Here is a 263,359-nt window from a genome sequence, read left to right as displayed (position 1 = left end):
CCTCATGGCGATGCACCTGTCAATCGGTGCTGCACATGATTGTGCCCTGACTTTCTTCTAGTTGTGCATTGGTGTGCCACACTTTGGTAGCTGTGCCAGTTTCCTTAGCTTACCTGTGTGCACACTGTGCTTGGCAATGGGGTAGGTATGCCTCTTTGTGCAATGAGAGGGCTGGTGTAGTCATATGGTACCATTTGATTATTTTAAAATGAGTGGGTGCACGTAATGGCTACCTACCTGTAAGTTTGTTTGGTGTACTGCAATGGCTTCCAAATGCTCCTGGGTGGGGGAGGGCTCCATCCTGCTCAGGTGTGGGACAGAGGGGATGTTGGGAGTAGTGGTGCAGGCCCCCCAACCCCAGACACCCTCATTGTGAAGATGGCTACCTACCTGTAAGTGTGTTTGGTTTACTGCAATGGCTTCCAACTGCTTCTGGGTGGGGTGGGGGAGTGCTCCATCCTGTCAGGTGTGATACAGAGGGGATGTTGGGTTGGGAGTAGTGGTGCAGGCCTCCCACCCCCAGGCACCCTCCCAGAGAAGATGGCTACCTACCTGTGAGTTTGATGTGGGTTGTGTAATGGCTGACACATGCTTCGGGTGGGGATCCATCAAGGTAGGCTGTGGGACAGGGGGGATGTTGGGAGTAGTGGTGCAGGACCCCCACCCCCAGACACCCTCATTGTGAAGATGGCTACCTACCTGTAAGTTTGTTTGGTGTCCTGCAATGTCTTCCAAATGCTCATGGGTGAGGGAGTGCTCCGTCCTGCTCAGGTGTGGGACAGAGGGGATGTTGGGAGTAGTGTGCAGGCCCCCCACCCCCAGACACCCTCATTGTGAAGATGGCTACCTACCTGTAAGTATGTTTGGTGTACTGCAATGGCTTCCAAGTGCTTCTGGGTGGGGTGGGGGAGTGCTCCATCCTGCTCAGGTGTGGGACAGGGGGCATGGTGGGAGTAGTGGTGCAGGCCTCCATCCCACAAACAGCCTCAGTGTGAAGATGGCTACCTACCTGTACGTTTGATGTGAGTTTCGCAATGGCTGACATGCTTCTGGGTGGGGTGGGGGGAGGGATCCATCTTGCTGATGCTGTGTGCCAGGGGGCCTGGTGGGAGTTGTAGTGCTGTCTGTCTGTACACATGCCCCTATGGTAATGTTGGTAGCTACGTTTGGGGTGAATGGGAGTGGGTGAATGTTGGCTCTGTGAGCCATATTTTTGTGAGTGTGTGGTGCAGCTGGATGGTATGTGTCCTAGGTGGTGTAGCTTTGTAGTTGTGCAAGCAAGTACATAGCAGAGTGGCGGTAGTTTTTTGTTTGCACTTACCAGCCTCCACTCCCCCGGCTACTCCTGTGAGACTCTCTGGATGCAGTATGGCAAGCACCTTCTCCTCCCATGGTGTGAATGGTTTTTGTGGAATGGGAGGGCCACCGCCAGTCCTCTGAGCCAGCTCACAGTTCTTGCTCCTCCTCTCCTTGACCACCCTCTTCAGATCATGCCACTGCTTCATGATTTCCTTTCTTGATCTTGGGGTGGTCCCTACTGCATTGACCATTTGGACTATCCTTGCCCACATCTGTGTCCTTGTGGCTAATGGTGTCTGTTGGACCAGGCTACCAAAAAGCTGTGGTTGCACTCTGACTATCTCATCTACCATAACCTTCAACTCACTCTCAGTGAATTTGGGCATTTTCTGTGTGGCCATGGTGTGTGGTGTGCAAAGTGATTATGGGTGCACAAGTGTGAGTGGTGGTTGTGGTTGTGCTGTGTATGGTGTGTGTTGTTCAGGGGGTTAGTTGTGCTGGTGTGGAGGGGTTGGTGGTGCTGTGTGTGGCGTGGCTAGTGATGTTATGTCATTTGCCTCTCCTGTCAGCTGTGGTATGTGTCGCTTCTCTCCTGGAGTTTTGCAAGGGATTGTGTTCAGGGAAGGGGCTGGTTTTATACTCCGCTATGTGGGTGTGTCCAATTGGGGTGTTGCTGACAGGTGTGTTGTCCTGGGATTTGTATTTTTCATTTTGCCTTGTGGTTGTGTCATTGGTGTGTGTTTTGTGTAGTTGGGGGGCATGGTTAGTTTTCTGTGTGCACTTTTTGGCCTTCTTGTGGGTTTTGGCTTCGTCGCTGGACTTCAGCTCTTCCGCTGGCTCTCCCATTCATCCCATTATGCGACCGCAGCGGTCGGAGACGGCGGTACGTACCGTGGGACCGTCGGGGATATCCTAATTTCCAGTGCGGTGTCTCCGCTATACTTGCAGCGGGTTGGTGTTTTTCCACCGCGGACGGATTTTGTCCATCTCTGCCCGCAACGGGTGGTTTTTCTTGGCCTCGTTCCGCCGCTGTCTGATTTTTTGGGAGGTTGATCCTAATTTGGCCGCCAGTTTTCCCACGGTGCTGGCGGGCGGTTTTTTTCCGCTTCCATGGCGGTCGGGGTGCTTTTCCGCCCGCCATCCTAATGGACCTCCATGTGTCAAGTATTTACATAACATGCACAAATCAATGTCGCAGAATAATTTATATTTGCTGGAAAGCAGTAACGTGTAGAATTTTGTATACGCCACTTACAAGTATTGACATATTTGATGTGCTCATGTTGCGTGATGATTTAGAAATATTCAGTAAAGTATTCATTTATACGCAATGTTATAAGGCTTGTATGCCATTTTCTTATGTTCGCCGATTTCTGTAGATCTAGAAATGCTTTTTGCCCTGGATGCTCTCTAAAGGGGGGTTGAATGCATTAGTTTGAATTTAATGTGCATGTTAGATTTTGTTCTTTCTCACGTTCTGTTGCAGGTGGTGAATTCATCATTGTTAGTTAAAATAACACTTTTGTTTTGGGAGTTAGGCTTAGAGAGGAGAAGATACAGTGAGCACATGAGAAGCTGATATGAGAGACGGTGTTCTTTCTCGCCTGAGAAGGCCTGAGAACCAAGTGCCCGGGGGATGAGAGACAGAGAAGAGGGGAGACACAAAGAGGGGAAGGAGCACCTTAGTACAAGCTCCATAGCTTATGATACTTGACCCATTCAATTCTTAGGAAGACTTCAAATGCTGACATCTTTTCCTGATCTTGCCTAGAAAATGCTAAGTAGGGATTCCACTTTGGAGATAGTGTAGGGATAGACTAATGCTTTTCACTTACAAGCCTCAGATGAAGTCTGACCTAGACGTGGGGGCTCTCATTGCCTGCGTTCTGGTTCTTGAGTTTGTCATTCTGTTTATGCTACATCAAGTTAACTTTGTTTGTAGGTTTGCCTTTGTATTAGTTCCAATGTATCTTTACAACCTCGTCTTGAGGTGTTTGTATGTCCAATTATTCCTGGCATTGTAATAAATAGACTAAACGTAGAACCGGAGTCTGTGATTCTTTGGAGTCATGAGTTATTGGGCCCGTAAATTGCTGCAGAAATTGTTGTTGTGATATGCCTCTTCCTCTACACTGCCAATCAGTAACCAACGATCTATCCACCAGAGAGTGTTCCAGAACCAAATTGTAGCATGGAACCTCACCCCTAACAGTTGGTAGCAATATCGGGTGGTTTCCTATTGGAGTGAGGGGGAAAGTGATCTAGAACTTAAGGAAAACTAGTCATGGAACCCCAAAGAGCCCAAAGAATGAGAGTTCAGGAAGTTGAGAGTGGAGAACGACAGAACATGCTGGAAGCCGATGGAGAATGATGGTGCGGCGGGAACAACAGTTCACAGTGGTGTGAGTATGAACAGGGATGTCTGTGTAAGATTGCGATGATTTGATTGTGTGATGTCTTGCCTAGTTGGGAGGAGAGTCGAGTGATTGTGGTTTCGGGCCGAGCGCGCGTGCTTCATGTGATACGATTTGTTTTGGTTTTGTGTCAGGCTCGATGAGTAACCTAAGATCCTGGGATGGATTTGAGGTGTAGAAGACACTGAGTGCTGTAATTGTCTGATCAGTGATTGTGGAAGTCGTGAAGCCCTATCAACACCCCACTGCTGATCGGGAAACATGTGTCAGAGAGCTTGATAGAGTCGCGTAGGAAGTTAGAGCACAAGGGCGGACTACAGCGATTCAAGTGGCCAACGCAGGTTGTGGGTCACAGTGTGTAAGTAATTGAGAGAGTGGATCCTATCAATTTGTTTATGACTGTCCGGCCGTTTCGTGGGCAGATGGTCTGAGGTGACTGTCCGGTCGTTTTGCGGGCAAACAGTTGCCATGGTGAGACAGACAATTACTTGTGAGACTATCCGTTTGCTTTGTGACAGACAGTCGGATACGTAACTGTCCGGTCGTTTGGTGGACAGGCAGTTGCGAGACTCTATGAGTGAAGTGTGTGAATGTGCAGGAAAGGACTGTAAAGGAGGGTGGACTGTTGTGTGAGGGGAAGAGTGATGTCGAAGTGTGCCGCGCTGCAATAGGTTGGTTGGTGTAAAGCCGCGCTGGGATTGGTAGATTGTCATCAGGAAGTTGAAACGAAAATATCTGTTGGGTAAAAGAATTTGATTCCCTCATGCGATGTTTTAGGGTGTCATGTGACCTTTGTAGGGTAGATAGAGGAATAGTGACCCGAGTGGGTGAGGAAGCACCACCCGAGGACACACCAGCACACTATGTGGCCACAAATGTGGGACTCCACACCATAGTTTGGTTACAAAATTGGCAGAAGTTTACTGAGAAGGAGGGAGATTTGGTTTTTCCACATTAAGGTTCATTTAGATTAGATGTGTTGTACCAGTTGAGGGGAGTGATGGCTTCATTGCGACCTCCACCTAGACTAACACAGTTTGAGACACTGGATGCATGGATACGAGCAGCACATGCGAGGAAAAGGGAGCGAAGTCAGGAAAGAGTGAAAAAGTCGATGAGGGCATTTCAAGATGCACGATGGGATGCACTGTTGAAGAGATGGAGAGTAGATACCATTGAGGGACAGATGATATTCCTGCTATTAGTGATAACAGGAGACGCTCAGAAGAGAAAGGAAGAAGACGATAGTGAAATTGATGACAGTTTGTTAGATAGGTTACTGGCAGAGCGTCCTCCACCATATAATCCAGATTCAGAAGAGGGAAAACAAGCGCTCACAGAGAAAGAAGGAGAACCACAGGTGAGCCCTAGTGCGAGAGGAATGGGGAAGATTTCAACAGGAATGGAAGGAACGAGTATACCCGCTTTGAGAGATACAGAGATGAGTGGAGTTAATGCTGCTATGCGGCTACCGGAAGCCCTTACAGTACCAGTCACCATTGGACCTATAGTGTCAGTGTATGACCCAAATCAAGGGGAGAACAATGACCAATCACCATCGGTAGAAGAGGTCAGTTCCGGAGGGAATGGTACAACTGGAAATGGTCAATTTTTGATACCCGTAGAGGCTAGTACTCCATTGCCAGCTACTGCAGATTCCTACAGCTGTCGTATTGGATCTAATGCAGTAAAGTCAGTGTCATTAGCGGACTCACGTTCTGACTTCAGGATGTGGGAGATTCCGGTTAGGGTTCCCACAGGAAGGGCATCAGGAGGAGGAATTGATAAGGGAGTCTCTGGGAGTCAGAGTGGTCTGACAAACACGTTAGAAGGAAACCCTAGCAGGTTTCAGAGCAGCGAAAGTAAAGAACTGAGTGGTGCATCAAGTCAAGGGACAATGAAGGCTGCCATAAGAGCTAAGGTGCTAGACGTAGTGAGATTGAAGGTGGAAGGGGATGAGATAATAAGAGGAATCTTGCCTTAGAAACAATAGAGCTTTATGAACAAGATGAGCTGTTGTTTGTGGTGAAGGATACAACTCGTAAGGCAAGGAAAGCACATGCGAAACTGACAGGGTTAGCACGAAGATATGATGTAGACATGTCCAAGACGAAGATGTTACAGGGAAGCCATAGGCTAAATTACAGTGATCAGGAATTGAAGGAGAAAAGAGCCATAGGGTTGAAAACACATTCGAGAGTTGATTGTAGGGATTCGTGCATGGAGCATGCTCGACAAGTGGGAAGAAAGCTGGTCCAAGAAAAAGAGTGCTTAGAAAGTGTTTGAAATGGGATTTCTGGTTGGCTAGGGCTTGCGCCACAGCCAGGCAGAAACTACCACTCTAAGTCAGGGCTGAGGAGTTACACGCCAAAGATAACCCCTGCTCACCCCCTTGGTAGCTTGGCACGAGCAGTCAGGCTTATCCCGGAGGCAAGGTGTAAAGCGTTTGCGCGCGCACCCAGCAACAACACCCAAGGCCCACCACAAAAGAAACTCCACACAAGGTTATATAAAAAATAGCCTTTGTATTATACCAAAACACATTAGATAATATTCACACAATTTACACTGTGCCAACTGGCACTGGGCAGAATTTACAGGGGACTATTTACACAAGACAGGGCCACATGGACCACTGTCAGAATCATCACAAATCACCAAATTGTAAATGTAGAAATGTAGAACAAATAATAAATGTAGCGCACAACCAGTAACCACTGGTAAAAGGTAGGTACACCCTACGCAATCCTAAACACCATAGGCATATATCACGCAGGGAACCATGAACACACTAGTATAACCTATAGTAGGAAAACAGTCTCCTACGCATGGACACAGTTAGGAATAAAAAAAATAAGCATCCAGGCAATACACATGGCGCAAAAGCCTACATGTAAAAATAATCATGTACCCTAGGCGAGGGCATGACACAGAAAGACTGTCCCCAGGCCAACTTGGCCTCTCAGGGGCTCAAAACGCCCTTTGTCTAAATGTCAGAGCTGGGCTGCGCACGCAGCTGAAACAGCAGAAGGCGCCAAGATCAGGCCTAAAAGTTGCAGTTGCCCACTAAGTGCTGGGCAGCTGGGAATCCGATAAGACCGGGCACCACTGTGCCTTTAGATCAAATATGCAGCGCGTTGGGTCCACATGGGGATCCGTAAATAATCATGCCCCCACGGAGCGCACTGGCTCCTGAAATATTCCTGCGCCAATTAGGAGGGACAACAAAAAGAAGGAACTTGTCTCAAACTTTGGAGCCTCACAGGCTCTGGAATAATAATGCCCCAGAAAGAATGACACTGGCACTGACTGTGCCGCTGAAGCCCCCCCTGGGACTTCTTCCTGAAAGGTGCCCCACTCATTGCAGCGGCCCGCAACTGCGGCGCCACCATGCACAAAAGGAAGGATGGGCACAACTGGCCTGGGAGCCCCTCTGGGGGACTCTTGCGAACAAATGCCCCCAACGTTGGAGTCCTGATCTGGGACTCGGAGACACGAGGATGCCAGACGTTGGAGCGGCCCGCTGTCAGTTGCGGGGCCGCTCAGGTATCACGACGTGAAGCCCCATACACCATGTATAAAAGAGCCCCCACTCACCGGACGGAAGCGGGGGACTCCTGACTGTGGGGGACGCCTCCTCCGGTGTAGGCGCAGGGCTCTTCCTTCCGCCTCGCTTCACCCGGTCCCTCGACTCGGGACCGGGACTTTGTTCTCGAGCCTGCGAGGCTGCCGGGCTACTTCCTGCTTCCGTCTCTTCGTTACAGGAGCGCGGGGTAGGCGCCCGTCCGCTTCCTGTGTTTAGCCACGCCCACGTCTCCACCGAGGCTGCCTGGCTTCCTGTTTCGGACCGGGCTGCAGTGGTGATTTTTCCTCTTCCTTTCACCGAAGCGCGGGGTGGGCTCCCGCCTTCGTTTTAAAGTTAGATACGATCAAATAAGCGGGGTGGGCACCCGCCAACGAGCACCACAATGCGGGGTGGGCACCCGCTATCAAACACGGGCAAAAAGCGGGGGAATCCCTACGTTGGGGTTCCCTCGTAAATTATCGCAGCTCAGCGCAGCTGGTCACAACGAAGGCGCTCCTTAGTCCAAACCACAGTGCTCCTCCAGATAAGGCAAGGTTTTTAGGAATAAAGGCGTCCAGGAGGCAGGGGGCAAGGGCTGGGCCCAGGGGCCAGCTCACAGGGCCCTCCAGGCAGGGAGGCAGTCCCCAGTGGCGGTCCTCCTGGCGCCCAGCAGCAGCAGCAGGCCCCCCTCAAATTAGGAACAAGAGAGAACATTTTACATGGGGTCACAGCTCCTTTTTATACACAGGTTACCTTTGTTTCAAGGTGCAGGGAAGGGGGGAATGAGATGCAACTGGTTCTTGAGCACTTTGTTTTGCTCAGCCCCTCTCCCTATTCACAGAAAAGGCCAGGGTCATCAGTCGCACCACAGGGGGCGGAGCCAGCATTGTGTGGGGGAAAGCCCAGCCCTATTCAGGTCCCAGGTGTACTCCTCCCACTCATCAACATGCAGATCTCTCCACTCACCACTGGGGCAGACCCATCCTGACTCCTGGAGCCAGGCACACCAGCCAATCACACGCCAGACAGTCACTTCACATTTATGCCAGCGTCTAGAAGTGGCACTTCTATACTAGACACAGTAACGCTGCACACATCATCGCGCAGCATTCACTCTCACGAGTTCGCACATACCAAACTCGACCCTGCACTCCCCACGCATCAGGAACTACCATGGACACATACATTCCCCATGCATTCCTATGGGAGGGCAGGTCAGTCTCACTAAATGTAATAGCGCGCACGCACTTCCCACTGGGACACAGTGTAAAAGCGCCTAGAGGCCTAAAATCACTTACACAACATAGGGAAAAAGCTAAGATAATCGCAAAAAGTTTAGGGGTGAACCTGCCAGAAGGGCCAAGTCCAACAGAAAGGGATACAAGATATGCCGCCTCCAGGATGGGGAACAACAGGAGTAGAGGCTTATCCATTGCGAGAGGTACCAAGTGGATGGTATGTCCATGTGCCTTGGAGCAGGGGTGATTTAGCAGCGTTCACAAATGATTTTCCTCGGCTGAGGGAAAAACCTGTTGAATGGTTCAAACAAGTTGATCGCTTTGTTAAGATTTCAAAAGTTTTATGGGTTGATTTGAACACCTTGTTTGACATCGTTGTGCCGAGTGACTTGTGGTTGGTTTGTAAAATAGCTGTTGAGTGGCCATCTTCAGAACCAGATAGAGATCCCATAACGCATGGTCCTTCATGTGTGGTTATAAAAATGTATGAGCAGGTAATCACATGGCTGCAGTGAAAAATTTCTCCACATGATATTGACTGGGTCAAAATTTATTGGACGACCCAGGAGCCCAAGGAGTCAGTGCATGCATATTACAAGAGGCTCTTGCAAGCCTTTAAGCAGTACAGTGGGTTGGACACTCTAGATTCTAAAGACATGGGACAATTTGTTTCCATATTTGTTTTAGGATTCAGGCTCAAAATTAGTTTCATGATCCAGCAACACCTGATCTGCTGGCAGAATAAGTCGGTGGACGATATTCTGCGATATGCCAGATACTGTGGATTCGAAACACAGGAAATTAAAGGATAAGCTAATGCTAGTGCAGATGAAAAATGCAGATAGAATAGACCAAGCGCAGTTGAATGGAGGAACATTGGAGTGACCCAAAATGCGTCAAATAACGTGGGTCAAGGGAGAGGAAAGCCTGTAGATCCTAAGAGAGGGATTGACGTGGGTACCCTAAAGAAAACTACTGTATGTCATTATTCTCACAAGATCGGGCATTGGAAATACGAGTGTTGATCGAATCCAGCTAATCAGGTCCAAGATGAAGAGATAGTGCCGGTACCTGAGACTTTAAATACTGTGACAAGACCCAGATCCGTGCATGGGGGAGTTTGAGTCCACAGGTACAGGTTCCCCAGCCACCAAGGATTCCGCAAGGGAATCGAGTGTACCAGCAGATGCCCAATATCTAAGCTTCAGATGAGTTCGATCCAGGCCTGTTACAATTACGGTGCCGGAGGGGGAAGGACAACTGTAACCTTGGAGCAGTCTTAGAGGTAGACCACAGAGGACCATATGTGGAGACGGATGTAGACGGGCATCCCATCACATTTTTAGTTGATACTGGTGCTAGTCCTTCTACTGTGAGATCTGCAGTAGTCTCAAACCTACCCCTCACGGGACAATAGATCCAAGTTGTAGGTGTTGCAAATAAGAGAATGACCAATCCTTTGACAGATGAGATACCGGTGAAAATAGGAACATTTGCGGATCGTCACCAGTTCATTGGGTGCTATTCTAGTCCAGTCTGCTTGTTGGGTTGTGATCTCTTGTGCAAGCTAAACTGTACCATCTATTGCACACCCAAGGGAATTGAGTCACAGACCAACAATGATGACAATGCATTCAAACTGGTGAATCAGAATCTCTGCATGGAAAGATATCCCTTTTTGACAATTGAAGAACTGCCATACGACCTGAGGGATTCAGTCTCTCTGGTGGTGTGGGATTTCACAGGAGAAGAGATAGGACTGATTCGAGTTGAGCCAGTTAAGATAGAGCTCAAACCGAATGTAGAATTCCCAAGAACGCCCCAATACAATCTGACGCCGGAAACGGTGGCAGGAATCAAGCCATAATTGAGCAGGGCATTTTGAAGGAAGTAATTAGGAGCCCATGTAACTCACCTATTATGGGATTGCAGAAGCCAAGTGGGAAATACCGGATTGTGCAGGGCCTGCGAAAGGTCAACGCGATACTGGTCCCATATTGTCCTGTAGTACCGAATCCATCTGTGAAATTGTTCCAGATCCCTTGTGAAGCTGAGTGGTTCACAGTGATTGATTTGTGCCAGGCATTCTTTTCGATACCCTTGCATGAGGAGAGCCAATTTTTATTCGCTTTCCATATGGAAAATCGTGTTAACGTGGTGTTGTATCCCACAAGGGGATATAGAGAGTCCTTCGATTTTTAATCAGATCTTGAAAAAGAACCCTGAGAGTCTGGTGTTGCCGCAGAACTCAGTTCTTGTGCAGTACATAGACGACTTTTTGATTGTGTCCGAAACAGAGGATGCTTTCAGGATTGACACAGTTACATTATTGAATCACCTAGCAGAGAATGGACACAAGAGGGTCCATTAGGATGTCGGGCGGTGGGACTACCGCAGTGCTGGCGGTGCGAAAAAAAGCATTTTTCCGCCCGCAAGCAGCGGTTCTCACATCCGCCATATTAGTATGGCCAAACATTGTCCCTTTCCCGTCAGCCGCGGTGCGACGCGCACCGGCATCAAAGAGCGCCCGCCACCGCGGCGGTGGGAGCCAATGGAGACTCACCACCGTGCGGAATGACATCTGCCCCGCTCCACAAATTATGATGCCCCAAACAAGCAGACGCACCGCAGCGGAGAAACCGCCCAACCACAGACGGCGGAAGCTCGACAGCGGAGAGCGAAACCAGAGTCCCGGTCCACACCACCCAGTCCCGACCGCCATGGATCCAGCTCTTCACGTTTTTCCGGTGCTGTACCTGCCACATCACCAGCAACTCATGGACCGCCGCGGAAGCCGCCGCAGGTACGCAATGACACAAACACAACACACAACACATCGGCTGACACAGGGTCCAAATCCACATCAGACACCCTGGTGGGGACAGGAACACATCCACAAGGGCACCCACACATGACCCACTTGCCACCAAGTCACCCCCCCGTATCCTGGACACACATGTTCCGCGACCATGCAGCAATGTCCCGGTCAAGTCACCACAGCGGTGAACACAAGGGAATACATGTGCACTATGCAGAAGGCAGGGCCAGCGCCAGGCATGGGCAGGGCACAAAGACCACAGGGCCACACCTCCACCCACCACACACTAGCACACCCCCTGAAGGCACGTGCCATGTGCCCCTCCTGTGCACCCCCATGCACAACAACAAGCCAGGTGAATACACACCCTGCACCACACAACAAACAACCAGGAAGATAGCCACTGCAGGAGTGGTTAAAGAGGAACACACAGCACAGTAGTACAGGGCCAGGGAAACACACACACCACACTCAGGGCAACAAAAATGAGTACAAGCACCAAATGAACACATACAAGGAACAAACATCCAAATGGACACACAGCCTGCCAAGTTACACATACATATCCCATACTAACACACATACACACACTACAAGCCAACAGCAATGGAGCACAACAAATAGGAAAGCCAAAGTGGGGGGCACACAAATGGAAGGTCATGGAGACAAATAACAAGCATGTGTACATCACATGCAAGACAAGGAACAGAGAACAACACCCTCAGACCATCAAAGCACACATGGCTGGTACAGTCAGTGAAGTCACACCACAGACATCACAGTGCAACAACGCAGGGAGACAGCAAGGCAAACCATGTATAGGCACAAGGATGAAAGGAAGGCCCTGAAGTCAAACTATGAACAGCCACACATGGTTACAACTACTTCACAGGAGTACACCAGCAGCACAACACACAGGCCCATTGACACACTCCATGACTGCCAAACACCAGTAGGAATTTACACACATACCCCACTTACACCAGCAGCACACAACACCTGTGTCAAACACACTGAACGCTGGCAATACTTGCCAGTCAATACACACACAAACAATCACACACCCTGGGGGTAGCCACAAACATCACACACACACAGGGATGCCAGAACAAATGTCTGCACAAAAACAACAGACAAATACATAACCCAACAGAAACACACACAGAACCACAACAAGAACAGACATGCCCTGTGCAGCTAAACTGTGGAAAGGCAATGGGAGCACAGACACAACAGGAGTGCACAAACTCATCACTCAGGAACAATGCACAGAAAACATACCACAACACACACAAGAAGTGCACCATCACAGAACAACACAGCCACATCAAACAAACAACAGATGCACAGGCAGAAAAATCACATACCAAACACAGCACAACATCAGGGGATGCACACCAGGCAATCACAAGGCAACATACACACACAGCACTGCATGCACAACAAGCAGTGTGTGCACACCAAGCATACCAGCCACACACAGACATCAGTGACATAACATCAACCCACACAACACCAATCAGCACAGCACAAAGACAACAGCAAACCCAGGAAGTGAAGCAATAACAGAGCCAACACACATACATCCAACACAAAACCAACAGATGCACAAGTCTGGGGCAGAAAGGTGGAAACAACTTGACCAGAGGACTGGGCAGCACACACAGTTGAACTGCATATGAGCAACGATGACTGCCAAACAGCACAAGAACATCACATACAACCCATTGGTGAAATGCCCTAAGTGACACATTGATCCTGGCCAAACAACTGCAGCACAAAACACTGTGTCACAAATGAAGTGATGGGGAGGCACACACACATGTAAACCAAGGGGACAGCTGACATCAAAGTGAAGTGTACTGCATGTCAGTAGGGGACATGGCAGGAGTGTACATACACAAATAGAGGGAGTGCAGACCCACAATGGGTAGGCATCTGATGCACAGATAGGGGATGGAATGACAACACACACAACATGCCATACTGGAGGCAAGAAGGCACCATGTGACAGCAATGCATGAGAAAACACAACCACAAAGGCTGTGTGGAGTAGCAGGTCTGCACAGTCACCACAGACAGTAACAAGACACATGGATGATCAACAAAACACAACACTGACTTGCCAGTCACACACTCTGCATACTCACAAGTGACAAAAACAACAAGTAGGAGTCAGGCAGAACTGTAAGGACACACCAACACAGTGCATAGTGCACAACATACAACTCACACATGTGCATACAACCACATCCACAGGGCTGAAAATCAAAACACCAGGCATAAAACTCCTGGGTGACATATGTGTGTAGTTGACAATGCAGGGGCATGCACACATCAACACTCCCGACAAACTCACTCCCTTCACACTGCACACTACCTGACCATCCAAGAGCACACATGGAAAGTAAGCCATGGGACTGGCCTTCACAAGATGATCACACACATACACTACTGGGCACACATAAAGGAAGAATACACATACATGATGACCCTGCCTAGCCTGCTTGCAATACTGTGTACAGAATCCCGCTCTGTGATGGCAGTGCCCCCCAATCTGACATGTGTACAATATAGCCAACATGAACAAATTAAGAAAATGACAACTGCTTTCCATTGAAAATTGACATAATTGCCCCCACAAGTATCTGGGTCAGGAAGAACTGAAGACCCTGTCACCCCTGTAAAAAAATGATTAAGTGAGTCAAAACATTGACTATGTTGAAGTGGCACACAGACCATGTGGCACAGTAAACCATATACACACAGCAAAAGAACTTTATCCAGTAAGGACAGTGACAAAATAGCAAACAGGAGCAACTGTCTTTATTCACATATTTCACAGATAGGCACCATGGCAAGAGAAGAGGAAGGCACAAAATGCAAAGCATGACCATGTGAGGCTGCACAGGCAAGGGCAAAACAGCAAGGTCAGTGGCCAGGGCAAAGTGCAGAGTATGTCCATGAGAAGCTAAGCTGCACAGGCAAGGGCAAAACAGCAGTGAACAACAAGGCCAGTGGCCAGGGCTAAGTGCAGAGTATGTCCATGAGAAGCTTCACAGGCAAAGGCAAAACAGCAGTGAACAACAAGGCCAGTGGCCAGGGGAAAGTGCAGAGTATGACCATGAGAGGCTGCACAGGAAAGGGCAAAACAGCAAGGCCAGTTGCCAGTCCAGGGTGCAGAGTATGTCCATGAGAAGCTGCACAGGCAAGGGCAAAACAGCAGTGAACAACAAGGCCAGTGGCCAGGGGAAAGTGAAGAGTATGTCCATGAGAAGCTGCACAGGCAAGGGCAAAACAGCAGTGAACAACAAGACCAGTGGCCAGGGCTAAGTGCAGAGTATGTCCATGAGACGCTGCACAGGCAAGGGCAAAACAGCAGTGAACAACAAGGCCAGTGGCCAGGGGAAAGTGCAGAGTATGTCCATGAGAGGCTGCACAGGCAATGGCAAAATAGCAAGGCCAGTGGCCAGTCCAGGGTGCAGAGTATGTCCATGAGAAACTGCACATGCAAGGGCAAAACAGCAGTGAACAACAAGGCCAGTGGCCAGGGCTAAGTGCAGAGTATGTCCATGAGAAGCTGCACAGGCAAGGGCAAAAGGGCAGTGAACAACAAGGCCAGTGGCCAGGGGAAAGTGCAGAGTATGTCCATGAGAGGCTGCATAGGCAAGGGCAAACAGCAAGCCCAGTGGCCAGTCCAGGGTGCAGAGTATGTCCATGAGGAGCTGCACGGGTAATACTTAAACACAGCAAAGAGAAACAAGGCCAGTGGCAAAAACGAAGTGCAGAGTATGTCCAGGAGAGGCTGCACAGGGAATACTTGAACACAGCAATGAGAAACAAGGCCAGTGGCAAAAACGAAGTGCAGGGTATGTCCCGGAGAGGCTGCACAGGGAATGTGTGCGACTGTACCTTTCCATGTTCAGCAACACAGTCAGGGGGTAACAATGTGCAGTACAGGCCCACCTGTGTGAGAGACAGGTGTGTGAGGGTGACTACCACTCAGACTTGGCTGTCAGGCGGACTAGGAGCTGGCTGTGTCTCGGGGACTGTCGGGGCACTTGACCGGGGAGAGGGTGGACCAGCTGAGGTAGAGCTATCAGTGGCTTGGCAAGCCGGAGGGCTACTTGGACCAGGTGGTGTAGTGGCACGTGGAGGCGGAGTCATGTAGACGGGAGACACGGTGTGGCTGGGAGATTGTGGAGGGGTGCCTTTCCACTTCTTGGGGATCCTAAATGGCTTGCCTGCATTGGTATCAATTGGAAGTGGAGTTGACACAACAGAACACTCACGACCAAAGCTGCATCAGGTGCAGATGCTGGCACCCCCTCTGGTGATGTGCTGGATCCTGCGGAACGCTTTGCCTGGCTACGCCTCTGCCCCCCTCTCCTGTTTACTAGGTGTCACCCCTACAGTGCCCTCCTTCCCCTGCTTCACTGGGCTTGGAATGGGAGTCGAGGATGTGGGTGAACCTGCCTTGGAGCCCTTCCTAGGTGTACCCTTGGCATGCACCACCTCCTCGGTGGCCACAGAAACTGTATGCTTCTCTGCGAGATGCTTTAGGGACAGAAGAGTCCTTGGATGGGAATGCCTCTGAGGCATCTGAGGCATCTGAGGCATGTGTGCCTGAGGTCTGCTGCTTTGCTTTTTGCACCCTGGTGTCACCTGACGTGCTTTTCTCTCTGTGCTCTGGGGGGGCTTTGGTCTTCTTTGGGGATGGTGTCTGCGCCCGGGACTGCTTGGGTTGCTGCTGCTATGTGCTTCGTGTGCTGTATCGTGCCTTTGATGTATGTGGACCATGGTCACTGTCGTCAGACGTGGCAAATGCCATGGGGGTGGACAAAGGGACCGGAGCTGGACTGTGAGTATGTGCCTGTTGAAGGGCTGAGGTCACTATGGTGGACAAAGCCTGGACAGTCTGGTGCAGCCCACCCACGTCTGAATGTATGCCCTCCATGAAAGCAACCACCTCTGGCAATTTTTTTTTTGTTGTCTATGAAGGCATTGAGGAAAGTTGTATGGCCTACACACAGCTGGCGCAAAAGGTCCACAGACTCAGCACTGATGGCAGCAGGTGGGACAGGGGCAGCGGTGCCAGGGGTGAAGGACACTCTTCCTCTCTTACTGAGGCGGACACAGGCAGCACCAGAGGAAGTGGCTGGGAGTTTGGGCACTGGCCGCTGTGTGGTGGAAGATGATGCAGAGTCCCCGTTCCCTGCCAACATGGATACATCCCCGCTGGCATCAGATGATGTGGTACTTTGCGTCTCAGGCTGGTATTCCTCCAGCAGACTCCTGTCCCTCTCTGAGGCGTTGGTGACATCTGTGTCACTGGGTTCCTGTGCAGCTGTTGTGCTTTTTCACCCCCACTGGTGTCCGTCTATTGTCCCTCTGTGACCACAGGAGATGCTGCATGAGAGAAAGAGATGTAGGGTCAGTTCAGTGGCGGCAACAGTGCAAACATATGCAAGCAATGCATAACAAAAGATGACTAAATCTACATGTTGCACACCACCCTGTGCAATCACATTGTGCTAACTCACTATATTGACCCAAACAGTGCGTGGGAACTGGAAATTCAGGCATAAGTGAGCCATGTGATGACCACACAGCACAACACCCTGCTAGTGGCTCCGTTCAACCAACTAGCTCTGAGCACACCTAGGGACATGATGGGGGCACACTACTTGTTGCCACTGACAGATCTGGATGGAACAGGAGGGGACAACACAGACACAGACTACAACATGACATTCCACAATGGCCCTGAGCCAATGCCACCCACCATGTTGGGGGCCCAAAGAGTGGTGCACATTGTTGTCAGATGTCTAGGCCTCCCAAATCTGGGTACATGCAATGGACGCATTGATGAAGGCACAGTCAGATCGAGGACACTGCCGTTCCCTCCCATGGGATTCCCCAGACTACCCCAATGCATAAGAAACCTGAAGAGCACGAATCAGAATGCAATGGGAATGCACAACATCCCAATTACCTTTGTAAGTACAGGTAGGGCACATGCGTAACATCAGCACCCAGCCCAGCAGCCACTTACATGCCACTGCATCACACTACCAACATAACATAGGCCAGCTCTGGCACAGGCTCTGTACGCATGCAGCCACTCCCAGCCAAAGTCACCCTCCCCGAATGCTCACCCCTGGCTTGCTGCTGATGCTCATTCAATCGTTCATCCAGCTCAGGCTGTGTCACCACCAAGATGCGGCCCATTAGTGGTGTCAAGCTGTGCCGTGCCAAATGCTCAGTGCGAGGAAGCAGCCCCAAGGTTATCTCCGCCACGTTCTTTGCCAGCCGGCTGATGTCGTCCCACCTCTTGTAGCAGTGGGTGCGCCGTCGGTTTGAGACCCCCAGAGCTCGAACCTTGGCTGCAATGGCCCTCCACATGGCCTTACGCTGGTGTACCTTGAGCTGCAGGCATGGGCAACAAGAGGGGGAAATGATCAGTGACACAGTGTTATGTACCGACATCTATCAGTATAGCAGCAAGATACAGACTCATCACAAATCCAACGAAATGTCGATCAGAGACTAGAATACATCTCACATGGTACACCTGCATGGGAAAAGCTGATTTAAATGGATGCAGGTGTGAGGGGAACACAGTCCCTGCACATCTCACACACATGCAGGATGCCAGCACTGAAACCCCTATGTAGCCTGCCCACATCTCCAGTCCATTGTTGGGTTGAGCAACACATACAACACATATCAACCTGTGTTTGGGGGTAGACTCACTGTGTACAAGACTGCGCAGCCCTAAATGTCCCTGCCCTGTGAACAAATAACTGTGTCATGGATGTCACATTGAGGGACATGATCTCACAAATCCAAAATCCTCATCACAAGGCCGGTTGTTTGCAATCTACAGTGCTGAGATGGCCCATAGATGCAGTGCAATGAGAAAAGACTGATGTAATACTCTGTAAGTGAAGTGATGTGTCCTTGTTTTTGTGGGCGGGGACTGTGCAGGCCAGCTGGGCTCACACTGAGATGGACAACAGGGGCACACACAGCCATTCATCCAAGCAATCACTGTCCTAACTCCTGCATGAACAACCTTCTGCGTCACTGTAGGGCTGACTACACAACACAGGTCACTCATGCATACATGTGCAATCAGGGAAACTTGTGGCATTGGGTACACACACCTTCCCCCTGGAGACAGCGTGTTAGGCAGTGCATGACACAACCCCACACTCTCAGGTGCATACTGCATCAGTCCAACTACATGTTTGCTGCCCCCTGCCCTCCCCCCCACTGTTGAGGACTTACCACGACATTTGGGGCACCTTATAGCCTTGGGTACTGTGTGAGCACATTGTCCACCAGGACCTCCAGCTCCTCACTCGTGAAGGGACTGGCACCGATCTTCTCTGTCCTTGCCATCACTTTGGACATGAGACAACAGCAGTGGAATTGGGTGGTGAGGGGTCTCTGGCAGCAGTCCCTGGCGGCATCAGCAGGTGAGGGGTCTCTGTCAGCAGTCCCTGGGGGCAGCAGCAGGTGAGGAGTCTCTGTCAGCAGTCCCTGGAGGCAGCAGCAGGTGAGGGGTCTCTGTCAGCAGTCCCTGGAGGCAGCAGCAGGTGAGGGATCTCTGGCAGCAGGCTCTGGTAGTAGTGGAAGTGTGAGGCTCCCTCCCACACATATATAGCCCCCTGGGGTCGTTTCAAAGGTGCCAAGCTGCAGCAATTGGTGGTCCATGTCTGCCTCTTTCAAATGCATCCAATGACCGCCTCCGCGGTGGCGGAGCACGCCTACCGCAATTTTCAAAATTGCATCATGCCACTGCAATCAAGGTTCCCATTGGCTGTAAGGGCATGCTCCATGGCGGTGACACACCACTGGGGCCCTGTGTGTGCTATTGCGATGGTGCATCTTTCAAATGCATCCGATGACCGCCTCCACGGTGGCGGAGCACGCCTACCACGATTTTCAGAATTATCAAATGGAATTAGCACCCATCATTTGAAAAATCTCATTAAAATTCATTGAAATATGGAATGTCCATAGCAAGTAGTAGAAGAGGCAGGTCCAAAATTTGCTTGTGGTCGAAATAAATGTTCTTTATTCATATAACATATTCAAATGTTTAAAATCCAAAGATCATACAAATGATTCTTTTAGTCAGCGCGTTTCGTCTCTGTCGAGACTTCTTCAGGGCTTAAGTCTATACATATATATACACATATCTATATACACAAGAACACCTTGTCACCTTGTTTTTTGTAAATCACCAGTCATTTCAAATCTTCTTTGATGTGCAATCTCATTATATTAACTAACCAGCCAAATGGTGATCTGCTAGCTCGGTATGACTTCAGGTATTCTTTTAAGAACAATGAGTTGACAAGGTGTTCTTTTGTATATAGATATGTGTATATTTAGAATTTAAATCTTGCCCAAGCTTTGAGCCTTCTTTGGATATAATTCTGAAGCCCTTTGATCTGACACTTTATCTTCAATTTCGAATGGGCTCACTTCCATTAAAATCATTCACTACTAAATGGTCTGCATCTGGTGACAACAAATGCCCCCATTGCTTAGACCATATTGAAACTTATTCTCATGTGTTGTTTGTCTGTCCAACCTATGTAGCCCCCTCAAGAAATGGCTCTTGCAGATTACAAGAACTTAGGCACTAGTTGTTGCAATGTTGCCCTGCTAATACTATGCACAAATCCCTTTCCACGATATGCAATTCCTCTTGTTAAGTTCCTAAGTTGGATGTGGATTGCAAGATCAAAGCTGTTGTCCGCATAGTGCAATAGTAAGGATTTTATTTTGGTATTTTATATCACCATGCTTGAATATGCCTTTTTTTCGGATTTTGCACCGCCTACGATGTGAAATTAGTACTTTATTTTTATGTATAGGGCAGCGACCGTCATTTTAAACTTTTATACTTTTTGTATTTATATAATATGCATTTTTTTTATTAAGATGTACTCTGCTTTCTTGCACTGTGACGAGGCGATCTCCTTCCAATATTTGCACATGAATGAATGATTTTATTCTCTTGCTATAATACAATTTTTTTTAATTAATGTAAGAATGCTTTTATGAAATGTATTGTCGAAATAAACTGATTGATGATGATGATGATGATGATAGTCAAAGATACATTTCCCTCATCTAATTGGCATAAAGAAATTGATTTGGCATCGCCTGCAACCGCTCATCAGTGGAGGGACAGAGAGAAAAAATGTTGCTTGCTAGGCCTTTAGGCTACTCCTGTCTTGGCTGCTTTTGTATTTACTGTTAATCTGGGTGGAGTGTTCTGAAGCAACCATAAATTAGCTCAGTCACCCCATAGTCTCCCCGAGGGCTCTGTGGTCTATGACACATCTCCTTGGCACATGGCTATGCGATTAGATGTGATGACAGAATGAGCTAGGTGAGTACACCCAAACATCTTAGCCTTAAGTTTATTAGTCTTGGAAAAGAGAAGGTTCTGAGACACCCGCACCAGCTTTTTCATTCTGATTCTTCAGCGACACATTGTGAGATCCAAAGCATTCTGGCTTAGAATGCCACTCCATGTCCATCACCAGCTTTCAACATAAGAAGCACATCGTATTCACAGATTTATCTACTGGAGAAGACCTTAAGGTAACAATATTTGTAAATATAATATACATTTACTCTTTTTTAATGCAGTGTTTCCTTTATTTTATTGTTATTACTTATAATGCGCAACCTAAGCTCCAAAGGGCTACACCTGGTAGGAGGACACATAATGAAGATGTGCTGATACAGGGACATACAGCTGCCAGTTCAGAGTGAACAGAAAGAAATAACTGAATAAAATGCAGAGAATCTCAGAAACATCACCACAATGGAGAGATGAAGGCAGTGGTGGCTGGTGAAGTCTGAAAGTGGTGAGGCATAAAATTAAAGCATCATTATTTCATTTTTGAGCGAGTAGGAGTAGGGAAAGTGTAAATATATATGTGCATGGTCCACTCTTCGCGAAAAGATAGGCATGCTACTTTTTGACTTCCCAAGCCTGGTCTGGCAACAGTGCTGCAGACTAAAGTGACTAGTTTGTGTAAACGAAAGAGAAGTCGAATAAACAAAGTGCTAAATATGGGTTTTATGAGATGTTTTATGTCTGTCAGTATATCACTCTTAGGAAAAGAACAGGATAAAAAAAATTATTGCAAGCATCCCCATTTTAAAATCACAAAAAAAGTGCACTTCATCTAACATGTTCCTCTCTTTGTGTCTGTAAGCAGAAGATGTGGTGAAAGACCCATAAATCAGGCCATTGGCATGCACACACAGCCATGAAACATTTCAGCCATGTTAAACTACAAAAGGAAAGCTCACCCCGCCCTGTCAGTTTGCCGGCTTGCTATAAAGAGACCCTTCATTGTTCTCTGCTCTGGACTCTCTTCCTTTCCACTGCCGGAAGGAATACGGAGGGAAAGCTCAGGTGCCTTCTCTCAAGCACAGGAGGCATTTTAAGTGCAGCGCAGGAAGGATGGCCAGTGCTTTAAATGGGAAAAAATAAGTGCAGGTACTCACCAAAAGGAGCAGTGGGCGGAGTTTAGGGTGGGCACAAGGGCGGTGCTAAGGCGGAACAAGGGCGGGGTTCGCTTATTGACCGTGCCAAGGTTGTATGCACAAAATCTGCAAGCATTGTTAGAATGTGGGATGTATGTGGCCATTAGTTATCTCACAATATATATCGCATTTACTAATAAGTGTTTATTACTATCCAAAGTAACCTTTTTTTAGCAACTTAAAAATAAGAAAAGATCGAGGGAAAAAAAGCAAGTTGTAAATATATGTCTTCATGTTTTCAGTCAGGTGCTTACTGCAGGTTCATAACTCACTAAGCTATAATACAGGGATGTTAACCTTTGACCTGCAGGTAACACAAGGCTCTACGCAACAAAAACAGTAATCAACTAAGCTATCTACATAAAACAACTAATCTGTGATTTACATGTTGCAGGATGTGCTTTCCAGCAGACACATTGATCCTCTATGCACTTTAAATAGTGTTCATTCGCTGCTCGCTCTATGATTCAGGTGCTATTTCTTTTCTGTTTTTTTTAACGATATGACGCCGTGAATGCTGACCACGTCACTGCACTTTTTTAACCTTCCCCCGCTCTCCTCCATCTTGTTTCTTCTGCCCTCCACCTCTTCCTATCCTGTTTCTTCTACCCACTGCCACTCCTCTCATGTTTCTTCTGGCCGCTTCATAAAGCTTCTTTTCAACTGTCCCATTACAAGACCTGATGGCTTTGCCAATGCTTGTCTTACTTCTTTCTCCCAATTCAGTTTATTTGTTTTTTTGCCAACTCAATAACGCCTTTATCTTTGCTGTTAAACCGTTGCACACTCCAATTTCCTTACGGGTGGTAGGCAGATTTACCCACTCCTGCTCATGCACTGTTAGAACGTTTCAGCTTTAAATTGCCTCCACTGTCACTATTATGACTTTCAGTAAACCTTCCTTTCTGAATACAGCATCCACAAAGTTCGCCTCAGCAAATATTTCCCATTTGCTTCGTTTTTTTAATCTGTGCATCAAAGAAGTACTTTTTAAACGGAACCACTCGCGCCTGCAAACGGTTTGAAATAAAATGTGTAATGTGAAGCTTTCCAAAGAAATGAGGACAGTTTATGTATCAAACCTCAAGGTCTGAATACTAATGAAGCAATTGCATAACAGATTTTTTCGATAATCTAACTAAAACGCATTTATTTTATCGACCGCCTAAGGATGACATGCTGCTTCAGCCTGCCTTAAATCGAACCGGTGTCCTACAGTCCACTGAGCCATCTGTCTAGTACACGAGTCTCTCCTGAAACTTTTGCAAACCTGAGTTAGGGCCAGAGCTGACAACGTCTGTACTGGGGAACCAGGTGCCAATCTCCGCCATTATCATTGGATTTACAGTATGTCCAAGGTCGGTAAAATAGGAATTGGCGAGTTTGGTAGCAAGATCCCTTCTTATTTACACATGCAAGAAGGCAATTTAGATGCGAGGCCACGGTAAAAGCATTAACAAACGTTCTTTTGCTATGTCCTGTACAGTGCCTCCCACCGCCACCCATTAGATTTTACAGAACCCTCTCAGCCCCACTGTGAAAGATCAATGATATGCTAATGACTCTGCAGACACCCCTTGCTCTGATGAGCTCACGCTGTGTCCTGGTGACGAGCTCCTGTGATTGATTCCGTGCAGTGCTTGTTAAAGGATTCTGCCTTGGTATCAGTTAAGGGATGAAGGAGCGCTGCCTCGGTTAAAGTCAGGTCCCCATGAGTACCGGTACTCTCTTCGTGCTAGAAAAAGTGCCGGTACTCAAGGGGAGAAAATTAAAAGGTGCCGGTACTCAGTACCGGTGAGTACCGGCCCATTTAAAGCACTGAGGATGACACTAAAGTCTGTTCAGAATCATCAAAACGTTTGGTGATAAACTGCGCAGACTTCAATGCCATGACAAAGCAATACCTGAGCGGATGACCTCATAGGCATCAGGGCTGTGAGCTCGTCAGCCAAGAAAATTCTGATGAATGGCACTGTCTGCTGGTAGCTGCGCATGTGCAGCATCAAAGGAGATCATACAGTGCAACAGAGGATGAGTGCTTTTGAGTGCTGCTCTTGGCGTATTGTTCTTCTTTGGAATTTTTTTTGTAATCTATTTAGGGGAACAGTAGAGGGGGTGTAGCCGCATAGCCACATGGGAAAACTGCTAATGGATGTTGGTGAGAACTAGTGACAAAGTCCAGGGTGGTAGGACAATTGTGAGGAGGCGGATTTTGAGACCTTTCCTGAATTACAACAAAAAAGGATCAAGTCTGAGGCAGAAGGGGAAGTAGCTCTAAAGTCTTAGTCCATATGCAAAGGAAGCATGTTGGCATGTGCATTCTTTGTAAATCTTTAGGTACTTAACCTGCCATCCGGACAGTTTGTAATGTACTTGGGTAATTGGGATTAACATAGTTTCTCAAAGTCTTTCCTTTACGATAGTTCACACTAGAATGTGGGGTTATTTGTGCCCTCCAGATTTGATCCAAGGTCAGAAGGCACCAGTGTTTATTAAGGTACCAGTGTTAAGGAATTCAACTTACATTATACTTCTAAATTTAAATTAGGTAGAAAAACATGTAATAATAAACTATGTTAGTTCTAGTTACCAGTGCCTCGTGCTCAATCTGCGAGTACCAGGTCTCCATGTCGGACAGCGCTCTACTGGCAAATGACATCTGGACCCAGGACCCTTGACACTTCTCCTGTAGCAGCACAGCCCCTAGCCCCACCAGGCTCACATCTACCACCAGCACCGTCCGGAGCTGTGGATCAAAATAGGCCATGATCGTGTCTGCCAGTAGCGCCTTCTTGACTTGGCGGAATGCCCAGTCGAGAGTACCACTCCCACACAGCGTCAGCTTTTGTCAGTGTTCTCAGTGGCTCGGACAGGGTCGTCAGGTTTGGGAAAATCCTTCCACAGAAAGTGGCCAGAAAACTCTGCATCTCAGTGGCATTGCATGGGAAAGAATCTGATTTTATTGCCTTCACTTTCTTCGGGTCAACACGCAACCCTTCCTTCCAGAAGATGTATACAAAGAATTCTATTGACTCTATGTAGAGCAAGCACTTTCGGCTGTGGAGCATCAACCCACAGTATGTCTGCCATTGGAGCATGGCTCTGAGTCTCACGTGGTGTTCCTTAAGAGTATCGAAGGATATCAGAATATTGTCACTGATATTCAGGACACCCAGCAGTCAAAAGAGGGTTTCATGGATGGTGTTCTGAACCACCTCTGCTGCTGACAATATCCCAAAATTCAACCTCCAATAACGTTGGGGAACTACATGAGTTGAAAAAGTTGTGATGTAGCGACTGGCAGATTATAACTCCAGCTGATAGTAGCCAGTGTTCAAGTCCAGTTTGGAGAACCATTGGGCTCCGTTCAGGTCTGCCACAATATAATCTACTATGGGGGCGATGTGTTGTTCTCTCCAGATTGCTTTATTAGGGATCTGCATGTCTATGCACAGTCTTATGGCTCCTGGCGGTTTGAGATTTGGTACAATCACCAGTGGTGATACCCACAGGGCTGGGCCGGTGACCTTCTCTATTACTCCTTGCTGTTCTAGGTCTCTCAGCTCATCTTCCACCAAAGGTTGCAGATGAAATGGTACCCTTCGTTGTTGAAGTGCTGTTGGTCTTACGGTCTCCTTGATGTGTAATCAAACCTTGGTGCCCTGCAGCTGAGGGTGCTCCAACATTATGGTGGCAGAGTGTGACTCGTAGACTTGCCGGGCGAAGAAGATGAGACCCAGATCTTCCACTGTGTAGCAACCTATCAGCATGCAGGTGTCTCCTTCTGTGATGTGAAATCTGGCTTCTGTTACTTACCACTGTAACTTCCCCAACCCCCTTCAAAGGCAGTGGCTCAGTGCCACCATAGGTGTAGATCCTCGCTTGTGTTGGCACTAGCTTGTGGCGAGGGGCTAGCCTGTCAAACTGGGACGAGCCCATTACACTGACCCCCCCCATTTAGGCCCCGGGGTCAATCAGTGCTCTCACAAGTGTACCACCCACTTATACAGTACCCATCGGTGGGAACCTCTTCCGGTTGCCCTCTTTCCCAGCAAATGAGGTGGTAAAGACCTTGTTGTCCTCCTCCTCATAGTTAACATATATTCTTTGGCTGCCACCTGGTGATGGCCCTTTGTCCTCACCTTCCTTGATCAACAGCTGTCACAGGGTGGACTTAACTTTCCCCTTCTTCCCCGCTTGGGGCCCTTTCCTCCTGCTGCAGCACACCATGGCAAAGTGATTCATGCGTCCTCACATGGAGCAGGACCAGTCTCGGGCCGGACAGGTGTTCGGCACTCAATGTTCCAAACCACAGTTGGCGCATCATCCTTCTGATGGCATCGCAATTCATGTGCGGGGTTGGGTAGGTCACCATTATATGCCGCCTACATACTCTTCCTTTGCCTTGACGGTGTGGGTTGTCCCTTTCTGGGCCGTCCTTCCCGCAAGGGCCACTTCGATCTCATCAGCCTGTGTGTCGGCCAATTCATTTGACCTCGCCAGCATCAATATTGTGTCAATCAATCAATTGATACAGATCAGGGTATCAGAAATATGCCCACTACCACAGATAGAGTAATTTCACAGTTACACGCACATACATTCATCATACGCTAGGGCCCATTTCACTAACATACGCTCCAATACTCTACCAGCAGCACCCTGCATCTGTATCTAGGCGATAGGACCAGTTTAGTGGTTGCCTAACATAATATAAACAATCTATAAACAATAATCATAAAGTCTTCAATAAACGACAAGAAAAGAAACAACCAACACCATATTTAAAAGTTATATTGCTTTATCTAAAATTAGTCAGAGTAAATCAGAATAAATCATTTCTCATAGTTACCTATTCTAACTAGTGTCAGAACGGGTCAGGACCAGTCTCTCAAAAGTCTTTTCAGGATAAGGTCCTCAGCATCAGTCCTCAGCAACGCAAGTTCACGCAGCAAGGCGACGAAAGATAGTGTGGGGAGAGCCCTCCCTAAGCTAACATTTTATAATGCAAAATACAATGAAAACCCACATGAATTCAACAAGTAAAATTGTAGCACTGAGCGGAACGAGAAGGAAGGGATGTAACTTTGCAACATCTTGAAATCTCCGCTTAGGAAAAGTCATAATACGCAAGCCTCGGAACAGGAACCAAAGATTAGAAACTATTAAAGTTCATTTCCCTCGGCAAACCGGCTTTAGCACAGAGTTCTTTCTGAGGCTCTTTGTTTACCAAGGACAAATCATTTCTTTTGGAGATCCTCCAAACTTGCTGATGTCCTCCCGGAAATTTCCATATAAGGACTACGGTCAGTTGTCTGTAACCGAATTCCAGCAGGGGTCTCCCTTGTCACATCACAGATTTCGCCTGCACCAGAGCTCAGCCAGGCTTCAAATTATTCTCAGTTATTTTCATGAAGGCCTCCATAGGCCACAATAGACCATCTTTAATTAAAGAGACAAAATAAAGATTACTACATCATAATGATTAAACAGTGTTAACCCCACTAACACCCTTATGTGTATGCATTTATCTAGCTTTGCGACATATAGAGCATTAATTCAGACAGCGTTTTGTGCTCAAAAATAAATAGCACACAGCAACATTTAAACATGAAAACTTGCACGTTATTGTAAATACAAAAACAGCACACGCATGCTAACCCTCGTGTAACCTTCTCTTGTGTTAGGACAAACAGGTTGATTAATAGAACGCACTTGCACAAGACAAATAATTAGTTGTTAATTATTAATAAATTAATAAAACGCATAAACATGCCAGAGCTTCAAAAGCCCCAGAATTTTCTAACAGAAAACCCTGCTCCAGCAATCCCCCCTTTGGTGATTTTATCACCAAATAAACCCAAAAAAAAAATTAGTGAAAATTTAGTCCCATTTTAGGAGAAATCAGAAATGTCTTTTCCCCTTACACAACATTAAACGCCAGTCACTCTTTCATCATCTCTCTTAGTCTCTAAATAAACACTCTCCCTTAATTCTTCTAATTCAATCTCTTCTGGTTCTCTTTTCGAATTTTTCAAATTCTTATTTTTCTTTTCATTTTTCAATTTCTCTTTCCCTCTCCTGTTTTTACAACACACACACACTAATCTCAGTATCAGCAAAGCAACAATTATACAAGACAAAGGAAACAATATTCTACCTATAATAGTACTACCTATTTTTGCAATAAAATCCTTAACAGCTATCATCTTATTAGCTAGTTTAGTCCATAAACTCCCAGTTTCAAGTGGTACTAAATCTTCATGCAAATCAGTAATATTTTTGATATAGACCTTCAGGTCTCTACTTTCATCAGGAATGTAAGTGCAACAATGTTGAACTTTCAAAATTCCACAAACTCCACCCTCCTTAGCCAAAAGAATATCAAGGGCAAGTCGATTTTGCATAGACATGGCACGTACGGCACTTAACTCCGTATTTACCAAAAGAAATCCTCCTGCGGTATTTGTCGATAAACGATCAACCACTGTGGACAATTTCCGAATTCCATAAGCATTTAAAGAAATTCCCACTGCTGGAATCAAAACCCCAAAAATATCACCCACAATTTCAGACCAAGTTTCTCTCTTAAAACGTTTTAATATGTTAATATCTTCTACATCACTTATTTTATCTGTATGAAAAATCTTAGGAAAAACCAAACCCACATAACATGTGCCATACCAATGGTCAGGCAACTTGTAATAAGCCTTGTTCCCACACACATAGTACACTCCTGGAAAAATAGTATCTTCTCCACCACTGAAACCCCAACCAGTCGCAACGAAGTATGTATCATGGCACTCACTAGTCCCTACAAAATATGTATCATATTGGGATTTCCTTCTGGTAATGCATAGTTTACCCTTCTGCGGTGCATCTAGAGCCAAAGTTGGACTAGCCCCATTTCTCAACTCTTTTCCCATTTCAATGTCCCAAATTGTCTCACTCACTTCATATTTCCCTGCTTTCTCATGCATGTTCACTCTCCTTTCCTCTACCATATCCAGGAAAACTTTCTCCTCTTCTTTCAAACTGCAAGTTAAATTGTTCTTAAAAATGTAATCTAATGTTAGTCCTTTTTCTTCAATAAAAATCTCACCAAAAGTGTTAGCTTCTTTAGCTGGATTCAGCTCTTTGTTCATTGGCAAGTGCCCAAAAATACTATCCCTGTTAGACATGTTATAATCTATTTTCCCTAACAAATAGAAAACACTACTTAAAATACTACAAGAAATACCATATGTAGCTGGTAAATGATGATAAGTAACACCCTCTGAAACGGATGCAGGTAACTGCATGCAGACATAGCAATCCCTCACTTCCATTGTCTTCACATATTCATATAACAGTTTAGAAAAAACATTACTAGAAAAATTGTTAATTGACCTATCTTTGTGTATGTAACTATTTCTAATTGAAACTACTTTTTGTGAATTCTTCTCTATATTAGTCATGTTTTCTGTATCCATCCCAAATTCAACCTTAAAAGTAACTAATAAAACTAAAACACCCCATAGAAGCATTAATATTCCACTACAACAGCAGCACATCTTGCACCACCTTTTAAAGAAGGCACATCTATTTTGATTATTCTCTATGTTAGCCATTCTGCTTTAATTTCTACTACTCCACTACTGTAATTAGAACTTTTCAAATCTCCAACGTTTGTTCCAAACTCTTCAGCTTCTTCAAAGATCCTTCTGTTCACTTAGTCCAAGTGAATCCTTTTTTACTCAGTTTGGATACTCATCATTTTTCACTCCAATTTCTTCAACATCCAATTGTATCAGATCTCCAACGTCGGAATCCTCAGTACTCGACTCTTCTCCAATGTCAGTCAAGAGTACTTTCAGAATTTCACCAGTATCTTCCTCAACCACTTTTCTCAAGACCACTTCCGGATTATCTTGAGTCACTGTTTCTTCTTTTCCTTCTTCAGACAGTGTCACATAAGACCATTCCGGTGATCTGTACTTTTGGTTGGGTCTTTTAACTCTTTTTATTTCTACTGGTTCTTTTGTTCTCTTTGATTCTTCTTCTTCAGCCTTTGAAGATTGACTGGATACCTCATTCACTTGTTCAGCTTCCGATGTATTTGCTTTTATTATCCTGTATCTCAGCCTTTTCACTCTGTTGTTAGGCCAACGATCTCCTTTCACAACCTTTTTCGGCTTTTCTTTAACACTCCTTTCTCCAATCGAAGTTCTCTTTCTCAGAACTCGACCTTCTGTTTGTTCATTCTCATCATCCGATTCTGTTTCAATTGCCTTTTGCTTTCGTTTCTTAGCAGTTTTCTTTTCTTTCACAGATTCTTTCACCACTATTTGAGACTTCCCTACTTCTGTCCCTCCTCGGGTCTCCGACACGCAATCTTCTTGCTGTCTATTTGTCCCTTTACCTAGCTCCTCATCAATGTTCCCTACACCTCCTCGGGGGTCTTCCGCAATCTGTCCCTCTCTATCTTCTTCTGACCCTGTTTCTTCAAGAATAATCTCAAGTGGCTCTTCAATCTCCTCTTCTTCTGATTCAGGAGTAGTCTCAATGTGTTTTCTCTTTTCTTTTCTTTTTCCTCCACTGCTATTCGAAACTTCAGGCTCTTTCACAAAATCAGAATCTGATCTTCCTTCTGATACTCGCAGTGAATCTCTTGAAGCTTTCTCTGCTTCTTTTCTCACTGATTCTGTATCTTCAGGATCTTCACCATCACTGGAATCTGACTCTTCATAATACTCTTCACCAGTTCCCTCTCTCGGACTTGGAATTCTCAGAGTATGACTTGCATGTACCCAGTGTCTCACTCCAGCACACTTTACTGCAGTCGTTGTAGTCAGAATAACTTGTCTCGGCCTTCCCCACCTTGGAATCAAGCAATTTCTTCGTCTGTGCACCTTAATCCTCACCCAGTCTCCTGGACTCAGATCATGGGCTTGCTTCTTCTCAAGTGTAGTAGCTTCTTCTCCAACCTGGTGAAACACAGAATGAACTGCGTCAGCCAGGCCTTTACAGTAATCCAAAATCATGCCATCAGTTATTGTCATCAACTTATTCACAGGCACGAATGCATGGCGCATTGCACGTCCCATAATGATTTCATGCGGACTCAATCCTGTAGTTCTGTCTGGAGTAGATCTCATAGTCATCAAGACTAGAGGCAGAACATCTGGCCATTTCATGCCAGTGGCTAAGCACATTTTTCCAATTATGTTTTTGATTGTGCCATTAATCTGCTCAACCACACCAGAAGCCTCTGGTCGGTATGCACAATGTAGCTTCTGCTGTATTTTTAATGCTTCACAAATCAAACCAATGAGTTCATTTTGAAAGTGTCTACCTCTGTCAGATTCAACTGTGACTGGAAACCCAAACCTAGGAATCAACTCCCTCAACAGTAATTTTGCCACTGTTAATCCATCATTCCTCCTTGTCGGGTAAGCTTCCACCCACCTTGAAAACAAACAGACTACCACTAGGACATACCTCAGTCTGTTCACTTGGGGCATTTCAATGAAATCAATTTGCATCCTTGTGAAAGGACCTCTTTCTCTGCCAATTGTCCCTAAACTCACCACTGTCTTTTTCCCAGTGTTAAACTGCTGACAAATTAAACACCTTTGACAGATGCTTTCCGCAATTGTCCTAAACTTTGCATTGTACCAGGTCTGTTTAAAGGACCTAATCATCGCGTCCCTCCCCAGATGTCCCTGGCCATGATACATCCTTGCCATTGACGACAAAATTGAGTTTGGCATCACTGGTCTGCCATCTCTGTAGACCCAAACATGGTCTGTTTCTCTTGGAGCACATCCTGCCTTAACCCAATCTCGTTTCTCTTCTTCTCCTGCCTCATCTTGTAACTGTTTCACTTCATCCCACGTTTCTAGGACATTAGTAAACATCACAGAAGGGAAAGACATTTCCTTTTTTTCTCTTTCCCTGTTAATTGATTGGTTCAGTTTCGCACAATACTGTGCCACATCGTTAGCATATCTATTGCCAACAGTGATAAAATCCTCTCCTGAAACATGTGCTGCACATTTTACAACTGCTAACTCCTTAGGCAGCTGTATCGCCTCAAGCAATTTTCCAATCAGCTCAGCATTCTTTATCGGAGTTCCACCCGATGTCAAGAAACCTCTTTGTAGCCACAGTTGGCCAAAATCATGCACCACTCCAAACCCATACTGACTATCAGTCAACACAGTTGTTCTCAAATCTTTCCCAATCTCACAAGCTCTTGTCAATGCCACTAATTCAGCAACTTGCGCAGATTTTACTCCTTTCAATGGTGATGCTTCCATAACCTCTGAAACTTTGCACACTGCATATGCTGCACAAAGCACACCATTATCATTTCTCAGGCATGATCCATCCACAAACAGCACATGATCATTCTCAGGCAAGGGAACATCCTTGATATCTGGTCTTGGTTTCGTACAGTACTCAAGCACATCCAAACAATCATGATCATCTTCCATCTTTATACCCACATTCTCAATATCCGGCAAAAGTGTCGCTGGATTCACATTCGTACATCTTTCAAGAGTCACATTTGATGCTCCCAAAATCACTTTCTCATACTTAGTCAACCGACTATTTGACATATGCTGAGTTCTGCTTCTTGTCAAAAGAATCGCCACATTGTGAGGTACGAATACCCTTACAGGATACCCCATTATGATCCCCTCACTCTGTTCCAGGCTTCTGCATGTTGCAGCCACAGATTTTAGACAACCTGGTAAACCCACAGCTACAGGATCAAGCGTCGATGAGAAGTACGCAATAGGCCTTCTCAATTGCCCATGTTTCTGGATTAACACTGAAAGTGCACATCCATTTCTCTCACTGCAGTACAGTTCAAATTCTTTTTCATAGTCTGGCATACCCAGAGCTGGAGCTTCACACATTTTTGTTTTGAGCTCTTCAAATGCTGCCAATTGTTCTGCATCTAGATCCAATGGATCTGTCATGTCACTTTTTGTCAATTTAATCAATGGCTTTGCTATCAGGGAAAAATTAATTATCCACTGACGACAATATCCCACCATACCCAGGAACATTCTCACTTCTCTCTGGGTTTTTGGAGCTTTCATTTCTCTTATATATATATATATATGTATGTATATATATATATATTCACTGAAAAAACCATAGGTTTCACACATGTTATAGTTAGCTGGACATTTTACTGATAAAAAAACCAATGAAATTCCCCCGTTATAGTTACTGTAGGCAACTATAACTCACGCGACCGTAATCCTCTGCTGATGCTAATACTGTATTTAGACACTTATTTGCCCATGTCTTCTTCCATTAAATTTTAGCTATACATATATTACAAATATTTTTTTTTCATAAAGACACATATGTCATCAGCAGAGGATTACGGTCGCGTGAGTTATAGTTGCCTACAGTAACTATAACGGGGGAATTTCATTGGTTTTTTATCAGTAAAATGTCCAGCTAACTATAACATGTGTGAAACCTATGGTTTTTTCAGTGAATTTGCAAGGTTTTTTAAATGCTAATTCCTAACTATAACGTGTGTGAAACCTTTGGTTTTTTCAGTGAATTTGTACGGTTTTTTAAATGCTAAGTTACTTTACGCCATTCGTGGCGTGCGCGCCCACTTAACGCAGTTCGTTCCGTGCGCGCACGGTAGATGGGCCATGAACGCACGATGCGCTTCGCGCACCGTGCGCACATGGAGGACATATGATGAGCATCGTTGTGACAGGTAAAATATATGTTTTGCATTGCTGTGATATGCCATGCACAAATGGTGCACCTCGAGCACCATTTGCACATGGGGTGGGGAGAGTGTGGATATTTTTAATTTTTTTTTTTATTTATTACCGTACGCGTACGGTAAGCGTAATCGGCGAAATTTTCGAAAAAAATAAAATTGCCTTTTTTCACTTGGGGGACAGTTGGGGACTCCCTCAATATGGCTAGGTGCTTGGGAGCTGTCTAAACAGCCCCTTTACATGTTTTTGCCCTTTGTTTTTCAATCCCCTGTCAGAGTGCGAGAGAGAAAATGGCGGCCGCCGCTTCCGGGTTTCGACCGATTCGAATGTTTACTAAGATCTATCAGCCAATCAGAATCGCGCTCGCGCACGTCACCGTACGCGTACGGTAAGCGCACCGTAAGCTGGCTCAGATATATATATTGATTTAAAGGCTATTTTCTCAGGAACTACTGAACAGATTTACACCAGACCTACAAAAGGCACTTCCTTGACCTGAGGACTACCTCTCTGCCAAATTTCAAGGAACTCTGAACAGCCGTTCGGGCTGTAGCTGTGTCTAAAGGTCCTATGGAAAAATGCATGGGAAAAACGCGTTTTGGGACCCCCCTTTTATCTCAGCCCCCGCTTGACGAATCCCCCCGAGACTTTCAGGGTAGGAGCGGAGCTCAGCGCCCCACCTATTTTGAAAATTTGGCGAGGATTCGTCGACCGGCGCCAAAATTATTCAAAATAGAATGTTGCGCTTTTCCTATGGAAACAGGGTCCTAACTATAACTACCTACTGGCGACCGCCAGTAGGTAATATATATATATATATATAAATATGTATGTATGTATGTATATAGCAAACAAGATGCGGGTCCTTCCGGGATCGGTCCCGTTGCCAGGTGATGCGTCTTCCAGACCGCAATCCACTGCTGATGACGTCAGATATTACATCACTGTATTTATTCACTTATTTACCCATTTTTCTTTCCTTTAACCTTTAGCTATACATATTTAATAAATATTTATTTTACAGAAAGACACATATGTCATCAGTGATGTAATATCTGACGTCATCAGCAGTGGATTGCGGTCGCGTGAGTTATAGTTCCCTTTACTAACTATAACAGGGGAATTTCATTGGTTTTTTACGAGGGAAATGTCCAGCTAACTATAACATATGTGAAACTTATGGTTTTTTAAGTGAATTTGCAAGGTTTTTTAAATGCTAATTCCTAACTATAACGTGTGTGAAACCTATGGTTTTTTCAGTGAATTTGTACGGTTTTTTAAATGCAAATTTTTTTGGGGAGATTTTTGGTAAACCTATGTATAAAATAATATATGTACTATATCCTGCATTATGGAATGGTTAATTTTTTTTTATGCATTTTTTTCCGTGCGCGTACGGTAAGCTGACGCTACGCGCTCCGTACGTCATAAGTACAGTGCGCTTACGTGATACGATGCACGTACGGTAAGCTGATGCTACGCGCTCCGTACGTCATAAGTACAGTGCGCTTACGTGATACGTACGTGACGTACGCGTACACGCATGCGCGTTGCGCGGAAGCAACGTCGCGGTTACGCAGGGGCGTGTAATGCGCATGCGCGAGTGCGTCTTACGTACGCGCTCCGTAAGCGCTCCGTAAGCGTCACGTTTGCGCATGCGTACTTGTTTACGAGCGCGTACCGTAAGCTTACGGAGCGCGCACGGTAGGTCATGTGATCCACAAAGAACACTTTTCATTGGTTGAAACTACTTTCAGTTCCACACCACACCCATTACCCTCATGACTGCTTGAGATCCCCTAGGAGAAGGAGCTGAATTGACATTGAGATACAATGGCAGAGCAGAAGACCACTTCTGAGAGTGAGCCTAGCAGCACCATCATCAGACAGAGAAGGAGGAAACAAAAGGATTCTTTTGTGTGGGAGTATTTTACTTTTCCAGAGGGGCAGAAAAAGGTCAATGCTCCATTGGTCACTTGCACACTTTGTGACCGTGTTTTATCTAGAGGAGATCCAAGGAAGAAGTATTCCTTTGGAAATCACTCTATGAAGAGACACCTTAGGGATAGACATCCCAGGACCTTTGCTCGACATACTGGAGAAAACTCTTCAGTAAGTCACCTGAGCCCAACCTCAGAAGCTCAGCCGAGTACATCATCGGCAGCTCAGCTGAGCCCTTCCTCTGAGGTGGGAGCATCACCTTCTTCTGCTCCTCTGGACATTAACCCTCGATTTGGGAGGGTTGCAATGAGGTGTACAACGTGTTGTGGTCTTATTGTTTTTGGGGAGACCAGTGTTTCCCTTATTAACAATAAGATAGACCAGCACGTTTGTAGACGCTCATAATATTCCCATTCTTTCTTTCCTCCATCCCTGTATTAACCCAACGGCTCTTTTAAGAGCCAACCTTACCTCACAATTTTTTTAATTTATTTTTAAGCTTTCCTTTTTTTAATAGTTACGCGAAGTTCGCGGAATTTCTCCTCGCGGAATTTCTCCGTTTACGCCGTGCGCGTACGCTACGCGCATTCGGCGATTTTTTGAAAAAAAATTCAAATTAATTTTTGCCCTTGGGGGTCCTTCTGGGACCCCCTGACAAAGGCTAGGGGGTCAGGAACTGTCCAGCCTGCCCCCTTTTCACGTTATCCACCTTTGTTTTTCACCCCCTCAGACTGCGAGAGACAAAATGGCGGCCGACACTTCCTGGTTTCGACCGATTCGAATGTTTACTGAGATCTAACAACCAATCAGAATCGCGCTCGTGCACAGCGGCGTGCGCGTACGGTAAGCTTACGGTACGCGCTCGGAGCGCGCCCATAGATATATATAATAATTTAAATGCTATTTTCTCAGGAAATACTGAACAGATTTACACGAGACCTTCAAAAGGCACATCCCTGACCTGAGGGCTACCTCTCTGCCAAATTTCAAGTTATTCTGTTCAGCCGTTCGGGCTGTAGCTCGGACTAAAGGTCCTATGGAAAAATGCATGGGGAAAATGCGTTTTGGGACCCCCCCTTTTTCTCAGCCCCCGCTTGACGAATCCCCCCGAGACTTTCAGGGTAGGAGCGGAGCGGAGCGCCCCACCTATTTTGAGAATTTCGCGAGGATTTGTCAATCGGCGCCAAAGTTATTCCAAATAGAATGTTGCGGATTTCCTATGGAAACACGGTCCTAACTATAACTATTTACTGGCGACTGCCAGTAGATAATTTACACACATTTGCATGTTGCAAGGGTGCTAAGGTCCAGGGATCCCGGTTCCAGAGAAGATTGCCCAGTATGTGTGTAGCTTGTTGCTTGCGGAGATTGATTTGAGTCACTGGACCTCTATGGTCTCAGACAGAGTACATACGTAAAGATGTAAGTCAAAAACTCCTCCTTAATAAAAGTAGTCTGAGTACTTGGATAAGTACAGATTTTTATTTTGTTTATTCAAGAAGGTTCTGTTTCTGCCTGTATTTTTTTATGCATGAATAAACAGCTTTAATGTTTCTTTCTTCACGCTTAACAAAAAAGTGTACAGCCGACACGTGTTTCACCCAGCGGCTCAAAGTTGGGCCAGGGCTTTATCAAGGCTGAAAAGAAATGTTAGTGAGGCACTGTTAGACAGATTTAGCTCAGGATCTCAATATCATCCAGATTGCACCCAGTGGGATGTGAAGACAGTGAACATTGTCTTCAAACAAAAGGAAATGGTGACATCAAGAAGTGCTCAAAGGGAATGTGAGAAGATAGGAAGTAATCCCATTTATCAAGTAAGAAAGAAAAAATATTATTTACTCAGTTTCAGGAGTGATGAAAATACGAAGTGAAAGGTTTTTTATTTTAAGTTATAATGCAGTCTGTATAGAGAGCCAAGGGCATGTTGTTTTATCTGATTCATTTGACATCTGGGAAAGCCATTCTGTTAGAGAGTGTTGCACTGATAAAACCCCACGCTTTCTTCTGAAAACTGTCTTTTGATGTGTCTCATTTCATGAGTGTGGAGCCCCCTTTCCGGGTGTTTTCTTGATGTACCGAGTGCCTCTGCTGGGGGAGTGCTGAATTTCTTTTATTTGGGAGTGTAAAGTAAGACCGGACAGAGTCGGGCCCAAGGGAAGCAAACAGCGAAACAAATTAACATTGTAGTAATCGGGTTGCAACACACACACACATGCACGCACACACACACCGGTTTCTCTCATACACACAAAACAGCTACAGTATGATTTACAGGGTGGGCTGGATCTGGTAAGGACAGAATCATAAAGAGAGGTAAATCAGATACCTGTTCTAGAAAATTTTCAGTATGTTGTGCTCTTTAATTTGTATTTTACATGGGAGAAATGTGGGAAGTTTGGGCATGCTCTAAGATCCTGCCCCAAGTGTGGTAAACAGGGTACATAGGATTAGATGGTTTTAGTGGCAGCTAAAAGTGTATTTTTGCTTGGTGAGATCTACCTGCACATTACCGTAATACATAGGTTATAACCTTTGGAATTTGAGATTGACACATGGTGGGAAGAAGTTCAAAAAGCAATGGACTATGATTTTGGAAATGTAGGTGAACAGGAATGCATTATATGGATTACAAGAAATACGGGTTAGTGGATCCTAGGGCAATTGGATGCTCCTGGACCCCAATTCTGCGAACTGAGTTATTTTGCTTCCGGTGCCCCCTGCCTATACTGACTCTAGAACTTCAAATTAAGTACCAAGTACTCTTTTTAGCACTTGATTCTCTAGGTAGCAAGGCAGAGCTGTCCAAGGCTCACTTATGAAGGTGCCGTGAGCTAGAAACTTGAAACTTAGCGAAGCAACACTCAATAAATTAATGTCCAACCAGTATTGTTTTCTTTTAAAAAGAAACGTAATTTAATACATGCAAGACTATACACAAATTTACAAATGTATAAAAAGTGGCAGGTAGGAAAAAACGGGAAACAGCGTTTAGAACGCTGTTATTACATCAATGTACCATTACAACAAGGTCGTTACAACGACCGTGTTGTTAGTACGCGATGCATTTACATCGCAAGTCATTACAATGAATTGCACAAGGGCGCGCTGAGGTATTGGAAATTAATTCCACCACCTTCCTTACTGTTGCGCAAACTGGAGTAGGAATAGTAATTCATACTATTCCTAAGTCCAGAGCGCCCCCTAGTGCAAGTCGTTGTAATGACTTGCGATGTAAATGCATTGTGTACTAACAACATGGTCATTGTAAAAAGCTGTAAAAGCACGCGATGTAATACATCGCGTTGCAATGTATCATGTTCGAAAAAACAGTGTGAGCTCATTCTAAAGGGCTTGCACATTTCACACATGTGCATTAAAGGAATGTCACAATGGTCAACTTACCCCCTAAATGCAGACTAAACCCATAGGTCTGAGACACATTTAACAATGTGTGCACCAGCAGGCTTTAACATTTTAAACCACAATATGCCCATGTATGCAAATAGCACTTTATAAAAGATACAGAGAGGTAAAAAGTCAGGGATGTGGAATTTTATTAAAAGTTTACATACCCAAGGTACAAGATGCTTTTGAAATCTGCTTATCCTGGACAGAGATCGACTTGCCAATTTTGCTTCTATGCAGTGAGGTAACAAATCAGTGCATCATTCTAGTTATATCAGAGTTCTAATAGTCTCTCCAATTATGCCAGTGTTTATGTCATGTGATAGGTTGGATTCTAGAAAGGTTGTATGTTTCTACCTTTCAGCAAATCTATATTCTGTGGCTTTAAGTATGCAGGAACTGGCTGTTCCAAGGTTAGAGTGCCTGGTGCTTCAGTGCATACCCACAAACTTACAATTTTAAGGGTATTCATCAATTTCTCGTCAAACTCTACCACACTGAAAAATGTTGGAAATTTACACACCAAAAGGGTAGAGGTAGCATCTTTTCAAGAGTAGGCATAAGGAGGTGTGGTGTAAGTGAATTTGCATTGGCTTAGCAGATTTTCGTATTAGCATATATATGCATATATATATTTGCTCAGATGAAAATAGAAATCACAAACGTTTTCTAGGGAGTACGGTTGCCAGGCACAGTTTTGTAAATAATTGTGAATTTCTGAATGTCGTAAATCTGCAACACTACGGTTGCACTCAACGTGGTACAGCATGTCACACAAGCAACACTCTCCAAAGGCTACATCTTTGACCTTGTCTTCTCAACACCATCATTCCATGCTAATCAGACATACCCCTTGACTGGATCACCCACATTAATTTTACAATCTCTCTGCTCCTCCTACCTGCAAACCAAGATGAACAAAAAAGATCTAACATTCAAATTCTTCAAAGACTTCTACAAAGACAACCTTATACTTGAACTAATCTTCTAATTCCACATCTGCTGCCAACACCCTTCTAAACAATTGCAACACCTGTGATGTGAACGCCATAATTAAAACACACAAGTGCAATCCAAAGTCTTCAGCACCCAGGTACTCCTAAGACCTCATTAAAAATAAACAATCCACCCATAGATACGAAGAAAATAAAATAAAATAAAAACAGAACACCTCATGATACTGAAGTACCTTCATGCAACATGCAGACAGCTCATCACATCAGCCAAAGCAAAGTACAATTTGACGACCATCAATTAAGCCACCAACAGAAGCAGAACACTTTTCAAGACAACCAAACACTCCATCAAACACCTGCCAGGTACACCTATTTATCACTTCACAGAAAAGTGATCTGCCATCAACTTCTTCTTCGGTGAAAAAAGACAATCTGCCAGCACATAAACAACACCCATCCCTTTCTGCCGAATCCTGCAACGGTCATCCTTTAGCGCTTTATCTTGGTCAGATTTTACCAACATGCTCAGCTCTCTCAAAGCCACTTCCCAAAAGATGATGTCTAATCCTCGTTCTTCATCAAAGCTTTCTCTGGTGACACTCTTTCGCCCCTACTCACTATTGCCAATGCCTCTCTCACTCAAGGCATCTCCAAAGTAGCTCTCAAAACACGCCAGATCCTTCCACTCCTAAAGAAACCTTTACTAGACCCTAATGGCAACGTCAACTACTAGCCCATCACTCACTCACTATTCACCGTCAGGGTCATTGAATAAGCAGTCTATGTTCAACTCCAAGATCACATTAATGCTAACCTGCTCCTGCATGATTACCAGTTTGACTTCAGTTCATGCTGCAGCATGAAGCCCACTACCTTACACATCATTGATGATGCCCCCTATGCCAGAGATGAAGTTGAGCCCTGTATCCTTATGTTGTCAGACCTCTCAGCTGCCTTTGACACAGTCAACCATCCAACCCTCATAACGGACTCTTCAGTCTTGAATGGGATTCGTCGTCAAAATGCTTCACTTGTTCTGCTCCTACCTTTTCAACAAACTCCAGTTTGTTCATGTGGCACCTTCAGGTCCCAAAAGATCTCTATCATTTGCAGAGTCCCCCGTGAGTTCATACTGTCTCCTGTTATCTTTAACCTCTAAACGGAGCCACTTGGTGATCTACTTGCAGATAATAGCATCAAGATCCACCAATATGCCGAGGCTACAGAACTCTACTGGAAAGTCTCCTCTGGTTCAGACATTCAATGCCTCAAACTCTGCCTCTGCATCATCCAGACCTCAATGTCCACCGTCTACCTGATGCCCAACCTAACCAAGATAGAATTCCTGTTATTTTTCGAGAAAAACAAACAAGATACATTACAAACATCCACTGTCAGCAACTGTACAAGCTTCTCACATATATTTATACCATGGTCATGAGCAACACAAGCATCACAAACACGAGCTGGTGGACAGAAAGGCCATATGCTCCATCTGGACATCACTCATTCCCAAGTTTGACACCTAATCTATGTCCCGCTACTGGCTGTAGAGTGTTCTAGTGTGACATTATGTTGCAATCTCATTGGAACACACTTCTCTAGATCGGGTCTTTTCTCAGTTTTCAGGCGTAATAAAGCAGATGAAGCAAAGAAAGACTACAACTCTTAAAATTTAGTTAAATCAAGCAATGAAAAATCTGCCCAGGTAAACGTCATTTAGTCACCCCTACAAACCTCTCTGAACAAACATTCATAGGCTCTTTTGGGTTCTTAACTGAACCACCAATTGCAGAGAAACAAAGTGGTGCCACTCCTTCAATGGCACACACTGGGCTTCTTTTTCAGTGATGATGTACCACATTCTGTGGTTTAAATAAAGACCTACACATCCATTTTGGCCATAATAATAAACGCAGAAATAGTCTCACAGCATAATAGTATATCTACAGCAACCTCGGCAATATTTTGGGAGTCAATATTACGGCTACAATAGATGTATATTTCGATAATGTGACATACAACCCTATCAGTGAGTTACATTCATGAGAAAGTGGATGCACCACAGAACTCAAAAGACATCCTTTCAGTGCGCGTCCCTTGATCGATTCTGGAGGGGAGTGTTGGCGTGCCTCTCGGAGGTACTGGGGTGGGAGCTCCCCCGCTCGCCGCGACTGGCTCTACTCCATGTCATGGAGGATATAGGGGGCAATATATATAAACGTCATCTCTTGTTGCTGGGTCTCACTCTAGCCAAGCGGGATATTGCAAGGGAGTGGAAGGCGACACGAGCCCCTTCCATGATGAGATGGAAGAACGGCCTAGACTTTTGTATGGGGCTGGAGCGGCCCGTCTTCGAGGCCAGGGGGTGCCCACGCAAACACTTTAAGATCTGGAAACGATGGGCAGACTACCGTGGCATAGGGCTGGAACCCCCCGCAGAGAGGGAGATCGATCCAGCTGGGGCAGCTATACACGGACGTTGGTGGTCCTGGGGTGGCAGTGCGGGGATGCGTAAGCTGCGAGGGGGGAGCGGGATGGATGGAGGGGGGAGAGTAGGGCTAGCAGTAGGAAGTGCGATCTTTGGGGTTTGGGGGGCGGGGAGGGAGTTGGGACGGGAGTTGGGGAGTTATTGAATATACCATTGTCTATTGCCTTTATGTACATGTATGAAGGATTTGGCAGACGTCTCTGGGTTACAGGGCTCTGCATGGAGATGGCTATATTGACATAATAAAATTTGTTTAAAAAAAAAAAAAGACATCCTTTCATCACAAATTGTAGGCCTTGGTTGCAGCACTAAATAGCACACAGCATGAAACCAGCAGCACTGCAGCCTTTCTATACTAACAAGCATTGGCAATACCAATAGGTCTGGCCTGTAAATGGAAGTGCCTTTTGTGTTATCTTTGGGTTTAGGCATTCGATAAGTCATCATACAAGTGCTCTGTCTCTGATCTTTGCTCTCACTTCCATTCATCCAATCGATGATTCGTTCTTGCATTCACCCTCTGACTCAATCTCAATAAGACACACACAAAATCACCAAGAAATGTAGGCTAAAATAATAGATAGCAAGTAGAAAAAAGAAAACATGCAACCATCTAAACACAGCGCGCATATGCTTGCAATAACAAAACTAAACATACTAGCAGGTGTCCATGTTACAGGGGTATTATTCATGGTCTTTTGTGGTTTTAAAGTTCCACCACGGCTGATACATTTAGGACCGATGTGTTAATCATTTTGTAAAGGTAAAACAGTTATATGTTATGGACAACAGCCTTCTATAACGGTCTCTTGGTTTAGAGGAAGAGGCCACGTGGGATGCAGCGTACTGCAAATTAAATAAGCAGCAAACATCCCACCCATTAACAATGCATAGCATAGCTGTAGTGTCCTCTTAAGAAATATTAAAAGAAAAAGAGGAGAAACAAAAAAATGAAAGGGAACTATAAAAGGAGAAAAATGAAAAGTAAAGGACCGACCAATCAGCCCTGACAATGAGGTGCACTCAGTTTCGGGGCGATTCGTAAAGAGGGGGCTGAGAAAAAAGGGGTGTCCCAAAACACGTTTTCCCCATGTTGATTTCCATAGGGAATTTTATTACAGGCTACAGCCTGAACTGCTGAACGGAATTACACCAAATTTGGAAAAAAGGTAGCTCTTGGTTCAGAAAGCGACCTTATTTTTTAAATGGTGTAAATCCGTCCAGTAGTTGCTGATAACTTTTAATAATAAAAGTTTCGATATCTGAGCACCGAGGAGAGGTTCGCGAAGCCTCCCGAGCACGAGCTCAATTCTGATTGGCTGCCTACACTCCAAACCAGGAAGTGTTGGCAGCCATCTTGTGACTCTGTAGAACCGAGTCACAAGAAAACAGTGAAATAAAGGTTAAAAAACAAGAAAAGGGGCAGGGTAGAAACACCCTGACCCCCTAGGCCTGCTCAGGGGTTCCCACAAGGACTCCCAGCGCCAAAGAAAGAATAAAAAAAAATAATCGGCCGAATTTGCACTGGGTGCGCGAATCCGGGCGAGAAACATTTTCACAAAATGAAGCGCGGGCTCCCGTGCTCTGTTATTCTTTAGCCCCCAGGTGGGTCAGGTCCCGGTGGCAGTGTCTAATTAATTAGCGGGGGCCCACGGGGGGCCCCGCAGCCCCTGGGACCGCAACCTCTCCGGCTTTGTTTAAAAAAAAAGCATGGGGGGCTCCTGCCCCCCACGCTGCCCCGGCGACCACCATCCTCCCTGGGGCATGCCTAATTAAGTGCAGGGGGGCCTCGAGGACCCCCCAAAGCCCCGGGGACTGCTACCTCACCAGGGCTTTCTTTATCAATGCGGGACCTCGCAGGCCCCCCCAAGCCCTGGGGACCACCACCTCCCCGGTGATTAGATTAATTAGAGGAGGGGGGCCTCATAGGCCCCCCAAGCCCCAGGAACCACCACCTCCCTGGGGCTTTGTATTGGATGGGAGGGGGGCCGAGTGGCCCCCCTCTTGGAGCCCTTGATGGCCCTGAGGACCGCCAACGCCCAGGGCCAGCTCCTGCAATGTCCCGGGGGGCCCACCCCTGGGACATTGCCGATTGCTATGGCAGGTGCAAACCTGCTCTCACTTCAATGAAGCAAAGCAGATTGCTTTTGAGCAAGGGGAGCTGCATGTTAGCTGCTACACTTTCTCAAAAGCAATGCCAGCTCCCGCAGGAGGCGAAGAGCCGGTGGGACCGTGGGGGCATTGGGGCACCCCCCACGGTCTCCAAAGCAAAGGGCCAGCCCTGGGGGATGGGGTCCCTGGGGCCAGGAGTGGCCCGGGAGGGGGGCCACGCGGCACCCCTCCTCTTTCATTTAAAAAACAAATGGCCGGGCCCCAGGGCATGGGGTCCCCATGGCCGAAATTGGCCTGGGGAGGGGGTTCCTCCTAAATTAAAAATTATTACACTAATGGCCAAACCCGGGGCATTGGGTCCCCGGGGCCAATAGTGGCCCTATACATATATATAAAAAAAAGGAGGCCATGCACCTGGGGATTGGGTCCCCGAGGCCAAAATTGGCGAGATTGGCCCCTTCCCATTTTTTTTGTTTTAAAAAAGGGGTCAGGCCCTGGGGATGGGCCCCAAAAATATTTAAAAGAGGGGGGCACACAGCCGCCCTTATAAAACATTTTTTTTTTACATCCGGCATCTCACCGGAGGCCACGCCCTCTTTCTCCACCACTCTGCAAACGTGCCCCCTGGCGTGTTGTTAGTTGGGGAATTAATTCCCCTTGAATACTGAGTGTCCCTGGGAGCCAACTAGCCCACCAGGTACCTCCAATATGCGCCACAGTGCTGCGTTGCAGAGAGGTGGTCAGAGGCCACGCCCCTTTTTACACCTCTCTGCAATGCAGCTCTGTGGCGCTTACTGGAGGTACCTGGTGGGCTAGTTGGCCCCCAATCCCCTTGAATCCTGAGGTTCCCTGGGGGCCAACTAGCCCACAGGTACCTCCGGTAAGCGCCACAGAGCTGCGTTGCAGAGAGGTGTTCCGAGGCCACACCCCTTTTTACACCATGCAGCAAACGCGACTTCTAGCGCACTGCTGCTCTGAGGATGAAGTCCACTTATGTCCTGAGGTCCTCAGGACACAAGAGGACCTCATCGCCCCACCAGCAGAGCATCAGAAGCCGCGTTTGCACAGTGGTGCAGGGAGGGGGCGGGGCCTGATATAACAAGTGTGAAAACGCGCCCTCTGGCACGTTGTAAATTGGGGGATTAAGTCCCCTTCAATCCTGAGGGTCCCTGGGGGCAACTAGCCCACCAAGTACCTCCAGTAAGTGCCACAGATAATAATACAATAATACACACTATATATATATATATATATATATATATATACACAAAAATCCAGCTCCCAAAGGAACTCCATGGAAGAATGGCACGGACTCGAGGTGTTTAAAGATTCAGCATTATTTTATTCTGCCAGGTCGCCCTCAATCCCAGCGGTATGGAAAGACACATTTCAGCTTTCAGGAAGCTTCTGTCAATCTGGTTTGGCACCAGAATACATACAAAATAAATAGTCCTTCCCATAAGACCATTGAGTAAACGTAGAAAGCATACTCTCGTGTATGCGAACAGCGTATGACCCAGAATGCTACAAAGCATCATTTTCTACAGCTAAAACCAGCCTGATTGTAGGTAAAATATAAACTGATTAAATGCATTGCATAATACAATTATAAGTTTAGCTGAAAATATTGTGTAACAAACAATTTAGGTAACAATACACATGTGAATTATACAGGCATCCGTCATATTGAGAAACTGGCTTTTAACATTTGCACATGTGTTGCCAAATTTACAAAATTATGAAAAATTTACTTTTAAAATGAATACTCCCAGTTGTCACTTATTATAGCAAACTTGAAAACTGCCAATGTCCCGGTTTCAGCTCTCCTGAGCTAATGGCAGATCCGCCACAGTGTGACCTTTTGCTAAATATATCCTGTTCCTGCCGTGCTACTGATAACACAATCATTGTCTTCAAACATCATGAGGCACCGGGAACGGAAAACTGAAGCTTCACCTGGGGGCCAAGTACATGTCTGAGAGTAATGTTCTAACTCAAAGTCAAATTGCAAGCACGTGCTGTGAAACCCCTCGGGACTACCATACCCATAATGCACTAAAATAGTCAATAGTGAAGCAGGCAATTATCACCATATGATCCTACTGCTAGGTCAATGTCACTGGTTATGCTGAAATGTTAACTGCCACAGAATCAATATCCGATTCATGTGTAGCCGGGGCAGAGGCAAATGTCAATATATCTGATAGTGACAGACAGCATGAATTAAATCCAATAAAAATATGGCACAAACAAGCCCCTCTTTACACCACTCTGCAAACGCGGCTTCTGGTGCACTGCTGGTGGGCGATGAGGTCCTCTTGTGTCCTGAGGACCTCAGGACACAAGCGGACTTCATCCTCCGAGCAGCATTGCGCCAGAAGCCGTGTTTGAAGCGTGGTGTAAAAAGGGGTGTGGCCTCGGAACACCTCTCTGCAACACAGCTCTGTGGCGCTTACTGGAGGTACCTGGTGGGCTAGTTGGCCCCCAGGGACCCTCAGGATTCAAGGCGACTTAATAGGGACGTTATAGTTAGAAATTAGCATTTAAAAAACATTAGAAATTCACTGAAAAAACAATAGGTTTCAGGGACGTTATAGTTAGAAATTAGCATTTAGAAAACCTTAGCAATTCACTGAAAAAACCACAGGTTTCCGGGACGTTATAGTTAGTTGGACATTTCACTCGTACAAAACCAGAGAAACTCGGCCGTTATAGTTAGTAGAGCTAACTATAACTCGCGCCCCCGCAATGCACTGCTGATGGCGTCACATATTACATCACTCATGACATGGTCAGTGACATCACTGATGACATCTCAAATGACACCACATGGCCCCCCCTTTTTGCGAGGCAGTAATCAGCAATCACATTTTTATCTGAACCTGACTGCAGTACTTACCAGAACAATGCATGATGGGACGTGAAGTTGTTTATTAAACTTCAGTGCCGTTACGGCAGCAGGGTCAGCTGTTCTCCCGCCAATGGGAGTGCCTGAGGATATTTAAAGGAGGGAGCAGGTAACAGCGAGTAATCAGCAGCATCTGAGGAAGACGTGAGTCGAAATGCATTATGCTAATGCTGAATACCAGTGAATAAAGGCTTCCACAGAATCCCCGCTGTGTCCCTGGATTTCTTTGCACAAAGGAGGTCGCATATATATATATATATATTCACTGAAAAAACCATAAGTTTCAGGGGCGTTATAGTTAGCTGGACATTTCCCTTGTACAAAATCATTGGAATTCCCCCGTTATAGTTAGTTCAGCTAACTATAACTCGCGCCCCCGCAATGCACTGCTGATGACGTCACATATTACATCACTCATGACATTGTCAGTGACATCACTGAGGACATCACTCATGACATCTCAAATGACTGTGTGTTTCTGTAAAGTTTAATTTTATTTTATATATATGCCAAGCTGTATTGGGGAATGAGTGGGTGTATAAGTGTCTGTATGGAGGATTTAGTAGGTGCGTGACTGACTGTATAAGTGAGTGATTAAACTTATCAGACTGAATGCATGGGTTAGTGACTAAACTGGGTGAATGTCTGTGTGCGTCTGTCTGTTGGTGTGTAAGTGGATGCATGGTTTTGTGAATAGGTACATGAGTGTCTATATAAGTTATTGATTGGTTGTCTCAGTATCTTTATGGGTGCCTGAGTGTTTGTGTGGGTGGGATGTGTGTGACTCTGTGCATAGATGTGTCAGTGGGTGATTCACTGAGTGCATGGTTTCAAGACTAGGTCTGTGATGGACTGTATGGGTGGGTGAATATGTGTATGGTTGTGTTAGTGAGTGAATATATATTTCATTAGTGCATGTGTAATTTAGTACATATGTGAACAGCAGTATATATATATGTTGGAGTACAGAAATGACTATATGTGAGAGTGAGTGATAGTGTTAGTGGCTGTATGGATGAGTGTGTGCTTGTATCATTGATTCTATAAGAGCATAAGAATGTGCTAGTATTTGTATGAGTAATTGAGCTAGTGTGTGTATAACTGTATAGGTGAGTAAATGGCAGTGATTAATTATCTGCATGACTGAGTATGTGTGTGAGTACCTCTATGGATGAGTAGCAGTGTGTGAGTGTCTATATAGGTGTATGAGTGCATATGGTAGTCCTGTACTGAGTGACCATAAGCATGAGTGACTGTACGGGTGAGTGAGTGGATGGGTGTGTAGACCTAAGACTCTGTGATGGGGTATTTACTTATTGGTGTTGGAGTGTCTATGGTTTTGAGAGTGGCAGTATGTAATTTAGAGTGGGTGTATCAAAGGTTATATTAGATTGTGAGAAGATGCATCAAATGATCACATGGATGACGTCATCAGTGATGTCATCAGTGATGTCACTGACCATGTCATCAGTGATGTAATATGTAACGTCATCAGCAGTGCATTGCGGAGGCACGAGTTATAGTTAGCTGAACTAACTATAACGGGGGAATTTCAATCGTTTTGTACGAGTGAAATGTCCAGCTAACTATAACGCCCCTGAAACCTATGGTTTTTTCAGTGAATTTCAGAGGTTTTTTAAATGCTAATTCCTAACTATAACGTGCCTGAAACCTATGGTTTTTCAGTGAATTTCAAAGGTTTTTTAAATGCTAATTCCTAACTATAACATACCTGAAACCTATGGTTTTTTTGTGAATTTCAAAGGTATTTAAAATGCTAATTCCTATCTATAACTTATCTCTAACCTGTGATTTTTAATGATTTTCATAGGATTTCTAAATCTTTATTTTTCAGTGTATCAATTCCTTTATTTATGTTTTTTTATATTGTTTTTCACATTTTTTTTTCATTTGTCTTTAAAAAAAGTAATAAATATTTGTTTTTAATGATTTTTTTTACAAATATTTGTAATTTTTTTAACTATTTTTTATATTTATTTTTTAATATATTTTAAACTATATTTTTAATACTTTGTTATTATTATTTTTTTTCATTTATTTTTTGGATTCGCGTACCCTATGCGCACCTTTCTCGATCCCTGCGCGGAACATCGTCGCCATTTTACGATTGTAGTGTAGGATCCGCGTTCGGTGTGCGTTTGGGTACGTATTTTCGTGCGCGATTTCTATGCGACTGGTACGTGACTCCAGGCGCATACGCGACAAATACGTAATATGTTACGCGATGCTCTCGCGCTTCCGCGAAACGTCATATACGTGATCGACGCAGTAGGTGTGTGACTTCCGCAAAAAATTTTAATGTCGAAAAAGATATATATATGTATTCAATATAAATATTAAGGCAAGACATTATCTGACCTAATCATAAAAATAATATACTTTTACTTTTAATAAACCTATATTAGTTTTTAATGTGATTTTGCGAATTCGCGCAAGGTGCGTGCTGCCTATGCGCACGGTGCGCGGACCCCATGTGACCTGAAAAAAAGAGATTTGATTGGTTCATTACATTTTCCATTGTAACTATTGAAGGACCCCACCCATTTCCATCATTCTTCTTTGAGCTTCTTTAGAGGAACATCTCACACCTCAGAAGAACATTTTTTGGGAGATTTCCACAGCTGCTATTCATTTCAATCTGAAGAAAATGGCTTCTGGACAGCAGCCACCATCTGATTCAGAACATTCTTCAGATGATGGGTTTCTTCCCGAACCTCCACGCCCTGAACGATACACTTCAGTGGTTTGGAAAATGTTTTCCTTTCCTGAAGGACAAACTGAAACCAATGCAACTAAGGTCACGTGCAAAATTTGACAGAGGGTCCTGTCAAGAGGTGATCCAACCAAAAAATACTCTTGAAGGGACCGCAAGTATGATGAAGCACCTCAGGACTCTCCACCTCGTCAACGTGGCAAGGGAAGAGTGCAGAAGAGTCACAACCCTCCGCCAGCAGTGGCAAGTACATCTGCGGCATTACCATCTGTCGTTCACCTGGACATACGTCCCGAATTCGGACAACTTAAAAATAGTTGCATTAAATGCAACAAACTGCTCTGTTATGGTGAGCAGTCCATTGACCTTATCTGCAGAGTGCAGAGAAACCAACAGTGTTAAAAAAAAAAATCACAAAAGAAGAACTCTGTTTAAAAAAGAGCTATATTTGTATGATAGTATGATAGTTTGAGGAAGTTTAGATGAATGTATGTGTAGTGCATAATTGACTGAACACACCCTTGAAAACAAATTTCTAAGACGTTTGTTAGCCGTACCTGCCTCCACCCCTTCGATTATTTTGCATACAGAAACTGGGACATCATATATTTATGATCTGATTAGTTTGGCAACTCTAAAGTTGTGGCATCGTGTCTGGAGTAGGGAAGAAACTCACTTTACGAGGCATATTATACTAGACTGTCTATCCCAAGATCGATGTAAGAAAATACCCTGGTTAAGTTATATTAGTAGCCTTCTAGAAGAATGCAACTTGGCATTGAATTGGAATCAACCCGAAGATATTAAAAAAATTAGTAGGGTCGAATTAAAAAGGAGCCTCTTGAACGCTAGGATTGCGCCAAGAGATGTGGTTTCAAGTACTAAGATAACCATTGTCTCCTATCTTGAGGGGCCAATTGTAAAGGGTATACAGCCATACCTCGTTTTTATAACAAATGTTCAGCATAGATTCTTCCTAACCAGACTACGGATGAACACATTACATTATTTTTTTGCCTTTCCAAAAAGGGCTATGTGGGGTGCCAATCTCCCAAATTGTCCATGTGATGGTAGGTCCAAACAAAGTACCCTTCACTTTTTAATTTTTTGTAAATTTTATATAGAAATTAGAAAACAATTTTTACGTCCAATTTTTAAAGAAAATTCCCTGTATTCCTATAAAGCCGCTTTTAACTGTTTACGAAATTTGGAAAATGTATTTGCCTGTAATGCAGTAAGCTGATATATAATGTCGGCAATTAAACAAAGAAATGAACTCGTTCACTTAGAAATTTTGAACTATGAAACAATATAAAGTGTATTTTCGTTATGATATGTATAATTGCATAATGATTATGTGTATTTTAAATATGTAATAATGCTGCTTCTTTCTGGTTATAAATGAATTTTTATTGTATTTTATAGTATGCTTTTATGGACATTTTGTATAATCCGATTAAAGCTTGTTATTGATTGATTGATTGACTGAACAAATGCATTAGTAGTGTATGGTGAATGTATAAGTGCAGAACTATGAGGAAGTGCTGCAGCATCACACAGTAACCTCTTTAACTGCAGTGTGCTGTAGTACTTCCGAAGCACAGGGATGCAAAATATGTACATAAATATGTTTCAAATCTATGCTTCTCTCTGCACGGCTGCTTAAACTGCAGCCATATGGTGACACGGGCACCCTTGCACCATGGTGCAAGGATATCTGTGTCATGTGGTGTTTGTTTTTGTGCAGGAAGACACACCTTCCTGCACAAAAACAATCAGTAAAGGCATTTTTCTCCTTCAATGTATGCTGAGCATTTTAGCATGTAAATGAGGAGAAATGAAAACAATTCTCCTTGTTGTGCTTTGCTACACCAATTGCAGAATGGTGCAGCATTCACACACATGTCCAGATTTATAATTTTTGATAAATCTGGAGATGTGTTTTTTCTATGAGTATTTTGTGCAATCGTGCACAGCAACAGTTATAGAACCGCCCTTTCAACGCAAAGTGGTGTGTATGATGAGGTCGTATTTACATTGAGAAAAAAGGTACAGAGAGTGCCTTTTCCTCTATTTGTAAATATAAAAGAGTGTCTTGCGCTATAACTATGTTACAAAAAGTAACATATTTCTGATTGGAAAATTGCTTGTGAATGATAGGAGGTAAGCACCGATGTTTGTCTGCAAAGATGCTCAAAGAAGAATTATTAAAATGATTGCAGTCCTTCAATACGTACAATGGGAAATATTATGAACCACTCAAATCTGTTTTTTTGCAGGTCATATGATATCCTATGACAGAGAGTTTCCAAAACTACATAGGTATAAACAGGGTGTTTTGAAAAACGTATTAAAACTTTGTAGCTTCTTGCAGATCTGCCCATTGTGCATATTATTACTTAGTTAAACTTACCTTCACAGTATTAGAAATCAAAAATGGTACACATTTTTTTCAGTTGTTTTTTGTAATGTAAATTGTGGTAAATTGCTTATTTTAGAATTAGGATCTGTGAAATAAAAGAAAAAATAGTTATAACATGTAATAATACATTTTTAACAACACAGCATAATTTAAATAAAATAATTTGTTTGCCTTTTATTTGCTGTTCTCAGAATATATTGAATTTTACTAAAAATAGTGATTTCAATCATACTCATCACATAACAGCGGCCTAAAAAAAACAATTAAAAAGATTGTTTAAAAAAACTCAACATGCTATTCTCAGTAAAATACCAGAAAATACAAATCACACATATATAAAATGCTTATTGCTAACAAAATTTTATAACTTCAATTTATAAAAACTGTAAATGTTGTCGCTTTAAAATATTCACCGAGTCAATGAGTAACAAAATGTCCATAATTCAAACATATACCTTTCCTTGAGGCCAAATGGTATTTTTGCACTGTTTTTTATGTAAATTGTCCAATGGTAATCCTAATAAATTATAATAATAAATTCCTCAGAGAGTGAATTATCTTCCTAAAACTTTGGCTTTAAAAACTATTAGGTAGGAATTTGGTAATTCACTAGGCAAACGTTGTTTGAAAATCAACTGGGCATCATTACAAAGTGCCCAGCCTTTGTCACATTTTAGATAGGCAGTGTAATGTCCAGATGTTGTGGAAGGACCATCATGGAAAATTATTGCAATTGCTACAAAAGTCCTTCCTGATATTGATAGTTGTGTTGCTACAAATTGCTTTATTAAAGTATCCATTTTCTTCCATCAGCTGTACAACGTTGCATCATTAAAATTATATATTGTCCATATTTTTTTTTAAATAATGTGGATAACATTTCTGATTTACATTGGCTACACTCCATGTTTTGATTTGCACCTTTAACTAATTTATTGAAAGACACTGATTTACAGACCGGTAATGTTAAATATAGAAATCTTTCAGTGTGTACATTAGTGCTAGATGTATACATTCAATTTTCACAATGATGTTCACATTTGTAACAAAGGACAAAAATATTTTCTATTTCTACACCTTCATTTTCAAAAATGGTAAGCATATACATTAAAAATTCCTGAGCATCTTGTTGGATATTTTGCGTAAATTGTGTAGAACCAGAATACACATCCAAAAGATTACGAACAACTGAAACAGTTTGTATTTTACTTGTATCGGTCCTCAATTTTTCATAAACAGACTGGAACAAGGAACAACATCTTTTTTCCCGATTCTGCATAATTGGTTCTTGCAAACCTTCAAGATAAAAAACAACATTGACCACTACATTAGCATAGCAGTTGACACCTGAACTATTTTCAAACTGATAACCAACAATCTCTTCAATAGTGTCCTTTTTCTTTTTACTTGCAATCACAACATTATCTTGTTCTTTTCCCATCTCTACACCTTCACTACAGATATTCTCATACCTTCTTTTTCAACCAATCACACACTTTTCAAATACAGGATATCGACCTAAATTGGGAGCATATGCCCTTCTTAACCTATTATACTCTTTTACACAGTTTGCATCTGCACTAACCTTTGTGTCATCAAAATCAATCAAAAACAAACCAAATAATGTTCTGACTCGCGACAAAGCAACATATGCCATACCCTCTTTAAACACGGTAGATCCAATGTTCACCAATGCACTGTCTACACTTAATCCTTGAGATTTATGAATAGTCACATTGTATGCCAGAGAAAATGGAAATTGTTTCCTACGGACAAATACATCTTTAACAAGCAAAAAACAAACTGAACAACGACCAATTTCTTTAACTTCTTCAATCTGATCAAATTTAATTTTTAAAAATTCAATTCCTTCTTTTTTCTGATAATTAACAAAATCCACCACTTTACCCATTGCTCCATTAACTAAACCTTTTTCTACATCCAAATTACGCCTTAAAATTACCCAACAGTTTACACACACATGTAGTGTCTTTTCTAAACCAGCAGTTTTAGATATTTTTTTTTCTAAACAATCCAGTTTTGATCTCAACTTTCCCGTCAAAATAATAGTGATTCCTTCATGCAGTATTTTATCGATGGTTTCCATTTTTACAATTTCTTCATTTTCCAGTTTTAATAATTCTTCGTTGAATATTGAACACTCGCGCAGTGTTGGCATAAAGCAAATCACTGACTTATTTTTAGCAATCTCCACGTACACTTTTGCAGGAACTGCATTTTCATTTGGAAAGACATTGCAAAGTAATCGACTCTCCAAAGCTTCTTTCCGTTGTTTTGAAAGAATTCCAATTCTTATATCTTGAAGAATACTTCCATATTCAGCATCACTTGCCTGTCGCATATTTGTGGTCAGTTCTTTGTATTCAAAATTATTCCAAATGTTCACATTACCAACACTGCCAAGAGACTTTATGGTATCCTCATGGGCAAGTGTTATAAATACCGTTTGCCCTTTTACCGGAGTCAGTTGCAGTAGATCTCCAAAAACTATGACGTGTTTTCCTCCAAATAACACGTCATACTCTGTTTTAAGAATTTGCTGCATTCTTTAATGCACAAAGGCAAGCATCAAGTTTGAGACCATGCTCACCTCATCAATAATGAGAAGTTTCATTTTCTTAAGGACTCTTGAAACTTCACAACAAGCTTCTCCAGATAGCTTGTGGTATTCCAATTTGTTCTCATGCTCTACTGGCAACATTAGTAAACGATGTAAAGTAATTCCTTTAATGTTATGAGCTGCCAACCCAGTTGGAGCAGTGACAACACAAGACAAATGCGACTCTGTTGTTTTCTGCAGATAACTTGTAATTACTTTATTTAAGATTTTTTTTCCTGTTCCAGCTTGACCACTCACATACATTCGGATAGGTTGAAATGATGTACATGAGCACTCTTTCTTTTCCTGAAGTAATCCATGGTCAATCTGTTCTTTCACTTGCTGATATGTTTGTTTCTGTTCAACATTTAGTTGTTCTTCCAAGTTTCCTAACTGCATTATATCTTCTTGAGCTTGATGCATTGCTGTTTCCACCTCATTGGTTGTCCTAGTGGATCTTGACTCAGTGCAGCAGAATTTTGACTGTCTTGAGAACTGTCTCTAGCAATCTCAGCTGCAATTGTAGCTTCTTGATCAATTTCATCATTCAACATTTTCACATAATTTGCAAAAGCACTGCATTGTATGCTATCTTTACAAGCATTAAATGAATCTTCATAGCTCTGAAAATCTCCAAGTAATTCCAGTTCTGAACGCCATGGTTTGAACATTTTCAAAAGGGCTAAATAGTAAAATTCCCTTTTATCAGCAGTGTCGCAACTCAGTTTCCTGTGATTAATTACATTTCCTTTCCTTTGTTTCACCAAACATCCTTCGGAACCAATCACTGCATATTTTCCATCATTGATGTTCTCTGTAGTATTCCGTTTAAAAGTGTAGTTTTGCAGCACTTCATAGAGACACATGTACTCAAGATGATGACTTCCGTTTGGGCAATATGTGTCCAACATATTCGTTTTCAAAATATCTGTACTTTCTGGTTCTTTTTCTGCTAAATATTCAATTTCTTGAACAGATTTCAGTTTCCGATTTCGCATTGTTGCAAGACCTAGACTCATCCAAATGATTCTTCTACTTTTGGAGTATAGACTTGCAGATGATAACCGATCTGAGCATTCATATGCTCCAATTTCACGATGCGATAACATCTTCAAACTGAAACTGTATAATTTCTTACTTAGAGTCTTCTCATGAGAAATCTCTTCCCACATTTCTTTCAATTCCGTCTTTTCTGATTTAGTAATGAAGGACGTTACATATCGAGCAATAGCAATGGAATTGTCCGCAACATACTGAATATCCATGTTAGCGTTCCACATGGATAAAATAACTGGATAGTGGTCATTTATGTATTTTGACTCTTCGCTTCTTCTGAAGTTGTAGGTATTTTTCGGAGACTTTCTTGTGATGGTATGTCGCATAGCTGACATAAAACTGTTCACTCTTCCTTTGGATAATACAGGACGTTGAAATCCAAAACGATATTTGGTATAGAACTTATCCTTAGACTTGTACTTTCGTCGACAGTATTTTCCACATCTATGGCTTTGGAATCGTAAGACTTGTTGTTTTAAATTTTTATCTTCTCTGCTAATGGGTACAGCACATGTGGCATAATCTTCAATGAAAGACAAAACAGTATCATCTGAATCTGTTCCAAATTTGGGGGCGTCCTTGATCCATAACAACATATGTATATGAGGAGCACCTCTTGCTTGATACTCCTTTCTCCAAAAGAAATCCACAACTTCTCCAAGAGGAGGATTCTTTTTATTGCACATGAAAGACATCATAGCTTCAAATCTATGATTGAAATATCTGCATACATTAACAGGATCCAAAGAGCACAATTATCAGGTGTCTTGTATTCAATATTTTTTATATTGGAATTTGCGTCTCGAAGAAATTCAAGTAAATCATCCCAAGCATACTCAGCACAGCTTAGTGTAACAAACCATGTAGGAGTTCCTAAGTTCCGTAGCATACATTTCAGTTCTCAATGACGACGGTACCAATATTCATTTGTCCCACGCTGACATGCCATCAGATTAATCAACTGAGATTCTAAATGATCATCTCTCTGATACACTTTATCCATAAAATCCTATAAGTTACATTTTGCAGATGCATTCCAGTTTTTAAAATGTGATTTACTGCATATGAAAGTCCAGACAAGTCACTTTCAAACAGGAGATGAAACATATAAGGGATACATTGTCGAAATCTTGGATCTTCTGCATATAATTTGTTGTCCGATATTCAGATGTAGGAATCTGCACAGGACGTTCATCATATCGTCCACCTTTTCCTGTTGGAAACAACTGCGGGAAACAACGAGCTTCCAAGCTCTCTTCCCATACACTCATGGGACTTCCTCTTGCTTGTTTCATTTGGAACAACTCAATCGTATTCCCCATCACTTCTTTGGAATGAAGTGGATGTACACTGTAATGTTCATAGATTTCTTCACATCTGGACATGTCCACTTTTTCAATTTGTCCACTTAATGTTTCAGTATCTTCTGCTAAATCTATTTCTTCTTCTCCTACAAACACATTTTTATAGTACTCATTATTTTTTATCAGATACAATGTTGCCTTTTGCACTTTTCTAACATCCACTAACTCTTGCCAGATTGTCTTATTCTTAGTAGGAACACCATTAACTAGAATAACTAGTGGTTCATTTTCTGCATGGTCTACACCAATAGTTTCAATGCTTTACTTTAAATCTAACAGTAAATACACAACTCTTCCTTTCAATCCTCTTTGTAAGTCTGATGGAGGCAATTTACCTGTTTTAAGCTCCATGCAAACAACAGCCTGAAACAGGTGCACACATTGAATGAGAATAGACTCATAGGTATTTAAATCTATCAGCTCTGGAGGAATAGCAACCAACTCTAGATTATTATAAACAGCTCTAGCAGGCATTTTATTCTCATCTAATTTGTTATAACAATATTTGCAAATACGCTGCTCAGATCCCAAATCAAAACAATCCTCTACCAACAAATAAGTTGCAAATTCCTTCCACTTATCATTATTTTCTGTTTCACTTTTTAAATGCAGATTGACACTCCTAGTCTGATTTTTATAGTGAGTTCGCCGACAACAAATACAAGAAACATTTTGTCTTTCACCTGAAATTACCTTAAACTTTGTGATTTGATCTTCAACATTTTTTGTAAGCATGGGTTCTACATTGTCTTCAACATTTTGTTCTACTAATGTGCCAGTTTCTGCACTCTCTTGCAGAGAACCAAAGTAACAAAACTCAATATCCTCACAAACCTTCTTCACATCTGATACTGACCCACGCAAAAGAGCACTGTTCAACTCATTTAACTTTAGTGCTGGACTTTTTGCATAATACAATCTTCTCACTAACTTCCGCATTTGAGTATGATGTACTGCCAACATCCTCAAATGGTGAAAAACACTTTGACAAACTTTTCTAGAAAGACAAGCCAGAGAATGACCTTTCAAACCAGTATTTTTTCTCACTCTGCAAGGGTCTAGTCCTTGCAACACCTTAATCTTTTGTTTAACACTTTTTTTACTATATGCTCGTAAGAAACTACATAATTTATCAATAGATTCTTGTCGTACACTACAAATACTACTGCAATCCCAAATGTACACAGGGTGTTTAGGACGTCTCCCTAGAACTTCATCAGCTATCATTTCTTCTGCATTTCATTCAACCATTTTCTCTTTGTCAATTGGACAACCATTTCTAAACCTCATAACCTCGACCACTGGTGTCAACTGCATGCAATAAATTATTGCTCTGTAAATAACTCTCTTCATTAAAGAAAGGCTCTGAACTTGAACTGTGTTTCCATTCTCCCAAAAAAAATCACAAAAATTTGTTCTGTTAAATACTCTTTTCCTCCTACTTTTGGCCTTCATTAAATGGATTGGTTTATCTAGTGATCGAATTCTGTTTAATACTAAAATGAATAGTTTCCTTTTTACTTCAAAAGCCTTTTCAACAATGGTTTCAATATGCTTCTTCTTGTTATAAAATAGAGCTCTCTTTTTATATTTCTTCACATCTTTCAGCAAATTATGTACTACTCTCTTGTAAAATATTTTTTTGCGTATTTCTTTATACTGATTTAGCCTTCTTTTACCATACTTCGTCTCCTTTGACTGTCCATTTGCTTTTTTGCTTTTCCTATTATTTTGAATATTTTTTCTAGCTGAAGCATTCTCAGAGGTTTCAGCATTCTGTACATTCTGTCTGGTCCTACAAACATTTTTAATTAATTGCTTTGTGATCTTACCATAAGATTTTTCTTTTTAGCCACATTACGTTGTTCATTCAATACTTGTGGTTGATTTTTCTTCAAGTAACTGTCCTTTTTCTGTTCTTTTCTTTTTCTTACTTTGTCCGGCATGATTTTTCTATTTTAATGGTGATAAACAGTATCTGTAAAAATTAATCACAAATAAATGTATATTAATATCTTTATACATTATACTTTTCTATTACTATACAAATACATTTTATATAAATACTGACTAAGAATTATAGGCCCGAAGCACAAGTGTGACGTTGGTTAAACCACTACATGCATAGTGCATACTACTTTGAAGCAGTTCATGCCCTAAAGCCTGCCTCACTGAAAGACTACATGCTTACTGACTGAATGATTACAGTACTATAAGGAGAGACACTGGGTGAATTCACAGTTATTTGAATGTTACTTTATTGAATAGATCACTACATGCTACTGAAAGACTCACTATGGGTTTGCAACAGCAGTCACAGTGTGTTTGCTGGAGAGTATGCATAGTGACTGTGGAAATGTAGGGCTGATGCACAAGTGTGAAACTGGTTAGACCACTACATACATAGTGGATAGTTATTTCAAAAAGTCCTTGTGAAAAGTCATCCTTCACTGCATGAGTACCTGGATACTGACTGAAACATTAGAGTAATGCAAGGAGAGTACCTGAATGAATCTTTTACGGGTTTGGGTTTTTGTGCAGTGAAGATTAGTACATGGTGCCGGATGAGTCACTAGAGGAGAGCAAGGGGATTGATAGGGTGTTTGCTGGAAGTGTATGGATACTGACTGGCGAATTGAAGGTGTGAAAGACAAGTGTGTAGGTGGTTAGAGGCCTACATGCATAGTGGATAGGCGTTTGAATCAATCCATTTGCTAAGGCCTGCCTCACTCCATTAGTACTTGGGTACTGACTGAATGTTTAGAGTATTGCAAGGAGAGTGCCTGCATGAATTTATAAGTGTTTGTTTTTTGGCACAGTTAATGGATTACTTCATGGTACTGAATAAATCACTGGAGAAGTGCAAAGGGAGTGACATTGATGGTGTGAAAGACAAGTGTGTAGGTGGCTAGAGGCCTGCATGCATAGTGGATACGCGTTTGAATCAATCCATGTGCTAAGGCCTGCCTCACTCCATTAATACTTGGATAGTAACTGAATGTTTAGTGTATTGCAAGAAGAGTGCCTGGGTGAATTTATAAGTGTTTGGGTTTTGGCGCAGTAAATGGATTACTTCATGGTGCTGAATGAGTCACTGGAGGAGTGTAAAAGGAGTGACAGGGTGTTTGAAGGAACTGTATGAATACTGACTGGGGTATTGAAGGTGTGAAAGACAAATGTGTAGGTGGTTAGAGGACTGCATGCATAGTGGATAGGGGTTTGTAGCAGTCTATTTGCAAAGGCCTGCCTCACTCCATTAGTACTTAGGTACTGACTGAATCATTACAGTACTGCAAGGAGAGTGCCTGGATGAATCATTTTACGTTTTTAAGTTTTGACACAGTGAATAGATTAGTACATGGTGCCAGATGAGTCACTAAAGGTGTGCAAGGGGAGTGACAGGGTGTTAATTGGAGTTCATAGATACTGACTGGTCAATTGAAGGTGTGAAAGACAATTTTGTAGCTGGTTAGAGGCCTACATACATAGTGAATAGATGTTTGAAGTACTCCATGTGCTAAGGCCAGGTTCACTACATAAGTACCTGGGTACTGACTGAATCATTAGAGTACTACAAGGAGAGTGTCTCGCTGAATTTATAAGTGGTTGGGTTTTGGTGCACTCAATGGATTAGTTCATGATGTTGAATGGGTCACTGGAAGAGTGTAAGGGGACTGACAGGGTGTTTGCAGGAACTGTATGAATACTGACTGGGGTATTGGAGGTCTGAAAGACAAGTGTGCAGGTGGCTAGAGGCCTGCATACATAGTGCGTAGACGGTTGATGCAGTGCATGTACTAAAGCTGGGTTCACTACATAAGTACCTCAATACTGACTCAATCATTAGAGTACTCCAAGGAGAGTGCCTGGGTAAATGTATTACTGGTTGGGTTTTGGCGCAGTGAATGGATTAGTACATAGTGCTGAATGGGTCACTGGAGAAGTGTAAGGGGAGTGACAAGGTGCTTGCGGGAACTGTATGAATACTAACTGAGGTATTGAAGGTGTGAAAGACAAGTGTGTAGGTGGTTAGAGGCCTGCATGCATAGTGGATAGGCATTTGAATCAATCCATGTGCTAAAGCCTGCCTCACTCCATTAGTACTTGGATAGTAACTGAATGTTTAGAGTATTGCAAGGATAGTGCAAGGGTGAATTTATAAGTGTTTGGGTTTTGGCGCAGTAAATGGATTACTACATGGTGCTGAATGAGTCACTGAAGGAGTGTATTAAAAGTGACAGGGTGTTTGCAGGAACTGTATGAATACTGTCTGGGGTATTGAAGGTGTGAAAGACAAGTGTGTAGGTGATTACAGGCCTGCATACATAGTGGATAGACGTTTGAAACAGTCCATGAGCTAAGGCCTGGGTCACTGCATGATTATCTGGGTACTGACTGAATCATTAGAGTACTGCAAGGAGAATGCCTGGGTTAATCTTTTTAAGTTTTGGGGTTTTGGCGCAGTGAATAGATTAGTACATAGTGCCAGATGAGTCACTAGAGGTGTGCAAGTGGACTGAAAGAGTGATTATTGGAGTTTATAGATACTGACTGGGAAATTGAAGGTCTGAAAGACAATTGTGTAGGTGGTTAGAGGCCTCCATGCATAGTGGATAGGCATTTGAATCAATCCATGTGCTAAGGCCTGCCTCACTCCATTACTAATTGGATATTAGCTGAATGTTTACAGTATTGCAAGGAGAGTGCAAGGGTGAATTTATAAGTGTTTGGGTTTTGGCGCAGTGAATGGATTGCTACATGGTGCTGAATGAGTCACTGGAAGAGTGCAAGGGGAGTGACAGGGTGTTTGCTGGAAGTATATGGATACTGACTGGGGAATTCTAGGTGTTAAAGACAAGTGTATAGTAGGTTAGAAGCCTGCATGCATAGTGGATAGACATTTTAAGCAGTCCATGTGGTAATGCATGGTTCACTGCATGAGTACCTGGGTACTGATTGAATCATTAGACTACTGCTAGGAGAGTGCCTTGGTGAAAGTTTTTCGGTTTTGGCGCAGTGAATAGATTAGTACATGGTACTGGATCAGTCACTGGAGGTGTGCAAGCTGAGTGACAGGGTGTTTATTGAAGTATATAGATACGGACTAGTTAATTGAAGGAGTGAAAGACAAGTGTGTAGGTGGTTAAAGGCCTGCATGCATAGTGGATAGACGTTTGAAACAGTCCATGAGCTAAGGCCTGGTTCAGTGTAGGAGTACTTTGGTACTGACTAAATGATTAGAGTTTTTTAAGTACTTATATGTATGCAAAGACATAAAGTACCCACAACCTTCTCTCTAAATGGTTCCTAAATGCATACAGACTCTCAGTGTGATTCTACACAACAAACACTATCCCATACATATTACCAAATCACATTTTCTTTTCTGAAATTGGTAAACAGAGTACACTCAATCCACATATTGTACCACTTCACATAATTGTAGAACCCTGACTCTTTTACAAATACCTAACCAATGACTGGTTTCTTATTCTACCAAAGTATGAGAATAGGATAGGTTTTTAACCAGTTATATATCTGCAAACATATAAAATACCCAAATCCTTCTCTTACTACAGTTTCTAAATGCACACAGACTCACAGCGTGATTCTAGAAAACAAACAAAATCCCTTGAATTTTACAAAAACACATTTACGATTCTTGAAGAGGTAATTTGAGTGCACACATTCCACATATTGTACTACTGCTCATTAGTGTATAAACCTGACTCATTTTACAAACACATAAACAATAAATGGATTCTATTTCTACAAAAATATAACAACAGGATAGGTTTTTAAGCAATTATGTGTCTGCAAAAACATGAAACCCCCAAATGCTTCTCTCACATTAGTTTCCAAATGCACACAGACTCACAGTGTGATTCTAGACAAACACTATTCCTTCTATTTTACCAAAACACATTCACTAGTGTGGAAGGGTTGAAGTGACTGCAGAGATTCTACATATTTTCATACTGCACACGACTATGAAAGTCTGACTCATTTTGTTAATGCATAAGCAATGACTGGTTTCTAATACTACTAAAACTTGACAACATGACAGGTTTTTAAGCTGTTATCTATCAGCAAATACATGATGTAACCAAATGCTTCTCTCACAATGGTTGCCCAAATGCACACAGACTCACAGTGTGATTCTAGACAAGCAACACTATCCCTTGGACTTTACCAAAACACATTCACTACTCTGGAAGGAGTAAGGGGACTACACACAATCTACATATTTCAGTACTGCACTTTAGTGCCAAAGCCTGACTCATTTTATGAAAGCATAAGCAATGACTGGCTTCTAATGCTACTAAAACTTGACAACATGACAGGTTTTAAAACAGTTATCTGCCAGCAAATACATGATGTTACCAAATGCTTTTCTCACAATAGTTGCCCAAATGCACATAGACTCACAGTGTAATTGTAGACAACCAACTATCCCTTGTAAAAAAAATACATTTACTAGTCTACAAGATGTATGGTGACTGCACATATTGCAGAACATTTTCTACTACACATTAGTACCAAAATGTTTCTCTTAAAATGATTTCTAAATGCACACAGGCTCACTGTGTGATTCTAGACAAACAACACTATCCCTTGCACTGTACCAAAACACATTTCTTAATCTAGAAGGAGTACTACATTTTAATGTAGAAACGTGACTCATTTTGCAAATACATAAACAATGACTGGTTTCTAATTCTACCAAAACATGAAAACAGCACAGTTATCTGTCTGCAAACACATGAAAAACACAAATGCTTATCACAGATTGGTTTCTACATGCACACACACTGTCAATAAGATTGTAGACAAAAAAAGTACTCCCTGCACTTTAGCAGGAGAAATACATTAGTCTGATTAAAATCAAAACAGACCACATACATCCCCTCACAATCAAATAACTCACCTTTCAAGTTGTTTTGTAGATTAAGAAGTATGTCAGTCGCACACCAGATATTCTTATACAGAATCTCTGCACTGTGCACCTGTCAGCAAAACCAAAGAATGGCAAAGTTTCCCTCTCATTTTGCACACATATACATGTAAATATCAAATCACATTCCTTCCCACATTAATTCAAAAGCTAACACACATTTCTATTGGTTAAACATTTCAACCCTTTCCAAATGACATAAATTTGAACCCTACCTCCAATCTGCCTTCTGCCTGTTACCATAGAAACAGGTCATGGAACACTTAACTGAGCACACAGGTCACAAGTTCAGCACACATTGTTGCTAATCACAACAGCAAGTGTGCTTGACTTTTCAACATTTCAGCTTATCATATATAAAGTTCCTTTCAATCAGTTTTCGTTAACCAATAAGAATCATGCGTTTAAAAAACAGAAACATGCACCCTAGTTTTCAGTGTAGAAGGTTGTCAAACAACCAATCATTTCTTTTCTTTTTTCAAAACTGCATCTTATCCACAGTTTTAGAAAAGTCTTACTTTTCAAACTGCCATTTCATTTACAGAGTGCATCCAGACCTCCCTTCAAGATGCTTAGAGTGTGGATTGTGGGACACAGCTATATTTTCTGGAGCCAAAGGTATGCAGAAAACAAAGGCATTCACAAAGACCTAGGTTTGCCAAATGTAGACATTAAATGGATTGGACAGAGAGGGTTAAAGTGGCACCAATTGATGCCATTGGTAAAATCCTTTATGCATCTCCAACACCCTGACCTCATAATAGTGCACTGTGGTGGCAATGACCTAGGCACTTTGACTGGGGTAGGTCTGGAAATGCTTATCAAGGACACCTTTGCAGAACTGATTTCACTTTTTCCCCAAACTGCCTTTGTCTATTCTAACGTATACCAAAGGCAGAAATGGAACTTGTCCAATCATTTTTGTCCACAGATTGAGAAAGCTAGGAAACATGTGAATAAATCTGTTTCTGCTTTTCTCAGAGACTATAGAATGGGGTCCATTTAAAATAACAATCTGCGTTTTCATATGCAAGAGATGTATAGGAGAGATGGTGTACACTTTACTGATGAAGGAAACAAAGTCTTCGTCAACAACTTTAGACTCTGTATAGGTACTTACTTATAAGTACCAAAAACTCTCAATGAACACATCGGCTCTTTTTAGAGCCACTCAAGAACGAAACACATAAGCTTGATGTTTATCTCCCCAATTTTTTTTGCTTGGAGTCGCGCACCCAACGCGTTAGGAACGGCGCACCCTACGTGAGAGAAATCGTGCATCCAATGCGATAGGAGTCATGCACCCAATGCATGCACACCAGGGGGCGCGCTGAGACCGCGCTGGATGCGCGACTCCTAATTATACCGTAAAAAAAAAAAATAGCCCCTATCACTAATTTTTATTATCCCCGGGGCTTATAAAAACGTTAGGGACCGTGGGGGGAGCCCCAACGCCACCACGGTCCCAGCCGGCTCCCCGCGTCCTTCGGGAGCCTTCATTGCTTTTCCACATGGGGAGCTGCTTACATGCAGCTCCCCATGTGGAAAAGCAATATGGTTTGGATTTTGAAAGAGAGAGCAGGTTTCCCTGCTCTCTTTCAAAATACAAACAAAGTTTGCTATGGGAGGGCGGGAGACTCCCGCCCTCTCATAGCAAACAACAGTGTCTTGGGGTGGGCACCCCAGGACACTGCAGGAGCCGGCCCTGGGGGTGGCGGTCCCCAGGGCCCTCGAGGGCTCCAGGAGGGGGGCCATGCAACCCCCTTCCCTCAACAAATAAAGCCCCGGGGGGTGGTGGTCCCCGGGGCTTGGGGGGGCCGTTCAGCCCCCCACCCTATTTATTTTCTAGCCCTGGGGGTAGCGATCCCCAGGGCTGGGGGCCCCCCTTCGCCCCCCAATAAATGGTACAGTGTTTGCCCCTGGGATTTGCCCCCCCCCCCCGGGAGCTAATTATTAAGGAAACACCAAATTTTGCAGAAAGGTAGACCTTGGTTCAGAGCCGTGCCTTTTGCTTAAATGGTGTAAATCCGTTCAGTAGTTCCTGAGAAAATCAAAAGTAAAATCACATATATATCTGGGTGGAGCCTAACCACACATCTCATCGTGAGATATGATTGGCTTTCAGCACTTCATCCAAGAAGTGTTGGCAGCCATCTTGGGACCAATATACACGATAGCACCTCATTAAAAAGCATTGCAGTTAATAGAAGGTTTTAAGACTTTAGTTACATTATAAATCATTTGTTGATGGTACCATACTCATTTTAGGAATTGTGGTGTGTTCTAAGGTGATTTTACCATGTGAAAAAGCCTTCTGGTGTGATATCATGAATCATGTTTGAGAGAAAACTATTTTTTCATGCTCTTCCCACAGAGGTTTGGAAGGTGATCTATAAGCTAAACTGAGAGCATCTTTTCTGTAAAATCACATTATCTTTCTCAGTCATGTGAGAATGAAGTCTGACATTCTCAGTAAAACATGTACATCCAACAAGGGCAGAGACTGTCAGTTGATTCTTTTGTGTTCTACTGCAGCTTCCCGGAGTGTTCTAAAGAACAACTAGAGCGCTAACAGTCCTACTTATGACAGACGTATGGCACATCTTGATCTTGATTGGAATAAAGTGGTAACTCTTAAAACATTTAATTTAAAAAGGAACACAATGAGGGGGTTTATTTTGCCATAGAAAGTATGATTAGTGCTGCAGAAAGAAAAATTAGGGCACATTTTGAGTGACTGCTCAAATCCTCTTCTATTTCATAAAAAAATTCTGACATGCAGACTGAAACATGCACTTTCTATACCAGCAGCAGACTTCCCTGGTGAGCAGTAGCTTTACTACAGTGATCTAATGAGCAACTAGAGTGCTAACATTCTGAACGTATGACAAATGTGGGACACAACTGAATGCCTTCTTGATGGAATCAAAGTAAAAAACTGAAAGTATTCCTACCGAGGAGACTGTAGTAAATGAGGAAATTAGGAAACTTAATAAGAAATAAGTCTCCCAAGATGGCCACCAGAGACAAAAGAGCCCAAATGTAGCACAAATATCACCCAGATGTAGCCCAAGTATAACCCAATGACAGAATGTCCCAGAGTGTTCTAAAGAACAACTAGAGCGCTAACAGTCTTACTTATGACAAAAGTATGGCACACCTGAAGCCATCTTAATTGGAATAAAGTGGTAACACTTAAAACATTTAATTTGCAAAGGAACAAAATGAGGGGGTTCATTTTGCCATAGAAATTATGATTAATGCTGCAGAAAGAAAAATTAGGGCACATTTTGACTTCTCAAATCCACTTCTATTTCATTAAACAAATTCTGACATGCAGACTGAAACATGCACTTTGAATACCAGCAGCAGACTTCCCTGGTGAGCAGTAGCTTTACTACAGTGATCTAATGAGCAACTAGAGTGCTAACATTCAGAATTTTTGGCAAATGCGTGACACATCTGAATGCCTTCTTGATGGAACCAAAGTAAACAAGCATTGAAAATGGAATAGGTCTCGCCCTTGTTTAAGTTAAAGCAATTCTGTTTGTAATTAGGTGGCTTTTTAGCTTTGCTTTTATTAGTGTTTTTCAAACTTTCATGTACATAACATGCAGATATGTATATGTATGCATGCATTTATATTTATATTTGTATTTATATAGATATGCTGATTATATATGTTTATATATGTATGTATATATATATACATACATATATATAACTGCATATGCATATATATGCATATATATGTGCATATGTGTGCATGTAGAGAGGTAGAGGTGTAGAAGTAGAGATAGGTAGAGAGTAGAGGATGAGTAATAGAGAGTAGAGAGTGAGTAGTAGAGAGTAGTAGAGAGAGTAGAAGAGAGTGAGTAGTAGAGAGTAGTAGAGTGAGTAGTAAAGAGTGAGTAGTAGAGAGTGGGTAGTAGAGAGTGAGTAGTAGAGAGTAGTAGAGAGTGAGTAGTAGAGAGTGAGCAGTGAGTGAGTAGGAGAGAGTAGTCAAGAGTGAGTAGTAGAGAGTGAGTAGTAGAGAGTAGTAGAATAGTAGAGAGTGAGTAGTTGAGAGTAGTAGAGAGTGAGTAGTAGAGAGTGAGTAGTAGAGTGAGTATAAGAGAGTAGTAGGGAGCAAGTAGTAGAGAGTGTGTAGTAGAGAGTGAGTAGTAGAGAGTAGTAGAGTGAGTAGTAGAGAGAGTAGTAGAGAGTGAGTAGTAGAGAGAGTAGTAGAGAGTAGTAGAGTAGTAGCGAGTGAGTAGTAGAGTGAGTAGTAGAGAGTAGTAGAGATCGAGTAGTAGAGAGTGAGTAGTGGAGAGTGAGTAGTAGAGAGTAGTAGAGAGCGAGTAGTAGAGAGTGAGTAGTAGAGAGTGAGTATTAGAGAGAAAGTAGAAGAGAGTGAGAGGTAGAGAGTAGTAGAGAGTAGTTGAGTGAGTAGTAGAGAGTGAGTAGTAGAGACAGCAGCAGAGAGTAGTAGAGTAGTAGAGAGGGACTAGTAGAGAGTGAGCAGTAGAGAGTGAGTATTAGAGAGAAAGTAGTAGAGAGTGAGTGGTAGAGAGTAGTAGAGTAGTTGAGTGAGTAGTAGAGAGTGAGTAGTAGAGACAGCAGCAGAGAGTAGTAGAGTAGTAGAGAGCGAATAGTAGAGAGTGAGTAGTAGAGAGTGAGTAGTAGAGAGGGAGTAGTAGCGACAGTAGTAGAGAGTGCGTAGTAGAGAGTGAATAGTAGAGAGTGAGTAGTAGAGAGTGAGTAGTAGAGAGTGAGCAGTAGAGAGTGAGTAGTAGAGAGTAGTAGAGTGAGTAGTAGAGAGAGAGTAGTAGAGAGAGAGTAGTAGAGAGTAGTAGAGAGTGAGTAGTAGAGTAGTAGAGAGTGAGTGGTAGCGAGTAGTAGAGAGTGAGTAATAGAGTGAGTAGTAGGGAGTAGTAGAGAGTGAGTAGTAGAGTGAGTATTAGACAATAGTAGAGAGCAAGTAGTAGAGAGTGAGTAGTAGAGAGAAGTAGAGAGTGAGTAGTAGAGAGTGAGCAGTATAGAGTGAGTAGTAGAGAGTAGTAGAGAGTGAGTAGTAGAGAGTAGTAGAGATGAGTATTAGACAGTAGTAGAGAGCAAGTAGTAGAGAGTGAGTAGTAGAGAGTGAGTAGTAGAGAGTGAGCAGTAGAGAGTGAGTAGTAGAGAGTAGTAGAGAGTGAGTAGTAGAGAGGGAGTAGTAGAGAGTTGTAGAGAGTGAGTAGTAGAGAAAGTAGTAAAGAGTGAGTAGTAGAGAGTGAGTTTTAGAGAGTGAGTAGTAGAGAGCAGAAGAGTAGTAGAGAGTGAGTAGTAGAGTGGTAGAGAGCAAGTAGTAGAGAGTGAGTAGTGGAGAGGGAGTAGTAGAGAGCGAGTAGAAGAGAGTGAGTAGTAGAGAGTGAATAGTAGAGAGTGAGTAGTAGAGAGAGAGTAGTAGAGAGTGAGTAGTAGAGAGTGAGTGGTAGACAGTAGTAGAGAGTAGTAGAGTGAGTAGTAGAGAGTGAGTAGTAGAGAGTAGTAGAGAGTAGTAGAGAGCGAGTAGTAGAGAGTGAGTAGTAGAAAGTAGTAGCGAGTCAGTAGTAGAGAGTGAGTAGTTTAATTTAAAAGGAACACAACAAGGGGGTTCATTTTGCCATAGAAATTATGATTAGTGCTGCAGAAAGAAAAATTAGGGCACATTTTGACTTCTCAAATCCTCTTCTATTTCATTAAAAATTTCTGACATGCAGACTGAAACATGCAGTAGCTTTACTACAGTGATCTAATGAGCAACTAGAGTGCTAACATTCAGAATTTTTGGCAAATGTGTGACACATCTGAATGCCTTCTTGATGGAACCAAAGTAAACAAGCATTGAAAATGCAATAGGTCTCGCCCTTGTTTAAGTTAAAGCAATTCTGTTTGTAATTAGGTGGCTTTTTAGCTTTGCTTTTATTAGTGTTTTTCAAACTTTCATGTACATAACATGCATATGTATGCATATATGTATATGTATGCATGCATTTATATTTATATTTGTATTTATATAGATATGCTGATTATATATGTTTATATGTGTATGTATATATATATACATACATATATATAACTGCATATGCATATATATGCATATATATGTGCATATGTGTGCATGTAGAGAGGTAGAGGTGTAGAAGTAGAGATAGGTAGAGAGTAGAGGATGAGTAATAGAGAGTAGAGAGTGAGTAGTAGAGAGTAGTAGAGAGAGTAGAAGAGAGTGAGTAGTAGAGAGTAGTAGAGTGAGTAGTAAAGAGTGAGTAGTAGAGAGTGGGTAGTAGAGAGTGAGTAGTAGAGAGTAGTAGAGAGTGAGCAGTGAGTGAGTAGTAGAGAGTGAGCAGTGAGTGAGTAGGAGAGAGTAGTAGAGAGTGAGTAGTAGAGAGTGAGTAGTAGGGAGTAGTAGAGTAGTAGAGAGTGAGTAGTAGAGAGTGAGTAGTAGAGAGTAGTGGAGTAGTAGAGAGTGAGTAGTTGAGAGTAGTAGAGAGTGAGTAGCAGAGAGTGAGTAGTAGAGTGAGTATAAGAGAGTAGTAGAGAGCAAGTAGTAGAGAGTGTGTAGTAGAGAGTGAGTAGTAGAGAGTAGTAGAGTGAGTAGTAGAAAGAGTAGTAGAGAGTGAGTAGTAGAGAGAGTAGTAGAGAGTAGTAGAGTAGTAGCGAGTGAGTAGTAGAGTGAGTAGTAGAGAGTAGTAGAGATCGAGTAGTAGAGAGTGAGTAGTGGAGAGTGAGTAGTAGAGAGTAGTAGAGAGCGAGTAGTAGAGAGTGAGTAGTAGAGAGTGAGTATTAGAGAGAAAGTAGTAGAGAGTGAGTGGTAGAGAGTAGTAGAGAGTAGTTGAGTGAGTAGTAGAGAGTGAGTAGTAGAGACAGCAGCAGAGAGTAGTAGAGTAGTAGAGAGTGAGTAGTAGAGAGTGAGCAGTAGAGAGTGAGTATTAGAGAGAAAGTAGTAGAGAGTGAGTGGTAGAGAGTAGTAGAGAGTAGTTGAGTGAGTAGTAGAGAGTGAGTAGTAGAGACAGCAGCAGAGAGTAGTAGAGTAGTAGAGAGCGAATAGTAGAGAGTGAGTAGTGGAGAGTGAGTAGTAGAGAGGGAGTAGTAGCGACAGTAGTAGAGAGTGCGTAGTAGAGAGTGAATAGTAGAGAGTGAGTAGTAGAGAGTGAGTAGTAGAGAGTGAGCAGTAGAGAGTGAGTAGTAGAGAGTAGTAGAGTGAGTAGTAGAGAGGGAGTAGTAGAGAGAGAGTAGTAGAGAGTAGTAGAGAGTGAGTAGTAGAGTAGTAGAGAGTGAGTGGTAGCGAGTAGTAGAGAGTGAGTAATAGAGTGAGTAGTAGGGAGTAGTAGAGAGTGAGTAGTAGAGTGAGTATTAGACAATAGTAGAGAGCAAGTAGTAGAGAGTGAGTAGTAGAGAGAAGTAGAGAGTGAGTAGTAGAGAGTGAGCAGTAGAGAGTGAGTAGTAGAGAGTAGTAGAGATGAGTATTAGACAGTAGTAGAGAGCAAGTAGTAGAGAGTGAGTAGTAGAGAGTGAGTAGTAGAGAGTGAGCAGTAGAGAGTGAGTAGTAGAGAGTAGTAGAGAGTGAGTAGTAGAGAAAGTAGTAAAGAGTGAGTAGTAGAGAGTGAGTTTTAGAGAGTGAGTAGTAGAGAGCAGAAGAGTAGTAGAGAGTGAGTAGTAGAGTAGTAGAGAGCAAGTAGTAGAGAGTGAGTAGTGGAGAGGGAGTAGTAGAGAGCGAGTAGTAGAGAGTGAGTAGTAGAGAGTGAATAGTAGAGAGTGAGTAGTAGAGAGAGAGTAGTAGAGAGTGAGTAGTAGAGAGTGAGTGGTGGACAGTAGTAGAGAGTAGTAGAGTGAGTAGTAGAGAGTGAGTAGTAGAGAGTAGTAGAGAGTAGTAGAGAGCGAGTAGTAGAGAGTGAGTAGTAGAGAGTAGTTTACGAGTGAGTAGTAGAGAGTGAGTAGTTTAATTTAAAAGGAACACAACAAGGGGGTTCATTTTGCCATAGAAATTATGATTAGTGCTGCAGAAAGAAAAATTAGGGCACATTTTGACTTCTCAAATCCTCTTCTATTTCATGAAAAATTTCTGACATGCAGACTGAAACATGCACTTTGAATACCAGCAGCAGACTTCCCTGGTGAGCAGTAGCTTTGCTACAGTGATCTAATGACCAACTAGAGTGCTACCATTCAGAATTTTTGGCAAATGTGTGACCCATCTGAATGCCTTCTTGATGGAACCAAAGTAAACAAGCATTGAAAATGCAATAGGTCTCGCCCTCGTTTAAGTTAAAGCAATTCTGTTTGTAATTAGGTGGCTTTTTAGCTTTGCTTGTATTACTGTTTTTCAAACTTTCATGTACATAACATGCATATGTATGCATATATGTATATGTATATGTATGCATGCATTCATATTTGTATTTATATAGATATGCAGATTATATATGTTTATATATGTATGTATATGTAATAATATATATATAATAATATATGTATATGTTGGAGCGCAAAAACCCTGGCAACGGGGAAAAAGCAAACCCTCCTTACCGGTATCCTTCCCTGCGTCACAGACCCAACGTCACACTAACTCATTCACACATGCATTCAATGGTGGGGCCCATAACACCATCACTCACACTAACCATTCACCGGTCTGCACGCAGTTGGAGGGATGAGCGGTTCAAGCGCTCGACATGTGGGGGAACACCTTATACCCTATAGGGAAAGAAAAGTTAATTTACAAAATATACATCAATACCCCTTCCTCCTACAGATCTCAATCCTGAACATCAAGGCACTGCCTCCACGTGATCAATGGACCAAATAGTTGGATTGGTTGATGGTGATCTAGAACCAGCTAAAACACATTTCAAGATTCAGATCTTATCCTTCATAATAAACCACAACTCAATTCATTTTAATCAATATCTGTTTATCTAAAATTTCTGGAAATGTTATATTTGCATTTGGAAAATTTATATCAAAGTTCAATTATAGCACAGAACCTCATATTTACCTAATCTGGCTATTCGGAGTCCTCTAAGTCATTGGTCAAAGGTCAAAGTTCATAGTTCTCTGCTCAGCACGCTACAGTCTCAAAGGATCAGTAAAGACCAGAGACGTTCAAGCATCTGTCAGTGCCCATAGAATTTAGGAAAAGTTTGCTGTCATCAGGTAATTGGGCAGTGTCCGGACCATCTAGGATTCAGAGAACGCAGCAGTCACCCTAAGTAGGAGAGTTTGCGTAGCGTCACTGTCGTCGTCATCGGAAAGAGCGATCGCCAGTCAATAGTTAGCCGTCGGTCCGTAGGTATGGCCCTCTCTATTCTATCATGTATTTTTTTAATAAAATCACAGTAAAAAGTTACATTTTGATAATTTCGTATGGTCGTGATTGGTTGGTTGAGATCGTCCGATGGGGTTTAGCACAGTTTGAGGGGTGAGGTCACAAGTTCAGTCCGTACTGTTTTTTTTGTGAATGTTCATTGTCTTGTCACTTGGCTGTCGTCCCACCGTGGCCTTGCCTTGGTACAGTGGGATATGGGTCATGAAGAGGCCGTAGGCATCTTTGTCGCTCTTGCGCGGTTCTCTCTGCGCCTCGTGGGACAGTGGCCACTTCGTCGTGTCGCGTCGGCGGCCATTTTGGGATTTAGGCCCACACGCCAACTTAAGCGAAACAAACACAAAGAGTAATTAATGCATAGAAATAATAAATCTAATGTTAATCCCTTACTAAACCCTCTATGTGCTGTATTTATCTAGCATATAGCGACATTTAAAGCAATTATATTCACCCTTTTGGTCCTCCTCTCGAGCAACATTACAAAGACATTACAAAAGCAACATATATGATGCAATATTCTATTTATTACATATACTACTATTAGTATGCATATGAATTTTTAGTCATTAGATAATTTAGCCATGCAATATGCAATCCCACGTGTAATTTGGATATTAGTATTTAGTATCAATTTGTCAAGAAAGTGAAATGAACTCTTTTTAGTTAGATTACATCTCTGTTTTGCCAATTTCTTCTCTTCTAGTTGTTTTATATATGCTTTATTTCATCTCTTCTAATTCTATCTCTTCACATTCCCTCGTTTGTCTCTTATTCTGTCTTCTTTTCAAATTTTCTCTTTTTAACTTTTCCTGTATTTTCTTCTTTTTATGACACATACAAACTAATCTTAGAATTAATACTATAAAAATCACACAGGTTAATGGAAATAAGATTCTACCTATAAAGGTACTACCTAAGTTTATTAGGACATTTTTAATAGAAGAAAGGTTCTTCCCAATTTTACCCCAAACACTTTCAACCTCCAGTGGTTTAATTTCCTCATGCAATTCAGTTATATTTTTGATGTAAATTTTCAGATCTTTACTTTCGTCGGGAATGTAAGTACAACAATGTTGAACTTTCAGCATTCCGCAGACTTTTGAGTCTGCGGAATGCTGAAAGTTTCTTTTGCCAATAATATATCAAGGGCAAGTCGATTTTGCATTACCATGGCACGCATGGCAACCATTTCAGTATTTACCAATAAAAATCCTCCAGCGGTGCTCGTTGACAAGCGATCCACAACTGTTAATAGTTTTCTAATTTTGTGTGCATTCAGAGATATTCCCACTGCTGGTATCAATGCTCCAAAAATGTCTCCTACAATCTCTGACCAAGATTCTCTCTTTCTACGAGCTAAATGACTACCTAACTTATGTACACCATCTTCTCATCTTCCCATGTGGAATATCTTTGGAAAAACCAGACCTACATAACATGTGCCAAACCAATGGTCTGGCAAACGATAATATGCCTTGTTCCTGCAGATAAAATATAACCCAGGAAAAACTGGATCATTTCCTACTTTAAATCCCCATCCACCCATGATTCGGTATGTATCATGGCACTCACTGTTACCAACAAAATAATTATCATTTGCAGTTTGATTTCTTCTAATAAACAACTTCCCTTTCTGGGGCCAATCTAAAGCCATAGTTGGACTAGCTTCTCCCTTCAAGTGTTTTTCCATTTCAACATCCCAGACTGTCCTTTCCTCCCTTCTCTCAGATGCCTTCTTTTGCATTCTCAATCTCCTTTCTTCAACCATATCCAAAAACGTCTTTTCTTCTTTCTTTAAACTACATGTCAAGTTATTCCTAAATATGTATTCTAATGTTAGCTCTTTAGTTTCTAAGAAACATTCACCTAACACCTTTGCAGGCTTTACTTTATTCAACTTGTTAATTGCAGGCACTTGTGAAAATATATTATCTACATATGAAAAATAATATTCTAACTTCCCTATTTGGTAAAACAGACTAGCTATTACACTACATGTTATTCCATATGTGACGGGGAAGTGATGATAGGTCACTCCCTCCGATATAGATGCAGGTAACTGCATACACACATAGCAATCTCTCACCTCCATTATCTTTACATATTCGTATAAAAGTTTTGAAAACACATTGTTAGAGAAATCATTTATAGACCTGTCTTTATGTAGATCATTTCTATCTATTTTAGTCGGATATACTTTCTGAATCTTCCCTATATTAGTCTTATTTTCACTATGTCCTTCTATTGTGTATTGTAATTTTAAATGAAATCATTAATGCTAACACACGCCATAGAAGCATTAGTAATCCTGTACAACAACAACACATTTTAAACCACCGCCTTATAAATACACATCTAGTTTTTCTACTTTCTGTGTTTGCCATTTTCGTAAAATGATCAGTGTCTTTTGACTTAGCCTCTTCTACTTCACAACTAGTTTTGTCTAACCCAAGGCTTTAAGCACCTACTTGGTCCTACCAGTTTTGTCTTTCCTTGTATTCCATTTCCTTTCCATTAGCAGCACTTCAGTCTTTTTCAGTTTGGCATTTGATCATCTTTCACTTTTCTCTCATAATCTTGATACAGAACTTCCTGAACATCCGTCTCCTCTCCAATATCAGACAAGATAACTCTCAGGATTTCCGATTCTTCATCTTCCTCAACCACTTCTGATACAGTCACCTCTGGGTTTTCTTGGCTATCGGCCTCCTCTTTTATTTCAGGCAGGGCCACATATGACCATTCTGGCGACTTATACTTCTGGTTGGGCTTCCTCGTTCTTTTGTTTTCCTCTACTGTAGTTATATTCTCATTTTTTGACTTTTCTTGACTTGATACTTCATTCACCTGCTCTGCTCTCGGTGAATTCACTTGTGTCAGTCGATATCTTAATCTCTTTATCTTATTAGGCCAGATTTAATCTCTTGCTGGTCTTTTCGATTTATTTCCTTTATCATTCTTTTCAGCTCTCCATGCTCTTTTTCTCAGGACTCGACCTTCTGGTACTTCCTCATCACTTACTTCTGATTCTGTTTAAACTTGCTTTTTACTTTCAGTTATTCCTTTTTCCACCACTTCTTTATTTTTCCCTACTTCTGTCCCTCCTCGTGTTTCTTGTACAATAGCTTCCTGCTGACTAACTGTCCCTTCTTCTAACTGTATGTTAGAATTCCCTACAACTCCTCGGGGGTCTTCCGCAAGAATCTTTCCCTCTCTTTCTGTATCTTGCACCTGTTCATCTACTTTTGTTATTTCAGGTGGAATTTCTCTCAGTTTTTCATCTGGAATATCCTTATCAATAACTTCTTTGATTGACCCTTCACTGCTTCTCTCTTTTCCCGAGCAACCCGGTATTTGTTCAGTCTCTGAGTCTGAGCTGGTATCAGAAATCTGTAATCTTCTTCTCAAAGGAATATTCTCTGGGGCAACGATCAAACTTGGTTCTGACTTCCCCCTTTCAGGGTTATCATTCATTCATTCATTAGTCTTTATTGTCGATGTATTTCATCATAAAAGACAGTTACAATACAAAGAAAAATACAAACAGAATATATGATAAAAACAAATCCAGGTAATCACAATAAAATATAATCATATAAACAGATTTCGGTAACCTAATGCCTCTTGTTTCTAACATACCAAACCCAGGCCAAAAATTTGGCGACAGCAATAGCGACACATTCACTTGAGTCAAAACGCAAAATTTTAAGTGCTTCTGACCCTTGTCTTGTTCCCAAAGTGCGACATAATGGTTTGAGCCATTTAGCCCGGGGGGCAGCGTAGGCGGGGCAAACAAAAAAGATGTGACCAACAGAATCAACACAATCAATACACCAATTACAAGAATCACAAGATACACCCTTCCATTTTTTTGTAAATGAATTAGTCGGAAGAGTGGCAACTCTAAATTGGTGGTAGAGTTTCCTGTCTCGAGGCCTGGTGATAGTATCCCAGTAGGCTTCGAGAAGAGGGTTTTTTTTAAATCTAAAAACCTGCCTGTCAAGGACTCAGCAGTAGCTGAAGATAGATGTTTTTGCTGCACCATTGACCAATAAAGGCCTTTAAAATCTTTTTTAGAGGGGAATGGGTTATTAGCCGGGTCGGTCCACAGAATTCCCAACCCCATAGAATCCAAGAGTTGTCTAACCTGCCTGAACCAAGAAATGTTACCAGCACCCAAGATGGATCGGACATCAAGAAATGCCTTAGCATACGGGCCTAACTCGGGGACTGTCCATAGTCTCCTCCAGAAGGCCAGTGGCTTGAACCTAGCAATGTCGTCAAAAGAGTGACAGCCAAGATCCAACAGGAGCGGTTTCACTGGGGTAGAACAAGGAAGGCCCGTAAGCATTCTGAAGAATTTATGTTGTGCCTTAACCAAGGGAGAAAGATCGGCAAAACCCCAAAGTTCGGCGCCATAAAGGATCGCCGAATTAATTCTTACATTAAAAATTTTAATGGGGGGGCCTATCATTTTCGATTGGGATTGCTTTTGTTCTTTAACTAGGCAACCAGAAAGCTGGGCAAATTTAAGAGTGAGAACATCAATTTGCGGCCTCCAGTCCAGCTTGTTTTCAAATACTACCCCCAGATAGGTCATAACATTAGTTCGTTCAAGCAGGTCGTTGTCCATGGAAACATGGCCCTTCACACATCTCCCTTTATTAAAGACCATATATTTGGTTTTAGAGACATTAACAGACAGGTCAAAATCAGAGCAAAAGTTGGTAAATACATTTAAAGCCACCTGTAACCCAGACAAAGTCTGGGAAAGGAGTAGGGTGTCATCAGCAAACATAAGGAGTGGAATTTTAATACCACCCAACGTTGGGGCGTCCGTTGGTGTAGAAGAAAAATACTGGACAACTCTATTAATAAACAATAAAAACAGAGTAGGCGCTAGGACGCACCCCTGTCTGACACCCCTATTGACCCTAAATCTATCAGTAACCTGCCCCTGTTTCCCCCATCGAACTTGTGCGAAGTTTTTATCATGGAGCCTAATGAAGATGTTCAAGAGATCAACCGGGATCCCTAGCTCCGCCAATACACTCCAGAGTTTAGTCCTATTGACTAGGTCAAATGCTGACCGAAGATCTACAAATGCAGCATATAAAGTACCACCACACAGATAAACCGTTTTCCAGACAATCAATTGAAACTTGAAAGCCTGGTCGATGGTACTAGTGCAAGGTCTGAAACCGGCTTGCAAAGGAGAGATGATATCCTCCTGCTCAATCCAAGTCTGGATTCTTGCCAGGATCATTCTTGCAATGATCTTTTGAACAGAATCAATAAGACTAATCGGGCGGTAATTCCCCGTGCAGGAGCGGTGTCCTTTCTTGAAGATGGGTAGGATCTCAGCGCCCCTCCAAGAATCTGGAATGGCGGCCCCTCTGGCTATGGCAGTAGCAATATGGGCAATATAGGGCACCCAATTCCCAAGGTCAAATTTAAAAAGATCCGTGGGAACGCAGTCCATACCCGGTGCCTTGCCACTTGGAACCTTACTCAAAGCCTTTTCAACCTCAGCACAGTCGAAGATTAAAGTCTGGGAGAAGGACAGGTCCCTATTTACTACGGGGACAAACCCCTCGACCTGATATGCATCCGAGAACTGAGATTCAAAGTGCGTCACCCAGGCATCCGGAGGTACATGGTTGGTAGGGACCTGGGTATTCTGTGAATTGCCCCACTTAACAATATGCCAAAACAAGGTTAAGTTCCGATGTTTACTGGCTGCCAAAAGGTCAATCCAGTGATCGTTATCCCACTCTTGTTTGGCCTTGACTTTGACCTTATTATAGTCTTTTCTAGCCAATCTGATATTAACCGGATCTTTAATAGTGATAGCAAGTTTCAATTTGCTATAGGAATCTCGGCATGCTTTGTTATACCAGGAGGTTGGTTTTAAAATAGGAGATTTCTTAACCGTGCAAGGTTTGGAAAAAAGGGATTTAAGGCCAGAAAATAGATGTTCATGTACGTGTGTGGCCTCACCAACAACATCCTCAGTGCTCTGGAGAGACTGTAAATCATCCAAAGCAAGGGAAACCTTAGAGCTAATCTCTGATAGCAGTACACTATCAATAGCAACCTTTTCCCAGCGCACTCGCCGTTGATTATTAAATAAAACGGCTTCAGCAGTCACTATTTCAGAGGGTTTGTTTCTATAAGCTGGACAAAGTAAAAAACTCAGAACCAATGGGTTATGATCACTCTCGGGGCGGTCGTGAACCACCATATCGCATAGTGTAGACCAAAACTCCACTTTAATTAGGGCATAGTCGATTCTACTCTTACAGCGTCGACCATCAGAAAAGGTCATCTTACCACCTTTGTCAGAGGGGGTCCGTCCATTTGCAGCCCTGAATCCCCGCTCCATACATAAGCCCATCCACTGGGTAGCAGACTCGGTCCATCTCTTGATAGGGGGAAGATCGAGAGGTGGGATGTTTAAGATCGCGTCCACCTCCCATGTGAGTGAATCAGAGGCAAAGAGCAGGGGTTCAAAACAGCAATTTAGGTCACCCACAATTATAACATTAGTGCTTATATTAACTGTGTCCAAAAACATATCCAGTTGTGAAAAGGTATTTGTACCACAGCCACCTGGGAGGCCCCTATTATAGACATTTATGATCAAGAATTCGGGTTCTTCATTGTGTTGCAAAGAGATAATTAATAAGTCGGGGCTGTCAATAACCAATTCTCTAAGGGAATACCCAAGAGTTTGCTTAACCCATATACAAAGGCCGCCAGAAGGACGGCCCCTTGTTCCGCTAGAGGCCCCCTTAGAAAAATGTACATACCCAGAAAGATAGATGGGATCCACAGCCCAAGTTTCCTGAAAAACCAGGATATCATGGGTATTTACCCAGACAGACCAGTCTTCCAAGGTTACCTTAATACGAAGACCAGCGACATTCCACGAGACCAGAGATATGGGGGAAGAACTGGTTGGAATAATCCACGAGGAAGCAGGAGCGGGGCCCAAGATGGCTAGTTGGGTTGCAACGTTGTTAGAGCCCTTACACTCGCTCTCAGGGGAACGGGAATCAATATGAGTGAGGGATGGACCATTTGGTAACACAAGTGTGGGACTAGGAAGCAAGGTACCTGATCCCACATAAGCCCCCCTTAACCCACCCCTCCCTGCTAACCCCGAGGTATCTGGGCCAGGACAGGCCTTACGCACACTACCCAAATTTTTCTTATTTGATTGTAGTCAATCAACCCCTTCTAAGGAATTCAAGGGGGCATAAAAATTGGACAGTGGGAGATGAAAATCAGGTCCTGTCTGTCGATGAAAGCTCCTGTTAACCCTTTCCCAGACAGTAGACATGTCACATGATAATGCTTGAGAGTTGTATGGGTAAAAATATGACAAATCCAAAGTAGATATACCTGTGACTCTCAAGATGTTTGGAAAATTACAGATATGGCTCACCACCCTTGGGTCACGAAAATTTATGATCACACAGTCTCCCTCCACTTGTTTGACTCTATTGCCCAACCAACACACCCTACGTACAGTCAAGATTTCAGCCCGCAGTCTAGCAGGTAAAGGCCTATTACCATTTAACCAATGTGTAACTTTATTCTTCAGCTCACTATGAGACTCAGGCTTTGCCTGAGGGAGCCGAGGAACACCAGCCATTATGACTGTATATGGTTGAGACTCAGGTGGAAGGTTAATACAAGGGAGTTTTTGAAAGGAATCAACACCCTCTGAACTAAGCTTACTGATAGTGATATTATTCTTGTTGGTGGCAGTATTAGTAGTGCGACCTGAATCTATCGGTGCATCAATGCTGACAAGAGGGCGGGGTGCTTCCACAACCTGATCATTATGAACAGAAATATTGGAAGGTGCTCTAGCCATAAATACATTGGCAGTAGAAACAGGCCCGGTTTTATCAACATTATCGAGAATGGATGGAATCTTAGGGCTAATAGGAGACACAGGGATCTTTTCCAACAAAGACGTGTTGGTGAGCACCATACCCTCTATCTTCTCGAGCGAAGTAGAGAGTCGATTAACTCTCTCAAATAGTGGTAGGAGAAGGGATTTAAGTAGTTTCTCTACATGTTCGAGAAAACCAGGGGGAGTGGAGTCACCATTAGGTTGGAGGATAGGAGGGTACAATGACCTCGGACTTCCAGTAACCAGGGAGATACTATCAGGCAAAGTGGAATTAGAAACGTCACAAATATTTGCAGATTTAGGCAGTTTGGATACTTTGGACGTTTTAGCACGTTTGCCCTTGGAGGGTGCTCCCATGCGTTTTCTTTTACCCGAAATAAGCCTAGACGTGTGGATCTGAGTCGATGTATCAGTACGTGGTTGCTCAGATGTAGACTGTGGGTGGTTGGGACTAATATTAGTGGATACACCCCTGGGCTCGGAAATGTTTATAGTCTCGTGCAAATCATCCAACGAACACTGAGCTGTTGTGTCCAACGTCACTTGTGTGGTGCTATGCGGCATGTTGGAAATTATTTGGGGCTGACTACTTTCGGGAGAAATGGCTGTCATAATGTTACCGAGGGATGATCGTTTAGCAGAAATTTCGAGGGACAATCTTTTTTCTGTTAATAAAATCTCATGTTCAAGAACACGAGCAGCTCTTGTAATGAAATTATCGAGAGTCCCTGTTACTTGGCCCCCTATGCTACCCTGCACCACCTTCCTACCGGACCTCTAAGGAAAATGAGTATATCTAAATTGCAATAAAATATTAATAAGCTAGGTATATGCAACAACAACTGAATATGGCAATCCACCTATCAGCAATAAAACAAGTACTCACGATTACACTAATATTTACAACTCGTTAGCAAAGACCCAGTTCAGGGGGGTGGCCCGCCCCGTCCTCAACCGTCCACGAACGGCCACAAACGGCCCGCTCTTTGCCCGGTCTTCGCCCCGGTCTGCGACCCGCGCGCGTTCCGCTAGCGCGTTACGGGGATGAATTGATAATAACAGACAAAGTCAATAAGGGGGCGGGGTCGGGAAGAGCAACCAGGTGAGGCGGATCAATTTGGCGCAGGGCACCGTGGTCCTCGCAGTCCCAAAGCTGAGCTGAGCAGCAGCCTTCCCCCTATAACAGCGTAGCGTCCGTGTAGGTCTTTTCGCTCCGTGGCACACAGCAAAAGTGAAGTCCTATCCAAGTTTTTATGCTGTCGGGGCCAGCGAGCGGCTCCCGCGAAGCGGGGGCCGCGAGGAGTTGAGTGAAGATGGGAGGCGGCAACGGGAAGAGCAACCAGGTGAGGCGGATCAATTTGGCACAGAGCACCGTGGTCCTCGCAGTCCCAAAGCTGAGCTGAGCAGCAGCCTTCCCCCTATAACAGCGTAGCGTCCGTGTAGGTCTTTTCGCTCCGTGGCACACAGCAAAAGTGAAGTCCTATCCAAGTTTTTATGCTGTCGGGGCCAGCGAGCAGCTCCCGCGAAGCGGGGGCCGCGAGGAGTTGAGTGAAGATGGGAGGCGGCAACGGGAAGAGCAACCAGGTGAGGCGGATCAATTTGGCGCAGGGCACCGTGGTCCTCGCAGTCCCAAAGCTGAGCTGAGCAGCAGCCTTCCCCCTATAACAGCGTAGCGTCCGTGTAGGTCTTTTCGCTCCGTGGCACACAGCAAAAGTGAAGTCCTATCCAAGTTTTTATGCTGTCGGGGCCAGCCAGCGGCTCCCGCGAAGCGGGGGCCGCGAGGAGTTGAGTGAAGATGGGAGGCGGCAACGGGAAGAGCAACCAGGTGAGGCGGATCAATTTGGCGCAGGGCACCGTGGTCCTCGCAGTCCCAAAGCTGAGCTGAGCAGCAGCCTTCCCCCTATAACAGCGTAGCGTCCGTGTAGGTCTTTTCGCTCCGTGGCACACAGCAAAAGTGAAGTCCTATCCAAGTTTTTATGCTGTCGGGGCCAGCGAGCGGCTCCCGCGAAGCGGGGGCCGCGAGGAGTTGAGTGAAGATGGGAGGCGGCAACTGGAAGAGCAACCAGGTTAGGCGGATCAATTTGGCGCAGGGCACCGTGGTCCTCGCAGTCCCAAAGCTGAGCTGAGCAGCAGCCTTCCCCCTATAACAGCGTAGCGTCCGTGTAGGTCTTTTCGCTCCGTGGGTTATCTCTTGTTCTGGTTTCTTCAGCATCTGATTCAGAACTAGTCTCTGATTCATCAAAATACTCTCCTTCTTTGTTATCCACTGGATTTGGAATTCTCAGTGTGTGACTAGCATGAATCCAGTTCTTGATCCCAGCACACTTCACAGCTGTAGTTGTAGTCAAAATCACTTGTCGTGGTTTTCCCCAACGTGGGACCAGACAGTTTCTTCTTCTGTGTACTTTGATTCTCACCCAGTCTCCCGGGCTCAGATCATGAGCTTGCTTCTTTTCAAGGGTGGTGGCATCCGTTCCAACGTGATGAAACACAGAATGAACTGCGTCAGCCAGCCCCTTACAGTAATCCAACACCAAGTCATCAGATATAGGCAACAGCTTGTTGACTGGTATAAATACATGGTGCATTGCTCTTCGCATGATAATTTCATGGGGACTCAAATCTGTGGTTCTATCTGGAATTGATCTAATAGTCATGAGTACCAGATGCAAGACATCAGGCCATTTCAAATCTGTGGCTAAACACATTTTCCCCAAACGGTTTTTAATGGTGTCATTCATCTGTTCCACCACACCAGAAGCCTCTGGCGATAGGCACAATGTAGTTTCTGTTGTACATTTAATGCTTCACAAATCAATTTCATGATCTCATTATGGAAATGCTTCCCTCTATCTGTTTCAATTGTAACTGGGAACCCGAATCTAGGAATGAATTCCCTCAAAAGCAGTTTTGCTACAGTAATTCCATCACTCCTTCTTGTGGGGTATGCTTCTACCCATCTAGAAAACAAGCACACCATTACTAGAACATACCTCAACCTATTACATGGCGGCATCTCAACGAAATCAATCTGCATTCTGGTGAAAGGACCTCCTTCTCGACCTATCGTTCCTAGACTTACTACTGTTTTTCTTCCAGGATTGAACTGCTGACATATAAGGCATCTTTGACAAAGACTCTCAGCTACCAGTCTAAATTTTGCATGGTCCCACGTTTTCTTGAAGGACCGAGTCATCGCGTCCCTTCCTATATGTCCCTGTCCATGATACATCCGTGCCATGGCAGATATCATGCTATCAGGCATGACTGGTCTTCCATCTCGATAAACCCACACATGATCTGTTTCTCTTGGTGCACAACCTGCTTTTACCCATTGTCTCATTTCCTCATCTCCTGCTTCTTCCTGCAATTGCCTCACTTCTTCCCAGGTACATACAATGTTAGTAAACATTAAAGGCAAAGAGTTCATTTCCCTCTCTTTAGCCCTATTCACTGAGTTCTGATTTTGAGCACAATATTGAGCCATATCATTGGCATATCGGTTCCCAACCGCGATATAATCAGCGGTTTGCACATGAGCAGCACACTTCACAACAGCCAATTGCTTTGGCAGCTGTATCACCTCAAGCAACTTCCCAACAACTTCAGCATTCTTTATTGGAGTTCCACTTGAAGTCAGAAATCCTCTCTGCAGCCATATCTGACCAAAATCATGCACAACACTAAAACCATACTGACTATCTGTTATCACAGTCACTCTCACATTCTTTCCAATCTTGCATGCTCTAGTTAAAGCTATCAGTTCAGCAACCTGGGCTGATTTTACTCCCTTCAGGTAGGATGCTTCCATTACTGCTGCAACTGTGCACACTGCATATGCTGCACTCCTTCATCTGTTCTCAAACATGATCCATCTACAAACATCATAAATTCACTCTAAGACAAGGGTTCATCCTTTATATCAGGACATGGTTTGGTACAGAAATCCAAAACATCCAAACAATCATGATCCACTTCATCTCTGACTTCGACATTTTCAGCATCAGGCAGTAACGTTGAAGGATTCACATTCAAGCATCTCACAAGGCTCACATTTGTTGCACCTAATATGACTTTCTCATACTTAGTCAGCCAACTCTGTGTCATGAACTGAGTGCGACTCCTTGTTAAAAGGATTGCCACATCATGAGGTACAAACACTCACACGGGATATCCCATCACAATTCCCTCACTCTGTTCCAGACCCTTACAGGTAGCAGCTACTGCTTTCAAACAACCTGGCAAGGCTACAGCTACAGGGTCTAACACAGCTGAAAAATATGCAATTGGTCTTCTCAATTTTCCATGTTTCTGTATTAACACAGAAAGTGCACATCCATTCCTCTCACTGCAGTACAACTCAAAGTCTTTTTCATAATCAGGCATTCCTAATGCTGGCGCTTCACACAAACTGTCTCTTAATTTCTTCTTAAATGCTGCTAGTTCTTCCTTATCTAAGTCAATAGGGTCTTTCACATCACTTCTCGTCAGGCGTACCAAAGGTTTTGCAATCAGGGAAAAGTTACTTATCCACTGACGACAATATCCAACCATTCCAAGAAACATCCTCACTTCTCTTTGCGTCATTGGGGCTCTCATTCCTTTTATTATCCTGATTCTGTCTGTTATTTTCCTCAATCCCTTTTCAATTTTGTGACCCAAATATTGTACTTCTTTCCGAAAAAATTGCAATTTTGATGGTGACACTTTAAGTCCTCCATCTGCCAAATGATTTAATAAGGCTATGGTGTCCATTAAACAGGCTTATCGAGTTTTCGACGCCACAAGCAGGTCGTCGATATACTGGACTAGCACTGAATTTTCGGGCATTTCTAAATTTTCCAAAGACTTTTGCAATATCTGATTAAATATCGAGGGGCTTTCTGTATACCCCTGTGGGATTCGGCACCAAGCCAAAATACGTTCGCCAAAACAGAACGCAAAAATTTGCTGGCTATCATGGTGCAACGGGATGGAAAAGAAAGCGTGACATAAGTCAATTACTGTGTACCATTCTGCATCATGAGGAATCTGATACAAAATCACAGATGGATTTGGTACAATAGGACAGCATAACACCACAATTTTGTTTATCTTTCTCAAATCCTGCACTATCCTGAACTTTCCATTATGCTTTTTCAGTCCCATAATTGGTGAATTACATGGACTACTCATTATTTCTCTCAAAATTCCTTGTTTAATCATTTTCTCAATTATAGGGGTAACTCCTTCAATTATCTCTGGTGTCAATTTATATTGAGGAACATTTGGGTAGCTTATTCCTTCCTTCACTGTTACCTTCACGGGATCCACATTTCTCATCAATCCCACATCTTCTCCTGTAAAATCCCAAACCTCTGCTTTCACTGTCTGCTTCAATTCTTTTGGTAGCTCGTCAGGGTTGAATACAGCATAAACTTCAGTAATCTCAGGTTCCATATTAGCAATAATCGTTTTATACAGTACGTCTTCATCAGGGGTATCAAATGCTATACCATTAGGGGTACAAAATATGGGGCAATTCATTTTGCACAACAGGTCTCGTTCTAATAGGTTTACAGGACTTGAATCACACACAACAAAGCGTGCATTTTGGAAAATTTCCCTATATTGACTTTTACTGGTTCTGTGAGATACGTTTTGATTTGTCTGTTGGATACTCCAACCACTTGGATTGTTTCATCCGAGAGAGGAAGATTCTTAACATCAGCTGACCTAACAGTTGATCGAGTAGCACCAGTATCTACTAGGAAAGTAATATTTTCATCATTTACCTTTCCGTCCACAAAAGGGCCTGTCTGGTCTACTTCTAGAGTTGCGCCAAGTATGCAGTCTTCTTCCTCCCTTCGGCACCGTCAATATCCTTCTTCTGACTCACTCTCATCGAGTTGTAGCCAATACTGCGAAACAGCGCTAGCGCGCGGCAGCTTAGTTACCTGTTCTTCGTTGTAGAAACCTGTCTCACTACTGTATTTCTGTGAATTTACGCTCTGTGGAATAGGCGGCTTTCGCACCTGATTCTGTTGGGTAACAACCTGCTGCTGTCGCTGCGGTTGACCACTCACCTCTTTCTGCACCTGCGGATTCAATGATGCATTATCACCATTAGTATTTTGGGGAAATTTACACTCGGATTTCCAGTGCCCTATTCTTCCGCAATTATGACATGGCCATTTCTTTTTGGCTTCTTCAATATTCAATTGTGCCTTTCCTTTTCCAGTATTAAATCTAAGTTTTGGTCCTGCATTATTTGCTTGTTCAGTCAATTGTACTTCCTGTCTTTCTGCTACCTTTACTTGTGCCCACATAGCCTTTTCTTTTAATTTACGCTGCTTGGCCTCAATTTCATCACTAAAATATTTAGCATGTGTCAGTACCTCATCTATTTTCTTGTTTTGCCAGTCCACTGTATGCTGCTTAATCATTTCACTAATTTCAGGACGTAGTCTATATACACATCGGTATACAAACTGATTTAAATCTTTTTCACTTAAGTTTTCATCACCACTAAACTGCTTAAAGGCAAGGATTAACCTTTCATAATATGCATGTACTGACTCCTTAGCCTCTTGGTGAGTTTGGTCAATTTTTACCTAATCGGTCTCTTTGGGAGGAACTTTGTTTTTCAAAAAAGTGATTACTTGTTCATATTTTTTCATCACTTCTGGATCAGGGGCACCAGTCTTTGGATCTCTAGGATATTCTTTTGTAGGCCAGTCTATCACGGTCTTGAACTCTGTCCATAAATCTGCTGGCACTATTATATCAAATAGGCTATTCAAATCAATCCATAAAACCTTCGATAATTTTACAAATCTGTCCACTTGTCTATACCACTCAACTGGCTTCTCGCGTAGTCGAGGGAAATCATTTGTAAATGATAAAATATCTTGCCTAGTCCAAGGAACATGTACATATCCTCCTCCTGGAATTTCTCTCATAGGGCATTCTGTCACTATCTTTTCTTTTTCTCTTACGGGGAATGCTGCAAACGTTTTCTCTGAGGTATCATCTTGTTTTCTATACCACCGACTTCTCCATTTATCCACATCTCCCCATTTTCTCAACAAAATGATTATGTCTTTAATCTGGATTATCCGTCCTGTGGTGTTCAAATTTTCATTATCTTTTTCAGTAAAATCTACTCGATATGGTTTTTGTAAAGCCTTTACCTTCTCAATGTCTATACCCATTTCATTTGCTACTTCCTCTAGTCCTCATGTAGATTATTTGTTCTCCAAGTTATACTTTTGCACAAAAAGAGTATTTCTTCATCCTGATAGGATTTTAATTTTTCTGTGGGGATAGTCCCTACTATTAATTCTTCCAAAACCATCCTTAATTTTGCCACATCTATAGATTGAGATTCTCTGTCTTTTCTCTGTAGGCTCCTTAACCATTCACTTAATTCTTCTGAGGTAGGACCTACTGATTTCTCCTCATTACCTCGTTCTGATTCTCTTGGGGTTTCTGATATGGAATCTGTAGTCATTATCAATCTTTCAACTAAACCTGGATTTGCTGTCAAATTTTTAGGCATACTCTGTTCTGATGCACTTACTGTTTGTCTCCATGGGTTTTCTTCTGGATTTATCCTTGGCCTTTCTGTCTGTTTTTACTGTTATAAGGGACCGTTAAACAATGTTCATTTTCCTTCTGTTTATCAAAAATAGGCATCACTGGACCTATAGTTACAGGAACAGTTACGGCTTCTAAGTTTTTAGTCAATTCCCTAATCTTCTCGGTTAACTCTAAAGTGGTTTTTGCCAGTTCTGTAGAATTTTCGCTACTTACCTTGCTAGCCTGTTTTCTATCTACTTCTCTGAAAGAATTATTTCTCCCAAACTCTTGGGGTACTGGTTCTGTCTTAATGCTTCGCAAGGTCTCCCTCATTGGGGCACTTGGTGTTAACATTTAAGAATCTGGTTGATACAGGGGTGGATTTTTATAAAACATGTCGTCAAGAACATCATCCTCCGATTCATTCACTCTATACCCTTCTGACCCTATATTATGTCTTTTTTCCGTACATTTTTTACCACTAATTTCATCAACATGGAACAAACCATCAGCCATATTTTCACTTCGCCATCTCCTCATTCTGTCATCATAATTCTCTTGACAATGGGATCTACCAAACATGTACCTATATCTTCAGCCACTCCTCTGTCTTTCTCTGTCATGCATCTCATCTTCCCATTCCGTCAATGCTTCAAATTGTGTTGGTCTAGGTCTTGGTTCTAGATTCATCATTCTCTCCCTTAAATTTCTCAAAACCGCTAAATTAAATGAACCATGCTCTGGAAATGCCAAAACTCCATCATCTTTCGTGTACTTCGCCCAATTGTCCAACCAAATACAAGTATGATATCCATATTTCGCAACCATAAAGGATGCGGGCGATTTCGGTGGAGGAAGCAACTGTCCCTCTCTAGTCTTAATCGGCTTGTCCTTTTTAAACAAACTCTTAATTTTTCCAAACCTGGACTTTTTCTCCTTTTCTGGTGGATCGTAATACATCATTTTTGTCTTCCGTATATCGCTAGTTTTTCCCTACGACTATTCTGTTGTTTTAACCAATCGTAGCGCGACTCACACTTACACACCAATCAGGAGCGTCTATGTCACCCTGTAATTCTTCAATCTCAGCGCGACTCACACTAACGCACCAATCAGCAGCGTCTACATCACCCTGTAATTCTCCAATCTCAGCGCGACTCACACTAACGCACCAATCAGCAGCGTCTATGTTTCTTACTGACTAGCCAATCCCAGCGCGGTCTTCCTGACATCACCTTTTCTCGCTTCTCCTGCTTCTGCTGACCCCTCCTTTACAACATTTTTCTCGGTAAGCTCCTTACGTTCTTTTAACTTACAAATCTGTTAGTAACGCCACCATTATCTGTTTCGCTAACCAAAGTATAGTTAATGACCTTTTTCACAAGAATTCAGTCTTTCTCGAGAGCAGCGCTTACCTCTGCCCTACTACGGAATCGTTACTTCCGTTGATAAAGTAGCATATCCTTCTACCTTACCCTTCTAACAAGCATTAGCTAACCATTTCTCCAGAATTAAGACACCTAGTTGGAGACCCAATGCTCCTGAGAAATAAAACCAGAGTTTCACAATTAACTTGAATGCTATTTCATTCACGCACTTTCATACGGAAAATGTAGTACATTCACACAGAATTCTGTCTTTCCCGAGAACAGCGAACAGTCTGTTCTACTACAGAATTATGACACACGTTAATAAAGTAGCACTTCCCTCTACTTTATCCTTCTAGCAAGCTTAGGGAAACCCTATTACCTTTCCAGTGATAGGCGTTATCAGAGCTCCTTTTGGACTCCTGGTACCTAAGACCAAAATTTCACAGGTGACCTTCGCTACTATACACTTCTCTCATACAGAAAATGTCCCTAATGGCAACACACAAAGATGTTACCAAATCGAACCCAGACAATGCGTCGTGCAACTTCAATCGTCACACGTTTTCCCCGTGTACCTACAGGGCAACACCAATTCCGTGTTTCCCGAGAGCAGCGCTTACCTCTGCTCTACTACGGAACTGTTACAAACTTCCGACTTCCTACATCCCAGAAGCCGTCAAACAACATAGAACTTGACGCGACTCAACATAGAGTGTTAATACATAAACCAATACCAATCAATAATCAATAAGCAATTTACAAGCAATAATCACCAAACCAAAACAATAGAACCATCATCCTGCTACCGGAAAAACTGTTGGAGCGCGAAAACCCTGGCAACGGGGAAAAAGCGAACCCTCCTTACCGGTATCCTTCCCTGCGTCACAGACCCATCGTCACACTAACTCATTCACACATGCATTCAATGGTGGGGCCCATAACACCATCACTCACACTAACCATTCACCGGTCTGCACGCAGTTGGAGGGATGAGCGGTTCAAGCGCTCGACATGTGGGGGAACACCTTATACCCTATAGGGAAAGAAAAGTTAATTTACAAAATATACATCAATACCCCTTCCTCCTACAGATCTCAATCCTGAACATCAAGGCACTGCCTCCACGAGATCAATGGACCAAATAGTTGGATTGGTTGATGGTGATCTAGAACCAGCTAAAACACATTTCAAGATTCAGATCTTATCCTTCATAATAAACCACAACTCAATTCTTTTTAATCAATATCTGTTTATCTAAAATTTCTGGAAATGTTATATTTGCATTTGAAAAATTTATATCAAAGTTCAATTATAGGGGGGAGGAGCCTAGCGCGCAACCAAGATGGCCGCGTAGGTGCGAGGCTCCCGAGGACCTCCGCGACCTCCTGCATAAATCCTGACAGAATCCTGTCCCAGATGAGGGGACTGTATTTGTGAGCCCGAGCAGAGGTGACGCCCGTTTTCCGTTTTTAAATCGGACCTCGGACACCGGCAGGAGCATCGATTGAGGTTTGCGGCCTTCTCCACGCCGGCCCCCCGTACTGGAGTTGTGGGGCGATCCGGACACAAAGTGAACAACAGCGGCGGGCGAGGCTGGGTGGCGCGCGTACCCCGCGCTTTCACTTTCGCGTTTGCGCCCTCCTTGCTGCCAGGCGAGGTTGGGTTGCGGGGCGGTGTGCGGTGCTGTGGCCTCGTTGGGCTGCCCTGCCGGCCCGCCGGCTGCGATCCGTCCTGAGGAGCGGTGGTCGCCCCCCCCCGGAGCCCTTGAACGGGATTGTCTGCCCCCTTTCTGAGGAGATTGGCTCGATTTGGGGATTGCGACCATGGCCACAAAACAAGATGGCGACCGGGCCAAGGTGAAGTCGACCCGTCGTGGCACGGCCCAACAGTCCAATAACATGGACCGCTACACCCTCCAGAAGGGATCTCCAGAGGTGCTGCGTAGGTCCCCCACGGACCCGACTGATGCTCCTGTTCCGCCCACGAACCTGACCCTCCGGGACGTCATGGGCGCCATCGCCGAGATGAAGGCCTCGGTGGACCAGCGCTTTGACACTCTGGCGCAGAAGATCGACTCGGTCCTCGTGGACGTGGGCCTCGTGAGAGCCGATCTGTCTAAAACAAATGACCGGGTCGATTCTTTGGCCCACTCTACCTCGGGCCTCACAACTGACGTGGCGGCCCTCCAACAGGAGGTGCGCAGGCTTGGCCAGGCGAGCGCCCTGATGAATCGTCGACTGGAGGATTCCGAGGGTCGGGCCCGGAGAAACAACGTCCGCATTATCGGGGTGCCGGAGGGACGAGAGGCGGAGGCAGCGGATCTGTTCGTGGAGGACCTGGTCCTCACCCACCTACAGCCTCGGGGGCTGAGCAAATTCTTTGCAGTGGAACGGGCCCATAGGGTCCCCGGGGGTAGGCCTAAGATCGGCGCCCCTCCGAGGCCTCTCATCGCCCGGATCTTCAATTTTAGGGACAGAGACGCTATCCTGCAGACTTCTAGGCTCCAAGGGCCAGTCAGACTTGACAACATGGATATTAATTTCTATCCTGACTTTACCCCGGCGGTCCAAAAGCAGAGACTGAGCTTTCTGGGTGTCAAACGTCGCCTACGAGACCTGAATCTCAAATATTCGATGCTTTTTCCAGCTAAGCTGAGGGTGGAGGTAGATGGCCGCACGCACTTTTTTGATCGTCCCGAGGCGGCCGGGGACTGGCTGGACACTTTGCCCGGAGATCGGGGCCGGGGGGGCGGGGGGGGAGCGGTTGGTGGGGAGGGCCCGCCGGATCAGGACTAAGGGACTAATGGTAGGCCTTGCTCCGGGCTGTGTTATTGTCACCATTGACTGTTAGGGTAAGTTCCCCTCCTGTGGAGGTCGTGCGGGGTCTCTTGGGGGATCTCCCTCCTCCTCTGGGGGACTAGTTAGTTTTCTTTCTATGGGGCGACAGGCACACTGCACTTTGGGGGGGCTGTTTGGGCTCATGCAGGGGTGCAGGGTGGGGGGAGTTCTGTTGGGATGGGTGGGTTGGGGTGGGGTGTGGTTCGTTTCTACCGCAAGGCAAACCCTTTATTGTACTGGTGTTTTTGAGTTGCTCTCGGGGGGACAAATGATGGCTTCTGTATGTGATGGGGGGTAGGGACCTGACTTTGTTGTCCTGGAACGTTAACGGGCTGGGGGATAGGATTAAGCGGGGTGTGGTCCTGCAGTATCTGAAACGGATTTCGCCTGATGTGGTCTTTCTGCAGGAGACACACCTTATTGGTAACTCCTTTTGTGCCATGAATCGACGTGGTTATCGTTTGGTGGCCCACTCGGGCTTTACGTCAGGCTCACGAGGGGTGGGCATTATGGTCAAGACCTCGCTCCCGCTAGAAATAGACGAGGTGCGCCATGATGAGAGGGGACGCTACACTGTTTTGGTGGGGAGAATGGAGGGCAAAGTAGTCGTCTTTGTCTCAGTGTACGTCCCACCGGGGTTACAGTCCACCACCTTTGCTGACCTGGGACGCCTCCTTCTTGACCTTCCGGGGGGGCTTCTGGTGGTTGGGGGGGACTTCAACGCGGTGGTTTCTGGGACTATGGATCGTTATCCCCCTAGGGACCTCCCCCGGGCACAGGCGTGGCTGTCGGGCCTTTTGGACACACTGGGATTGGTGGACTGCTGGCGTTTAAAGCATCCCACTCAGCTGCAGTACACCTTCCATTCGGGTGCCCATGGTAGCCTTTCGCGGCTTGATCATATCCTTGTCCCTGCGGCCTATGCCGGGAGGGTGGGGGAGGTGCGCCATTTGGCGAGGGGCATTTCAGATCACTCCCCGCTCCTGTTGCACTTTGGTGTCTCCCCGAGGGGGGAGGGCAGGGTAGCTCCAATCAACGCTTGGTACCTGCGCGACCCCACTATTCGCGCTGACTTGATTAAATCCTTGCAACGGTATTTCGAGGAGAATGTGGGGTCAGTCCTGTCGGCTATCTCCCTGTGGGAGGCTTTCAAGACAGTGCTGAGAGGGGAGGCCCTCTCCTTTATTTCCCATGCCCGGAGGCGCGCACAGGAGGAGGTGACCCGGGTGGAGGCCGAAATTACTGAATTGGAGGGTGATTTGGGGAGTGGGGTGACTGACGCTGCGCTCCACGTTCTGCACCTTAAGCAGGCGGCCTATAGGGCCCTCGTCACGGAGGCGGCCAGGGGCCTCAGCAGAGAGCAACAGGGGCGATTGTATGATGTGGGTGATAAGGCGGGCAAGTTGATTGCGTGGTTGGATAAGAAGGAGAGAGCGAGTCGTGTGGTCCCGCTGATTGAGAGGACGGATGGCGTGCGTGTCATTGAGCCGGAAGGCATTGTTTCTTGCTTCGCGGATTATTTCCGCGAGGTATATTCCCCGGTTTCTCCCTGCTCGGAGGAGGATTCCCATGCCCTGCTGCGTGACATCGCGCTCCCCTCCCTTTCTGTGGAGGACAGGGAGTTGCTGGATGCCGCCCCCACCTCGGACGAAATCGCCCTCGCCATCCGCTCGGTCGCTTCTGGCAAGGCCATGGGCCCGAACGGCATTCCTATCGAGTTATACAAGCTGCGACCGGATGTACTGGCACCCCACCTCCGCGCAATGTTCCTTGCGGCCCACTCGCGGGGCTCCCTCCCGCCGGACCAGCGTCTGGCTACCATCGTGGTCATCCACAAGGAGGGGAGACCTCGAGATCGAGTCACATCCTATCGGCCTATCTCGCTTTTGAATGCGGAACCTAAAATCCTCGCCAAGGTGCTCGCCAACCGGCTGGTCGGCGTGGTGGGCGACCTGGTCCACCAAGACCAGTCCGGCTTTATCCCCCATCGCAATACGGCTCTTAATCTGCGACGCCTGCACGGCGTGCTAGCGCGTGTTCCGTTCGTGCGGGAGCCGGCCATCTTGGCGTCTTTGGACGCCACTATGGCGTTCGACACACTCGAGTGGCCGTACATCTGGGCGATGCTGGCGAAATTTGGCTTTGGGCCGGGTTTCATCAGCTGGGTCAAATTGTTGTACTCGGACCCACTTGCGCAGGTGGTGGTGAATGGTCGAGTCTCGGCCCAATTCGTGCTGGGACGGGGCACGCGACAGGGTTGCCCCCTGTCGCCGCTCCTGTTCGCACTGGCCTTGGAACCCCTGGCGGAGTGGCTGCGGTGGCACCCTTCTATCCGAGGTCTCCGTTGGACCCCTGAGTATGAGGACCGCGTGTCTCTCTATGCAGACGACATCCTTTTGTACTTAGCCTCCCCGCGCAAATCACTGATTGTCCTGGTCGATGTTCTGCACGCTTTTGGCCGCAATTCAGGCCTTGTCATCAACTGGGCCAAATCCTGTGTCTATGTGCTTTCCGGGGAGGCTCCTCTCCTCCCGCGGGGCTGTCCGATCCAGATTGCCTCGGAGGGATTTAGATACTTGGGTGTCTACATTACGCTGGACCCGGTGGCCCGCTACGAGCGAAATTTGCTTCCCCCCCTCCAGCGCTTGAAGGAGGATGTCGCGCGCTGGAGGCGCTTGCCACTTTCGCCGCTCGGCCGGGCGGCGTTGTTCAAGATGATGTCACTGCCGCGCTTCCTGTACGCTCTCCAGAACACTATGGACTTGGTCCCAGCGCGCTACTTCCGTGAAGTGGAAGGTTTACAGCGCCGCCTGTTCTGGGATGGGAGGCCGCGTATAGCCTTGGCAAAGTTGACGCTCCCGTGGTACGACGGAGGGATTGCCCTCCCGGATATTAAACGGTATTACTGGGCCTCCCAGTTAGCTGCAATTAATCAGGGCCTCTATGGGCCCGCCCTAAACCCGGCATTTGAAATGGACAAGATGCTCCTGCCCGGTGGCGACTACAACCGAGCGCTCTACGCTAGTGTGCCCGATTCCCGCTTGACGGGACCCACGCGTGTCATGGTGCGAGTTTGGCACGCGGCTAATGCAGCTATGGGCTGGAAGGACCGTTTGACACGGGCGTCACCGCTGTATGCGTCTGAGAGGTTGGGCTCTCTGTGGACCTCGAAGGGCTTTGAGCAGTGGGACACTATAGGCATCAGTACAGTGGGGGATCTCTGGACGAGGGGAGGATTTAAAACATTCGAGACGTTGCAGGCGGAGTTTCAGCTGCGGGGCAGTGAATACTTTCGGTACCTGCAGGTCCGTCACGCGCTGGGCTCCGTCTTCCCAGACGTGGCCTCCATCCCGGAGTCCTCCCCCCTGGAGGATCGAGTGCTAGATGGCCATGTTCCGGACAGCACGATCTCCCTCATTTACAAGAAACTGATAAATGATCGCTCGGGCTTACTGACTGGCCTCCGCGAGGCCTGGGTTGCCGATGGGCTGGAGTTGGACGACGAGGACTGGATTTCCGCGGTGGCCTCTCCGAAGGAGGTGGCCATCCCGGCTCGCCTTCGTTTCGTCCAGCTTAAGATACTCCACCGGGTGTACATGACGGGGCCAAGGCTTCTGCGTATGGGCTATGCCGAGGACGGATTGTGTAAGCGTGGGTGTGGTGCGTCAGCGACTTTTTTGCACATTTTGTGGGAATGCCCGAGGGTGGAGCGATTCTGGCGTGGTGTGCATGAGGTCCTGCGAGCGGTTACGCATGTCGCGCTGTTGCCTGAAGCGAGGAGATGTTTGCTGAATGTGTGGGAACCGACCGATTACTCGGTTCCGCAGACGCGATGGGTGACTCTGGGCTATATGGTGGCTAAACGGGACGTTGCACAGCTGTGGGGATCCCAGAGGTCCCCGGCGGTGTCGGCCTGGAAAGAACACATGGATTGGTGCATGTTCCGAGAAAAGGTGGTGTATGTGGCGCGGGGTAAGCCTGGGGCATGGGTGAAGATATGGGGCCCCTGGAACGCCTACCGCGGGGATATCTGCGAGCCGCCGTTGTTGCCTCCCGCTTCACCAGCTCCATCCCCCTAGTTTACTCCCTCCCTCAGTTCCGAGCACAGTATTCTCCCAGTCCCGGACCTGTTTCCCTTCCCCTCTCGGGTGTTTTCAGTGGATGGTTTGGGGTCCCCCATTTGAGGAGCACGTGCTGCCACTTTCGATCGTGGGTTGCCTTGCGGGTGTGTGTTTATTTATGTTGTTGTGTTGTATAAAATGAAACCGTATTGTGGGCTCAGAGCCATATGGCCCGTGTTGTGGATACCTCCTGCCTTAGTGTCTATGTAAAGCTAAGTACCTCATTGTATGTATGTCATTTGTTATCGTCACTTTAGCGGCCGGCCGGAAGGTTGTAGGCCCATACCTGTATATATTTGAGATTGCAATAAACGGTTTCAAAAAAAAAAAAAAAAAAAAAAAAAAGTTCAATTATAGCACAGAACCTCATATTGACCTAATCTGGCAATTCGGAGTCCTCTAAGTCATCAGTCAAAGTTCATAGTTCTCTGCTCAGCATGCTACAGTCTCAAAGGATCGGTAAAGACCAGAGACGTGCAAGCATCTGTCAGTGCCCATAGAATTTAGGAAAAGTTCGCCGTCATCAGGTAATTGGGCAGTGTCCGGACCATCTAGGATTCAGAGAACGCAGCAGTCACCCTAAGTAGTAGAGTTTGCGTAGCGTCACCGTCGTCGGCGTTGTTATCGGAAAGAGCGATCGCCAGTCAATAGTTAGCTGTCGGTCCGTAGGTAGGTCCCTCTCTATTCTATCATGTATTTTTATAATAAAATCACAGTAAAAAGTTACATTTTGATAATTTCGTATGGTCGTGATTGGTTGGTTGAGATCATCCGATGGGGTTTAGCACAGTTTGAGGGGTGAGGTCACAAGTTCAGTCCGAAGTGGTTTTTTTTGTGAATGTTCATTGTCTTGTCACTTGGCTGTCATCCCACCGTGGCCTTGCCTTGGTACAGTGGGATATGGGTCATGAAGAGGCCGTAGGCGTCTTTGTCACTCATGCGCGTATGCTTGCAACCGCTCGCGATGAGAAACTACCAGTCCGCGTTGAGAAAGCTGCCGCTCGAGTAAAAATCTACTCGAGCGGCAGAAAACTACAGCTCGCACTGTGCAAGATGCCGTTTTCAATGATTGCACAGTGCCAGATGCTTGTCCACACTGTGCAATCATTGAAAACGGCATCTTGCACAGTGCGAACAGGGTACTACGCAGTTCGCGAAGTGCTTCGCGTAGTGCGAAGTGCACTTTGCGTAGCTACGCGTAGCGCTACTTCGCGAAATATGCCCAGGGTTAATTTAAATTTCAAACTAAACCACATTCACTGGATGATGTCATCAGTGATGTCATCAGTGATGTCATTTGAGATGTCATCAGTGATGTCACTGACCATGTCATGAATGATGCAATATGTGACATAATCAGCAGTGCATTGCATAACACCCCTGAAACCTATGTTTTTTTCTTTGAATATATATATATATATATATATATATATATATATATATATATATATATATATATATATATCAATAACAGTCGGGTCCTTCCGGGATCCAAGCCCTCGTCAGGTGGTGCGTTGTCCGGCGAACCCACTGCCGGATAATCCAATTACCAGTCTCAAGAAACGAAAACGCACTCTCAAAGGTCAGTCTTTTTTAATCATAAATCGCTACGCGTTTCGACACAACCTGTGTCTTGGTCACACGATTATTTCTGGATTCTCAAACATACATATAGGTATATGTAAACATAGAAGAGGTGCTGACATATTGCTCATTTGGGCTGCAAAGCGGCCGCCATTTCTAAACAGGTACAAACCTCGTGCAATTAAATGAATGTATCCAAATTTCCTTTGAGTTCGGACTGTAGATCAGCTTGTTAACATTTTTCACATTGAATACCACTGATGTCATGTTGTCGGATTCATGTAACAAGTATTACCGTACATTTAAGTACCGACAAAAGATTCAACCAACTTTATCAATTGCGAGTTAATACTCACAGACAAAAGCTCGTAATGCGGGATAGTAAAGCCCTGTGGACTCTATTGTATATGCATCAAGCGGACTAGTGCCGCATTCGTTCCCATAGATGTGTAGGCATGCATATATTTGGTTTTCAAACTCCGAACTCAATTGTTTGGATTTGTAAACGGACTAGTGCCTCATATACAAACGCACCAGTAAAAACAGAATGCATAGCTCAAATGCCAAGTGGCAAATAAAAGCCAAGAGCAGTTAGCACATCCAATTACAACCACTTGGTGGTTAGCAAAGACCAAAGTCACAAGAGTGTACGTGACATCAAAGAAGAACTGAATATACTGAAATTATATGAAAACTGTGCAATTCTTATCTCTAGGAGAGTGCGATGAAGTGTCATCCTCATGAAGAAAAGGGTAGGGAACCTGTGCCGTGTCGTGAAGAGGTGAATGGTCCCTTCCTTTCCTCCTGGATGGTGAGAGAAACATAGGTTAAAATTGCAAATTGGCTCTCAATTACTGATCAATCACATGAATAAACTAGCATGCTATTCAAAAAGATATAGAAGGCATTCAATACTCATAAAATACATATAAATTACATATAAAATACAGATAGAGATCACATTACAGGATTAAAGGTTCAATTATCATGTAAGTGTGTTGCAAGTTCCTCGTCCATATTGTGCCCCCCAGGGAACTTGGTTTCTAATTCCATGATCCATTTGGATTCCCTCTTCCTCAGGGCCAGCTCTCTATTACCTCCTCTTTTGGAAACATGCACCTGTTCTATGGCGAAGTACTTCAAAAGAGAGTTATTGGACTGGTGTACATCCTGGAAATGTCGAGCAATGGGATAATTCTGGTCCTTGTTGGTTATGGCTCTAAGGTGTTCCTGTATCCGCTTTTTAACCATGCAAGTTGTACTCCCAACATACCAGAGTCCGCACGGGCATTCCAGGATATACACTACATAGTTAGTACTACATGTAAGGAACTGCGGGATAGTTTTGTTCTGTCTTAATCCCGGGATCCTAAAATCCTTCACCATGTGGCTACATTTGCAGGCTTTGCAATGGCCACATGGATAGAACCCTTTAAGATTGAAGCGGTTCCTATTGGGTGTTTCTGTGATATCCCCTCTGACCAAAATATCTTTCAAATTCCTCCCTCTTCTATATGTTATCAGAGGTCTATCACTGATGGTCCCACCAATGATAGAATCTGATTTCAAGATCCTCCAATTGTCAGCCAACATTTTCTGGACCTGTTTGGATTCGTGATTGAATGTAGTTATCACTCTAGTTGGCATTTCGTCCTGGTCCTCCCTGGTGGAGTATTCTAAGGCTTGTAGTCTGCTAATTCCACTGATCTTCTTTACTGCTTTGTTTAATACCCATTCCGGGTACCCTCTTTCCCTGAATCTGCCTAGTACGATACCTAGTTCTTTCTTAAAGTCTTCCTCCGTGCTGCAATTTCTCCGTGCTCTTAACACCTCCCCAAAGGGGATGCTCCATTTAAGTGGCTCTGGATGAGCACTGTGGGCATGGAGCAGGCTGTTCCCGGAAGTTTCCTTCCGGTGTAAGCTTGAAACCATTTTGCCTTCCTGTATAGTAATGACGGTGTCTAGGAATTCAATTTTATTGCTACTTATGCTAGCAGTCAGGTGTATATTGTACTTGTTGTTGTTAAGTTTGCTAATGAATTTCCTAGCTTCCTCTTCATCGCCCTTCCAAATGACGAAGAGATCGTCAATATACCTTAACCACACCAAGACTTTTTCAAAATCTGAGTCCATGTCACTATTAGTGTGGAGCTCCTCCTCCCACTTACCCAGGAAGAGGTTCGCAAAACTAGGTGCGAAGCACGTTCCCATGGCCGTGCCGCGGACCTGTTTGTATAGTTCACCATTAAATAGGAAGATGTTATTTTTCAGACATAGACCCATCATGTCAATTAACATATTGGTGTGATCAAGATAGCAGATATTTCTTGCCTTGAGAAAGTGGAGACATGCTTCAATGCCCTGGGTGTGATCAATGATGGTATATAATGAACTCACATCCAGGGCAATGAGTAGATATTCCTCTGCCCATATGATATCTGAGATTTTATTCAGAAAATCTTTAGTATCCCTGATGTGTGAGGGTAACTGGGTGACATACTCTCTAAGAAAGAAGTCAACGTATTTAGATATGTTCTCGTTGACATTGCCTAGTGACGATACTATAGGTCTCCCTGGTGGTACCTGTGGGTTTTTATGTATCTTCGGGAGTAAGTACAAGATGGGTAGTTTGGGGAAATCTTTTTTTAGAAAACAGTATTCCTGCCATGTGATGAGTCCTTCTTTTTGCCAATTAGCTAGTTTTTCCCATGTGTTGTTTATGCTATCATTATATGCATCAGTGGTACATTTGCAATAAAAGTTCGCATCAGAAAGTTGTTTTAGTGCTTCATCAATGTACATACGTTTGTCCCACAAGACAATATTGCCTCCCTTGTCGGAGGGTCTGATTACCATACTACTGTCTTGTGCTAGAGATAGAATAAAGGTTCTTTGTTGATTAGAAAGATTGGAGTCTGAATTCTGACGTGTACCTAGTCTGTGTTTATGCTTAATCATTTCCTTCGTTACCACTTCGTGAAAGGTGTCTATTGAGTCAGGTGGCAAAATCGGAAAGAAAATGGATCTGGGCTTGAACGTGGTGCAAGCTGCCCTATGTATATTGACACCCTCCAGATCTTCTGAGTCCTGGGACCCTCCAGTGCCCACCACAGGCTCTGCTAGATCATACATTGTTTCAAGGACATCTGCATCACCAACATTAAGATTCGGTTGCGACCAGATATCCAATTGTTGATCAACGCTTTCAGGTGGTCTGGCGTTCCTTAGGCTATGCCATTTTTTTAATTTAAGTTTCCTTATGAACTTAAAGATATCCACTCTAGTGTTTGCATAATTATACAACTCAGTAGGACAGTAAGTTAGACCTAAGCATAGCGTCGTTTTTTCCATGGGTGTAAGGAATCTAGAGGATAGATTAATGATTGTTCTATTTACCATTTCCTCATCCATGATTAGTATATTTTCCTTTGGCCTCCTCTTTTGGTTCCCATGAGTGCCTTGCTTATTTCTCCTTTGTCGGAACCTGAGTCTCCTCTGCTTGGACCGCCCCTGCCTCTTCCTCTTCCTTGTCCCCGGCCACGACCCCGTCCTCTCTTCGGAGTGGTCGGTTGGGTATCTTCCTTCTGTCGTCTTGTCCTCATGACGCGGAATTCGTCTAAAAAAGACGCAGGTTTACTTGTTATTTCCACTTCAGAGGAAGTACTAGCTGTAGATCCAGGAGGAAAGGAAGGGATCATTCACCTCTTCACGACACGGCACAGGTTCCCTACCCTTTTCTTCATGAGGATGACACTTCATCGCACTCTCCTAGAGATAAGAATTGCACAGTTTTCATATAATTTCAGTATATTCAGTTCTTCTTTGATGTCACGTACACTCTTGTGACTTTGGTCTTTGCTAACCACCAAGTGGTTGTAATTGGATGTGCTAACTGCTCTTGGCTTTTATTTGCCACTTGGCATTTGAGCTATGCATTCTGTTTTTACGGGTGCGTTTGTATATGAGGCACTAGTCCGTTTACAAATCCAAACAATTGAGTTCGGAGTTTGAAAACCAAATATATGCATGCCTACACATCTATGGGACCGAATGCGGCACTAGTCCGCTTGATGCATATACAATAGAGTCCACAGGGCTTTACTATCCCGCATTACGAGCTTTTGTCTGTGAGTATTAACTCGCAATTGATAAAGTTGGTTGAATCTTTTGTCGGTACTTAAATGTACGGTAATACTTGTTACATGAATCCGACAACATGACATCAGTGGTATTCAATGTGAAAAATGTTAACAAGCTGATCTACAGTCCGAACTCAAAGGAAATTTGGATACATTCATTTAATTGCACGAGGTTTGTACCTGTTTAGAAATGGCGGCCGCTTTGCAGCCCAAATGAGCAATATGTCAGCACCTCTTCTATGTTTACATATACCTATATGTATGTTTGAGAATCCAGAAATAATCGTGTGACCAAGACACAGGTTGTGTCGAAACGCGTAGCGATTTATGATTAAAAAAGACTGACCTTTGAGAGTGCGTTTTCGTTTCTTGAGACTGATAATATATATATATATATATATATATATATATATATCCTAACACACCGCAATCCTCTGCTGATGACGTCAGATATTACATCACTGTATTTAGACACCTATTTACCCATGTCTTCTTCCATTAATCTTTAGCTATACATATATTACAAATATTTATTTTTCATAAAGACACATATGTCATCAGTGATGTAATATCTGACATCATCAGCAGAGGATTGCGGTCGCGTGAGTTATAGTTGCCTGCACTAACTATAACGGGGGAATTTCATTGGTTTTTCACGAGTGAAATGTCCTGCTAACTATAACATGTGAAACCTATGGTTTTTTCAGTGAATTTGCAAGGTTTTTTAAATGCTAATTCCTAACTATAACGTGTGTGAAACCTATGGTTTTTTCAGTGAATTTGTACGGTTTTTTTAAATGCAATTTTTTTTTTGAGATTTTTGGTAAAAAATAATATCCAACCTATTAATAAAATAATATATGTACTATATCCTGCATTATGGAATGGTTAATTTTTTAAAAATGAATGTTTACATACAGTTGTTATCTTCTACAACTCTTGAAACTTGTATTTTTTTTTGTTTATGCATTTTTTGCCGCGTACGGTAAGCTGACGCTACGCGCTCCGTACGTCATAAGTACGGTGCGCTTACGTGATACGATGCGCGTACGGTAAGCTGACGCTACGCTCTCCGTACTTCATAAGTACGGTGCGCTTACGTGATACGTACGTGACGTACGCGTACACGCATGCGCGTTGCACGGAACCAACGTCGCGGTTACGCGGGTGCGTGTAATGCGCATGTGCGAGTACGTCCTACGTACGTGCTCCGTAAGCGCTCCGTAAGCGCATATTTACGTCACATTTGCGCATGCGTACTTGTTTACGAGCGCGTACCGTAAGCTTACGGAGCGCGCACAGTAGGTCATGTGATCCACAAAGAACACTTTTCATTGGTTGAAACTACTTTCAGTTCCAGAAACTTCCCACACCACACCCATTCCCCTCATTACTGCTTGAGATCCCCTAGGAGAAGGAGTTGAATTGACATTGAGATACAATGGTAGAGCAGCAGTCCTCTTCTGAGAGTGAGCCTAGCTGCACCATCATCAGACAGAGAAGGAGGAAACAAAAGGATTCTTTTGTGTGGGAGTATTTTACTTTTCCAGAGGGGCAGAAAAAGGTCAATGCTCCATTGGTCACTTGCAGACTTTGTGAGTGTGTTTTATCTAGAGGAGATCCAAGGAAGAAGTATTCCTTTGGAAATCACTCTATGAAGAGACACCTTAGGGATAAACATCCCAGGACCTTTGCTCAACATACTGAAGAAAACTCTTCAGTAAGTCACCGGAGCCCAACCTCAGAAGCTCAGCCGAGTACATTATCGGCAGCTCAGCTGAGCCCTTCCTCTGAGGTGGGAGCATCACCTTCTTCAGCTCCTCTGGACATTAACCCTCGATTTCGGAGGGTTTCAATGAGGTGTACAACGTGTTGTGGTCTTATTGTTTTTGGGGAGACCAGTGTTTCCCTTATTAACAATAAGATAGACCAGCACGTTTGTAGACGTTCATAATATTCCCATTCTTTCTTTCCTCTATCCCTGTATTAACCCAACGGCTCTTTTAAGAGCCAACCTTACCTCACAATTTTTTTTATTTTTTTTTAAGCTTTCCTTTTTGAAATTTTTTTTTTGCCGTGCGCGTACGGTATGCGTAATCGCGGAATAGTTACGCGAAGTTCGCGGAATTTTTCGCACGGAATTTCTCCGTTTACGCCGTGCGTGTACGCTACGCGCATCCGCGATTTTTCTAAAAAAAATTAAAATTAATTTTTGCCCTTGGGGGTCCTTCTGGGACCCCCTGACAAAGGCTAGGGGGTGTGGAACTGTCCACCCTGCCCCCTTTTAACGTTCTCCACCTTTGTTTTTCACCCCCTCAGACTGCGAGAGACAAAATGGCAGCCGACACTTCCTGGTTTCGACCGATTCGAATGTTTACTAAGATCTAACAACCAATCAGAATCGCGCTCGCGCACGGCGGCGTGCGCGTACTGTAAGCTTACGGTACGCGCTCGGAGCGCGCCTATAGATTTTTATATTGATTTAAATGCTATTTTCTCAGGAAATACTGAACAGATTTACACGAGACCTTCAAAAGGCACATCCCTGACCTGAGGGCTACCTCTCTGCCAAATTTCAAGTAATTCTGTTCAGCCGTTCGGGCTGTAGCTGTGTCTAAAGGTCCTATGGAAAAATGCATGGGGAAAACGCGTTTTGGGACCCCCTTTTTTCTCAGCCCCTGCTTGACGAATCACCCCGAGACTTTCAGGGTAGGAGCTGAGCGGAGCGCCCCATTAGTTTTGAAAATTTCGCGAGGATTCGTCAACCGGCGCCAAAGTTATTCAAAATAGAATTTTCAGATTTCCTATGGAAACACGGTCCTAACTATAACCATCTACTGGCGACCGCCAGTAGATTATATATATATATATATATATATATATATATATATATATATATATATATATATATATATATATATATATATATACACACACATATATATATGTATTATTGTATTATTCAATGATTATTTTTTTAATACAAGATCCTGGTGGGCTGCTAAGAAGAGATTCTAGCAAGAATTATTACTGAGCTATTACAATTATGCAGAAACATACAGCTTGCAAACCAATATCCAATTCCTATCAACAGGGCTTAACAAGAATCATCACAGTGTGTGCTTATATTTTTGTGCATCATTAACAACGTTCAGAATGTATTTTCCCGATTGATTACACATGTATACATTGATATAATTCTATTTCTTTCAAAACAAATTATCTATGATTTGTAGGAGTGAAATTTTTTGATATGTGGCAACTATGCCTCAATTTAGGTACGAGCTCCATCTTGTCCAAGATGGCAGTCATCCCTTTCACTAAAGCTTTACATCACCTGCCCATGTCTCTCCCTGCAAATTCTGCAGCACACTGTCAAAATGGACCGTATTGTCATTGTTTATTCTGCTTTCAATGAACTTTCTCCAGCTCGGATCACTGACAAAATATCGAGGTAGCAAAATATCGACGCCAGAATATCTACATCAAGAATATCGACTTCCTATCTACAACATTGTAAGTACAAAAATATCGGAAAAAAAATATCGATGTCAAAAATATCGTTGTAAAAAATATTGTTATTTTTAAATGTTTAAAAGTTAATGTAAAATACAGTAAACTATATATATAATTAAAGAAAACAGTTAAAAATATTAAAAATTATTTAAAAATAATAACTAACACATATAATGTTAAAATAAATTAAACATACATATTTGAAATATAATGTATATAGTTAGTCCATAAAAAGCAACACTAGGGAAAGCGTTGGATAGAGTAGGGGTAAAAATTACTATTCCCACTCCAGTGAGTGTAACAGTAGGGAAAGCGTTGGATAGCGCAGTGGTAAAAATTACTATTCCCACTCCAGTGAGTGCAAAAGTAGGGAAAGCGTTGGATAGCGTAGGGGTAAAAATGACTATTCCCACTCCAGTGAGTGCAAAAGTAGGGAAAGCATTGGATAGAATAGGGGTTAAAATGACTATTCCCACTCCAGAGAGTGCAACAGCAGGGAAAGCGTTGGATAGCGTAGGGGTAAAAATTACTATTCCCACTCCAGAGAGTGCAACAGTAGGGAAAACATTGGATAGCGTAGGGATTAAAAATAACATATTTATAAATTAAATATTTTTTTAATTAAAAGAACAATTGATTAATAAATGATCGATAAATTTATTAAAAATACTAATAAATTAAAAATATAAATTACTTTAACAACATTAAATTACTTCCTACCCTATTCCCAAATAGAAACAGAACTCACTCCACATACAATTTAAAACAATTAACATATTTATCAATTAATACAGTAACAAAAATTAATTAATAAGTAATAAACAATACAGTAATTAACTACACCAATAAATTATAATTAATAATTACAAATAAATTGCTTCCCACCTTATTCCCCTAGAAACCCACATCCTGCTCCAAACATTAATACAATTAACCTGATTATGAATTAATACAAATTAATAACCAATTATTTGTTAATTAACAATCAATTACTTATCAATACCAATAAACAAAAAATAATAATTACTTAATTACAATTAAATTACTTCCCACCCTATTCCCCTATAAACCCACAACCCACTACAGAACTAAAACGCAAAATGTAATTAAAAATAATTAATAATTCCTAAAAAATATAATTTAATTAACTATAATCAAATTACTTCCCACCCTATTACCCTATAAACCCACAGCCCGCTACGGTACTAAATCGCATAATTTACTTTAAAAAAAAATACTAACTTCTAAAAAATGTATACATATATGTAAAAAAATACAATACTTAACAAAAGACATATAATACATGCATATAAAATACATAGTAATATAAACATTGATATTATTAACATCAATATTTTTGTATCGATATTAATAACTTCGATATTATGTACTTTGATATTTCTTACCTTAAATTCGATATTCTGGTCGACGATATTCTGTCCCTACGATATTAAAAACTCAATATTAATGTATATCGATAAAATAAACTTGATATTATGTCCGTACACCCCCCCAGCTCAGTCACAACCCACAACTTAAATTTAAAGGTCCTTCCACTGGTTCACTGTGCTCCAATCATTCATTTAACATGTTATTGTCAATGTACCTATCTTTCTCTAGCATTTCCGGATGATATCAGCAGAGATGGTGCTTATGTGTTACAGCAATATGAGTTTTATTTTTGATCTGATTTACTGATGACATGATACATTTTCTCACCCCACAGAGATTCTGCAGTTTCTGAGAGGTCCATTAGGATGGTGGGCGGAAAAACACCCCGACCGCTATGGAAGCAGAAAACAACCGCCCGCCTGCACCGTGGGAAAACCGGCGGCCAAATTAGGATTAACCGCCCAAAAAATCCGACCGTGGCGGAACGAGGCCAAGAAAAACACCAACCCGCTGCAAGTATAGCGGAGACACCGCACCGGAAATTAGGATATCCCCGACAGTCCCGCGGTACGTACCGGTTGCACAATGGGATGAATGGAAGAGCCAGCGGAAGAGCTGAAGCACAGCCACCGCGGCGGACGAACTGTAAAAAATATGGCGGACGATGCCAAAACCCCACAAGAAGGCCAACAAGCCATGGCATAGCCAATAGGTCTCGCTTTTTGGACCGTATAAGTATTTAGTTATGCAGCAGAATATCCTTGGTGCAACAACACCAGCTGTTGCATGGCTAAACACTTATAAGGTCCCAAAAGCGAGACCTATTGGCTATGCCAATGCTTGTATGTAAGTTGCATCATGTTAAAAAACATGAACATTTCTCTGCAAAATATTTGTAATAGACTCCCATGCATCACCCACAAAAAAAACATTCAAGGAAAACGGCATTTAAAACAATCTGTTTCTGATAGGTAATCAGAGCAAGGCCCTCTGCAGAATAGAGCTGGTTCAATCAGGTGCCCTCCTGAAAGGATGGCACCCTAGACCAGAGCCCTTTGCCCATGCCTTAAAACGTCTCTGGTCCAGTGCCCACAATCAGGGCACGATGTGTGCACCCCTCCGAGTCACAGACCAGTTTCTGGACCTCGCATTACCAACTACACGCCTAGGCCTCTGCATAAACGCTAGATGAGCGTGATAAAAGAGCCAAAGCAAATGTCAGGACACCAGTTTGACTGCAGTCCTGTGAGGCATTGGGGCAGGGGTATGATTGTTTTAGGAGCAGTGCACCTCACTGTGCCATCAGTACCGCTTACTGTCAGCTTGGGATTGGTGCACTTTATTCTCAAGGGGCTGGAGTAAATTGTGGTGATAGGAGGAATAGTATATCATATTATGAAAAGACTGGAGGCTATAGAGCCCGGACCCCCCAGGATGACCCCCGCCCCAACCTCATGCAATCTCACAATCGAAACTAACCAGTCCAAGAGTGTGGGTAAAACAGCCATATTTAATAACCATTAAAACATTCATAAACCTGACAATAACATTTTTTTAAATTCACATTTAACATTCAATATTCACAATTTTAATATTTACAAGTATTACCACTGATCATAACCACCGGTTATGCAATATCTATTTCCTCCAGCACCAAGGGGCCCTCTGGCTCGCATCCCTTATCTGAGAACCACGCAAGCCCAACCCACCTGCGTCCTTGAGCGATGAACCCCCAGCCCAAGGTCCTTGTCCCTCATTTCCAGGGGCCCACCCCTCTACCACCAGGCTGCCAAGGAGGCTCGTGTGACCTGGCGCCCTTGCCTCCCCAGCCGGTGTCCCCATTCTCCCTGCGGAGAGCTTACAGTCTCTCCACTGAGTGCTGGCCTCGGGAGTATGTAAGCAGGCCTCCCGTTAACCCTGAAAATCAATGTTCTGTGGCCTCTTTCCGCCACTAGGGTGACCAGGGCCCACAGGTCCTTCACCCTCCCCACCTGCTAACAAGTTCTGAACAAAAGACCAGATCCCCTTGATCCACACATCTGTGCGAATGTACGACAAATGCACGCCGTCTTGATGAAACATCAGGTCCCCAGTGATTAGTCTATGTGGAATGTGACACAAGCGGCCCAGACCTGAGCACAACTTGGCCAATTCCCCGTTGAGGCACCTTACCGACACGTTCAAAGCTCGAGATCTGACTCCAGTAGCCCATGTCTGGCAAGGTATCATGGAAGACCATGCAATCCGAGCCAGAGAAAATGCTCTCCCTAGCCAGGCGAATTCGGTCAGTAAGGATTCCCTGACTGCTATGCGTCCCAACTCCACCATGTCGTTTCCGCCCAAATGCAGGATAATCAAATCCGGGGACTGATGTCCCTCGTGTTCACTCGTCTCCTCAATCAGCTGCCGCAACTGCCAAATTCGCAGGCCACCGACGCCTCGCCATAGGAACAACGTTCTCTTTAAACCAGGCGGTTTCGACACTCGCTTCTGCCATAGCCGAACTGTGGCACGCCGAACGAATGAGTGTCCCAACACCCATATCACCTTTGAGGACATAGTAGTAGCAGGAAGAGAAATGGAAACGTCAGCATGGTCATAACAATATATTGGTCCTTTGTCCTACAGTAATTCGGGCCGCACATAGCGCTTAAAACAGGCCGATGACCAGCGCCCCACCTTTGTAACCGCCTCAGCTGGTAAGCCGGCGCCCGCTGCCAGCGTTGCCGCCCCAATCCTGAACGAGTGTGATGCATACCCCTTAGAATCCAGACCCAGACACACCCGCGCCCGCCCAAACACCACCCTGAATTGGTACTGCGACAGGCATTCGCCCTGTTCATGTATGAACAGGGCCTGTCCACCCCCTGATGGACGAATCGCCAAGTATGTTTCCATCCTGGATACCGGGCAAATCTCCTCACCAGGCACGGGGGACAAGTGAACCGTGGCCCCTTTCCCCAACTGATCTGTCTTGGATTTCCTCAGAGCCACCACCAGGCCCCCATGGACTTTGTGTCCTGCCACTGGAGCCTTCCCGCGTGGTCTAGTTTGAAGGTCCCCACCAATTCCCCCAGTCGAAACGCACCATAAAAGGCCAAGGTAAATGCAGCCCCAAATAAGATGCTCTCATAATAAGAAGAGCATACCGACTGTAATACCCCCAGAATGTCACCCAGTGTTTTCACATCCAATGGCCTTCTACTATCTTTTTTGACCCCTTCTAGCCTAGCCCAGCCAGACAGCGCTTTCCTTACTACAAAAGCTGCGCCGGGGTCTCGTTGTCCCGCTAATTTAGCAAAGAAGCCTATCGCCGTCACGTGCTGGCCTTCCCTGGTCTTTTAGATCTAGTAAAATTCGCAGAGCGCCCCTGTGGAAAAAAGGGTTGCCCGGCCTGTGTGCTTAGCAAATATCCTGCGGAGGCATTACAGGAGAAGCAGGTGCAGGAGGTTGCCCCTCCGGTTCCCTGCCCTCCCTTCCTTTCTTGCTCACCCTGGGCTTCTTCACTAAAGGAGGGAATGCCGCTTTGGGCGGGCCCTATCTGACGGCTCGGGGACCTCCTCACTATCCAATACCGGAGCCTCACCCCCTTGTTCCTCCTCGCTATCATCTTCATCCCTGCCCAATTTTGCTAATACTAGCTTCAACTGCTGTGTTATTTCAGACTCTCCCTCTTTTCTTGGGCTTAGGTGGCATCTTGCGTCCTAATAGCAGCGCATGTTCCAATAAATCTGTGAAAAACAGTACTAAACACAAGCACGTTTACTCAATAACGCAGAGCTGCTCCTAGCCGAGGATAAGACCGCTCTTTAACTAAGATTAAAAACCCCTGTGCGCGTCTACTCACTAAAATATAGTGGCGCTTGCAGTGAATAAAGCCCCAAATCTGTGTGTCCACTCTTATTCTGAAATTTGCACGTGCGCATATACTTCGTAAAGTCAATTCCCAGGCTTGTTTAGCTCACACGTTGAATCTGTGCTCCCCACCCAGCTGAGCAACCCCACACGCGCAAGCTAAATCCCCCGTTAACCCAGAAGCGGAGCCGGCACACACTCTCAACCAAATCCAACCTTAGTCAAGTAAGTTACGATTGCTTACTCCTTTAATTGTAGAAACAGTAACACCGGGGATTGAACACGTAACCTTGAGAGTAAGAGACGCGCCCCAAACAGCCCGCTTCTAAATCAGTCACCGCAGTCCAAACGCAATGCAAAAGCCCCACGTGCGATCGATAACAACGGAGGCTCCTCGCCGGGAATAACCGCCTGCGTGGGCGTTGAATCCGTGCTCCCCACCCAGCTGAGCAACCCCACATGTGCAAGCCAAATCCCCCGTTAACCCAGAAGCGGAGCCGGCACACGGTCTCAAACCACATCCAACCTTAGTCAACTAAGTTACGATTGCTTACTCCTTTAATTGTAGAAACAGAAACACCGGGGATTGAACACATAACCTTGAGAGTAAGAGACTCAGCCCTTAACCATTAGGCCACAGTGAGTGACAATCTGAATATCTAAACAATGGCGCGAGACCAGGAGCGGAGCCCGCACCCAAAATTCTCCCGCTCTAACAACCGCAATAATTAAACAACAGCGCGAATTTAGCAACGCACATGAGGAGCCCCAACCCCTACCCTAATTAAGCAGTTGGTGCCCAAATTTGCCCACTCTGCACACCGCTACACAAATAAAGCGCTCGGCCCCCGCTCCAACTACGGGCCCCGGATCCCCCGAGAGAGGTGTCCCCGCATGAGCACCACCTAGGCGTGCTAACGATGTCAGGGAGACTACGGGCAGCCACCAGCGTCCAGCAGGGGAAACAGTTTTCTCTAACTTACAACTTATGTCCACCCACCGGCTACCAGCAGCTGACCCGCGCTCCCCAATGCCCCCGACACCTCACCTCCGGATCTGCGGAGTCCCGCAAACGCCGACTGAGCCGATAAGATAGATTAGATCCACTGGTCGAGGGGTCCAGAGCGGGAAAAGAGGAAGAGTGGAAGTGGACCCAGGGCCCAAATAGTCCCCCCCTGGCTCCACCCTAAAGCTACCTGCTCCGGCCGAACACACGACACAGGTAACCCGGAAGTACTTCGTCCGGCCAGTAGCCAATCAGGCTACTGGACCGGACTATGGGGGTGTGGTGCGAGTCCGGGGGGCTGGGCCCTAAGGGCGCGCTTGCCGAGATCTCGCGCTTGCCATTGTCGTGATAGAACTAGTGCATATTATTGCGACAGGGCTGCTGCCTATCGACAGGGTACTAGGAACGCACCTTAATGTGACAGGACTGGTGCCCATCGTCCTAAGGAGGAAGAGAGAATGTATGGACAACTGAAATAAAGGATAACTACCGCACCTAGAAGGAGTGGGACATAGTGGAAGGTAAAACACTGTGAAAGACAAAAAGAGATAAACAGTAAAAGCAGTAAAATAGAATATACCGAGGCAGGGATGTTAAAGAGTCAGTCGTAAGTGGGCCGGAACAGAAAGAGTAAAATAAATATGAGACCAAGAGAGATGAAATTGAGAGAAAGAAAAAAAAAAAAAAAAAAGAGAGCCACAAGATGAGAGAGGCTGAGATGGGCTGAGACAGAGGGGAGGGGAAGAGAGGGACCGACGCACAGAGTCTGGGAAACAGAGAAGAAGCTGAAGGGGGCTGAGCAGCAGGGGACGACAGAGGGAGGGGCGAGGGACTGTGAGGGAGGAAGAGGAGGAGAGACACTCAAGGAGGAAGGAACAGAAAACATTGAAGGGGAGAGATTTGGGGAGGGAGAGACAGATAGAAGCAGGGAGTGGTCAGAGAAGGGACGGCTTGTGGCTGCACACAAGCTACACAGAGTACTTGTGTTTTTGCCACAAGAGGAGGGGCGGCCAATCCCCAGTGACCGTTAGAGGGGGGGTGAGAGCAGAGAGAGGGGGTGGAGGGGCATGGTTGTGGTGCTGTAAGGCTTAATGAGCCATTACAAAAGCCAGGTGGCCTGTGCACGTTCACGCGCACGTGCACGCAAGCTTCAGAACAGCAAAAGCCTCTCTGGTAGCATTTTAAAACCCCGCTTTCTAAAGGTCTCGCTTGAGCTAGCGCATGCGCTAGCTCAGGCGAGACCTAAAAAATGCACACAGAAAACTAGCCATGTCCCCCAAACACACAAAACACGCCCCAATGACACAACCACATGGCAAAACGAAAAATACAAATCCCAGGACAACAGACCTGTCAGCAACACCCCAATTGGACACACCCACATAGCTGAGTATAAAACCAGCCCCTTCCCTGACCACAATTCCTTGCAAAACTCCAGGAGAGAAGGGACACATACCACAGCTGACAGGAGAGGCAAAGGACACAATATCACTAGCCACACCACACCACACACAGCACAACCACCACCTCCACACCAGCACAACTAACCCCTGTGCACAACACACACCATACACAGCACAACCACAACCACCACTCACACTCCTGCACCCACAATCACTTTGCACACCACGCACCATGGCCACACAGAAAATGCCCAAATGCACTGAGAGTGAGTTGAAGGTCAAGGTAGATGAGAAAGTCAGAGTAGAACCAAAGCTTTTTGGTACCCTGGTCCAACAGACACCATTAGCCACAAGGACACAAATTTGGGCAAGGATCGTCCAAAGGGTCAATGCAGTAGGGACCACCCCAAGATCAAAAAAGGAGATCATGAAGCAATGGCATGATCCGAAGAGGGTGGTCAAGGAGAGGAGGAGCAAGAACAGTGAGCTGGCTCAGAGGACTGGCGGTAGACCTCCCATTCCACCAAAACCATTCACACAATGGGAGGAGAAAGTGCTTGCCACACTGCATCCAGAGAGTCTCACAGGAGTAGCCGGGGGAGTGGAGGCTGGTAAGTACAAACAAATGACTACCGCCACTCTGCTATGTACTGTCTTGCACAACTACAAAGCTACACCACCTAGGACACATACCATCCATCTGCACCACACACTCCCCAAAATATGGCTCACAGATCCAACATTCACCCACTCCCATTCACCCCAAACGTAGCTACCAACATCACCATGGGGGCATGTGTACAGGTAGACAGCACTACAACTCCCACCAGGCCCCCTTGCCCCACAGCATCAGCAAGATGGAGCCCTCCACCCACCCCACCCAGAAGCATGTGTCAGCCATTACATTACCCTCATCAAACTCACAGGTAGGTAGCCACCTTCCCTGGGAGGGTGTTTGGGTGTGGGAGGCCTGCACTACTACTCCTACCATTCCCTCTGTCCCACACCTGAGCAGGATCGAGTACTCCCCCACCCAGAAGCAGTTGGAAGCCATCACAGTACACCAAACAAACGTACATGTAGGTAGCCATCTTCCCTGGGAGGGTGTCTGGGGGTGGGGGGGCCTGCACCACTACTCCCACCATACCCCCTGTCCCACAGCCTACCAAGATGGATCCCTCCCCCCACCCCCCCAAAAGCATGTGTCAGCCATTACACAACCCACATCAAACTCACAGGTAGGTAGCCATCTTCCCTGGGAGGGTGTCTGGGGGTGGGAGGCCTGCACCACTACTCCCACCATGCCCCCTGTCCCATACCTCAGCATGATGGAGCCCTCCCCCACCCCACCCAGAAGCATTTGGAAGCCATTGCAGTACACCAATCAAACTTACAGGTCGGTAGCCATTTCCCTGGGAGGGTGTTTGTGGGTGGGAGGCCTGCACCACTACTCCCACCATGCCCCCTGTCCCACACCTCAGCAGGATGGAGCACTCCCCCACTCCACCCAGAAGCAGTTGGAAGCCATTGCAGTGCACAAAACAAACTTACAGGTAGGTAGCCATTTCCCTGGGAGGATGTTTGTGGGTGGGAGCCCTGCACCACTACTCCCACCATGCCCCTGTCCCACACCTCAGCAGGATGGAGCCCTCCCCCACCCCACCCAGCAGTTGGAAGCCATTGCAGTACACCAAACAAACTTACAGGTAGGTAGCCATTTCCCTGGGAGGGTGTTTGTGGATGGGAGGCCTGCACCACTACTCCCACCATGCCCCCTGGCCCACACCTCAGCAGGATGGAGCCCTCCCCCACCCCACCCAGAAGCAGTTGGAAGCCATTGCAGAACACAAAACAAACTTACAGGTAGGTAGCCACTTCCCTGGGAGGGTGTTTGTGGGTGGGAGGCCTGCACCACTACTCCCACCATGCTCCCTGTCCCACACCTCAGCAGGATGGAGCCCTCCCCCACCCCAACCAGAAGCATTTGGAAGCCATTGCAGTACATCAAACAATCTTACAGGTAGGTAGCCATCTTCACAGTGAGGGTGTCTGGGGGTGGGCGGCCTGCACCACTACCCCCACCATACCCCCTGTCCCACAGCCTACCAAGATGGATCCATCCCCCAACCCCACCCAGAAGCATGTGTCAGCCATTACACAACCCACATCAAACTCACAAGTAGGTAGCCATCTTCCCTGGGAGGGTGTTTGTGGGTGGGATGCCTGCACCACCACTCCCACCATGCCCCCTGTCCCACACCTCAGCAGGATAGAGCCCTCCCCCACCCCACCCAGAAGCAGTTGGAAGCCATTGCAGTACACCAAACAAACTTACAGGTAGATAGCCATTTCCCTGGGAGGGTGTTTGTGGGTGGGAGGCCTGCACCACTACTCCCACCATGCCCCCTGTCCCACACCTCAGCAGGATGGAGCACTCCCCCACCCCACCCAGAAGCAGTTGGAAGCCATTGCAGTACACCAAACAAACTTACAGGTAAGTAGCCAGTACGTGCACCCACCCAGTTTTCACAAATTAAATGGCGCCATATGACAACACCAGCCCTCTCATTGCACAAAGAGGCATACCTACCCCATTGCCAAGCACAGCGTGCTCAGAGGTAAGCTAAGGAAACTGTCACAGCCACCAAAGTGTGACACACCAATGCACAAGTAGAAGAAAGTCAGGGCACAATCATGCACAGCACCTAGTTACATGTGCATCGCCATGGGGCAAGTGCAACAAGGACCATTCGAAAAATATTAAAGCATGTGTGGTGGCACAAATCAAGATATGCACATGACAGGACAAAGGTATGCAGGAGATGACAATGGCCAGTCCATGGCCAGATGTGACATCTGCTAGGTCAGACAAATAAACAATGAGTTCTCAATTAAACACATGTTGTGCCAGGCCCTAGATGGCAACAAGTCCCTGTAAACCTCAATTGTGTACGGGTCGCATGGCATGCCTTGACAGCTCACACCATGAACAAGTAATGCCTGTACCACTGCATCATGTCAGGAAGCACAGTAGTGCACATAGTCAACAATGTGATGATATGTCAATTGTGCAGTGTACAAAAAGTGAATGACACACAGCTAACACAAAACTTGCCGGGTGCACTGCAATGACCTTTTCACATCTGACCCACAGGTGACCAAGAACTCACTGCAAGGACAACACCAGCAACCTGCAGAGCCAGTCTCCACCCCCGGTACAAGGACTCTCGGATGTTGACTCCCATGATTCCATGGACGATGAGCTCGAGGCCGACCCATCTGGTGTGCCAGGGAGCAACAGGTATCAGGACCCCATCGTCCCCTCCACCACATCTGCGCCAGCAACAACTCCACAGCAGACCGCTGCTGTCACCGCCTGTGTGGCATCCGCCACCACCACCACTACCACCACCAGTGCTGCCTGCAACACCCTCCCTGTCCCAGAGGATGACCAGCACATACCACCGACGGAGGAGGGCATGGAGAGGATGCGGGTGCCCACAGTGGTGAGGCAACAGATCCGTGGCAGCAGGGAAGGTGGGAGGGGCAGGGTCACCCAGGGACACCAGGAGGCTGGGACCCACTCCCTGGAACACATCACCAGAGTCCTGGGTGCATACGAACAGGCCCAGGGACGAACGGGCCGGTCGGACGAACTATTGCACGAGCTAATCCTGCATCTACCACAACTGTCAACTCACTGCTCCACCCCACCCCCAATGGAAATGTACACCCCCCTCGCATCTCACCAGTGTAAATAAAATATCCTCACACACATGTCATGTCTGCTCCGTCTTTATTGCAGGATGTACAGTCTTCAACATGATCACAATATACTAAGAGCATGGGCTGTATGTAGGCAAGGAGAAGTCGAAGGCACCTAGGAAAACACAACAGAACAACTGTCACTGGTCTGGGTGTGGCATCACAGACATCACACAACCCCTACCATCAGGATAACCCAATATGCACATGTCACAATGGCCAACAAGGGTCAACATACACGTCCTGTTGATGTTCCCAAATGACATGTCCCAGAAACATTTCCAACCACCACTAAGTCTACAACTGGCTGATGTTACAAATCTCACATGCCCCTTAACGACAACAGCAATATCATCAGACAATGGGTTTGTTGCACATTGACACCCACCGCCAAGTGAAGTAGCGGGTGATGAGCTATTCACGCAGGTCAACACCTTCCTCCTTTCCACTGTCCCCATCACTGGACACGGCTTGGTTTGCAGGCTAGGGCCTTGGGTCCTCACTATCATCCAGGAGCAGGGGAATCTCCTTGCGAATGGCTAGGTTATGGAGCATGCAGCATGCCACAACAATCTGACACACCTTCCTGGGCGAGTATGCCAGTGCACCTCCGGCCTTGTCCAGGCAGGGGAAACGTGACTTGAGCAGACCAAAAGTACGCTCCACCACACGACGTGTCCTCCCATGGGCCTCATTGTAGCAGACTTCAGCCGGGGACCTGGGATTTCGCAGTGGGCTCAGCAACCAGGGACGGTTGGGATATGCAGAGTCACCTAGGTATAACATACACAAATAGACATTGCAACGTCGCAGAGGCTCAGGGCAGCAGGTCACACACACAGCACACCACACGACTAGGCATACTCACCCACAATCCATGCACGCTCGAGAAGAAGATTAGCCATCAGCTGGGGCACTATGCTGTTCCGCAGGATGTAGGAGTCATGGGCCGAGCCTGGGAATTTGGCACACACATGCGAGATGGTCATATCTGCCAGGCACACCACCTGCACATTGATGGAGTGGTAATGCTTGCGATTGCGGTAAATGTGCTCACTTGCCTGTGGTGGCACAAGACCGACATGGGTGCAATCAATGGCCCCAACAACATTGGGGATGTGTCCAAGGGGATAGAAGTCTCCCTTCACAGCTGGCAATTTAGCACCCCTGGGGAAATGGATGTATCTGTCCTTGTATAGCATCATGGCGGACAGTACATCACGCATCACCATGCTGAACATCGGTTGTGACATCCCACCAGCACTGGCCACAGTCTCCTGGAACGATCCAGTGGCAAAAAAATGCAGGGCTGCCATCACCTTATAAGTAGGGGTGAAAGCTGTTGGATATGTCCTGCGGGGCTGCAGGTAGGGCACCAACAGATCACAAAGGGTTTTCAGGGTGGCTCTGTCCAGGCGGCATTTCCGTATGATCGCAACATCCTCCATGTCCTCCAGCAGCGTCAAGTGACGAGTCAAATTTGGCCTCCTCCTATTTGAGATGATAGTGGACACATGTCAATGCAATACATCATGAGATGTGCACAGCATATCGCGTTCTGGATGACATAACGACAACAATGACTGACATCTATAGTGACTAATAGACCAGCTTACATGGAGGGACACCTTCAGCTTCACAAAGGGCACACGTGGCAACTTACACAGGACAAGTACCTCAAACACCACCTTGGTCAATGTGAATGCACATAGGGATATGGCCACAGTTCACATGGGCACGCCTGGGAGTATAGCATCCAGCATATGTGTAACTAATCAAAACCACTGCCTCATACCTAGCTGCTGTACTTGTCACACCTTAATGCGTCATTACAACATGGCACACTTCCACCACACAATGACCACAGTCGGCGCTGGAATGACAAATGTGTTCATAAGCAGACATGAGAGGCAATGCTAAATAGATCATCATTCATTGAGACGAGCATCGCTGTGATTGTCACTGGACCTCAACACATTGACATGTGTACAGATTGTACAGTCCAGAACAACACTGTCATGCTTACACCAACATCAAATCCATAAGTGACATGTGAGTGGGTACAGGTAAATCTACGTTACACACACACAAACATGACATGTGTAGCCATCAGTGGAGTAAATTGAACATTGGCATTGTGTGCACACTGATGTGCCATTGAATACGTTGGCACTGTGCACTGTTGATGTTTGACAGATGGCCATCGCCATTGTATGTCACACAAATCGTGGTAGCTACCGCCTGGCCCCGGCGGTGTGTCACCAGCACACCCATTCACACAAGTGCGGTAGTGAGAGGCATGGAGACATGTGGAACTGGCGGTTGGCATGCTCCGCCGCCTGAATGGCGAAGCCTCGTGTCAATGTATGGCACCCAAATCGCGGTAGCTACCGCCTGGCCCCGGCGGTGTGTCACCAGCACACCCATTCACACAATTGCGGTAGAGAGAGGCATGGAGACATGGAACTGGCGGTTGGCATGCTCTGCCACCTGAATGGCGGACCCTCGTGTCAATGTATTGCACCCAAATCGCGGTAGCTACCGCCTGGCCCCGGCGGTGTGTCACCAGCACACCAATTCACACAAGTGCGGTAGTGAGAGGCATGGAGACATGTGGAACTGGCGGTTGGCATGCTCCGCCGCTAAAATCACGGTAGCGAATCCCGGGCTACTGCGTTGTGTCACCGCCATGGAGCCTTCCCTTACAGCCAATGGGAGCCATGTTTGCGGTGGCATGGTAGGCGTGCTTTGCCACTGTGGAGGCGGTCATTGGATGCATTTGAAAGATGCACCATCGTGGTGGCGCACACCGGGCCCCGGCGGTGTCTCACCGCCATGGAGCTTGCCCTAGAACCAATGAGAACCTTGATAGTGGTGGCATGATGCAATTTTGAAGATCGCGGTAGGCATGCTCCGCCACCGCGGAGGCGGTCATTGGCTGCATTTGAAAGATGCACCATTGCGGTAGCGCACACCGGGCCCCAGCGTTGTGTCACCGCCATGGAGCATGCCCTTACAGCCAATGGGAGCCATGATTGCAGTAGCATGATGCAATTTTGAAGATCGCGGTAGGTGTGCTCCGCCACCGCCGAGGCAGTCATTGGATGCATTTGAAAGAGGCAGACCTGGACCACCAATTGCTGCAGCTTGGCACCTTTGAAACGACCCCAGGGGGCTATATATGTGTGGGAGTGAGCCTCACATTTCCACTGCTCCAAGAGTCTGCTGCCTGAGACCCCTCACCTGCTGCTGCCTCCAGGGACTGCTGCCTCAGACCCCTTACCTGCTGCTGCCTCCACGGGCTGCTGTCTGAGGACCCTCACCTGCTGCTGCCTCCAAGGACTACTGCCTGAGAACCCTCACCACCCAATTCCGTCGCTGTTGTCTCACGTCCACAGTGATGGCAAGGACAGAGAAGATCCGTGCCAGTCCCTTCACGAGCGAGGAGCTGGAGGTCCTGGTGGACGAGGTGCTCTAACAGTACCCAAGGCTATATGGTGCCCCAAATGTTGTGGTAAGTCTTCAACAGTGGGGAGGTTGGGCAGGGGGGCCACACATGTAGCTGGACTGATGCAGTATGTGTCTGGGAGTGTGGAGTAGTGTCATGCACTGCCTGACATGGTGTCTCCAGTGAGAGGGTGTGCGTACCTAATGCCACAGCTTAACCCTCAGCCATACAGTGACACAGAAGGTTGTTCATGCTGTAGTCAGGACAGTGATTGCTTGGCTGGATGGCTGTGTGTGCCCCTGTAGTCCCTCTCAGTGTGAGCCCAGCTGGCCTGCACAGTCCCCGCCTACAAAGACAAGAACACCTCACTCAACTTACAGAGTATGACATCAGTCTTTTCACTTTGCACTCCAGCTATGGGCCATCTCAGCACTGTATTTTGCACACAACTGCCCTTGTGAATGGCATTTTGTATTTGTGTGATCATGTCCCTCAATGTGACCACCATGACACATTCATCTATTCACAGGACAGGGACATTGATGGCTGCGCAGTCTTGGACACAGTGAGTCCACCTCCAAACACAGGTTAACATGTGATGTATGTGTTGCTCAAGCCAACTATGGACTGGAGTGTGGGCAGGCTACATGGGTGTTTCAGTGCTGGCATCCTGCATGTGCGTGAGGTGTGCAGGGACTGTGTTCCCCCTCACACCTGCATGTTTTAACATCAGCTTTTCCCATGCAGGTGTGCCATGTGAGCTGTACTATAGTCTCTGATTGCCAATTCCGTTGGATATATGATGATTTTGTGTCTTGCTGCTATACTGATAGATGTCGGTACATGGCACTGTGTCACTGATCATTTCCCCCTCTTGTCTCCCATGCCTGCAGCTCAAGGTACACCAGCGTAAGGCCGTGTGGAGGGCCATTGCAGCGAAGGTGCGAGCCCTGGGGGTCTCAAACCGACAGCGCACCCACTGCCATAAGAGATGGGACAACATCAGCCAGCTGGCAAAGAATGTGGCGGAGATGACCTTGGGGCTGGTTCCTCCCACTGGGCGTCTGACACGGCGCAGTATGACACCACTAATGGGGCGCATCTTGGGGGTGACACAGCCTGAGGTGTATGCACGTTTGAAGGAGCATCAGCAGCAAGCCAGGGATGAGCATTTGGGGAGTCTGACTTTGGCTGGGAGTGGCTGCATGTGTACAGAGCCTGTGCCAACACTGGCCTCTGTGATGTTGGTAGTGTGATGCTGTGGCATGTAAGTGGCTGCTGGCTTGGGTGCCTGTGGCATGCATTTGCCCTACCTGTACTTACAAAGGTGATTTGGATGCTGTGCCTTCACATTACTTTCTGAGTTATGCTCTTCAGGTTCCTCTGCATCGGTGTAGTCTTGGGAATCCCATGGGAGGAAACGGCAGTGTGCCCAATCTGACTGTGTACATCAATGTGTCCATTGCATGCGCCAATATTGGGGAGGCCTACACATCTTACAGCAATATGCAGCATTATATTGTCCCCAAGGTACGAAATGGTGGGTGGCATGGGCTAATGTCCATTGTGGACTGTCATGTTGTAGTCTGGGTCTGTGCTGTCCCCTCCTGTTCCATCCCGTCTGTCATTGACAACAAGTAGTGTGCCCCCATCATGTCCCTAGGTGTGCTCAGAACTAGTTGTGTGTCTGTTTGAACAGAGCCACAAGCAGGGTGTTGTGCTGTGTGGGAATCACATGGCTCGCTCATGCCTGAGTATCCTGTTTCCACGCACTGCTTGAGTCTATGAAGTGAGTTGGCACGATGTGATTGCACAGGGTGGTGTGCAACATGTAGATTTGGTCAACTTTTGTCATGCATTGCTTGCATATGTTTGTTCTGTTGCTGCCACTGACCTGACCCTACATCTCTCTCTCCCATGCAGCAGCACCTGTGGTTACAGAGGGACAGGAGACAGACACCAGTTGGGTGAAATTAGCACCCCAGCTGCCCAGGAGCCCAGTGACACAGATGTCACCAGCGCCTTAGAGGGGGACAGGAGTCTGCTGGAGGAATCCCAGCCTGGGACGCAAAGCACCACATCATCCGATGCTAGTGGGGATGCATCCATGTTGGAGGGCACAGGGAACAGGGACTCTGCATCGACTTCCACCACATAGCGGCCAATGCCCACCCTCCCAGCCACTTCCTCTGGTGCTGCCCGTGTCTGCTTCAGTAAGAGGGTAAGAGTGTCCTTCACCCCTGGCACCGCTGCCCCTGTCCCCCCTGCTGCCATCAGTGCTGAGTCTGTGGACCTTTTGCGCCAGCTGTGTGTAAGCCAGACAGCTCTCCTCTCAGCCTTCATTGACCACGACAAGAAATTGGCCCAGGTGGTTGCTTTCATGGAGGGCATACATTCCGACGTGGGTGGGCTGCACCGGACAGTCCAGGCTTTGTCATCAACAGTGATGTCTGCCCTGCAACAGGCACATACTCACAGTCCAGCTCCGGTCCCTTTGTCCACCCCCTGGCAGTAACCACGTCTGACGTTAGTGACCACGGTGCACATACATCAAGTCACGATACAGCACACGGAGCACACAGCAGCAGCAACCCAAGCGGTCCCGGGCGCAGACACCATCACCACAGAAGACCAAAGGCACCCCAGAGCGCAGGGAGAAAAGCCCGTCAGGTGACACCAGTGGACAAATAGCAAAGCAGCAGACCTCAGGCACACATGCCTCAGTGGCATCCCCATCCAAGGACTCTCCTGGCCCTAAAGCATCGCGCAAAGATAATTGTACAGTGTCTGTGCCCACCAAGGAGGTGGGACATGCCAAGGGTACACCTAGGAAGGGCTCCAAGGCAGTATCACCAACCACCTCGACACTGTAGGGGTAACACCTAGTAAACAGGGGAAGAGGGGGCAGAGGCGAAGCAAGGCAAAGCGTTCCGCTGGTTCCAGCACATCACCAGAGGGGCTGGCAGCGCCTGCACATGCTGCAGCAGTGGTGGTGAGTGTGCCTGTTGTGCCCACACCACTTCCCATTGATCCAAAGTCAGGCAATCTATTTAGGATCCCCAAGAAGTGGAAGGGCACCCCTCCACAATCTCCCAGCCACACCGTGTCTCCCGTCTGCATGACTCCACCTCCACGTGCGACTACACCACCTGGTCCAAGCAGCCCTCCGGCTTGCCAAGCCACTGATAGCTCTACCTCAGCGGTGCCGCTCTCTCCTCAGTCAAGTGACCCGACAGTCCCCGAGACACAGCCAGCTCCCAGTCCACCTGACAGCCAACTCTGAGTGTTAGTCACCCTCACACACCTGTGTCTCACACAGGTGGGCCTGTACTGCACATTTTTGCCCCCTGACTGTGTTGCCGACCATGGAAAGGTACAGTCGCACACATTCCCTGTGCAGCTTCTCATGGACTCAGTCTGCACTTTGTCCTGCCCTCTGGCCTTGTCATTCACTGCTGTGTTGGACCCATCCCTGTGCAGCTTCTCATGGACTCAGTCTGCACTTTGTCCTGGCCACTGGCCTTGTCATTCACTGCTGTGTGCCCCCTGCCTGTGCAGCTTCTCATGGACTCAGTCTGCACTTTGTCCTGCCCACTGGCCATGCCGTTCACTGCTGTGTTGGACCCTTCCCTGTGCAGCTTCTCATGGACCTAGTCTGCACTTTGTCCTGCCCACTGGCCTTGTCGTTCACTGCTGTGTTGGACCCTTCCCCGTGCAGCTTCTCATGGACTCAGTCTGCACTTTGTCCTGGCCACTGGCCTTGTCGTTCACTGCTGTGTGCCCCCTGCCTGTGCAGCTTCTCATGGACATGCTCTGCATCTTGTGCCTTGCTCTTCTCTTCTCATGGTACCTATCTGTGCAATATGTGAATAAAGACAATTGCTCCTGTTGTCTATTTTGTCAGTGTCCTTACTGAATAAAGTTATTTTGCTGTGTGTAAATGGTTTACTGTGCCACATGGTCTGTGTGGCACTTCAACATGGTCAATGTTTGGGCTCACTTACTCTCTTTTTTTAGGGGTGACAGGGTCTTCATTTCTTTTTTACCCAGATGCTTTTGGTGGCAATGGTGGCAATTTCGAATGGTTAGCAGTAGTCATTTACTTGATTGGTTCATGTTGGCTCTATTGTACACATGTCAGGGGGGGTCACTGCCAGCACAGAGTGTGTTTCTGCACACAGTATTGCAGGAAGGCTGTCCAGGGTCATCATGTATGTGTGTTCTTCCTTTATGTGTGCCCAGTGGTGTATGTGTGTGGTCATCTTGTGATGGCCAGTCATCCTAGTACCATCACTCACTTTCCATTTGTGCTCGTGGATGGCCAGGTAGTGTGCAGTGTGAAGGGGGTGAGTTTGTGGGGAGTGTTGATGTGTGCATGCCTCTGCAATGTCAACTACACACATGTGTCACCCGGGAGTTGTGTGCCTGTTGTTTTGATTGCTCGTCCCTGTGGATGTAGTTGTATGCCCATGTGTGAGTTGTATGTTGTGCACTGTGCAGTGTGTTGGTGTGTCCTTGCAGTTCTGTCTGACTCCTACTTGTTGTTTTTGTCACTTGTGAGTATGCAGAGAGTGTTACTGGCAAGTCAGTGATGTGTTTTGTTGCACGTCCATGTGTCTTGTTGCTGTTTGTGAGGACTGTGCAGACCTGCTGCTCCACACTGCCATTGTGGTTGTGTTTTCTCATGCCTTGCTGTCACATGGTGCCTTCTTGCCTCCAGTGTGGCATGTTGTGTGTGTTGTCATGCCCTCCCCTATATGTGCATTCAGCTGCCTACCCATTGTGGGTCTGCACTCCCTCTCTTTGTGTATGGTACACTCCTGCCATGTCCCCTACTGACATGCAGTACACTTCACTTTGGTGTGAGCTGTCCCCTTGGTTTGTATGTGTGTGTGCATCCCCATGACTTCATTTGTGACACTGTGATTTGTGGTGCAGTTCTTTGTCCAGGGTCAATGTGTCACTCAGGGCATTTCCCCAATGGGTCATGTGTGATGTTCTGGTGCTGTTTGTCAGTCATGGTTGCTTCTATTCAGTTCAACTATGTGTGCTGCTCAGTCCTGTGGTCAAGTTGTTTCCACCTTGGTGTCCCAGACTTGTGCATCTTTTATGTGTCGTGTTGTATGTATGTGTGTTGTTTGTGGTTTTGCTTCAATTCCTGGGTGTGCTGTTGTCTTTGTGCTGTGTTGTATGGTGTTGTGTGGGTTGATGTTCTGTCACTGATGTCTGTGTGTGTCTGGTATGCTTGGTGTGCACACACCGCTTGTTGTGCATGCAGTGCTGTGTGTGTATGTTGCCTTGTGATTGCCTGGTGTGCATCCCCTGATGTCGTGCTGTGTTTGCTATGTGATTGTTCTGCCTGTGCATCTGTTGTTTGTTTGCTGTGGCTGTGTTGTTCTGTGATGGTGCACTCCTTGTGTGTGTTGTGGTATGTTGTCTGTGCAGTGTTCCTGAGTGATGAGGTTGTGCACTCCTATTGTGTCTGTGCTCCCATTGCCTTTCCCCAGTTAAGCTGCACAGGACATGTCTGTTGTTGTGGCTCTGTGTGTGTTTCTGTTGGGCTATGTGCTTGTCTGTTGTATTTGTTTCCACATTTCTGGTGGCATCCCTGTGTGTGTGTGTGTGTGTGTGTGTGTGTGTGTGTGTGTGTGTGTGTGTGTGTGTGTGTGTGTGTGTGTGTGATGTCTGTGGCTGAGCCCAGGGTGCGTGGTTGTTTGTGTGTGTATTGTCTGTCAAGTATTGCCAGCCTTCAGTGTGTTTGGCACTGGTGTTGTGTGCTGCTGGTGTGAGGGGGGTATGTGTGTAGATTCTTACTGGTGTTTGTCAGTCCTGAGGTGAGTAGATGGACCCTGTGTGTAGAGCTGCTGGTGTGCTCCTGTGGGGTAGTTGTATCGATGTGTGGCTGTTCACAGTTTGACTTCAGGGCCTTCCTTTCATCCTTGTGCCTATACGTGGTTTGCCTTGCTGTCTCCCTGTGTTGTTGCACTGAGCTGTCTGTGATTTGAGTTCACTGACTGTCCCAGCCATGTGTGCTTTGATGGTGTGAGGGTGTTGTGCTCTGTTCCTTGTGTTGATGTGATGTACACATGCTTGTTGTGTGTCTCCATGGCCTTCCATTTGTGTGCAGCCCACTTTGGTTTCCCTAATTGTTGTGCTCCATTGCTGTTGGCATGTGGGGTGTGTATGTGTGTGTGTGTGTCAGTCTGTGGTATGTATGTGTGACTGTGCAGGCTGTGTGTCCATTTGGGTGTTAATTCCTTGTATGTGTTCATTTGTTGCTTGTCCTCATTGATATTTCCCTGAGTGTGGTGTTGTGTGTGTTTCCCTGGCCCTGTGCTACTGTGTTGTGTGTTCCTGTGCAGCGACTCCTGCATTGTGTGTCTCCATGATTGTTTGTTGTGTGGTGCATGGTGTGTATTGCCCTGGCTTATTGTTGTGCATGGGGTGAACAGGAGGGGCACATGGCATGTGCCTTCATGGGGTGTGCTAGTGTGTGGTGGGAGTGGGTGTGGCCCTGTGGTCTTTGTGCCCTGCCCATGCCTTCAGCATTGTGCGCATGTATTTGCTTGTGTTCGCCACTGCGGTGACGTGACCGGGACATTGCTGCATGGTGGCGGTAGCTGTGTGTCCAGGATCCAGCAGGGTGACTTTGTGGCAGGTGGGTGATGTGTGGGTGCCCTTGTGGATGTGTCCCTGTCCCCCCTAGGGTGTCTGATGTGGATTTGGACCCTGTGTCAGGCTGTGTGTTGTGTTGTTGCGTACATGCAGCGGTGTCCGCGGCAGTCCATGAGTTCCTGGTGATGCAGCAGGTACAGCACCGGAAAGACATGTAGAGCTGGGTCCATGGCAGTCGTGGCCGGGACTCTGGTTTCGCGCTCCACTGTCGAGCTTCTGCCGTCTCTGGTTGGGCGGTGTCTCCGCTGCGGTGCGTCTGATTGCTTGAGTCATCCTAATTTGTGGAGTGGGGCGGACGTCATTCCGCACGGAGGTGAGTCTCCATTGGCTCCAACCACTGTGGTGTCGGGCGCACTTTGATGGCGGTGCGCGTCGCATGGCGGCGGTCGGGAATTGGCCTATGTTTGTCCATACTAATATGGCGGGCGAGATGTCCGCTGCTGGTGGGCGGAAAAAGGCATTTTCCGCACCGCCAGCGCCGCGGTGGTCCCACCGCCCGACATCCTAATGGACCCCATAATGTATAAATACCCTTGATTTTAGGGTGTGACAGAATACTTTCCTTTTTTACTATGGATGCTATCTGTTACACTCCAGATTTTGCTGCCTACCTGAGACTTGAAATAATTTCTGATTTTGCATTCCTTTTTATTACCCTTTGCAGTAAGAGCCTTCATGTCATTGACTGTATATAGCTTACTTGTGAATTTGTAATAAAACCCTTTAACGTTTTATTAATCCTGAACTTAGTTATTGACTGGGTCCTATTTAGTTAATCCCTTCGATGCGAGTGACGGAGCAGTTCCATCATGTGCGTCGGTTGCGCTGTGCGCATGACGGAACCGCTCCGTCACGGCCCCGCCCGCGCACGGAACCTTCAGCATGGCGCAGTAATCTGCGCCGCGCTGAAGGGGTTAATGAATTGTTTTCATGATTTTGATGCGTTGGGAGATGCCTTAAAGCAGGGACACATTGTCTCGTGAAATTGAGGTTTAACACTGTCTCCAATATAGTAAATTTGGGTACTCTGATTAAAGTAAAATTTTGGGGTGTATAAAATTACCAGGGTACCCCACGCCCACAGTTTGGTAGTAGAGGATAGTTGCACATTAAAGAGCACCTCCTTTCTGGTTTTACAATTCTCTTTTTGCCTGGCCCTTAGTGATAGTGGATTTTCCGGTGTGGATTATCCTAGTGGATTTTGCCAGGAACTTGACTTGCTGTGTTGTTCCTGAAATGATTTGTGTAGTAAGTATGAATAGGTTGTAGCGATAAGAGTGACTATGAGTGTTGTTGGGTGTGTTATTAAGCTGTCAACTCTTGTGTTGAGAGATGGATTGCTATGCTGTATGTGAGGCATTTGGATACACAATGTTGATTTTGGGTTCAAATTGGTGGTTTATTCACTGGTGTCTTTATGTACTATACTTATGTGTAATTTCTATTGAAGTGTTGGTTTATTATTGTTGGTTTGATTTTTGAATTCGTCGAAATCCAAGATCTGAAGATTTTCTGGTTTTATCAATCTGCAGAAAGGTAGTGTGTATTGCAAGGCGATACATGTACACAGACAGGGTTTTCTGAATGAACAAGTTTTACTTTCTGTGATTTTATGTATCTAATCTAGGCTGGTGTGTCTTGCTCTTAAGTGCATGGGAGTAAGCATATTAATGTGGACTGCTGCTGGATGGGGGTCTGCTTGGTGAGGGTTGCTTTTACCCAGTGCTTCAAAGGAGCTGTTCTTATTTTGTTTTTTGAGAGACGTGTCTTATTCTAACTTGCTAACTTTCATCCTATTTTTATTTAGATTTATTTGGTGCAAGTTATTGAAGATTGTGCAATTATTTTTCTTATTCACTGACAAATCGCACTGTTATTGGTCAGTCAGTTGAAGAGCCGTGTTGGGATTGGTGAGACTTCACTACTGAGTCATGCTGTCATAGGTTGGTTGGTGACCGAGCTGAGCTGTAATTAGCTGATCTTTGGCATAGCGGAGCTAGTATTGGTGGTTGTTCTCTAACTTATTCTGTCTGATTTTCAGATTGTTTGGAGCAAAAATAATAGGTGCTGTGTTGAAAAAGTCTAAAGCATACCTGTTGCTAAGGGTCAGAAATTACCTGACGAGGGAATACCTGCATATGAGATGACGATGGACATTGGGATCTATACGTGTACATTGATTTCTGAATGGCATCAATATACCTCTTCTCACAAAGGCTTGCAGTTTCCTTTAGAGAGTAACTTTAACATTAGAAAGTTAGATTTCCTGAGACAAATTATGAATTAAAGAAAGCTGTTACTAAGATCCACACAGTTTGAGGCCTTTTATAAATGTATTTATTTATTTATAGGTTTTATAATGCGCCTGAATCACTCCCGAAGGGGTATCTCTGAGCTGAGGATTTGCACTAGCCAGACAGACAAACCTTAAGGAAATAGGGCAGTTTTGTGAAGTTTTCTAAAACGCAGATAGTCAGGGCACTGTCTCAAGTCGATGAGAAGCAGGTTCCAATAGAAGGGAGCGAGGTAGGAGAAAGATTTCCCGCCTAGCCTCGTTTTCCTCACCCGAGGGACCACAAGGAGCGCCTTGTCTCCAGACCTAAGGGACCTGATAGGGACATAAGGCTTAAGTTTCCTGGAAATGTAAGAAGGACCTTTGTTATGCAAGGCCTTGTAGACAATGCAGCAAACTTTAAATTAAGCCCGCTTGCGGATGGGCAACCAGTGTAGATGTTGAAGCAAGAGAAGGGAGGGAGTTCTTGGCGGGCATTCATAACAAGACGTGCAGCCGTGTTTTGGAACACCTGTAATCTGCTGCGCGAGGACTCATTAGCAGATATCAGGAGAGCATTACAGTAGTCCAACCGGCTCATAACCATGGTCTGAACAAGGGTTTTGTGAGTAGAGTCCGACGAAGCAAACCCAGCACATGAAAGCAACCGCTGGCAGTGTAGGCAGCGTGCCCCTTCAATGACAAAGTGCGATCAAGGCGAATGCCCAGGTCTTTAACAAGAGCCTTCGGGGCAGGGGGAGAACCGAGGACTGCCGGCCACCAATCAGGTGACCACAGCAGAGGACCCTCGCCGAAGAGCATAATCTCCGTCCTCTCAGCATTAAGTTGGAGAAAATTGCTTTTCATCCAATTTGAGTTTGCTGTCATACCCTCCGAAAAAAGAAGACTAAGCCAACAAGAAGGATTTGTCGAACGAAAATAAGAGCTGGGTGTCGTCAGCATAAGAAATCAGCGTGAAGCCACAGGTTCTAAGAAGATACAGCAATGTAGATATTAAACAATGTGGGGCTCAAACACGAGCCCTGAGGAACTCCCTTGGTCAATTCCAGAGGCTTCGACCGAAAAGGACACAGATTGACAATCTGGGAGCGGGAAGACAGAAAACTAGTCATCCACTGAAAAGCGGAGCCTCTAAATCCAATCTCCTCTAATCTCCTGAGCAAGATTTGATGAGAGATTGTGTCTAACGTGGCCGAAAGGTCCAACAGCATGAGAATCGTAGACTGACCCCCATTTAGGGTCATCCTGATGTTACCTGTAACTTTTAACAGGGCAGATTCCGTGCTGTATTTGGACCTGAATCAAGATTGAGAAGGATCAAAGCTACCTGTGGTCTCGACATGGTTCGACAGCTGTTTGTTAATATATTTTTCCAACACCTTACTCAGGAGAGGAAGTAGGGAGATGGGGCGAATTGAAAAACTCTTCTATAGGGATCTTAGAGTTCTTACAAATGGGGATGACTTATGCCGTCTTCCAATCCTGAGGAAGATAGCCTCGACTATTGTAATGCTCTACTGGCCTCTGCGAATGAGGCCCTTCTTAGCAGATTACAGATCGTTCAAAATGTGGCTGCACGCTTAGTCCTTAATAAGCCACCTTGTACCTCCTCCGGGCCACTCTTGAAGTCTTTGCATTGGCTTCCAATTCGCCAAAGAATAAAGTTTAAGCTTTGCTGCTTTGCCCATAGAGCTGTTTTTGGCAAATGCCCGACCTATATGGCGGACAAGCTATATGGCGGACAAGCTTAAATTGTATCGCCCGAACCGGTGTCTTAGATCAGAAAGTAAAGGGCTGCTGGCGATCCCACGTTTTAAGAAAATTCGTACTGGAGGTAAAACAGTTGCCTTTCTGGCCCCAAAATATTGGAATTACCTACCAGAGGAGCTTCGTAAATGTTCTAGTTTTATGCGCTTCAGAAAACTCCTGAAGACGGAATTATTCAAGGCCTGAGTTATGGAAACATTCGCTAGTCTGCTCTGTTTTCTATGCTAGCGCAGAGATACCCCTGTGGGGGTGATTCCTGCGCTTTACAAATTCCTTACATACATACATAGTCCTCCCTCATAGAGAGATTGAAGATGGTATCTATAGACAAGGACAGTTGTTTAGAAAGGGAGGAAATTACCTTAGCAGGGATGGCGTCGAGGGGGGAGCCAGATTTAACTGTGTAAAGTAAGGTTTCCACCTCCTCTGTAGATATGGGTAGAAAGCTCTCCAGCTGATGCATTGTAACAATTGCTGGTGAATCAAGAGGAAGGGCATCCATTTCCTGGCTCCCAGAAAAAGAAATCTTGTCATAAATACGTTAAACTTTCTCCCAAAAATACTGGGCAATACCATCACAAATCGCTTGCGATGGAGTCTCTGGATTGTCGCAAGCCTTCGGGTTAGTGAAAGATTTGAGTATTTGAAATAAGGTTTTAGGGGTATTCTCCGCCTCCGCAAGCTGGGCGGCAATGAAAGCTTTCCGCGCTCCCTTTATGTTTTTATGATAGGTAGAAAGGACTCTCCTAAAATTGTCTTTATCTCTTGTCTCCTGGGATCTACGCCACCGTCTCTCCCGATTTCTGTATTGCCGCTTTTCAGCGCGGAGCTCCGGGGAGAACCATGCTGTCTGAGGACGCCTGGCTGAATTGGTCGAGAGTTTGAGGGGCGCGATTAGATCAATGGCACTTTTAATAGAGGAATTGTACAGGACTAAGCCCTCTTCTAAGTTGGAAGGTTCAGTTTCCTAGGGAGCTTAAAAAGCAGCCTGGAAAGCATCCAAGAAGATCTTGTGCCATTGTCTATGGCTCTTAGGAGAGGTTTAGGGGGTGGAGGCATCCATCACCCTAGGACCTAGAATAGTAAATTCAATGGAGGCATGATCAGACCATGTCTGAGTCCGAGGGGGTTCACACGAAATGCTGGGAGCGTTAGTAAAAATAATATCAAGAGAATGTCCAGCGGAGTGTGTCGGGCCGTCATTACGCTTGGTAAGGCCTAGGAGAGAAAGATCTGATAGAAGCTGTGACGTGTCAGGATGGATAGTATTTTCACTGTGCACGTTGAAGTCTCCCAACAGAAGGAATTTGCTGGTCGAAATGACATAGGGGGCTATCATTTCCGTGAGTTGAAGAGAGAAGTCTGTCAAAGGGCCAGGGGGCCGATACACCAGGGCACCTTTCCAACTTAGTTGTGGGCAGAAGTCAATATGGAAAACTAATATTTTGATATTAGAGTTGCATCGTTGCTCAAGTATAATGACAGAGATACCGTCTCTATAAATAATAGCAATCCCACCCCCTACTTTAGTTTGCCTATCCATTCTTGTGAGCCTGTAGCCAACAGGCAAGGCAAGGGGGATAACGGGAGTCGCGTGCGGCTTGAGCCAGGTCTCGGTCAAAAAACCTACATTGTTGATGGAGGTAAGAAGATCCCATACCTCCGTAGCGTGCTTAGGGAGGGATCTGACATTACTCAAGACACCTTTCCAGCCTAGGTTGGGACAGTTAGACAGCCTCCTAGGATCTGAGAGAGGTGAATAAACATCCTGGTGATGTGAGAGTGAAATATGGGGGAACAACAACCCAGGAGTTCTAGGTGTAAAAGAATGGTTTGTAATCTTACATTGGAACTGACAGAATATACAGGAGAAAGGACCTTCTGGCACTAACCAGGTACAAGATGCATCCCAAGCAAAATGTTCACAGTGGGGCGATAAACCCTTCCTTAATGCAAGTAATTCAGTACTGGAGTAGCAGATACCTGGGGTCAGAGCATGAGCAGGAGTGGAACGGGCAGGGTTCCTGGCACCTGGCGACATCTGGGTGCGGACGGGCGCAGATGGGCTTGCTTTTGGCACGCCAGCGGCGCGCCCGCTGCGCACGTCTGCTGCGCGTTGTGCAGAGCATCCAGTTTTATGGAGGAGGTTGTGGCCACTAGACCGCTAACCTCCCTCCGAACGGAAGTGGCCTTACCTCCCTCCACACAATCGGGACGCGACCCGCGGTGGACCGGGGAGTGGCTGTTTGGTGCAGGAAGAGAATGAAGAAAGAGCCTGAGAGCGAGTAATCATGAAAGGCAAGTAAATGGCAGCACGAAAATCAGCCCATAAAAGCAGGCAAGCAAAATGGCAATTCGGGGGTTTTAAAAACAATTAAAAACAGTTAGCCAACAATATAAGATTTGAGCAGCAATAGAACAGGAACAAACGGGTCTCTGCCTTACTAGGGTGCAGGAAGAGAATGAAGAACAAGCATAGTCATAGTCAATAGGTCTCGCCTTTGGGACCTTATAAGTGTTTAGCCATGCAATAGTTAATGTTGTTGCAGTAAGGATATTGTGCTGCATAACTAAATACTTATAAGGTCCCAAAGGCGAGACCTATTGGCTATGCCAATGCTTGTTCAATATTAAATCGTGCATACTTGACGCCACATAGACTCCATCGAATGTTTCCTTTTGCATCTTCAGAGCGTCCCCGTTGCCATGCCCAAGAGGCCGACTTGCTGCACATGTTGTGGGCTCGCCCCAGAGTGTCCAGTCACTGGGAGGGAATCACAGCGACACTGGTGGAACTGACGGGACTGTACCAATGGGATAGCCCTACACAGTGTATGCTGGGATTGCCATCTAGACAGACCCAGGAGCTCTAAGTTAGTGACTCAGTTAACAAACATGGCACTGATATTAGCTAAAAGATTACTAACAAAACGTTGGAAATCCCCAATGACCACTAGGGTAGAAGAATGACGGGATGAGGTGCAACGCTGGAGACTTGCTGAAAGTGAAGCCTTAAGACAGGAAAAATATAGCGGCCTGCGTATATCCCTGGTCCGCACAGCACAACTCATCTTCAGATTGAAGAGGCCTGCCACGGTGGGCACCATATACCGATAATTTCTCGCACACAATAACCACCCCTCCCCCGAAACACATCTAGACAGCACAATAGGTGACTTCTCTTAGTAAACAAGGGATGCGGGTGGGAGAGGCTTTGGGACGTTCATTGCATCTGTATCCAGACTATGTAACTTCTTATTGTCACAATTTTGATTCCTAATATGTCCTTGAAACAAGTTGCCTTTATTGAGGACAGTGACAATGACTGATTGATGTACACTGTATGTTTTTGAAAATTCAATAAAATATTTGCTAAAAACAAAAAAACAAAAATAGTCTACAAACCAGGTTCATCTTCTCTTACTGTTGACTTTATGCTTGCCTGTGAGCCTGTACAGCTCTCCACTGCCTCTCGGCTAGGTCCGCGCAACAGAAATACCACATGCATACACCTGTAGTACATATATGCAGGAAATGCACTATCACGGCTGAGCCTCACCTGCTACCTCCCTCCATCTCTAATGTACCTGGGGTGTTTGTGCTCGAAGCTGTGGAGTGGACAGACAGTGGCAGAGGCGAGGGGGGTGGCCCCAGGTGTGTTCCTTATCCTGCACCTTTGCTGAGGCTTTCACACCTCCCATACAGGCTGTCTTAGACTCCCCCTCCCCCACTCATCCACAGGCTAGCAACAGCAAAGCATGTGATTAGAGAGAGACGCTGGGACGGGAGTCAGCGACGAGCACGCACCGAGGGTGCGTGCTTTCATTTTACCCCTGCTCTTCCTGAAGAGCTCTGAGAAGGGCAGAGGTGGAGACATCTCACGGGAAAGAGAGGGGCCGAGGATGGATGGAGCTATCTCAGCCGAGCTGCGGACAGAGAGGGTGATACGGGGCCACCTCCGGGGGATAAGGAAGGAGAGCAGTAGTGTGAGGAACTCTCATGTGGGGGAGGGCGGGTTACAGCAAGGGGCGACAGGTAAAGGTGAGCGAGGCGAGTGAAATATCTCAGGTGTTTGGTGATAGAGGACGCTGAGCGTTGACGCCGCTGGTATAAGGACAAATGGGTAAGGCAAAGATAGATGAGGAGACAGGGCCAAGTCAGGATGTAGTCACATGGAAGATAACTGAGGTGTTGAGAATAAGGCATTGCGCAACCTGTTAAGCCGCTACTGCTATCTATGTATATCCAAATTCCACAAGAGCTGACCCAGTCTTTCATTTTTCTTGATGTTGATAAAAAAAAAGTACCACTGAGTATATTAATGTGATGTATGTTATGCACTCGCTATTCAACGGTGGTAGCACATGCTATAGAATAAGTATAATTAGTACTTATATGTAAGGGGGGGCTGATCAAACGGCACTGAAGGTTAGAGGTATTATTGAGTATCTGGGAACAGAGCGGAGCCGCAGCGAAACCTGAGTCCCCGCGAAGTATGTGAAGGGCCCACCCCAGTCACTCAAAGAGACTTTCAGGATGGAGATGACAGCACAGTGGGACGGAAAGTGCGAGTGGAGGCGGGGGGTGAGGGGCAGGGGTCTGAAGACTGAGAGAGAGGGAAGTGGTGGCATCTTTGGAGTCTGAGGACTAGAAAGAGAAAACAGGGGGCCGCGGCGCACGAGTGATACTTCAGCAGGGAGTGGTTTTGCACCTGTCTGTAACACGAGACCCGGAAAGCAGACAGAGGCTATTTACACACTGGACCCTGCCCACTCCTCGCACCCCCAAGCAGTCACCCTACGCACTGTTTTTATCCGATCTACACGGATTCTTATATACGAACGTACTGCACATGATTCTTCACAAAACTCCGTGCAGGCGCCGGAGACTGGAAGGCAGGAAACAAAGTTTTATTCCGTCGGAGAAGAACACATCAGATCAGACAGCAAGGTATCGTCACGAGGTGCTCTAACTGCATCTCTGAGGCCTCTTATACACAAGATTATGACTTTATTGCAGGTTTATCATACATGGCACATTCTTGAGATTGCTTTGATACATGAAAGAACATCCTCAGAATCTCCACTTCAAGCTCGTTCCCACGCATATCTACAGTGGAAGTCCCCACCCCACCCACAGTAGGAGATGGCTATCACACAGCTGGACATTCCGCCAATTCCCGGGGGTGTGTGCGACCGGTCGGGTCTCAGGGGGTGGGGGGGCCTTGATCTACTGTAATCCCTTTGATGTGGGGTGTTTCCCTTACAGTAGGGGCAATAAACTGCATCCGCAGGGCTAGGTGATGGCCTGGGATCGGCCCGGACAATCGGGCGAAGAGGAAGGGGGTTATCAAAGAGATGTATGACCATGTATGGGATGTCGGTCAGGCGTGGGATGTGGTTCCATGGCAGGGTCGCGCAGAAGGAGAGGGTTTATGGCCCGTGTATGAGAGAGCGGGGGTGGGTAGCATGTTGGGGGATGTTCGCAGCGCTTAGGGGGACGCGTTGGCGATCGACAATGAGCAGGGAGAGAGGCCATGGTGCCTAAAATGGCTGCCGTGTGTTTTTGCGTGTGGTGCTGGGGAAAGACAAGATGGCGCAGATAATGTTCAGATACAAACTAAATTTCCACAGTCCTCCCTTTTAACATATCTCGCCAGCTTGCTTAGTTCGGATCTATCCCCATAATATTACGCATTTCTACTTCATACAAAGCTTTCATACGTTCGGCTTCAAAGTACAGAGTCTTAGGACAGATACAGTTTGTAAAAAGTGAACACAGAGGTGGCAAGCATTGAATACCCAGGCAGCATCCACATAGTATCACGATTGGTATCAGGATAAACGTAAACAACCTCCACCCCCAACTTTTAATAGTGTCCCAAAACCAACTCCCAAGCGACCATCCTTCTTGCTCCTGATGAACCTCTGCGGAAAGTCTGTGGAGGTGTTCAATCGCCTTGTAGACTGAGGGTGAGTTATCCGGTACGTAGGTACAACAGCTGGACCCAATGATGCGGCATGCTCCTCCACGATCGGCCAGAACTACGTCTAGAACGAGGCAGTTCTGAAGAGCTACCAGGCGGACGGCCTGAAGCTCAGCGGTGTTGTTGGTGAGGATGCCGGCTGTAATGTTCATTGTTGTTTCGACTGCCTGGGTTAAGTGGCGGATGGCACGGCTGTTTGCCATTGGGCCCCAAAGTGTAACAAGTCCTTTTACTGCGTCCATGAACTGTGCTCCGGTGGAGTCGGCTTGCACAATGTCTTTGGCGCGTTCCTGTCGGTGATGGTTTGCTGGAGCCACATATGTCGGAGGAAGGACAAAAGCGATGTAGCAGGTGCCTCCCCAACCTTTCGGAAGCCAGGTGTAGGCCTTAGTACCACAGACGAAGTACATATTTGGGGAGGTAACAAAGGAGGGTGGATCAACTGAGTCCAATGTTCGGGTGATGAGGCAGGAGCTGTGGCCCACCAGCTGCGCCCCAGGCCTTCGAGGCACACAAGTCCAGTGATGTTGATGACGGATAGGGCCACTGTCAGGGTGGCGGCCGTTCGTTTCCGGAGGTAAGAGAAGGTGGGTCTGGCTGGGTTGTTGAACACCTGCATTTCAACTCGTTCTTTGGCAGGGATGTCCATGTGAAAGGAAGTGTTTAATCTCAGAGGACAGAAGGGGGCAGAAGTTTTTCCAGTTTTGTTCAGCCAGAACCCATGGTAGAAGTGTGACACAGTTTTGCCGGAAGTGGCATTGTCCTTATAGCTTTCTTGCAGGAGGATTAGCCAGGCGAGGCAGGAACCATGGACAGAAAAAGGTGAAGGGATGAAAGGGATAGAGTGTCCAGTGGCATGTGGTAGCAATCCACAGATCCAGCAATTAGTGGCATTGGCGGCAAGATTGTGTTGGTGGAGCAACTGCACAAAAGAGTTATTCCAGAACTCCTTACCCCTTTCTCGGAGTTGGGGTGAAAGTGAGATCAGATGGTGTTCTTTCATGGTGGTAGGTTGAACGGTGGTCAGCAATGTCTTATGAGCGGGTGCGCTCTCCTCCATGATCCAGAAGGTGACCATGAGGAGAAGGCAAAAGAGAAGGGTAATAAAAAGTGCAATAGTCTTTGAGCTGTGCATTTTGTCAGTCTTTGGGTTTTTGTAGTGGATCTTCGGACGTCCGGTTGCTTCCATCATCTTCACGTCGGGTGCTTCCATCATCTTCAAGGGACTCGGTAGCGGGCAGAACCACAGACTTTGTTTAATTTCTCTTCTGGAGGCCTTTGGGGTGATTAGGCTACCGTTTTGAGATGTCGACTTAGTTCGTGGTCTGCTTAGCCGAGGTTTCCTCCTTTCGTCGCAGGTTATACCCTTCCTTGGATGGCACAGTGGGATCGGGATATTTCATTAATTCAAGTGTCTCTGTATCCGGGTAGCAGCTCAGGGATGGTCGGTCTTTGTCCAGGGGTTCCTCTTGGGCGGTGATGTTGTCGGTTGTCGTCAGGGTCGGTGATATCTTCTTACAATGGTGTGCGTGCAGCCAATTGCGCTTCCCCTCCACTCGAAGAGCTGTTCGGGTGGTGATTAGGACTTGCAGGGGGCCTGTCCAGCGGGGCTCCAGACTCTTGGTGCGCTGGAAGTTACGCACTAAGACAAAGTCACCGGGTTGGATGTCGTGCCCGGGGCCCCTGGAAGCATCGGGAATGGCTTGCAGCACCTGCTGATGGATAACAGACAACGTTTTAGTTAGGTTGCACAAATAGTCAGACATGAGGACGTCCGGGACGTCGTGGATGGATGTCGGTTTCGGTGCAGTCCAAAGGTTCATGGGCCGCCCGAAGACGACCTCGTAGGGGGTTAAGTGGTGTTTGGTAGGAGTGGAACGCATTGATAGCAATGCTAGCGGGAGGGCATCTGGCCACTTCAGTCCTGTGGTGGCAACTATTTTGGCTATTTTGAGCTTCAATATGGCATTGTGTCGCTCAACCAAGCCTGCAGATTGGGGGTGGAAGACCGCATGGAACTTTTGTTTTACACCCAACCCCTTTAGGATGAGTTGGATAACTTCGGCTACGAAGTGGGGGCCGTTGTCGCTCCACAGAATTCGACAAAGGCCGTAACGGGGGAAGAATTCTTTCAGCAATACTTTTGCGGTAGTCATAGCAGTGTTGTCGCGGGTTGGGTAGGCTTCCACCCACTTGCTGAAGGCACACACAACGACAAGTACGTACTTCAAACCTTGGCACCTTTCTAATTGGATGTAGTCCATTTGTAGGACTTCAAAGGGGTGATTAGGGACCCCAAACCCTCCCCGGGGTACAGCAGTTCCTTTCCCAGGGTTGTGTTGGAGGCATACCAGGCATTGTTGGACCAGACGTTTGGCTGAGTCTGGGATCTTGTCATTGTGCCAAACTTTGGAGATGAGTTCGATCATGGGGGCAGACCCTATGTGTGCGGGGGAGTGTGCCATGGTCAGCATGGGGATCAGGTATGAGTCAGGTAGCAACCATTTGTTCGAGTCTTTAGTTCGCCAGCAACCGTCATCATCCTTCAATCCCACCCGTGCCCATTCAGTCAATTCGTGTGGTGAGCTGGCTAATTGGATGTCCCTAATCGTTTCTCTAGCATCCTTCCACTTCTCAGTTTGTGACCTGGTCACATACATGCGGGTCGTGGACCTATTTTCGGCTGTGGTTCGGGCAGTAATGTCAGCCAGAGCATTTCCCTGTCCTATAATGTCTGTCACCTTCTTGTGTGCCTGGCATTTGATCACAGCTAGCCGTGTGGGGAGGAGGACTGCCTCGGTCAAAGCGGAGACTAGATCTCCATGTAAGATGGGTGTGCCATGTGAAGTTAGGAATCCTCTCTCTTTCCATAGGAGCCCAAAGTGGTGAACTACCCCGAAGGCATACTGGCTGTCAGTGTAAATGTTTGCGGTTGTCCCTGCTGCTAGGATGCATGCTCGGGTGAGAGCAATCAGTTCAGCCGCCTGTGCGGATCGCTGTGTGATGCGGGCTGTCTCAACAACTGTTCGGGCCGTGGTAACTGCATAGGCGGCTGAGGTGGTGCCATCGGGGAGCTTGATGCATGAGCCATCTACCCACAGTTCTCCGTCAGGGTCCGGGAAGGCAGTATCTCGGAGGTCAACCCTACTCTTGGTCTGTTCGTCGGTGAGGGTCACGCAGTCATGTATAGGGGACGCATTGGGGTCAGTGTCAGGGAGAGGTAGTAGAGTAGCTGGATTCAGAGTGGTGCATCGTTTCAATGTGATGTGGGGTGCAAGCAGAGTCAGTTCATAACCAGTCAGTCGTGCGCTAGTCAGGTGCTGAGTCTTGGTCTGGTTCAGGAGGGTGTCAACCGCATGGGGTACTAACACAGTGAGGGGGTTCGAGAGCACGATCCCCTCACTTTGCCGGATAGAGACAGCAGCGGCGGCTACTGCTCGAAGGCAGGCGGGCAAAGCTCTGGCTACAGGGTCAAGAGTGGCAGAGAAGTAGGCACAAGGGCGTTGTTTAGGACCTATGGACTGGGTTAGAACAGACAACGCGCATCCCTCCCTTTCGTGGGTGAAGAGGGAGAAAGGTTTAGTGTAGTCTGGGGTTCCTAGGACTGGTGCTGAACAAAGGGCATCTCGCAATTCTTTGAAGGAGGACTGGCATTCGGGTGTCCAGGGGAGGGGGAAGGGGACGTCTTTAGCCAGCAGGGAAAGCAGAGGTTTTACAATGAGGCTGAAGTTTGGCAACCACTGTCGACAGAAGGAGGTGAGACCAACCAGGGACCGCACTTGCTTCTGAGTTTTGGGGACAGGGGTTTCTAAGATGGTCTGAATTCGGTCAGGTGTAAGTTTCCTCCCGTCTTTGGATAGGAGGTGGCCTAGGTATGTCACTTGAGGTTGGCAGAATTGTAACTTCTTCCTGGAGACCTTGTGACCGTTCTCCGCAAGGAAGTGGAGGAGGTGAATGGTGGCTGTAATTGCAAGTGGAGTGGTGTCGGCCGCCAGAAGAATGTCATCGACGTACTGTATTAACACCACTCCATCTGGTAGTTGGACTGCATCTAGTTGTCTCTTGAGGGCTTGGCTATAGATGCTGGGGCTCTCAGTGTAGCCTTGGGGTGCCCTACAGAATCTGTATGAACGGGCTTTTAGGGTGAAGCCGAACAGGTAGCGGCTGTCTGGGTGGATGGGGATGGAAAAGAATGCGTTCTTGAGATCAATAACGGTAAAGGTTGTGGCAGTGGACGGAATCAGGGTGAGGATGGTGGTGATGTCCGAGACCACGGGGTACTGGGGTATGACTACTTTGTTAACCTCTCGTAAGTCGACAATGAAGCGGTATGCTTTCTCATCTCCCTCGCCTTGCTTCTTTACAATAGGTAGGATAGGGCTGTTGCAAACATTACTGACTACTTCTTCTACCACTCCTGCATCGACTAGGGACTGGATGATTTCCACCAATGCCTTCTCGCCTTCGGGCGATATCCGATACTGTGGAAGCTTTGGGAGCACTGCGTCCGGTCGGACGGTTATGTGTACAGGGTCGATCACCATGCGTCCTACATCTGAGTCGGTTTTAGCCCATAGATGTGAGGGTAACGTGTCGAGTAGGGACAGGTCAGCATCGGTTATAGAGAACATACGTCGTGCGAGACAAGGCCTGAACAGATCTGGGTTATCGTGCAGGATGACTCGAACTCCGTCTGGGGAACATCTGATGGTAGCTCGGAAATGTTTTAGTAAATCAAGTCCCATGATAGCATCGGGGGTGTTGGAGGAGAGCAGGAATGTCGTGTCAGTGGTGTTATCTTCTAAGTCAAAGGAGATTGGTGCTGACAAGGGGTTAGTGGAGGGCGTTCCATCGAAGCCTATTTAGGTTACGTGTGAGACAGACAAGGGTGCCCTAGGAATCAGTCGTTTAGATAACGCACTACGTGTCGCCCCCAGTATCTACCAAAAATGGAGACTTTGTGCCCAAGACCTTAGCAGTGACGTAAGGACCTTGCTGGTCAACACGGAGTTCGACTGGATCCCTCCCTTGCCCCTGGCGGTCCTATGCAAAGTCATGGGTGTTTTCGTAGTCGGACTGCTGGCATTGGTTCTGTCGGGGGCGATCAAAGGTGTTTGGTCTGCCTGGCCTATCGTTGGCGGTGTCGTTCGTGTACCCTCGTCCCTGTCCTCTACTTCTGGGGTCATGTGCTATGTCTCTGGTGTCTCTATTTCTGTTCATTTCCAGAAGGACCGGGCACTGAGATTTCCAGTGCCCGAACCCTCTACAGAACGCACATTGGTTCCCGTCTAAGTCTCTTCGTCCAGCGTAAGGTGCAGGTGTATGGTCTCTAGGGGGTAGCTGTCTAGGAGCGGTCTGTTGGTAATTTCCTTTAGGGGGCTCCCTTCCTATGGTCACCCCTTGTAACTGAGCTATCATTACTCTTTCCTTCAGTTCCTTTTTCTTTCTTTCGGACGCCCTATCGCTCTCATTCTTTTGGTGTTCGTAGTATTGGGCCATCTGAAGGATAGCTGCAGGTTTTGAGGCTGCCCAACTACTCTCTCTGGTCTGTAGCTTCTGGGAGACTTCTTGTGACAGACCCTCCACGTAATTCTGGACAAAGAGGTGGTGTCCGGTTGCAGTGGTCATGTCCTGGCCACTATAATCGGAAAACACTGTCTCGAATCGAGAGAAGTATTCAGACACATCCTCCTGGGGTTTCTGGCGACAAGCCGTCACTATCGACCAGTCTACCTTTCTTTCTGGGATTAGAGTCTTCAATTTCTGTACGATCTTGTCTGGGAGCTCCAATATGGATTTTGGGGGTTTTTGTCCCGGTTCTCGCTGTTTATCTATGGTATCGAGTTGTACCCAGGTATATCCGAACGGCTCAGCGTGGTCGACTTTCCGGATTTGCTTCCACACATCAGCCGGCAGACATAACCCGAAGAACAAGTCGATATCTGCTAAGGTCATTATTGTTGAACCTAAGGCTGTACCTAGTTCGGTGTAGAAGGCAGTTGGGTTCTTTCTTAAGTCGGGTAGGGTTTTTCTAAAGGTCAAAATGTCTTGTCGGTCCCATGGCTGGTAGACCCAGTTATATACAACCCTTCCTTTCGCATCTTGGTGGTTGATGTCGTCGTGTGTTCCCTGTCCTCGTGGGGGGACCCAGTAGGGGGCGGCTTCTTTGATGGGCATCATGGTATCAGCCCTTCCTGCCTGGGGTTCAGTCGCTATGGGGGTCTCTGCTTTGGTTGTCTGTCTGTGTTCGTTAAGGTGCCGGGAGACCTCGAGTGTACGAGTGAAGAGGTCGGTCACATCGCCCTCTCCTCCTTCCCCAATGTCTACCTTCCTATATAGGGTCGCTAAGCCTTCTGGACCCTTATCGTGGTACCTATCCTCATATGTATTCAGGGCGTGATAACAAAGTCGTACGACGAAGTGTCGTCTGTGGTTGTCGGCATACGAGTTATACATGTCTGTTATATACTCCTCACTTTCCTTCCGCCCTACTAGTGTCCTTACTATCTTATCGAGTCTGGCTCGTTCATCCTTTGTTAGTCGATTTACTCTGGCGGGATCTTTCTTTCTCATTTCAGGGTCATCTGACGTTATTGCTAACGTTGTGTTCAGCACAAGAGGCTCGGCTGGCGCGGAGGCCGTGAGGACCGAGGCCCTGGTACTGCTTTCACTTGCGTTTGGGGGTTGTGGGTGCTGCACTATAGGTTGGGAGGGAGCGTATGGAGGGGGCATGTAGATGATCGAGGGACCTAATAGTAGTTCATCATTTGTTTGTTGCCTGGAAGGTAACTCAGGGTAGAGCGCAGAGGAGGTCCTAACAGGGCACTGGCCTGATGTTTCAGACTCTTGTTTTAGTTTAGCTTCCTTTCTCTCCTTTATCTCTTCCTCTAACTTTCTAGCGGCAAGGTGAGCTGCCTTTCGTAATTCCCTTTCTGCTTTTTCTTCTTCCCTCTTTTTCCGTTGCGTTGCTTCTTTGCGCCACATGCCGATACTGTCAAGCATAGTAGGCGTTGTTTTATTACTACGTAGAGCTGTTTCTAGTGTTTCTAGTTTGTGATCATCGAAAGGATCCCATCAGTGGCCACTGACTCTCGGGGTCCCCCTTTGTATATTTATGCCATAGCTTGCTATAGGCTACGGCGACTAGTCCATATTTAGTGAACATGTCCTTATTAGAGGTGCCTTCCAGTGGAGCCGGATGGTTCACCTCTAATAAGCAGTCCGGGCAGAACCAACTACCAATCAGTGGGGAGAAGACAGGCATGACGGGTTACAACGGGGACAAAAGTCTGCACTACCTATCTTTTCACTGCTTGCAAAGACTAGACAGAATATCTCTGTTCCTTGTTATTTGCAAGCAGAGAATACCTCCAAAGAACCAATATCGAACAACTGGTGTTCGGACAATCAATCAATCAATGGGGAGATAAAAATAGGCACGACGGGTTACAATGGGGACAAAAGTCTGCGTTACCTATCCTTCACTATTTGCAAAGACTAGACAGAATATTTCTATTCTACGTTATTTGCAAACAGAGAATATCTCAAAGAGCACTATTCTTCAAAACAATCAATGTTCGGACAATCAATCAGTGGGGAGATAAAGATAGGCAAGACGGGTTACAATGGGGACAAAAGTCTGCGTTACCTACCCTTCACTATCTGCAAAGGAAGAGAGAGTATTTCTACTTTTCTCCGTTTGTAGACAGCAAATATCTCAAAGAGAACAATCAATAAGCAATACTAGTATTTTCAATCAATCAATCAATCGTTTCGCAATTTGTCGTGTTTCACGACCTTACCCGGACCGCATGGACAGTTTCTCGTCTTCCGCCTCCAGCGCCCGATCGTCCTCTACTCTCCGTATTTGCCGCGGCACTCCTGATGGTTCCCAGTCAGGACCGTAGATCACTCGAGAGAGGTCTGCTCGGAACCAATGAAGTTCGGATGATCGGCTGCCAGACGAGGGTCTATCGGGCAGGAGCTCTTTCCGATCGTTGCAGTCATTCACTCTGTCGTTGGGACCTCTCTCACTGGATCCACGTGTCGCTGATGGGCCCCACGTTGGGCGCCAATTGTTAAAAGGTAGGGGCAGTTGCACTCGATAACCTTCTAAGTATTGCCCGGCGATAATCGCCTCTTATACCATCCGATAATTAACCAACAAAGAGACAGGTGCCGGAGACTGGAAGGCAGGAAACAAAGTTTTATTCCGTCGGAGAAGAACACATCAGATCAGACAGCAAGGTATCGTCACGAGGTGCTCTAACTGCATCTCTGAGGCCTGGCCTCTTATACACAAGATTATGACTTTATTGCAGGTTTATCATACATGGCACATTCTTGAGATTGCTTTGATACATGAAAGAACATCCTCAGAATCCCCACTTCAAGCTCGTTCCCACGCATATCTACAGTGGAAGTCCCCACATCACCCACAGTAGGAGATGGCTATCACACAGCTGGACATTCCGCCAATTCCCGGGGGTGTGTGCGACCGGTCGGGTCTCAGGGGGTGGGGGGGGCCTTGATCTACTGTAATCCCTTTGATGTGGGGTGTTTCCCTTACAGTAGGGGCAATAAACTGCATCCGCAGGGCTAGGTGATGGCCTGGGATCGGCCCGGACAATCGGGCAAAGAGGAAGGGGGTTATCAAAGATATGTATGACCATGTATGGGATGTCGGTCAGGTGTGGGATGTGGTTCCATGGCAGGGTCGCGCAGAAGGAGAGGGTTTATGGCCCGTGTATGAGAGAGCGGGGGTGGTCAGCATGTTGGGGGATGTTCGCAGCGCTTAGGGGGAAGCGTTGGCGATCGACAATGAGCAGGGAGAGAGGCCATGGTGCCTAAAATGGCTGCCGTGTGTTTTTGCGTGTGGTGCTGGGGAAAGACAAGATGGCGCAGATAATGTTCAGATACGAACTAAATTTCCACACACATGCAAATTCCACAGAGACTAACAGCAGGTTGCATGACATGGTGCAAGCCATGAGTGAAAACATGGCACAACAAACTCCTGGGTCTCATGCCAAAGTCACTGCATCTAATATATGTTAGTCATCCCTACAGCAGGCCCTTAAACCCTAAGGCAGGGTGTGTTATATTTTATGTTAAGACATATCTGCATGAGCAGATATGCTCCTATGATGTCTAGTTCTATAGCTAGATATGCAAGTGAGATAGGAAGCCATCTTAAGGTATGCACTGGGCACTGGTTAAATCGAGTTCCCCAGCTACAGATTGGTTTCACGGAAAAATATGGTGTTTGGTATAAAATCCCTCATATTAATAAACCCACACTGGTTTCAGTGATGGATTTATTCATATATGCACCCAGAGGTACCTTAGAGGTACCCCCTGAGACTTACCAGCCCTCCAGTGTGCTAGCTGACAAGTTCATTCCAGCCTGCTGTCACAGATGGATTTTTGACCCCCCAGGGGTGACAGCCTTTGCTCTCAGGAGGTCAGGAATAATGCCTGCTCTGGCGAGAGGTGTTATCACCTTCTCCCCCAGGAAAGGCTGGTAAATTAGCATTCCAAGCCAGGGGGCTTTTAAGAGCCCACCGCCTTTGAAATGCGAATTTGGCTTCTCTCACAGGAGAGGAAGTCGACCTTCTTTGTTAAAAGCCTTTTCGCACGTGGACAGGTGGGAAAATTAGCTATACAGGAGGCGTGTTGCACTGCTAGGCTGGGTGCACCTCTAGGGTGGCCCAGTCTGACATGAACACGGCTTTATATCTTCCACCATATTGTGTGTGGTGGAATTAGGAATTCTGAGACAGGGTGATGCCCACAGGAAGTGGTCATCTAGAGGGGTAGTGACCCCAGGGGTAAGTAGCCCATTGGCTACTAACCCTCACTCTCCTTAATGCCCATAAATTGAGTATTTAGGGAACCCCCTGATACCAAGACTTCTGATCCTTCCACTCCTTGTCTAGATTCCGATGCATCAAGACAAGGAGTGGCCAAAGAAAAGTCCTGTCACGAGAACCGAGGAGCAACTACTGATTTGATACCAACTCTGCCAGCCTCACTGCTGCCCACAACAATTGCGGAAGAAGCAGATTCACCCTGCCACTGTGCAGTCTCTGAGAACCTCGGAGGGCTGCCAGTGATTTGTGAATTGCCTGAAGAAACTCCCTTGGAATTAGAGGAGCTACTCCCCTGCAGCCGCAGGCACCAAAGACGCAAGGCGGTGTCCACAGATTTGCAGTTCCCTGGCCAGCCAGATGTAGGAGCCCCCCATGAAGAGGACCTTGTGCTCCTGAAGGACATATATGTCTCCCCATCGAGTAGGAGGACACCAGGACCAGCAGGAGCCACAGAGGACGCATACCTGGGTAACGGACACCTTCCAGCAGCCAAGGCTTGTTGTGCTCAGTCTAGACACTAATGCCGAGGACGACCGACTTGCACATCAAGGGACTTCTCAGACAGTGAGACTCATTTCATGAGTGGCCTAGCTGTCCTGTTTGCCCCTCTTCTGCAAAACAGAGACCAAGTAATGAGTCTGTGACCACCGCCAACCGATGCCTCAAAGCACCTATGCACCCACGCTCCAAAGGCCGAGTCCAAGGGAGGGGATGGTGCCAACAAGGTCCCCAGACCCACAAGAGCCAAGCCCATGCTTGGGTTTTGCCCAGACTGGACTTTCAGTCGCCGCCTGCAGCCTATTTTTGCCGGCCCCCTCCAATCGCAAGTGACTTCAGCACAGAATCCCGACACCAAAAGACACAGCTGCACAAGAGTTCCCTAGCCCAAGGAGAAATGGACCAAAGTTGTCCCTACATTCCTGAGGCAGACTGCTCCCCAAGTCTCAGCTTGCAGCCTCTTTGTAAATGGACCGTATTCCCTTTGAAGTGAATGGGACACCCAATGCCGTGACACACTTCTGCGCCCGGATGCCCCAGAGCCCCTCGAACAGTCCCGTAAGTCGCTGACAAGTGCCTGAATGCAATACATGCTTTTCTCCATAGGATAACACTATGGGTCCAGAAAGTGAACTGTACCTATTTTTGAAAATTGTAAAATTTCATGACTGGAAAAGTACTAACCCGATTCCAATGTTCTAGCTATCTAAATTCATATAAAAATATGTGTTATTTTTATAAATTAGAGTTGGGTTTCCTTAGTGAGTGTGGTCTCATTTACTGTCTGTGTGTGTGTATTAAATGCTTTGCACTACCCTCTGATATGCCTAATTGCTCACCGACACTACCACAAACCAGAGCATTTGGGGTGTCATTTGTGCCTCTGTAATTCCTTTGGGGTTTGCCTGGACTCTTCACACAATACCTCTTTTTGGTTCACTTGACTGAAACTGACCCACAAGATGATTCAGTTATTAACATTCATACCAACTGTTTTACAAACCGAAATAACAACTTTTTAAAATGAAAAATGTAGTTCCGTTAAGGACTAATAAACCAGGAAAGTGGCCATGGCTTAATACTGTCCCCAGATCAGTCAATTCTATCCTACCAGTATCCATCAAACAAGAGAAGCAACCTGATCTATGCTTTGCTATGGTAGCTTATAAGGAGACCCTTATAGCAGCACTGTTGCATTGGAAACATTCCATTGGGATTACCTCCTCGAGGGAACACAAACTTAAAACCAGACGGTTCTCTGGCACATCTTTTACACCAGGTACCACACACAAACGATGCAAGTGGAGACTAACATCTCATCCCAAGACAGACGCCACACACAAACATTGCAACTGGAGACTAACATCTCACCCCAAGATTGGGTTATTCATTTCCAACCACTCTATAATGTTTATGACGAAGAAGAAATTATTCCATCACTTCTTAGTGATGAAAATATTGTAATGTCGCTTCTATCTGTAAGCACAGAACTAGCTTTCCCAGATAAAGAACATTCTTCTACGTTAACTTCCTCCCTGTCAGACACATTGAGAGCATTAAATCGCAGAAACTGTTAAAGACCACGGGATTGAACAAGATTCCTGGCGATTTGTTACTGACAGAACCCATTGTTTGGGCCCCGTATATTAATATTATTAGTAATGCCATTGCGACTGGAGCCTCTGTTCCTTCATCGTGGAAAGAGGCGGAGATAATGCTCATTTACAAGAAGGGTACCAGGTCTGATCTTGCTAACCATCGCCCAATAAGATTAATTGACAATATACAAAAAAGATTCTGGAAACAGGTATTGGGAAAATTGATTTGCTGGGTAGAGGATAATAACATTTTAACACAATGCCAGTCAGGAAAGCCGTAAACATAAAAAAGGCAGCCTTTATGTAGCTTTTGTAGATTTAAAGGCTGACTTTGACACAGTTCCCAGGGATAAACTTTGGGATATTTTAAGGGGAATGATACTTCCCCTTCCACTACTAAATGTCATTGTACTTCTTCCCAACAGAAGTTTTGCACAAATTCACTGGGGTATAAATGGAGAGCAAGACTTTGACATGGATAGCATTAGGATCACAGGCGTTATTGAGAGGGTGGTCAAATGTCTGCTATATATAGCTTTGTCTAGTTTTATCTCCACCCCTTTTCTCGATCACTGTACCTGTAGAAAAGGAGGTGAGACAAGCATGTGTTCTCACCCTGACCGTTGTTTGCTGGTGAAACTCTTTTGGTGTCGAAAACACCAAAGGAACTTCAAATGTTATTAGAAAGGTTTAATTTATTCTGTTCAATCCACAGTCTAACGTAGAACCCAAGCAAGACAACATTTATGACAATTAAACCTCATAAACATTTTAGGGGCTCCCTTTCTTTGGGCAGTGCAAACTGAAATGGGTAAGCAAATGCGACTATTTAGATGTTTGTTTGTCAAGCTCAAATACCTGGTATCCCAGTTCTCCAAGAGTACATCACTGTTGAAACACAAAGCGGCTGCCATTTCTAGATTCAAGGATAAACATAATTTTGCCCGTTTTCCCAGGTAATTGACATCTACAGGGCACAGGCAGTAGTGGGAGCTACCTACGGCTGCGAAATGTAGGGGAACAGTAACACTGACTATTTGAATGTGGCCAAAAACAGTTTTGTGAGGCCCATTCTGAGACTCCGATAGAGTACTCCACTCTTTCCAATAAGAATGGTTCTCAACCTAAATCCTATAGAAGGCCAGATTAAATTAAAGCCCATTTTACTAGATCCAGCTATGGTCATCAGAGGAGTTGGAAACCTATAGGATTTGCCTCAAGGATATCCTAAATTGTTCAGGTGCTACTAGATTACCATGGTTAAACTTTATTAAACCAAGCCTGACCCATCTAGGATTTAGAAACCTGTGGGTTAATATTAGAGCCATTATTCTGTCTTCATTCAAGCTAGTCAAGCTCCATTTTTGGGTATCAGAATGGGGTAAAATGCAGCAAGGTGGGGTACTTTGTCATCTCAATTTTTGAAACTTAAACCGGACCCCAAATTCCAAGTCTTTTTGGATTCTATTAATCCCCCATGTTCTTGGTCATATTTCTTAAATCTTAAATCAGGGACACTGTCTGTAGCTAGTTTTACTGGCAGCTGGAGCGCGTACCCACATAAATCAAAACAATGCTTTGCTTGTCATGATGCCATTGAAACAGTGGAACACATTCTATTCTTTTGCCTAGCAGGCATGAATCAAAGAAAACTCTGGATACCGCCCCTTTTCAGATTTTTCGAAAGTCCGCCACCACAGAATTGCTCTAAGGTTATGGAAATACAACACTGAAATGCATATAGTCTTTTCTGTTGCAGAGTACCTAGAATCAATCTGATACATAAGAAAAAGAAAAAAGCCGCACTGTCCCAATGGTCAAATGGAATCAACTTAGAGATATGACAAGATAGTGATTAGAATTGATTGGTGGATTGATTACATGATTGCACCTTTAAAGCTAGCATCCTGGTGGGAATCTAGCCTATTGATATATTGTCTTGTAATAATGCTCTTAATCAATGATTACAACTTTACTAAAATCAATTAGGTTTTACATTTTTAACAGTTGCTAGAATTTTATCTCATTCCTTGTCTGTATTTAACGTAAACCTGCTCTTTTATTTTTTGTTTTAACTTTGCTGCATAGTGTGTTGTTGTATATGTCTTGTATATGCTATATGTACATTTTATAATTGTTTGTCTACGGATTGTATCCGAAATGACAATACAATTGACCCTTCTCACGAACCTTGGACAATACCAGGTAAGAAGGAGCAAATATGTCTTAGGTAATTATTTTGAGAGAAAAGTGCAAGCTATGATCTTAACTGTGTCTGGACCACTAAGACTCACACAGCAAGACTTTGACAGGACTAGCATTAGGATCATAGGCGTTACTGAGAGGATGGTCAAATGTCTGTTTATGCTGCGTTATCTTTTGTTTTGGGAGCCTGTCCTGCACTCAACTGGTGCGGATTTATCAGGTAAAGAAGAAAGGGATAAACTGGAAAGACTTGAACAACCAAGGAGTGTCTCTTGTTCCTGTGAGAGGCCAGTAATTCCATTACGAGATGAATCGGATCGGAGGGAGGGGCTTCTCACTTGCCCTTTGTGACCCTCAGCACTGCCTTTGTCACCCTTCGCCTCAGAAGTGGACAGATCGGTTCCAAGAGCACAGGGGTGTCTTCACCCTTTTTGTTTGTGGCCCATTTTGTATTATTCTAACAGTAAATAAGTGCATATTAGTCACCAGCAGCATATGACTAAGCATCAGGAATGTGATTGAAATATTCGATGACAGCTGAGATAAGTAAAAAATGTTTTTAAAGTATATTGTGAGTGTACTTTCAGGTGAGAGTGTGTTTGCTTGAGATAGAGACAGTTTATGTATAAGCATATATGCGAGCATGGGTGTGGGAGTGAAAATGACAACCAATGACTGGTAGTGAGTGAGAATAAATGAGAACGAATGTCAGAAAAAATGTCAGTGAGTATGAGTGAGTCTGAGTGAGTGAGAGTGAGTGCAAGTCAATGTGAGTATACATGAGTGACTCAGAGTAGGAATACGTGAGAGTGAATGAGTGAGCACAAGTGAGTGAGTGCAATGCAGAGTGCAAGTGAGTGAGAATGAGTGTGAGTGACTGAATGTATCTGGGTGAGTGGGAATGGGGTGTTATGTTTGTTGTAAAGCTGCCTTTGGCCCTGGCATACCGAAGGCAATTCTTGGCCTATAAAGGCACCCATGGTAAAAAAACTGGTGCTGACATACTGATGCCAATTCCTAATCTGAAAGGGACCTGTGACAAAACACTGGCATACTAGAGGTAATACTTGGAATGGGACGCCTATGGAAAAATGCTAATACAGGCATACTGGAGCTACTTCTTGGCATAATGGGCATCCATTGTAAAATACTGGCACAAAAGAGGTAATTCTTGGCATAATTGGGACCCACTGTAAAATACCGGCACTGGCATAATAGAGGTAATTCTTTGCATTTACGGCACCTATGGCACATTGAAAGTGATTCTTGCAATACAGGAGTACAACTGAGGCATATAGGAGGGACAACCATGACTAAATATTGTCCTTAACATGTTATATGTACATTTTGACATAAGGTTCACCCTTTGTGTATGGCCATCATTAATAGCAAAATTACTTGGCTTACATGCCATATGTATTTCTTGCCATAAGGGGGACATCCACAAAATATGGCGAGCACCCATGAAAAAATGCTGACACAATGGGGGTTATGTTTGACATATAGGGGCACCCAGAGCACATTTTGGAAAAAAAGAGGGTCAACTCTGGGGAGTGTAAGGTTTAAGTGGCTTGGCAAACCATGGATGTACCTATATATTTAACTAATGTCCTTTTAGAGCCCCATGACTTTTAGCAAATGTATTTGATTTCTTTTTTTTTAAATGCATTATTTTTCCCCATGTTTAAGAATTTTCTCAGGAGGGAGAAACTGCCTACTCCCACACCTTCCCCAAAGAAGTCTGGCTCATTTGCTCCATTCACTACAGTTTAGGGTAAGCAATGAAAAACAGCCCACCACTTTTAAAGATAATGTTTTATGTTAATCACAAAGTTCTTATGGAACTTCAGTGATGTGAATTATTTTGATGTTATCCAAACTAAGGTCAAGTAATATTGCTTCCTAGGGAATATTCGGATTCAAAGAGCACATAATGTCACTTCTTTTTTTGTCATTAGGTTCAAAGGGTGTGTGATGTCACTTCTGCTATCCCTGACATTTTGATCAATTTACATCCATGAGGAGCTCCAGCACAGAGAGTACCCTGGAAGATGCAGCTTACTAAACACCTTTAATCTTAGAAATGCTACAGTGCAGGAAAATGAAAACCTGTGAAAAAAGACCCTGGACTAGCCTTAGAAGGGCACAGGGAGATGAATAATTAACTATTTGAATTCACGGGTTTTGGAATGTTAAACTTTCAAAAGGCGAGAGAAGCATCTCATTGCTGATCTGAAGGTACTTATCAGTGTTGTTGTTTATAATTTTAAAACATAAGACATTTGAAAGGAAATTTTATCACTGTAATTCAATATTTTTACTTATGCATTCCATCAGGGCTAGTGTGCAGATTTATTGTAATTCTCAGTGAAATCTCGTTTGACTGCTCTATAATATTAATAGCTTGTATTAACTAAATATAGTTCACTACAGTTATATTCATTGCAAACAAAGTGATGAAAGAAATGCTTGAAGTAATCTCAGCCACTAGCAACTGCTCTGGGTCACATTCCAGGCCATCATTTTTCACCCACTCTGCGATTCTAGACAGGCACCACCTTATGCAAATCAGTATTGGTCCTGCTCCAATAGGAACAACCCAGTTTGAACGGCCAGGCCAGGCTCCCTCCAGATGGGAACACAAGCAACACAAGACTGGTTTCGACCTATTTAGGTCTCATCAGTAAGGTAGGGATCCCTGCTTGCCCCCCCTTAGTTACCGCTATAGGGTGTGTGACTTTACCATTAACCATATATGCACAGTCGGTCTTATGTAGAGTGCTTGAACTAAACGCAAAAATACTTTTCCCACCCAGATATGCCTCAGTACGAAAAGTATAAAGCCCCATTCTACCGAATCAAACTGCTTTTTTAGCATCGAGGAATAAGGATGGGGCTTTCACCTCTGGGTCTATGCAAGTGATCATTCAAAAAAGAGAGTGAAGATTATATGATAATGTTCTATTTGGAATAAACCTAGCTTGTTCGGGGCCCGCTATCCCCGGGAGTAATGGTGCCAATCGGTTGGGCAGTATCTCTGAATATATTTTTGAGTTCACATTCAATAGTGAAAGTGGCCTGTAAGAAACACAGCTTTCAACTGGCTTACCGGGCTTTAACATGGTGACCAAAAGTGCTTTCCACATATCGAGGGCTGCATACAGCCATTCTCTACCATCTCTTTGTAGAGAGTTATCAGGTGGAGAGCAAGTAATCTTGATAGGCCACCGTCAATCCATAGGTTCCTGGTGCCTTACCACTAGGCATGTTTATTAAAGCCGCCACAACCTCAGCTTGACATAGTGGGGCCATAAGGCACTCCCTGTGTTCCACTGGGAGCCATTTCATGGCGATATGCGCCAGGTAGTCTACAGTGGCTCCCTCCTCTTACGTAGGTCTCGATGTATATAATTCCTTATAGTACCGTTGGAACCAATCAAAGATTTGATTGGCTGTATCCAGGGTCACCTCTTCATCTTGTATTGTTAAAATTGTGTCTTCATCATGTTTGGGGAGCAAAAGTGCCACCAGTGTGGCTCCCATTCCCTCCCATTCCCCATACGTGCATGCCGTTGCATACTTCCCCAGATGATTAAGTTCACTCTGCATTGTATTCTTCCAACTTGGTTCACAATTCGAACTGTGACTTGGATTGTTACTTGTCAATTATGCCCATGGTGTAGTAGAGTTCCTCCAGGCTTTAAGCCAGGTCCCCAAGGAGCAGCAGACATCATGAGTTAATCCGCACAGAAGGTGGGGCACAAATTCCACTGTGGAATCTTGGAGAAGCAATATCTCACTGTGGCCAAGGCCTGCCTGCCTTCAATAGCCCAATGCCGCAGGACAGGGGAGGGAGTAGATACATGCTCAGCAGGAGGTGTATGCACTCACACAGCAGTCTTTTGGGGTCATGTACCCTGTCACTGTGGGTCCCCTGAGCACCATATGCCTCCTACAGAGAGGTTATGTTGTGGGGTCTGCGCACACCCCACCACAGAAACACTCTAAATCGTTCTTCGAGGCTATGAGGTCCAGGAGGGCCAGGCAGTACACTTTTACTCCTGCTAATGTCCACCGGGCTATCTCCAACGCAAAGTCACTTAAGGATGTCGGATGTGTTCCACTACCAGCTATTTGATCTTCCCTCTGTCGGTTGCACTCAGAGTAAATGAGTCTTCCACACAATATCTCCTGTCTGACTCTTGTGTGCCAGTATCATGTTTGTAAGGGTAGGGTCTAGCCACCAGTAAGGAGCACAGCTTGCTTTATGCCCATACTGCTGCAAGCAGGACCTCACCAAAACCATCCAGTTCGTCTCCCCGCTCGGGCAGTGACACTGGCAATATTCCTCAGTTTGGAGTGTTTGATTATGAATCTGACCAGGCAGGGCACCACACACCGCCAGCTACAAGCTTTTATCCACCCCAGGGACACCATAGCTCAGCGTGCATTGTCCTTCAGCTCTTCCGACCTCCCGCCGGCCCTGGCAATGTGACTCCAAGCCCTGGAGATCAGTCCGGGCTTTCTCCTCTGCAGTGGGAGCAGGTCTGCTCCGCAGAGTCGCCACCCAAACGGAATTCAATGTGGGGGACTGATGCGCTTCCGGGGCCCCCACTGCACTGCTGTCCCTCCACACAGGTCAGCGCAGCACTTCAGCAGCTGCTGGAATCAGATGTGTCCACATTTGTTCACGTCGGCCGCTCACTTCCAGCTGCAGCACTGAGTCAGTATTTGGATCCTCTCTTGTTGCTGCAGCGCTGACAACAATCACTGCAATTAGATTGCCTGCAGACAGGGCCCCATCAGCACTTGAGGGACCGTCTCCCAGGCTCCGGACCGCCTGGGCAGCTGCTCATCTTCTCTGGCTGCAGACTGCGCTAGACGCCATTCACTTTGCCATGCTTCACCCCTTTCAGGATAGTTTCAGGTCCTTTTTATGTCTCGCCTAGCATTGCAGCGCGCATGCGCTGCTGGCTCTGCGAGGCTTCTTGTAACCGATTAGATTTCAGAAGTGGATTGTAGGCTCAACCCCTTCTTTTCATTGACTTGCATCATCGTTCATGCTAAACCCTTGCTTTCCATTGTAAGTGAGGCTTTTTAGTCCCTCCTTGTTACCGCCCTGTCTCCTTTTGGCCCCGCCCACCCAGACTGGATCTTTTACTCGCGGCGTGACTTTTAATTAGCCGCTAAGCACTTTTTCTTGCATTAGCGCAATGGCAACGCCCTGCAGAGGAGCCCTCCATTGTGCGCTCTTATGTAATGTGAGCCGTGTTACTTTGTGTTGTGCGCTTTCACGTAATGTCAGCCAGGGAATACTTTAAAAAAAAATTTTTTAACAAGCACAATGTTGTGCGCTTTCACGTAATGTCGGCCGCGTTACTTTGTTTACCCGCAGACGCCGCGCTGCTTCTACGGCCTCTCACATATTCATCACGTGCGCTCTTAAAATATTATTGTAGCATCTTTCTTTTTTTTGTTTTTTGGTAGTGCGGCACAACAGTTCCCCAGTCTCCATGTTCAGAAGACCCCAAGCACCCCTGGCAGGATGACGCCATGCGCAGCCGCATCGGGACCCACAACGGCAACTTCCACTGTGCGCTGATTTTATCCTAATTTGTGTACATCATCTATTTTATGGTTGAGATCGAAATTTCTGAGTATCTTCCCCTCGCAGAGAGGTTCTCCTTCCCCCTATGAGGGATTTGAGCCATTGTGGTTGCTGCTCTGCCTCCATTACTGACTAGGCCCATCCTAAAGCGAGGGGAGTCCACGCCACAGAGAGCTGTGCACCTCCTGACTGTGCTGAGGCACCCTCCATCGCGTACCTGCACAAGAAGTGCAAGCCGGGATATAACTAACCAGGGAGTCCAGACGGACTGGCACCTAAAGCTGCACCTAATAGGTAGGAAGCGATGCGGCGTGTCCTGCCCGAATTCCGTCTCTGCAATGTGGGCTTTTTCATTTTCTAACCTGCTTGCTCATTTGTTTTCACAATACTTTACATCCAAAATGTTTGATAGCACAGGTTCCGTCACCCAATCCTCGCCCGCTCACCCCCCCTAACCCTCGCTTCGCTCTATCAGTGACAGTCATATACTGTATGGCAGGTAGCCTTTGTAGCTCCCTCACACAGGCCCCATGGTATGGACAGCGCCTTGCAGTAATAACAGCTGCTCCCTCGGCGCTGCACAAAGCATCACTACCACAGAGTGCAGTGGAAGCCGCAAAACACACACTAGACAGTGCCTATAGACAGTACCCAAATACACTGCGTAGTGGCAGCTACTCGGTCACAGTGTGCACTGCCAACTTACAAAGACACTGCAGCCATCAAGGAGAGCGCTAGTCACCAAGCACTGCGCTGATACTGGCTTCAAGGCACCTAGGCATGTGTGCACAATGTCACTCAGTCACACTCTTACTCTCACCCCAGTCTCTTCTCTCTCTCTTACTCCTGTGGCCCTCCTTGGGTTCATGCGTTTTCTTGTTCATTTTTTGTTTTTTGTTTTTCTCTCTCTCCACAGTGCTTGTATCAGTGTCCCACCTTTCTGCTCCTTCTGTGTTCTCCCTTTTCTGTTCTACCGTCCCCTCGCCCAACCCTCTCTGCGTCCCCTAACCCTCTCTTCACCCCCTCATCCCACCTAACCCTCTCATCGCGCTCTCTCCCCATCTTCCTTTCACATACGTCTGCCCTTCTCTCCCATCCCCAAGCTGAAGACAGTAAAAGGGGGGGTTCTCACTCCTAACCAGGCAGAGGTCTGTAAAGGACTGGCACAACAGTAGTCCCCCCTCCCGCCACAGCCCCCTCCCCCTTCCCACTGGCATCGCTAAACACTTATAAGGTCCCAAAGGCCACTGCACTCCAAACCAAAATACATAGGTAAAGGAGATTCCCATTTACAACTCCAATAGCTCTAACTCTCGCAAATGTGAGATCTATTGCATTGCAAATGCTTGTTAATGGCTGGTCAACACTTCTTTTGGACTTGACAGGCCCATAGGGTGTTATGTGTTGCAGCAGACTCTCAATGATTTTTAGCACCAGGATGATAAAAGTTGAGTTTACCGCCGAAGGAGCTCGCCTAGATGGCTTCTATCCCAGGCCTGGCAAGCTCCGGTTCCCCGTTTTTGGGATATTTAGTACCATCTGGTTCTGTCTTTTGTTTCCTGGTGCTCTGGTCCTGTGATAGCCATTGTTGCTAGTCTTGTCTTCTCTAGTCCTGATCTGTCCTGTTATATGCAGACTTCTTGCCTTTGTGTTTTTATTCTTGTTTGTCTGCATATTTCCATCTTGTCTTCTTAGGGTGCAGATTTTTCCTAATCTTGCTTTCAGTATTTATATTTCTGTGTATTCCAGTCCTGTTCCTGACCTTGATTCAGAGAGATCACTTCTGAGGAGCAATCAAACTAAAGGGGGGCCTTAAGATCCCAAAACTCTTGGCTATTGGTATATTATATTTAATACAAATATTAATAAGACTGAATGGATATCCTCGAGGCTATGCACCAACCCTACGCACTGTAATTGAACAAGGTTATGTGAATGTACAAGGATACTTTGAAGTATGAACCAAGTAATATCTTCAATAATTGCTTATATAGCATCTCTATTTGCGAGTACGTAAAACACAAATGTCAATAGATGTCCCTTACTGTGCATAAACAATCATCCCTGCAGCGCAGGCACCCTTGCTACATGACGGCAGAGGGCCTGCGCTGGCGCTAGGCTGCTTTTTTTGCACCAGTGCAAGTGGAAGCACAGGGGTTCGCTGTATTCTTGTGAATATGGCGCTTCCCTGCGTTTTCAAAATGGCTGCCAAATTTGGAGCAGCCCTGCACTCCGACGTTTTATTGTAAATATGTCCCCCAGTTTTGCCAGATTCATTTACCCATTAACATCCAGAGACTGATATAAGACAAAACAAGAATATAGTTTGAAACATGGATGCATCAGTTCCTTAAGATCAGTATAAGAGTAAAGACATGACTATAGCTAGAATGATTGACAACGTGGTTTAAGCACAGGAGACAAACAAAATGAAGTCCAGCATCATTGATTTCCAGAAACAAATACAGCTACGGATCCAACAAATGACTGTAAGCAGAAACACAAAAATGCTAAAATGGCTAGCTATATTGATTTCCAGAACTAAGTATGTGGAGACGTGGGACCCGTGCTCACTACGCCACTGGAGTCAAGCTATCCTGGCTGATGACGGCTGATAGCCAGAAACCGGTCCTAGGATGCTTGATTCCGGTCCAGGGAAGACATGGCTTGGCAGTTTGGGCTGGACTGTTCCCATGAGGCACAGGGTCAAGGCTGATTTGCATATGGCCATGTCTAAACTGGGGTGGCGTAGTGGGCAAAAGAACGATGGATTTAACCCAGATCTCTTGACTGGGGGAGAATGTCTGCATTGTCAGCATTCCGTCCATCATTTGTTTGTTGTAACGCTTTTCGCCCTAAGTGGGATGGGTATTCCCAGACGTGGGACCCGTGCTCACTACGCCACTGGAGTCAAGCTATCCTGGCTGATGACGGCTGATAGCCAGAAACCGGTCCTAGGATGCTTGATTCCGGTCCAGGGAAGACATTTCTTGGCAGTTCGGGCTGGACTGTTCCCATGAGGCAGAGGGTCAAGACTGATTTGCATATGGCCATGTCTAAACTGGGGTGGTGTAGTGGGCAAAAGAACGATGGATTTAACCCAGATCTCTTGACTGGGGGAGAATGTTTGCATTGTCAGCATTCCGTCCATCATTTGTTTGTTGTAACAATAAGCTTAACTGTGCCATCCAAAAGAGAGATTGGCCTATACTTTTTAGGCAATGATTTATCACCCATTTTATATATTCGAAGAATGGTTGTCTTCTTCCAAGAGTCGGAAGGCCCAAACACATTTGTCAACAGTGGTATCCAGAGATATGAATTATCCAAAAAGAAACCTATGGGGGCTCTGTCAGGACCAGGAGCTTTAGCACCACTACATTGCAGCAGACCACATCTCACCTCTGCCATAGAAAATTCTTATAGAGGTTTGTGTATCGTTAGTTATACCATTAGGAATGAGATGTTCCCCTTCCGGAATGGACCCAAATATATTAGTATAGTGGGAGACTCAAGAGTCCTCATCCCCGAGTACTTCTAAGTTCGGGCCTGTGTTTTGTTCCAGAAAGGGATAACTAATTATAGCCCAAAGCTCTCTTGAATTTTGGATATTGATAGCGGAGATACGTGACCATCTCCTTATCTCTCGGTTTATTTCCTAGTGCCATATGTAAATTGCTGAGTGCCTTGGATCACGCGGCGTCAAACCAGTGAGGCTCTGTTGGTTTAGAGAACATCTTAGGAGACAATAGCTTACTTTTCATGACACTCGGTATTGATTCAAAGGCTTGCCGGACACTCGAGGGATTGGCGTACAGGTCAAGGCAAAGGATAATTTATTTCTGTGTAGTCCCAACTACACTAGGTATCAGTTCGTCTTTATTTATCCTGGTCCATTTAAGAATTATACCGTTCCTTCTGACTCTAACAGGCACTGGAATACTCCTATCCGATGGGTTAAAACATCCTTTCCATTGGATTGGGAGGCAATAGCAGCATGATCGCTAAAAGCTGTATAAAGAGTTTTAACATGAATAAAGAAGGGTTTTAAGGGAGCTGCGATCACCAGATAATCAATAGTAGAGCCTTGTATACTAGACCCAAATGATTTTTCCAAGAGACCAGTGGATTCATCAATCAAATTAAATATTACCAAATTTCTTATGATCAGAAGCCTGTTCAGCAGTTTCCTTAGGGGTTATTTAAAAAATGAGGTGGCAAACCCCCCTCTTCATCAATTAGGCTGCACATTGGTTTTAATATCCTAATACAACTATAAGCTTTAAAGTAGCCCATCCATACTATATTTAGGAGGTAATGATGGTTAGTCATGGCCACATCAATCACCTTTTCAAGTGAATCAATCACCTGAGTCATATCACTCTCAAAAGTTTTGTTATGAACATTTATTAGCAACATGTCCTCACCCAGAGGCCTCCCATGGGCTGAAGCATGCATTATGCCACCCATGAGAGACCATTCTAAAGGCCTGCCATTGCAGCCTGTGTAAGTTGGTGCATGGACCACTTACTAAAGATATAGGTTTACTATATCTAAGGGTTACTGCACTTAAAACCTATAAGCCACCCCTCTAGCAGGCCTTTACAATCCTGAGGGCAGGGTCCTTGTTTCTATGTTTGAGGGTACCCCTGCATGACCAGGACATGCCTGCAGTCTACGGAGTCCATTCTCCTGGGTTGTAAGTGAAGCAGCCATATACTATATAGAGGGGCATCGCATGACCGCACAATGAAAACAGCTGCAACGAATCCTATCATGTTTGGTATCAAACATGTTGGAATCATACCCTCACACCGTAAACGGTGTGGGATGTATGATTCCAAGCACTGGGAGAGCCCTCTGTTAGGCTCTCAGTGTTACCGGTACCAGCCTTCTAGTCCCAGAAAGCACAAAATGGATGCTGCCGACCACAGACACATTTCTGCCCTCTTGCTGCTGACCCAAGCATGAGCAGGGAAAGGCAGAACAATAGGCATCCTGTCACAGGGAGGTGTGACCACCTTCCAGACAGGATTTAGTGTATTAGGGCTGGGTGGGTGCGCTTTCCAGCACCTGAAAGCCTGTATGAGGGGCGCATTTGGTGTCCCTGTGCATAGTCCAGTTCCAACCAGTCGTAGGAGCTATTGGCTCCCGCTCTGGTGCAAAACTGGACAAAGGACATGGGAGTAACCTCCCTCCTGTCTAGACCCTCCCCTGGGAGGGTCCCCTGAATCTTCCCAACCCTTTCCTTAGGGTACTTAAGGGCTTACCTGGGTGTAGGTCCATAGATTCGCCGTGGACAAGATTCAGAACTGAAACTATTGCACTTCTACCACCTGGGCACTCTGGACTTCGCTGGACTTCCTTTGGGCCTCACTTCATCTCCCTTTCAGTCTGCTGCATCGTATGTGCCTGTGCACCATACAGGATCCATGCAGGACCTGTGGAGCATCCAAGACACTTGAAGATAATCTCCGTTGAAGTGAAGGAGTCGATTCCCTGCATTTGCAGGCACTTCAACACTGCTAACCGGTCTGCTGATCCGGAGCTCCTGCGGACTCCGAAGGGTTCAACAACACAGGTGGTGGTTATCTACGTCTCTCGAGGCCCGAGCTGTCCTCTCACTGAGTTTGACGTCAGAATCCCTCGTGGGGGCTTCATTAACCGAACCCCTGAGCACAGCGTATTTTTGAAAGTGAATATGCTTGTTGGCAACTTTCCGACAAGTGCATTGGGCTCCAAGTAGCCCCAACCTCCGTCAACTTCTTCCACCAAGATCTTCAGCCACACCGCCTTGTGGGCACCGTGGTCTGCTCCTGTTGGTGAGCTGCTCGAGGTCCTCTCGCGACTCCTGTGCCTCGGGCCTGTGGGTACATTTGAGGGTCACCTTTATTTTCCTTGGGCTCCCCTGAGTGCTCAGGGCCTGCCCTGACTCCCCTGCTTGTGGTGAGTCTACTGGATCTTGCTGGTCCCAGCCGTGCTCTTTCTTGATTTCCTGCATGGGTTGCATGTGCCAAGGCCTGTTTGTGCTCCTGCCGGACACCAACCCCTCAGTACTCGACATCCTTCGTGGGAGAGCTCGTATCCGGGTCTTGGTCATCATCAGCATCACCTGGTCCTCGCAGCTGCAGAGTCAAGGTCTCCGTTATCCTTCCTAAAGCACCGGACATCGGAGGGCATCCGTCTTCCAAGGCTCCTGGTCACTCCTGAGTGACAGACACTATCCTCTCTGCTTTCCGGTACTCCTCTTCAAGAATCCACATTTGGATTCCCCCAGACACTTTCTCCTCTTCCAGCAACGGCACTTTCCTGAAGTCCTCTATTGGGTTCGACGGCGGTTTCTGATGCCATTTCACACCTATGCACCCGGCTTCCCTGGGATAGGTAACTTGGGTCCCACGGAATCCACGGGTGGGGTAGCTCTCCAACCTTCTGTCTTCCACGGGGTTTCTTCAGGGTCCACTAGGAAGGGTCCCTAATCTTTAAAATTCCAACCCGACTTGCACATAGACTTGTACGGAGCACGCGGTCGTGTTCACACACTGCACACGCTCTCCGTGGGGTCCCTATATACTTACCTTGGGTGGTTCTGTGGGTCCCCAGTAATTCTACATCCTCTCGACATTTTCCTGACTCGAGTTGTGGTTTTTATACCACCTTCTTAGTATATGGTTTGGTCCCTCCCTGGGGCCCACTATGTATTAGTGCTATTTACTGTGATTTCTTTGCTAAAGTATTGTGTGTTTTGTGTCTATCTCCGTGTAGGAGATACTGTAACATACTAGAGAGTGTTCTATAATAAATGCATATTTTTATACATACTTTGTGTGGTTCCTTTTCATTTAATCTATACTATAAGATTGCATTCTGGTAAAACAAACTGCTTTAGACTCCTTCAAGACTAAGCCTAAATGCCGCCCTCCACAGCTACCACTTGTAAACCTTTCCAAGGTTGTCTGAGACCTAAATCACCATAAGGGTTGTCTGGACTGGTTCAAGGTGCCCACTTACATTAGTGGACAAACTTTACCAGGTCAGCTTCTCACACCCACCCAAGAGACTCTTCTTTAACCGTGGGCGTAGTGCTCCGCTCCGCCCGCAGAGTGTGTGTAGTGTTGCCTACTTCGCGGTCCACGAAGTAGTTCGTAGCAGGCAGGCTACGCACACGCCACGGCGGAGTGGAGTTGCCTGCCACCCGCCTCCCTCCCGCCCTCTTTTAAATGCCCTTACAATATTTAAAAGCATGTTAAATGTAATTAAAATGACTTACCTGAGCTGCGGCGTCCCGGGGCTCCCTCTTCCTGCTCTATCGCGACTTCTTCCTCACAAATGCGCATGCGCGGGCGCCCGCTACGCAGAGTGTGCGCCCACTACGCGGAGTCTGCAGAGTGTGTGTAGATTTGCCCCCACTCCGTGATGCTCCACGTAGCCCCACTACGCCCACTACGCCCAGGGTTACTCTTCTTACCATAATAATGTGGTTTGATAGAACTGGACCACCATAAGCATACTTTGTCAACCAGTGTAACAGGAGAAACAGCAGTCCTCATCCTCCTCGACCTCTCAGCGGCGTTCAACACAGTCTCTCACCGCACCCTTATACGCAGACTCCATGACGCAGGGATCCAAGACAAGGCCCTCGACTGGATCCGCTCCTTCCTCTCCGGCAGAAAGCAGCGGATCAGACTCCCCCCTTTCCTCTCGGACCCTACACCTACCACCTGCGGAGAACCCCAGGGGTCCTCCTTCAGCCCTACGCTCTTCAACATCTACATGGCTCCGCTCACCCCCATCGTGAGAACCTACGGACTCAACATTGTGTCATACGTAGACGACACCCAACTCATCCTCTCCTTATCCAACGAACCCAACACCGCCAGACACAACTTTCGAGAAGGCATGGAAGCCGTCGCCAAATAGATGAAAAACAGCCTCCTACAACTAAACACCAACAAAACGGAAGTACTCATCATGGGCCCAAACCCAGACACCTGGAATGACACCTGGTGGCCCCCCGCCCTCGGAAGCCCCGCCCACCCCCATGGACCACACACGCAACCTGGGAATCATCCTGGACTCAGAGCTCAAAAAGGACCGCCAGATCAACTCCGTCTCCTCCTCCTGCTTCCACACCCTCCGCCTCCTACGTAAGACCTTCAAATGGATCCCCCCCGAACACAGAAAGACCATCACTCACGCCCTGGTCACCGGCAGGCTCGACTACGGCAACGCACTCTATGCCGGAATAAACAAAAACCTCACCCGCAAGCTACAGAACATCCAAAACGCCGCCACAAGACTTGTCCTCAACCTGCCAAGACACTGCCACATCTCCCAGCACCTGCGCACACTCCACTGGTTCCCCATCGAAGCTAGAGTCACCTTCAAGATGCTAACCCACGCTCACAAGGCCCTCCACGACACCAGACCAGCATACCTGAATAGCCGACTCAAATTCCACGCACCCCAAAGGACCCTACGATCAGCCCAGCTCTCCTACACCGTGGTTCCCCGCACCAGAAAGACCAGATCGGGAGGCCGCCCCTTCTCCTTCCACGCGGCCAGAGCCTGGAACGACCTTTTGCTCCACCTCAGACAGATAACATTGCTCCCCATCTTCGCAAGAAACCTCAAAACCTGGCTCTTTGACAGACCCCCTCCTTGATGGACTGGAACCTGCGAACTGGTTGGTGAGTGGACGTTAAATTATCATTACAACTATTAGCCAGAATAACCTCTGGAACCTTAGGTACCCTCTCATGTAGATCATCACCTCGCAAGCTGAGTAAGACTAAGGAGTCTTCACTTTGTATTAGTCTGTCGAATAATGGTTTCAAAAGTCGAGAGATAGTTTGTTCTAGCTCCACATGGGGTGCCACAGTCTCTAATGGGGTAACTATGACAGTATCACTCCTAACATCAGTGTTCGATTTCAGGGTCTCTCTTCTTTTTCACAGGTGGTTCCTTAGGAGATTCCCGATCACAAGTGACACTTGGGGAAATTGTAGTATGAGATGGAATACTGGCAATCAGAGGGGAAGGTGTTATGACCGTTAAGGGGAGGCATAACACTGTCCATACTGACCATAGGTTGTATCGAGGGTCTCACCTCTCCTCCAGACATTCTTCTTTCAGCCAGCTCTATCTCCTTTGATAAGGCGTCCGCAGCTCTTGAAAGAAATGAGTCCAGTGTATTGACAGTCTCAGCCACTTGGTCGCTAGATTTAGTCTTCTGTTTGCCCACCGTGCTTCAATAATAAGTATAACTGGGGATAATATGAATTATTGGAAATAAAATAAATCCAAAGTTAGAAGGCGGGTACAGCCTAGCCTCCTCCGGGTGTGGATAAGGCCGGCGTTGCGCTATTTGGGTCAAGCGCAGGGGCTTGCGGGAGTTGAACAACCCAGTGGTGCCTCCAGAGTGCAAGCATGGTTTCCCCCACAGCAGACACAGCGAGGACAGGTATGTTGGCGGCTACGAAGGCCGTGGGTCGGCGTTGCGCTATTCAGTGTGTGGGTCAAGTGCAGGGGCTGGCGGGAGTTGAAGTCCCCAGCGATGCCTCCAGAGTGCAAGCACGGCTTCCCTACAGGAGATACAGCGAGGACATTGGCGGCTACAAGGGCAGCGGGCCGGCGTCACATTATTAAGCATGTGGGTCAAGCGTAGGGGCTGGCGGGAGTTGAAGTCCCCATCAATGCCTCCAGAGTGCAAGCACGGCTTTCCCCACAGCAGACACAGGTACGCTGGCAGCTGCAAGGGCCGCGGGCCAGTGTTGCGCTATTAAGCGTGTGGGTCAGGCGTAGGGGCTGGAGGTAGGTGATGTCCCCAGGGGTGCCTCCAGAGTGTAAGCACTGCTTTCCCCACAGCAGACACAGTGAGGACAGGTAAGTTGGCGGCTACGCAGGCAGGCGTCACGCTATTAAGCGCGTTGGTCCAGTGCAGGGGCTGGCAGGAGTTGAAGTCCCCAGCAGTGCCTCCAGAGTTCAAGCACTGCTTCCCCCACAGCAGACACAATGAGGACAGGTACGTTGCCTCATACTGCAATGGAGAGGCGTGCTATGGGCATTAGGGTGGGTGTTTCCACATAACACCCATAACACCCATGGCATTTGATACATCCCCAGATTTATAATATTCTGTAAACCTGCAAATGCGTCCAAATCCTACACTCCCCTAAGGGGAGGAGTACGGGAGGGCACAACAAGGAGAAATAACTTTATTTCTCCTCGTTTTAGCTCTTTCTATGTGTGCTGCATTCAGCAGCACACACAGAATGAGGAAATCATCTCATGAATTGTTTTTGTCCAGGAAGGTGTCCATTTGTGCCCAAAAACAATAATTTCTACAATACAGACACCCTTGCACCATGGTGCAAGGGTGCCTGCATTCGCACAAGCAGCCCTTTCAGTACCAGTGCTGGAAGAAAGGACAGGAATGCGCCATATCTTATAAATATGGCACATTCCTGCCCCTTTCTATTGATGTAGGGCAGCAGGAAGGATTGTGGCACTGATCCAGATCAGGGTATACAAATCCTACTTACTTCCACGGATAGAGTAAATTCACAGTTACACGCACATACACTCACCATACACTTGGGCCCATTTTACTAACATACACTCAATTACTCTATTACCACTAAACCTGTGGAAAGAAAACCCTTCTAAACACCCTGCATCTGCACCAAGGTCGATAAGACCTAATAGATACTGTCTTGAGTCATGATTTAAACAACAATCTAAACAACATTAATCAAAATAGAGTACTCAATAATTGACAAGAAATAATCACCAACACTGTATTTAAAATAATGGTACTTTATCTAAAATTAGTCAAAGAAAATCAATCAAAGTAATCATTATTCTCATAATTACCTATTCTAGCTAAATGTCAAAATGGGTCAGGACAGGTCTCTCAGTAGAAGTCTCCTGAGTCTCCGTCCTCACAGCAACGATCCTCACCAACGCAGGTTTGGGAAGAAGTGGCATAGATGGCAAAAACCCTCTCTAGACTAACAATATTTATAATAAATTTAACAAAAGAAGGCAACATAAAATGCTTAAAACATCCGCTGAACCGCTGAGCAGAGCGAGAAGGAAAGGATGTAGCATCGCTACATTTGGAAAATCTCCGCTCAGAAAAATCACAAAAAATAAAAAGACGGAAGAAGAGGACTCAAACTTGCAAATGTTTCTCTTTTGGAAATGTACTTCCTTAGAATCATCACGAAGCCAGTGCTATAATCACAAAGTTCATTGTGGCTCCTTTGTCCTCCAAGGTTACTCAGATGCATTTGGATGTTCGCCCAGAGCTGCTGTCCTCACGGAAAATTTCAAACCAGGCGAAGACTGTGGTCAGATGACTCTCGACCATATTCAGCAAGGCCTTCTCATCACAACTCATTCACTCGAAAGTAGGCTTTAAATGGCAGCCATCTTACACTAGGCCAAAACGTACCATCTTAATAAAAAGAGACAAAAACAACGTTACCACAGCATAGTGATTGAACAGTGTTAACCCCACTAATACCCTTATGTGTATGTAATTATCTAGCCTTTGCAACATAAGGAAAGCATTAATACAAAAACGTTTTGTGCTTTAAAATAAACAGCACTCAGCAACATTTATTTAATAAACATGCACATTTATTAGTAAGCATATATATGGATTCCCACGTGTAGTTTTCTCTTATTAGTACGTATTAATTAGTCAAAACATTTACACAAAACAAATAATTAGTAATTATAAATTAATAATTTTAATTTCTTTCGACAATAGACAAACCAGAGCTTAAAAAACCCAATAGATTTTAAACAGAAAACTCTGCTCCAGCAATCCCCCCTTTGGTGATATTATCACCAAATAAACAACCCAAAAAAAATTTAGTAAAAATTTAGTCCCAATTTTTAGGAGAAACTGGAAATGTCTTTTTCTTTTTCACAACACTAGACACCAGACTCCCTTTCATCATCCCTCTTTGTTTCCAAATAAACACTCTCCCTCAATTCTTCTAATTCTATTTCTTGTGGTTCTCTTTTCAACCTTTTATTTCTCTTTTCATTATTTCTTTTAATTAATTTCTTTTTCCCTCCCCTGTTTTTACAACACACACACACCAATCTTAGTATCAATAAAGCAACAATTATACAAGTCAAAGGAAACAATATCTTACCTATAATAGTACTACCTATTTTTGCAATAAAATTCTTAACAGCAACTATTTTATCAGCTATTTTAGTCCAAATACTCTCAGCTTCTAGTGGTACTAATTCCTCATGCAAATCAGTAATATTTTTAATATAGACCTTCAGGTCTTTGCTTTCGTCTGGAATGTAAGTGCAACAATGTTGAACTTTCAGCATTCCACAAACTCCACCCTCCTTAGCTAATAGAATATCAAGGGCAAGTCGATTTTGCATAGACATGGCACGTACGGCAATCAATTCCGTATTCACCAAAAGAAACCCTCCAGCGGTATTTGTCGATAAGCGATCCACCACTGTTGACAGTTTCCGAATTCCATAAGCATTCAGAGAAATTCCCACTGCTGGAATTAAAGCTCCAAAAATGTCACCCACTATTTCTGACCAAGTTTCTCTCTTAAAACGTGTTAATAAATTAATATGTTCTACATCTTCTATTCTATCTATATGAAAGATCTTTGGAAAGACCAGGCCCACATAACACGTGCCATACCAATGGTCAGGCAACTTGTAATAAGCCTTGTTCCCACAAACATAATAAACTCCTGGGAAAACTGGATCTTCTCCACCTCTAAAACCCCATCCTGTTGCAATGAAGTATGTATCATGACACTCACTAGTCCCAACAAAATATGTATCATATTGGGATTTCTTTCTTGTAATGCACAGCTTACCCTTCTGTGGTGCATCTAGAGCTAAAGTTGGACTAGCTCCATTTCTCAATTCTTTTCCCATCTCAATGTCCCAAATTGTCTCACTCACTTTGTATTTCCCTGCCTTTTCATGCATGCTCATTCTCCTTTCCTCTACCATGTTTAGGAAAGCTTTCTCCTCTTCTTTCAGACTGCAAGTTAAATTATTCTTAAAAATGTAATCTAATGTTAATTCTTCTTTTTCAATAAAAATCTCACCAAAAATGTTAGCTTCTTTAGCTGGATTCAGCTTTTTGTTCATAGGCAAGTGCCCAAAAATACTATCTTTGTTAGACATTTCATAATCTATTTTCCCTAACAAATAAAAAACACTACTCAATACACTACATGAAATTCCATATGTAGCTGGTAAATGATGATAAGTAACACCCTCTGAAACTGATGCAGGTAACTGCATACATACGTAGCAATCCCTAACTTCCATTGTCTTCACATATTCATATAACAATTTCGAAAAAACATTACTAGAAAAATCATTAATTGACCTATCTTTATGTATGTAAGTAATACTAATTCTAGTTGGAACTACTTTTTGTGAACTTTTCCCTACATTAGTCTCATTCCCTGCATCTATCTCAAATGTACCTATTGTAACTCTAAAAGTAACTAATAAAGCTAATACACCCCATAGTAGCATTAATAATGCAGTACAGCAACAGCACATTCTACACCATCTTCTCAAAAAGGCACATCTACTTTGGTTATTCTCTATGTTAGCCATTTTACTACTTTGACCTTGTCTTTTGACTTAGCCTCTACTACTCCACTACTGAAACTTCTCCTCTACTACTCCACTACTGAAACTTCTCAGACTTTCTTCTTTTCACTTTTCTCCAAGTGAATTCTTCTCTTCAGTCAATTTGGATACTTGTCATTCTTCACTTCAACTTCTTCGACATCAAATTGTATTAGATCTCCAACAAAATCCTCAGTATCCGACTTTTCTCCAATGTCAGTCAAGATTACTTTCAGGATTTCACCTGTACCTTCCTCAACCACTTCACGTATGGCCTCCTCTGGATTTCCCTGACTTTCTGCCTCTTCACCTTCAGACAGTGCCACGTACGTCCATTCCGGTGACCTATACTTCTGGTTAGGTTTTCTTATCCTCTTGATCTCCTCTGGTTCTTTTGACTCTTTCCGTTTTTCACCTTTTGCTGAATTCTGACTCGACACCTCATTCACTTGTTCAGCTTTCGAGGTATTTGCTCTTATCAGTCTGTATCTCAGCTTCTTTATTCTGTTGTTAGGCCAAAGATCTCCTCTTATAACCTTTTTCGGCCTTATTTCTTTATTATTTCTTTCTCCAATCCAAGTTCTCTTTCTCAGAACTCGACCCTCTGATTTCTCATTCTCACTTTCATCCGATTCTGTTTCAAATGCCTCTTGTTCTTCAGCAGTTTTCTTTCGCTCCACAGTCTTTTTCACCACTGTTTGAGACTTCCCTAATTCTGTCCCTCCTCGGGTCTCCGACACGCAATCTTCTTGCTGTCTACTTGTCCCTTCACCTAGCTTGTCAAGAATGTTCCCTACACCTCCTCGGGAGTCTTCCGCAATCTGTCCCTCTCTATCTTCTTCTGACCCTGCTTCTTCAAGTATAATCTCAAGTGGTTCTTCAATCTCAATCTCCTCTTCTGATTCAGGAGTAATCTCTGTGGAATTTCTCTTTTCTCTTCTTTTTCCTCCACCGCTTTTTGGAACTTCAGGCTCTTTTACAGAATCTGATCTCCCTTCTGAGACTCTCAATTGTTCTCTTGAAGCCTTTTCTGCTTCTTTTTCTGAACTCTGATTCTTTCTCACTGTTTCTGGATCTTCATCATCACTGGAATCTGACTCTTCAAAATACTCCTTACCAGTCCCTTCTTTTGGGTTTGGAACTCTCAGAGTATGACTTGCATGTACCCAGTTTTTCACACCAGCACACTTCACTGCAGTTGTCATGGTCAGAATGACTTGTCTCGGCCTTCCCCACCTTGGAACCAAGCAATTTCTTCTTCTGTGTACTTTAATCCTCACCCAGTCCCCTGGACTCAGATCATGAGCTTGCTTCTTCTCAAGTGTGGTAGCTTCTTCTCCAACCTGGTGAAACACAGAATGAACTGCGTCAGCCAGGCCTTTACAATAATCCAAAATCATGTCATCAGTTATTGTCATCAACTTATTGACAGGTACAAATGCATGATGCATTGCACGTCCCATCAAGATTTCGTGTGGACTTAAACCAGTAGTTCTATCTGGAGTAGATCTAATAGTCATTAACACTAGAGGCAAGACATCAGGCCATTTCATTCCAGTGGCTAAACACATCTTACCAATCCTGTTCTTGATTGTGCCATTCATCTGCTCAACCACGCCAGAAGCCTCTGGCCTGTATGCACAATGTAGCTTCTGCTGTATGCCCAATGCTTCACAAATCAAACTCATGAGCTCATTATAGAAGTGTCCACCTCTATCAGACTCAATCGTTACTGGAAACCCGTACCTAGGAATCAGCTCTCTTAACAGTAACTTTGCCACTGTTATTCCATCATTTCTCCTAGTCGGATAGGCCTCCACCCATCTTGAGAACAAACAGACTACCACTAGAACATACCTCAAGCTGTTCACTTGGGGCATTTCAATGAAATCAATCTGCATTCTCGTAAAAGGACCACCTTCTCTGCCTATCGTTCCCAGACTCACCACTGTCTTTTTCCCAGTATTAAATTGCTGGCAAATCAAACATCTTTGACAGATGCTCTCTGCAATTGTCCTGAACTTTGCATTGTACCAAGTCTGTTTAAAAGACCTGATCATCGCATCCCTTCCCAAATGTCCCTGGCCATGATACATCCTTGCCATTGTCGACAGTATAGAGTTAGGCATGACTGGTCTGCCATCTCTATAGACCCAAACATGGTCTGTTTCTCTTGGGGCACAACCTGCCTTGATCCAGTCTTTCTTTTCTTCCTTTCCTGCCTCATCCTGCAACTGTTTCACTTCATCCCACGTTTCTAGGACATTAGTAAACATCACAGAACAAAAAGACATTTCCCCTTCTCATTCCCGATTAATAGAATGATTATTTTTCGCGTAATATTGTGCAATGTCGTTCGCAAATCTATTGCCAACTGTCACAAAATCATCTCCTTGTCCATGAGCAGCACATTTCACAACTGCTAACTCTTTAGGCAGCTGTATCGCCTCAAGTAATTTCCCAATCACTTCAGCATTCTTTATTGGAGTCCCACTCGACGTCAAGAAACCTCTCTGAAGCCAAAGCTGGCCAAAATCATGCACAACTCCAAATCCATACTGACTATCAGTCATCACAGTCACTCTCAAATCTTTCCCAATTTCACAAGCTTTTCTCAGTGCCACCAATTCAGCAACTTGTGCAGATTTCACTCCTTTCAATGATGATGCTTCCATAACTTCTGAAACCTTACACACTGCATATGCTGCACACAGCACACCTTCATCATTCCTCAAACATGATCCATCCACAAACAGCACATGATCACTCTCAAGTAAGGGAAGATCCCTTATGTCTGGTCTCGGTTTTGTACAGTAATCAAGCACATCCAAACAATTGTGATCATCTTCTGTTTTCACACCCACATTTTCAATATCCGGCAACAATGTCGCTGGATTGACATTCACACATCTCTCAAGAGACACATTTGATGCTCCCAGTATGACTTTCTCATATTTAGTCAGCCGACTATGTGACATGTACTGGGTTCTGCTTCTTGTCAAAAGAATTGCCACATTATGAGGTACGAATACCCTTACAGGATATCCCATTATGATTCCCTCACTCTGTTCCAGGCTTCTGCATGTTGCAGCCACAGATTTCAGACAACCTGGTAAACCCACAGCTACAGGGTCAAGTGTCGATGAGAAGTACGCAATAGGCCTTCTCAGTAGTCCATGTTTATGGATTAACACTGAAAGTGCACAACCATTTCTCTCACTGCAGTACAACTCAAACTCTTTTTCATAGTCTGGCATACCCAAAGCAGGGGCTTCACACATTCTGCTCTTCAGCTCCTCAAATGCTGCCATCTGTTCTCCATCTAGTTCCAATGGATCGGTCATCTCACTTTTTGTCAGCTTAATCAGTGGCTTTGCTATCAGCGAGAAATTAATTATCCACTGACGACAATAACCCACCATCCCCAGGAACATTCTCACTTCCCTCTGGGTCTTTGGGGCCTTCATTTCCCTGATGATTTTGATCCTATCATCAGTCACCTTTCTCAGACCTTTTTCAATATTGTGTCCAAGATAATGCACCTCTTTCTTGCAAAATTGCAATTTAGCTGGAGATACTTTTAACCCTCCATCTGCCAGATGATTTAGTAAAGCTATGGTATCTACTTCACAAGCTTCACGTGTCTTTGATGCCACAAGTAAGTCATCAATATACTGCACTAGTACTGAGTTTTCAGGCATAATCAAACTCTCCAATGATTTTTTCAATAACTGATTGAATATCGAAGGACTCTCTGTATACCCCTGTGGGATACGACACCATGCTAAAATACGCTGACCAAACCTAAATGCAAAAATCGGTTGGCTGTCATGATGCAATGGAATTGAAAAGAAAGCATGACACAAATCAATCACCGTGTACCACTCAGCATCATGTGGAATCTGATACAAAATCACTGACGGATTTGGCACAATTGGACAACATGCCACCACCATTTTGTTAACTTTTCTCAAATCCTGTACAATCCTGAACTTCCCATTAGGCTTCTTTAGCCCCATTATCGTTGAATTACACGGGCTACTCAGTAATTCTCTCAAAACTCCTTGCTGAATAATTTTCTCAATAATAGGAGTTATTCCTTCAATTATTTCTGGTGTCATTTTGTACTGAGGAATGTTAGGATAAGTAATTCCCTCTTTCACTGCAATTTTCACAGGATCTACATTATTCATCAATCCCACATCCTCTCCAGTAAAATCCCAAACTGTTCTCTTCACTGTGTCTCTCAGCTCTTGAGGCAAATCCTCCGGATCAAACACAGCATATGCACCAATCAACTCACTCTCTCTATTTTCTAGAGTCATTCGGTACAAAACATCTTCATCTGGTGTTTCAAAAGCTATTCCATCCGGTGTACAAAAAATTGTACAGTTCATCTTACAAAGCAGATCCCTGCCTAACAAGTTCACTGGACTAGTGTCACAGACAATAAATCTGTGCATGTCTGAAAATTTCCCTATTTGTACTCTTACTGGTTCAGTAAGACGTGTCTTGATTTGTGTATTTGCTACACCAACTACTTGGATTGCTTCATCCGAGAGAGGAAGATTTCTAATATCTGCCGACCTGACAGTTGATCTTGTCGCACCTGTGTCTACTAAAAAAGTAACACTTTCTTCATTTATTTTCCCATCTACAAATGGTCCTGCCTGGTCTATTTCTAGAGTTGCACCAAGTATGCACTCCTCCTCCTCTCTTCGGCACCGTCAATAATCACCCTCAGACTCACTCCCTTCATTCTTTAACAAGTACTGCTGTACCTGGTTAGAACGCCTTTGTTTGTTTACCTGCTCATCATTGTAGAATCCTGAATCCTGATTGTACTTTTGTGACCCTCTATTCTGCGGCAATGGCGGTTTTGGCTCTTGACTCTGCTGTCTCACAACAGAAGGTTGTTGCTGCTGTCGATTATTCCCTTCGTTCTGCACCTGTTGATTTAAGGATTTACCCTCATTATTCACTAATGGTGGGTTTGTACATTCAGATCTCCAATGTCCCAGTTGGCCACAGTTGTGACACGGGAATTTATTTTTGGCTTCCTCAAAATTCCCCTTTCCTTTCCCTGCATACCTGGGCCTATTCCCTGCATTGTTTCCTGTATTATTCGCCTGTTCCACTAACTGTGCTTCCTGTCTTTCCGCAACTTTCACTTGTGCCCACATTGCTTTTTCTTTCAGCTTTCTCTGTTTTGCTTCAATTTCATCACTGAAGTATTTTGCATGTCTCAAAATCTCATCTATTTTCTTACTCTGCCAATCCACTGTATGCTCACGAATTCTCTCACCAATCTCAGGTCTCAGGCCATATACAAATCTGTATACAAAATGACTCAAATCTTTGTCACCCAGGTGTTCATCACCACTGAATTGTTTAAAAGCCAGTATCAGCCTCTCGTAAAAAGCATGAACTGATTCTTTTGCTTCCTGATGTGTTCGATCTATCTTAACCCAGTCTGTTTCTTTGGGAGGAACTTTACTTTTCAGGTATACCATCACCTGATCATACTTTCTCATTACCTCTGGATCTGGTGCTCCTGTTCTCTGATCTCTTGGATATTCCTCAGTAGGCCAACTCACAACTATTTTACACTCAGTCCACAAGTCTGCTGGAACAATTATATCAAACAAACTATTCAGGTCAATCCACAGCACTTTTGACAATTTCACAAACCTATCTACCTGCCTATACCACTCGACGGGCTTTTCTCTCAGTCGAGGGAAATCATTCGTAAATGATAAAATATCCTGTCTGGTCCATGGAACATGTACATATCCTCCTCCAGGTATTTCTCTCATAGGATAAGCAGTAGTGGATGCTTTCTCTTTTTCTCTCACAGGAAATGCTGAATAAGTCATGTCTCCTGATTCTTCCCTTTTCTTGTACCACCTATCCTTCCACTTTTCTACATCACCCCATCTTCGCAACAATGCGACCATTTCCTTAATCTGTCCTGTTCTACCAGCACCATTCAGATTTTCAATGTCCTTGTCCGTGAAATCCATCCTGTAAGACTTCTGCAAAGCTTTCACTTTATCAATGTCAACTCCCTGCTCATTCGCTACTGCTCTTAACCTGTCATGTGTATTTCTAGCTCTCCAGGTGATATTTTTGCACATAAACAACAACTCACCATCATGATGATTTTTGAGAATTTCTGTAGGAACTGTCCCTGCAACAAGCTCCTCTAATTCTACACGTAACCTAGCCACATCAATTGCCTGTGAATCTTTATCCCTCTTTTGAAGAACTTTCATCCATTCATTCAAATCTTCAGCTGTTATTTCAGTAGATTTCCTCACTGGAACCACTTTCTTCTGCGGTTCTAAAATCGGCATTCCTGAACAACTAGCTTCACTAGCATCCAATCTCAGATTAGACTGTACCTCTAATCCTTCACTACATGTGTCATGTCTGGATTGTCTCAAATCATCATTTTCTGTCCTTTTTCCTGAATCTCCTGAAGGACCTGCCAAACTTGTCATTTTATTTCCAACATATGGAATCACCAAACCATTTTCACCCATCCTCTGTTTATCAAAGACAGGCATAACTGGACCTATTGTTACAGGCACCGTAACAGCTTCCAGATTCTTTGTCAGCTCTCTTATCTTTTCAGTCAGCTCCAATGTCGTTCTGGCTAATTCTCTCGTATTCTCGTCACCACATCTTTTCTCTCTCTCATTTTCTCTGAAAGGATTACCACTTCTTAACTCAGGTGTCACAATTTCTGTCTCAATGATATGCAATGTATCTCTTATCGGAGAAACAACTGGTGTGCTCTCTTCTGGTTCTGGTCTATACGGAGGTGGTCTTTTGTAAATCATGTCATTCAAGACCTCATCCTCATACTCATTAACTCCATATCTTTTCACTTCTGCCTCAGGAACCCTTTCCTCAATTGTTCTCATAGGATATAATCCCTCTGACATACTAGCATCCCGCCATCTCTTCATTCGATCATGATGAGTTTCACGATCATGTCTCCTTCCAAACATGTATCTGTAACTTCCTCCAGACCTCTGCTTTTCTCGCTCATGTATTTCCTCTTCCCATTCCACTAGAGCCTCAAACTGTGTCGGCCTTGGTCTTGGGTCAAGACACAACATCTTTTCCCGTAAATTTTTCAACACGGCCAGATTAAATGAACCATGTTCTGGGAATGCTAGGACACCATCTTCTTTAGTATACCTAACCCAATTCTCCAACCATATACAGGTATGATACCCATATCTCGCAGCCATAAAGGATGCAGGCGTTTTCGATGGAGGTAACAATTCACCCTCTCTTGTTTTAACATCTTTATCCTTGTCAAACCACTTTTTTATTTTTCCGAACAAAGTTTTTTTCTTTTTCTCTTCTTGGTAATACATTTTAACGTTTACCAAACCTTTCTAATCCCTTCCGTATTATAACTGAATAGTACGATGTTTTGTCCAATAACAGCGCGACTCACACTAACGCACCAATCCTGGAGCGTCTACGTCACTAGAATCCCTTCCAATCCTTACGCAGCTCACACCAACGCACCAATCCTAGCGCGAGCACTGTACTGATCCCCTATCCAATCAGAGCACGGTCTGTATGACGTCAGCAGTCGCTGCAGTCTCTCCTACTCCTGAGTGGCGTAGCGGAAGCGTGCTGGGTCGATAACCCAGCTGTCGATGAATCGAAACCATCCTCTGCTACCAGGAAATTGATCCAGATCAGGGTATACAAATCCTACTTACTTCCACGGATAGAGTAAATTCACAGTTACACGCACATACACTCACCATACACTTGGGCCCATTTTACTAACATACACTCAATTACTCTATTACCACTAAACCTGTGGAAAGAAAACCCTTCTAAACACCCTGCATCTGCACCAAGGTCGATAAGACCTAATAGATACTGTCCTGAGTCATGATTTAAACAACAATCTAAACAACATTAATCAAAATAGAGTACTCAATAATTGACAATAAATAATCACCAACACTGTATTTAAAATAATGGTACTTTATCTAAAATTAGTCAAAGAAAATCAATCAAAGTAATCATTATTCTCATAATTACCTATTCTAGCTAAATGTCAAAATGGGTCAGGACAGGTCTCTCAGTAGAAGTCTCCCGAGTCTCCGTCCTCACAGCAACGATCCTCACCAACGCAGGTTTGGGAAGAAGTGGCATAGATGGCAAAAACCCTCTCTAGACTAACAATATTTATAATAAATTTAACAAAAGAAGGCAACATAAAATGCTTAAAACATCCGCTGAACCGCTGAGCAGAGCGAGAAGGAAAGGATGTAGCATCGCTACATTTGGAAAATCTCCGCTCAGAAAAATCACAAAAAATAAAAAGACGGAAGAAGAGGACTCAAACTTGCAAATGTTTCTCTTTTGGAAATGTACTTCCTTAGAATCATCACGAAGCCAGTGCTATAATCACAAAGTTCATTGTGGCTCCTTTGTCCTCCAAGGTTACTCAGATGCATTTGGATGTTCGCCCAGAGCTGCTGTCCTCACGGAAAATTTCAAACCAGGCGAAGACTGTGGTCAGATGACTCTCGACCATATTCAGCAAGGCCTTCTCATCACAACTCATTCACTCGAAAGTAGGCTTTAAATGGCAGCCATCTTACACTAGGCCAAAACGTACCATCTTAATAAAAAGAGACAAAAACAACGTTACCACAGCATAGTGATTGAACAGTGTTAACCCCACTAATACCCTTATGTGTATGTAATTATCTAGCCTTTGCAACATAAGGAAAGCATTAATACAAAAACGTTTTGTGCTTTAAAATAAACAGCACTCAGCAACATTTATTTAATAAACATGCACATTTATTAGTAAGCATATATATGCATTCCCACGTGTAGTTTTCTCTTATTAGTACGTATTAATTAGTCAAAACATTTACACAAAACAAATAATTAGTAATTATAAATTAATAATTTTAATTTCTTTCGACAATAGACAAACCAGAGCTTAAAAAACCCAATAGATTTTCAACAGAAAACTCTGCTCCAGCAATACTACCTTACTGGGTCAAGGTTGTCTGTGTGAGAGTGTACTGCTTGCGTGTCAGTGGTCCCTTCCTCACCCACAGTGGCTAGAGGTGGGTGGTCATGCGGCCATGGATGGATTACCCCCTGCTCCATGGGCCTCCTGCACCATTATGTCCACTCATATTGAGCCCCTGTCAGCGTCCCAGTGCACTATCTGCCTATTACTCCCAAGTTGGGTATGTCCAGTACCATTTCGTTCCAGGCTTCTGCCCAGCTCGCAGGTCTCAAACCTGTGTTCATCTCCCTCCTCGGCACAGCTCCCTCACAACTAACCCACTTGTTGTATCCTAGGGTCCGAAAGAGTTCTCCAGGCCAATGCCAGCTAGTGCCGGGCAAGTGTTAATGCCAAGTCCGTGAATCTAGATGTGACAGCACCTGATTTTATTCTAGTGAAGCAGACAAATCCCTGGTGTGTTGGCCAGCGGCCTGCTCATCACCACTGTGGCTATTTTAAATCACCCTGCCCCAGAATGAGGTGAATGTTGGGCACAACCAGACTTTGTGAAAAAATGCAGCATTATCATTATCTGTATCAGTCGCCTAGTATTTTGGAAGGTCCTGTGTGGGGGTATAAACCCTGACTGGTCAGGGTGGATCAGTCTGTGTATGCGGGGCAAGAGTCTGTTGGCTAGCATCTGACTTTAAATCTTGTAGTCTACATTCCTTAAGGAAAGGGACCTATATGATCCAACCACTTCACTGTACCTTACCGATTTGGGCAATGCTGTTACCAGAGCCTCTTATATGCTGTGCAGTAGCTCTCTGGCCTCCTTACCAGCTTTAAACATTGGCGTCAGCCAGGGAACCAGTTAATCGCCTATGTCCCATAGAATTCTGTAAGAAGCCCATCCATGCCAGGCACCTAGCCCCTGCCATGCCCCCGATAGTACCCTTGAACTCCTGTTCAATGATAGCCTCCCCCAGTGGGCTCACCTCTATTGCCCGGAAGTGCTCCAGCTGCACAACGAGAATATATTTGTGGATCGATAAAGCTCTTCGCATACGTATTTAATTGTTCATAATTTGTTTATTGTTTTTTAAACTGTGTTAGGACTGAGTAGTATCTGTGTATTTCTAGAGATTACTATGTGAGCCATGAGCCTTTCATCTCTTACAGATGGAAGTTTAAGATTCAGAGTATTCCAACCTATTGTTTGGTGTTCAGTGTGGTTGCTGGTTTTGAACAGTTATAAGGTCCTGGTCATGGTGCATACATATGGATGACAGAGCAGCAGTTTACAAACCAAGACGTGTATCATTACGTCTTTAAGATAGGGTTGTCATTACACGGATATTTTGGTGGCGACTCAGGGAGTCATCTGTCAAACCTATACTACAATCAGACTTAATTATTCCATTACTCTCTTGCTAATTTACAGTTCAGCTGTCCGCCGAGCAGGTTTTGATGGCTTTTTTGTGGAAACACCATTGCTGCTTAATTCGAAAGGATTGGATGCAGCAGAAGAATAGCAGTAAAGCACATGTGCAACTTACGAGGTATGAACATGTGCAGTTGACGAGTGCGAAGCTGCAACAGAGAAATTTGTCACCACCATCTTGTGGTGTCACCACCACTCAGCGACCGTCAACACTGTGTCCCACCACAACTTGATCAAGAGGCTTCATCAGATCTGCATCCAAGAGGACACCTTCAAATGGCTTGCATCCTTCCTCACTGGAAGAACACAGACAATCCGGCTAACACCATTCACCTCTGAGCCCAAGAACATCATCTGCAGCGTCCCTCAAGGTTCATCCCTCAGCCCTACTCTGTTCAACGTCTACATGACCCCCCTGGCCAACATCGTGAGAAACCACAGACTGAACATTATCGCCTACGCAGACGGCACCCAGCTAATCCTCTCTCTATCCAAAGACCCATCCATCACAAGGGCCAACTTCTACCTGTGCATTACCAGCATGTCTGACTAGATGCAAAACAATGGCCTCAAGCTCATCGCAGACAAGACTGAAGTACTGACCTTTGGGAACAACACCTCCCCATGGAATGACTCCTAGTGGGCTGCTGCACTAGGACCCACACCCATGGACTACGCCCGGGACCTCAGCATCATCATGGACAGAAAACTCACCATGAAGAACCCGATCAATGCAGTCTCCTCTGGCTGCTTCCTCACCCTGCGCATGCTCCAAAAGATCTTCAAATGGCTCCCTGTCCCCACCCTGTCACTCAAGCCCTCGTCACTAGCTGTTTGGACTGCGGCAATGCTTTCTACACAGGAATCTCCTCAAGAGACTACAGATCAATCAGAATGCAGTGGCTAGACTCATCCTCGACTCCCCAGACAGGTCAACATCACCTCTCACCTGAAGAAAATCCATTGACCAGCATACTTCAACCGTCACCTAAGCTTCTACCAACCCTTCAGACTCCTGAGATTCACCTTTCTTCTCCCTCACTCATACCCCACCATCTTCAAAAGCAAAAGTGGAGGGTGCTCCTTCTCCCATCTCGCAGAAAAGTCCTGGAAAAGACTCCCCATCCATCCCCAGACTTCACCCTCTCTTCAGGAGATCAGAAGGGGAGTTAAGACCTGGCTATTCAACTGATGCCCCCCCGGCAGCTTGGAGGTCAGTGCCTAGAGGCCCTTGCGGGTGATTAGCAATGCATTATAAATCCTGCTTGATTAACTGATTGGGGTACTCTCTCTGCCACCTGGAACGTACGCATGCTGGATTGTAGGATAGAGACATCGCTGGCTGCCATTTTTAATCTAGGCACCATGCTGGTTATCATATTTGAGTCTGGCTTGCTATTTGAGCAGTCTTCTCCGTATATGTTTTGAGTGGCGCTTATAAATCCTTGGCCTTGTAACTGAACTTTCGGGAAATCATTGGTTGGCTTGGCTTCAGATCAATGAGGGTGTGTACTTTAAACATTTTGTTTTTGATCAAATCTCCATGGTGATATAAAGACCAAGTTAATACTGATACATTCATTATTAGTGCATACACGTCCCAGTGATATGCACACCAGTTGAAATTCAAAGCTGCATATACTTCACGGAGATATGCACACCTATTTTGTACTTTAAGTGTGGTTCATGTTTACTGTTTTCCTTGCTGGCATTGTGTTTTAGGTCGGAAACTATATCGCTCTGTTTAGTGGTACACTTCTACTTAGCGAATGTTAGATCTTTTTTTCAGTTGTGTGTTTCTTTTTGTGTGAGTTAGACATGTCGGTAAATCCACCATTTTGGTAGATGCCTAGAGATTCCAAATCTCATATAGGCAATGGTTCAATGCTTTTGAAACGTACGTGGGGCCCATAGCTGCATCAATATTTATAGCTGAAAAATAAAATGCTTAGTATTAAATTTGCTAAGTTTCAAGAGGAGGTCTACATTTAAATATCTGCTTGATATTTCACAAGTTGAAGGTGAAGAGATTGATGAAAATGAGGTGGAAAACTTAAAATTAGATATTACACATTGCCAAGTCTGGTGGTACTCAGTCTCAAGTTTTTTAAACGGAAAAAAATAGCTGTAGAAGATGTTGACACATATGTTACTGTTCTAAGTAAACTTATTTCAGAGTATCAGTTTGAAAATGATCAGCTGGTTCGTGATCATTTCATTAGTCTATGTAACTATAAATTTATTTGACAAAACATTGCAGTCCATTGGCAATTTGACTTAAGAAAAGCCAATTAAGACTGCTAGACACATTGAGATGTCTTAAATTTCAGCCAAAGAACTTGAAGATAAACATGTGGAAACAGTGAATACAGTCCGTCCAAAAGAGACCTGAATGTGATGTTCACAAAGCTGATAGTCCTTGTCCAGCTAAAATGTCTCTTGAAGAATTTGTAAGGAGATTGGTTGCTGGTGTAGCTAAATGTAAGGATTAAGATTACAAATGTGATCAGAACACAAATGTAGTGAAGATGTAGCTCTTGTTGTTACTGATAGTCAGGAAATTGTTAGAGGTGATCTCTCTCAATGCATTGATCCTGATGTTGATATTGGAGTTGGGCTCAAAGTATTCTTGTTGTGTCAGGGGCAGGGATTACAATGATTACTCAAGAATTATTCAGAAACACTTGCAATAATAGAAGCTTGATGCCACCTAATTGCTCGCCTGTGTCATATGAGAGTCGTATGATTGAGCGTCAAGGTTATTTTGAGTATGTGCTAGAATTTAAAGGGGGACACATTTAAGGGAAGATCTATGTAGAAGTCAAGGTATTGAATATATTGGGTTGGTTTCATCAGGGGCTATTTGGAATGATTCTCAACCCTGGTACAGAGGGACAACATCTAAGTGTCAGTTGTCAAGACAATGAACAGGAGTGGGCCCAAAAGTTCCTTAATGTGTCCTCCAAAGAACTGGGGAAAATAAAGGATTTGAAACATAAGATTAAAATCAAGTCAGTTCCTGTGAAGCATAAACTAAGGGGGTTTCATTCAGCGTGAGAGAAGATTTGGAGAGCGAGTTAAAATTATGGAAATTTGGGTGGACTCACATTGGTTGCCTAAAATCATGTCCAGTAGTTCTTTATTGCATTTTACAATGTATAAACATATACATTCAGTAGGATACCGTGGTTCATGGAGGAACAAGAACAGTTGTACATTATAACTTTCAGTCAAAGGCCTCCATAAGTGTCAGAGTATCTCAGGCTCTCTGATATGCTTAAATGATCGTTTCAGTGTCATGGGCCTAAAGGCCCCGCTGGTAGTCAGATAGAGCCATCTCTGCCTCCTACTCATATGAACTACTACAGCTTTTCATATTAACTAAACAACAATTCTCCTGTGCTCAAGGGATACAGAACCATTTGTGTCTATTATGTACAAATCCCCCAATGGTGCCCTGTCAATACATTGTCAACATTTGGCCATACATAATGTTTGATCGGGATCGAGTGAGGGGAGAGGTGGTATCCGGTCCACCCTCTGTGCACTCTGAGGAATGTGCCGTTGTAAACAATGCATAGTGGAGTGGGATGACATGGGGCTACGTAGACTAATCCGAGTGTACAGTCAATGTATTGTCCACCGACAATAGGAGAGCTCATCTCTCAGCCCCCACTGGCTACCTAAGAGAAGGCTATCCATTTTTTTCATCTGATGCCTTGCGAGTACGACTTCTGGCTAGAGGCTACCCACATAGGCTGATAAGACATGCCTATAAAAGGGCGAAATATTACGATCGAGAAGCATTACTGGCAGGCACTAATCGTACACCAAAGGACCAGATAGTATGCGTCATAAACCATTCTCCTTTGAATTTTAAGATCAGAAATGTTATCATGAAGAATTGGAAAATCTTAAACAGTGATGAGAACCTCACTCAGTTGGAACATCCATTGGTAGCGTACCATAGAAATCGCAATTTACGTGATCTCTTAGTCCATACAAGACCGATTCAATCCAATGTAGGACGTCAAACAACCATATCTGGCCTGCCTTTGATCTTAGGCAATCACAAATGTGGCTCTTGCCATGCTTGTGATAGTGCCATGGGTACAGACTTAATACAATATGAAGGAAAAACTGTGAAATTAAGATCCTTAACTAATTGTAGGAGTCACAACATTGTATACATGCTATTCTGTCCTTGTGGACTAGCATACATTGGAGAAACGGCAAGAGAATTTCGCATTAGATATAGCGAGCATAAATTAGCTATACGCACCAAGAAGATCACAGATCCTCTTGTGCAACACTGTATTGATAAAGACCATTTGGAAAGTGATCTCAAATGGCGAATCCTGGAAAAAATACAGAGTAAAGCAGGGACATCGATGGAAATCAATCGCAAACAACGTGAAACCTTTTGGATTTACACTTTCAATAGTGTTAAAAAGGGTTTGAATCTGGATATACAGTGGTATGTGACTCAACCTTGGTGAGGCATTTATACCATGTTTATTGTATACATTGAGGAAATTCTATCTGAATTAATGGGTTACTTTTAAAGGCATCACAGATATTATTTAGAGGACCTATATTTGGCTCGTATTGTGGTCATGACATGTGGGCAATAGACAACTAGAAATAGCATAGTCTATGTCATACTTTGTCAATATTGGTTCCAGGTTTGACGATTCTGTTGAATTCATGTGAGTCCTTTTGATATTCTAAGTGACTCTAACATAGGATCCATTTTTATTTCCGATTCATTATGAGAAATATACCTTGTGAGACACTAGCATCGCAGTGCTCCTTTATATTAATGTTCTCAGTATTTTTGATATCTATAGATTTGAGACTATGGGTCCATGGGTGATAGACAATTATGAAGATGATAGATTGTTTCATATTATGTGGACATTCATTTCAGCATTGATGAATTTGCTGATTTTTGTGAGTCCTCTTAGTGACCTTCATGCATTACGAGTGACAATTTATCAGAGACAAATCCTTGAGAGAACTTTGCCATGGAGGGGTTTCCCGCATAATTTCACAGTAATCTTTGTGTTTTTAAATTCGGCACAATATACTTTACTTTGGTCTCACTCTTTCTCTTGGATGAGCTTCGATCGTAGTAATTACCGGGGATCCTGGTATAGGATCGCTGTTGGGTTTGGATTACATCGACCATTCTTTATTTAAGAAAAGAAAAAAAAAAGAAGTATGTTCTTTTCCATGTCTTTAGTCAGCCCGAGACAATAAAGTTTTGTATAATTTTCTACGTAGGCACTACAAGCAACGCCCAATCGAGTGGCACCCGTCTCAAGATGGTGCCGATGAACTCTGTAAGACAGTCCTTTTCCTCTTTCGTGGCTGATACGGTTATACCACGCCCACTTTCATTAAGCACAAATCCCATTGGCAGTCATTGATATACTAAGTTGAGGTTATGATGTAAACACGTGCTGACGTTTTGTACGTGCTGGCCCGTCCGGATGGTCGTTTAGTCGGAGAACGTTCTGAGTCAAAGAAACTCTAAGGAGACGGTAAGCCTTATAGTGTGCACATCGTTTACTAAGAGGTGCTAGCTATTGGAATGTTTTTTCTTGAAATCTTTTTCACAGTATTGCTTTTTGTAGAGTTAATGACAGCGTGTCTAATCTATTCTTAATTTTTGGTGTGTCTTAGACGGTGAGGAATGGTGCTTGTATTCACGGCAATATAATTCTTCGCTGAAACCCTGTTTTGAAGCTGACTCACTGTTCATCTTAATAAAAGGTCAGCACTCATATATTTGGGGAATATTATTAGAACATACCCATTCCTGATTAGTGATATATACTTTACAGGATAAAAAACGGGATCAGTCTTTTACCTTGCCGCTAAAATTTAGTTATACGTTGATTATGACTTGCATAGCAATTGGTGTCTCGTCTTAAAACTATCACGTGCAGACTTATGGTTTTAACTAGTGAATATTGAATACCTGTGGGTATCATCTCTGGAGAACAGGTGTTCCTAATTAGGAACACATCAAAAAGCCACACACTGGTTAAACAATGGCTATACATTTAGGTTGGGTTTCCTAAAGAAAAGCAATCATTTTATAAACATTATGGGAGTGTATAGTTAGATAAGAACATTTAGGTGGGGCCTCCAAAAGAAAAGGAACTCACTAGAAAATATTATGGGAGTGTGCACTTATATAAGAATAAGCAGACTCTTAATTCCTAATTTGTTTGTCATTTCTAGTTGCACAAGGAAGGGGATATCATATTGACCTGTGGTTTCCCATTAGTTACTTGGATACCTAATATTAAACCGATATTGAGAGCTCAATACAAATTGTCGACCTATGAGGACGGGCAGGAAAACCCATTTCTAACTACAGGTAATGAAATATACTTGCCCTCTTAACTTTAGCCTCGGTTATTTATGATATGGAGAATTTAATGTCAGTCTTTTGAACTTTTCCGATAGAGACGTTCGAAATTACTAGAATTGAGTACAGGACGGTGCCTTTAACCTCATCCTTATTCTACAAACAAGTAAGCCTTTTTCCTCTGTAGCACTTGGGCTCAGGTATTGCATAGAGGACACTCATATTGGCCTTAAACATGGCGTTTAATGTTTCTTTTGGTGATGGGACTTTACATTTATTTCTTCTCCTCTGAACATTAATCTAGTCTGGAGAAGAGTTTGGAAGAGAGTAAATTTCTTTTTCTTTTTCTCTGTGTCTATTTTATACAGAGTGATTGCAGTGGTTGATTGGAGAAGGAATAACAATGGAATATAACGAAAGCAATAACTCTCTATTAAGAGTATTTCCCCTCTTTTTCTCCTTTCTTTTATTTTGTCTAATTGGTATAATCTTGTTTTTTTGGTCCCGTTCAGTGATCACCTAACATGTGAAAGAGTCTTTTTTCTGAAATTGTAATAGGGATTTCTAGGCCGTTTATTGATTATATTTTCTATGTATATGTTTTTTTTAGGTATTCCCTGGATTTTGTCATTGTTGAATCTATCCGTGGTCCTGATGAAGGTGGCGCCCATGCCATCGAAACGCGTCGACCATTTTTGACATTATCATCCTGCGTTTGCAGTTGTCTTGTTAGCTATAGGAGATCATTGTGTGTCCTTTTTCTCTAATGTTTATTATATGACAAATCCTTTTTCTTCTTTATGAATTCCTTGTGTGTGTGTGTATGAATGTAGAATGATTTGGGATATATGCAGATGAGATTGTGGAATGACATATAGTTGTTTTTTTGATTTATCTTAGTCTGTTCTAGGGAGTACTGTTTGATGTTAATCGAGATGATGCATTATCACTGTAATGAAGATAGTCAGTGACTGTTAAATATATTTTTTAAAAAAAGGAAATGCAGAACAGAATAATTTTTGATAACGAAAAAGAAATGCATTGAATCTGTATTTTCAAGAAAAGTTAAAAATAAGGAATAAATCGATAAAATAATATAAAATAAAAAAGTAAAAATTACCATTTTTTGTGTAATGTATCACTGTTTTTAGGCCTTCTTTTCCCTGATCACAATTAATTTGTACTATAAGAAATAAAGGTCGTGAGGGAATTTTCAATATAGGATCGTTTTCATTTCCCCTTCTTTTCCCTGACCTTAAGTAATTTTTAAGGGGGCCCCATATTTTTTGCGATGTAGATAGTTGAACAGCATGTATTTCACTAGTTAGTTCCTAGAAACCCTCAGAATCTGCTCCAGCGCGAAGGACCATTGCCTATCCCTAAGCTCCTGCCCGAGAAAAAGGCACATTTATCTCTCAGGATATGTAGGGTCAAGCTATGGGATGCCAGTAACTCTTTGTAGAGTAGAGTAGTTGCCCATCTACCCAAGCCATGCAGCAGTAACAGTTGCAACATTAAAGATATGATGGGTTCTTTGTGGTCAGGGCCCATAGGGCCCCTATCACAGCCATCAGTGCATTATGGCCCAAGAACTGGCCCTCATTAAGCATGTAGTGCTCCATAAGGTCCTCAAAGGTCAGCAAAATGTTATGTTCATGCAAATACCCTATCTTAAGAATTTCCTCCTCCATCCCCACAATCTCACATTGTGGCAGCCTGCCACTCTGAGGAATGCCAGGAGTACCCACAGTGGTAGGGACATTCTCACTGGCACTTGGAAAAAGTTGGGTATTGATCTTATGGGTCCCTTTCATGGCCTTCCTTTAAACTCATTGTATATTTTGGTAATGATTGATTACTATTGGAAGTGTCCTGAATTGGAATGTATAAAGGAGTCAAATTCTCAAGCAGTCATTGATTTTGTAGAATACATTTTTCTGAGGGAAGGTTTCCAGAAAAGATTGTCTCATATAATGGAGTACAATGTATGAGTAAAGATGAGAACCGTTTTCTCAAAAAATGCAGTGGTACTAAATCGAAAAGTTCTCTTTATCACCCTCAAACCAATGGCTTGGTCAAACGAATGAATAGAGTGATTGGGGACTACGTATGGTTGGCAATTGAATGTAAATGTCATATATACGAAAAGCCATTAAAGCTATGTTGTGGTTCTATAGGACCACTCCACGTTCATCTACTAATGATTCCCCTTTTGAGTTGCTGAGAAGAAGAAAAGCTTCAACTATTTTCTGGCTGGCATGGATGTCTAGGGGGGTTGGGGATGGCGTTTCTTTAGAATAAATGTTGAAAGGAAAAAAGAAGTTCATTGATCCAGTTTGTGTTGAGAAAGTATGTGTGAATGCTGTGAGGGTGAGTTGAGGACATGGTGAAATGCGGTTAACATGGTAAAAGTTAGTAGTTCAAAATGTTCCACTCCAGATTTATCGATTGGGAGATTGTCCGTGTCAAAAAATAAATATAGTTCTTTTTTTTCTGTATCATCAAATCTTTCATGCGTTTTACTATATTTAGGTGAATTGAGGTTAATTGGAATTTACTGTGAACTCCTATGTGTTATTTTTAGTATTGCAATCTTTCACTTATGTGTTAGTTTTCCAAGGAAGGGAGGTATGTAGTATCTGTGCATTAATAAAGATTATGGTGTGAGCCAGCAGCCTTTTATCTCTAAAGGGTGGAAGGTTAAGAGTCCAAGTATTCCAACTATTGTTCTGGGTGGCCGTTGGATCTGAACAGTTCAAAGGTCCTGGCCACTGTGCGCATGTACAGATGAATGAGCAGCAGTTTATTACTAAAGATGTGGATATTTACTTCTTTTGGATGGTGTCGTCATTACAGATTGGCAACAGATGTCATTCTGTTCTAATGTTTTTATAAAGTGTTTCTCTGTTACAGATGAAGAGTGTCACATTACAACTTTTTGATTTTTATCTACAAGATTTATACTATGTCTTTGCATTTCTAATGATTTCAGAGGAAAATGTTGGTGTGTCAGCCATATGCTGCTGGTGTGCATAAATGTAGTATTTAATGCAGAGCAGCATTCATGTACCTGCCTTTGCTTGTTTGTTTCTGATGCAGCTAGAAGCTAAGGGTGCAGGATGTGGCTTTACCTGGCGATTCTGACGGGGCTGTACTTTGTCTTCCTGTGGCTTCGGGAGAGGCAGACGGTCCCAAAACTCCAGGACAAATATGTTTTCATCACTGGCTGTGACTCCGGTTTTGGGAACCTCCTGGCACGCTGTCTGGACAAGCGAGGGATGCATGTGCTGGCGGCGTGCCTGACCCAGAAGGGAGCTGAGCAATTAAAGGAAGTCACCTCTCAGAGACTGCAGACCATCAACCTGGATGTCTCCAAGGGCGACAGCGTGGCTGCCATGGCGCAGTGGGTGAAGCAGCAAGTGGGAGACAAAGGTTAGATGTTTAATTGCCAGTTAATAACTATTTTTATTATACTTCATCCGATATTTTACTGAAAGTGTTATAGCGTGAGTTTGAGGATCAAATGATGGTCCATGCACTTTTGCAAGGAACAAAATAGCTGTGTGCTTCATTTGGGAGGGCAGCTCAAACAGATATCTAGGGTTCAGTACGCGCTGACAAGGTGAAAATCATTAAATGTCACAAGGTAGCACATGCATAGGGATACAATATCCATGAATATATTATACAGGAGGGTAGATTAAGGGATTCATAAGTATTGAATGAATGGATTCTGAAAATAATACACATATTTTTCTTGTGAGCAATTCGGCTTATTTTGAGGTCTATCTTCTTAACGGTAACCTAATGCGTACCATAGGGATCAGCCCCTTGCTTATCATTGGTTAGCTTTCTTGTTATTTTTTTGTTAATTTTGTTTGCATTCGTTACATTTTCTGTGTTTTTTCCTGACCTGGAGAATAGGTTCTTTCTCATTTTTTTGAATGGTTGACTTGTATTCTTCCATGGCTCTGCATCAGGGAGCTACTTTTTAGGTCTCGCCTGACCCAGCGCATGCGCTGGTCTGGCGAGACTTATTGAGAGGGCTTCAAAAAGTGCTACCAGGCCAGCCTAGTGCTACAGTACATGTGCGCGGGCGCGCGCGCCACGCTTTACCACGATTACTTTCACTTTCGCGGCCGCTTTGATGTGTGATCGTGATCACTTTCATTTTCGCGGCCGCTTGGCATAGCCAATAGGTCTCGCTTTTGGGACCTTATAAGTATTTAGTTATGCAACTGTTGCTTGGCTAAACACTTATAAGGTCCCAAAGGCGAGACCTATTGGGTATGCCAATGCTTGTTTCTTTTTCTCTCAGTACTCAGTGGGAGTGTATGTATTTTATTGCTCTCTCTCCCCCATGTGATGTTTCCCTACCTCGTATCTCTACACTCTCAGTGTTGCTTTATCCTCTCAAGCCTATCCGTTTCTTCCCCTGTCCCTCCCCATCCTGCTCAGATTGTTGAGGGGAGAGGGTCTTTGTATGTATAACCCCACCCAGTTCCTCCATTACTTCCCCACCTACTTCTCCTTGCAGGGTTTACTTGCAGAATCCCAACGTGCTGTACACTCCACCATTGCTCCCCAGCCCCTCTCCATCTCATGCTTTTTACGGGCTGGCTTGCCAGTGCAGTTGTCTCCAGACAAAATTTATGAATATTACCAGGAAGGGGCTTTGCCCACATGTTGGAAGCCAGAAGTACTGTGCAGAAGTTGTCTGCTTCAACAAAAAAGCATTTGCCTTTCAAACAGCAGTGATCTATTTCTTTATTTATCAAACGGCCTGAGGTTGAACTTACAGTGGAAAATATTCACAGTGTTTCAACAGCCAATACATGATCAAATAGAAGAAGATATGACAACGCCAAGAAATGTCATACAGTAAAGGAAAATGATTTAATCGATTAGGAAACGATTGTCAATAGATCAATGATTCACAAGAAAAGTTGTATTTCACATTCTGCAACTTTAAAACGTAGGTGCAAATAACGTGAGGTGACAGGTGCTAATAGTGGGATCAGTGCAAGTGGTTGTGCAGTGGAAAGGTAGTGCATATATATACATCAACATACAATGGTAGAAAACCTATCCAGCCAGATTTCTGGCACACACAATAAATGCAAAATCATAAGTAACTGCCGCAGTTAATATTTCACTGTCATCCAGGTTTGATGTAAAAGGAAAGGAAAAGTCAACGTTTCGACCCCTTTGCGAACCAGCCAACTGAGCGTCTTGGAGGTGGGGTCTTCTTCAGGATGGGGGGACAGGTGAAGGAGGGAGGGGCACCTAAAGGCAATGGTATAGGGTTACTGGGGTGTGTCGTGGAAAGGAAGTAAATCCATGGGGCATGTATCAAGAAATGTGAATTACCAGCACCAGCAGGGATCCTTCGTGCTGGAAAATTAAAGGTGTGGGCCTGGGCGGCTCCTACATTGTAGCGGAGACAGAAACGAGAGAGATATCGCTAGGATCATAGTTAACAATAGTCGCAGGGAGTATGATAGGGAGCAAAGTCGTTAGCCATATACTCACGGAATAATGCGTAGAATGTACAACATAGGATCGGAGTATACTATGGTGGACTGAATTATGCAGTCAGGATGGCACTAGGTTCATTAGTAACCTGTAGCTGGGTATGTCACGATTTAACCCCTTCGACGCTCATGACGGAGCGGTTCCGTCATGAGCGTCGTTTGCGCTGTGCGCATGACGGAACCGCTCCGTCATGGCCCCGCCCGCGCACAGAACCTTCAGCACGGCGCGGAAATCCGCGCCGCGCTGAAGGGGTTAAACAAATATGGAAGTGATTACTGTTTGTTTTGGCAGGCTCTCACATTCACAATTACACATACATCTTAAAAGAATCAGATAACATTAGTATTGTAAATTACGTAGGGCTGTCTAACCTTGTTAGCGCACAATCTGGTAGTGGTGTTGTATAAAGGTGTGAAACACAATTACACACCCAACTCAGATGATGCGAATACATTTGTGTAGTAAGACATAGTAGGCTGTCTACCTAAAGTAGCGCACATTCTGGTGCTGGATTCAACTGGGTGTGAAATCTCATTCTGTATAATGGTGTAGGTAGTAAAACTTTGTATGCAGGATAGTTTATGTATATGCAGGTGCACTGCAAAGAAATCAGAAATAGGCAGAGTGGTGTTATCTACCTATCGAATATTCAACAGTGCCTTACATGCGCTTTTTGATAAATGAGGTACGTGGGTGTTATGGGCCACTTAGTAGAGAGAGTTGGGCATATATGGCATCGAGTTCATTCAAGCCATCCTGTACAGACTTAAAGCGATCCATCCATTTACAATCTCTGGTGTTAAGAATTAGTCCCAGATCTCCACCCCGGATGCCCAATGTTACTGCTTCAATGATCAGCCATTTCAAGGATTCAGGGGGATGGTTGGATGTTTGGAAGTGATCAACCATGGGGGCCTCCATGGTTCCGCATCTTATCCTGCTGCAGTACTGCAGAATTCAGCATTTGACCTTTTGGGTTGTCTGGCCTACGTAGATCTTATCACAAGGGCATATACTAGCGTAGATGACATTTTTATTTATTATTTTTTTGCTTATAAACTGCCCGCCCTACTGGGTAGTTCACCGGCGACCCTGGAGGCAGACTAGGTAACCTGATCGGAACCCCGGAGCACACGTAAGTCTTTTGTTCCCGCTGCTGCCAACTGCTGTGTCCCTGTGCTCTCCATGTGTGTTTTTAAAACTGTTTCCTCACGACTACATGTTTATCTTTCCCTCCGCCCTGCCTGGATTTGGCTGTTCTCGACATTTTGTTATGCTCCAGCTTAGGCTCCTTCCCCAGACGGTCCCTTCCGGTATAGCCCGGACCCACACCATTCCGGGTAGGACTTCTTCTTTTTTACTCCTTCTCTTCATTGTGTCGTCTACTTCCGTAGATCGTTATGTTTTACCTGCTCATACAGACACATCGTGCCCCTCTCCTCATGGCACCCCCTGCTCCCACTGAGGACACCACGTCGCACGTCCACTGAGTATCCCTCAGTTTCCAGTAACCCTAGACTCGGTTCACTCCCCTCCCTGCTGCGTCCTCCAATGCCCGTGATCCGGTGTACTACCCCCTCCTGAGCACTCCAGCGTTGGCAGTATCAGCATCATCCGGGGCTCCGGGCCAAGCACTTGTTCCTATGGTCAGACCACTTGACATCACCTTCGTCGGCATGACTAGCATTTTCTGGAGCTTCTACCTGAGCTCTTTTAACGTTCTCCCGACCTCTTTCCCTCGTGGGTTACCTCTTCTGGGGTACGTTGTTCCCACTTCCCCATTACCATCTGTGTACCCTACTGTTTGTTACTTACTTGTTCTCACTTTGGTGTCGCGTCTTTCACATCCATGACTGTGTTTGACTTATGTACTGATAGTCTCCTGACAAAACCCATGTTCTGTGCATGACCTTTGTACTGATAAGTCTCCACAACTCTGAGCCTTACTGTATCTTGTATGTACCCGCACCCCGTCCACACGGTGGCCCCGTGTACAGCCCCCCCCCTGAACCTATGGTCATTGGTACATCCACCACCCCCAGCATGACTCCACTTGGCCCGCCTTCAACGTTGGTTATTAGTACTGTGGCCTTGGACAGCTACGGTGTTGTTTACTTGCTTCTTTTGCCTCTCTCCCTCTTTCTTTTAGGTTCGACGCTTGGGACACGAATAAGACGTGACTCCCCCACCCTAAGTAGGGATTATAGGTTGTTTTCTCCTCCTGAATCCCACATTTCCTTCTTTCAAAGTCCTGATGATGCACTTAAGGGTCCACTAGGGCCACGGGCAGCGCGAAACATGTTGACCACCCACTTTACACCTTCTCTCTCACCTTAAATCTTCACATACGGGTTGAGAGCAGCGGGACTAGAGCTCAATATTTTTTCCCCTACTCTTCTCAGCGTATTCTACGCACTATTCCCCGTTACATTTTATCCAGACCCTTAGGACTCACTAATAAAACTACTGGGGTACCGAAGGGTCTTTTTAGCCTCACCACCTCCCACATCCTCCCCACACACCCGCATGCACAACTATGGCTACTCCGATAAAACATCTCCGACAGAGCGCCTTCTCTGAGAGCCCGTGAGGGACTGCAGCACCACCCCCACGAGGAGCTTCGCCCTATGATGATGCTTTGCACCTGCAAGGGTGTATGAGGGCACTTCTAGCACCCACCCAGGAGTATCTGGTCTTCACTTCACTTTTTCGAACCTATCTGCAGATTCGACTCTCTTCCCCTCTCTTTCTTTTGTAGCAGACCATACCGGGACTGCTACTTCCCATTCTAGGAACTGTTACCCGTCTGTATTCGTGTATAACCTTGAAGCAGGTACAGGACCTCTTCTTCTTTTCTGCTCCTTGTCCCTCCTCCCTCAGTGTGTTTTCTACAAAGTTTTACTACCTACACCATTATACAGAATGAGATTTCACACCCAGTTGAATCCACCACCAGAATGTGCACTACTTTAGGTAGACAGCCTACTATGTCTTACTACACAAATGTATTTGCATTATCTAAGTTGGGTGTGTAATTGTGTTTCACACCTTTATACAACACCACCACCAGATTGTGCGCTAACAAGGTTAGACTGCCCCATGTATTTTACAATACTAATGTTATCTGATTCTTTTAAGATGTATGTGTAATTGTGAATGTGAGAGCCTGCCAAAACAAACAGTAATCACTTCCATATTCGTTTAAATCGTGACGTACCCAGCAACAGGTTACTAATGAACCTAGTGCCATCCTGACTGCATAATTCAGTCCACCATAGTATACTCCGATCCTATGTTGTACATTCTAGGCATTATTCCGTGAGTATATGGCTAACGACTTTGCTCCCTATCGTACTCCCTATGACTAGTGTTAACTATGATCCTAGCGATATCTCTCTTGTTTCTGTCTCTGCTACCATGTAGGAGCTGCCGAGGCCCACAACTTTAATTGTCCAGCACAAAGAATCCCTGCTGATGCTGGTAATTCACATTTCTTGATACATGCCCTATGGATTTACCTCCTTTCCACAACACACCCCAGTAACCCTATACCATTGACTTTAGGTGCCCCTCCCTCCTTCACCTGTCCCCCCGTCCTGAAGAAGACCCCACCTCCAAGACGCTCAGTTGGCTGGTTCAGAAAGGGGTCGAAACGTTGACATTTCCTTTCCTTTTACATCAAACCTGGATGACAATGAAATATTAACTGCGGCAGTTACTTATGATTTTGCATTTCTGTGTGTGCAAGAAATCTGGCTGGATAGGTTTCCTACTATTGTATGTTGATGTATATATATGCACTACCTTTCCACTGCACAACCACTTGCACTGATCCCACTTTTAGCACCTGTCACCTCATGTTATTTGCACCTACGTTTTAAAGTTGCAGAATGTGAAATACAACTTTTCTTGTGAATCATTGAGCTATTGACAATCATTTCCTAAATCATTTTCCATTACTGTATGACATTTCTTGGTGTTGTCATATCTTCTTCTTCTTCTTTTATTTGATCATGTATTGGCTGTTGATACACTGTGAATATTTTCCACTGTGACTATCTTTTTGTGTACTACTATTTACCCGAGTCCAGTGGTCTATCGGGTTACCCCATTGATACATAACTCTTGAGGTTGATCTTAGGCGGCACACACACACATGCCATTGAAATGGTATTGAAGTGGCTTAGATAATAAAATAATTGATGGCGCTTCACTCAGGAAGCAGCACAGATGAGAGGAGAGCAGTCACGCACATGGATTTTTAGGTTTGGCTTGACAAGCATTCATAGGACAGACCTATTTGCATTGCCAATGCTTGTTTAAAACATTTATTTATTTATTCAGACCCTGGTAGGCCCTAGCAGCTGCAACTTCCTACCCGGCATGTTCCGTTCAAAATTATGCACTTTAGTATGCTTCTTGGAACAGTATTCAGACAGAAAGCACACATATTATTTAGCACACTTTGCTAGAGGATTCTTTGATCCTGTGCTGTTCAGCAGCAGCAATAATGCATTACTTCCATCATGAAAGGAAGCAGGCGTATGACAGGTACTATTTGCTGCCCTTTGGGAAAAGAGAAGCATGCCCCTCTTGCACTGTTAAATTGTAGTGCTGAGCTAAAAGGAATCTTGAGGCCGAAGTATTTTAACTGAAATTAATACAGACATAGCTTATTGTGCAAGATCAGTATGGTAGGCGCCACAGCTTCAAGACATGCTGAAACTCAGTTGTTTTCCACGCTCCTAATCCTATTAAAAATAATCCTATTAAAAGTCCTATTAAAAATGAAGTGCAAATGTTTAGTCATAAAATGGGTTAAAGCAATATTAAAATTAATCATATAAGAATATATATATATATACACACATATACATCACTGAAAAAAACAAAGGTTACAGGGATGTTATAGTTAGGCTGATTTTTCACTCCTACAAAACCAGAGAAATTCAGCAGTTATAGTTAGCTGAGCTAACTATAACTCGCCCCCCGCAATGCACTGATTATGACTTCAAACATTACATCCCCCTGGCATGGTCCGCGACAACAATATTTCTGTGGCGTAGAGGGGTTCATGTGGCACTGTTGCAAGAATCTCACCTGACAGGTGCTAAGAGTCTTAGGCTGCAATCCAGATAGAGGGGACAGGTGTAAGATAATTGGATCTCTGCTTTGCCTTGGAAGTCCTAGTGCTTAATTTGAACCAGTGGTTTACGGTGCTCAGCACCAGCACTTAATCATCAACACCAGCGCTTTTCATGAGCACCCGTTAAAGACATATTATTTTTCTTGGAGATTAAGTGATTTGTCAAAAATCACAGGATGTTGAGCCGAAACTTGAACCTGGTTCCCCAGCTCTGAAGTCGGCATATCTGGCCATTATGCCACATCCTCTCCCCACTTTCATCGTTAGTAGTTGGTTCTGTTTTAAGCGGTGCTAATACATGAAAGGGGCTGGTGCAAGCTGCCTCCTGACGAGAGCCCCAGCATTTATTATTTTATAAATTAACCACCAGTCACTGTCCATCAGTTAGTGAACTGATGGACAGTGAGAATAGCATAAACTGTTTGAGTGAGGCTGACTGGTGGGCCTGCCATTAATGGTAGCTTCTTTGACCCCAGCATAGACCAGTCAACATAGTATAACTCCATGCCCAAACTGCTGGCAGAGTGGGCTATTCTTCTCCTAATACTGTGGGGAAACTTTCAACAGTGCACTCAATGTTCAGTTGGATTGCTCTTATCCTTCTTACCCACAATTTCAAGTTTATAAAACTGCTAAGGCCTTAGGTGACTAGCTTGGGAATTGAGCATTAGTTGATGCTTGACATACTAACAACACACATATTGACCACTGATATATAATTTAAATGGTAGCCTACAATACATGGTCTGTTCTGGAAGGGTGCTGCCATAGATATAACACAACCCTCAGGCAACTACCATCCGATGGGAAAGAAGACACACTATCATTCCAACTTGGTGAGTGCAGAGTACAATGCTGAAGGACTTGGTCTTCTGGGCATCTTTGAGGGAGGTCATCTACTAATATGTGAGGACAGGGCTGGACAGCATCATCCCCATACTTTTAATTGACCAGAATAGAGCTATGTTATGTTATGCAGATTTGTAGAGTGCACTATCACCTGGGAGGGTATCCTGGGGCAGAGCAGGTCTGAGTCTAGCAAAATCTAGAGCCTAACCTACTCGAAAAGCCAGGTCTTCAGCTCCTTGTAAATTCATGATGTGAAGAGGAGGCTTTCATGTGTAGTGGCAGGTAATTCAACACTTCTGGAGTGACATAGAAGAAGGCTTGACCGCCAGATCTAGATTTCCTAATGCAAAGGATGTTTGCAAATCGGAGTCTGAACGAGTGAATGTGCCTGGAAGATTGTGGCAGCTGATGCTGGGCCTGTGTTATGTAGTGCCTTTAAGGTGTGGGTAGGGAGTTTCAGTTGTGCTTGTTTGTGTATGGAGAGCCAGTGGAGCTCCTTCAGGTGTGGTGTGATGCGAGTGTCACGGGAAGCTGAGAGTAATTCTGGCCACTGAGCTCTGAATGGTCTGCAGCCTTCTGATTAGTTTTTTCCAGATCCTTGCATGGAGAGAGTTCCCTAGTCCATGCTTGCAACCAGGGCAGGACTGACTGCTTTCCCGGTGCTGTTTGAAAGCAATTTGAACATCTTCCTCAGCCTCTACAGGGTATAGAAGCATGAAGCAGTGATGGTGTTGGCTTCGGTGGTCATGTCAGGGTTGCTGTTGATGACCATCCTGAGGTTCTTGGTATGGGTCGTGGAGGTAAGTGTTGGTTCTAGCTCTGTTGGCCACTAGGTAGAATCCCACAGTGAAGTACTCTTCCCAAAGATCACGATTTCTGTTGTGTAGGTATTCACAGTTTCAGGCAGTGGTACTATAAGCCTCAGAAATGAATTTGGTTATCCAGAACAACAGAAAGATGTCATCCAGGTTGCAAAGGAAGAGCACACCTCGTTATTAAAAATATATTGTTCTTAGATTATGCAGCTTATATAGCAAAGAACCATTGTGAGCGTGATGAATTGGGTTTAAACCTGAGATCCTGGGGATACCCTTGACAACAATAAGGGATGGTTGTGGGGATGTGTGGCACACATACAACAGTATTAATGCTAGTACTATGTTACCTTATACAATGCTTGAAAAAAATGCACACATGAGGAGATGGCAGCATATTTAGAGGGAGTAGATCTACCACAAATGGAGATAGAGAGGAAATGGAACAATTAAATTTGGATCAAGAAATCAGAGAGGCTCTACATGACATACTGGGAATATCCCAATATAAATAATCTCCCACAGGAGCTAAGCAGCATATATCTTAACCAACTGACAAGATAGTGTCCTTGTTGAAGCCAGGAAAATATCAGTTGGATATGACATCACACTGTCCTCTCTTGATCTTGAACCTAGATTACAAAATTCTGGGGAACATCCTGACCCAAAGACTGCTTCCACATATGCCAACGCTTTTTCGTCCATAGCAAAAAGGGTTCTTACCTGGTTGTAGCATATCACAAAATAGTACTCCATTCTGCGATATTGTCTTTAGACACGGAGAACGCCTTCAATTTCCTGAGTTGGCAATATTTGTTTTAGCTTCTCATGAAATTTTGGCTTTGAAAAAAATATATAAAAATGTTGCCCAAGACGGTCACTCTGCCTCTCGCCCCTTGCTGGGGCTAAGCTTGCCTGCTGTTTGCTGTTTGCTGCCCGCAGGAGGACTACACGTCCCAGTGTCCTCTGCGGCACCACGCGCCTGCCGCTGGTGCCGTCACACCATCAAGCACCAGGAGGCGCCTACAAAAAGCCCAAGGAGCTCCCGCAGCGTGGGTCGCAAGGGCGGGCCCGTCTGCACCCGTCCGCGACTGGACGAGACTGGGCTGGGCCACCCTCCTTTGAAAAAAAAGCATTGGAAAACGGTGGAAAAACGGTGAGTGTTCTATCATCGCTGACAAATGTTGCTCTGACCCCGCGTTGTTACATTTGTTGCTGCTAAGCTGTTACTATTACTATGGGGAAACGCACCACATCACAACCAGCACGACCCATGACTGCCAGTATTGACAGCATGCTTCAAAGGGCTGTTAGTATTGTCTCAAGTGAAATTGAGCTTACGGAGCAGCGTCTGTCTATGGGTATTGAGGGACGGTTAGTCCTTGCAATCTTCAGAGGTACAATATCAGAGCATACCGGAGACTTGCCCCAATTGCCCCAACCACAGCTGGAGGGTTCTAGAATTCATCAATCCCCAACTGTCTGTGGGAGCACAAGTGGGCAAGACATAATTGAGGAAGCAGTCATACAATCCGAAACTAATATTGCGACATCGGTGGGAATCCCTGCTGTCAAACGGAAAAGAAAGTCTGTGCCTGGGAAATCAATCGGTAGTAAAAGGAAGCAGCCTATTCGCAGCGCTTCGGCCCGTAGTCAAACACGCCTCTCCACCTGGATACAGCCATCATCAGGTATTGGCACAGCTAAAGTGCCTACACCCACTGTGTCTACACAGACTGTGAAATTGAGTTGCTCTTCTAGTACACAGACTGAAGCTATATGTAGCCTTGAGAACTATGGGGACATTGTTGCAAATATTGCTGCGGCGCTGGTGCCCAAACAAATTACTGAACTTATTGATAAAAAGTTTGTCATGTTACAGAGCCGCCTAGATAACCTGGCTACACTCATAGGGGGGGTTGGTCAACTGAAGGGAAATGTATACACTATAGTTGCTAACAAGGTTGATGTGAGCAGGGCCATTGATAGCGTAGGCCCTGGAACAAGTATTTTATATCCCAAAACTGTGTTGCAAACTGTCAGAGCTACTTTCCCCGCAATCACCCCTTGCTCGACATACGATCAATCTAGGGGTTGTCCTCAATTGCCTTAAGATAGAAATGGTGTTAACAGGTTAAACAGGCCTAGTGGCTTGAATCAGAACAGGCAGTTTAGTACCTCGAGTATTAGTGCTCCTGCCCCCCCCCCCGTTATAAATCGCCCGTCGGGTAATCAGATCTCCTGAGCCTGCCGCCCGCAGCTTGCCCTTACTTTGAAGAGGGATCAGCATGAATCATGGGACCAGTTACACAATAAATGCGCGGATTGGCTATTAAGGCATAGAAGGTTTAACGTATCCGAGATAAAGGATATTATTATGGCACACAGGGTGGGATGGGTCGGTGCATCTACAAAAAATATCGAAGGGGACTGTATTGTAATTAACTTTAGCAGACCTTCATTGGTGAGGCATCTATTGAGGGACTGCGAATGTATTACACCTAATAGCACTAACATATGCAGACTATCCTTTGGTTATTTTTACAAATCAAGTTATGCCCTTTTCACCAACAAGTCCTCTCTAATCACTACCTCTAATAGATTTCAGGCCTTGTCTGGGTTAGATACCCAGGACTGACCATCAACTTTTGGGGAAAATACTGATTCCGCTACTAGGTCACCCCATGCCCTGTCAGTAACTGAGTGCACTATCCCCACAATCCGTTTATCCTCCCTGTGCAAACGAAGGACCTAGCTCACCCAAACCTCCGTATTTTAAGCTGGAATGTTGCAGGGTTGCTCTCTAAACTTCACCAGCCAGATTGGGTACAACTTAATAAGATATCCTTTTATTTTTAGGAAACATGGGCCACCCAAGATTTGCATAGTGAGGTGTTTGAATGCCATAATATCTTAGCAACAACCTCCAAGCAGGGTCGACCATCAATCTGACAGGGGGATGCATTAAAACATAACATACAGATAGCAACAATTTTCAGGGCATCCTACTCAATAGGGGAATTTCCCTTTGGATAATTAATTTTTATAATAATGATTTTCTTTCCGTTCAAATGCACTTTATAAATGTGTTTAATTTTATTGCATCTATCGGAAAATCCAAAGACTCTTTTAAGTTAATAGGAATCTGTCTGGGGGTGTTTTTAATTCTAAGCTATCTCATTCAGGGTTAAGTGACTATTCACATACCAGCAGACAAATATGCAATAGGGGTAGAGAGCTAATGGACCGCTTAAACACCCACAACTTAGTTAATGTTATGGAAATGCTGCAATCACAAAAGATAATGCCCTCCCAGAACCGACAATTAGAGGGAGGGGTTGTTCATCTACAACCGATTATGGTTTTATTTCCCCCGTTTTAGAAGCAAGTTTGCTTAAAGCCGAAATTATGGCCACAACTTTTGGGGACCACAACCCAATACAAATAATGTTACGAATGTCCCCAGTTTCAATGTCTCTGACAGAATGTGGTGCTAGGGATCTATCACCATCCACAGATAATCTTAGACTGGTCTGGCGAGGTGTTAATAACGCAGACCTATTCAGTTCTATTGTTAGGGAAAACATAAATCTTATTAATATCTGTTTAGAGGCCCTGGATCCACACCCTGAGGCTATCAGTTCCTTTACCGAACTCTGTCAAGCCATTAAATCCTTGCTGTCCAAACCTATTTACAGCACAGCGTAAACCTAGATGGTTTAACCAGGAGTGCTCAATTGCTAACAGGAAGCTCTGCAAGGCCCTCCTATCTCAAAATCCTAGGCGTAATGATTTGGTCAAGTCCTTAAGACTGATATATAAGCGGGCTATTGTCAATAGGAAGGAACAGTTATTAACTGATCACTGAGATGCGCTCATTAATGCTGCCAGCTTAAATAATGGGAATATATTTTGGACTGCCATTAAAGAGTTAAAGAGTTAAGATCAATGGGACAACCCTTAATCCCCATCAGCTGCAACATAATAAGCGTTACCTGGGAGAGTCATTTTTCCACTATTTACCAAGCGCCTGCTTTTGAATGTGACCCCTTTATTAATAGGGCGCCACCATGTGTCTCGATATCGATAAATAAGGTTGAGGAGGCTATACGTCAGAGTGCGGGCAATAAAGCTCCAGGCCCTGATGGGCTGCTCATCAATCATATTAAATATAAACCAGATTTTTGGGCCCCACTGTTGTTAAATATTTTTAACAACCTAACCAATGCCCCTCTGCCAAAGACCTGGTCTACTAGCACGATCGTTCCTATTTTTAAAAAGGGCGATCGCACACGATGTAGACCAATCTCCTTCATAGATAACACCCTTAAAATTTTAGGCATAGTTTTGTATACAAACATTTTAATCTGGACAGAAGAGCATCAGATTTTAGAACAATGCCAACTAGGTTTCAGGGGTAAAGTTGGCACGAAGGAGCAATGTCTTAATCTTAATTTGATCATAGGGAAGTACACCATTGCACAGCACTCGCCACTTTATTTAGCTTTTATGGACCTGTCCTCAGCTTTTGATTTTGTCAATAGGTCCGCCTATGGTCCATCCTTTTAGAATATGGACTGGATGAGACCCTTGTTCACCTTTTGGCCTATCTCCATACGGACCTAAAAGCGCTGGTCAGGATTGGTGGTGGGGGAGAAGTTTCCAATGACATCAGTGTAGGTAGAGGGGTCAGACAGGGGTGTGTTCTGGCCCCCCTCCTATTTATCATATATATAAACAACTTACATAAATCACACTTTAGTTTGAGGATTTACAAATTTTATGACCAGCCTTGATTTATGTACAAATTTTAAGAAATCTTGTATAATGTCTTGTGGGCCAAGGAAATGTCCTTTAAATTGTATCTCTGTGGGCGATCAAAAATTAACTTGCATTGTTACTTTTCCTTATCTGGGGATAGTCTTCGCTGCGAACGGTACTTGGTGTGAACACATTGCATACTGCAAAAGTAAGTTCTCGAGGGCCTTTAATTCAATCCTCAGACTTCCCCGTCCTAAAAGATCAGGGACGATTCCAGCTATTCTAAAGATTTTTAAGACTCAGTGCGTACCAATAGCTACCTATGGGGCAGAGGTATGGGGTATTGCCAAAAGTTCTTGCGTCCAATCAGAGGAAAACAGATTTTGTAGAAAACTCTTGGGCGCTCCAATCTACACCCCTCTGTAAATATGCCACAGCGAACTGAAATTAGGATATATTGAAGACATCATAAGGGCTCGCCCTGCACTATTATGGTTAGCCGTAATGAAGAATCCCGAGGCTTCTCTTACAAGGGATATAATAGAGGATTGTCTTTGTTGTGAGAAAGGAATGGACATTCCATGGCTTGCTGGGGTAGTCAAGAGTTTGGAGAGCATCAATTTTGGTAGACTGTTTACCAATCCGAACACAGTTGTAACAATGGACAAAAAAGTTTTAAAGACAGCACTGTACGCACTTTATAGCGTGTAAAGATTAGAAAGGGAATTGAAGAAACAAACTGTCGCAAAATTCATATCCATTGAATACCCTGAGCATTGCCTACCAAGTTATATCGCACTACCTATGTCCCAGTGGGAGAGAGGCCTCCTCTTCCATTTAAGAGCTGGGACAGTAAGGTATTTGCTTTGTTTTCCCTATGGGTACAACACAAAACTTGACTCCCTGCCATGTCCATGTGATTGTCATAGTGGCCAAACACTTTTACATTTTTTATTCTTTTGTAATTATTATATGACATATACTAAATGGCTGTTGATTCCGTATTTTAAAAAAGTGTTACCTATTAACTTAACAGATGCTCTTGATTGTATACTTAAATTGGACAATGCTGAATTGACCTTGCTCATTGGTACTTTCTTGAGAGCAGCCACGGGTGATCGGAAATCCATGTGCGACCTATGAAGTTATTTGTATTTTACTATTCACAATATGCACTTTACCTATGCTTGCTGTCTTTGCTACTTCATGGGTTGGACATTCTTATCTATTTATTTTTCTAATGTGTTTTATCTTGAATATGTCTTACTTTTATGGATACATTGTTATCCGAATAAAGTCTTTGGATTGGATTGGATAAAAATTTTGCTGCTGTTATTTGCCCCGGCAATGAAACCATTTGCCTCCAGGATGTGGCGAGAGGGGTTGGACTGGGGAATTGTGATACTCAAATAGTTTTTTTGTCTGTGAATAAACTTCTAGTTTATATAACACCTATTAGGATGGATATAAATCCTATGGTGAATGATCTACAATGATTTGGAAATATCTCAGGACTCAAACTGAATCGGGAAATGTCCTATTTATACCCAATGAAACCAGACATATCAAGCAGTTTGGTGGGAACCGGGAAAGAAATGATTAAGTGGGAACCCACTTCCTTAATGTATCTGGGGATAAACATCTATCATTCCCGGGGGGTGTATAATAGGGGCATTGCTCTTTCCAAGTGACCTTCTGGACATACCTGCCATTATCTGTAGCCTGGAAATGTCTAAAATGATGATACTCCCCAGGCTCCTTTACTGTTTTGCTGATACTCTGATCATTGTCCCAGGAAAACATTTTTGGGACATGGATTCTTCTCTTAGCTGAGGCCACTCCTATATCCGATGCAGAGTGGACCCAATACATCTTGCAGTTATATGCCATCAATTCCAGTTGAGGGATGTTGTTAGAGTCGAGCGATGAGCCTCCCGCACTATTGGACGTGATTGGCAAACTATACGCCAAGAGTATTCTCCTTCACCTTCAGCACTGGGCATCTGGTGATAACCTTGTTCCTGTGGAGCAAGATGGTTTTCCTAAGAACTGTGAAACCTTATGTACTACCACAGCCCTCCAAACATTGATAGACAAGTATCCTGTGGGTGAGGGAATGGCCGTATAGTCTACCTTTATTGATTTTTCAACAGCGTTTGATAGGGTTGACCATGGGACCCTGTGTAGGAAACTAGTTGCATTGGAGATCCTCGCACATTTGCTTAGCTTGACTGTTGCTCTGCACTCTTCAACTTGGACTCAGGTTCTAATGGTAGGGAACCAGGGTCTGCCAAGCAAAGTAGAGGTGCACAGTGGACTGAAGCATGGGGCTTAATTGCACCCCTTCTTTTCTCCCTTTACATCCATGACCTACCTTGCAGAGTTTGACAGCCTAAGGAGGACCCACCTAAATTAGAAGCACTGATGATGTTGTTATGTTGGATTTAACACCGATAAGACTGCAGAGGCGTCTCTCAAAGTTGGTAAATTAAGCTAATAAAGTCTTTCTAAAAATAAATACCTTTAAGAGTAAAATTATGGTTTTTAGGTCCGGGGGGTACAGAATTAGGAAGGGTTTGTACTGGTTCTTGGGGAATTACAAGTTGGAATTGGTGAAGTTTAATCCATATCTAAGTAGAATATTTGCTAGTAATTGATTAAAACAGGATCACATCAGTTAGTGTAGGAGTAAGGCTTTATCTCAAACCTCTGCCTTACAAGAACTATATCTATGTTGTCGGCAAATGAATTTTGCCCATTTTTTGGTGGTTTATTGGGTTAAGAATCCATCTTCATAGAGTTATGATGATTATGATGATACCGTCAGCCATGCACTGCTCCTGGACAGACTGGCTAGGTTTGGGATAGGAGAGCAAGCCCTCAAATGGTTAACAGCCTTCTTAACAAGAAGGACGCAGAAGATCCAGTTGGCAGACCAGGTCTCAGACGTGGGCATGTTAGCCTGTGGAGTCCCGCAGGGATCAGCGCTCTCTCCGCTCTTATTTAATCTTTACCTACAACCATTGATAGAGTCCCTGGCAAACATGAATTGTAAAGTTTTTAACTATGCCGACGATACTCAGCTGTTGCTGAGTATCGATAATACACCATCGGCTCAGTTCATGGCCCAAGACATACTACGATTTACAGTGAACTGGATGTCGTCCAATTTGCTGAAAATCAATCCAGACAAAACGGAAGTCCTCGTAATCTCAACCTCTACTTCCCCCTGGAATGATTTGTTTTGGCCACAAGAACTAGGACCTACTCCAAAACCGTGCCCTAGTGTCAAGAGTCTTGGGATGAAAATCGATCAGGAACTCTCGATGGCCAACCAAGTATCCGCTGTAGTTGGTTCCTGCATCAATCTGATCAGGCAACTACGTAAACTCGCCCCCCTGCTCTCGAGGAATATGCTGCGAACCATTGTCTCAGCCACAATAGTGTCTAGAATAGACTATGGCAATGCGTTGTACCTCGGCCTTCCAAAGAACTCCATCAACCGTCTTCAGATTATCCTAAATGACGCAGCACGTCTGATTTTTGGAATGCCGAGGAGGACTCATGCCTCCCCTCTGCTCCATAGGCTACATTGGCTGCCTATGGTGCAGAGAGTCGAATTTAAGAGTATGTGTATTTGCCACAAAGCAATCCACGGACAGGCGCCAGCCTACATAAAAGAAAGGCTCGAAATATACGAACCTAAGCGCGCCCTGCGATCGTCCGGATCTTTTCTGCTATCCTGTCCACGTTTCAAGTTAACAACAAAAGGAGGAAGATCTTTTTCAGTTCAGGCTCCTACCATCTGGAATAAGCTACCGGAGGCACTTCGCAGAGAACCCAATCTTCTCCATTTTAGGAAGTCCTTGAAAACCTTACTCTTTAAAGACGCATTCCCATCTCAATAGTCGGTTACTAGATCAGACACCTCTATATTCTTATTTCATCTTTGTTGCTGTACTTGGTCAGTAGCGCTTTGAGACCTGTCGGTGAGTTGGCGCGATACAAAACCCAGTTACAAATTACAAATTACAAATTATGCCTGTAAGGTAATGGAAGAGCAGCATTGGTCCTTTTTAGAGAAGGTTAAAGGGTGCATTTGGTACCAAATCTTGTAATTAGAATTTTTCGGCCATACCATCGGCTTTCCAGCTTGAGTTTGAGCTTTTCTCTATGAACGTGTTTGCTATGGCTGCTGTTTTAAGTTGGGGGAATAACTTACTGTATAGTGAATCTGGTTCCATCAGAGCTGCATTGAAATATGAAATGTTTTACTGTTGGAAGGTAAGAAGTGCTGTCTTTTCAAACTATATGAAAGCTCTGGGTATGTTTGACATTGGTCAGAATGAGATGGTACCCCTTCTGAAGCTCACCTTAGAAAATGTGATTAAAAAATCAATTTATAAAGTGAGCCTGAAAAAAGACATTGTATTGTGTGCTCGGCAAGCCTGGAATAAAATAGTACTAGAGAGTAGCATTTGTAAACAACCACAAACGTATGTGTACTATGAAACCTCCCCCGTGGTGTGTCGCAGAACTATTTTGTTATTAAGTTGTAATCTGCTTCTGTTACAAATTATTACTCGATCAAGGGAGGAACTAGCAAGGGAGGAGAAGTTTTGTGATCTCTGTGGGAGCAGTATTTAAGATTTAAATTATGTCCTTTTTCTATGTCCTCACCTTCATTCATTGTGGCGCCAATTGCTAAGACCATTGTTTTTAAAGTATAGCATAACATTGGTAGCCTAGACCCGGAAATGTCTACTTGTACTACCATCAGAAATAGATAGTGCAAATATTTTTTTACATTATTAAACAATATAAAAATCTTTTTTAAATGTTTGACATTTTGTAATTTCATAATAACTGTCTCTGGTCATAAATTTGTGGAATGTTGCATTTTAGGTCTCAAATACTTTGCATAGTATAAAGAGAATTATTGTATTATTTTGCTTGTTCTGCTGGACGTATTGCACAAATAGAAGTACTGTATTAGTGTTGTATTGTAAAATATTGTGCACTACTTGTTTGTTGCATTTAGTAAGCTTGTTTAGTATTGCGTTATAATGTTTAATTTGTTTAGTATTGCATTATAATATTTAGTTTATTAGATTGCCTATTTGCACTTTTTTCTATCCGTAGGGCCTACTTTATCTAAATTATAGTATAGTTGTACGCCGATTGGTTTCCTCTTGTATTTCATACTTTTATATATTTTACATTGCATGAATTGCTTCTAAAAAAATCTTTATTGTACTTTATGTGGGCCTCCGAGTTCCAAATCATCATACAAATCTTTGAATCTTATAAAAATAAATTACATACAATAAATGGTAAATATAAGTAGTATTTGTCAAAATCAATTGATTGGCATTGAACAAACAGTACATCAGATGGCAGACTATCATATTTTAAACACGGAAGTTTATATTTGATTATATAATGTTTTGTTTTACATTGACATATTCATGCTGGTCGATTGATGTGATCACAAACAAATCAAGCAAGTCTTTTATAGGATTAGGGGGGTGGAGCATGCCAGGCCTAAAGATGGCCGCTAACTAAAGAAGCTCAGTTTGCCGCTTTTACTATCCGCTATTTACTCGCTTCACTCCCGGGGGTAGCCCCACAGAATGCAGCGCCATCGATGCCGCTGACGAAGCGCTCCTTAATGATATGAACTTTGTCCCAAAGTGAGCAGCAGAAACAAAGTTGGCGGCGACCGTGATTTAAGGCCTGGCGTTGCGTGAAGAGGCGGCCTAAAGTGAGGCAAGCAGTCTGCGGTAAAGACTGACAGAGCGTTTGCTGGCTTGTCTCCGGCATGCAGCTCATCGACTGGGCCCCTCCTGAACTACGGTGAGGGGAGGTGTGTTCAAGAATCTAGATGTCGGCCCTTGGAGTGATTGCGAGACACGGACCGAGCCCAGGCCTCCAAGGGGTCCTCTGAGAGGTAGAGGATGGCTCCCCAGCACGAGTGCCCATTAAGGGTGAGACGCGCAGGCACCTATATCTGGGGCCTTTTTCCGGCATCTTCTTGCGGCTCTGGATATTGGAAGTGTTGCTCCCTGACACCGGAGCCCTCTGGTGGCGTCTACACCTGCAGCCTGCAGTGGGCCTGGTGCGCGTGGGCTGAGAAACGTGGCGCACCAACAAAAGCAGCATGGTGAGACCTGGTTGCGCTGCTTTCTCTGCTGTGCACTTGCCGTAGCTGTGCTACGCTGTGGAGGGTCCTTTCACTGCAAAACTGTGCAATATTAGCCTCCAACACTAAGACGTGGACTTACCTCCCAACGCAATATTGTGGGGCGACTTCAATAGGGTCCGGGCCGGATAAAGGATAAGCATAGGCCTTCCCAGTGGCTGAGATTCAGAGAGCAAACATATTAACTACTTTGCGGCTCAGAGAGGGTACTCGCCACAGATGATTTGGCGGTTCCACGACTACTGAGGGCTGCAGCAAGATGGGAAAATTAGACAAGACACAAACTAAACTCCAATTCGAGCAATGGACATACAGGCATAGGGAGAAATCTGCAGACAACACTTCGACAATGCCCATTGATGAACCTGAAGACAGTGGGGACATCAAGCAAATACTAGCAGTGATGAAAAATAGCTTATCCACAACTGACGGTAAAATAGATTCATTATCATACAGGATGGACCGAATGTCCGAAAGACTAGATAAGCACGCCTGGACATGGCGGGATACCGAGTCTCGGAAGTAGAAGAAGCGCAGATGGATACCGACAGTGCACTGAGGCAGATGGGTAAAGTCCTAGCTCTCCTGCAAGATAAGGCCAAGGACCTGGAGGCTAGGTTGCGACGCAGTAACCTACGCATAGTTGGCCTTCCGGAAACCACTGCAACAGGTGTAATAGAGTTATTTGTTAAAAAGTTACTTACAAACCTGCTGGGATGTGAAAATTTTTCATCCATGTTTGTCGTGGAACGAGCACATCGCTCCTTGGGCCCTAGGCCTCCTCCAGGTGCTCCACCGCAACCTAGCATAGCCAAATTGCACAACTACAGGGACAGATGCTGCTTTTGAGAAAGGCGAGAGAGTTGGGGGGAACTTTGATTCAGGAGCTCCTCCATTTAGTTGTTTCCAGACTTCACGCTTAAGGTGCAAGTGGCAAGAAGGCATTCCGCCCCAATGAAACACAAGCTACGTGAGCAGAATATAGAATATGCAATGCTGTACCCAGCAAAGCTACGAGTTAACTTTGATGGTAAAGCAAGGATCTTCACAGACCCCAAGCCCCTCCAAAAGGCCCCTAAGGAGCTGAGCAAAACCTACCTACCTAAGAAGGGCTCGAAGAGAACGACTGACAATGAACTGATCTCACCTGACCTTCAAAACAATTTCAGCTGAAGGTCATTGAAGACGTTACGAGGTCGGTGCAGGGGGATTTGGGGTGCTCTGTGTGGTGCTCATGTCCTTGGTAAGCTAAGTGGGGCGCTATCAGACTGGCAATGGTTGATGAGTGTGTACGTTGCACCACACACAATACTAGGGCTTTGACATTGTCCATTTGACTCTGGGGACTGTTTTGAAGGGATACTTTGCCCGGGTGGAAGGCTTCAATTGACGCTTGGTGTGGGTGGTTGTCCCCGGATGAGTGACATTTACTAGTAAATGGCGGCCGGAGTATCTCTGGTAAAGGTTGAGGCACTGGCCGGTAACACCTGCCCCTGCGTGTCACGCACAGTTTGGTTGAACATTGTATACCTTTTATTTTTGTTTATCCCTTTAATCCGGGAGTCTCCTGTGGCGGAAGCCGGGAGTGAATCTGCTTATTTTAAAAATTTGTGTTGTGTGATACCCTGTATTTTAAGACCACCTACCTGTGCACTAAAACAGCGCTCCGAGCGCTGCAACGAACGCTACCTTCGCCATTACTGAGGGCGAGGCGCCACGGCGGACACGCCCACCTCATCTGGCCACGCCCCCTCCTGACACTATAAAGTGCGCGCAGCTGGAAAGCGCGTCACTTTAATCCGGGAGTCTCCTGAGGCGGAAGCCGGGAGTGAATCTGCTTATTTTAAAAATTTGTGTTGTGTGATACCCTGTATTTTAAGACCACCTACCTGTGCACTAAAACAGCGCTCCGAGCGCTGCAACGAACGCTACCTTCGCCATTACTGAGGGCGAGGCGCCACGGCGGACACGCCCACCTCAGCTGGCCACACCCCCATGATTCCTCTCACACGGACATAAAAAGATGTGTCTTGCTAGGAAGCGCAGCGGACGGGCGCAGCGGGCGCGCCAAAGGCAAGCCCGTCTGGGCCCGTCCGGGCCTGGACCGGGCCCAGGGCCAGTCCCCCTGCCTCTTCCACTAGCCCCGGCCGCACCTGCTGGACCCATGCCCAACTTCACCTACTTAACACGCGCCATTGCTTGACTAGCTCTCGCTGCATCCCAAACCACCTGGAGACCACTCATTACTACTGCTCGCAATGCAACTTCACTCTTCCACCCTGCCAACCTTGCCTCTCTCCATGTCCCCCACTACAGCTACCCTTCTCTAATCAGCGCACCCTGAAAGCAGGCTTGATTAATTGCCGCTCTCTTCCCCGGCATGCCAATGACATCTGGATGTCCATCTCGTCTGATGAATGGGATATTCTCTTTCTCACCGAGTCTTGGATCACAGACTCCTCCTCTCCGGATATCTATCTGGCTATCCCCCCAGGTTATGATATAAAATGCCTGAACCGGGCTGGTGGTAAGTCTGGAGGCGGTCTAGCCGTCATTTTTAAATCCTTTTTCCAGCTGACTTTTACCAACCTCATTAACATTGGTACAATTGAAGCCATGTACTTCTCCATTTCCGACTCCGCGGCAGTTATCCTGGCTGGCACACTAGTCTATAATCCCCCCCGTCACTTCCCCCTCCCTCACTGCCCTCGTCCACCAACTGGCTGACTTATCTCTTAAACACCTATACTTCATTGTCCTGGGCGATTTTAACCTCCACATAGACAACCCGCTCTGTGCGAAGGCAACCAACCTGCTGGAAACTATGGATAGCCTCAATCTCAAGCAATTAGTTGTAGGTCCCACCCACGTGGCTGGCCACACTCTGGACCTCATATTCGCCAATTTTCCACTTATCACTGTCCTCCCGCCCCTCCCTCTAACTTGGACTGATCATTACCTCATTCCATTCTCTCTCACCCTAGGACGAAAATCTGCCCCTTTGGCCCCTAGGAAGGAGCTGGGAAGAAAATGGCACAAGGTTACATGCGCCACCTTGGACCCGATATTCCATTTTCAGTCGGAGTATCTCTCCCCAGACATTGATGAAAATGTCTCTAGGTTGAATGCTACCCTCGTTGTAGCGATTGAGTCTATCGCCCCCCAGAAAATCATCACCTCCTCTAGGTCGCGACCCGCGGCTCCCTGGTTTTCCACCTCCCTTCGGGAGGAGAAAAGCAGATGCAAGGCTCTCGAACGCAAGTGGAGATTAAACTACGACCTCGAAGCCAAACTTCAATATAGAACGGCCCTAAAAAATTTCCTTAAACAAAAAAAAAGCGCGATGAAAGACTACTTTGCCTCTCAAATTAATAAAGCTAAAAATTCATCTAAAACGCTCTTTAGCATTGTTAAAGATTTTATTAACCCTCCGGCCAGGGCCCCCCAGAATACAGCGAGCCAGGCTCTTTGCGAGGGACTCTCAGACTACTTTCTCGAAAAGATCAATAAACTCTGTGTCTCCTTCCCCACAGGGCCTGTCACCTTGCCTTCCCCCACCTGTCCCCCAGAGTCACCGTCCTTTCTCTCATTTAACAAACTCAACCAGGACGAGGCTATCAGACTACTTATGCACTGCAAATCCGGTGCCCCCTCTGATCCTGTCCCCGCAAAAATCATGGGAGAACTGGCGCCTTCACTCGCCTGCCCCTTCCTCTCCATCTGGAATGCCTCCCTTCACCATGGCTTCTTCCCCACCACCTGGAAGGAGGCCTTGGTGATCCCTATTTTAAAGAAAACAGACGCAGATCCCACTGTTTTTGCTAATTATCGTCCCATTTCCCTTCTTCCTAAACCCGCCAAAGTTCTGGAAAAAGCCGTGCAGTTACAACTCACGGAATACCTAGAAAACCACTCTCTGCTGCATGGATCACAATCCGGATTCAGAGCCGGATTCAGCACTGAGACGGCCCTGCTGGAAGTATCCGAAACAATTCGAGAATGCGTGGACAGGGGCGAGGAGGCCATGCTGGTTCTCCTCGACCTGTCCGCAGCATTTGATACGGTCTCTCACCCCATCCTCCTTGACCGACTTAAGCAGATAGGCATTGGTGGCACTGCCTTCAGCTGGATTGAGTCCTTCCTCTCATCCAGAAGTCAAAGGGTACTGCTGCGCCCCTTCAAGTCTGAGAAAAAGCCTCTGTCATGTGGGGTGCCGCAAGGCTCCGCCCTCAGCCCCCTGTTCTTCAACGTCTATCTTGCCCCCTTGGCCGACGTTGTGGAGTCCTACGGAGTCAGGGTGGTCTCTTACGCTGACGACACACAGTTGGTGTTCTCCTTCAGGGACCACTCGGACTCCGCCTTCGTCAATTTTCGCCAATGCCTTAACAACATCAGTGTCTGGATGACCGCGAACCACCTCAGATTGAATGCAGATAAAACGGAGGTTCTGTTTTTTAATCAGAAAACCTCCATCCCCTCCTCTTGGTGGTGGCCCACGGCGCTCGATCCCGCCCCGTCCCCCGTTCACTCAGCTCGGAATCTAGGTTTCCAATTTGACGACTCCCTGTCATGCAAAACCCAGGTTAATAAAGTCACCTCCTCCTGCTTTATGAAACTGCGCATGATAAAAAAAATCCTTCCCTATCTCCCCCTGGATTCCCGCCGTACAGTCACCCAAGCCCTCATCACGTCCCACTTGGACTATGCCAATAGCCTCTATGCTGGTGCCCCCCAGTACCTGATAGGCCGGCTGCAGATTGTCCAGAATGCCGCAGCCAGACTGATCGGTAATATCCCGTACCGTCAATCTGTCTCTGCTTATCGGAAGGAACTCCACTGGCTTCCAGTGGCTAGCCGCATTCAGTTCAAGGTCCTCACCCTCACCTATCGAGCCGTCAACGACTATGGACCTACTTATCTGAAAAAACGGGTCTCGATTTCCCGCTCCACCAGATCCCTGAGATCTAATGACCTCCGCCTCCTGATCTCGCCCCGTTTTAGATTATCTAGAACTGGTGGCAGAGGGTTCAGTGTCATTGCTGCCAAATTGTGGAACTCCCTTCCAATTGAGCTGAGATTCTGCCCCTCTGAATCCATCTTCCGAGCCAAACTTAAAACCTGGCTCTTTTCCGGACTTTAGTCTCTCCACTGCTCCCCCTGTTTCACTCCCCCTTTCCCTTGGTAACTCTGGATTCTAGCGCCGGGACACCCCTTCGGGGGTAGCTGCGCGCTCTACAAACCACATAAAATAAATAAAATAAAAATAAATCCCTGCGGGAGCGCTAGGGAGAGTTTTATTTTAGTTGGTTGCCGGGGGTTGGACATAGTCTACTCATGCTCTGTTGGGTAAAGCATGGCGTGGGTGGGGGAGGGAGGGTTATTTGTTTTGATTTCACAGCGTGCATAGACAGGATAGATGTGGGAGTTGATATCAGGTGGTTTAGTAAAGTGCGAACAGTAGATGCCAATAGAACCCGACATAAATGATGCAAGGCGGCACAGGGCGTAATCACAAAGACAGAATGCGATTCATCACCTGGAATGTTAGAGGCCTAAATGATTATAGAAAGCTGTGCAAGATCATGGCCTTCCTTACAAGACATGATATCGACGTGGCTCTACTTCAAGAGACACACTTGCCCCCAAAAAGCTGCATGCTTACAAGGAGGCGACTCCTCTGTGCATTCCAGGCAGCTGGATTCACTTCGTACACCAGAGGGGTAATCACCTGGTCTAATCCAAAATCAGGGATCTCTTTATACAAACTAAAAGTGGATCTATATGGTAGATACGCAATTTCGAGGTGCCACAGGAAAGGCTTAGATGTTCAGGTTGTCAATATATATCGCCCTAATTATGACAACACTCAATTTTATAGGTCATTACTCACACAAACTCAAGGAGGCTCGTCATTGCCACAATTATGGGGAGGAGACCTGAGCTGTGTGTTAGACCCGCTCCTGGATAAATTGTGCTGCCCCCTAGGCGCCCGTCAACAGCAGCAAAAACTATATGTGATATAGCCACCCAGTTGAACATGATTGATGTCTGGAGAGCTAGATCCCCGAGAAGGGTGTGTTCATGCATTATTCTGCTCCTCATGATCTACACACCAGAATAGATTATTGGCTGATCTCTGGATCGTTGTTGCCTCATGTTCGCGAATGCACGGTGCTACGGCGTTCATTCTCTGATCATTCCCCGATAATATTGGAGGTGGAGATTCCACCGTGAGGCACAAACCCCTTTGCCTGGAGATTTCCCCCGTACTCCCTACTGGACACGGCTTTCAAAGCCGAACTGGCTACAGCGATCACATACTTTTTTGACATTAATGGAGGCTCAGTAGAGCACTTTTCCACAGTATGGGAGACATTTAACGTATATATTAGAGGGGTAGTCATAAATAAACATGTGGGAGTCCTGCGCTCCATTAGGGGCTTACTCTCCCTGTTGGAAGGCCAGCTGGGTAGACTAGAACAGGAGGCGCTAGAAGGGACGGACCCACAGGTTATAGAGGCATTGAAGAAAACACTGGCCGAATACCATGTGGAAGTGGATAATGAAGTGAAACATGGGAAAGTATGCCGTAGCTAAAACATATGGCGAGGCGGATAAGCCGTGATCGGCCCTGGTGGCCCTAGCACGTCGACAGAGAGAATCTGGCGTGGTTACAGAGCTACTGGGGGAGGACGGGTGCCCACTACGCGAGCCTTTGGAAATCGCTAACAGATTCAGCAGGTACTGTGGGGATTTATACAACTCCAGGGTGGATGGAGAATATTTGATGAGGCTTTTTGACTTCACTGAGATACATATTGCTTTGAATTCAATGCAAAAAGGGAGTGCTCCGGGACAAGACGGACTCACAGTATCCTTCTATAAAGCCTATAAAGTACTTGTCCCACATCTGTGTACACTGTTCGAAGAAATCAGTGAATCAGGCATTATGCCACATACTATGAGGGAGGCCCTAATCCTTACGCTGCTCAAACCTGGAATGCTCATCCTATAGGCCGCTTTCAATTTTAAATGTGGATATGAAAATATTTGCCAAAATCCTAGCAAATAGACTAGCGCCATTGCTTCCGACGTTGGTTCGCCCTGAACAGGCGGGGTCATGCCAGGCCACGCATTAACATACAACCTAAGAACGGTGTTCGGGGCCATGCAACACATCAGGCCTGACATTAAGGCCGCAGCGGCTTTCTTGGACGCTGAAAAAGCGTTTGACTTGGTCGAATGGCCTTTTATGTTGGCAGTACTAAAGAGATTGGGCGTGGGTGATGTCTTTCTTAGACTGGTTTCAGTACTGTACAATCAGCCTGCGGCTAGAGTACGCATTGGGGATTTTTTTCAATCGGTTTCCATCAGTCAATGAGAAGAGACTAACTACAAATAATATTTTGATAAGATACAGACAGTGATAAAATGGGCAGGTTTGTAGTCTTGTGGTAATTTGAGGTTTGCTACATGATTAACAGGTGCCTCCCGCGTTTTTTTCCGTTCATGGTAGACGGAAAAAATACAAATTGAGGATTCGCACTGCAATCCACTTACGCTTACTGCTGAACTTTTTTGTTGTTGTCCAACTATAAATGGATATATCGAACAAGAAGCTTAATCAGCCTAAAGCAAGGGCTTTCCCACTCTATTTACCAGTTCCTGACACACTTACCTTCCTTCAGTGTGGGTATGAAAGATTCAAGGGGATGACTGCTTCACTCTATTTTTTGTTCTTTTACCAGGACTCTGGGGTCTGGTGAACAACGCCGGGGTTGGCTTCCCCATGGCACCCAATGAGTGGTTAGCCAAAGAGGATTTTGCAAAAGTGATCGACGTGAACTTGCTTGGCTTGATCGATGTGACCCTCAGCCTGGTGTCCCTGGTGAGGAAGTGCAAGGGCAGGATTGCCAATGTGAGCAGTGCTTTTGGGAGGATCGCACTTGTTAGTGGAGGGTACTCCATTTCCAAGTATGGAGTGGAGGCTTTTTCCGACAGCTTAAGGTAAGGAACACGTTGCTGGCATGGCCATCCAGTCAAATGACTGACATGAGGTTGGAGGAAAAGATTTATCTTGTCAAGTCAATCAAGCTTTATTCGGTTTATAAAATACAACCATAAAAGCCTTCTAAAAAGTTAACATTATTCCATTAAAAATTAACATTTATTCAATCAGTCCAATACATTCTAGTACATAAAGTGCATGGCAATTGGAGAAGGTGAATAAATAGGTTAAAATGTTGTGCAAGAATTACTGAGTAAGTTAAAATATTGTACAAGATCTAGGAAGAAAAAGGTTGGAAACTATTAATAATAGAATAAATCATTCTTTGTCTTAGAGTCCAGATTTTTCATATGTTACTGCCTCCTAATGGGAATTATCTATTCTTCTTTTAATCGCCATTTGTACAAAGACAATTTCTGCATTGCAAACCATTTATTTTTTCAAACTGTAAATGTAATTAAAAGCCTCCTTATAAAAATACAATTTACTATCGATAGATAAAGGGCGTAAGACATACTTCCTAATATCTCTGTAAAAATGACCTAAAAGTATAAAGTGCAGTGTCGTCTGTGGCGCTTTTCCATCGCATGGGCTATTTGGGAGGATGCGATTCCACTTGCCATTCTTTGGAAAAGCAAACAAGTGATGGAGAGTACCCAATCATAATCTAGTTAGAAAAAACCTATGTTGTAAGTTTCTTATAAATAATAAATATAGTTGGGTACCCAATAATACTGGACCTTCACAGTATAGTTTATCGTCTGTTTAGAACCTACTGCCCTATCTCTTAATGCATCTCTTGATTTTGTAAGTCTCAGTTTAAAGTCCCTTTTACTGTATTTCCAGATAGTCGTGGGATCTTTAAAATCAACTACCACCTTGCACTCAGTTAAAAGATTGTGAATATACTGAAGCCATGGAATTATTTTATAGTGGTCTAAGGCAAAACAATCCATTATGATCTCCTTTGTCAATTTCGTCTCCTCTTTAGTTCAGATCCCATACTAAAGCATAAGAGCTGGCATGCTGATGTAATCGCTAATGTAGGGGAAGGACAATTCCTTATGGACGGTGAACACCCGAAATATCGATTCCAAAATATCGACTGCCCAGAATATCGAAGTTTAAATATAGAGTGGACAGAATATCGAATTATCAAAATATAGATAGGTCAGAATATCGAATTTGGGGTACAAAATATCGATTTCCATAATATAGAATTTAAAAAAATAGAATTCCATAATATCGAATTTTAAAATATAGATTACCATAATATCGAAAAAATTTTAGTGTTATGTATGGTAGTATATGTGTTAAAATTATGTATTATTTTTGTAATGTATGTTTAAATTATTTAAACTAATGAATGTTATGTAATTTAATTTTTGCGTAATTTAATTCCGTAGCGGGTTGTGGGTTTATAGGGGAATAGGGTGAGAAGTAATTTTAATTATGCTTAATTAAATATTAATTATATTTATATGTTTTGTTAATTAATTGATTGATAATTAATTATTAATTGGTAATTAATTTTTATTAATTGGTAATAATTTATATTAATTGATTAATTGATAATTATGTTAATTGTATTTTTTATTATTAGGAGCGGGTTGTGGGTTTCTAGGGGAATTGAGTGGGAAGTAATTTAATAGTAATAAAGTAAATAATTATTTTTTTATTTATGTGTCTTGATAATTAATTGATAATTAATTATTAATTGGCAATTAATTTTTATTAAATGGGTAAATAATTTGGATGAATTGCTAATTCATTTTTATTAATTGCAAAATTATTTTTATTAATTGATTAATTGATAATAATGTTAATTGTATTTTTTATTATTGGGAGTGGGTTGTGGGATTATAGGGGAATTGGGTGGGAAGTAAATTAATTGTAATAAAGTAAATAATATATTTTTTAATTATGTGTATTGATAATTGATGATTAATTATTAATTGGTAATTAATTTGTATTAATTGGTAATTAAATTTTATTAATTGCTAATTAATTTTTTTCAATGGTAATTCATTGTTATAAATTGGTAATTATTTTTATTTAACTTTTGATTGGTATTGATAATTAATGTTATATTATTTTAAAAATAAATCTTTACTTTCCCTACTGTTGTACTCACTGGAGTGGGAATAGTAATTTTTACCCCTACGCTATCCAACGCTTTCTCTACTGTTGCACTCACTGGAGTGGGAATAGTACATTTTACCCTCCTGCTATCCAACGCTTTCCCTACTGTTACACTCTTTGGAGTGGGAATAGTAATTTTTACCCCTACACTATCCAGCGTTTTCCCTACTGTTGCATTCACTGGAATGGGAATAGTAATTTGTACCCCTACGCTATCCAACGCTTTCCCTACTGTTGCACTCACTGGAGTGAGAATAGTAATTTTCCCCTTCTTGCTATCCAACGCTTTCCCTACTGTTGCACTCTTTGGAGTGGGAATAGTAATTTTTACCCCTATGCTATCCAACGCTTTCCCTACTGTTGCACTCACTGGAGTGGGAATAGTAATTTTTACCCTCCTGCTATCCAACGCTTTCCCTACTGTTACACTCTTTGGAGTGGGAATAGTAATTTTTACCCCTACACTATCCAGCGTTTTCCCTACTGTTGCATTCACTGGAGTGGGAATAGTAATTTGTACCCCTACGCTATCCAACGCTTTCCCTACTGTTGCACTCACTGGAGTGGGAATAGTAATTTGTACCCCTACGCTATCCAACGCTTTCCCTACTGTTGCACTCTCTGCAGTGGGAATAGTAAAATGTATCCTCCCGCTATCCAACGCTTTCCCTACTGTTGCACTCTTTGGAGTGGGAATAGTAATTTTTACCCCTACGCTATCCACAGTTTTCCCTACTGTTGCACTCACTGGAGTGGGAATAGTAATTTTTACCCCTACGCTATCCAACGCTTTCCCTACTTTTGCACTCACTGGAGTGGGAATAGTAATTTTTACGCTCTCACTATCCAACAAAATCTCTACTTTTTTTACATTACTTTTATTATGTTTACATTTTAAGCTTTTTTATATTATATTATGTATGTTTTATTTAATTGTTTTTAATATTTAATTACTTTTATATTATTTTTAATACATTTAAAAAATTCGACATTTTAGCTAACTATATTTTAACATTCTATATTTTGGAATCGATATTTTAGTACTTACCTGTTTGTAGATAGGGAGTCGATATTCTTTCTTTCTATATTTTGGCGTCGATATTTTGTGTAGTCGATATTTTGTCTCTCGATATTAAGTCACTGAACCCTTATGGACTATGTATGAAGGAGTAGAATCAGGGACTGCTAAAAGCCTCCTTAAGAACTTGTTTTCCCGAATTTGCAATAACGTATAATTGGCTCTCCCCCATATTGCTGTTCCATAACATGTACCTGTAAGGCATTTGCTTCTATATAGGGTCAAAACTTCCCTAACTGGTTTGTTCACAATTTTTTGTGAAAATCTAAAAGTAGCCTCAACTAACCTTATGAATTTTTATTTACAGCGATCTATGTGAGTACCCCAGCTTCCCTGGCAAGTAAAGAGGAGGCCTAAATATGAAAAAGAAGGTGTTCTTTCAATTGGGACACCTTCCATGTGGTGGTTTCTATGTTTGGTTTTCCCCCTTCCACACGTCATTGTGAATGTTTTACTAAGGTTGAGTAATATGTTTTTCTCATTCATAAAAAATGCTAAATTTTCGATTAGACATTGTGGCCCATTAGCTGTCCTTGATAGCAGGACAGCTTTGTCTGCATACAAGAGAACTGGAGTAATGCAATTACCGATTCTAGGGGCATCAGCTTGCAATTTTTGCAGAGTAATGTCAACATTATTTATATACAGGGAGAATAAGAGTGGTGCCAGGACACACCCTTAGCGTATGCCTCGAGTAACTCTAATGCAGGGGATACATTCGCCGTTAAGGCCATAGCGGATTCTTGAAGTTAATAGCGCATAGATTTGTGACAGATAAACTATGATGTCTTTTTGTCTCTATTAAAGTCTGCCATAATTTTTCATGGATATAAAGATCGTCATCTTTTTACAACTGCATTGACCAAATTATGTCAAAATTAAAATGAGACACATTTAAAAAGAAAAAACTAAGTATTACTGCAGCTGAGATGCTGCCCCAATCAAAAGACATTATATACATACTAAAACCCTCATTTGTGGATCGTGAGGCTGCACTCTGTTCCACCAGGGCAGCAGAGGGATGCTCTTGGCTGCCCTGGTGAACTACAGCGTGCCTTATTTAGAGACCCGCACCAGGCAGGCCGAGTTCCCTGTGCCTTCAGAGGAGACAATACCATGCCAGCCCCACTGAAAGCTCTGAAGTCTTGTTGTGTGACAACACCTGAACAGAAAACTTCTTTGTTTAAAAAAAAAAAAAAATACTGAGCAGAAAATTATTTTGAAAAACAAAAAAGAAATGCTGGGTGTTTTCTCTCAGTGTGTGGGGGTAATTTATTGCTATCTTGTTTGGAACAGCCAAGTTTTCTTTGGTGATCCAGAACAAGCGAAAAATAAATCAAAACATCCAGCTTAAATATGTTGAAAGGACAAAGGTACTCTGGCTGGTAGCCCAATGTCAGTCGAGCCAGTGGTCAGCAGAAGCATCTCTGGCAGACAAATGGCATCTCCCCTGAGCAGAAATATAGTGGGGAACTACAAGTTTGGAAGATAAGGTACTACACCACTTTTGTGCCTTAGTACAGTGTCCACAAAACTCTAACTAAGACCATAGAATCCCCAATTCAACTTTCCTGTTTAGCAGCAAACCCCCCTCTCTCTTCCCTGAGGATGGTACTCAAGAAGATTCAGTAGAGATATGAGCCTAATAAGGTGTACAGATCTCAAGGGTTGGTATTGTAGATTGTAAGGGGCATACATTTCATAACATGGAATTTATTTCACTTGAGATGTTTCAAGTTATTGAGATTTTAAAATGGAGTGTTCCAGCAGCAAATGTGACCCTGGGCATTACATTCTCATTGTGCTTGTTTTTTAGGTCTTGCTTGACCCAGCGCATGCGCTGGTCTGGCGAGACTTATTGAGAGGGCTCCAAAAAGTGCTACCAGGCCAGCCTAGAGCTACAGTGCATGTGTGCGGGCGCGGGTGCTGCTTTTACCGCGATTACTTTCACATTCGCGGCCGCTTTGATGTTTGATCGCGATCACTTTCGCGGCCGCACGCCCGCTTGGCATAGCCAATAGGTCTCGCTTTTGGGTCCTTATAAGTATTTAGTTATGCAACTGTTGCATGGCTAAACACTTATAAGGTCCCAAAGGCGAGACCTATTGGCTATGCCTATGCTTGTTTATATAGTGTTTTGCTTTTCAGAACCATTGATCAACCTTTTTCTGTGGGTTCTCTATCAATCATTAGGCGTGACCTCCAGGCATTTGGCGTTAATGTCTCAATTGTGGAGCCTGGCTGCTTCAAGACTGATTTCGCCACAAAGGCAATAGTGGAGGAAAGTTTACATGCCGTGTGGGCCCGTGTGCCGAAAGATGTCAAGGAGAGCTATGGACAGCAATACTACAACGCCTGTGAGTAGATTAGTCATCTACTGTTTGCTGGGGAAGGCATGTGTCGGAGGTCCATTGACTTACTGTTTGACATTCATTTTCTCATAAGAGTATTAAAACAACTATATCCCCTTGTCTATGAGGTGTGTTACATATACATTTTGAAATTGAATTATCACACTGCTGCAATAAGAAAGTTCAACTGACTTTTGGATCAAAGTTATTGCTGTAGGGTAGAACAGTGTTTGTGCTGTACAATTGATTGGCTGAGCTAATGCTGAGAAAGTATTGGTGTTTTTGCTGTAGTATGCAGCGTTGTCTGTGCTCTACGATGCAATAGAAAAGTTAGAACTGTAGGATCAAATTGCCCGGTTACTTGCCAGTAATCTCCATTACTCCGAGTCAAGCTCTTCCTCGTTGCAGTCCTTGCAAGCTGAGAAAATAACATTCCCTCAGAAGTTGTTCCCCAGCTGATGAAAATAGTTCCCCCAACATGGCTGCCATTACCCAGCAGTCTGTAAAAGGGGAGGAAATTAGTGAATGTTTCCTGTTGCACATCAAGCCTTTAAAAAAGATTAGGAAATTAAATAACCAACCCCTACACCCGAGGGGAGGAGGTGATTTCAGCACTGCATTGAAGAAGACCTGGACTAGAAGTAATGAAGATTAGAGGATTACTGGTCAATAACTAGGCCATTGCCTCCTCGTCCATCTTCCTCAAAGCTGTCCTTACAAGTTGAGACAATACCTAAGGAGATACGATTGAACACTTTATTTTCCAATACACCTAATAAATCAATGTGTCAATAGATTTGCTGCAACAACTGTGAATATTTTTCTTTTTATCATATCTCCTCTTCCTAATGTTTTGTAAATGTGTAGTTGCTTTATGACATCTTATGTGTCAGACAGAGAAGACACTACATGGTTCCCAAAATCTACTGGAAAATTCCCACCAAACTGCAACCGGTAATGTGGAAGATGTGAGCGGATTTTGATTTAGCTGAACAAACAATTCCTTTTAGTGATGTTGGATGCACATGATGCTGAAATTCCCATAGTGCATCCGCGTGTACCTGAGTGGGAACCTCTGAACCTGACATTTCATAACGTTTGATTATTACTGCCATAATCCACCTTGAAGCATTTGATGTGCATGGACGAATACCTCTACTCAAAAGGCCAAAAATAATGAACAGAGAGTCTACTTTCTGAAAGGAGGATGTTCTGGATAATGATCTTTGCAAGTCAAGAGTGTGTGGAGTTGTGTAGGATGGAAGAGGGCAGATCACTGGAAGGACAATCTCCTATGAGCATTGAAAAGAAGAGGGTATGATGGGCAAGAAGAGGGTGCTCAGACAAACCTTACCTGGAAAAGAACGGATGAAGGAAAGCAATGGAAACCAAAGCTCCAATTTCCCCAATCTTTCTACTTGAACAAATGGCAACAATGAATACCACCTTAGAGGTTAGGTATTATAAATAAAGATGTTTCCAAAGGCTCAACGGGAAGACACGTTAAGACATGAAGGACCAAGGTTAAGTCCCAAGATGGGAAAGGAAAATGGATCCTAGGTTTTTGGAAAAAAAAGCTCCTGTAGTGACACAATGCTAGAGGAGCCACTGCTGAACACTGACCCCCCCCACCTTTAAGACTGGATAGCTGCCCATTGGTTCCTAATTGTGGTTACAACTAGACCTTGTATGAAACTATCCTGTAAGAAATCTAAAATGTTGACAGCAGCACAGGTTGTAGGATAAGATTCCTACTATGACATCATGATTCAGAATTTCACCAGTGACGACTATATGATTTGTGTGGTGACTGGCATCTGGAATTCTGAATACATTCCGCTACTTGATGAGTAGCCCTGTCCTAACAGAATTTGACATTCCGCAGCCATACACCAAGATGGAGGCACTTCAGGGACTCTTGTGACAAAGGAGATAGTCTCACTGGAGAGGAAATTAATGGAAACTGCCAGGAAGGATGGACCGCGTTCTGAAGTAGGAGAGGAAATCAAGTTCTCTTAGTCCACTCTGGTACCACTAAGAATACCTCAGCTTCATCTTATTGAATTTTCTTTAACACTTGTTGGATCAGGTTAAAGGAGGAAACAATAAAGAAGCCCCCTTGGCCCCATGTTCGAAATAGCATATTTTGCCCAAGCTACTGTGGAGGGAATCAGAGAGCAGAACTGTGGTAAACAGGGGTTTGGACTCTGTGCCACCGAGGTCTAGCCAAGGATGACCAAACCTCTGTATGGGCTCTTGAGAAAAGTGAGGGGAGAGATATAGGGATTCTAATGATGGGAATCTCAAACTGGGTCCATATGCCCCCCCCCCCAAAGAAGATGCACTGTAGTTAGAGAGTGGAGAGTGTGTTTCGCCCACAGACCTATCTCCCAGAAATGGAGAAATAGAGAGTACTGCATCACCCATAGAAGTTTCAGGTAAGCTTTTACTATTTGATTGTTTGTTTATATGCAAACTGCTTGGTTCTTGATCAGAAGAAGGAAATAGAGTAATGCTGTTCCAGCCACTGCTAGCTTTTTCCAGTTGGAGGAGTTGAGGTATTCTTGCCTGCTCCACGTGTCCTGCATCTGACCTAATCCGAGAACTGCTGCCTTACTCAACTTTGCTGGCATCTGTTGAGATGGTCACTAGAGGTGGAGCTACTAACTGACGACCCCTGATGGAGCGCGGGTCACCAGCTCGGGTTAAACACACACATACCTAATACTCAACTGGGCCCAAACCATTCACACAGATGAGCTAGCAAACTCCGCTGATATCAATTTTTTAGTTTTACCTGTAATTTAATTTCACCTTTACCAAGTCTTACCAATTTGATCTCTTTAATAATTCTTTTCTCGATGAATCAGGTTTTTGAGATAGTTTAAGGTAGAAAATTACATTTAACTTTAAACTTGAAATAACCACAAACTCAAAAAGTTTTAAAAACTTTATCTAAATCAATAATTTTGTGAGTCAGAATCAATTACAGTTTAGACACATTCTCTCAAGAGGCAAGATAAAGGTCAAATAAAGCAAAGTCATAATAATGATCAGTGAAGACGGTACCTGCAAGAGGGAGAGAGAGAGAGAGCAGGCACGACAGGTTTCACAGAATTATATTTACCTAAGGTGATAGATGAACCCAACTCCCTGAAGATGGGTCAGATGGAATCTGCCAGGACAGGATGCAGACAGAGAATTGGACAGATTCGGATCTGGGATGGTGACCTCTTCTAAGTGCAACGCCAGCATCGCACCCCTCTCTGATAGTACTCTCCTCAGGTGTCCCTCTTCCGAAATCCCCTTCCAGATGATTAGATTAGCGATCAGTATCTCATTTTCTCGAGCAGAGTTTCTGGCAGCAGCAGGGTCTGAGACAGCGTCTAGGACAGAGTCTGTAGCAGCATACGTGTTGGGTCGGTGACAAGTCGGCATGACAGATCTGACAAGTCTGACAAAATCTCTAGCTAACTTACCTCAATTATACTATTTTGTATTTGTGTACCACCCCCAAAAGTTGCAATATTCGTGTTTTCCCCTATTCTGATTGGTCAGGGCGAGGAGTTGCGTTCATCACACCATATTAAAAGTAATAATTTCTCTTTGGACTATTGTTCTGTTTCCGCCCCTTAATTTACTTTCCCATAGATTTATTCTCACCCGCATTTCACATTATGTTCAGTACAAGTTATACATTTTATTCAAAATTGTTCCTTTCGTCCGGTTCAGGGGTTTACTTTCCCAGGCATCTTTGCCAAATGTGGCCTTGGCTGTGATTCAAGTGTGTCATCCTGGTTTTCGGGAAGTTTCTATGCGCATGCACGTGGATCAGATGGGGTAGGGATTTCAGTCACCCTCTGAGGCCCAAATATGAACTAATAATAAAGTCAGAAGAAGACACGTTAGAATGTGACAATAAATGATTTCACTGTATACTACTTATCTCTACTCTATCCCCATTTACTTATTCAATCTTTTCGCATTAGTGCTTAGTAGAATTTATAGGTTTAGTTTAAGCGACAGTGTTAGACCTGTCAGCCCTTTGGGTGGTCCCTCCTCATCATTATTTATTTTGTCCCACTTTTGCCTCAAACCCTGTTTGAATTTTTCCTTTTTGGGAACCACCAGACTTTTTAGTGTTGCTGCAGATTCAGGGAGCCATTTTACCTACCCCTGAAACTTCTGTCTGAGGGCCTGAAGCACAAAATGGTGGCCACCTGTGACATCACCAGCATCCACTGGAACCTGCTAGCACCTTCCAGAACATTCCAGAACCCTGTGACAGTTGGAGGCGGTTTAGAATGTTGGGAAGCTAAGACAGAGAGTTGGCAGTTGGAGCTGGCAGTTGGCACCTGACTGGTGAGGAGTGAGCAGCAAAAACGTGAAGGAGGAAGGAGTGAAGCAGCAGGGGTGGAAACTTGTGCCTGGAGTGGGGTCCATAAACCCACCCTTGATACTAGTCCCTACTGACGGAGCCCAGCCTAGAGCCCTGTGTGGGAAGAAGTCAGAAAAACCATCCTGAGGACCTGGACAGCAGGAACAGGCCTTAGAAACAAGAGAACAGCAAGATCCTGACCTGGAAGCTGGTTTCCCTGAAGTCCGACGTCGAGTAGCCTAAGACCTGGAGCCCGAGGTGGAGAAGCGGCGCTGACTGGAAAAGCAGACGTCGTACCCGGAGCCGCCAGAGGTCGAGAGAGGGCACCGTCAGAGGTCGTGAGGAATACCAGAGGTCGAGGAGGAAGTCACCCGAGGTCGAGTGAGCGGCGTCATCGGAGGAGTGAAGTCCGCCCTCCGGAGTCGTCGGGGACCGAGGTGAAGTGTAACGGAGGTCGGGAGTGAGGATCGCACTCCGGAGTCGCCGGAACCTGTAAGAATCGTGCCGTAGGTCGGGAGTGGAGGTCGCACTCCGGAGTCGCCGGAAACCTGAGGAGAGGGACACCGGAGGTCGGGAGTGAGGATCGCACTCCGGAGCCGCCGGAAGTCGACATCGAGGCAAGGCCGGCCGACGTCATCGAAGCCGAGGTCGCCATCGGACCGGAGCCGCCCGAAGTCGACATCGAGTAAGACTGCCCGACGCCATCGAATCGGAGGCCGAGATCGAACCGAGGCCGCTGACATCGAGACCGGAGCCGCCTGCCGGCGTCGTCAAAGAACTGACATTGTGCCGAGGCCGCCGACATCGAGCTGGAACCGCCTCACGGCATCGACCCGACTCCAGCGGCGTCGGAGCATCAGAAAAAGGGCAGTAAGTGGAGTAGAGGGCGCCTAAGGCCCTGTGGAGACCTGAGAGACTGCTCTAAGGGGCTAGGGAGGTGCTGGAACCAACCTGACTGTGCCAGGGGTGAACTGGGACTAATCTAGAGAAGGTGTGTGGAGAGAGAGAGCCAGGTCTCTGGTATTTTCCCCCTTTATCTACCTCAGTTTAGGCCTCAGCCTTGACCAAGCCAGGGAGTAGACTCCCCCAAGCCTTCCACATCCCCACAAGCTGTGCCTGGGCCAAATCAGCCCTTAGGAATTCAAAAGTGATCTGAATCCATGAGTGTCACTGTCAGCTTTTAAGTATTTATTAGGGGCACTGTATTTATTGTATTTAACCTATTTATTGTTCCACTGTATTTATTGGTCCACAGTATTTATTGATGCACAATATTTATTGGTTACAGTATTTATTGCCTCAGAATATTTAATTGCCTGTCTGTATTGCACTTTTATTTATGCCTTCAGTATTTATGATCACCCCTATTTATTGAATCATTAAGCCAGTATTTATTTGTCCTGCACTTTCTAAAAAGTTTGTATATTGTGATTGTTATTTATTTTCTCCAATCAGCAACTAAGAGAAAAAGCAGATAAAGAAAGTTATTTTCATAATTTTTACGGTGTAGAGTCGTTTTTGGAACGGATGCACGCATGGTTATTGTTTGGGTATGTTGTATGCTTAGCGCGGAGCCTGATTCCTGACCACTCGAGCCAAGCTACCACAGTGTGTTCGGAAGACCACCACCACCCTTTCAGAGTGGGAGTGTGGTTTTCCAACATAAATTGTTGTTCAGTGGTGGGATAGAGCTGTGCCTACGTATACTCAACAATAACTGTGGGTAGTCCATAGGCCTACACCGGGAGTTTTCTCAAAGCGGCCTTCCTAATTGTGGGTTTTTGTTTTTTCCAAATTTACTCTGGTGGTGGGAGGAGGTATTATTAAAGGTACCCCCCTGCATAGTTACTGCACAAAAACCTGTCCTCTAACCTGAGTGGGCGAGATGGAATTTGTACTAGAAAATCTAGAAACGTACACTGTGGCCCAACTCAGGGAGTTTTGCCAGCGGGAGGGGGTGTACTGTCCCCCAGGAGCAAAGAAGGGTGCACTCCAAACCAGCTTAAGGGCTTGGGGGGAGGCACGCCGAGAAAGCAAGGCTGAGGAGGAGGACAGGGATGGAGAGCCTGACACCGAGGGGGCTGAGATGTACCAACCTGAGGTGGGGAACCTGTCAGCAGGGCCCAGAACCATTTCTAGGAAGGGCAGCAGTGCCTCTAGCGGTGGCTTGTCTGAGGTGGAGTTAACAGACCGGAGGGAGAAAAGACAGCTCACATGGGACTTAGCAAGGCTGGAGAAGGAGAAGGAGGAGCAGAGGATGGCCCATGAATTACGACTGAAAGAAATAGATCTTCAGATCTTGAGAATCGGGGCACAACCTGTTCCTAATGGTGGCAGCCAAACCCAAGAGATCACCAGGGAACCTAAACCATACCTGCCAAAGGACATAGTAGCTAGCTATGGAGTGGGCGACGATATCGCCAAGTGGCTAGCGGCCTATAAGGTCTCATTGAGGGCCCATGGGGTTCCAGAGAAGTACTGGGGAGGGGGATTGTACAAGTACATGCCTCCAGCGGGTAGGGATGCTTTATTGGCCCTCGAGGAGGATGAGCAGACCCACTACCCCACCATGAAACTGGCGCTCATCAGAAAGTTTGGACTAACACCTGAAAAGTACAGACAGAAGTTCAGGGGTAGTCACAAACTGGGCACGCAGAATTGGGTGGACTTCCTGGACTATGCGAAGAAGGCAATGGAAGGATGGATTCAGGGCAGTGAAGTGAGGAACTACGAGGGGTTGTTTGACCTGGTACTGAAGGAACACCTGCTCGAGAAATGTTTCCCTGAACTGCGGCAACACCTGGTGGATAGCAAGCTGACCAGTCCCCGGAAGCTTGCTGAGGAGGCGGACATTTGGGCTAGTACCCGGGTGTCCACAAGGGGGACTGGAGGGGATACTCAAAAGGCCGGACAGGGCGCCCCCCAGAAGAAAGAGAGAGGGGAAAAGAAAAAGGAGTTCTCCAAAGGCCCCCAAAATAACTTCCAAGGGAAGGGAACAGGATTCACCCCTAAGGCTAACCCGCCCAGAAACCCTAATCCTGGCCAGAGTCAGCAGCCAAGGGTTGTCCATTGCTATGAGTGCGGTGGCGTTGGACACTATAAAGGAGATCCGAAGTGCTTGAAACGACCACCCCCTCCCACTGGAGGAAAGACCCCCGGAGTAGCTAGTGTAGTGCTCGGGGAGGAGATGCCCTTAACTAAGGGAAGGGAGTGGGCGGGTGTAACTTTAGTGTCCCTGGGAGAACGGGAGATGGTTCCTAAGATCCAGGTGCCCGCAAATACCGCAAAGTATGGGCAATGGGTCACCATCAACGGCCAAAGAGGGGAGGCTCTGAGAGACACAGGAGCCAGTATGACTATGGTGCGTAGCCAACTGGTGTCTCCAGAGCAGGTAATTCCCGATGTACTCCACCCAGCCGCGATGGCTGACGGCAGAACAGGCCACTATCCAGTGGCCGAGGTTCCCTTTGAATGGGGGGGGGTTGCAGGTTCACTTCGAGTTGCCGTAAGCCCTGCCGTGCCAGTCGATTGTCTGCTGGGGAATGACATGGAGCACAACGCTTGGAAGGAGGTGGAATACCGGACTCACACCGAGATGCTGGGTACACCTGACTGGGCCTGTGTTAGCACAAGGTCCACGACTACCCGAAGAGGGAGTTCATTTCGGCTGGAGCCTGGAACAAAGGCCCAGCCAGCTGCCAGTCAAGGGAAGAACCGAGGACAGGAGGAGCCTGCCTCGGCGTCCCCACCCCGTAGGACGGATAGGCCACCGGAGGTGGTGGACCAGGAGTCTGCGGTGGGGGACGTTACCAACCTGGAGGACCTACCCATCCCGGCCGAGTGGCACGTGGAGGGAGGCCCGTCCAGGGAGGAATTCTGCCAGGGCCAGAGGGAGTGCCCTACCCTTGAGGGGCTGAGGCGACAGGCCGAAGCCCAGGCAGCAGGGAACGTTGAAGGGAACTACAGTGTTTACTGGGAGGATGGCCTCCTCTACAGTGAACCCAAGGCACCCCTACACGGATCGTCACGAGCCTTGGTAGTTCCTCAACGTTATCGAGCCTTCCTTCTGGAGTTGGCTCACGAGATACCATTGGCAGGACACTTGGGGCAAGACAAGACCTTCGCCCGTCTTGTCCCACACTTTTATTGGCCTCAGATGAAAGTGTCGTCCGATACCTACTGCCGGACATGTGTGTCTTGCCAAGCCAGTGGGAAAACAGGGGTGAAGCTGAAAGCTCCCCTGGAACCACTTCCTGTCGTTAGCACCCCCTTTGAAAGGGTGGGCATCGACATTGTGGGTCCATTAGATCCGCCAACTACAGCTGGTCACAGGTTTATCCTGGTTCTGGTGGATCATGCCACACGGTACCCAGAGGCAATACCTCTGAGGACCATAACAGCACCTGTTGTGGCAAGGGCCCTGATGGGAATCTTTACCCGAGTGGGTTTTCCCAAGGAAGTTGTGTCCGACAGGGGGACCAACTTCATGTCAGCGTATATGCGGGCAATGTGGAAGGAGTGTGGAGTGACATACCGGTTCACAACTCCTTACCACCCCCAGACCAATGGTCTGGTGGAGAGGTTTAATAAAACCTTGAAGGGCATGATCAGAAGTCTGCCTGAAAGCCTGCGGAGGAAATGGGACGTCCTCCTACCCTGTTTACTTTTTTCCTACAGGGAAGTGCCACAGAAGGGAGTGGGCTTCAGCCCCTTCGAGCTTCTGTATGGGCACCCTGTACGTGGACCTCTCAACCTGGTGAGAGACGGATGGGAAAGAACTCCCAGAAAGCTTCCCCAGGATGTGGTGAGCTACATGCTGGCCTTCCGGAGCCAAATGGCTAAGTTGTGGAAGCAAGCTTCTGACAACTTGGAAGCCAGCCAAGCAGTGATGAAGGCGTGGTATGACCACAACGCTCACCCGGTGGAGTTGGAGCCTGGCCAGAAGGTGTGGGTGATCGAACCGGGAGAGCTTAGTGCCCTCCAGGATCGCTGGTCAGGACCCTTTGAGGTGTTGGAGAAGAAGGGTAAGGCTACCTACTTGGTGGACCTGAAGACCCCTCGTCAGCCCCTGCGGGTGCTGCATGCCAACCGCCTCAAACCCCACCACGAGAGGCCCGAAGTCATCTTGATGATGGTGACTGACGGAGGAGAGGACGTGGAAAGCGAGCCTCTCCCTGATCTGTTTGCGTCTCAAGAGAAGGATGGGTCGGTGGAGGGAGTGATTCTCTCCCCATCTCTAACTCCTGAACAGCAGGAGGACTGTCGCCAGGTCCTGGGGCAGTACTCCTCGTTGTTCTCCCTTGTCCCGGGTAGGACTCACCTGTGCGTCCATGACGTGGACACAGGAGACAGCCCACCTGTGAAGTCCAAGATCTACCGGATGTCAGACAAGGTGAAGGCCAGCATTCATAGTGAAGTCACTAAGATGCTGGAGCTAGGAGTGATTGAACCTTCTAGCAGCCCCTGGTCCAGTCCGGTGGTGTTAGTACCAAAAGCTGCACCACCGGGTGCCCAACCAGAACTGAGGTTCTGTGTGGACTATCGGGGACTGAATTCAGTGACCAAAACTGATGCTCATCCGATCCCTAGGGCGGATGAATTGATTGACCGGCTGGGAGCTGCCCAATATCTAAGTACCTTTGACCTTACTTCAGGGTACTGGCAGATCTCGTTGACTGATGGAGCAAGGGAAAGGTCAGCCTTCTCCACGCCCAATGGCCACTACCAGTTCTGTGTGATGCCCTTTGGGCTCAAGAACGCACCTGCCACGTTTCAGCGCCTGGTAAACCAGATCCTCACCGGAATGGAGAGTTTCTCTGCTGCTTATCTGGATGACATAGCCGTCTTCAGTAACAGCTGGGAGGATCACTTGCGTCACCTGCAAGCTGTTCTCCAGGCCCTGAGACAAGCTGGATTGACGATCAAGGCCAGCAAGTGCCAGATCGGGCAGGGGTCGGTAGTGTACCTTGGACACTTGGTGGGTAGGGGAGCGGTGCAACCCCTCCAGGCGAAGATCGAGGCCATCATGGCCTGGGAACCCCCCAAGACACAGACTGAGGTCCGAGCATTTTTGGGCCTCACGGGATACTACCGCCGCTTCGTGAAGGGGTACGGTACCATCGTAGCCCCCCTCACGGAGCTCACGTCCAAGAAACAACCTCGACGGGTAGTCTGGACGGAGGCTTGTCAGCAAGCCTTTGAGAGATTGAAGAAAGCCATGTGCGAGGCCCCGGTCTTAAGGGCCCCAGACTTTTCCAAGGAGTTCATTGTCCAGACAGATGCATCAGAACATGGCATTGGGGCAGTGTTATCGCAACTCAACGAAGAGGGTCTGGATCAACCCGTGGTCTTCCTATCCCGGAGACTACTTCCCAGGGAACAGAAGTGGAGTGCAATAGAGCGTGAAGCCTTTGCAGTGGTATGGGCTCTGAAGAAGTTGCGGCCATACCTGTTTGGCTCGCACTTCCTAGTTCAGACCGACCACAGACCCCTTCGTTGGCTGATGCAAATGAAGGGGGAGAATCCCAAGTTGTTGAGGTGGTCTATTTCCCTACAGGGGATGGACTTTCAGGTGGAACATCGGCCTGGAGTGGACCACGCCAATGCAGACGGTCTCTCAAGGTATTTCCGCCTTAGTGATGAGAACTCCCAAGGGGTTGGGTAGCTCTCCCCACTTTCAGCTGGGGGGGACGCGTGTTAGACCTGTCAGCCCTTTGGGTGGTCCCTCCTCATCATTATTTATTTTGTCCCACTTTTGCCTCAAACCCTGTTTGAATTTTTCCTTTTTGGGAACCACCAGACTTTTTAGTGTTGCTGCAGATTCAGGGAGCCATTTTACCTACCCCTGAAACTTCTGTCTGAGGGCCTGAAGCACAAAATGGTGGCCACCTGTGACATCACCAGCATCCACTGGAACCTGCTAGCACCTTCCAGAACATTCCAGAACCCTGTGACAGTTGGAGGCGGTTTAGAATGTTGGGAAGCTAAGACAGAGAGTTGGCAGTTGGAGCTGGCAGTTGGCACCTGACTGGTGAGGAGTGAGCAGCAAAAACGTGAAGGAGGAAGGAGTGAAGCAGCAGGGGTGGAAACTTGTGCCTGGAGTGGGGTCCATAAACCCACCCTTGATACTAGTCCCTACTGACGGAGCCCAGCCTAGAGCCCTGTGTGGGAAGAAGTCAGAAAAACCATCCTGAGGACCTGGACAGCAGGAACAGGCCTTAGAAACAAGAGAACAGCAAGATCCTGACCTGGAAGCTGGTTTCCCTGAAGTCCGACGTCGAGTAGCCTAAGACCTGGAGCCCGAGGTGGAGAAGCGGCGCTGACTGGAAAAGCAGACGTCGTACCCGGAGCCGCCAGAGGTCGAGAGAGGGCGCCGTCAGAGGTCGTGAGGAATACCAGAGGTCGAGGAGGAAGTCACCCGAGGTCGAGTGAGCGGCGTCATCGGAGGAGTGAAGTCCGCCCTCCGGAGTCGTCGGGGACCGAGGTGAAGTGTAACGGAGGTCGGGAGTGAGGATCGCACTCCGGAGTCGCCGGAACCTGTAAGAATCGTGCCGGAGGTCGGGAGTGGAGGTCGCACTCCGGAGTCGCCGGAAACCTGAGGAGAGGGACACCGGAGGCCGGGAGTGAGGATCGCACTCCGGAGCCGCCGGAAGTCGACATCGAGGCAAGGCCGGCCGACGTCATCGAAGCCGAGGTCGCCATCGGACCGGAGCCGCCCGAAGTCGACATCGAGTAAGACTGCCCGACGCCATCGAATCGGAGGCCGAGATCGAACCGAGGCCGCTGACATCGAGACCGGAGCCGCCTGCCGGCGTCGTCAAAGAACTGACATTGTGCCGAGGCCGCCGACATCGAGCTGGAACCGCCTCACGGCATCGACCCGACTCCAGCGGCGTCGGAGCATCAGAAAAAGGGCAGTAAGTGGAGTAGAGGGCGCCTAAGGCCCTGTGGAGACCTGAGAGACTGCTCTAAGGGGCTAGGGAGGTGCTGGAACCAACCTGACTGTGCCAGGGGTGAACTGGGACTAATCTAGAGAAGGTGTGTGGAGAGAGAGAGCCAGGTCTCTGGTATTTTCCCCCTTTATCTACCTCAGTTTAGGCCTCAGCCTTGACCAAGCCAGGGAGTAGACACCCCCAAGCCTTCCACATCCCCACAAGCTGTGCCTGGGCCAAATCAGCCCTTAGGAATTCAAAAGTGATCTGAATCCATGAGTGTCACTGTCAGCTTTTAAGTATTTATTAGGGGCACTGTATTTATTGTATTTAACCTATTTATTGTTCCACTGTATTTATTGGTCCACAGTATTTATTGATGCACAATATTTATTGGTTACAGTATTTATTGCCTCAGAATATTTAATTGCCTGTCTGTATTGCACTTTTATTTATGCCTTCAGTATTTATGATCACCCCTATTTATTGAATCATTAAGCCAGTATTTATTTGTCCTGCACTTTCTAAAAAGTTTGTATATTGTGATTGTTATTTATTTTCTCCAATCAGCAACTAAGAGAAAAAGCAGATAAAGAAAGTTATTTTCATAATTTTTACGGTGTAGAGTCGTTTTTGGAACGGATGCACGCATGGTTATTGTTTGGGTATGTTGTATGCTTAGCGCGGAGCCTGATTCCTGACCACTCGAGCCAAGCTACCACAGTGTGTTCGGAAGACCACCACCACCCTTTTAGAATGTGACAATAAATGATTTCACTGTATACTACTTATCTCTACTCTATCCCCATTTACTTATTCAATCTTTTCGCATTAGTGCTTAGTAGAATTTATAGGTTTAGTTTAAGCGACAGCATGTGCATTACCATGTGAGTTTCAAGCGGCCATTTTTAAAGATATTGCGCAGCTACAAAGTTTTACCACCAAGCAACAGAAGACGTCATACTACGTAGATGCAGTAGACACATGCGCAGAGATTTTCCCGCGTTTTTGGAGGCCATTTTAGACACTCGGGTTACTTGTTAGTAATACACATAGGCAAGCGTCCCCTAGATACAGTATGATAAATGTGATGCAATGTTGGTATTTACAAGAATTGTTGGTTACATGATTACATGTTATTTGAGAGGATTGCATACGAGCAAGTTTCTTTAAATAGGAAACCTTGCCCCATCAATCCCTTCTCTGATGGCATATAATGCCATCACTAATTTCTACAAAATCAGATGCCAACTTTAGCACATCTCAATTTCTTCTTCAACCCTTTCATTCCTTTCTTTCTACCCCTTACACTGTAATCCTCTCATTCTTTTGTAAAAGTCTCCTTTTAATTCTTCTAGTTGTATTTCTTCGAATATTCTTTTCTTACCTCTTTCATTAATTTCATGTTTCTTCATCCCTTTGCAGCATTTATGCCAAAACATTATTGCTAATACTAATTGTGTTATTCCCATTATGGGCAGTATTATATGACCTAGAATACCATTACCTATGTTAGAAAACCAACTACCTAAACTAGAAATGCTATTTGTCAACTTCTTCCAAACACTTCCAACTTCCAGTGGTTTCAACTCTTCTTCTAATTTCGTAATATTTTTAATGTATCTTCCAATTTCAACACTTTTATCTGGACTATATGTGCAACAATGTTGCGTTTTCAATAATTTACAGACTCCACCCTCTTTTGCCAATAGTATGTCAAGAGCAAGTCGATTTTGCATAACCATAGATCTGACCGTAACTAATTCAGTGCTGATCATCAAGAATCCTCCAGCAGTGTCAGTAGATAACCAATCAACTACTGTAGACAACTGACAAATCTTCCGTGAATTTAGAAGAACTCCCACTGAAGGTATCAATGCACCAAAAATGTCACCTACTATTTCTGTAAAACTAGCTCTTTTTACACGTGTTAGTTCATTATTGTTTTCATTGCTTCCAGTGATTCTCTTTACATGATACACTTTAGGGAATACTATTCTAAAATAGCAACTCCCATACCAGTGGTCAGGCAGCCTAAAATAGGCTTTATTGCCACACATAAAATAGATTCTAGGACATACTGGATCCGTTCCTCCTTTTAGTCCCCATTCCCCAATTACTAAGAAATTATGTTCACATTCACTGGAATCAATAAACACATTGTTATATTCAGTCTTTAACCTATGAAGACAGATTTTTCCCTTCTTTTCTAAATCCAAAGACATTGCAGCATGAGTCTTGCCATTTGCATAATGCTCTTCCTCCTGAGTCCATTTAGGTATCTGAGGTTTGGGTTCAGCAGCTCTCCTTTGAAAATCCTGTCTCCTTGTCTCAACTAAATTCAAAAATATTTTCTCTTCTTCATGCAATTTACAAGTTAAATTGTGATTATGTGCTTCAGCTATATCTATTGCTTTCATTGTTAGAAAATATTCACCCATAAATTGTGATCACATCTACATTAGAATAATAATACTGCAATTTCCCTGTTCTATAGAATAGGCTTGCTAAAACACTGCACGAAATACCACATGTCAATGGTAAATGATGATATGTTACTCCTTCTGCTACAGATGCGGGTAATTTCATACATACATAGCAATCACTAACCTCCATATTGTACTAACAAGTTGGTAAAAACATTTAAGTCTGTATAATTTTTATTAATGGTGTGATGTAACTCTAACTCATCTGGTGCTTCTAATTCTACTTTCTCTCTTTTGATGGTAGCTACCTTTTCATGTGAATTAGTGCTATTTTGTACATTTGTAATCATCAAATTAGGAATGGCTACGGTTAGTACTAACCATATTATGAGAACTAAAAATATACTACCTATACCTATTCTACAACATTTCTTTACACAATTCGGTTTTCCAGCAGCTATATTGTCAGCCATTTATCAAATGGGATAAGAAGATGTCTCTTCTTTACTTTAGTATTTAACTTCGCGACAGAATATAAAGGGAAATTCTTTTCAGGTTGGCCTCACTTCTTCATCAATTGGTTCTGCATTTAAGCTTTCATCATCTTATCCAATTATTTGCAAATTTTCGAAATCTTCAAGAATAATGTCTGTCCATTCAGGACCCTTGAATTTATTATTTACTATTTTCAATCTTGGACTTCTTCGTTTTGGTGCTTCAGTTGATGGTCCAGATTGACTGGATACTTCGTCTACTTGTTCTGGTTCCTCTGTTATGGGTTTAAACCGGGACTTCACTCTCTTGATAACACTAGGCCAATTATCGCCTCTCCTAATTCTTTTAGCTTGCACTGCGCTTTCACTTTCTTCGAGTGTTCTTTTATTTTCACTAAGTTGTGGCACAACTTGATTATTTTCATTTTCCGAATCCCTCTCTACCTGACCTTGCCCAGGGCTTATTATTTTGATGTCTCCTACTTGGATGCGTCCTTCTTCCCAAATCTGACCCTGTTCAGGTTCAGTTTTAATTGGCTTTTCTTCTTCTTTTACCTGAACTTGTTTGACTTTGCCTGTCTGATCCTGCTCAGGTCTTTCTGTTTCTTGATTTTCTTCTGCCTGAACGTTTTCTCCAAGACCTATCTTTCCTGCCTCAGACTCTGGGGCTGTAACTTCAACCTCGTCTGTCTGAGTAAATTGTTCTTTCCTTATCTGGTCCTGCTCAGGTTCCCTAACAATCGTGGTTTCACTTACCTGAGCGTGTTCTTCTGTTCCTACCTGTTCCTCACTCTTTTCCTGACTAGCTCATCTAGTTTGGCTCTTTGTTCTTACAATTTCTTCAGGTATCTCAACTATTGGGATCCAATCATCTTGACTGGTGCTTGGTTGTTCCTGCTCAGCTGCATCAGGATTTATTATTCGAGATCCTTCAGCTGTACAACCTTCAGCCCCTTCACCTGCTTGAGTCTGTTGAGGTTCTTCTTCGTCTGGTGCTGGTACTCTTTTAGTATGACTTGCATGAATCCAATTAGGCAAACCAGCACATTTTACTGCTGTTGTTGTAACCAATATAACCTGATGTGGTTTATCCCACCTCGGTGCTAGGCACGATTCTCGAGTATGATTCTTCACTACAACCCAGTCACCGGGATTCAGATCATGCGCTTGGTTCGGCTGCCTGGGGACTGCGTCTTCTCCAACCTGGTGAGATATAGAACGCACTTGGTCAGCCAACTCTTTGCAATACTCCAGTACCAAATCCCATCAGAACAAGAGGTAAAGCATCAGGCTAATCCAGTGGAGTGGATGCACACACCTTTTCCAGCCTTGACTTAATTGTGCCACTCAATTGTTCTACCACTCCAGATGCCTCTGGGCAGTATGCGCAGTGCAGCTTTTGTTCAATTTTGAATGCCTCGCAAATTAATCGAATTATTTCATTATTAAAATGAGACCCTCGGTCTGATTCAATGGTTACTGGAAAACCGAAGTGCGGTATAAACTCTCTTAATAGGAGTTTGGCCACTGTCAAAGCTGTCATTTCTTCTGGTGGGATATGCCTCCACCCACTTTGAAAATAGACAAACGATGACAAGTACATATTTTAATCCTCGACAAACGGGCAACTGAATGAAATCAATTTGAAGTCTTAAAAAGGGACCTTCAGCTTTTCCAATTTTCCCCATATAGACTATTGTTTTCTTGCCGGGATTCATTTGTTGACATGTCAAGCATCTTTGGCAAAGACTCTCTGCAATATTCCTGAACCTTGGATTAAACCAATCTTGTCTGAAGAGTCTAATCATTGCATCTCTGCCTATGTGGGTGTCTCCATGATACATCCAAGCCATGGGTGCAAGCATACAATCTGGCAATACAGGTCTGTCATCTAAGTAAACCCATACACCATCTTCTGCCCTTCTCTGACAACCAATGTTCTCCCACTCTTCTCTTTCTTTTGTCTATGCTTCATCTTGGAGTTCTCTTCTCTCCATGTTTGAAATCCTGACAACAGCATAAGTTGGCAGCTGATTCCACAATTTTAAACCTTCCTTTTTACTGCCATTTGAAATTTTGCGCAGTGTTGGGCAACCTGGTCAGCATATCGATTACCTGCAGTCACACAGTAATTTCCTGACTTGTGTGCTACACATTTGACCACTGCCACTTCTTTTGGTAATTGTATTGCTTCAAGCAACTCTTTTACAAAATTTCCGTTTTTAATGGGAGACCCTGAAGAAGTCAGGAAGTCTCGCTGCATCCAGAGCTGGCCAAAGTCATGCCAAAGTCATGCACTGAGTATCAGTGTAAATGGTTACTCTCCAATTTTTCCCATTTTTGCAAGCTTTAATTAAAGCTATCAATTCAGCTACTTGTGCAGACTTGACTCCTGGTAAATAGGATGCTTCGACTATTCCAGCCAATGTACATACGGCATAAGCAGCACTCAACCCTCCCTCCTCATGGCGCAAACATGAGGCATCTACAGAAAGCTTGTGCTCAACATCTCTCAAAGGCTCATCCTGTATGTCTGGACGGGGTTTGGTAGTGAGTTCTGTTACATCAAGACATTTGTGTTCAGCTTCATCTTGCACTTCCTCATTGTATGGGTCTGGCAACAAGGTAGCTGGGTTAAGAACGGTACATCTGATTATGGTCACATTTTCTGCTCCCAATATGATCCTTTCATATTTGGTTAATCTGCTCGGAGTGAGATACTGAGTTCGAGTTCTTGCAAGCAGAATTTCAACTGCATGAGGGACGTATACCTTAACAGGGTGTCCCATTACAACTGACTCACTTTCTTCTATACTTACACATGATGCAGCTACAGCTTTTAGGCATCCTGGAAATGCAGATGCTACAGGATCTAAGGTAGCAGAAAAGTATGCCACAGGACGTCACATTAGACCATGTCTCTGTGTTAAAACTGAGAGGGCACAGTTATCTCTCTCCCAACAGAATAATGCGCATTCTTTCGAATAATCTGGGATACCTAGAGCAGGTGCTTCACATAAACAATTTCGCAATTTTACAAAAGATTGCATGCTCATATCATCCCACTCTACTGGACCTTTTGCTCGTTTCTTTGTCATTTGTATCAAGGGTTTTGTCAGTAGAGAAAACCCTATAATCCATTGCCTGCAATATCCCACAACACCAAGAAACATTCTTATTTCTTTTTGTGACTGCGGTAGTTTCATTTGCTTTATTATTTTTATCCTCTCAGTGGTCACTCTTCTTTAATCCTCGTTCTATTTGGTGTCCTAAATACTTTACTTCGTTTCTGCAGAATTTACATTTTTCAGGGGACACTTTATGTCCACCTTTTGCTAGATGGTTCAATAGGGCAATGGAATCAGTTACACAACCACTTTTAGACGCGACCAATAGATCATCAATATACTGCACCAGGACTGACTCCCGAGGCAGCACCAATGTCTCAAGGCATTTTTTCAAAGTTTGGTTAAAGATCGAAGGACTTTCTGTGTACCCTTGAGGAAGGCGATTCTAAACATAGATACGATCCTCAAATTTAAAGGAAAATAAAAACTGGGACTCAGGATGCAGTGGGATGGAGAAAAAAGCATGGCATACATCAATTACAGTAAACCATCTTGCATTCCATGGTATTTGGTACAAAATCACTGCAGGGTTGGGTACTATAGGGCAACATGGCACAACAATCTTGTTTATCTTTCTTAAATCTTGGACTCCCCTATATTTTCCGTTTGGTTTCTTAATGCCAATTATAGGTGAATTAAAGGGACTACTCATGATTTCTTTTAAGATGCCCTGTTCGACCATTCGATCAATTTCTGCTGCAACACCAGCCTTTACTTCGGGACTCATCTTGTATTGTCGAGTATTTGGATAGGCTGCACCTTCCTTCACAGTCTCTTTAACAGGGTCTACATCTGTCATTAACCCTACTTCTTTTCCTGTAAAATCCCACAATTCAGGATTCACAGTTGTTTTGACTTCATCAGGTAAGTCATCTTTGGTCATCACTGAATATAATTCATCTACTTCTGTTCCTTTTTTGGCTAACATGATTTTATATATCCCATCCTCATCAGAGGTCTGAATGGCAACACCGTCTGGTGTGCAAAATATGGTGCAATTCATTTTGCACAAGTCTCTTCCTAATAAATTCACAGGACTGGATTCGCACACCATAAACTTGTGCATTTCTTTAAAACTTCCAATGCACACTTCCATTGGTTTTGTAATAGGGGTCCTAATTATGTTTATTAGAAACACCCACTACTTGGATCGCTTCTCCCAAGAGGGGTAGGTTTGGGATGTCTGCTGTTCTTATAGTAGAACGGGTAGCACCAGTGTCCAATAAAAAGGTAATGTCATTTCCTTCTACCTTTCCATCAATGTACGGACCTGACTGATCTACTGGTATGGCTGTGCCATGTACGCACTCCTCTTCCTCCCCTCTTCGGCACCGTCATTGATCTTGATCTCCAAAATATGTGTCCTGCAAAAGAAACTGCGATGTTACATAATTTTTCTTACCACTTCCTTCTTGGAATCCTGTGTCCGCACTGTACCTGACTTGGCTCACAAAATTTGGCAAAGGGGCAGGTGGCAATTGACTGCTGTGGTTGATTCATTTTTTTATTTATTTGTAACACACTTTATTGAAACACCCGTCAGCGTAGAGTGGTTGATTCATTAGCACCTCATTCTGCGTCTGTGGATTTAAATTTTGGGATGGGGCTATTATTATGTTGTATGCTTTTACACTCGTTCTTCCAATGCCCCAATTTTCCGCACCCATGACAGGGGAACTTTTTCTTGGCTTCTTCTCTGCTCTGCCCTTTCGGTTTACCCCCATTATTTCCCCCCTGACCTTGCCCCCTTCCTGTATTTCCTGCCTGATTTTGTAACTGGAGTTCTTGCTGTTCTGCTAATTTCACTTGAGCCCACATCACCTTTTCTTCTAAATTCTTTCGTCTATTGTCAATTTCATCTCCACAATATTTTGCATATTTTAAAATCTCATCTATTGGCTTTGCTTGCCAGCACAAATTATGCTGCTTAATCATTTCAGATATTTCTTTTCGTAACCCTGACACAAACTAATACACAAAATGTGTCGTCCTTATCCTCAATACTCTCAAATTCCCTATACTGTTTGAATACCTGTAGAAGGCGCTCATAATACGCATGTACAGACTCATCTTTTTCCTGGGTTGTTCTATCTATTTTTATCCAATCTGTTTCCTTTGGGGGAAATATACCTTTTAAGAAAGTTATTACTTGGTTATATTTCTTCATAACCTCCTCTGATGGAGCTCCTGTATTCTCATTTCTCGGGTACTCATCATTAGGCCAATCGACTGTAATTTTACATTCAGTTCACAAATCAGCAGGAACCACTATATCAAAAAGACCATCTAAATCTTTCAAAAAAACTTTCAATACTTTCACAAACCTTTCAACTTGCCTGTACCATTCCACTGTATTTTCTCTCAACTTAGGAAAATCATTTGTAAATGCTAATATATCCTGTCGGGTCCATGGGACATGCACATATCTCCCTCCTCGAACCTCTCTCATTGGGTACAACCTTTCTGCCTTCTCTGTTTCTTTTATTAAATATTCAGATGTTACTCGATTTGCCTGGGCTTCCTCTTTTTTTTTTGACCACCAAACTTTCCACCTGCCTAAATCTCTCCATTTCTGCAATGTAGTAATTAATTCTTTAACCTGTAATGTTCTTCCTGACACATTCATGTTTTCTAAATCCTTATCAGAAAATGATGCTCTATAAGGTTTTTGCAATACTTTGGATCGCCCTATTTCTATTCCCATTTCAGAGGCTAAATTTACCAGTTTTTCATGAAATGTTTTTGTGTTTCGGGTTATGCTTCTGCAAATGAATAGCAATTCTTCCTCCTTATAGGTATTTAACCTATCTAGTCCTACATTCCCAGATATCATTTCTTCTAATTCAGCTCTTAATTTGAATATGTCTAATATTTTCGGTGGTGAATTTGGTTTCTCTATTTCTTGTACCCATCTTTCTATTTCTTCTGGGGTTACTATTGTGGCACTTTTCGTTCCAGCGGATGTCTCTATTCGTACCTATTTCGAGCAACCTGGAGTGACTCTCCTGGGTGTGTCATTTATTTGCCCTCTTATTGGCAAGTCCATTAATGAAATTGCAGACTCGCAATCACTAGCTTGGTCATCGACTTCTAGCTTCTCTTTTCTTGGCTCAATAAAGGGTGTAGTCATTACAGGTGTTTTAGGACAATTTGATTTATCCCCGTACAGTGGGACAACAGGACCTATAGTCACTGGTATAGTCAGAGCTTCGGGATGTGCGTTTAACTGTGTTATCTTCCGTATTAATTCATCTTTATTTTTTTTTATTGCTTCTCTTTCTTTTTCCTGAAGTACCCTTTCCATTGTTTTCTCATGTACTATTTGCGGCACTAAGGGTGTATCTAGAATCTGAGCACTTGGGGTAGTTCTATTAGGTCTTTCTTGATAAGGCAGAGAATTTTTCATTAAAATATCTTCTAAATAATCATCTTCTGAGTCTCCGCAACCTGTTAATGTTAAATGCTTTTTCTTTTCTGTGCACTTTCCTCCTGTCTGTTCCTCTGCCACCAATACAGGATATAACCCTTCAGTTAACATGGCCTGTCTCCACTGTTTCATCTGCTTATCTCGAGTTTCACGTGGAAATTGTTTATATCTACTCAAATTCCTGCCACTCCTGGGTCTATCTCGCTCAAATGCCTCAGTCTCCCATTCTTCTAGTGCTTCATACTGAGTTAATCTGAGTCTTGGCTCTAACTCATTCATTCTAGTGCGTAAATTATGTAAAATTCTTCCATTAAACATTGCGTACTCTGGGAACGCCAGTATTCCATCATCTTTTGAATATTCTACCCAATTTTCTATCCATCATCATATAGGATGCGGGAGTTTTCGGAGGAGGAATGAGAATTCCCTCTCTAGTTTTAATGGGATTATCCTTTTTAAAATAATTCTTAATTCTCTACGAATATAACAATTTTCTTTTTTCACCATACATTTTGCGTGATCTCACTTTTATGTACTGTTCGTGGGCAAAACCTAAATATCTTCTGTCTAGGCGAGTCCCTATTAATGTCGGATCGTACATACAAGTTCCAGTATCTATTATTATTCTTGGGGACTCTATGGTTATCACCAATCAATTATTAGCTCTTACTTTAATGACTCTCCAATACCAATGCAACTTCTTATTCTCTTAACGAATCGAATTTTGATTTGCTATGCGTTTAACCAATACTAGCGCGGCTCTCAGTGACGTCAGTATCACTCCTCACTACTGACCCCTCCTTTACAATTCTTCACGTCTTTCACACGCCCGCTGTTTCAACCAATCCCAGCGCGGCTCTCTGTGAACAGCATTTGAAACTGACCCCTCCTTTGCAAGGTAATATGAAAACGTATTTTCTCACAATTTTACATATAATTTTCATTAATCAACAACATAAAAATATTCGCTACTGTGTCTGATCCTCTAAATTCAAAGAATAGTCAACTTTTTACTGTGAGCAAACCTTTTCCGCTTACACTCCACACACTACGAGTAAAACCTTTCCGCTTACCCTTCACACAAGCCTGCTACTCCTTCAGTATTACCCTTTCTAGGTGATATAAGACCAAAGTTTCACCAGCGAACTCCTTTACTACCAATTACTCTCACTTTTACACAAAAGAAAAATAGTTCCTAAATCAGTGCTTCTAGTCCTGAATAACTTTCAGCACTTTCCTTGTCCAGACAAGTAACCTCACTGCAGTATGGCTTCCATTCGCCACCCACTATTCAATATTCCCGTGAAATTCCAGACAACATAAAACAATACATAAACATTTAACGAATAGCGGTTGGTAATGCATAAATCAAATAATTCAATCCACAATATTCTCTACCTAGCTAACTAGAACCTAACCATGCCTCTGCTACCAAAGAAAAACTTTATCTAAATCAATAATTTTTTGAGTCAGAATCAATTAAAGTTTAGACACATTCTCTCAAGAGGCAAGATAAAAGTCCAATATAGCAAAGTCATAATAATGATCAGTGTAGACGGTACCTGCAAGAGGGAGAGAGAGAGAGAGCAGGCACAATGACAGGTTTCACAGAATTATATTTACCTTAGGTGATAGATGAACCCAATTCCCTGAAGATGGGTCAGATGGAATCTGCCCGGACAGGATGCAGACAGAGGATTGGACGGATTTGGATCTGGGAAGGTGACCTCTTCTAAGTGCAACGCCAGGGTGGCACCCCTATCTGATACTACTCTCCTCGGGTGTCCCTCTTCCGAAATCCCCTTCTAGATAATTAGATTAGCGATCAGTATCTCATTTTCTTGAGCAGCGTTTCTGGCAGCAGCAGGGTCTGAGACAGCGTCTTGGACAGAGTCTGTAGCAGCATACGTGTTGGGTCGGTGACGAGTCTGAATGACGGATCTGACAAGTCTGACAAAATCTCTAGCTAACTTACCTCAATTATACTATTCTGTATTTGTGTACCACCCCCAAAAGTTGCAATATTAGTGTTTTCCCCTATTCTGATTGGTCAGGGCGAGGAGGTGAGTTTATCACACCATATTAAAATTCTAGAACCTAACTAACTAGAACCTAACCATGCTTCTGCTACCAAAGAAAAACTGATAGAGCGGGGGTCACCAGCTCGGGTTAAACACACACATACCTAATAATCACCTGGTCCCAAACCATTCACACATATGAGCTAGCAAACCCCGCTGATATCAATTTTTGAGTTTTACCTGTAATTTCATTTCACCTTTACCAAGTCTTACCAATTTGATCTCCTTAATAATTCCTTTCTCGATGAATCAGGTTTCTGAGATAGTTTAAGGTGGTAAATGACAATTAAACACTTTAAACTTACCACAAACTCAAAAAGTTTGAAAAACTTTATCTAAATCAATAATTTTGCGAGTCAGAATCAATTAAAGTTTAGACACATTCTCTCAAGAGGCAAGATAAAAGTCCAATATAGCAAAGTCATAATAATGATCAGTGTAGACGGTACCTGCAAGAGGGAGAGAGAGAGAGCAGGCACAATGACAGGATTCACAGAATTATATTTACCTTAGGTGATAGATGAACCCAACTCCCTGAAGATGGGTCAGATGGAATCTGCCAGGACAGGATGCAGACAGAGGATTGGACAGATTTGGATCTGGGAAGGTGACCTCTTCTAAGTGCAACGCCAGCATTGCACCCCTCTCTGATACTACTCTCCTCGTGTGTCCCTCTTCCGAAATCCCCTTCTAGATGATTAGATTAGCGATCAGTATCTCATTTTCTCAAGCAGAGTTTCTGGCAGCAGCAGGGTCTGAGACAGCGTCTCGGACAGAGTCTGTAGCAGCATACGTGTTGGGTCGGTGACGAGTCGGAATGACAGATCTGACAAGTCTAACAAAATCTCTAGCTAACTTACCTCAATTATACCATTCTGTATTCGTGTACCACCCCCAAAAGTTGCAATATTCGTGTTTTCCCCTGATTGTGAGTTCATCACACCATATTAAAAGTAATAATTTCTCTTTGGACTATTGTTCTATGTTTCCGCCCCTTAATTTACTTTCCCATAGCTTTATTCCCACCCACAATTCACATTATGATCAATACAATTTATGTATTTTATTCAAAATTGTTGCGTTCATCCGGTTCAGGGGGTTACTTTCCCAGGCGTCTTTGCCTAATGTGGCCTTGGTTGTGAAACAAGTGTGTCATCCTGGTTTAAGGCAAGTTTCTATGCGCATGCGCGCGGATCAGATGGGGTAGGGATTTCAGTCACCCTCCGAGGCCCAAATATGAACTAATAATAAAGTCAGAAAAAGACACGTTAGAATGTGACAATAAATGATTTCACTGTATACCACTTATCTCTACTCTATCCCCATTTACTAATTTAATCTTTTTGCATTAGTGCTTAGTAGAACTTATAGGTTTAGTTTAAGAGATAGCATGTGCATTACCATGTGAGTTTCCAGCGGCCATTTTTAAAGCTATTGCGCAGCTGCAAAGTTTCCCTACCAAGTGATAGAAGAAGTCATACTACGTAGATGCAGTAGACGCACGCATGAGACATTCCCGCGTTTCTGGCGGCCATTTTAGACACTCAGGTTACTTGTTAGTAATACACATAGGCAAGCGTCCCCTAGATACAGTATGATAAATGTAATGCAATGTTAGTATTTACAAGACTTGTTGGTTACGTGATTACGTGTTATTTGAGAGGATTGCATACAAGCAAGTTTCTTTAAATACGAAACCTTGCTCCATCACCCCTGTCCAAGTTTGTTTAATTGAGCCACCAATGAAGGTTCAGCCAGATACAAGGTGTGACAAGTATCAGAACCTTGTAATTCTGACATGCTAGATCCCAGTGCAGGAGAATGTGTTGGGCAATATGATAGAGGTGAAGATGACTCCAATCAAGAATTAACAAGGTGGGCGCCATCTCCCCCTGGTCTTGCTGAGGCCTGAGACCTTGCCAGAAGAGAGAATAAGTCATTCATCAGTCTGTCTTTTCTCTCAGATAAGAAAATCGTCTTCTAAGTCCATGTGGAAGAGGGTCCAATGGAGTGGAGGGACTGGAATGGATGAAGATGTGATTTGTTGAGATTCAGGAGGAACATGTGATCTACAGAAGATGGCACTCCTGCTCAATGCCCTTCTATGCCTTTAGGAAAGACGAAGATGCAATTAACCAGCTATCAAGATAGGGATACACTTGAATTCCTTCAGCATGCAGAATACCCACAAATGGGGCCAAGAGCTCTGTAAAAACTCTTGGCACTAAATCCAAACCAAGTTCCAGAACAGAAAACCGGTAGTACTGATCTTGCACTAAAACTCTGAGGTACGTCTGGTGGCTTGGATGAAACAGGCATCCAACATATTTAAGGATGCTAGGTAGCCTTTTTTGTTCACCAATGGAAAAGTATTTTGCAGAGTCACCATCTTGAAAGCATGATGACAGATGAAATGATTCATGCCCTTCAGGTCCAAAACTGGACGGCAATCCCCTGAGGCTTTCTGTACAAGGAAAAGAAATGAGCGGAATTCTTGGCATTGTTCATCTGAAGGCACCGGAATTATAGTAGCTTTTTGAAGCAGCACACGGATACCCACAAGAAAGGCTTGTCGCTGAAGTGGATGCCTTGGAAGAAGAGTTGATCTGAAAAATGAGTTCAAAGTCTGTGTAAACTCTGTACGATATCCCTGTGAGACTACATCTAAAGCCCACGTTCTGTTACTGAATGATGCCAAGTGTCCTGAAACAGTAACAAGCAGCTTCCCACATGGACGTTGTTCATGTAGTCATTCTTTTGTAGGTGGGGGATTGGGAGTGGAACCAGCTGACTGGAACCTGGATTTGGGGTTCCACAGCTGCGACCCCTCTATTGAAAGGGCTGGGAAGAACCCCTGGAAGAACCAGTTGGAAAAGCCCTTCTCTATCCAAAACCCATTCATCGAGAAAAGGGTTAGACTAGAAAAAAGTGATTCTTATTTTCTAATGATTTTTTTTACCATATCCTTTAACTGTTACTCAAAGAGTCTGGACCCATTGAATGGTAATTTCACCAGGAATTATTTTTGCATGGCATCGAATTTCCAAAAGTGGATCTAAAGGTGACAACGAATGGCAATCAACAGTCCTGAAACAGCAGCTGAAGCACATAGATTGCCAACAAAATCTCTGATAGGAACCTGACTTTTTGCTCCATGTTGGCCAGAGTTGCCGAACAGTGTACTACCTCGTTCACCTGCTCTGTGAGTGACTGAAAATCTTAGACAGGGTAGGTGGTATATTTTTCGCGCTGACAGAAAAGTTGGAAGATGCATATGATCTCGTTATCGCAATTTCCACCTTTTTAGATGTAGGATCAGAAGGAAAGGCACCTTCCAAAATTACATGACCCTGCCGGGAGAGATTAGCCATGAGGTTGTCAACCTTCACTACTGCAGGGAATTCATCTGCACACTTATCTACAGGATAGGCCTGGAAAGAAAACTGGGAAAGGTGGTGTTGTAAGCTTCCTTCCATTCATGGGACAACACACAGCATATGGTTCTATCTATGCAGCGGAACAGACTCCAGCTGCCGCCGCTGGTACTGTGTAAAGAAATCCTCTTCTTCTGCTGATAAGACAGAAGTTGGCAAACAGGTTATCTCGTAAATGCTGGAGAATTTCTGCCAAGTATGGATCCTGAATAAATCGGCTTTTCCTCTCCTCCTTATCAGGATCATTGATCATGTCCACAACTACTTGAACCCTAGGAATTTTAGCAGGAGGCGGACCCCGTCTAGCTCAAAAGGCCACCACAACTGGAGCTTCAATCATATGTTGTAAATTAGCAATAGTTGGAACCTCTGTGAATGGCCCACCAACATCACTCACTGAATATTCCATGAGTCACAATGCTAAGAAATAACTTGCCAATACACGGGAAAGAAAGTAAAAAAGGATAACTATCCTGGCAGAGGGAAGAGCATCTCCCCAGGATTCGGAAACTCTGAGATCAAAAACCAACCCAATCTTCCTGTTTCTGCTAGTTTCTAAATAAATGAAATCTCAGGTGTAATCTGGCAGGAGACGCCATCCTGGATTATGCAGACTACCAATAAGTACACTGAGTTGTTACTTAACACAAAATCGTAGCAAAATTATAATTTAGACCTCCAAATTTATTTGTTGAGCAGGGCGAATATGTTCAACATAGCTGCATCAGTGAAGACTAGACTGCTCAAGCAAGTCTAATACGTAGGTGCAGTATGCATATGAAGCACTCACACCTGCTAAAGTTAGGCGGTAACGACTGCGCCTCTAATTGAGGAGATTACTATAGCTACTTTAACAATGACAAAGAAAAACATTGCTTGACTTGTTTTTAGTTTGCCAAGCCATACAGAAAAAAGGAAGTATTTACTTAGTTTCTCCCCTCATATAGACTGCTGGGTATTGGCAGCCATATTGGGTATAGTATGTTTCATCTGTTGGGAAACAACTTCTGTGGGAAAGATATTTTTTTAAACCTGTTAGAACTGCTTCGTGGAAGATCGCCGAGGAGGCAATCGAGTTTGAGCTCTAGGAACTATAAAGTGTTTGAGTGTTTAGCTGTAGAATAACAACACAAGAGGTAGTGTGATACAATAGAATCGTTGCTGGAGACTAACAGCAGACTAGGGCCTTCATTACGAGTGCACTAGTAAGTATATGGGACTCTTGTAGCCACATATATTGCATTTTGTGTAATGGGGTGAATACTTAAAGAGGTCATCACCATCGCAATTTTCCTTAGGTCAGTTTCAGTGGGGGAAATTGTATGCTAATTAAAAAACAATTGAGGATTTTGATGTAGCAAACATAAATTTATGCATGTTAATCCTCACTAACGGGACAAAAACTTGGAGTAAGGGCTATTTATCACACCACAGCGCACTCGTAATGAATGCCTTGGTGCCATAAAGTAAAACAGAATAACCATAAAGAATAGCAGAGTTAGTGCCACTGGAGGAAATGAAAGTGTTATTGATGAAGGGGAGGAGCAGAGTTGGGTGATCCAAGAGCAGTGCTGTACTGCAAGAGTTGGCATATGAAAATTAACTATTTGCTTATGTTCAATATTCTCTCTTTAGATGTCCAAAATATTGTGGACCTGTCGACCACCGGCAACCCTAACCTGCACATTGTGGTGGACTCACTACAGCACGCGCTCACTGCTGTCTACCCACGAAGCCGCTACTCCCCCGGATGGGACAGCAAGTTTTTCTACATACCGTTATCATACTTTCCAACTATCATCATGGACTACTTGGCGACCCGCTCATCACCCAGGCCTGGCAAATGAGTAGTCACATCTAATTGGCTGATTCCAGCATTGATTGTCCATTATCTCCTAGATATTAACAACCAGTTACCTTCCACTCCACCAAATGATCGGATACAAATGTTATATGTATTGCCCTTACAAGTCGGACAAGAAAAAGGCAATAGTAAAAGAAAGATCTCTGTGTGCTCTGCTTGCTACACAGAGCAAAAATCTATTTAATTGCAAAGTCCTAGACTGTTAAGTGGCCCTGGTCTTCCCAAGGTGCGCTACTTTGGAACAGCCTGCATCGGACTTGTAGCTGGCTTCCTAAGCTCGTTTTAATAAGAACTTGCCATTTATATAAACAGCTTTTAATCTATCATGTTCTTACTTACTGTCGCCCATCTTACTAATGTACAATCTACTTTGAAAGATACCAGATAGGGAAGCTGTGAAGCTCAGGCAAAGGCTTGCATGTTTACTCTTTGAATTATGTTAAATGGGTTCTCTTTTATTTTGTGCTTTCCATATATGAATTATTTTTTGTTAGCTAAACTCTAGCGCTGTAATATCAAAAGTTTGAGAAAAAGGCTATGCTGCCGAACTGAGAACATTTTACAAATGTAGAAAATATTGCATCCAGGAGATCTGTTTTTCATGAGGAAATTCCTGATCACTGAACAATTAAAAACACCAGCTAATTATTTGCTGCTGGACGTATTCTCACTGTAAGATTGCTTGAAAAGGTGCACTGCGAATGTTAAACATCTTGACGTGACTGTAGCTAGGCAGGACTGGAATGTAGATTTGATACAACATTTACAAATGAGTCTTGGAGATATTGCTGCTCCCAGATGTGCTAGATAATCTGAAACACTATGCACTGGTGTATACTCTACAAATGCCTTCATTGACTGTATTAAACCCATATGTGAATGAATTCCTTCGGGTTGGAGGTGGACCCTGGTTGTAAAGGGGGAACAACCTTTACAACGCAACTTTTACAATGCACTACACTTACAACGCATTTTTTACAACGCACAATCCATTACAACGCATGACATTACAACGCATGACATTACAACGCATTTTTAAAAACTACCTTTACAACGCATTCCATTACAACGCATACTACCATTACAACGCATACCATTACAACGCATAATATTACACTACACTATCCAACACTTACCCTACTGTTGCACCCCCTGGAGTTAGAATAGTAATTTTAACCCCTATACTATCCAACACTTACCCTACTGTTGCACCCCCTGGAGTTAGAATAGTAATTTTAACCCCTATACTATCCAACACTTACCCTACTGTTGCACCCCCTGGAGTTAGAATAGTAATTTTAACCCCTATACTATCCAACACTTACCCTACTGTTGCACCCCCTGGAGTTAGAATAGTAATTTTTACCCCTATACTATCCAACACTTACCCTACTGTTGCACCCCCTGGAGTTAGAATAGTAATTTTAACCCCTATACTATCCAACACTTACCCTACTGTTGCACCCCCTGGAGTTAGAATAGTAATTTTTACCCCTATACTATCCAACACTTACCCTACTGTTGCACCCCCTGGAGTTAGAATAGTAATTTTAACCCCTATACTATCCAACACTTACCCTACTGTTGCACCCCCTGGAGTTAGAATAGTAATTTTAACCCCTATACTATCCAACACTTACCCTACTGTTGCACCCCCTGGAGTTAGAATAGTAATTTCTACCCCTATACTATCCAACACTTACCCTACTGTTGCACCCCCTGGAGTTAGAATAGTAATTTTTACCCCTATACTATCCAACACTTACCCTACTGTTGCACCCCCTGGAGTTAGAATAGTAATTTTAACCCCTATACTATCCAACACTTACCCTACTGTTGCACCCCCTGGAGTTAGAATAGTAATTTTAACCCCTATACTATCCAACACTTACCCTACTGTTGCACCCCCTGGAGTTAGAATAGTAATTTCTACCCCTATACTATCCAACACTTACCCTACTGTTGCACCCCCTGGAGTTAGAATAGTAATTTTTACCCCTATACTATCCAACACTTACCCTACTGTTGCACCCCCTGGAGTTAGAATAGTAATTTTTACCCCTATACTATCCAACACTTACCCTACTGTTGCACCCCCTGGAGTTAGAATAGTAATTTTAACCCCTATACTATCCAACACTTACCCTACTGTTGCACCCCCTGGAGTTAGAATAGTAATTTTTACCCCTATACTATCCAACACTTACCCTACTGTTGCACCCCCTGGAGTTAGAATAGTAATTTTAACCCCAATACTATCCAACACTTACCCTATTGTTGCACCCCCTGGAGTTAGAATAGTAATTTTAAGCCCTATACTATCCAACACTTACCCTACTGTTGCAAACCCTGGAGTTAGAATAGTAATTTCTACCCCTATACTATCCAACACTTACCCTACTGTTGCACCCCCTGGAGTTAGAATAGTAATTTTTACCCCTATACTATCCAACACTTACCCTACTGTTGCACCCCCTGGAGTTAGAATAGTAATTTTAACCCCTATACTATCCAACACTTACCCTACTGTTGCACCCCCTGGAGTTAGAATAGTAATTTTAACCCCTATACTATCCAACACTTACCCTACTGTTGCACCCCCTGGAGTTAGAATAGTAATTTCTACCCCTATACTATCCAACACTTACCCTACTGTTGCACCCCCTGGAGTTAGAATAGTAATTTTTACCCCTATACTATCCAACACTTACCCTACTGTTGCACCCCCTGGAGTTAGAATAGTAATTTTTACCCCTATACTATCCAACACTTACCCTACTGTTGCACCCCCTGGATTTAGAATAGTAATTTTAACCCCTATACTATCCAACACTTACCCTACTGTTGCACCCCCTGGAGTTAGAATAGTAATTTTGACCCCTATACTATCCAACACTTACCCTACTGTTGCACCCCCTGGAGTTAGAATAGTAATTTTTACCCCTATACTATCCAACACTTACCCTACTGTTGCACCCCCTGGAGTTAGAATAGTAATTTTTACCCCTATACTATCTAATACTTACCTTAAATGCAATTTAATATTATGCGTTGTAATGGTATGCGTTGTAATGGTAGTATGCGTTGTAATGGAATGCGTTGTAAAGGTAGTTTTTAAAAATGCGTTGTAATGTCATGCGTTGTAATGTCATGCGTTGTAATGGATTGTGCGTTGTAAAAAATTTGTTGTAAGTGCATGCGTTGTAAAAGTGTGCGTTGTAACGTCATACATCCGTTGTAAAGGATATCATCTCTAGGGAGCAGACTTCTTGCATGTTGCATGGCCATGCTGCACCCCGCCTCCCCATAGTGTTAGAGTTTTGCTGTTCAACCTTTGGCTTCATAGCTGATATGGTGAGTACATGTTTTGCCTCCTCATCCTAATTGGCATTGTTAAGATATGTGAAGGAACTTCCAGTATCTACAAGGCGCTTTACAGCAATCGCTTTATAACTGGCTAAGAGAGGGGATGAGAGAGCATGAACATTCTTATAAAATTAAGCACTACTAATAGCAATTCTGCCTTGGGCTTCAAACATAAAATGCATTTCACAGACATTTGGTGGTGAAATGAAAACACGAGGCTTTGATTTTCACAGGCCTTTAACCAGAAGCTTTCCCTTTGCACAATTAATTTATATTTGACCTTAATGTCACTAGTTAAGATTTTGTCCTCACTATAGAATGTGGTTTTAACTTACAAAAATGTTTAAACATGTATGCAGTAGTAGCATAAAGTTTGTAATGAGTTAGCACAACATTTTTAAGTGTAGCAAACAAAAAAACAGCTAATGGTTTTGATTCCTCGGAGAGCTTTAACTTGGTGTTCCAGATAAAAGAGGAATATGCCTCTGGTGAGAAATAGAGACGCCTTGCATAATTAACAGCATGTAACCTCAGAGTCATATCATATTAGTTGCTGGTAAAATGTTTACTTGCCTTAGAGACCAGGAAGGCACACACATTGCAAAATGTATTACCATATTATGCATAAATGATTCCTGCTTAAATAATAGGTTCTCTTGTAGCTAATGTATTGTGGTTAGTTAGACTAACACGTTTCTTTAACAGAAGGTTAGGTGATTAAGTCATTTTAAATGAGATTCAAATGCACCGTGAGACCAGCACCTGATGGATGACGTGTAGACAGCAGAGAGGGAGGAGATGTGTCTTTTGTAGAATGCTGGATTTGATTGGAGGAGATGAAGCACATGCGACATACTTTTCGCAACATTTTTACAAATTATAAATGTGTTCCTAGTTTAGGCGTTAAGTCTTAGAGAGGGAGATCTGCAGAAGAGGTGAGGGCAGACTTTGATGGAGAGCAGAACGGAACCAAATGAGGACAGATTAGATGCAGGATGTGTTCCATTCGACTTTTATTAAAAATTCAAGCTTTATGCTTTGTCTAATTGGCTTGTTTCAAAGATAAAAAATAAACTTGAAGAAATTATCAGGGAGTGGTTAGATCTTGAGAATTTGAACCAATATCAGGAACAATAATTAATTTCCCTGAATACAAAAATTACAATATGTGCAGTAACTACACATGATAGACTGACTGACTGACTTTGCCCGAAAAATATGAAATTGATGTTTCAGGAAGTTCTCCATTGCAGAAACGTTTCAGGGTACAGATGGATGATGAAGCAATTGAGACAATGCGTTAACTTCAGGAATGTGTTTACACATTAAAGAATTGTTGAAATACATTCGTAAATGGATTGGTTTTAAGAAATTAGGAAACAAGTGGGAAAAGAAACAAGAGAAAAAAAAGAAACCACAAGACCTATTGAGATAAAAATAAACAAGAGGAGGGCGAAGCTTCAGCTTATCCATTGAGAAAAATAGTGGTTGGAGCGCATGTTTCTGCACCATGGAACAGAGGTGAACTTGCAGCATTTGTGAACAAATTTCCAAAATTGACAGACAAACCTGTACAGTGGTACCCAACAGGTTTATGGATTTGTTGAAATTTCAAAGGTGTTGTGGATTAATTTCAAAATGTTCTTTCACACTGCAATGCCAACTGAATTGTGGTCTGAATGTAAAGGTGTTGTGAAATGGCCAAGCAAGGAGACAACTAGAGATTTTTGCACTAATTCAGCATCTTCTATAGTTATGGGGAAAAATAAGGCAGTGATTACTTTTATGAAGGCCTGAGTACCTCCACAAGATCTTGACTGGGTAAAGATCAAAAGGACCTCACAAGAACTAAAAGAATCGGTTCATGAATTTAATGAAAAAGTGTTTTAGGAGTCTCAACAACACAGGGCGAAAGAATGTCCTAATGCCAGTGAAATGAGATTCTTTGTGTCTCATGGGCAGCTGTATGACCATTTTTTACAGTCGCAAATGGGAAATGGGCCCATATGTGACCCCAAAAAAGGGTTGTGGTATGTACAAACACTGTTTTGTGGGTTGGTAACTAGCAAAATAGTGTTTGCTAGTCACTATTAGGAAGGGGCGTACCAAGGGCATCCCTTCCCAATAGCGAGTCAGAATGCTATGTACCATCATTTTGCGACCACATTTGTGGTGGCACAACACTCGCAGCTCACCAACTACTTCAAGAAGGTGGTAAACCACTCGCAAATGGGAAGGGGTCCCCAGGTGATCCCTACCTCATTGTGAATGGGTGTGAAGATATGTTTTTAAGAGCAGGCAGTAGTCTCAGGGACCACTGCTTGCCCTTAAAAAATGAAAAGAAAAGATTTCATATTTTTTTTTAAAACACATCCCGCTTTCCTTCAAGGAAAATGGGCTGCATTTGAAAAAAATAGTTGTTTTTTGAAAAACTGAAAAATCAAAAACAGACACGGGGGTCTACTGTCCCCAGCAGACAACCATCCCTGTGTTTACAGTTCATTCCCGATGGGTCGCAAATCGCAACCTGCATCATGAATATTTATGAGGCAGGTCCCTTGCGACCCATTAGAGAATTGCAAACATTGTCTCAGACACTGTTGTACATGCCATTTTTGCAAGTCCCAAAACAGTAGAAGTTCCAGACCTACCTCACTTAGGAAACAAATATGTTAAAAATCCAGTTTTAGAGGGGGTTGCAGTTAAAATAGATTTATTTGAGGACATTTACCAATTTGTTGTTTGTGACTCAAGCCTTGTAAGCCTGCTAGGAAATCATTTGTGGTGCAAGTTAAAGTGCAAAATTTACAGTACACCGGATGATGTTGAATATCAGACTCCTGATGAGGATGTACAGTTTAAAATGACCCAACACGAGACAGCTGTAGTATTGTTTTCAATAATGACAGTTAAAAAATGATCCTCTGGTTTGAAAGAAACAGTGAACCCAGACGTATGGGAGTTCACAGAGAAAGATGTCAGATTAATAAAAAGAGCAGAACCAGTCCAGGTCATGTTAAAACCAGATGCAGATGCAGCATTTCCAAGAACACCATAATACAATTCGACATGAGAGACAGTTGCTGGAATTATACCCATAATTGAAGCTAAACTGAGCAATGGATTTTTGAAGGAATTGATTGGAGGTCTATGTAACTGTCTGATCATGGGTTTACAGAAACCCAATGAGATGTACCGAATAGTGCAGGAGGTTAGCAGCATAATTGTTCCATGTTGTCCTATGGTACCAAATCCAACCAACATACCTTTCCAAATTCCATGTACTGAAGAATGGCTTACTGTTATTATTTTGTCAGGTTTATATCACAGTGCCATTACATGAGGATAGTCAGGAGTACTGTAAAAAAGAAGTTCAATATCTGGGACACATAATTGAAAAAGGAGCTAAAAAGGTGTCACCAGAGAGAGTGGAAGAAATTCACCAGATTAATCCACCTCGAGCTCAGAGAGAAGTCAGGATGTTTATGGAAATAGTTGGCTACTGTAGACAGTCAATACCAAACCTTTGCCTAGTGGTTAAGCATTTACCCAGGATAACACACACAAATGTGTTTAATCCGCTTCCATGGGGCAACAAATGCACAAAAGCATTCCTAGAGTTGAAAGAGAAAGTGTGTCATGCCCTAGTACTAGGGATGCCAGTTCATTTAAAGGAATATACACTAAATTGTAGTGAGAGGAAGGGCTGCACTCTCTCAGTGTCTGTTCAAAAACATGAAGATGTTCAAACGTCTGTGGTGTATTTCCCAACAACCCTTGACCTTATTGTCACAGAAATGCTCAGCTGCCTTAAATTAGTAGCCGCGGTTGATTTCAGTCACTAAAAGAGTCAGAACATATGGATAGAATGTCCAGTAACTGAAATGGTCCTTTACTTTGTGGACTTGCTACTGAAAAATGTTGTAATCAAATGTATTGAGTCTATTGCCAATAAAGTAAAATGCTTGTAACGAGGTTGAACATGAATGTCTCGGTATCATGGATCTATGCATAAAGCCATGGTTAGACACTAAGTAAGAACCCCTGATTGAGCCCGACCATGTCCATTTTGTAGATGACCCTTGTTTAAAAGAGGTAAGGATGGCACATTAGGAGCAGCATGTGATGTGTGCACTATAAATTATGTTGCTGTTACCTCAGCACAGATGCAAAATTGATTGCCCTTACCATAGCATGCAGTTTAACTGCTCAAATGGGAGTGACTATTGTCTTGGGAAAGAAAGATGCTAATTCAGTTGCACATTATTGTGTCCTGCTAGTCTACACATTAAGAGAATTTTTACTAGTGAATCTGAGAAGGACACGGTCTATTCAATGTTGATGTCAATAACTTACACTTGGGAAGAGTTAAAAGGGGTGCAAGAAAGGTTTCTGAGGCAGAACAACAAGGTTGGATCAGAACATATTTAGAGAAACACAAATGACTTCCAAATGCCAGCTGATGGGAGACCAGTGTTGCCGGATTGTTTGTCGTTTTCAATGACATGATACACACATGAACACACACAATTAAAAAGGGATTCAATTACCTATCTCTTTAGACAGATTAGGTATAAACCGAAGTTTAGGATGCTTGCAGAAGAAGAGTGTCATCAAGATGTGACATGTCAACAAATGAATCCAGGAAAAAGAACACATGTTACACTGAGTCTCATAGGGAGATCAGAAGGTCCCTTTAATAGAATGCAAAAGAACATCTTCAAGATGCCTGATTACAATGAGCTGAGAAAATGCAAATTGCAGAACTTAATCACTAGGCAACATATAGGTCAAACACAAATGATATCAGACCTTAATATAAACAGTGATAATAGAGATCAACTCAATGTAGCAAAAAATTAAGAAAATGTATCAATTTATTATTACAAAATCATTAAAAAGGAGCTCAGGATTACAACAAACAGTAACCCCAATACAATTAGAAAAATGACAAATCTGTGTGTAGAAAACTAGAGTTAGAGATTACATTCTTGGTGATGCTACTAATCTCCCTCTATCTCTTTTTCAGAGATTAGTTGCATCACCAAGAATTTAATCTCCAACTCTAGTAT

The 263,359-nt window shown here is 44.6% G+C and overlaps 1 protein-coding gene across 3 annotated transcripts; it reads left to right on the top strand.

Annotated features, from left to right (window-relative positions):
- Positions 1 to 20,799: 20,799 nt before the first annotated feature.
- LOC146856387 (17-beta-hydroxysteroid dehydrogenase type 6-like) lies at positions 20,800 to 256,131 on the top strand. 3 transcript variants are annotated; one of them, XM_085654511.1, is made up of 6 exons: positions 20,800 to 20,964; positions 108,738 to 108,970; positions 191,971 to 192,303; positions 219,928 to 220,186; positions 225,601 to 225,764; positions 254,693 to 256,131. In XM_085654511.1, exons 3-6 carry the CDS (start codon positions 191,991 to 191,993, stop codon positions 254,902 to 254,904), a joined length of 948 nt encoding a protein of 315 aa, XP_085510637.1. In that variant the 5' UTR covers positions 20,800 to 20,964; positions 108,738 to 108,970; positions 191,971 to 191,990; the 3' UTR covers positions 254,905 to 256,131. The 3 variants fall into 3 exon arrangements, with proteins under 3 accessions (XP_085510637.1, XP_085510638.1, XP_085510639.1); XM_085654512.1 differs by lacking the exon at positions 108,738 to 108,970; XM_085654513.1 differs by lacking the exons at positions 20,800 to 20,964; positions 108,738 to 108,970 and adding an exon at positions 154,890 to 155,012.
- The last annotated feature ends 7,228 nt before the right edge of the window (positions 256,132 to 263,359 follow it).

This window comes from Triturus cristatus, chromosome 4_1 (assembly GCF_964204655.1).
Source record: "Triturus cristatus chromosome 4_1, aTriCri1.1, whole genome shotgun sequence".
NCBI lineage: Eukaryota > Metazoa > Chordata > Amphibia > Caudata > Salamandridae > Triturus > Triturus cristatus.
Note: the sequence above shows the minus strand (reverse complement) of the source record. Positions and strands in the feature narration are given on the sequence as shown.

What these genes read in the sequence shown, in the direction of transcription:
- LOC146856387 (XM_085654512.1), top strand. Translation starts at nt 191,991, where the DNA reads ATGTGGCTTTACCTGGCGATTCTGACGGGGCTGTACTTTGTCTTCCTG. An exon ending in GCAGCAAGTGGGAGACAAAG is followed by an intron (nt 192,304 to 219,927) that starts GTTAGATGTTTA and finishes TTCTTTTACCAG; the next exon opens with GACTCTGGGGTCTGGTGAAC. An exon ending in GCTTTTTCCGACAGCTTAAG is followed by an intron (nt 220,187 to 225,600) that starts GTAAGGAACACG and finishes ATCAATCATTAG; the next exon opens with GCGTGACCTCCAGGCATTTG.